This window comes from Falco punctatus (genome assembly GCF_963210335.1).
Source record: "Falco punctatus genome assembly, chromosome: 12".
Taxonomy (NCBI): Eukaryota; Metazoa; Chordata; class Aves; order Falconiformes; family Falconidae; genus Falco; species Falco punctatus.
Genome location: NC_137592.1, coordinates 24104314 through 24392671, shown reverse-complemented (window position 1 = coordinate 24392671; position 288358 = coordinate 24104314). Strand labels below are relative to the sequence as shown.

Here is a 288358-nt window from a genome sequence, read left to right as displayed (position 1 = left end):
CGCTTTAACCTATATTCCCTTTAAAGCCATGTGCTATGTCTATACAGGCCTGCCTTTTAGTAATTGAAGAGAAAGTCTGTCTTGGCTTGGGACTAAAGCAATTCAGATCTGCATCCAAACCCTATAGCTGACTGTGGGTTAAACTGTCCAAATGGCAGCTGGTAGCACACACTATTGGTGTGCAAAGAAATGTCCCACTTCTCTCTCCGCAGTGGGTGCTGTCAAGTCTCTTTAACAGTCCTGTAAAAATGAAAGAGTTCAAACATATACCAGCTATTTTTAGAAGATGCATCCTTAGAAAAGAATGAGGGATTGTTGCTATTACTGCAGAACACGGATTCAACCTGTGTGGGTTTGTTACTTACAAGTATTTTCACTTCTATCTGCATCTGGGCTCCATGAAGGAGTTTGAAGGGGAGCTGAGAGGGGGTATATCCAGGAGGACATGTGGTCTGCAAGCCCTCATTGTCTCTGAAAAATGGCTCAAATACCTTGCCTGTTAAGTTTATCCCAGGCAATGAATTAGGATGAATGAAAAATATAAATTCATCCTGCGTGTGCCTTCTCTTTCCTCCACCTTCTTTTCTAGACGTACAGGAAAGGCATTACGTGAACTGAAGTTAATTTTGGCCTTCAGTTCTGGCCGAGTGGTTTCAGAAAGCTAAAACAAGACTTTACGTTTGAACACAATTTGTAAGCATGTCAGAGACTTTTATGTGAAAACACGGTTTAAGGACTTGTCCTTGAACTGCTTGCTGAGGGTGGACTGAAATCCCAGTCCATTGATCCTAGCGTGTGGGGACTGCACTATGGAAATAATTTAGACTCAGAAAATTGCATCTCTGGCCATGCCACCTCTTGTCCCATGGGGCAAATTGGCTATGCCAGACACTTGGCACCCTTTCTGTGACCCTAGTGGCCAAGCCCATGTTCTGTTTATGGTAAAGCAGAAGCTCTGAAGATTACAGTGGCAGAGCTTGCCCATCCGTTCTGCATCTCCAGTGGAGGAGGGAGAGAAACGGTAACAGGGAGCGCTTGTCCTGTAGTACCTGCTACACTAATTCTAGCCCTGTAAGAAGGAGAGCAGACTAGCTGATGGCTAAGCAATTATCTGTGAGACATCAAATATGTCACAGGAAATGCAGACATGTGAACTGATGGGTTTGATCATCTTACAGTGGACCCAGTTCACAAAATACCTTTCTTTCAGCAAGATTTAAAGAAAGAAATCCATGTTCCAACCTACAAAATGTGCCAATAGCAACCATTTTGCAAGGTTCTTTTCTATAGTTTTCATTAACCAACATAGCTTTAGACAGGACAGAAAAGGATGGAAATAGGGAACTTTACTGCTGTGCTTTTTCCATGCATCAGTTTATACAAACTGAGAAGTGACAGGTCCTTCAATAATTTTTGCAGGTTTTATTTCCCACCTCTTTCCATCCTCTCCCCACCCCCTCCTCTGAAGTTAAAGGAGTGGAACTTTAATTTCATTTAAGATTGGTGCTACTTAAGTCTTTGTATTTTATTGGAAATATTTTTTAGAACTTCTTTCTTATATAAGATTTATCTGCAGAATACCACAAAACACCTTGCACCTAAGTAATGAAAATGAAACGGCCTTTGGTCACATTTTACTGTGTGCTTCATTACTTAATATTCCAGTTCCAGAAAGAAATATACTGTTTTGCAATATCCATCACTTTTTCCTCCTCTAGAGTCCTCTACCTCAGTATAAACAAGAATTGCAAAATATGTTTTCAGCTGCTGGAGTATTTTTTATACCATTCTCCAAAAAAAAAAAAAAAAAAAATGTAACAAGAACAACACAAAGCTCGAAAGTTAACCCCAACCAACCCTATATAATACAAAATTTGTACATTTTCCCTCTGATTTAAATAATGAATATATTAAGCACTCTACTGACAGGGATAAAACACAGACATTTACTATAACCCAACAATGGTGCATAGGAACAAGTGCTATGGGGAGACTTCTCGCCATGCACACCACCTTAAGGCAGCCCCCCTGCAGCCCCACGTTACCTAAAGCTCTCAGCTTTGTCCTTCTCCTAGCTGTAAGTCTAACCCTAACAAACCCTCTCAGCCTTGGCTGAGCCTTAGCTCAAGACACCCAGCCATGGCCTGCATGAACAGCTCTTGGGGGAGAAATCTTTCTGCCACCTAAACCATCCTTTGCAGCCCCTTTGCAGCCTATCTCCAGCTGCAGGGCTGGGCTCTCTCCATCCCAGCCGCAAGCCCAACCCTTGCCCTAGACCTTGACACAGACTTACTCCAGGTCTATAGTCAGGCCACAAAGAAGTCCTCAGTGAGAAATCTTGCAGCTTTCTCTGACTTTCAGCAGTCCTTGGCAGCCATATGCCACCTGGAGTTTTAGGCTTGGTCTATCTTCTAGACAGCCTTACCCCAAGACCCACAGCAACGGCAACCACAAGTCTCAGAGGAGACTTACAAGCCTGTGCTATGCTCTGACAGCCTCTTTGCAGCCCTACACCACCTGGAGCTCTTGGCGTTGTTTCTACCCAACCCTTTACTCATAACTGGACTCTAGACTTTGGTCAAGTCATAGCCAAAGACCAGCATCATGGTCTGCAGGAACAAGCTCCCTGAGAAGCATTGTTTTTGCAGTCTACACCATCCTTTTGCACCCCTTTGTATTCCAACAGCACTTGGAGCTGTAGGCTTGCTCTCTGCCAACCTCAGTCCTGACCCTGGGCATTGGCAGAACGTTGGCCTGAGAGACTCAGCCAGGGCCCACAGGATCAAGCTCTAACTGGAGAAGGAGTGTTGTTTGTTTCCATTAATGATATAAATAATTGAACGTTACAGTGTTATAGATAAGTTGTAACTGTCTATTTTTAATATCTAGAAAATTACCCTGGAAGAATATATATAATAGAGGGGGGGTTGGGGTGGTCTTAAATTACAGGAGCTGCTTTGCCTTGGGGAAGCTAATACTTCATACTTACATTAAAACATGGATAAGGTGAAATAGTATTTTAGTGCTAAAATTATATTTAATTTAAATTTAGTACTTGGTGGAAAATGTTAATTATTCTCTTTTTATGTCCTGTTACTTTGTAGCATATTAATGTACCAGAAGTACATCCAGAGCCTACAACTGAAATTTAAGTTTGTACAAATACAGAAACACATTAAAGGATTGACACTATGAAATCAATGCAGCAAAATCCCCATTATCTTTATTTTACTGATGGGGAAAGTAAGCAAAAATACAAAATTTCACAGCTAAAAATTATGTAGGTGTCTAAACAGGGCCTGAAGCAGATTTTAGATAAAGTAGGAGCTACTGTCCTGCATTCCCCAGTTCACCTGGATATCTAACCTAGAAGCATCCTGATTCTGTTGTTGTAGATACCTGACCTTAAAGTATCCTTAACACCTAAAAATTCTACTTTCAAGGACACACAGAAAAGTAATACTTTTAAGAGTCCTGTGGTACTGGATAAGCATTGCATGCCTAAAGGCACAAAAAGTAGAAATTTTCTGCATAAATCCCTTATGAAGAAAAAAGTATTCAAGCTCCCATCTGTTTATTCATTAGGCATTAGACCCTACTCAAAGGACTGTTGATGTACTTTATCCTATGGATAACAGGACAGGATTGAATTGCTGGCATCTTCCACACATTGTGCTATATTTTTTTTTAAACCTGTTCAAAGGCTAAATGTTCGTATTTTCTCTTTCAAAGCTAATTTAAATGCACAAATCTAAGGTTAAGCTGCCAACATTTGATCACCTTCAGAAATAAAGGTTTTTCGCAGGAGCTATTGCATGTTTTCTTTTAACTATTGTCAGCAGAAGATGCCACAGATGCCTCAGGTGTTACAAGTTTCTCTGAAAAATAGTTGTTGAAGGAGGAAAGTTCAGTGTAAAGCTATACATGAATTCAAAAGTCTTTAGCAAAGTTAGCGACTTGAGACTATAAAAATGTATTCCTGAGAAGGGTTTCTTCTTTCTAAATATGTGTAGGAGACAGTAGACAAGTTCTTTGTAGCAGGCATCAAGGAAAACAAGAAGATGACAGTCTTCTGCTGTTCTCCTTTCCCCCATCAAGACACTTTTGTTAAAAAAAGTATTACTCCCTCAGGTCTGATTATTTTTTTCTTCTTCTTCTTTTTTAACATAAAGGCTGACATATCTAGTATCAAAGATAAATTTCTCCAAATTAAATTATCAGTGCTCTGCCACTATCCCCTTGTTTCCTGATGTTTTTGTTGGTGCCCTTCTGCTTTGCATCAGCGCCATCCAAATCCCAGCTATCTGCTCAGATCTCAGTTCTGCTGGTGAGTTCTTGGGAAATCTTAGTCATTCTTCTGCTAAGTAGAAGAAGCAGTAAACACGGTCTGACAGCCCAATATGTTTGATGTTTAAAATAACGGCCATAGCTTGAAACAAAATAAGTCTTTGCTTGTTTGAAAGAAATATTTTGATACAGAAATTGTTAAAATGCATATTTCTGAAGGAAACTAGACTCTCACCATCCCAAGTTGTTTAGTTACAATCAAAATTTTCCCATTAGGTGAGGAACATGTTTCACTTAAGCAGCTCTAAAATTTCATGAAGCCGTGGTCCCCACAAGGAACATGCCCCATTTGCCAACATCAGGTGTCATGAACAAGTGGTTTAGGTTAAGTCACTCAAAGAATAATCCTCAAAGCTATGAGCAAAACAGTTTTAATAGGAATCTGTGGGAGCGTGACTTCACAAAGTTCGATGGCAAGGTTCACTCTATTGCTTACTCACAAAGAAGAATCAAATTAAGATTAAGCTGGAATGATTTACACAGAGATTTAAGATGTAAAAGGGTAAGGGAAATCGTCCCGTTGAGTCACAAGGTTCAGAGTGGACCCCCTTGCTTTCTAAACTGTTGACAGATTTTAGGTGCAGCTAGATCCAATCCTAGTCAATGCTTTATGTTTTGGCTGCAATCCGAGTTGGTAATTAGTGGATTTTTTTAAAAAAATCCATTAACGGTGGTATCATACCACTCAGAGTCATAATAAAGAGTATTCCGAGGCTTGTTAAGGGATGTTCAGGGCTGTCAGGTGGTGGTGGTGTTCAGGTAAGAACCGTTTCTGGTACAGCCAGTGCAGTTTCGCACCTCAGCCCTGCACAAGTTGCAAGCACAGTTAAGGGTGCTCAACTGCCCAACTCATCACACAGAGGCTAAGGGCTCACCGGGGCTCCTGAGATCGTAGAGCAGCCCAGGGGAGGGGGTGAGACCACCACATCAGGGAACTGTCTGTAGGACAAAAATATTCCTGCTGGTGAGAAAAGACCACAGTCTTTCCAGCCAGGGAAAAATAAAAACACAAGCTACTAAACTTTGTAAGGATCGCTACACTCAGCCCAAATCACTAATAAAGCATCAACCCATTACGCAGGTCAGAACTGTGCCTGGCTATTTCCCCTAAGTTTTATACCTTTCTGGGTGACAGAGGTTGTGACAAGACCAGCAAATGGGGCAGAGGAGAAGGGTCAGCATATATATATATATGTGTGTGTATATATGTATATATATATATATATATGAGAAGAGAAGCATCTGCATATGTAAAAGGGAAAGGAGGCAATATTAAGAAGTCAAGAATTAATAGATGGCCAGGTCATTTCCTGACAAACATGTGGTATTTTAAGTGACTGAAGGTACGCTCTGCTTAGGCAGTTTCTTTTGATTAGTTTAAGTGGTTGCTGAATATACTGACTTTTTAAAAATAATATTTTTATTGCCTACATTTTTTAACATGCCACGCAGGGACTCAAATACTGAGCTCAGAGATACTGGTTCATCCTGAGGGTGACGGAGCAATAAAGTGTGGGAGTTTGAAGCCATCTACATGCAATTTTTTGCCCCTGCAAGTTATAGAAAAATATTCTTTACTATGCTGTTTGTAAATGCAAGAGCTAACATGCCAGAAGCTAAAGAATTTCAGCAAAACAATTTTGGGGTTGGGGAAATTACAGAGGAAACCAAAAGAACACTTTTGCTCCTTTTCTTCACCCACCAAAAGAATTCTACTGAAAATTTTCAACAACAAATTATTTGTTGAACAACAATTTTATCAGAAAACATATGCCTTATGAAATAGTTTTTTCTTCCTTTCTCCAATGGAGTCAAATGATACTATTCCATTTCCAGTGTATAAAATCTTGAAGACAATTTTGGATCATGCTTACTTTTTTTATTAGACAGAAAGTGTCAGTTTCCACTGGGCAGTTTGCATGTGTGGGTGACAAGAGAGAACAGAGAATAGCTATAGATGCAAATATGTGGAGTTGTCTGTATCAACTGGAATTTAGATTGTTATATAGACTGGTAATATATGCTTTCTCTTGGCATAGATAATCATTAATTCTATTATTCATGCAAGTTCAAAAGCCTGCAGCAGAGCTGGTATACAATATCAGCTGTGGGATTTTTTTTCCCTATTTGTCTCTGCCAGACAATACATGACATCTGTTAAGCCAATTTTGATCATGATATTATCAAAAGCTTATGAAAATAATTTGAAATACATTTTTTAGACCTAAAATGGCACAGGAAAGCAAAGGATCCTTATGTGAAACAAGAAAATTGCATCAGGGCTTCTTCATAAAATAGATGTTTGAGCCATTATTCAGAGCTTCTGAGAAGGAAGGTAAAGAAAGCAAGCCAAGCTAATTGGCCTTTTTGGATACAATTGCATGCACAGCATAGTTAAGACAGAGATACTAACTCTGAAACGCTAATATGTATAAAGCCAATTTCTATTACTATTTCTGCCACTACTACCCCCCAAAAAAAATAATCTGATCTAACTCTGCCTGTTCATCCTCCTTGCCCAGCTACCAGTAATGGATCTAACTTTTCTGTCAGCCTTGGGGCCAGGATTTTAAATCAACAGTTCTATTCCATCCTTCAAGTCAGTTTGCTGTTGGTTTCCTACATAGCATGTGAGAGATGTGTACTAGCATACCGCTGCTATTTTTCTAGCTTCCCTCATTTTACTGATGCTATGATATCTGCATTTTTGCCTAAGCATCACAAAAAATCAGGATTAAATTGCACATTGTAAAGAAAAATATGTAAATACACTTCGAAGCATTCAGAAAATGATGCTACTTAATATTACCCATGAGCAGACAAGCTTCTCTGCCAGGAAGGATGCTTAATCTTAAGCCCATTCTCAGAACTCATCTTTATTTAAGGAGCTGCTATCATACCCTTGCATAGTAAACCCAACATTGCTACATGACTGAAAAGTATAGTGTCAATTCCTATAAAATTAAACAGGCACTTAACAAAATATTAACCCAAGATTTGCAGCATTTCTAGATCAGAAGAGTTTTAGAGTTTCTGGATAAACATAATTCTGTGTTTGTATATCACTGCAGTTCCTCATTCAATCTGCTTGAGCAGGGACATTTATGAAGCAGCAGTTTGCTGTTAGGGTAACCCGGTCCACAGGATGGTCCCAGTCCTGTGAGTGTCTAAATCCCCTAAGCCACCATCTCCCTCTGCAGGAGGTCCACCCGTGCTACAGGACCAAATGCATATTTATGGATAAGCCACAAGAGTTTTAAAGGGTCTGGATACAGTGAAAACTACTTTATTAAGATTTAAATCTAAGCAGGTACACAGTTACGAAAATTCTGTCAGAAAATTGCAAATTAGTTAAAAAAAAAAAAAAATGAAAGAAATGAATCACCATGTAGTGGACCTGACAGAACCTATTTATGTTAGCTTTTTTCTGATTTACAGCAGATGTATAAACCATCCTGGTCATTACAAATAAGTTAATCTTATTCTTATAAATGTTAAGTGGGTTGTTAAAATTTATGTCAAAATATGCTATAGCATTCTATCTTTGAAACACAAGCCAAATTTACTCTGATTTAAGCTAATGCACATGCCTGAAAATCCCTTGGCTGCACGTAAGTGTAGAACTTGGCTTAGGACATTCCCTCAGTCTTGATTACATTTTTCATTGGTTTATATTTTCCATTTATTATCATTGTTAGTGTTTGCCTATTATTGCTGCAGATGTTGACTTTGAAGTCCCAAAGAGTAAAATTATTTGGTTATTGCAGACTTCCTTCTGCCTGTTATCTAGAAATGTGTGTGAACTTTTACTGATTAGTGAGAAACTAATGACTTTGTCTACTGAAATGGCACAGGAGGCTTGGATTCTCCTACTTGCCATTTCCCAAGTGCTGCAGACCTCCTGTCATTTTTAATAGTTTGTGATCTCTTCCATTAAATCTTACCAGAGATTCATTTATCATTCTAACTCATATTAGTAACCTACTGACAAATAGAAAAAAAAATATATTAAAAAAACCCCAAACACAAAGAAACCAATACAAAACCTGACATCAAGGACCACATCTGCAAAGGAACCTGGGCCACCAGTTGATTATTATGACCACCCTCATCTTGATCTTCCTCCCAGTCCAGCTTCCCATGACTTATTTAATTAAGCTCAGGCCCTTGAGCACCCATACCTGGCCTTCTCCTTTGCCGTCCTGACTTGCTGACCAGTTTTCCTGAATGATCCCCAGCCCGATGTTGTAGTCGTGTCTCCAGCCCACCTCCTGCTGCTCCAGACTGGCATCCTTAGGTGCACACTGGATTTATTTCATTACCTCACCATGTCTGGTGCTGTCAGTAGACCCTAAGAGTAACCCAGCTGTGTCTTCTGATACTCTGGGAGTGTGTCCTGGTTGCTGGGGTGACTGCCCTGCCTGTGCCACCCTCGGCTCCCAGCTCATCCTCTCTCTTACAGCAACCATGCTTTTGCTGACATTGGGAATCTTTCCACCTAGCAAAATCTTGAGCTTCAACCCAGGAACTGAGCACTGAAGGTGAGCATTTACTGAAAGCAGCATGCTTGGTTAGAAGCTATCCCATGCCGACCACAGGGAATGATTAGGAAAAGAGACACAAAAACCAGGTAGGTCTTCTTGTAGTTCAGAATTAGCTCTCTTGGAGCTTATCCCATAGGAATAGGCATACTGGAACAGATCAGAGATTCATCCAAGCCCATCATCTTGTCTTTCTCAATGATAAGTAACAGCTATGCAGAAAAACATACAAGAAACGGCACACATTGAAAAGATTCCTCCTTGCCTACGATTCTGCAGGTATATAGGTATGGGGACCTCTGAGACAAGGTGGCATCAAACTGCTGCATTTAAAGGCCCCAGTGGACATACTCTCTGTGATCTTTTGAATCCATTTAGATGTTAGACCCCTACAATATCCCACGGTAGTGAGTTCCACTATGAAGTTATCTGTTGTGTGAAAAAGTGCATCTTTTCATCGTGGGCCTGCTGCTTGGGTGCTTTCGTCTTGCACCAGGGGATCAGAAGCCAAATCTCAAGCAAAAGCACAAGAAAAACTGAGACCAAGCAGATCAGGAAGAAAGAGGAGCAACAAGCACTGGTAACAATTCCCAAGCTGTAAAGTAGACAAACATCATTACAGGTGTCCTCCTGCGCTCTTTATGATTGATATAACCAGGTTACGTGTTCCAGAAAACATGCTGCATGCAGCTTGGGAGCCTAAATAAGCCAAAGCTCTGAGGATGAGCAGGCCAAAGCAACTTGTTTTTTTCCTTTCCAACAGAATCCAAGTGACAGAGTTCAAATCTGGATGTGCTTTATTTGTGCGCGAGGTAAACACATGAGCCAGTAAGGGTTCCTGGGTGAAGTCAGCATAAATGCAAGGCATGCCTTCCCACGGAGCACGCTTTTTTGTAAGAGCACTAAAACAACAAACAGAGCTGAAAGAAATAACAAGAAATAAAATACTTTGTGTTCTAATCCATCATGAATGTTTATCTAGTAAACATATAGTTCAAGTGCCTGAACCATCCAGACTGATTTAATTTTTGGAAAAAAAAAAATTTCTGTGCAGACAGTGTTCTAGGGAAGGCAGGTTTTATTATAACACATGACATGTCGCTTCCCTGCCTGAGCAGCAGAGCTTTTAAACGGGGCTCTGAAGGCCCTGTTTAATGGGAGGAATAACCCGCTTCCATTGCTCAGGCAGCAGAGCTCGCATCACGGAACAAACAGGAGCCCCTGTCCTTCGCGTGAGGCTTTACGATTTATTCCTTTGCATGGCTAGTCACTCAGGTTACTGGAAAATGTTCGCTCTGTCAAAAAAAATTCCCCATTCAGCCATTTTCCCTTCAGTTCACAACCAACATATGACAGACTCTTGTGCCTTTAAACAGTAGCTGGTGGCATTTCAGCCGTCGCTGGCTGCCAGCCCCAGCTCACCTATTGGCACTCGCCTGCAGTTTTACCCTGAAGTGAGATGGGTTAAAATTACTTTCAAACAGAAATTAAACATTCTGAACTATCTTAGTAATTAGCTTGTTCATTAAATCAGTAGTCATCCAAAGGGTGCAAACTGTATTTTTGTATTTTTTTTATCTAAAACATACCATTTTTCCCTCTAGTCTGAAGAATGGTCTTACTGATACTGAAATGTCATTTAGCACGTGAGTAGTGGAACTTGTCAGCATGTATTCCAGGTTTAACTGGTTTTAGTTTGACAGTGTACCTTTACGTATTACCTAGTTAGCCAGAAGACTTGAAAAGGATAGACTGCTGTCAAAAAATGCTTTACTAAATTCAATTTAGTATAAATGACTATAAAAGTATTTGCAGACATACTTCTTCCCACTTACACCAAAATTGTTTAGTTAAATGATTAAATCAAAATTACATTTGCCCCTATTTTCAGTACCCTTAGAAACTTAGCGAGTTCCCCTTACAAAAGGGAGAATATGGCTTTCGTAATAACCCTGTGAATTGCTTCTCAGTGCTAATGTTCTGTAAGTTCTGCATTTTTATAGGCCAAATTTCTGCTTTAGCTCTGTGTTACTGTAATGTTCAGTATAGTCAGGTCTGCCGTGTATCTGTTAAGTTATTCCCAGTCTGCAAGGAATAATAATGTCTTGGATCAATGTTCTGCTGCTATTTAACCTTAAAGGCTATGTTTCTGAGAAAACACCACTATCATTCCCCCCTCCCCAACAATACATGCTGCTTCTTTTAGTGGCATAACAAAGCAATTGAAGATAAAACAACAGACAAAATCTGCAGGTTTTATATCTGACTTATCCTCAGCTCTGATTTCACCCACGCAAGTCTACCATCAGCATTATTTTTTCCTTTAATGAGGCCAAACAGTACTCAGTTTTTTCCTACTGACTTGCAAAAATCAAACATTGTTGATTTACTGTATATTATTATTACTTAAATATTTGCGTAGATAAAAAAAAATCCATAAAAGTTTGTGGCTTCTGGTTATATCAGGTTTTCAAAATTCTACTTGCCCTTTTCTTCAGGGACCAGTAATATTTTCTGATAAGAAAACTAAAAAATCTTAATGTATTTCATCGCTGTAATCCCCACATCAAAGTGTAGGCCAGTTTGATTTTAACTTTTTCACTTCTTGACTAGGCTAAAAGACAACATGTTACCTTCAAGTGCTAAAACTTATGCAATAAAAAAGACCAACATCACAATAATCAAAACTTAAATTATCTGAAGAGCAGAGTAATGAGCTGTCTGAACTTCCTGACTGAAACCATGAGATTCCTCTATGACTTTGTTTACTGCAATCCTAAATCTAGCCTTCCCCTGATCCAGTCATTCCTTAATGGCTTTATTAATGCTGAGAGTCCACTTGCATGCAAAATTAAGCAACCCTGTTGGAAATAATTCTTCATTCAGCCTTATAATCCTTCTGAAAAAAAAAAAAAAAAAAGCCTTCAATTTCATCAACCTCTGGAGGACAAAATCCTATATCATAACCCTAGCCTAGGTAAAACTGCAGAGGCATCAGGAAACATCTATCTTCATTCAGTTCAGGCACACAGCTCCATGCAGCAGGCTTTGTTTGCAGTGCTTCAGACCCCCGCACTCATTTAGTCTTGATCATTCCTAAAACTATTTCCCAGAAGGTCCCAGATATCAGAGTAACTTGCTAACCCTGGCAGAAGCCTGCGCCCAGAGAGAACTACAGAGTCCTGAATTTTAATGCCAGCATCTTAACTGTGGTACCAGCAGGCACTCCAGGAAGCCTGTGGAAGCTCCAGGCTCCTGATTTCTTTGACCAGCACTAGCAGATTTACATATTAATGCAGTAATTAGTTAGATAAAATGTTTACAGGTACTACTCAGCCAATAGCAAAAAAAGCTGCAGGGGCTATTTGCCTGACGGACTTCCAAGCATCTCATGCTCCGGAGATGTGTCTTGATGCTAAAAGCCCTGGCTAGAATTCTGCATGCAGGACCAGCACTCTGGCCTGGAGTATTTTTCTGGTACTCCCAGATGACCAAAACTGAGTTCAAACAAATGATTTTTTTCGTGTTAACACATGAAAATTTAAAGAAATTTCTGGAGCTGAGGAACAGGCAAAGCTGCCTTGTAGATACAGGCTTAGTTTCTCAAGGCAGGCATGGAAGCAACACCCTTAATTCCTTATGTTTAATCAGTATTTGGGCTGGTTGCTGAATGTAGCTGTCAGCAGATGCTATAAGACCTACAAATCCAGCTGGCATGAATGTTACGGATAAATGACCCATACTTGCATAGCACCACACTTACTACCACCACTCTAAATAATATTCTGTTAAATTAATTTATATTCCAAGTTTGGAAGTCTGTGTCTGGTTCCCGAAGAATACTTGTTTTAAGATTAAGGAAAGACTATGATCACCTGAAAGTCTTCACTGCTGCAGAAACTAAATACAAACAGAAAAGGTAACACTTCTGCTCGCACAAGTGCTGTGCAGACAAAAATCACTGAGAGAGCAGACCTGCAGTGGAAACCTAGTGAGGATTCCTTTTTATCATTTAAATAGTTCAGAGAACAGCACTGATCAGAGAAGAGGTTTGCAGCTTCGATAGGTGATTTATGAATTTCATTTCAGAATTGGTATATTATACCATTTTGAACCCTGAGAATAGGGATACCATTTCAGGACTGACAAAGTCAAAGAGTAGACTAAATTTAAGGCATAATCCCTGTTGAACAAATTATTTTTGGTGGTTATTATATCATTATGTTTTGTTGGCTGAGATCATCTAAGATTGGCAAAGTGTGCTGTCCCTGTTTCTACTAGCCCAAGAATACCAATACTGTTTAAACTGCAGCCCCCTAAAGCCCTAAGATCAGGTCGTTTAGCAGAGGTATTTATCTCCAGTCAGAAGTATCAAGCCCTTTATTTCACCAAGGTTTTCTTAAAAGGAAACATTGAGTTTCAGTAGACTTCAGGAAGAACAGCAGCAGCGGAGCCCCCCTGGAAGCGTGGCTGCTCCCCAGCCACGCAGGCTGAGCTGCCTGGCTCTGGGGGTCCCCAGGCTCACGGTGCCAACTGCCACCCCAGTCTCCCATCATCAGTGATCTATGTTTGGGGTTTTTTATCCATCAACCTAACCGACCACCACTAAAATCAAATTTCCCAACTGCCTGGACTTCTAATTTTTCCTTTTCCTCTTCACATTTGTCATTTTTCTTTAAGAACATATGGAAGGTAACATTAAAAGGATGGAGGTTGTCTTTTATGGTTTAGAAGAGACCAGAGTCTGTCAACAGAGAAGTACATTTCCTCATGCTTTACTCTACTCCTCCAATAGAAGACCAAATAAATTTTCATTAGTTCAATATCACTTTGATATCTCTGAATTAAAAAAAAATATTTTCAAAGTGTCAAAATAATGGAGGTTATTATTAAAGATTATGGGCCTTTTTTGTAAACTGTGTTTTCTCACTTCCAAAAGATGTCATGCATATCATCTGAATCTCTCGAGTTTAGAAAATAAGGTGATTAGAGCTGCTTGGAGCTAAGGTGAGGCTGGGAACTGAAGAATGGAGAAGCAGCCCACATGTGGCACTGACAGCTGTTCACCATTATTGTTATTTTCACCATTATTGTTATTTTCAGCTGGCAGTGACTCCTGAAGGAGCAGTGCAGGGTGCCCTTGCAGGAGCTGGTTGTGCCCAAAGCAGATGTGATCACACAGGGCCAGAGAAGTACAGGGGCTTGTGCCTTTGCTCAGGTGCTGAACCTAAATAAGGGTTGAAAAATACTTTCATTTGTGTTACTAATATTATTATAATAGATGCAGTATATTATATATGTATATAGTGTATGTATATATACAATATATACATATAAAATGTGTATATATATGTAAATAATATTGTATAAAAATATTAATGTTAGTAATAAATCCATACTTGTGAGATTAAAAAAAAATACTACAGACCTCACTATAAGGACACAAATCAAATAGAAATGCGGAGGGAACGTAGAAATAAATTCTGTGCTGGAAGGAATTAAATATTCGTTGGAAAGAGGAATCAAGGGAGGACTATGCCTAGCGGTGGGCGCCCCAGCACAGGAGAGCCGTCCCTGCTGGAAGGGCCACCAGGGCAGGCAGGGGCTGGGGCCCCTGGGGCACCGGGAGAGGCTGGGGGAGCGGGGCTAACCCTGCCTGCAGGGGGAAGGAGGGCTACAGGGGGGCTCCCAGGCTCTTCCACTATCTCATGGGTGGTCGCAGGCAACGCTCAGGCAGATGCTTCTCAGAGGTGCACAGCAAAGGCAGGAGACAGCACTCACAAGCTGCAGGAAGGGAAATACCAGCTGGAGAGAAGGGAAAAAATAATCTTCCCAGTGAGGGAAGAATAAGCTGCCCAGAGAGGCTGTAGGATCTCCAACCTGGAGATGTTCAGAACTTGACTGGTCGAGGCCCTGAGCACCCCAGTCAAACTCTGGAGCTAGCCCTGGTGTGAGCAGGCGTTGGACCTCAGATGACCCAGCCAGCCTACCCTGTTCTGGGGCTTTATGGTACAGAGGCAGTATGTGCTACATTCTGAGATATTTGAAAGCCTATTCCAAAACCCATTATTTATACAGAACGGTGTAGCTCCAACAAGAGAGGCAGTGTATTTGGGGGCTTGCAGGGTTTCTTGGGGCTAAGGTTCGTGCTGTGCCCCAGCTCCTGCTTGAACTCCTGTGTCCATCCACTGGAACTACCTGTACTTTTCACAGCCAGGTCTCTAAGGCAGCTAGCTGGTTCCAGATAGGAAAATCCAAGCATAAACCTCTACTGAACTTCCACCTGCAAATAATTAAAAGCTCAAGAATATTGTAATAGGATTGCATATTTTTCAGGTCCTCAGAGACAGCCTTAATTAGTCTGATCTCTTGCAGGCACTTTTAGTTAACGCAAATCAAGCAACAGCATCTTCTTAAGCTTGCAGTTTACACTGAGATTTTTATATAGTTTCAGCAGATACAAAACTCAGCCCACAAACTTATCCTCACAGTCAGCACAATCTGCTTGCAAGAGTCCAGGTTTGCTAAACTCTTTCAACTTCAGTTAAAAAAGAAATCAATTAAAAAAACCCAAGAAAACATAAAAAACCCAAGAAACAACACACCAAATAAACAACAACCAACCACCAAAACAAACTGCTAAATTTAGGGTCTGTTCACAGAACAGAATGAAATGCTCTTTTAAATATCCCAAAACTAGCTCTGAACAATCTTACACATACACACACGTGACCATAGTATCTTACAGACACTAAGAACCACCTCAAAAGTAACAGAGCTGAAGTAGCACAGTTTCTGCCTTGGAGCAATTCACCTTACACGGCACCTTCCCAGCACATGGTGTCAAACGTGCTAACTACAGCAAGTCATCATGTGCTACAGCCATAGCGTGTCATGAAATGTCAAGGGCACTGCCATATTTCAGACACCTGCAGATTCCCTAAGAACAATTCCAAAATGACCTTGGAGATGGATGGCACCATGTAATCTAAAGAAGTACCAAAACAAAAAAAAACCCACCTTTTCACAACCCTTGCTCACCTGTTAGGAACGTCTGAGGAGAAAACTTGGTCTTGGCCCTACATCAGTTTAACCATGAACATGTAAGTAAAATATACCATGTAGTGCCACAACAGTATGGGAACACCTTTTCTTGCCTATCTGTGGTCAGTCTGCAATAGTTCACAAAAAGCAAGCTAAATGTTGGATCAGGTGAAGGTTCTTCGCGTCTCAAGCATTCTCACCCAGCCTCCAGACAGGACCAGCTGTAAGCAGACGTTTAGTACAATAAAAACACTGTGAAAACAAAGTAACCTAGTGTCCTTCCAAAGAGGAAAGCCAATTCTTTCGGGCACAGTACTACATGGGCACTGCTAATACTCTGGCTACTTCTAAAACAAATTCAGCCAACCCTAGCTTTGGGATTACCTGTAAGAAAGCCACCAAGCAGGTGTTTGCATGATTTTCTTGAACTCTCTTAAGTCCTTTACATGATAAATGCTCATGCAGAGTAGTATAAGGGCAGTTCACAGGTGAAAAACCTTGCCAGGCCAAATACGAGGTGAAAAAGCGCACCGGTTTTACATTTACTACACTAACAAGTATCCAGGGACGTATTTCCTGGATGATATAATATGTATTTTGCATATATATATGCATATATATATATGCATATATATATGCATATATAACATGATGGTGTGCTAAACTGGGAAGTTCCATTTCTAAAGAAATAGAAACAACAAAAAGCAGCGCTTTACTCCCAGAGCCACTGGCACTAACACTGGTGTCCTGGTTTCACAAGTTGTCTTTCAGCACCCAGACTCTGTATGTGTGCGTGCACCTCCTAATGTATAATTTGTTTCAGAAAGAACAAAAAGAAAAATATCAACTCTATGCTTTCTGCTGCCTTTATTAGCTTTATTTTGCATCTGTGCAATGTATAAGCCACAGCCATGGATCAGCATCACACTGTACCGGGCACCACACAAATGGAACAAATAGTATTTCCTCTGCCTCAAATAATTTATAATTAAAGCCTGTAGGGTAAACGATGGTGAATGCTAAAATATCTTGCTAGCCAAAACCATAAAGAACTGTAAATATATTCAGCTCCAAATCACCCTGAGTTTTCACTTCTTCCTCACTTGAGGAATAACTCCCTTTGCCATCAGTGAGAACCCTTAACTAAGCGAGGAGAGAGTTAATCTAACTTCCCTCAAATCCCACACAGCATAGGAACAAAATCAGGGCCATTTGTCTTGCCTGTCTCTGATGTCTGCCTGCTTTCCAAGGTTGTTTCCCTCTTTCCCTCTGCCTGTCTGAACAAACTTTTCTTTAAGCACTAGAAACCAGTTCAACTAATTTACACAGAAAATAAATTGTTTACGCGCACCAAATTGTAATCAGAATTGGGTCATAATGAGGTGCAAGGTAAAAAACACTTCAACAGACTAGGAAATAACTTGGAGTTAATGATGGAGGAGAAAGGACCCTTTATGGAATATATAAAAAAGGAGATAAAATCAGAAGAATAAAAATGAGAAGTTAAGACCTGACAGAAAACAGTGGTGTAAATAAGCCTTTGTGCAAGGTGTAAAGGAAAACCAGCTGTAGGAGCGGCGGTGCTAATGAAGCCAGGTTTCCTATCGATTTCTGTCTCCTGCTTGCTGTCTTAGGTACAAGTTCTGACTAAAGCCTTTGCCACTGGCAGGGGAGGCATTTTGTGAGGCTGCCTCTCCTGCCTGGACTCCCTAACGAAGCACGACCTCCGACTGCCTGGGCAGTAACAGCCACAATTGTTCTGCACCTGTATGTGCCCACCTGCTTTCATGGGCCTCAGAGAAACCTCATCATTAAATTATATTGAAAGTAATTGATGGATTCAAAAAGCTTCTAGGAAAGGAATGGATGCACAGGCAAACATATCACAGTCCTGCGCAGCATGGTCTCAGAAGCCTCCATTCCCTTCAGAGAGGGGAAAAAAGTAAAAAAAAAAAAAAAATGAAGAAAACAAAAATTGGTAGATTAAAAATAACATGGCATCAAATGAATTAGGTCATCCACATCGCATAAAGAGACCCAACCACTTTTTAAATGCACAGTCATCCCCTGCTGCCTTATGTCCCACTTCACACCCATTTGCTTCTGCTCCTGGTTACATGAAGGTGGACTTTGCTGCATGATTCCCAAAACCAAGGACCATATGACAATTTGCATCTGATGGCAATGTGCTATCAAGCAAAAGCATTTGCTATCTAGATTATTTGAACTAAGCATTTTAACACATGTAAGCATTTTGTCTTTAAAAGATGGTATGGTAAATCAATAACTGCAAAATGTTATTACAGAAGAAGGTATATGTAGAGCACTGTCTCATCTCTATTAGAAAGTTAAAATTGTCATATATTGGACATTATTAAAAGGACCTACATGCAAAGAAAAGCCCTGCTGCTAATAAGCTGAATTAAACAGCCTTTTAAAGTGGTATTAGTCCTGTACCAGCACTCTTTCACAAGCAGAAGTCACCCCTTGACCCCACGCTGCTCCGTCCCTGCCTTCTGCCACACTGCTCGCTCTGGCCATGGTTTGAACTCTGCTGTGCAGAAATCACAGCAACAAGAAACCTACACACACCCCTGCTTCTCTTTCTCCTCAAAATACTCCTTTCTTTGTAATTTCTCCTTTGCAATCACATCAATCTGGCTCCTTGCGCTGCTACAGTAATATCTGCTTCTGCTTGGTCTGGGAAAGATATTCTGGATTTCCTGGGCTCCAAGAGAAGGCAGGATCAAGCCAGCTGCCAGACTCCTGCAGGGATAAAAATGTTTATTTGTACGTTGTGCTGGTGCTGCAGATACTGGGATGAACTGAAGTGCACTGTTTCTGGGCCGTCCCACCTAAAATAACGAAAGGCAGGCAACAGCTAGGAGCTGCCTACCTACGAGGTCTGTCCTGGCAAGGCTGCGGGTGGTGCGGTGTAAGGCAGGCAGGCAGGCAGCATGCTGGAAGGGGACCCCAACGTTGGAGAGCCTGGGCACACACACTGCCAACGTGCAGGAAACCACCACCTCTCCAAAAACAAACTGAAATCAGAAACACCCACACACAGAAATTCCTGAGTCAAGCTAATGGAGTTGAAATAACTCACAGGACTTGTTTTTGGTTTGGTTTTCTTTTTTTCCCCCTTTTTTTTCTGTTTTTAAAGGACTTTGATCTAGCACCACCTCCACTCCATACCACCTCAGAGCGCTGTTGGCCCCCCCTTTTCAAAATGATGGCTAAACAGGGGCTGAACACAACCGAAATGTTTTCTGAAGAACCAGTTTCTTCTCATTGTTTATGGGTTGTTATTGAGACGTTCTCAAATAAGTGCTTCCAGCAGAATATGCAGGCAGGCATTCTAGCAACACAGCTGATGCATTTGAAGCAGAAAATGAAATACGCGGAAGATGTAAAATCAGCCCTGCCAGCAGGTCCAGTCATACAGCAGACTGCTTTTGCAGATTAAATCAATTGTAAGATAAATTATGTAACATAAACATCTGAAACGCAGTGCCTTAGCGCTCAAGATTTCACAGCAAATTACCAGCATGCTGTGCTTGGGTTTAAGGATAAGAATTTAGACATTTTGTTGCTGGGTCAGGAGGATTGGCTTTGAACTGGCTCCCAGCACTAAGCAACAGCCCAGTGTCTGCTTGCAGGGATCTGGGTTGATCTTGGCCTGAGCATCCATCCTCTCCTCTGGCCCGGGCTGACATGCATATTTGAGAAGATATTCAAGTTTCAAACTTTGTACAGTCATTCCTATGGAGAGCTGCCTTGTCACCTCATTTACTCTCAGCTGTAAGCAAGCTGGCAGCCTAAAGCACATAGATGATTTTGAGCAGTTACATTTTCTGACCCATGGCTCCTTTCCCAAGTCACGTATCAGTCACAAGCTTACAGTGGGATTTTAGTGCCCGTTCAATTCCATTTATGCAAGATCAAAATCTGGAGAAGGAAAAGATCTGGCTTTTTTTGTTTTTAATTTAAGAAAGTGCTCCGTGATGAACAGCTCGTTTACACTGCTGTCCATTGCTAAATTGTTATGCTATTTAGACAAAATTGTCTTTTTGGCAGCCATTCATTAGTGGTAATTATATTACAAACAAAATAATTGGGTTTAGAACTTCTTATTTTCTTTTTGTAGGAATTAAGGAATAGAAATTGCACCAAATGAATCAGAGTACGGATGCCTAATTTGTAGTAATCAAAGCACAACAGATTATCCAGATCTTTGTCAGATGAGCTACAGCAACCAGCAGTGTGGCCCCCCTTGGCAGTGTACATCCTCACAGCTCACATCTATCGAGACGCCATACAAGGCAGCTTCACCATCTGCCTTCTGCATGGTCCTTTCCTCATCCCTGCATCCATAAAGCATGAAGAGCCTTGCAGGACCTAGCACCACCACAGAGCTGCCAGCTGCCTGGACTGAGCAGAAAAGGAGGGGTGAGAGCCTTCTGGCTGTCCCCTCTGCTCTCAGCCAGCAGCCAGGGGTGCCCGTGCCCTGGGCAGGCTTCGATCTCCTACCTCACCCTTTTCTACCGTGCTGTGCCCAGCCCCTCAAGGAGGTCCTGGTCTACAGCTGTGGTCACCAAAGTGTGCTGTGGGGCACATAAACAGGCTGCCAACCGCTGCTTTTTCACCGTACTTCTCAAATGTAGGACACGGTGGACTCACTGCAGCTTTTATCTTCTGGAGAGGGAAAGAGAGCAACCACAGAAAATCTCACCTTACCCACAAAACTGGCCAAACACAACCTCACCTCTCCATTTACACAGGGGCCTCATGTTCTTGTCCTTCTTCCAGAGACTCACACAGGTAGCAAGGGTTGGATTTTCTACTAGTCATTTCCTACGGGTCTTTCTCAGTTTCTATACACTTTCCATCAGCAACGGCCAGAAATCAGTAGAGAGATACTTATTTGGTAGGTTTCTTCCTCAATTAACTTTTTCTTTTTCTTTTTTGTTTGTTTGTTTGGAGCTGCACATCTCAGCAACCAAGTGCTAGTTCTGGTTGCACTGCTTTTAAATCTCCCCCAAGTCCTCTTGCCCTTGTCTGGGCAAATGAAAATTTTCTCCACCAGCATTTTCAGTTTTCTAGACTAGCATGAGCGGTATCTAACCGCTTTGAGCTTCTCTCTGCTAACTGTGGCCCAAATTGGCATGAAATAAAATAAAATTTTACTGTGGAGAAGGAGAAGCTATCAGAGATGGCACCTTTATATTAAACAGAGTTGCAGAGGCAAAAAGAGACTATTTGTAAAAGTATGATAAATTCTTGCTTAAAGGATGATCGATAGCTAAAAATATTGTTTTAGCATACCATTTCTAAATCTAGGACATCTAGAAGGGTGCATTATTAATGGCATCTCCTGTGGTTCATTATTTCTGTGAGGAACAAAATGACTTTATGATTTAAAGATGAGAAGATTCTGCACATATAAGCAACAGAGTAAGCATGTTTAAAATTATAAATCTTACACACCTGCTCACATAGGAGCACAGTTTCTGTGGGTGAAGGGCTTTGTGCAACTCTGTCCCTACCATGAAGCTGGACATTCCTCAACACACAAAAAAGATGTATTGTGTATATATGTGTGCTTCTTCCACAGAAGCTGTATATGGAATCACGGGACAGTATAAGTCCTAAGGGGCCTCTGTAGACCATCTGCTCCAACCCCAGCTCACAACAGGGCTAACTCCACAGTTTGGTCAGGTTGCTCAAAGACCATCAAGTTCTTCACATCTCCAGGTTCCAAAAGTATCCCTGCCCTGCTCTCCAGCTTGGTGCCATCAGTGAGCTTGCAAAAGTTGACTCTGTCCCATCATCCAGGAACAAAGTCATTTGACATTACAGCCGCTCTGCAGAAACTATAGCTACTAACCAGACATCAGCTGGCTTTTGACTGCTGACCATTGCTTTTGAAGCCCAGCAGTCCAACCAATTGGACACTCATCTTGTAGTTCACCCATCAAGCCTGTATGACACCAGACTACAAAGATACTAATGGGACACCATGCTGCAAGGCGTGTTAAAGTGAGGGTATGCCCACTGCTCCCCCCTCATCCACTGAAACAGTCAGTTCATCACAGAAGGCAATGAGGTTTGACAAGCAACATTTGTTCTTAGCAAATCCACACAGGCTGTTCCCAGTCACTGCATCCCTAGAAAAAAAAATTAACTTTGAGGAGAGTTTGCTCTGTGATCTTCCCAGGAACTGACCAGCTGGTAGTTTCCTGGCTTCTCCTTCTTCCTCTTTTTGAGCATGGCTGTGGTGATGTCCTGTTCCAGTGATGGGGAACCTCCCCTGACTGCCACGACCCATCTAGGACAACGGCAGTAGCCTCACAATGACACGGGCTATTTCCCATGGCACACCATGGATGCATCCTGTGTTGTCCCATGACTGAGCGCAGCCACTTTGCCTCAGCACAAACTGACTGACCTTCCCCTATTATATCACTCACCCAACTGCCCCTAAGCAGAGGGTCAGAAGAGCAGAGCGTAGGAAAAAGCAAGGGAGGAGCCTTTTTGTCCCCAAGACTCCCATGGGATTCAGCAGCACACACAGAGACGTTGCACTTGCACAGAATGACCAGGCTTAATATGAGCACATAATCCTTGTGGTGTTGAGCATCCTCCAGCTGGCTTCTGCCAACTAGCTGTAGCGGACTACTCACTAAATCACGGGGCCCCATAAAGCACAGGCACTACATGCACCGCTGGCTCTGTTTGCCAGTGCAGAAGCCCAAGCAACCAAAATGAAATATGTGCTTGAACTGTACTTTTATATAATACTGCATTTGGAAAGGCAGAAAAGTTAATTCGTTTGGGTTTGGGTTTTTTTTTTTCATTTTGAGGCAACTTTTCGTAATTTGGGACTCACGTTTCTAATGAAACTATTAAGGTCTATGGGACTAAGAGAAAACTGCAGTCACAGTTTATAGAGAAGTTGGAATCCAAAACTGAGGCCATAGAGCATGGAGTGATTGTATTGAATATTTTTATCACTTATACTTATTCCAAACTGTCATCTCAATGGACTGCAAATACAACATTTTCAAAAGGTGTTAGCCCTTTGTATGTAATAACATTTATTTCTTGGATACACTTACGAATTCAGACTTCTAAGATTAAAATTATAGAAATCCCTCTGAACAGCTGATCTATCAGAACTATACTCCATCCAGTTTATAATAGCAAGTTTAATAACATATAAAAATTATACATAATTTTAGGTGTATTTGCTAAATTCATTCAAATTTCTTTGGAATTAAAATACCAAAGAGGGAAAAAAAAAAACCAACCAACAAACAAAAAAAGGTAAAATAATTATATAATTATATCTTCACGTAATTTGGACTTCACCTTAGAGAGGTCTGCTGCTAAACATGGGCTATCAAGAGGACAGCTAGGCTCCTCTTGGTGCTGCAAAGAGAAAGAACGAAAGGCAATTTTTGCACATTGCAGCAAGGGAAATTCCAGATGGACATAAAAAAGTTTTGCTTAGGCCCTGAAACAAGGTGCCCGTAGAGACTGAGAATATCTATCCTCACAGATACTCATATGATATGGACAGTATCATTTTTCTGCTGTATCCTTGCCCTCAGCAGCTCTGACACACTGCATTTCTTGAACGTGGACCTGCATAAACTTTCAAGGGGTACCATGAGTGACATGTGCATCTTCACATACAAGGAGAATTTCACTCTAAATGCTCTGCTACCTGGGGAGAGAGAAGCATCCATTTGGAAACTGAGCCAATAGAATTCTGGGGTTTTCAAGGAAGCTGTTGCTGACAAGAAACATTCAAAAAGAATCTGTATTTGTGACTCCCTTTTAGATCAGCATTGTCTTTCTGCTCTGATGGAAAGCATTCTCCTGACTATCTCAACAGACCACGGGAGAGAGACATAACGAAAACATTTATATCACTCTTATGCTTAACAATCTTAATTGTAAATGTTGACATGACAGATCCTCATGTACATTTGGATACCATTTTTATTGCACTTATAGTGTAAAGATGATCAAGCATTAAGAGTTGGAAATGGTAATTTTTTAATGCACACTCGTACATATGGCCAGAAAAGGCCAAATGAGGGAGCCAGAACATCCCTTCCCTCTGATACATGTTGCGGTACCTCTGCCAGGATCAATCTGGCTTTGGCCCTCTAAACATGAAAGGGCAGATAGCTTAAGGCTCAGAAAAAGGGCTAACTCTTCCTTTTACTGACATTGCTGCTTGATCAGTACTGGGAATTGTATTGCTGCTCTTTTGTTTTCAATTTGGAGTAGCTAAATTGAAGAGACACCACTCATTCATATTCTACACTTCAAGGTTCTCCTAGCAGTCAGGAGGGCTGAAATTTGAAAGCAGCACATTTAAGGACATGGCTAAAGGACCTGTATTTCTCACATTAAAACTCTCAGTACTGCATGTCCTTTTACCTCTTGTGCTGTTATTTCTGCTGTTCTCACATTGTAGGGTTGGGGGTGGGGTGAAGGGTGTTGTTGTGTTTTAATTATGGTTATTCTCCTTCCTTCCAATAAATTACCGCTATGTCCTGAAGTCCCTTCTAGCACATGGTCAGCCTCTCACGAATCGTTTTCTGTGAGATGCTATACATCAACAATGCAAATTACTGCTGACAATGTATTGACTCTCTTGCCTCTAAAGATCTTACTCCTTTTTGTTTTAAGCCTATGTGAAAGAAGTATAATTAATCACTCTGGATAGAAAAGTCCTTTTCTTTCCCAGGAAAAAATTAAAGAACAGGTGAAATACACATTTTATATAAATTCCTGGTACAGACTTCTCCCAGTTTGACTTTATTCAGCCTCCCTGCAAAGACCGTTAAAGCATTGCAGTTATTTGTGAAAGGTACGGTCACTCACTAAAAAATGGTTAAATATTGGCTTGTTTCTTATTTACCTGTAGAGCAGGGAGTCTCAACACTATCCTTAATTACACATCTGCAAATCCAGAGTACATGTTTAAATAAATAGAAACACTTTCTGCATACCATCTGTAACAAGGCTGGTGCTGGACCCACTGATTTTTAGTTAATGTAAATCATTTAAGAGCAATAATATACAAATGCCACAGAATAGTGGTAAATCTTACCTCAGGTGACAGTGAACTCCATATCAGAAATACTGCGTTATTACTAGTAACATCCCATTTTTGACCAGATTGCTTCTGCTTTGACCTGTATTTCCTTAGTTTTGTCTTGGAGTGTCCTGGATTTCATTTTAAGGATTACAAAAGCAACATCGTTTTATTTCAATCTCGTTCCCATTCTAAAAGTTTCATTCTGATGCTTTTATTCTCCTGCACATTTAATGGGAAGAGGATTTTTTTCCTGCAGACAGACATTTTAATCTGCCCACATTTGCCACCCGATTCACCAGGGATGTCTGGTGGATGCATAAATACAGAACTGATTTAAACTCGTACTCCAGATACAATCTCTGCTTTCTATCTGGTTTGTCCTGTCCTGCTGGCACCGGCAAGTGGCTCATTGTGCTGGAGGTGAGCAAAAGGGGCCCTTTTGCCTATAGCCACCCTACTGAGCTGAGCTTCTTACTGTCTCAAGTTAGCTGGAGGTCTCTTCCCAGTTCCCAGTGAACACACACGCACACAACAATGTGACTACATTTACATCCTTTGTGAAATTTCCACCAAGTAAGCCCTTGTCCTGAATTCATCCTGAATTCGTAATGATGCCCTGGAACTTGATAACATTTGCTAGATTTTTAGTGCCAGCTTCAAGGTCTGAATAGCGTGGTGTTTTCCAAGCTGGAGTTTCCATCTTGCTCCTGTCTCAAAACAGGTTGTGTGCAGCTGGGACGGGGGTAGAGAGGTACATCTCACTACACCAGACAGCAGAATAGCACTGCATCCTCCCGTGAGATCCTGAAGGCTGATACCCAGCCACAGAAACCTCCTTGAAAAACCACATGATGACTCAAAGGATGAACGTTCACCACAGAAATACAGCGGAAAATGGTGAGAGATATTTATAATGTTACAGCCTTAACTTCACACTGTAGTGTTTACTTTGAAACCACCCACGCTGAAACACTTTCATGAGCAATACAAAACCTTACTTCAAGAGATATGAAAGTTTGCCATCTTCTACTAGTGACTGAGTAATTGTGAGTAATTGGGTTTTCTCTTACAGAATACTGGGAAGAGCGCACTGTTTCACTTAGATTTTCAGTTTCCATTACAAAAACTTCACATCAACTCAGTTGCAGTGCCCCCCCCTCCCCCTTTATTTTCCCTATACAGAATCTGGGAATATACACAAAAGCAGTCTTGCTTCCAAGAACCTTCTTTCACTTCAGAAAAAGATATGTTCTACATTTTCCTGATACAGGCATCCTCTGTGATTTTTCTCTAACAGTTTATTGATCCTCCAGATATCTTTCCACAGGCTCCAGGTTTTCCAGCTTTCAACCTCTAGGGATGTAAGCTAGATGAGATCTTCAGATTGCCTTGCAGCACCATTTTAAAAGAGCTCAGTGGCTTCTACTTATGATTTGAAAGTCAGGCTGTTTATTGCAAATTAGCACAATGTTTTGACTCCTAAAAGGCATATAAAATCCCAAGAAGCCACTTTCACTTCTGATATTCTTAACAGAAATACACTTTCCCCTGTTGTTCATTTTGAAAACTACAGTGTATGGCCTTTTAATATAGTTCTCTACCCAGAAGTTATTAATGAAACATACTTCATTACAGGGTTTCAAGCAGTCTGGTAGATGGATCACTGTGGTTAACTGCAAAAACTGCAATGACCTCATAAAGGTGAGAATTTCACTTGATATTTTGGAGAATGGAATATTCTTGAATATATTGCAGTACATTTAGGGACTTTTTTGTACCCTATCATCACTAGGTACCACAACGAAACACTGATATCTGTTCTAGAAAATGCTTCCTTAAACTCATAGAAACCAGTCAAAACCAACAACTTTGTGATTAAAAAGTGTATGTGTGTGTGTGTGTATATATATATATCTCCCCAAGTGATTTCAGTGTTTTAACGCATGTGAAAATAGAAACTCTCCTGCCAACATAAAGCACAGAGTTCATAATTTCAAATATATCTCTATGGAAAAGGTCTCATGCGCAGATGGGGGCTTTCCCTGTTTTGACACCCCCCTTTATATTTTATTATTAGCACTGATTCTTCTCTTAGGAGACCTTTAGCATGGTAGTCTAAGTATGAAAACACTAGTTAAACAGCTAAATCCAAGTGGTGCTCAGAATTTGCTAAAACAGGAACTAGAATTGTGGTGGTGTTCCTGGGTACCGTACACACTCAGTACCTCTAGAACATATTGGATTGCAAGGTGTCATCTAGGGACACTGTCCCTATTCTGGAGCAGTTACTGTAAAAGTTACAAATGGCCACCTTATCTCAGAAGGATCAATGCTATTAATCCATCAATGGATGATTATGATACATGACCATAAGTCTTATTTTAATATTTAGTAAGTGTATTGTATGCTATCCTGGGCCACAGGAAACATCCAACAATTGCTATGATTTACATTTCATTAACTGTAAAGAATTATCAACACAGCCACGGCCAAGAATTAAGTGATGTATATTTTGGTGCACTGAGAGTAGTTAAGAAAATGAGATCTGTGCTAGAACCGACAGGACAAATTAGACTTTGAGAAGTAATTGATTTTTTTTTTTTTTTTTGCACAGATTAGTCTATAGCATAATTTTATTAGCTACAGTGTTGTCAGCTAAATACTCTTAGAGAGGTGTTGAGCATCCTTTAATTATAAGATTCACTATTTGTTTCCACAAAGACTACACGAAGCATGCTCTATCACAGTTGTATTTGCTATTTCCTAACACAGTTAGACCCCTGTTTTCTCAGGTGTTTTGAAAAGGTGTATGCAATGTCATGACTATAAAGAACTAAGATTATACAACTGTAAAAACACAACGCAAAAAAGAATACCCAGGGACTGGGGGGATTTTAACTCCAGTAAAACCTCTCATAAGACTCATAAGAGATCATTGAATGAGAAGGAAAGCGATGAAAAGTTTCTGAATTCATATTAATATACATCCACTGCTCTTAGATCTTATGCGAGTCTAGTTCTGAACTGCAGATGTTCAATTATATCAGTACTGGGAGTACCACTTTTCCAGAAATGCAAAATGGCTTGAACACCTATGAGTTTTTCTTACAGCTTTTTAAACAGAGTAACATGAGACATTAAAAAACACTGGACTGCCAAAAATAAAAAGACTGACTTGCCAAGAAGTGTGTCCTGATATGTCCAAGACCATTCACCTGGCATTTCTGTTGTTTCCATGCCAGGTGTTCAGGATGTCTAAGCTGGATTCGTAAGGACTTTCCCAAAATGGGGAAAAAAACCCCATCTGTTTATGAGCTCTCAAAGTCCAGGTGCGAGGCTCAAAATGAAACATTCCCACGGTCTTCTGCTTTATCACTGAGGAGCTTGATAATGGTCAACAAATCCCTTCCTGTTTGGAAAATTTCTGATAAAACATTCATATCCTGGACCCATAAAGCTAAAGACCAGAGCTCCACGGATTAAATTTCCTCCCAGTGAAGTAAGTGTTGATAAAACACACTTTCCATAGCATTGTCTCAGAAGCAGTAATGGCAGTTTTAGACCATGAAGGCATTATGAGCCAAGCAGGCAGTTAAATGAACCTGATGGGGTGCATTAAAAGAAGTCTTCCTGGGGTCTTTCTGGAGATTTTCACATACAAATGTGGAAGACCAAGTCCTAAGGGTTTCAACAGACTAGAAGCTCACACAGCTACTTTGAAAAAACATAATATATTTTCATTATCCAGCATACCTGAGGAAAATAATGAAATAGTTGCCCTGGCTTCTCAGCTAGGCAATAACTCTCCAAAAAATAACGCACAGAGAGCCTATTTCAAAGAAGCAGGATCTCCCAAGAACAGGCTATTCAAGGAGACTGAAATCAGTATTGCCCTCCTCGAACTTCCCTTCTAGTCAAGCATAACAGAAAATTTTAGGACCCAAATGAACAAAACATTTGAAAGCAGTTAATCTTAAGCAAAGAAATAAGCCTTAATTAACATTAAGCATTAAAAAATGGTTAAATTCTTTGTTCTAGCAGTATGTTTTGAGAAATCCATATATTCATGGTTTTGCTGTTTCAGAATTTTGTCCTAATTAAATAGGACTACATAACGTGATTTTCACTAAGGCAAAACCTATTCATACACAGAAATACCTTCAAGGGCTCATAATAAATCTTCAAGATGCTCAAGCTCTGGCAAAGAACCACGTGTCAAAAATAGGTCCACATCAAAAAAAAACAAGTCCCCACCTTATACCTCATCACAATTTCAGCCTGTTCAGCTAAAGGATGGTCTACTGTTAGCAATCCACTTTCCCTTCCTCTTTGATCTCCCAGAGAGCTGCTGGCGAGTTAGAGGGTTTTTTTGATCATTGCCTAAAAGACGTAAGAGTTATAGAAAAAGAATCGCTTCTCAGAAAAACTGTAGAGCCCACCTCAATGCAGAGCTGCAGAACACGAGCTCATTCAGGCTAAGAAGCAGTGCTATTTGCAAGAACTTCCACTCACCAGAACAGTTTCAGATGGGATATAGGAACCTCTAAAGGAAAAGGAGAAAGCCTGGAAAGCCGTTTATTGCAAGCACTTTATTAGCTTGCCAGCTGTGGAGACCAGAGCTAGTCTAATACTTCCAAGAAGCCAAAGCTTCAGAAACTTATTCCAATTTGAAGCCATACACCTTTAAACGTGGATACAGGATTTTTTAAAGTTATTTTCAAATCTGAAATTACTGAAGCTGTCCAGCTAAAGACAACCTCTGAAAATCAGGTGTCAGAACTTCTCAGAGCTGATCCTCAGTCTCTGAAGCTCAGGGCTCAGACCCCTGATGCCTAAAACTTGTCTGTTCAGGTACCTTCCAGAGTCAGTGGGGAGAGCCTGCGGGGGACACGACATCCCACCCAGCATCTCTCTGCCAACCGCAGCCCAAAGAACCTGGGCTCTTAAATTAGGCCCCTGGGTCAGTAGAATGATTTTTGGACCAAACACGCAAGCCTGGACTTGATTCTTGACTTCTGCAGCCTTCCAACTGGCAAATGATATTTCAATACTTTTCCATTACAGTTTATTTACCAAAACATCTTTTTAACAAACCTGCCTGCTCTCTGCCTTGATTTTCGCAACACTGAATGCTGGTATATGACAGAAACATTATTCATGCAAGGAAATAGCATTTTAAAATAGGCTAAAATAAAAAAAAATAAATAATGATAAAAACACAACAAATGAACTCCAACAAAAAACACCTCTTGAACGTCAATTCTTTGCTCATTTAAGTAGCCCGTTATTGAGAAAAAGCTCCCAATAAATGGGCTTTCCATTCCATTTTGAAAAAGAAATCAGAAAACTGAAAGCAAACAATAATCTTCCTTTTGTCATAGAAAATGCTTACTTTAAAACTACATTACTTTCTCCTGTTTCGTTTTATAATTTTTCCCCTCCACTTTACACCAATAGAAACAGATAAATTCTTCATCTTTGTAAAAGAATAGCAAATCATTTCCTTTTCACTTTCCAGTTAGGTTGTTCTACTTTCTTGTAACACATTTTCCAAGCCTCTTCAAACCTGACCAAACATGCTTTCGTAATGTATTTTCAAGCCTCAGTTATCACTATATAAAACCTTAAGTTTCCACAATTAGACCTGTCACATTAAAATTAATTTATTTTCTATAGCACAAGCGCCAATTGAAGTATTCTAAAAATAAACAAACATGCTTGAGTGTCTCTTTCTTATAACAACAATCCATTGATTTAGGTGTCTTGTTTTTGACAACAAGTTGAAGGCTGAGCTACTTCAAAGACATTCTCTGGGCATTTTTATATTTTTATTCATCGAGAATGTTATGTTCTTTCTAGTCCAATAAATCATTTCCCAAATGCTCACTTTTTGCTGTGAATAGCCTTATGGCAAGGAGCAGGTATGGGGTAATAGCTTCAAGTGTTATCTACTTTGTAATCTGGTCTGAATGCACCTATTTCTAGACCTCAGGCTGGCCTGATGTCTTATGGAAAGAGTGTTTAGCACCTAAACTCAGCAGCTGCATCCCATACTAATGGAATGTGTAACGCGCAGGAGGGAGAAAACACCTTGAGTTGTTGACAGGGGACTGCACATCCACTAATGAAGTGAAGGTCATGACAGCAACACATGAACACAGAGGTCACTTAGGAAGGGGGGTGCAGGCAGAGAGCGCACAGCAAAGGTTTGCCTGGGTAGCAGAGGCCTGTGAAAGTCACAAATCTGGGTGGATTTGCAGGTGCCAGGAGGATCCCCAGCCATTCTACATTCTCAGTGTTCTTGAGCACTGCTATGCACATGCTGAAACAAAAAGGGATATTTTTTTTTTCTTAGTTAATTCTCTGAACTTGAAATAAGGACCTCTGGGCTCCACTGTAATTCCTGTTATACACAGGATTTGGACTATTTTTTTTCTGTTGCTTTGCACTTCAATTTCTTTTATAAAATGAATGTCATAGTTTCTCAATCTCATAGTTAAGTTTACATATTCTTGGCTGCAGCAAGTGGCTCTCCCTGCATTTACAAGATGGCCTTTCACAGCATACTCCTGTGATTTCAGCCAGCTTCTTCAGAGCCAGCAATGCATGAGATGTTGCCAAGTGCTAGCATCATTTCAGCATCCCTCTGATCTTTTGTACTTGCTGTTTCACAGAGAGGTTCTAGGAGAATCTCAGTCCACTCTCAAAGACTGTTCACGTTCCTGTTGCTATAGAGGAGTAGTCAAAGGCTCAGAAAGCAAATAAAATGGTTAAATATTTTTTTTCTTTTTCATTTAATAATGTAGGGCTCAACCAATAGTTATTTAGCTGTTAGACATTAATGTAACCACTATCTTCATGTTCTCTCCGTGACCACCATTGGCTGCTAGTGAACCAGCACCTACGCAGAGGCTCCAAACTACGATGAGCACAACCAAGGTGGGGACCTTTTCCATGTTCCCTAGTGAGATGCAATAATGACCAAGTTTAACTGAGGATCTTCAAGGCTCTCTCTACCCCTTTTCATTCATTGCCCCTGAAGCCTTAAGGTCACAATGCTCTGTGCATAAAACACCCATAATCAACCTTAGGCAATTTGTTCTGTTGAAAATAATTGAGATACAAATAACAGGAAATTGCTAGATATTGGCAATAAAGTCATTTATTGTAATTGATTGTATAGTATGCCTTATGCTATTATAAGGTTTAATAATCAGAAGCACATAACTAAGTCATCTGTAGCTGCAGAGAACCATGAACAGTATGTGCCATAAAAATAGGAGCAGCTGTAGTCATTGATGTTCTCTGATCTTCTAAATGCACACTGGAAATTGTATTATCCAAGATAACAGAAAGGGAAATGTCTTGTTTCAGAAATAGTATGAACATAATCAGATTTGTGAAACAAAATGATTTTAGTAATATGGGGCACTGTGCACTGAGACCAGAGAAATGGTTTTATGAATTGTAATTCACTACTCAGTAAATGGCAGAAAATAAGCCACAGGGACTCCATCCTTCACTGTTAGCGTGATTGCTATTCTTGATGATTCAATATAAATTCAGATTTCTCAGGTGCCACACATCAGAAACCTGAAATGGGGAGAATGCTTAACAGAGGAGCCCGTTACACTTTTAAGTTACATTGGAGAGAAGAACTGCATGGAAATAAATCAAGTGAGTGAAAGTCTGCTCTAGGCATGACACTTTCCTTAATCAAGTAATTATATTCCCCTCACTGTTCATATGTGACTCCTTTGTGTATTTTAATTGCTCGTTTCATAATCCTGGTTTTCTCCCCTCTTAAAGAGGTGAAAACAGGTTAGATATTTTTCCTACTTGAGAAAACAATATTGCTGAGTGTGAAGTTGAAAAGTTACTCCTTTAAGTCAAAACATGCCCCTTACAAATACTGCTGGGCTGTGCAGCGTCATACTACTCAAAACTATTCATCTACATAGACCAACTATATATTCATTATAGAGGACCATAATAAATATGTCTGAAATTGTGGCTTTAAGGCACATCTAATATGCATTTCACAGGCTGAGCTGCCCAACTGGGACACTGATTTTGCCAAACCAGTGGGTTGCAAATTAGCTATCAGTGTGACAACATACTCTGAGGTACAAAAGCAAACACAGAAAGTAACTTCATTTTGCCAGCATTTCTGTTTGAAGTGTTTGTCTCCGAATTTTTGCTTCTAACTATTATTAAACTCTAAGTGGAAATAATATTGAAATGCTCCCTCTCTCCAAGCACCACTTAATGCTGCTCCACAGCACCAGTTCTCTCACATAATACATTTTCACATCTTTTCCCCCGTAACTTCCAGTCCATCAGTACAGATGAGTTATGTCCCCTGTTCCCTCCTCCTCCTTCTGCTGCGATACGGTTCATTGCGTTCTCCCGTGCTGCCCCTTGTGCTGGAAAGGAATTCCTTACTGATCCCACAAAGGTACCTCAGTGATCTGCCTTCAGTTCCCTTGCTGCTCCTTGAAACTCAGACTACAAACTGCAATACACTTAGAGGTTAAACCTCAGCTGTGTTGGTATGACTACGTATTATACAAATAAAATCCATCTCATCGCTGCCTCTATTCAGCAACTTCCATATGTCAATCATCATCTGCTGCCTTAAGACTTATATAGACATTAAACTCTCTGGGGGACAGAAAATCTCTTTATTCTACATTTACAAAACTCCTAACAGAGTAAGGGGATCGTCCATAAGTGTTTCATGTAGACCTTGTGGCAATTAAGATAATCAACAATTTAAAAAATGTTTGCACCGATACTACATCCATAATTCAGTTGCAGTAGAAGGAATTGACTGTTTCTACCTGAAGTTATACCAGTCATAGCTACAAAAGCTTGGAACCCTGAGCGTCAGCCTAGCTACAAGTTATAATGATGTTAAAGATCAGGGAGAAGACTAATATAGAAGAAAAATCTCTTCTGTATTGGAATTCTCTCCTTTGAAGTAAGAAGCGATGGCCCATCATAGGGGCAGGATGCAGGAGTAACAGACCATGAGTCCGCTCCCTACATAATTACACACATGCAAAAAAAAAAAAAAAAAAAAAGCAACATAGACACTATTACAAGAGATGGTCAGAACATGCTCAGATGTGATAAAAATATACCTCTTGTGTCTTTACGTCAATCTAGTTTTGTCAAATACACTTCTCATTAATTCCTTGTCCTTTAAAAATAAACATTAACTTTAATAAAACAGTGAGCTAGTGTTCATGCCATTGACACTATACTTTCCCAAGGAAACTGTTAATTTATAAGCCGTGGTTTGGATCCTTAGCCACTTGGAAGATTAACAAGAAAAAAAGTAGCATAGCAACTACTCCCCTGTACATGATTTATAAGTATGTTAAAATAACTGCCATATTAGAAGATCTGAATTAATCTGGAAGCTTATTTAGTAATAATTTTACCTTATGCTTTTAAAAGATACTTTAAAAGAGCTTTTAGATCTAAAGATGTTAAAAAGATAGTTAAAGAAATTTTTGTATCCTTTAAAGGTGGAGAGGCAGTAAAAGTTTATCAACTATAACCTTGATATTATTCAATCAGACTCCTCAAGTTAGATGAGGTAAGCAGAGAAATCAGATTCTGGTGTCTGAGCCAGGCATTGTAACATATTATTGTTTCTGCTCATGACACGGTGGGGGGGTGGGGGTTAAGAAAAAAAAGTATTTCTGCTGTGGCTAACTGCTTTAGCCACAACATTTACAAAGCTACTTAACAAAGAACATCTTGACTAAGGTAAAGTCTAATTTAGCATGTTTTACATTCCCATACCACACTTCACAAATTTTCTTAATTCAGTAAGACTTTCTACTGAAGGATAAAAGACTATTAATCCAGGGATTTGTATTTCTGTCTAGATAAACATTTTTAGCTACTTCTCACAAAGTAACTTTAACTTTTGTATTTAAAAGTTAACCCCTATGAAAAACGGTCTTTCAGAAGATTATCTACCAGTTGAGAGACTCTTAACACCCTCCATGTGCTGGTGTTTCACTGAGCAAGCTTCCAAAACAGGTTTTAAAGTACATATTCCTCAACAAGCTGATTTATATGAAGAGGCAGGTGGTGAGTAAAGAGAAAAGTGAGTCTAACAGAAGCAATGTGAAAATGTGGAAAAAACGGGACAGTACCAAACTGAATACACTTTGGTAAATGCCACCACACCTCAAAGGGCCCTCTGGTAAACAGCTAGGTAGTTCCTCTCTTTATTGTTTATGCACCAAAATATAGCTTCGCATGAAAGTGTCTGGACCTGTAAATAGGAAGATGATGAGGCTTTAGGTCACTTTGTAAAATCTCAGTCCAATTCAAAGCCTGCCAAAGTCAATGGAAGTCTACAGATAGCTTCATCATTTTTTATCAAACACTAGGGCATCATAGTCACAGTGCCTGCATCAACGCATAACTTGCAAAGTAGCAGCTATACATTTCTCTAGGTATATGTGACCAAAGTTCCCTCTGCAGTCACAGAAAGCCGACACATTAGATAGTGTGAACGGTTTTCAGCTCCCTTTTATTAGTATTTTCAAATTCCGGTCATTCTAGTCCAAACGGGAACTTTTTTTCTTGTTTTATTCTTTTTTAAATTCTGGCTCGGTTCAGAGATTTCCTACCACCAGATAAAATGACAGGACGCTGAAATCCAGCAGAGTAGCTGCCCGATGGAACAGTTCATATCACCATGCCCCAGTTACCTTATGAGCAATCTGTCTTTTCCCTGCCGTGGGTAACCGAGCGAGTCCCAACTCTAACATTTAAGGAACAGCAGCCATTTCTACAGACAGGTCAACACATACCTCAGAAATCCTTCCCCCAAAGCAAATTTGTTTCTCGGGTCACATAAGACTTTCAGTGCCAGGAGCCCCTCCCAGGGGATTGCACCGTCCCCACGCGGACGGGAAGGTCCCATCTCCTCCTGTACCTTGCCCTGGTGCACCCACCGCACCACCCAAGGGGCAGCTCACAGTTTGGGGAGATCAAAAGCAAATCAATGTTCCTGGCTTCTTACTAACTTCATGGCAAGGGAAAAGGGTGGAGGTTGTCAACCTTAATTAATGCCTGTTTTAAAAGCACTTTGCATTCCTTGCCTGACATGTGCTTCACAAAAGCCGAGAGCTGTTGTTATTAACAACTCGCAATATAAACACACTTGGCCTGATTTTCCTCTTGCTCACAATAGGCTTCACGCTTGTTTAAGTCTCGATTGGGATGGAATAAGCAGGCTTTCTGCGGTCAGTGCAAGGGGAGGCTCTAAGAGGTGACGTACAAGAACCTCCGGAAGAAAAGCCAGCAGGAATGAAAAAAAAAAAAAAAACATATCTTAGTTAAGTGCTCCATTCCTTGAAGGCTGAGCACGGAATCAAAACAACACCAATTGTACAAGCCTTTGCCTCTGTGCACTTCTTAGTCACTTGAGTGAAAAAATTGTCTTGCTTGGAAAATTATTTTTTCCACAAATGCTTTCTTCCTTTTTACTGTGTCAAACTGCTCATGATACAGCTAGAGCTAGGGAGACATCAAAGAAATTCTGCTAAGATGCTTTGATCAGGGAAAAAAACCCAAACAACAAAACAAAATAAAGAACAAAAGAAAAAAAAAGAAAGGAGGCACGGCTTATCAGCTTAGATCCTGAAACGTTTTTCAGTAAAGTATTAAGATATCTGGAGAGAGAAAATAATTCACCAAACCCTATCAGGTTCTCAAATCAGTCCCAGAGGTTATGAGCTTTAATGTTCTCCAAGTCACAGGAGGCCCTTTAGTCTGTCCTTGATCCTCTCAAGTAGCTGGAAATGAAAACATGGTGCAGAAGCTGCTGCTTCAATTAGACATAATATTGAAAAAAGGTCAATAGCTCTTCCTTGCTAATGAGAAAAAAAACAAGCGCTGTGGAAGAACGCCATCCCACCCTGCCAGCTGACGTCAATAGAGCACATGCATTTAAGTATTATAAAATCAGGGTAATTCACAAACAAACAAATATTTTGCACCTTTTTCCTCTACTGACCAGCTCCTTTAGAGATGAAGCTAAATCTCTCCCATTTCTTAGTTGAAGAAGTTCTTGGTGTTTTCCTCTCATCATTTTAGCACATCAGAAAAATCAGTTAGGGAGGAAGGTACTGGATTTTTTTCTTCCTTCATCCCCCTCCAGCTTACCAAACCAGCTACTTCTGGAGTCACTGTTATCCTGACAGGTATCACTACCCTAATATCAGCGAAGAGATCTCTAAGCTTACACTGGACAGATAATATTCATTTAGAAAAGGAGACACATGAGGGAGCTTAAATATCAATTTCAGTCCTCAATCTGCTTAACACGGCTTGTTGCGAGTGCAGGTATTCAGGACCACATAAAGCATCTACGCCATTATATTTTTACACTTTTCAGTTCAAGTTGGTTTATTCTTCAAAGAGCAGAAAGAGAACTGGAATTAAGAAATAATAAAATACGAAAAAGAAAATATCCAAAACAAACAAAAAAAAAAAACCAAAAAGCTAAAAAAAACCAACCACAAAACCAAACCAAACAGAAAAGCTGTAGAAGTTGAAATGCAAGTTGCAGAGTCCTTACTCAGACCGGGTCCTGACAGTGCCATGAGCACCGCGAGGGATGGGCAGCCCGCAGCCCCGCGTTAGCGCGGCGAGCGACGGTCACACCAGCGTGGCCCAGGGCGGCCGGGCTGGCGCAGGGGCTGCGTGCCCAGGCTCCGCCGGAGATACCTACATAGTCTGGTCTACAGCAAATACCTCGCCAACATCCCTCCACTGTACAACGGGACTTGGAAAAGGGCCAAGAATGTGAACGTATGGTTATTTTTTTCAATGCTCATTACTGTAGCTCCAAGTAATCAAATCTCTTTCAGTTAAAATATATTTCCTTTCCTACGTTCGGCCAGAGAGCGTATTAGATTTGGTTATGCTTTCCTGCTACATATGCAAAAAGAAGTGTTTTCATAGCAACAGGCATTAATAGCTGCGAAGAAAGAGTGTATTTGATTGGAAGTAAATTTGTTTACTTGTTATTTCAGTGATGTATCGGTTACTATGATATATTATTAGTATTTTGAATATAATGTAAAATACACAGGATACAGTGGTGCTTTCGAACAGTAGCTCACAGCCAGCATCTCACACATCGTTGTGGGGTGAAATGCCATTCAATACCAGGTGGGAAACTGAGCTCAGCTCTCCAATCAAAACTGCACATGTTGCTCATAGATGAGATATGCCTTGAACGAGTCAGGTCTCTTTTTGGAAGGCAACAGCTCCAGCACAGCCCAGCAGCAAGGCCTCAGTCCCCCCAGCACCAGCCACTGCTGCTGCCTTCTTTGGAGAGCAGAGGATTTGGTGGGGGAGCACAAAATGATCACCCTGAGGTCACTGAGTGGCATCCCATTGACTTGTCACCTCCAGGGCCTAGGCAGGATGACCACCGTTAATCCCACTTTACTTGGTTCTGTTCTCATTTATTTTTTTCCTTTTTGTACATCTTGTTCAATTGAAAACTGTGCAATATTCTTCACTTTGTGGCATTGCGTAGCAAGATGCTCAGGATCCTTCCTGGCTTGTTATTTTAAAGGAGAATTTACCAGAAAGACAAAACAAAACACTGGCCATTTCCTCAAGTGAGTCTTAACTATAATAAATAAATCAAACACACACACTATTACAAAGCATTATATATTTTTACTTATTCAATTTGTTTTCAGATTCTTTAGCCCTGCCTGCGCTTACTACAAGACTACAGGTTGCTCATGGAGTTGCATAGCTCTAGCTGTTGTATTGGAAGGTGTCAGGGAACTTTCCAAAGACCCTAATTTTGGTTAGTTATGACTTTGCAAAACCCTAATCACTTTATGCATTTTGTGTCAAGGATTCAGGCTCCCTAGATCCTTTTAAAAGTACCTTTGAGAATCATCTGTTTGCAGGTGATTAGTAGAGACTTGCTGGACTTGCTTTGTATTTTATAGCTAGAATAGCTGAAAATTCAGAATTTTAAGTTGGTAAGACTTTGAAGAAGAGGTCTTTTGCCCACAAATCTGAGGCCCTTATTTTGTACCACTTAAGCCAATTAAAAAGTTATTATTGGCATTTTCAAAGAAAGACATAGCTGACAGGTAACCACCAAGGACTTTTAACATTATGGATGTGCAGATCCTATGAGCATTGTGGCAATGAAGCTGCACAGAGAAAACCAGAGATACTTCCAAGCTATGGTTCTTACAGCCATTTATTTCAGGAATCATCACTTCAGAAGTGTGGCTTATTTTAATTAAAAATAAAAGATATATCCTCCCCCAAATACATATCCCCTTCTTTCTTAATCCTGTGCATCAAAACCCTGAGTGTTCCCAATCAGCCATTTCGAAGTCTATGGTGACCATCACTCTGACTCTGCTCTTTGGGATTGGCAATAGCTACACACGTCGAGTGATTACTGACAATCCTCTTTAGCTTATAAAAAGAAATAGAATCTGAATGGTAAGAAATCTTCTCTTATGGAGAGCTGTTCTTTGAGGATGGAACATTGCATTTCAGAATTAATTTCAGATAGAATAACTGGAACACTTCTGCTACAGAGCATCCTCCTTTTTACCACTGCAAGTGGCAGAAGTAAAGGACAATGATTAGGGGTTCTTTTCTAGGAAAAATGTTTAAAAGGATTGCTTGAAATTGCACCTTTTTACCCCTAAGGATAATATCAGTACCATCTTTAAAATTACTTCAGATATGCAGGTAGAAAATTCTGTAAATAAGTTTTATAAATAAATCAGCTTTCAGAAATAATTAACCCTCCTCCATCATTCTTTCTTTTCTGGGTTAGAAGAGAAAAATAATAAAATGTTTTAGTTACCCTCAAGCTAAGGTGTGGGCTTATGCTGGTGGTATTCTCATGCTTTGACCTTGACTGAATATCAGTAAACCTTAAAAAAAAATAAAAAAAAATGTTTGAGAACTGAAAAATATAGAGGACAGCAGTCCCATGAAACCCTGGAGAACCGCACATTCTCAGCTCACGTGGTATAAGAGGCAAACTCAGAAGGCTTTTGATTAAGTCTGTCCTCAATTATTGAAGAACAAGGTAGTATAAATAAGGAGAGGAATGATGTCCTCAGATCTGCAGCATTATTTATACCTTTCATATCTAAACAGGTCATTGTAAGTTTCATTTTTCAGTTCACAATTAGCAGAAGTTATGGGTAACTCTGCAAAAGGCTGCTTACTACCAAAAAAGCTAGGCGTACTCGTTTGCAAATGAGTTGTCAGCAACTGAGCTAATAAATTGTTTGGGACCTCTTTGGCAATTCCACAGGGGAAATAACTAACTTGATTAAATGGTGAAAGATCTTACGAAACACTTCTTTAGCAAAAAACAATCAGCAGCAACCCAGGCACCACCATCAGAAATGCTTTAATTAGAAGCAGTCATGTTAGTCTTTGAAAACAGTCCTAGATTCCAAAGAAAGCCTTTAAGCTAGATCTGAAACAAAGTTTGATATTTGCATACTTTCAAAGTTTGGACAAATTCAAATCTGAACCCAGACACAGCCGGGTAGGTTATCAATAGATAAATATCTATTATATAAATAGATAAATAAATAAAGCATGACCTTTCTTCTTCCCACAGTGCAACTGTAAAGAGTTTTAACTGAGTGAAGAGGAAAGAATTCTCCTCTTGAGGTAGATTATATTGTATTTTATTTATTTCATTTCATGCTTTATTATATTTATGTAATGCATTGTATGTTGTATATATATTGCACTGTGAAAAAAACCCACAAGAACTATTATAACATAGAAGGGTTTAGTTAAGGTTTGCATCCAAGTCAACTTGCTGGGTAGTTCAAAATAAGCCTCTCCTCTCCAGCAGTAAAAAGAAAAGCTAAATAACTAACTTTTAGATGAGGTGAACTCCACCTGGTATAATAAATACAGGCTGGACAACCAGCAGTGTCTTTCTGAGAATATTTTCCTCCACACTTTCTTTCAGATTCTCTTCTCTCTATGGAAAGGAGCACAAGACTCTTTTATTAACTTGTTACTCCAAAATACACAGTAAAGCTTCAAAAACGTCACTTTTTAGTAGGGCTTCCATGTAAGTTTATTATTGTAGCCTCACGTACTGTTAGATAAGCCTTGGTCTAATATTAGCAGATAGCTGGAAAGCTGCTATCTCTGGGCACACACATGAAGGAACCCCCCAGTTAGGGCACTGGTCCTTCAGTGAGGTTCACAGCACACACGCAGCCTCCGCCAGCTTAACATGCACAGCCTACTGCTACCAGAAGCTTGTTCTTCATTTACAGTGCAACCTTCTAACGTCCTCAGGGAAACCCATGAAATATCAGCTGACGTACGTGACCTCCACCACATCAATCCAGCTTGCAACTGGTGAGCCCATATGCGGAAACATAAGTCATCGCTTACACTTTCATAATGTACACTGAGTTTTAGAGAAGGATAAATGAAATATTGCAACTGTGAAAAGATTTTTGAAGTTTGTTACTCAGATGTCAAAAGAACTCTAATTTCTAACAACTCCAACTCACATGGGCAGATTGTTTCACTTTATGTATCTGGTTTCTGACTGTGTGTTGCAAATGGTGATCCAGAATACAATTTCCAAGACATGCAACTTTCACTACAGAAACTTAAATTTTCAGAAATAAGTAGCTAAAAGCATACTTGCTTAAAATGATTTCTAGCAAGAACTAAATCTTGTTTCTAGGCTCCATAGCACTGGTTTAGAAGGTTTAGATTATCTACCATTCTGAAAGTGACTGCAATAATTCAATTTCTTTGCAAGGTGAATAGAATCTCTCCTTGAATAAAAGGAGAGGATACCTATTTTAGCTGGGATGTGTCTACAGGGCACACTGCTAGAACTCAATTTTTTAGCAGATATAAATTATTCTACCAGTTACTTACAAAAGTCAAAAGAAAAAAACCCAAGTCATTCTTATAAAATTGTTGATACCTACTCAAGAGTTATAAGTTATGTAAACTCCAAAGCTTGAAGAAAACCCCTGCATATCCTTTGAAAGTCCAGATCTTAAGATCACCAACTGTAACTTCTGAGGTTTATTTTTATATTGAATTTGTACTGCTTGTCCCTGCAGCTAAATCAAAAGCAGAATCAGACAATGAATTGATAAATCCAATGGCGTCAACATGACATCCTTGAGTTTAGTCAGAGATAATCGTTAGGCGGCAGCAAATTATTTCCCATCTCAATAGAAACAGAAATACGTTTTCCAAATGTTTTTTCTTCCAATTGTCAGGAAAAATACCCCAAATCAACAACAAAGGAAAAAAAAATAAATCCAGGCATGAAAACTCTTAACCTTTAGAAAGAACCACATCTATTCTGGGTTTTATTTTTCATTAAAACAGACATGCCTTAAGTGCTCCAGAGGAAAGTACATACACTCAGCTGAACTCTTTGTTTCAGAGGATAATATCTTGACATTAATCACTGAAATGTAAAAGCAAAACCAGTCAACAACAGCAAAACCCAATTGTCACTTTACTATGATTTTCAGCTAAGACAGGTTTGGCTGGCTGAGACCAAACTACAAATTGACACCTTTTTTTGCAATACAAAGTGTTGATGACTGAGATTCTTCACTACTACAACAGGAAACTAAATCCTGCTACGAATGACTGGGACACTGCCAGGCTGAAGGCAGGACTGTGAAAGCATCCTATAGAGCAGTGATCATTAAAACAGGAACAAAAAATTCTGATTTTGTTCTTGTTTGAAAACAGAATTTGTTTTCTATTGTAAGAGCTTTTCTATTGCTTCGTACAAACTCAGGTTTTGCAAAGAGAGAGGGGATTTTAAGCATACTCTTATCCTGGCTACATCCAGAAGCCCTGAAAATGTGATTCGGCTGTTACCAGCCATCCAGGCTACCTTCCAGATCAAACATGTAGTTACACATTTACATTATCATCCCCTGGTAGAGTAGGCTGAAGATTCAAAAAAATAAAAAGCAGGTTTGAAAAACATCAGTACTTTTCTACCCTGACAGAAGATTAGCAGTCAGAGAGATGAAAAGCCTCATTTTATCCAGAGGGCACAAACAGCACACTGGTGCTGGAAGCCTTCTGTGTCATCCTACTCCTCAGAAAATACAGAAACAACAAACAGTTTTGAACAAATACACATTACTTATTGATGCCAATGGATTCCAACTCCATCTTGTTCCCTCATGAACAGAACTTGAGCACCCAGTATAATATCACAAACTCATAATAAATAATCTTTCATTTCCAAAGCACCACAGACAGTAAAAAATCATGGAACAGCACTGCTGTTCCTGGACAGCAATGTCTGTCTTTTCTGTCCTGAGGATCTCCTCCTAGTTAAAAGGAAGGAAGGGACTGAGCAAGGTAGACACAGGATTTACTGCCACTGGCACCATTAAGAGAAATTTTGATCGCTGTTTCAGAGGTATGAAACCATCTGGCACCCTCAAACCAGCCGTACTATAAGACTTCCCTTTTCCTGCACAACCCCTCATTTTTCAAAAACAAGGAAGCAAGGCTTTGAAAAAAATAGCAGAACAGTTAAATGTTTGTAGTCAGCGTGCTGTATTTCAGTATTCAGAAATATTTCGTTATTTCTAAAAAATGACTAGTTTCCAAGAAAACTAAATCACGCAATAAGGTTTAACTGGCTCTTCAGTCACTTGGTTCACCTGGGAATGTCACACGAGCAGAACTGTTCTCTTTTCTAGGTGGGACAAGGGGAAGCAGCTAAATGAGATCCAGAGGCCACCTGAATTTAGTAGAGCCCAGATTTTGCCCCATAAAAAGTGACCAGGGTAGCTAAATATGTTCACATCATTCAAAAAACAGAATCAAGAGTAGGTGAAGAAAGAAGTGACCGTTTTTAACCTTTAGGCTTCATTTTATCTAATTGATAGTAGTAGGATGAAATGATCAGCTACTCCTCCAGTCAGCATGCCATTAAAGTGTTTCACATGCCGTTGCAGTTTGAGGAAAGTGGGTGAATAAAGGGTATGACTCCCATACAAACAGGCTGCTTCTTTTCAAGATTCCCATTCTGGTACTGGTTAACCTAAAGGCAGTTCCAAATGAAGGTATAGATTTCTCAAAGGCATTGCCAAAAGCCCGATGGGAAGTTCACAGATAGGAAAGATGTCTGGCACCTAATGACATTTGATCCACACAATGCATAACGGATTTTATCAGCGCTTTTGAATACCCAGAAATGCGGTACATAACTGATCTCACATTTAATTCCTACCAACTTGTCTGCCTAAGCTAATAAAAACAAAAATTGGAAATGAGACACAGCGTGCCAGGACTGCAGCAAGCCGATTAGATTCGCAGTTTTTATTTTTACTTGTAGTGAGATTAACAGGATAATTACTCCAGAGTTTAAGAAAGTCACCGAGGCTTAGAAGAAATTCTGCCAAGCTTTAGGTTATACAAATAAAGAATAATTTGGTTATAGTTTAGAAAGTGAACAGAGCAAAGAGGATGCTCACTGGAAGCCTCAGTAATTCTTGAATACCCTCCTCACTGTTGGTAGAACTACGTTCATGAAGACTGGCTGTTTGCTGAAAATCTAATGGCTCCTTCAAATTCTGACCTGTTATCATATTGTTGCATTGTTCATGTTAAACTACAATTACCCTCTTTTAGTGGTTCAGTTACATTAATTTCTAGTTATCATTAGAGTTGGTCTAAAGCAGATACGCTATAAAACAGCTGCAGTTCCTTTTGGAGCTGTGCTGTTATTGAGACCATATGGCTGGGATGCTGGTGGTGTTTCCTCTTTAGTCCTCTCCTCTTGACAAAATAATTTATCTTTAATGTGCTAACACTCTTCAGAGCTGGCCTGAACACTGGCTTATTTTTATCCCCTGACATTCTAATAGCCTCCCAAATAATCAAAAGTCAATGGGAAAAAAGCATGGTGTTCCAAAGGTAAAGCCTTAACAAAATTCTCCACGCACCCTTCTTTTTCTTCCTTAATATCAAGATTACAGGACAGCCTGGAAATCAACAATGCTGATATGTTATTTGTCATACAGGTTTTTCTGCTGTTTCCACTTTTTAGTGATATATCACTGCCTGTTGCTTGGAATTACTAAGGTCTGTCAGAGTCACCAATTTCCAAAATTCGTTTTTTGTTGTTTAACCTGGCCCTGTTGAAGGATCTGCCAGTAAGGGTATACAAGTAATATGCAAGAATTAAATTCACTGAACTCCAGAACTAGGCTCTGTATGACCCCATAGTCTAAAAGATTTAGCTGTCTGATATGGGGGCAGGGTGGGAAAAGCAGCCTCGTGGGTATCAGAGCGCTGAAGGTGGGGATTTCCACGGGTCTTCACTGCGGAAGGACAGGATTAACACACCGTTTAATTTCCTTACAGAGTGCAACTACATCTCCTTTCCTAAACAATCTTAATTTAATTTTAAAGTCCTGTTTACCAGTAGCTTAACTATGCATTAAGGCTAATAAATAAGAAATCAATATGATATAAAAATGTGAAAATTGCATGAAGGAGGACTGTAGACCAAGACCAGCTAAGCAGTCTACAACAAAAAAAACCCCTTCAGATCTTCTAAAGTTAAGAGGAGACATGTACACAACTGGTGTTAATTTTCTAAACATTTTAAAAAGAGTTGTACATATAACTGATAAGAATTCTAGTTTAAACCCTCTTTAATGACATGCAGAAGAGCTTTAGCACATGACGGTGGCTCAGTGGTACAGCCAAGCATCTTACATCTGCCCTGGAATGGTCTTCTGTGGAACGTGAGCACTGCACCGTGCCACAGAACCAGCAAAGGTTGCTTTTCCTTGGGGAGGGAGGGGGGCAGAAGTAAAAAGAAGGAAGTGGGGGGGTAGGGGAAAGGCTTGTTTTATTTCTGAGCTAACATAAAAAAAGAATGCCATATGCCTCCTGTTGTTAAAAATGCAGGGTGTTCCACCAGGGAACCATCTGTGCTGTGGTCTGGCCACTGTGGTCTCGACGTAAAAAACACGTTTCTCAGTTTTAGTTCTGAGCAGGGTGACCTGGCAGCAGCACCCTTCGTTTTAAGCACAGGTCATTCTTTTCACCCTTGGTCTGATGCTTCCTCCAGTGCTTTCACAGGCACGTTGCAATTCATATTTCATTCATACCAGATTTAATATTTCATACAAATCTCTACAACTAGAGGTAAGAACGTGACCAGACAATCAGCGAAAAGTGACCTTAGAAATATTTTGCACGTTGACCTAAATTTGAAGTGGTTACATGCACAGACACAATTGACAGTCTTCCCAAGTGCAGTCCTACAACTCATGGCTACCTCAGCTCGTGCCAGGGATGAAGGTGGATAAGCTTGGCAGCACCTACACCCAAGCAGGCTACTTTGCACAAAAAGCCTCATGGAGAGATCTGCCTTTGTCTAGAGAAGGGCATTTGCAGCTCCCACAGCAACAACAAACTACTGTGTGGTCAGTACAAAGAGAGCAGTGGAGTGGAAGCAGGCTGAGGCAGGCTAAAGTAAAGGGAAGAAGGAGCGTCTATTCCTCTTGAAGGCAAAAAGGAAGATATAATCGAGCTCAGAAGCATGTGGCAGATGCAAACCAGAACCTAGCAATGCTTACTTTTTAATCCATTTATCTGCGGGAAGAGTAAACAAAATGTTTCTAACTGTATTTGCCCATGGTACCTCAGCGGTCATCTCTGGGTTGCCACCCGAAAGCCCTCGGTTCCAGACGCTGTGGCTTCCTGCACCACATGGCTTTGTGACCTGTTACCGTAGCTTGGTGCCACTGTCAACAGGCAGTTGGTTCAAAGCCAGGACAGGGGCCTTCCTGCAAGCAGGAATGGTGAGAACTGGAATGCTTGGAGTGAGGAGGAAGAGCAGCCTCTCCCAGAGGGATGCAAGACAGAACTGAGTGGCTAAGTCAAACAGACAAACAAACCAATAAACAACCATTGCTTGAAGGGACATTTTAAACACTAAATCTACACGTTTGTTAATTAAGACCATGTATTGTCTTTGCATAGCAAGGTTTTGGTAGTGGTGGGGCTACAGAGGTGGCTTCTGTGAGAAGCTGCCTAAAGCTTCTCCACATCCAACAGAGCCCTTGCCAGCCGGCTCCAAGACGGACCTGCTGCTGGCCAAGGCTGAGCCCAGTGGTAGCATCTCTGGGATAATGTATTTAAGAGGGAAAAGTTACTGCACAAGAACAATTGCAGCCAGAGAGAGGAGTGAGACTATGCGAGAGCAACCGCTCTGCAGCCCCCCAGGTCAGTGCAGGATGGGGGGCAGGAGGGGCTCCAGGCACCGGCGCAGAGATGCCCCAGCAGCCCGCGGTGGAGCCCACGGTGGGGCAGGCTGTGCCCTCAGCCCATGGAGGTCAGCGGGAGCAGATCCCCACCTGCAGCCGGGGAGGACCCCACGCCAGGGCAGGGGATGCCCAAAGGAGGCTGTGACCCCGTGGGAAGCCCACGCTGGAGCAGGCTCCTGGCAGGACCCGTGGCCCCATGGAGAGAGGAGCCCAGGCTGGAGCAGGGTTGCTGGCAGGGCTTGTGACCCTGCAGGGACCCACGCTGGAGCAGTTAATGAACTGTACCCCATAGGAAGGGCTCACACGGGAAGAGCTCATGGAGGGCTGTCTCCCATGGGAGGGAACCCAGGATGGGGCAGGCCAGAGTGTGAGCACCCTCACCCTGAGGAAGAAGGAGCAGCAGAGACAGCGTGTGATGGACTGACCGCAGCCCCTGTTCTCCATCCCCCTGGGCTGCTGGAGGTGGGGGGAGACATAGAAAAAATCAGGAATTAAGTTGAGCCCAGGAAGAAGGGAGGAATGGGGGGAAGGTGTTTTAAGATTTAGGTTTTATTTCTCATTATCCTACTCTGATTTTATTATTAATAAATTAATTTAATTTTCCCAAGTCAACTCTGGTTTGCCTGTGACAGTAATGGCTGAGTGATCTCCCTGTCCTTAGCTCAATCCTCGAGCCTTTTGTTATATATTCTCTCCCCTGTCCAGCTAAGGTGGGTAATGATAGAGCAGCTTTGGTGGGCACCTGGCATCCAGCCAAGGTCAGCCCACCACAGTCCAAAAAGGCAGGCTTGCACTTTTATTTTTCTTTTTTTTTTTTTTTTTTTTTTTTTTTAAGAGCCAGAGTCAAAACACTTAAATTTTTTGGTTGTTTGTGGTGATCTTCCCTGGATTGTTTTGGTATTGTTCCTATATACCCAAACCTAGTGGCACTTTTCTCAAAACCCTATTTAGCAATTCCCAATTAGACAAATACACCTGACAGCCCTAAGTTTTGCTTTGTTTAAAAAAAAAACAAAAACAAAAACAAAACAATCAACCAGAGATACACACACACAAAAATCAAAAAATCCACCAAAACCAAAACACAAACAGAAACACATAAATAAGAATGTGAATAATTATGTATTTTTAGCTATCATTCTTCATGCTGCATCAGTACAGATGAATTTGGATCAAAGACAAAAAAGAATAGAAGACTAAGGGCTAAAAAGGGAACTTAAAGAAAAGCTAACTCACATGGCTTTTCTTCCTTCTGTACTAAAACACGGACTTGCTTGGCTCCCCTTCTGAAAGCCAGTTGCACACACTGGTAATCGCTTTGTCCTTTTATCTGGCAAAACCCCACATTCTCTAAGTAACCTTCAGCAATAAATTTGACAAAGCAGTTTTTTAGTAAACTATCAACGTAAAAAACATGAAGCAGCGCAACAGGCAACTCCTCTGATTTTGCACAGCGCGTTTCCTTTCCTCCTATGCATCTGGTTAACACGCTGCTCCTGCTCGACTGCTCTCTCTCCAGCATGGTTGCTGCTGGATTTCTTACTATCCAGCTTACTTAATGACACTGGGACATTTCCTACAGTTCTCCAGTAATGCCACAATTGTAAGAAGAATATTAACTTGCCGTCACCAGTCATAGTATTTTCTACAGCGGACATCACTATCTAAGCCATAGTAAATGACAACCTCAGGCCAAACAAAATTCTTACTTCTAGCCTGAGAGAAAAGAAGCAACATGGTGTATTAGAAAATACTAGTTTCTTTAACTGTGGAACAGTATGAGCACACACAACCCGCTTGATTCCCCACCTCTGGACAAGTCCCTGTACTTGGCAGCCACATGTATGGACCTGGAGTCCCTCCAGTCCCAGACACTCCTGGTGGGAAGCAAAGCAGCAGCCAACCCTCATACACCGTTTTTAACAAAAGAAAATATCAAAGTTAACCACCAATAGTGAAGACAGCCAGCACTTCAACTTCCTTCTCCAACACGCCCCAAACCCGAAACCCCCTCAAAGCAGGAGCAGTGATCATGCTGCCCCACTCCCCTCACCCCCCCCCCCCCTGGTTTGAACCTGCTCCCCAGGCTTTGCCCTGGCACACCAGTCACAACCCAAGGAAGTTTCGGATCCTCAGCCTGGTACCGCAGCTCACTGCCCCATGCGGCCACAGGCTCGTCACACAGCCCACTGACCCAAGAGGCCTTACCACCATAGTCACCCCCCACCCACCATCCCCACCGCCAGAGCCACCCCCACCCCTACCAGGGGCAGGGGCTGACCCCAGCTGCACCCTGCTGCAGGTCACAAAGCTGCCATGTCTTACTTGGATGAATCGTTCAGTCCCAGAGCATTGGATTTTTGGAATTAGGCTTTTTTCAGAAATTTTTGGAATTAGGTTTTTCAGAAGCAGCCTTACTCCTTAGGCTGTACCCAGGAAAGTCTCCCAGGTGGGAGAGGCTAGCTCTGCCCCAGAGCTGGTTAACCCCTTCACCTTGCTTCACCTGGGCAGTGCGTCAGCAATGGGGATCAGCTGTGCAGGACTAACTAGCTTGCACCTGAGCTGTGGGCCTTTCGCCTCCTCAGCCCCATGATTTGCAGCACACCAGTTTCAAGCAGAAGTACAAGTCCTACCTTGACAGCCTGACTTGTTGTCCCACATTTCAGCTGCTCTTCAGGGAGGCATGAACTTGTCCTCTCCAGCTAAAGAAATCCAATGTCCCAGGCAGCTGCTGGGTAAGAGCTGTTGTGTAAAAAGGGGCAGCAGCAAAACCCACTTCAGCCTTCTCTGACTGCACATTAAAAGGTCCTGCTAAGTGCTTTGGGTGGAAAAAGCCTCAGCAACACATTAGATCAAGGACTGGGAAGAAGGATGTCTCAGCATCCTAGATAAATCTTGAACAAAACACTTCCCTCTATTTTCTATTTTTTACAGTGGATCTAGGCATGAGGATTCAATGGGCACCTGAAGCAAACTGCAACTCATGCATTGACAAACCCCGATGCTTTCTGTCAGATGGAGGAAAGAGCTCCATTGCTCGTCAGCCCCCTGCCACATCCTCTGCATCATTAGCAGAGCCACACGCAGCCCAGCTAATTGTGGGCCTGCCAAGGGCACTAACCTTAGCCCCTCACTGATGAGCTGAGAAATTTCCTTGGCTGCTTTGTTGCTCTAGGGCCTCAGTAATATGCATAGGGCTCTGGTTCCCTATCTGGGGACCAAATGCTGGAAAATTAGGTTCTCTATTGACTTTTTTTATGTACATAAATTCTTTATTGGACCTAAATCTCAGAGCTATACCGAATGAAGGCATCAATTACTAGGTCTCACCTCAGTAATTAGTCTTTTGTGTTAGCTGAAAAGCCTAGCATTCCCTCATTTGATCAGAGGTATCTGTCTCTTCTCATTTTCTGTCATTTTAGATATTTTCATGTCAAGCCTGATCTTTTAAACTTGAAGGCTTATGAATTAGAAGGCAAATGGTCTGTAATATAATAAAAATGAGGGCTAGAAGTTACTCTAATGCATGTTAATTAAATCTATTTTATTCTACAAAAATACCCATAAACACAATTCAGCTGCATGGAAGTCACTCAAAACTGGGGCAAGATTAAATAGATCAATCCCACCACATGATATTCCAGCCTTATCTCTTGTGCTTATGTCATCTCCATTTAGACAAAATTTAGACATATTGTGCTCTTTCCTTTATGGATCTTAGATGCATACAGATTGCCTTAGAAAGTATTCCTTTGGTTTGGGGTTTTTTTTAGGGTTGGTGGGGTTTTTTTTTTTGCTTTTAGGTAAAGTGATACCATGACCTTTGTTTTCCTCTAGTGGCTTGAAGACTATGACAAGACATTCAGACAACCTGACTACTGACATTGCAGAAGGATGAAGATGAAGCTGAGTTCCTCCTCTTCATACACTTCTTTTTCCTAGCTTAATTTATTAAAAAAAAAAGAACCAAAAAAAAGAAACCCAGTTGTAACATCATCTGTCAGCCTACATATGGAATAAGCAGAGAGTGACAATGGTGGGATGGGCACTTTGTTGGGTGGAAAAAGCATCTTCAGAAGGTTTGGCTGCTCTGCAGGGTGGTGAACATGAAAGGGACCATTGAGGTAGCTCTTCCCTCACCTCCACATAGCTCAGCACACACGCTGTCAAGCACAGGCACTAGCACTTGTGCAAAAAAGCAAAACTGCTGAGCTGGCAAGCTACTGAACACCAAGAAAATCTTCTAAAAGCTTAGGTGACCTGAAGTACCACAGTGATACAACTATTCTTCTTCCAGCTTGAGTCTGTGTTTGTCACTCCAATACACAGGACACATCTTCCCCGTGAAGGGCCAGCAGAAGTCAGAAGGGACTGTGGGTTGCACAGCTTAGGACAGCCGTAAGCAGCTCTGGTTCAGTGTCCCTCGTCACCCCAGGGTCAGCCAAAAGATGCCCTCATCACCTTTTTCCCCTTCTGCCACTCAGCCACACTGACAGTGAGCTGAGGTGGCTGCACACCCCAACAGACCTGAAAATTACTTGATTTTCTAGCTTCAAGTGCTAAGATGAATGAACATTCAGGCATATTATCAACATCATTACAGTTAATTGCACTTATATTAAGCTCCCACTCACTGCCTAAATTGTGCTTTTGCAAATACTAAGACTTCTGGTTGATGTAAAGCAAACCCTCTCCTGCAATGTCCTCACTCTCCCCCTTTTTTCTAATGACAGTGTTACCCTGCGGGTTACTGGAGCAGAAGCAGATGTGGTACTTGTATGTAAGGTTCAAATGCACAAGCAAATGAGAAGAAACTGCAAAAAAAAGACTTTTGTTGTTGTTGCCCCTATTCAGAAACTAGACAAAAGCTTTATTTCAAGAACTGGGTCAAAAAAATGGTTGGAAAGACACTTTAACAACACATTTCACCCAAACTTTAGAACCCTAGAGAGGCACAAAACATTGAAATTACCTCCACAAACACTGTATTCCTATTTTCTTGCCCAATCCTTCCATTCCTTTAGATAGAAACTACTCTTTTCTCCCCTACACCAGGTGGACACCGGGAGACTGAGAAAGATGCAGAGATGAAACTATGGCGATATTCTGCCCAAATGGAAGGACATCCTTTTAATACCCTTCTCATAGGAATCAGGAGTTATTTATGTTGCCTTTAGCAACAGTTTATTTGACATATAAAACAGGACTCTGCCTCCTGGGCTTTTGATGCTTGGTAGCTGTACTCAAAGCAAAGCTCTGCTTTTATATTTTCTCTGGCAGATTTTTCATTTCATGTACCTGCCACTGGACTTGGATTTTTCATGAGTAGCACCGCTGAAGCACTCCAGCAGTCTGGCTAGCTCATTTATCACAGCAGCTTCGTGTCTAGTGTTTTACTGTAATTTAGCAGCGTAGCTTTTAGTAAATTAATAATTGCTGTCATCTCCCATGAAAGGGAATATGGAGATAAACATTGTTCCAGCTTAAAGTGTAGGTCCAAAGTTTCTTCCCCTTCATACGCTTTCCAAAAGTCTGTACTATAAGGGGTGCTTATTTTTCAGAAAAACTGGAACATTTAATAAGTACTGGTTTACAGCCTAACACGAAGTTTCAGTGAGCCAGCAGTTCTGTTCTGGGGAGAAGGCCAGGCCCCAGAAGATGGCTTTCATTTTATATGCCCATCATTATAGTGACTTGACAGATGTTTAGAGTGCTCTCAAATAAACATGACAAACAGAATTAACATATTATCTGCGCTTCCCATACTTTTCACTACAGTGATCCTATTTATTTATTACATAACCACAAATCATTCCCAGTAAACTGCATTGGTTAAGAATTAAAGTATCATCCTAATTCCACAAACACACACCAACATTTTAACATCCTAATTCAGAGATTTTTTCTGTGCACAACATTTTTTCCTTTCTTCAGAATCCCCCTGCACTTCACTAGATACCCAGGGCGATAAATGAACCATTGGTCCCACAATAACGAGGGAGTGCAAGAAGTTCCTGGTAGTCTACGTGACTGGGGTATTCAAGACGAGTCGTTTTCCTTGCCACAAGAAAGAATGTGGCAATTTCTAATTAATTAATAAAATTTCTAATAAGAAATTAGGCATTTTGGTATACAACTCGGTGAAAACATACAACCATTTGATCTTACCATGAATCTGCATTACTATAATACCAACCAGCCACGAACAGAGAACTTCACCACATGCAGCAAAAAGCAAAGAGATGATCCTTGTCTCCAAAGGTTGCAAGTCTCCAAAAGTTACAGTCCCAGGACAAGACAAAGTACAGGTACACAGATAGATGTAGAGTATTTTGGCACGATGGAAACAAAATGAGCGACTACAATAAATTTGTTCTGAGCATGACAGTAGCCAAGCGGTACTCTGTCTTTTTATCACAGCAAAAGAGAAATTGTTAGAGTGACTGAAGAAAAGGAGATAAAATACTTGTAGAGATCTTCTGTCGTGTATGAAGGGAAGAATGTGCTGGCACCGATCTGCAGCAGTAAAAAGAAAGAAAAACACAATTCCAGAATGCTTTCTATGTTAGGTATCCAGAAGTGTCTTTTTTTCTTTTTACATAGACATCCTAACACAATTGTTACCTATACTAAAGAGGCTCTTGTTGCTGCTCTCTGAATCAGCCACAAACTGGAACTGAGTACCTAAATCTAACTCTCAATCTCCTCTATAACCGCCATACAACACTACAACTGTAAAATAAGGGGAAAAAATAAAGGAGAGTGAAGGAAAGGAAAAGAAAGAGAAGAGAAAAAAAGGCATCATAGGGGTGGGATATTGCTGGAGAATACTGAGGAAATAAGGTATTATGCTAAACTGTTGAACTGGATTTGTTTGTAACGATTTTTCAGGCTAATCATTTTTGGTTCTGGCTTTTATTGTCATCTGTAGGATGTCAGAGGAATACAAAGCCAGGTGTAAAGGACCTGACTTTAGGGTACCTTGATTTGTAATGCTTTGGACTTGCATTAAGGATCAGTGCTTCAGATATAGCTCAAACACAGATTGACCATCAAAAGCTCCTGAGATAATTGTTGTCCCAAGAATTGCCATTGCTCCTTTGAATTAATTTTTAGTTTGTTTATTTCAGGATAAGATTTAGTGGAGGCTCGCAGGCAGTTTCAAACCCAAGCTGCATAACTGCAGTGATGAGATAGCACTTCAATCATCAAAATACCTCACCTGTACCACTCCCAAATAGCACAGGTGGGGAAAAAAACCCAAACACTTGAGAACTTAATCACCACAGCTGCCCCCAGATCCTTTCAGGTCAGTATCCCCTGTCTTTCTGTTCTTCCAACTGGCTTTGAAGACCTTTTTTGCTGCAAAATTAGCAAACTGACAGGCAGACAAGCTGGAAGAGGTGGGCAAACAGCTTTATTTTGGTTGCATGCAATTCCAACAGCTGTCTTAGGCACTGCAAGAAAGGGCAACCATGGAGGTCTGCACATGACACGTCATCTTCATACATAATGTCATGCCACAATCTCCATGGCAACACCTTGTTTTCAAAATTTCTGGCATATTAATTGGAAAAACACTAATCAGATTCTTAGTCCATCTTTACCAGTCCCCATGTACGTTTTTTCACCAATAACCCTTTCCACCTGCACTGGAGATTTCTAATAAGACCAGAAATGTGCAAACCAGAGGTGTACAACACAAATTTGCTTCAATGAGTTACATCTGTTACGCAAGCTGCCACTAAAAAAAGTCCATTAAATTGTATGAAGTCATTTAACTACATCCTACCTACATAAACAGAAACAAACAAAACAAACAAGGAATGCAAGGAAGACGTCCCGAATTAGCTTTGTAGCTAGTTATGCATTTCTGCATTCTGTTTACCTGTATGGAGTAACTGGCTTTAGGATTTGTAATAAGAAGGAAGAAAGGTTTATGGTATGGCCTGTAGTCAAGGGCTCTACGTAATCTCTGCTGTAATCCTTTACTCTCAGAGCAGCAGACTTTGTTAAAGGACAGTAAATATGGAGGGAGCAACTTTATTGAGACTAGCAGAGCTAAGCTGATGTGCAAACGCAGCCCTTCTGTACTGACAATAAAAATTAATTTCAGTTCTAAACCTGATTTCCATGATCACCAACCAGTAGCAAGAATTTAGAGGAATTTTCTCTTTACTAGTTTTCAAGGAACTGATTTCTCATATTTTCAGCCTCCGCTAGTAGAAACCACTTCTAGTGGCTAATTTTGTACTAAAGTCTTGCTCAATAAAAGGCAGGTCAAGCTCAAAAGCAGCAGGCAGCTGCAGTGATAAAACAAAACCACAGCCTCTGCTCTGATCTTGACAGCAAATAGGAACCCACTTTTTCAAAACCCTTTCTCTATGTAAAACTCTTTTTAAGGGCTTCATATTGGAAAAAGAAAATTTCATCTAGCATGTAGCTGTGGAGCTCCTGTTCCCAAAGGCCATTCCTGTCCTACAAAGACCAAATCCATCTCTCCTTACTCCAGTTGTGCAGTATGAGCAAGAGGAAAAGTTTCCTCCTTTTCAAGCTATCCCATCATTCATTCATCAACCGGCACCCAGAAAAATGTAATACCTCTGTGGCTGGGGCACATTCAGAGCTGGCAAAAGCACTGCAAAGGAACAAGCGTGCACCGATACAACGCAGGCTGCACTCTGATGTTCTTCTGGCAGTCTCTAAGGACACAGAGAGATGAAAAGGTCTTTGTGCCTGTGCCACCTCCACTTTATAAAGCACACAATAGTACATGACACGTTACTCCCACTTTCACTTTTCACATTGGAGCCTAATATTTTATCCTCCTTTTTGCTATAAACCACTAAGGCATTCTCTATTAAAAAAGCATTCAGACTTTGTGACTTCACTCTGTAGTTCCAAAGGGCCTAGACTGCAACTCTTGGGCTATTATTCTGCCCAGATGCGCAACACAGTGCCTTTACATCTGTACAATTCCCTCTCTTCTGCTACAGAACAAGCAAAGGTGGCAAATTATTCTAGATGCTGTATACGTTACAGAGAAAGGTATGCCAAGTATGGGTGTGCTAGTTAAAGTGGAACCTTTCTTCACCACGTTTACCACCAGATCTAGTGGACTTAGATCAGGAACTGTCCCCTGCAGGGATGCACTCTACCTCATGTGGGCACATCCTAGATTTGCCCCTTTCAGACTATTGCCTTCCGTATCGCCCTACTGGGCTCAGCACTCCGCTGTCAGGAAACTTGTGCATGGCAGAAAGCATAGGAACGCTTCGGATAAAAAAGCATGATCTTGGAAAAAAACTTCAGGAATGGCTTTCCACCACTCTAGCATGCTTGAGTGCATGAATACTGAATCATCTTTGAGGAAAATGCAAAATCCACACAAAACAGGAGCAGTTTTGTGCCTGATATAAAATCAGGACAGTATAGCAATGTATTCTCCCACATTCCCATGAGAGAAGTTTTTATCAAATAGATTCGTATTTCTAGTCATCTAGCAAAGTTAAGTCTGTGTTTCCCCTGAGCCAAACAGGACTAAAATACACTTACTGTGAAAGTCAGCAACATTTTTCAGGCCTCCCTGTTTAATTTGAAGGACCAAATAAATAGTGCAAGGAAAAAAAAAAAAAGGACCCATCACTAAACTATGATTTAAAAAATCATTTCAGGCTGTTGTTCACATTCTGGAGAATATAATATTGTTATTTATTACTAACAACAATTAGTACATTCCTATCAGGATCTCTATTATATGCATATTACATGCCTTTCTCTGGAGGACAAAGATCTGGCTGCATATAATTAGTCTTGTAGAATTAGCTAGAATTAACAATTCAGTTAATAAAGTAAATCCTTCTAAAAGAGTTTCTCACTGGGAATATTCATTTGCCAAAGTCAGACTAAAGATGTCTATATGAACACTCTTGTGACATTGCCAGAAAAAACAGTGCACCCAGAGCATTTAATGAACACTACTAATAACAATTAGTAACAGTGGAGACAGAACACAACATATTATCCCAGTTTTAGTCACAAAGAATTATAATACCAGCAGCTTGGCCATAGTGTACTAATTACAAACCACAGAGAAATTAGTTGCTTTCTCTATTAGCAACTAGACTGGAAAAACAGCTAAACATTCAGAAATAACTAAAACAGGCAAAAAATAATATATTGTTTATTACATCACCAGTGTAAACTGCTGTAACTCATAAAAAGCTGTGAAATCCATTGGTTTTCTAAAATACTGATTTTAAATTTAGCTATAGTTTCAAATCGCTAAGTTTACATGAAACAATAGTCAATGTACCAAGGTGGGTTTTTTAGTCAATTTAAGATGATATAACAGTGTCACTACGTAGTGAAGGCACAAATACAACTGGGCCCAGAATAAAAAGCTGTGTAAGCTACTGCATCAGCTGTTGTATGTATAAAGGGTAAAATGGTGTTGTTACACAACAGGTACATTACCTGTTTATAAACTTATTCAACATATTACTCTGAAAGTTTGTGAAAGCATGATAAGCAATGGCCTAAAACTGAAATCTTCAAATTTTCCAAGTGTAATAAACCTGTTCCAACTGATTCTCACACAAGCTCTTTACAATTGTAACAATAATTTGGCAAAGCAGAGAATGCTTGCTCAAATGCAAGAGTTAGCATTTTTAATATCGCTGTGTAGCTCAACAGCTTTTTATTTCTAATAACAGTAAATCAACATCATCTTTATTTTTCCCAAATTTATTCACAGTAAGGTTATATTGTTCATTTAAAACTGCAGGGCAACACAAACAAAAATCTTATTTGTGTGTTTATGACAAAATAATTACTTTAACTCTGACGAATTCATGTAAAAGGTATGTTTCTCAATATATAAAATCTTTTCCTTTCAAACAGTAGTGCAACGTAGGAAAGGAAAGGTAATTACCACATAACTGTATGACAGCAATTAGAAATATTACTGCTGTATTTCGACACTATATTTAGTTTCCCTGACAGGAAAATTTCCTTCCCAGGAAATAAATCTATATACATATATAGGCTTGTGATGTGCATGTAGGGTTGAGTAGAGTAGAGCAGCCTTCCATTTCTTCCACAGGGCATGTTGTGTACCTATTTAGAGGTCATTGGCATAGAAATAACGCTGGAGAAGCGAGAACTCCAAACAAACATACAGACCAGATTTTCTCCCATCTGCCATCTTGGTCTTATGTTCTGCTCAGTGACCCAAGAAAGGTCTGTTCCAGTTCAAGGGTGATCCCTTTAGAGGTCCAGCACTTCTGTGGGCTCCTATGTTACAAGAGAAGGAAAGCTGGAGGGTATCAAAAAAAGTGTCAGGAAGAGGAAGACACAGCTATAACGTTCATGAGATTCGGCAGGCTTCTGGGTTTGATCCTTCCAGGCTGTTTGCAGCTCAGACAGCAGCACCTCAAGGCTGCCTAAATACCAGAAAAAGGAGGACAAGACAGCCTGGAGCTACAAAACACAGAGTGGATGCCAAAGCAAGCTCTTGCGCTGGTGCTCAAGCAAGAATGGGGCACGGAACAAGTTCTCTGCAGCTCCATCTCCCTGCCTCTCATGCAGGGCTATCCAAAAACTGAGGCTTTGACCAACATAGACACTTTACCAGATGTAACACACTAGAGAATGCAAAAAAAGGCAAGATTATCACAGGCAGCAGTAGAGAATACAGATTACTTCTAGCTGCTGCTTTATTTCAGATCATTTTTATTAATGTATTTCTCAGTGTTAGTGGAAATGTTAAACTATTTTGTTAGGTGTCACATGTGCCTTTACAGATTCTGATGTGCTATGAACTTGTCTCTCATCCAAAATGTTTTGCCAATGTCTTTTTTTTTTTTTTTAATGGTATTTGATTGGCAGTGCAAAAGAAAGCAACCCTCTACGAAACCGAAATACCATTTTCACAAACTTGCTTAAGTAGCAAGTATTCGCATGGTCTGGAAACGTCCCCATGCATGCATGAAAGGAGGTTACAAATGGATTTTCATTAAGTGCTAATTCACACTTTCATCACTCCATACGTGGAAAAGAAAAGTGAGCTACGCAAAATTTCCTGAGACAAGACAGACAGGTTAATACAAAAGTCTGCTCTTACAGAAAGGAAAAGCCTCTATAGATTTCATCAAATTTTATAAATTCACTTCACCATCCTCAGTATTTGCAATCTATCACTCTATGTGGAAAGGGGAAAAAAAATAATTTCCAATAACATTAATGGTACTAGACACATTTGGATTGTAATGACTCTACCTACTTATACTATCTGGATTATTGCATCTTTTCTTCTTTTTCAAGTTATTGAACTTACAAATAAAGGATTTCATTGGTTAATGCTTTGTTCCAAACATGTAAGTCTAGTTCGATAAGGCAGGATAATTTAGAACAGTAGCCAAGGTAAATAAATGCTGAATGAATTTATGAAACATTATGAAATGCTAATATCTGAAGACTTGTCACAGGATCTCAAAGCAACCTACTATTTCTAGCAGGTCCTGAGATGCCCCAAAAATTCTTTAAAAGGAAAGAAATCACACAGACATTCACTTCTATAGGTTCATAAATGGAAACAAACTGGTTAGAATGATCCAAGGATTTAACCTAAAGATATCACACATTTCTGAGCATCAAAGACAATTATTAAATGTTACCAGTCCCTTTCTAAACAGGAGAAGCAAAAGCCACTGAGACCCATCGTATGCAAATCAGATTGGAACGATGTAAGGAAAGGATCCTCTTCACTTACCACCACGTGGTTGCAGGCTATCGTTCCCTTGGCCAAGACCTAATTAAAAGAGGCCATTGTAATATATCCACTGCAGAAGTGACTGCTCCAACGTGAAAGGCTACTGGCCTTGGAGCTGCTTGTTCACACCCTTCTGCAGAAGGTTACCAGCAACCACAGCAGAACCGGCAGGACAGCAGGTTGGAGCTCCCCGCACCTCCCTGAGTGCAAAGATGGAGCCATCACCATCAGCTCTGTAGAACACGACAGGAGAAACTGCAGCCTGCCGAGGTTTTGAAACGAAATAGCAAGAAACACAACTTAAGGTACAGCAACCAAAGAGCATTATTTTTGATATCAAGGAAAAAAAAGAATATCTGTACTGAGTCAAGCCTTTATTGCTAAACCAGCTTAAATTAAAGCAGGTGGCAAGCTGCTATCCTCTGTAACCAACAAATGCACAAAAATCAGTATCACAAATTATTTCTTAGCATTCCAATTGTAGCAAGCAGGAGATTCAGAAAATTTTCTTTTAATTAAAAACTTTATTTTTCATTACAATTCACAGTTTATACATGGCAAGACGAACCCTTGCCATGTGGACATTCAGAACACTGTGCTGGGGAGACAAGGGTCTTTGTTATAAGAGCATTGCTCGGTGCTGTGTCATGGAACTTCCTTAGTTTTAAAAGCGTACTCTCTGTAAATGTTAATTGACTGATATTTACACTGAATTGACTGAATTTACATATTAACTTATATTTATTAGAAAACAAGCTAAGCATCTGAAAAACATTAACATTCATATCTTGCATGTTATCTAATGGTCAGAGATGCTGTAAGATTTGCCACTTGAATCATGCCCAATCAGCAAAGTCCCATTCCTAAATTTACACAGAGCCTAAATTATTCTTTAAGGCCTGTTCTATTCATTTTATGTACAGCCAGGTTACAATAGACTAACATAAGAAAAAAATGCAAAATTATCCATTCCGTCCTGCATTTCTTCCGAATCTCACATACACCTATAAGCAAAACAGAAGATACAAAATAAATGTGTTTTCTTAAAACCAATAAAGAAAACCCATAGTCTGGTTTAGATCTGCTTCTCATCAGCCTATCCTGTCTGAACAATCATCAGTATTCAGATTGTGCTATTTATCAGCTCTTCTTCATGCCTGTACTTATATTCAGAGCCATCTCTATTTGAAATGTAGAAAGTCACAGTGATACCAGTTTCAATTGCATTCCCACGTTAGTCACAGCTCCGGCACAGGCAGCCACTGTACAGTGTAACATTCAGGTAAGCACTCCAGCAGGATTCCTGGGTAAAAAATCATATGGCATCTGGTGTGATGTGACTTAAGTTAAGAATCCTTTCCATAGAGCAAATAGCTGGCAGAAGTTTTATGTTTATTAAAAATCGCTGTATTTTTCTGCATTGTTTTCTGGATGTGGTTATTAGAATACAGCAATTAAAAGCCTCTACTGCCTCTGCTTAAAATAGTACGTTTCATTTGCTCTTGTCATCTACCAAGTAATTTAGTGATCAATAAGCTGCAGATTTTTTGGTACATCTGACGCAGAGAAAAACAACTGCTGAACACTGCTTGAAAAAAAAAGACCCAAAAAGGGTCTTCAAATTCTGCAAGTCAGTGTGAACGAGTATCAGCTGGACCTGAGTAAAATAAAATGCTTCTGGGGGACATGTTTGCAACTTTTGAAACTGCAGTGCCTTTAAATTTAGAGCTAAGAACATCATTTGATGATTGTTGAGTTTTGGCATTCATTCATGCTGGTTGGTATCTTCATGACAGACACCTTTAAAACGCCATCGTATCAAGAAGAATGAAAGCTCAAATGAAATACACTTCTCATGCAAAAAAAAACCCCAAAACCAAAACAACAAAGAAATCAACCAAACAAAAACCATACAGGAACTGTAGAGGTTCTGGTTCTTCAAAAGATAAGGCACTGACAAAAATTTCTTAGGTAAAAGGCTGCATAATAATTTCTTGCCATTTACAAATGTGTTGTAGTCCAGAAATGGTCCATTCCTAGGCTCAGTAAGGTAGACCCTGAAATTTTAAGGACTGATCCCTCAAAGCTACATTGTTACCATAAACAAGTGTGATTCACTCTTGAGGCCATATGGCACGTTAGGAGAAGTGAAAAACAGTCTGGGCAGATAAAGGCAGAAGACATTGCTTGTTCCAGCATCTTTCGATAACAGGAGTGCCATTCATCTTTGTGTCTGAAGAGATGCGATGGTAACTCTGGACTGTAGTTTCTGTGGAACTCATGCACACACATAAAATGCTATTAGCATTGATCATCAACAGGGTGGAGAAAAAAAGGTGTATGGCTAGTCTAAGCCAAGAGCTTCTCAAAGACTGGGATCCAAAGTCACGGCTACTTAATGTTCTCAATAACGGCTATCTCTTCTGCTGCACAGTGTGGTGTCAAACCATTCATGTAAATGCTGTCCGTCTTTGTCAGAGCTGGCAAGATGTCCTTCTCACTGGTGAGATGGTTGACTGACAGGGTTCTCTTGCAGGGAGTCAGGTCTTGGTTGTGGTTGACGGCGAGTTCTGCAGAGAGCTTCCTTTTGATAGAGGTAGCCCGCTGGAACTTGTCGTAGATCTCCACACTCAGGCGCCTTCGAGTTTCTTTGAACTCTGCTGTGACGTTGGCTGTCCACTCCGCAGCATGGGCTCTGAATTCCCCTACCTGCGGCAAAAATGGGAGAAGGAAAAAAATAAATAAACAAAAGGAAGCATTATGGGGCCAAGTACTTTAGGCACTGTTTAGGCTCCAGAGCCCAGTGAGAGAGCAATGTGGCTTTGGGCTGTCAAAAAGCTGCTGCTGCTGCTGCCAGCACAGATTTCTTGTTCAGTTGCCATCAATAGAGGAGTCTGCAGCATGAGAAATGTCACACTACTAAGAGTTAAAACCGGTTCCAAAAACACAATAAAAATCTTTTCTGCTAATTTTTCCTTAATTATAGGCAGCCAGCAATGCAGGGAAGCTGCAGAGCCCTGACAGCTGCAGAGTACCCAGCTGGCCAGGGGATGCTGAAATCCCAGCAATCCGGGCTGTGTTCTGTATTGTTACTAGGGTGCAGAGTTATTTATGAGCACTTTTACTGTCTCTGGATAGATCCCTGGGAGACTTGGCAAAGAATTTTCTAAATTTAGACAGAAAAGCTTTTTTAAAGGGCAACGTCAGCTGCTTGTATTCTCTCTTTTCTATGCTTGCTCAAACGTAGCACCAATACAGTGGCTGTTTCAGTCATGTCAGCAACATGTCTGCTTACCACCCCGATTCCCCTGAAACGACACAGTAAAAAGCAGCACGCAGATAGTTGCAGAGTGGGACTTGGAGAGCTGCTACAGATTAGAGCCCAGGCAAGTGCAACCTGCCTGCCAGTCGCCACTGCTGCACGATTTCCATGCGGCGTCGGGGGGTATTTCCCCTGCGACACGCACATCTCCAGTCACACCAGCTGCCAGGCACCAGGTTGTACCACCGCTACCCTTTCACGAATGTATGTAGATCCCCGCTCTCCAGTTCTTGTGCTCTAACTCTCAGTGTCCTTATACTGACAGGCTTTAGAGCTTTATGGTAAAGGCTGATCCACTTTCATTAAAAGCTACCATCATTTTTTAGTCTTTAAGATTTCTTTCCACCATTTTGGTGATTCAGTACTAGGAACGCTAGAGCATTCCATGAGCCCAAGCTCTGAGAGTAGGGCTGAGGACGGGGAGGAAGACAGCTGCTGGCACAGAATCCCAAATTATACTTATTTTTCCTCAGATATGCATGAGGTAGACAGAACAGCTCACCCAGATAATAGTCCGAGGTGAACTATGGCCTTGTACTTTATAAGATTTTTATATTTTTGCTCCTGTACTTCAACCAAACCGCTATTACAATAGCAAATAAGTTCTATAGGTAATTAAAGGAGGCACGTTTTGAAGATCTCATTATAACTGCAAAGGAAATAGATTGTTTCTCTGCAAATCTCTGTTTTGTAGGGAGTTTAAGAGTTGGAAAGTATAGCAAAGAGAAGATAGACTGCTGATAAATATAACTCCAAAGCAAAACATTTTAGAAGAATTAACTTAAATTAGTCTAATTGCTACTGCTCAGTCCAGAATTCCAGTCATTGGCAAGCAAGCTCAGACTTGGTGAGCACAGAAACAAACAAAAAAAAAAAAGACAACAGAGAAATATGGGGGTAAACCTCAGAGAAAAGCAGCCACAGGCTTATTCATGTTTTGCAGTGCAGTGGAAAATAGGAATATAACGAAGGCAGAAAACAATCAGCTCACCCAGGAGTGAAGGAAAACTTTCCCCCTCCAGAAACAAAACAAAAAGATCTCTTTACCCAGGGGTCATTTTATTACATTTGTCTCGGCTTCAGTGAATTACACAGATGACTAATGTGGACCCATTATGTATATTTTCTAAAACAAGGATTATTATCTGTAATACACAGAGGATTCACCCAGCTGAATTATTATTAGTATTTAAATTGTGCAATTAGGATCAGACACACTGCACTTCAGATCTGAAAATAATGAAATCTGCAACGCTGAAACATTTCAGCTGCTACAATATTTTTATCTGTAGTAAACAAGTTATAAAAACATGGTAAGCAGCACCAGTGTACACCCTGGGGCAGCTTTGTCCTTCTCCAAAGCTTTACTAAAGGCAGGCTGCTCAGGTTCTGGAGCGTGCTCTGTCCAGGGGAGCAAAGAGCCACTATACAGGTTCCTGTTTTACCCTACACATCTGTACCCCTCATCAGCTGTGTAAGCATTTGCCAGACCAGTTATTTTGCTCAGACATACATCCCTGGCATCGCACATGGCCGCATTCAAGGGATAGTATCAGACTGGTACCTTTAAAATTGTGTCTTGGCAACCTACTGGAAGCTACAAGCATCCCGAGCTGTTCTCCCCCACCCATCCATCCCCACCACCTATGTTTTTTAATATTCCTTTTACTAGTAGTTTCAGTTCCCAGTTCTCTCATGTTTTCCCAGAAAATTAAAACACCAGGCCATGCTTCTGACAAAGGCAAGACTATGTAACCCCTAGGACAGGCTCAGAATCCCCTCACTAGCCCACCTCACCGCATGGTGGTGATGGACCTGATGCTGCTGTATTTTAACTCATACCTGCAAGTTATTCAGGAGAATTTTTAGATTGCAGTTTTTAGGCCACCTGATGTCTAAATTCTAATTAGATTTGGTTTGGGAAGCAAGTTTATGCAGCCAGCTGAAGAACATCATTAAATACGCCTTTGGAGATGGGCTCACGTTCCAACTAAGGTGATGTGGAACACGAAGATAGTGGACTCAATTCTATCTAACCATAGACCAGAGCTACGATGCTGTTTTATATTAAAATCATAGAAAAAATTGAAAAAATGCAGTGCTATTGCTAAGCAGAATTGAAATGTATTAGTAGTAAAACAGAGGTAACTGGCACAGCATGAGAAACTAGAGGTTCAGTGCTGTGTGAACTATGCGTGCCCTAAATTACTGCTTTCAGCCCCCAGCTTTTGTGTGAACCAAATGCACTCAAAAAAATGTTATTTCTTCAGAATAAAATTCTCAATTCCAGAGCACTCATGGACTCAAGCACAAGAGAGTATAGGAAAAGTGCAGTTTTTAACTACCAGTGTACACAAGCAACTTGCTCTTAGAATTTGATCCCTCCTTTATCCATAAGGTCATTTCTGTATATGCTCGGGTTCTTTCTGTCCTTAGGGTATGACATTTTATCATACTGTGTTACAACTCCTCTTCATCGGGGGGCTGACAGCCACAAAATGTCTTATGCAAAGTGATTGAAATGCCAGTTGCCTATACTGCTCAAAGAAACACCAAAAAATTAATGTACCTACCTAGCATAACAATTATTTACTTCTCTCCAATTCTCTTGCCTCATTACAGCACACAGCCCTGTAGACTCTGCAGCTGTCATAGTCGGGGGCAACGTGACACGAGGACAAGACCTCTTAGTCACAGAAATTTTTGACATTTAAGTACTTTACATAAGGCCAAACGACACTAAATACTTCAGAAGTAACAGGAAAAACATGTCACAGTGATAGCACCTGACTCAACCGTACGATACACAGCACTAATCTGGTGATGCTGCTCAATTCTAACCTTCGTGGAATAGAAATACCATCAGTAACAGGACACAGTCCCTAGCCCAGCTCCAGGATTGACTTCCTCTGCATCAAAATCCAAATTAGACTGCAAGGTGTCAGACATATTTCACAAGGAGCATCAACTCTAACGTATTAACGTTGTACTTTGAATGTCAACAGCTAGTAACTTTTCTAGGTATTTATGAAGCAATACCCTACTACTGCCTTATGGGTCCAGGGAATACAGGTCTCCGTGACATATTCTCAAGAAATATGGTGATGGTAACACAACTAAATATTCCACACACCACCCTTCACCACAAAAAACTAGATACTCTTCTATCAAATAAACAGTGTTGACTCATTTCCTTGCCTTTGCCCATACCAGGCTGCCTGGCCTCCAAGCTACCACTGCAGATGGGCCTGTATATCCCATACATCCTGCATCATATCCGACAGCCCCATGGGGATGTCTCAAACACCATGGGTCATCTCCAGTAGCATCTCTAAATGTCTATGTTAAGGTGTCTCTACCTACCTGTGGTGGAAATGTCACATCTACTCTATTGGGATATAATGAGGAATAGCCTCAACAATTCTGAAGTGTGTTTACATATTCCTGCTAAACTTCAGATTTTTTGGGGGGTTGTCTGTTTGCTTTTAACTATACATCAAAGAAATAAGTCATGAACTTCCCGAGTGACCAGTTCCCAGGCTGGGCACATATGTTCTCACCAAAGTGATTTAAACACAGACATACTGAATTTGACAGAACTAGGAAAAACGGTGGACATTAAGCAACCATTCCTTCACGTACTCCTGCCAAAACCCATCTAAATTAATAATGACCTAAAAGTGGCTCTCAGCCAATATCACTGATGAGACCCAAACTCTCTACTCATTTTCATCACCAGCATGTTTTAGCTTTCTCACTGTCTAGCTGAGCTCCGTGCTTGGACAGAGGCCAACAGCATAACACAGAATATACATATGTCCAGGGGATGCTACTGTTAAAAAAAAAACAAACAACCAAACAACATCTGAAGAGACTGAAACACCTGCTTCATTCTTCAGAACATTTATTCTAATTCCTCATGCTTGTCAGGAGTTTGGGAATCTTTCTGGATGCTCCGCTTACAACAGATATCCAAATAATTATACAAACAAAACTGCCCACCATCCAAGATGACCACTCATCCTGTTAAGTGTCATCTGGACAGCATAAGCCATAATCTTTACACGAGTAATCTGTACTTTGAATTAAGCCACATCTGTGGTCTAACAGAAAAAAAAACCCACAAGCCTAATTAAGGACATCCTTAAACAAACCAAAATAAGTAGACACTTGCCTAACTTAACTTTGCTTAGTTTTTCTCCTCTCTCTTAGGGAGATTCTTGAAAAAAACTGAAACATTACAGTATAACCAGTTAATCTACTTATCAAATTGGAAGAAAGGTATCCTGCTTGGACAGAACTCAGATACATGACATGAAAGTTATGATATACTTGGGATGAGCTAAGCCACTAAGTACCAAATAAGAAAAAAAATCAGCATTATATATACTATGCAAGCAAATGAAAAAATATATTTCTAAATAATGTGTTTAGCTTCCTCTTTCATAGCTGTACTTTATGTTGCTTCCCTTTGGCATACAGGACTCATATATTTTACAATGGCCATGTTAGTGCAAGCCAAAAAAATGAATTAAAGAGCTAGTAGGTGAGCTGGAGATATCCATCTGACTGCATTTTAGGAGGGGGAAATGGCCTTCCTTACAAATATTCTTAACACTCTAGAAGTTCCTCAGTATATAATTGCTAACATTTATCCCTAATGCATTCTCCAGAGTTTTGCAGCTTCATTTTTGTCTCTCCATAGTACTTTTCCTGTTACTTAAAAATAAAAGATCTAATTACCCTCTCCATGATATGCTATTCAGGGACAAATCTAGAAAGAGCATGTACATGTCACATTATCCAAGCAGCAGAGTACAGTACGTAACATTTTGTCTTAGCTTTCAAGAAACTCATCCAGCATTTGCAGAAATCATTCTTAAAGTCCCACTTAAAAATTGAAATGGAAGAAAAAAAAATAATGTAGGTACAAAGAGTGCTGATGGGTTTAACAATGCAGCTGCTGGGCGGGTTGATTCCCTGCATGGGTAGGAAGTTTGTCTATCTGCCATCTCACTTGCCTGCAGCTCTGGGCAAGCACACACCACCTCTTCCCACCTGAGCTACTGCTGGCCGCGACTCTGTGTTCACTGCATCAGTTGTCCATAGGCTAAAGAAGACTGGAGGGCAGGAGAGAGAGACCAGTCTCACAGATATTTTTATTGAAGCCTGTGCATTTCTTGTACATTCAGTCTTATTTACAGTTCAACTCAAATTCCTATCCCAATGATCTGGCTTTTAGTATTTCTGTAATTATATCATTATTGGTAAGTACCCCAACCCCATCGTACTATAATCTGTGGGCAGGTACTGAGAAGACTGTGCTGTACTTGTATTTGAAGGTAAACGGTACAAAATGCAACACAGAAATACCACAGGCAATAATGAGACACCTATGCTGAGGTTTCCCAGGTTGTTTAACCACTATCTTCTATTCCTTCATTCTGTCAGGACTTCAGCTCTGTAGCTGAGAACTCTTCTACACCAGGTCTTAAAGCTACCAGAATTTAATTTCAAAGTGACTGGCACAAATGAAGCACTAAGTGATCGATGTTTTGGTTCCCCTGGCTGGTATACATGTTCCTCTGTTTTTCAGGCAAATATTACAGGGCACAACATTCTATTTTGTGAAATTGCCATCTTCTGGAGCAACAGACAGTTGTATTTTTGTAGTCATGGCGGTCAGAAATGTTTTGGGAACAATGCTCTCCCACTGGAAATGGGATTATTCAGTCCCATAATAAGCAGTGTTTGTGAGTTCATTCTGGTGAGCAATGATTGTTTGGTTTCACCCACATAAGTTCCATAAGCACATCTGATGCCTTGGATGAAATAAGCTATATTCTCCAATGGGAATGCAGAGAGTCCATGAATTTTGATTATCTTTTTGTGGAGGAACATCTATGGTGGCAGCTGTGGGAATATGTTTTGAGGAGATGTGACAGATGGCAGATGCAGAAATGGCCCTTCTGCTCTATCATGGTCTGATTCAACAAAATAAAAACAGGTAGCCTACAAAATAAAAAAAATCATGTCTACAAAAACAGAACCAGATATACTAACAGTCACCACAATTATTTTGTTTTACCTTTTTTTTCCAGAAATATGAACATTCCTAAGTTAGGTATCTCCTCAGAACTATTACTGAATATCGCCCATCAGACAATCTTGGCATAGAGCTGCACGTGTGTCTCAACACAGTACACAAGTTATTGGCCTGATTATCTCAGTCCCTAATGGTCTGCTTGCTTAACTTCCAAAGAAAAAAAAAAAACAGATGCTGGCTTTTCCTATCAAAATAAGCTTTTCTGTTTAGTGGTTTCACCTACCTCAGAGAGCCATCCAACCCCTCTTTCAACCTGGTAAGAGCAAATGACACCCACCTGTATCAACCACAAGAAACTATTTAGGTGTACTTAAAGCTTCACCAGCTGAACCTAAGGTGATTCAGGAGAACAGCATGTATTCTCTGTCTGCACTCCACAGCCAACGTCTCTGCTGCAGCAGAAATAGCAAACCTTTTAAAAATTACACTAGAAGCACAATGAAACCCAAGCCACAAGCAGCTGAAAGACTATCTCCACTTTCTCCCCCAGGAAAGAGGCAATGACTGTTTCAAACTCAGTGGACTTCTGTAGCTTATAAAGATATGCTAAAGAACACATAACCAAAAAAAAAAAAAAAAAAAGCTTTTAATTTTGACTTGGTACTGAGTAAGGAAAGGCTGTTGTAACTAAATGGTCAAATTCCAGTAAAAACGGTTTATTTTTTATCTTTCTGATGTCAATATCTGGAGTGATATTTGTGTGAAACATTAAAGCTCTGTTGTAGTTGTTCATTGCTAACTACTATTACAAGGGCATTCACCCCTTGTAAAGGAAAGTATTCCACAGTTTCTTCAGTCCTTTTTATCCGTGACTGCAAAGCAGTTTCCTCACTGTCAACTCAACTTCTTGAAGATGCAAAGGTATTCTGCTGAACTGGCTTTGTCTGGGGATTCTTCCAAAAGACAGCTATAAAATGCATACACACTCAGTATTACTAACATGTTTTGGCATCTTTTCCTAACAATATCCAAGCACTGAGATTAGCTAAAAAAAAAAATAAATAATAAAGTTTTCAGGAATGTTAATCATGAAGATGTGGGCTGAACAGATTCCAGATTAAATATCACTCTGTCAATAGAGTTAAATCACAAATAAATCTGTCACAGTAACCTAAAGGAATGATTACATCTTGTCTCCAAAAAAATCAAGATTGCCTAATGTAAACCATGATAATGTACATCCAGGAGTCTTCATGGGTAATTAACTCCAAGAAACAGCACTGCTATAACTGCGCTCTCTTTAATCAATTTATCTTATTATGAAGTATAAGTCACTTGCTCCAGCTTTATTTTTGCAGATTCAATAGCTCTTGCCATCACTGCCTGGTTGCAGCTCACACTGGAGACATTTCCATCTCCCCTGACCCATCCAGTTGGCACGGTGAGGCCAGGGGAGCACTGTGGGCAAGCAGGGCCAGGGGCTGGCAAGCAAAGTGCCAACAATGCCCCCCTGCCCCTGGCAGGCACAGCCTGCTGTGCTGTTCATGGCAATATGTTCAGATAGCACATCTCTTGTAATCAGCACCACACAGCATCACTTCAGGACCTGGTACTTAATACACAGTAACAAAACAGCCACCTCTAAAGGGCTTCAATATGCCCAGCTAAGAGGCACGATATAAACAATATAAATCACAGCAAAATGGTAACAGTGTAGATACTAGTTTTGTGTGTGTGTGTGTGTGTGTTGAATCTGAAGTTAAGCAGGGCATCACATGTCCAAAGTACATTATGAGGGCAGACATCTCACAAAAGTGTCAAAAACCATCAGCAGATCGGTTTTCCCGGGACTCTCAGGACAACATGTTCTTTCATATTCATTACTGCACATAGTATTACACTGTACTTGTATGAGTGATCAATACTGAAACCGAGTATTACAGACTGTTGCTAGGGCAGGACTGAGAACACCACCAGGATGACATAATCTCTTGAGAAGGGAAAAGATCAAATTGTTTTCAAAACCTTGCGAGCCATTTCTACCTTCTCCTTACACCAATACTGCTCTTCATACATCTCCGAGACACAGAGACATTACGGAGGGGCCCATACTCGCATCTTTCATCTTTGGGGTGGTTTTTGTCCTGTTGCTGGTCCAATTTGACATGAGACCCATGGCTTTATTTACTGTAGAAAGATTTTCTAGTTTTCCCCATCTCACAGAAATTATTAGTAACAGTCACCTTTTCGAATGTGGCTATTTGTTCTCAAATACACTTTTCTGTACATCTTGGATGGACTGGAAAAAAACCCTTAATGCTAGGCAGGCTTCTCTTCGGATGGCTCATTTGCCATTTTCATAGTTCTCTGCAGTTTCTTTCCAAAGTTGAGACCACAGATCTAGGGACTGTTTTCTGGCAATATAACTTTTTTTTCTTAAAACAGCGAGAGCCAGGTAAAGAGCTCACCGCCGCTGAAAGAACTCCCTCCTCTGTCGTGTACCCCCACTGAACAGCCTCAGAGGGGGTTCTTGCCTGGTATGCCAGTTCAACTCACTAGGACCTTGCAAAACTGTTTCTCATTTAAGACCACTCATTTTTTCATCTTTTCATGCATACAGCCTTCATTTAGGGTCTGTCCTTTGGGAGAGGAGTGATGGGTTCAAGTTCTCTTTAGGCTGGGACCCTAAGCCTAAAAAAAAAAAAAAAAAAGCTGGGTGAGCACCTTTAGTCTGACGCTGGTAAAATGAAAAGCCAACAAGTATTATAGGGAGTGCGATAGTCCCCATGGCATCACCATGACAAGCCTAATTCTGTTTTGACAGATAAGAGTGACAGCTCTGTCACTGGTGCCAAGAAGATTAAACTGCATGATGATTCAGATGAGTCAAGTTTGTTTAATTTGTAATCTTTGATATTTATAAACAATTGCCTCTTGAATGTGTTATTTCTCATAAAATTTTAGGCTTGGTCTTTAAAGCTGAATCCCTACTGTGCAATTCAAAAGACAGACACCCAGCATGAAAAATCACTTGTCCAAACTGAGCTGAAGTCCAATGAGTCAGTCATCTGGATTCTTGATATACAGTGAAGAGAACAGGCTCTTCCAGGATGCAATCCACCTCATATGGTAGATGTCTTAACAAATTCAAGTGGGTCATGCTAGAAATACTCATTTCCATCCAGTAACTATAAAGGGAATGTTGACGACTAGGTCAGATGTTGCTGTCTACACTGGAGATGAATCCCACCTTCATTGACTTGAACAGAGCCTCGACTAGAGCTTAGAGAGAATATCATGAGGCCAAGGGACATAAGCACTTAATTTAAAAAAAAATAAATTGGAAATTCATAACCCAAATCACTGAGGTTCTTGCTTGGGTAAGCATTTTTGCTAGAAACACTGAAATTCAGAAGCTGCTGCACACCGAAAAAAATATGACTAGGAAAAAAATTCCTGCTGAAATTTCACCTTTCAAAGAGACTAAAATCAGAAGACTTTAAAAGCGCTCTGAGTAATCAGAGTATAGAGAATAATGAAGAGGAGGGAGTTTAAGGCAAGCTAGTACAGCTGAAGCTGAACTTCAGAGACAGATCGCCTACTTAAGATTACAGCACACAGCATGTTCCAGTGACTTTCTGACACTTCATCTATCTTACTGTATGAACTGCTTCCAGCAGCAGATCTATCCTTCCAAAACTCCTACTTCTGTCTCTACTTGTCTTTCACTTCCCTCCCCATTTGATGCGTTCAAAGTTCTCAAGAGTATTTCAGGAGACAAAAGCCACCTGAGCAACTGACAGACATTCTGGTTACCTGGAATTTAGTATCAAAATAGAGCATTACTGTGGATCAGTGCATATCTGACCAGATATTTTTGTCTCCGTTACATTTGCATATGGCAAACATTCCTGGTAGTATCCTGAAAAAAAACCCGATGTTTTGTTTTGTTGAAACAGTGAAATGCATTATTACTGCAAAGTCTTATGTAAACTCCTTTTAAGAACAACACAACTGCATTAAGAAAAATGTGAACAGGAAGGTAGATATTAGGTGATATTCATTATCAGCATGCCCACTTCCTGGAATATGGAAGTTTCCATTCACAATATATGCCCTACATATGCTACAATAAACTTTTACTATAGGCTACAGGAAAAGACCAAAAGATTATTACGGTTGCCTATCAAAAGGGATATCAAATATTTAGGCTGATATACAGCTTTGGTTGTTGAGGGGAAGTAAAAAGAAGGGCATTTCAATACTTGCAACCTCTGTCCTCATCCCAAACACTGGCACAATTCACTAGACTTGGCTGCTATCAGCCCTCAGACTGCTGAAACCAACACAACCGAGCACTACTGAAGGCTCTGCTCCCTCCTGTATCTAAAACATGGTAGGTTACTACTATTTTTTTTTGTGAAAGGTATGATAAAAATTCTAAACAAAATCTTTTTTTATTTGTAGGTGTTGATACCCATAGTGAGTGGAGTCCTGTGAAGGAAGATTTTCAGTTTTATATTTCCTAGAAAATATATTAAACTATTTCAGTTTTCAGATTGCATTAATTATGATCCTATGGATTTTCTCATAGCCTCTGTCTTTCAGTAGATTTCAGTAGCTAACATTGTTTCTAATTTCAAAGGCTAACTTTAGGTGTAATAAGATGTTTTCCCAAGGACTGTAAGAATGTTTCCTTAAAAGACAGTTAAAAAACATACTCAGAACTAGGATTTTCCATTGCGCTCTTTTCTACTATTTGTAGTAGTATTATTGTAGCTCCAGAGATGTTCCTCTGATATAATCTGCATCCATGGACGCTGGAACAGAGCATCGTAAATTTAGGTTTAACTGAAAAAACAGATGAGAACTTCAGTCTCCTCTGGCTTCTGCTGGCATAGAGAAGACTTGATGACTACATTTCCACTAGACTTCCTTAGCTTCTTCACTCAAATTTTCCTAGGCAGATAATAAGGATGAGCTAAGAGCAGCAGTTTTATCATAAAATTCTACCTGTAAAGAGAATATTTGTGCAACGCTTCTGCTCAAACACAGCCAATCTTACAACAAAATGCAATCAATATATTTATAATCATTTTCTTCCTACAGAGTATCATTAGGATAGAATACAGAAATAAATTTTCATGGTTTTTAACTAGTACACAACTTATTCTATGCCATAATTCAGTTCTCAAACAGGTCTCTGTCACTTTTAAGAGTGTTACATTTTTAAACTGCTAAAACATTTTCTTTCTGTCATGAATTCTCAGACATGCCTGAGCAATGGGCTAAGAAGGGGAGAGGGGGGAGATTTCTGAACATCAGAGATATGATTAATTGAACAAATGGTACCAATTATGTCACGTCTGTCTTTAACCTAATACCGAAGACATTTGTATACAGCAAAATCCTGAATACCTGCATCAGCCAAGAGAATTTGGCTATATCTTAAGAATGAGGTTTTCCTTTCTTAGACAAAATGAATATCCTTGTTTAGGCTACAAAGGTGAGAAAGAATGGAAAGATGAAATAGGGCATACATTCCTGTTGCCTGAGAAAAGAAAGGTTGGCATAGCACCGTGCTGTATAACCTGGCAAATGGAGTTATACTTTATAAAAATAGGGATGTATTTAAAGTTTTAAAGGAATCCATGAATTTGTCCAATTTGTGTTTCTTTAAACCTTTTCCAGAGTTAGTCTATACTGAACTAGCTTCAGTATAAAACAAAAACAGATAATATATTAAGAAGGTTTGGATTTTGTAATATCATCATTATAATAATATGGATAACGAGACACTAAGCAAGATTAAACCCCCAGTGTGCTATGTACAATTGTATACTCAAGACAGTAAGACCTCTGGATAAGATGCTGTCTAGATAAGAGAGGAGTATCAGAAAAGTGAATTAATGACAAGATTAATTCTAGGAAGTAGTGTGAAGAGCTCAACTGTGTCACCAGTGTCTGAGGAAATGCAGCAAAACCAAGCCTGAACAAGGTATTTTTGCATAGGCCCAAGCCATAGTGTCTCAGCCATATCATGTTTTCCCAAGAATCCAGAAACAAGTAACCCAGGAAAATTAAATGTAGCTCAATAAATGCTCCAAGTTGAGAACAGTTAGACCATAGGAGAGTGTACAGGGGAAACATCACACATGCCTGCCCAGCCCCTGCTTTTTCCTAGTGCAGAGGGAAAAATAGGCTCGACCAACCTAATTCTGAAGTTCAGAATAATGAAGAAAAAACATGCAGGTTAATGGCATTTGAAGTGATCTGTTGGTTTCACTGCAACCAACGTAAATTGTGCAGGTTAGGTGTTAAGGAAACCCTCTGTGCTTTTCCAGAAAATAAAATGGGGATCCTGCAAACGGGAACATTTGTATGATAGATACCTGATGCTCCATATCTGTGAAGGACACTAGTGAAGCTCACTGTGTAAGGGAAGTTATAAATATCCTTTCAAATTTACAGCACAGGGAGAAGATGATACTCTTTAAACTGATCAAATTAAACATTGTCCTCTGCTTCAGAGCTAAATGTTTACGAAATGCCTGGTAAAAGTGTACTTACAACAGACCTGCCGCAATGCCACAAAACAAGCACAGCAAGGGCAATGAAAAAGAGCTGCCCACGCTACACGCCTGGCAAAGCAGGCTGAATCCTGCCCCGGTGCCCAGCTCACACCCTCCCACCTGCCATCACCGTCACTGCTGCCCGCCGGTCAGGAGGCGGCAGAGACCCCCCAGGGTCCGTAGGGGTAAGCTACCCTCTACAGCAAGGTCTTTGGGAACTCAGGGATTGCCAGGATTACATCCAGACATTGATGCTGTGCCCTGCAGCTAGGAAAACAACTCAGAACAGTGTAAGTAGTAGGCCACTGCACAGTAACCAACGTATTCATTCCATCAAAAAGAAAATAAGAGTTTTTGTATTTGAGTAACAGAAATGAACTGATGCATGCAGAGGAACTGAGGTTAAGTTAGAGGGAAATAATACGTTGCTTAAAATTAATTTATTTCTCAAACTGCTAGCAAAACCTGAACCATGGTAGCTGCAATCAAAGGAAGTTTTATTTATCCTGTAACATTTTCAAAACCAGGACAGTTTTTTAAACAGCAATTTAAAGTAAAATATTGTAGCATCACTGGAAAGATAAACACACATTTAGAAGTAAGAATATATTTGAACTGAACACAACACACCTGACTACAAATAACTAGGCAGGCTGCTAGAGATATTATGGTAAAATACACCCAGGCATGCTTAAAAAGTTCATTCCAATACCTTGCACAATATGAAAGATTAATTCTCTTGCCACTATAAAAAGATCAACGCTCTCTTGAATAAAACTATTTAGTCATTTAGTATTTTTCTTTACATACCTGCATCCCATATAGAAACAATCAAAGCAGAATGGTTTTTGCCTCAAAAATTAAGGACTATATTCTACTGTCTAGAATAATCCTGTGAGGGAATTTTTTTCCCCATAAGTCAGGTGCAATCGTGCACATACACTTAATAATACATTTAAAGTAATTTTATATGCAGCCATGTAAAAATAACTGTGTTTGACTAGACTGCTACAATTTTTGCTGCAGTTTGAGCTGCAGCATATACTTCATACATAAGCAGCTCCAACCTAGGCCCTAAGAGCAAAAGCAGCTAGTAGCTTAGCTGACTTCTAACCAAAGTTTTTTAAAAGTATTATTTCTTCCTCTTTCAAAATGCTCTTACCTCTTCCTTTGTCTTTTTTGATATGACTCTCAGCCAGTCTCCAATCATGCTGAGGACAGCTGCAAAGTAAGCAAGCCCAACAAGGATCCAGAACCACACCACTGGCTTATAAAAATCTAGGTACTCAATATCTGATCCCCCTGAAAAACAATACAGTTAAAATTAAAGCAGATTTAATAGTTATAGATGCAAACCTAATTTTAAATTAATTCTTTTCCTAAAAACAAAGAAACAAAAAAAAATCAGGTATATTTCTTACAACTTCTATTTTCTTACCCATGCAAGCATTCATAGCAAAACATTTTGTTGAATTTGAATAAACGATGATTTAAATTCATCCACTCTTGAAAACACAGTTTAGAGTATGCAAGTTTTTAGACAGCGACTGCCAGTCATTTGTAATAATTAAAAAATGAACACAAACTGATTCAGCTTCTGAATACAACGTTATTTAAGGTAGAGGTCATTGGGGACAGCATGAATGAAAGGACTTCCCACCTGTTCCAAACAACAATGCTGTACTAAATCTTACATATTGCTCTAGAATACATAACGTGTTCATACCCTGAGAAATCTGATTCTGCAAGGACTCTGAAACACATCTCAATACTTACATGAATCCTTTAACCCTAGTGAGGAACGGCACCTGCATTAACAAGCATCCCTGTTGGGTAGGCAAGCAGCAGCATCTCCACTTTGCAGAGGAGGAAACCAGGGTGCAGGGACATGAGCTGAACTGACCATACTCACAAAAAGGTGAATAAAATAGATGTGAGCTGGAGGCACCTGTTTTGAATCCCACTGCCATAAGCACCGGTCACTTCCTTCCGGTGTTAAAGTAAAAAAGGGTAAGTTTCAGCGACGTCTGTAATGGAGCTTTGCGGTACAGCACAGCTATAGAGAACAGATGCCGCATTTCCATGCAAGAAAAGTTATGCTCGTCCGGAGCTCTTGACAACACAGAATAACTCACTTTCACATCTCACAGTACAATAAAACAGAAGCCTTAAACTTCCAATTCAGCTTTACAATGACAAATAAAATCAGGATCCTAGTTTGGGTTCCTGCAAGTAGAAGTTTGGTGGGCATCTTATGCCCACAGCTGACGATACTCTACAGTAAAACCTCTTCAGGCACACTGAAGTAGCCTGTACGGGTACGTAATATGTTGTTTTCTGTATCTGCATCCTGTACTGAAATTGTCAAAGGAAAATTGCCCCAAAATATCAAGCACCTTGTTAAAGTAACAAGATTAACTTTCATGAAGAATAATGTTTTTTCCTAGCTGTTATCATCTAATAGTCATAGGGACTACATGCAAACAACAAATAATTTTACTGATGGTATGACATTTTAACGATCGTTACTTTGTATGGATGGAAGCCCTCAGACAGAAATTTTATTATGCCCATTTCAATAAGCCTTCTCATCAATAAAAATCCATTGAGCTGTAGTGGTTTTTTCAATTACCCAAGAGATGAATCCACATTGCAGAAAAGGATATATTTTGACACCCGCACAGCCACAAGTAAGGGAGAAGACAGGGCTGCCTGGAACAAAAGACAGCCAACCACCGAAGGGTTGAGTGTGCCACAGTCCAAGAGAAATAAAATATCAGAAATGAAGCAACTTGTTAATATCATCCAGTAAAACAGGATTTTAGGGATGATTTGCCCAAAATTTGTTGTCATTCAAAAGATAGTTGACTACCACCATGCTTTTGCTCTAGCAATGAACCACACTTGGTGGTTCACCTTCTTTTCTAGCTGTTCCTACAATGCACAAGAAAAGTATACTCAGCTGGTTTCTAATTATTGGTGTGTTAAGTTTACAAACTGAAACCTTAGCTCTGCAGGGAGCATTTCCTCCACAGTTTATACCCGATTTGTTTACAGCAAGGTTAATTACCAGGGCAGGAGTTAGGACACATTCATCTTCAGTCAAGAGTTTTCTTTACTGTCTGGCCAGGAGATGGCTCCATCTAGCCATGCCCAAAGGAGTTCAGTTTTCCTAAAGTTAGAAAGGGTCAACAACCCTCTAGGAAAAGGCTTAACAGCTCAAATCTTTATTAGCTGTTGAGTGTCCGAATTTCAAGGACTCCTCGGGTGAGGTCTCAATATAGTGCAATACCAAGAGGAGAGACATACCCAAGGATGTTTTGTCGTCAGATAACTGCCTCCTATGATGCTTAAACATCATGGAGCACTATAATGCAGTTGCCCAGGAATGCCATGAAATAGGATTTCACTGGTAAGAAAGCATGATCAGAAGTCAACTGTACTGAATTTAAAGTAAATGGAATTCATTAACTACTGATTTACAATTCACATAAATGGGTATGAATGTATACGGGTAAATGTATTTCATCTGAAGCACATGAGATTTCATCTAATGATTTTACAGGTAACATTGTAAAAAGCATATCAACTGATACATCTGCATGGGGTTTTTATACCGTAATTTTTACTTGTTAATGCTATCTTGGTTTTGCAGAGAGATTTTATATAGCCCTCTAGAAAGTAAAATGCTGAGAAGGCAGAAGCTGAACTTTGTTGTTTGTTTGGCAAAACCGATTTTGTGGGCTAAGGGACAAATGGCATGCACTCACTCTTTAACTAGAGGTGTCACTGCCATAATCTTTAACTAAGAGCAGCCACAGTTGATGGGCAAGATGCAAAGATTCGATCCAAAGTCTCTCGAAATCTATGAGAAATCAAAGACTTTTTCCATCCATCTTCATCACAGGCTACTGTATTGCTGATTGCTGCTGCCACCATTCTTACATGTGCCAAGCAACTTTTAAATTATTTGGGATTTTCAACACTTTGGAAGTTTTATGGCCCAAACACGTATTCCTTACTGAGATGAAAAGCTCTGTGTTTTAGTGAAGGGTGGCATTAGAGAAGATTTCAGGGGCACATTAGGACAGATTCTGGTTCTCCTGGATCAGGTTTTCAAATATATGCATTTTTTAATTTATTTACAAAAAACAAGTATATTAAGTAAATAATTTTCTTCATTGTTGCCACTCTTTTCCCCACTCTTTCTACAGCTAACTGACTTGAAATAGAAACATGCAATTATTTCTGTAAAGCTGTCTGGTTTTGTTTGCATTTTTGCTTCAAATGTAGAAGCAGAGAATAGAAAGTGCTACTGGCATAAAGCATCTTAATTCCATACCAGCACAAATTTCTGGGTGATTCACAAGTTGGCCCTCCAATCCAGGAAAAGTTTTTTGGTTTGTTGTTGCTGGGTTTTTTTGGTTGTTGTTTGGGGTTTTTTTAATATTAACAGTACAAATGATTCTGGGTATAGGAATGATTAAATCCAAATACAGTTTCAATTGCAGAATAACAAGTAGCTGTCCAGCATCCCCATCACAACAAACCCGGCCAACAGGCTTCATCCAGAGACATCACTCACCCCGCTCCAAAGAAATATGGAGGTTCAGCCCTGCACCTTGGAAAGAATTACCCGAGGGCTGCAAACAGGGACAGAGGAAGGCTAGCTTACGTGAAGACATGGAAAAGCAGCATGCTCGGGACAAGCTTACATCACAGTGTTTGCAAGAGAGAATATAAGCAGGCCATACAGTTACTTGGTGCCGCTCAGCGGAAAAAGAGCTACTTCAGAGTACAAAGTGCAGCTATAAAAACCACTCCTTACACGCTCTCCTATACTAAATCGAGCAAGACACGGCATGCTGGCTTAAGCTTAAAGTGGGCTGCGTGGTTTGCACTAGACAGCTGCTATTATGGACGTGAAGTCCTGAGGTGGCAAAGAGCACTTGCAAATTCAAAAAAAAAAAAAAAAAAAAAAAAAAAAAGAGACACAAAGCCTGTGGGAGAGCACACAGCTCTCTTACAGGATGCTTGACACATGCCTCTTGCTCAGCATAACAGCCATTTCTTTCCATAGAGGTCATTCTGCCAGGCAGGTAATATCACACAGTGACAGATCAGCTACAACAGCGAGGGCTGCAATGGCCAGGTGAAGCGTTCCAGTTCTGTGACATTAAATGAGACTAAAATATCTCAGTACTCTACAAACTGGGTCTCGGGCAAAGCAGTACAGCACAGACCCAGATATTTGCATTACAGTGTCAATACACCAAATTCAATTACAGACCAAAACAGTAAGCAATAAGCTAAAAATCAGAGCTCAAACAAGGGCGGGGGACGACACCCAACAAAACCCAAGAGAGTTAGAATACATAATTTTTAAAGCGAGACATGCAAAATTCTGTGGTCTATTGAATTGGACTGATTGCAGCATAACCTTCTATCATCATTATGCCCCACTGTATATCAGACTACTAATGTGCTACTTATACTTCTGACTTCTACTTAATTCAGTCAAGTTTTGGACATTTCATCTAATTTATATTTGAAATCTGTTAGATTAACTCCCTTTGGGGGGTATAGTCAAATATTTGTACTGCATTGCAGTTAAAGGATTTATCTGCACATGTGAACAATATATTTTTGTTTTACACAGATATATACACACACACCCCTCTGCTAACTTTAGTACCCAATAATATCTGTCATTATACTACAAAACAACACATTTGACATTAAAAGTTCTCTTCTCTTTCACAGAATATTCATAATGTTGGCTGGATTTTCTTCTGTCGTATTAAAGTCAATGTTTCTCTTGAAAGCAAGAGAAGGGTTGTTTGACTAGGTCCTGATTGTCATAAGATAATGCAGGCTGTAGTACAGTTTCTTCATTTTTTAGCAAAAAGCTACAACAAACTTTCTTCAATTACAAAAAATTGCCCATTTCCCTACAAAAATAATAATAAAAACCCAATCCTTCCAAAAGTTAGAAAAACCAAACAAACCATTTCATAAGACATAAGTTTGTTTTTTGGAATACCATTAATATATTTTCTTGAACATGCACTACAAGGGCTCTTCATCTTTCCCTCTCCTTGCATCCACCTTGAGTGATCCGTCTTTTATGTTTGCCTTAAGGCTTCTCTTGCTGGTAGAAACTGCATCTGAAATTTCCACAGGCTCCAAATAGCAACCCAGATTCTGAGTACAAAAGGGAATGTTTTGGCATTCTAGTTTCTGGGAACAGAGTACTTGATCTCCAGTACAAATGAGAAGAAACTTGTAGAAAAACTCTGGAGAACTTCATCAGAATTTCTAATATGACAGCCTGCACTACAGCCCGTAACACCATTATGTTCCTGAATACCATGTTCTGCTGGCTCCCTTTTGGTACAGCTATTCAGAAATACTCTCTCCTTTACCTCCTAAAAGTTCTTCAGGGCTTCTCTTCAGCTTTTACCTGCAGTGGTGCCGGAAAGCAGCAAGTTCCACATTAGTGAAAAGTGACAGATATTGTCAGAAACTCTTCTTGTAACCAATACCCATTATTACTACCCTAAAATTTGTATGTAGGGCTTGCAGACTTATATATTTTTCCTCTAGAATGACAGCTCCCAGGAAAAAAAATTACCAGAATATTTGGAATTTTAAAAATATTTAAGAATTTGGGATTTTTGAGATAACTTTATGAAGCAAAACTGACACAGAATCATGAAATATCCCATGGAACTCTAATATGCTACAAGAATTGCAAATGTTATTTCTATTGCTAAAAGAGTTCACTGCACTATAATTGCAAATTGGAGTATCACTGCCCACCACTCTGCTTTAGATTTTACTATAATTCTAAGTGGAAGAAGATAATTTGCACTCTAAGTGTTATTTAAGAAACATGCCTTTCTGGCCAGGGGAAAAAAAAATAATCACAAAAAGGAATAAATTAATACCAGCATGAGGTTTTTTTTCCAAATGCACAGCCATCTAGACACTAAGTGGACTGAAACACCACTCTGCCTGCTGCATGCCTCATTGGCGGACCACAGCCATGAATGCCATGCTCAAGCCACAACATCAGACGCAACACCCATATTCTGTCACGACAACCTCCCCTACAGCCTTACAGAGCATTACATGCCTTAACTCTACCGGCTTGTTCTGCCTCTCTTTGTGGCGCTCAGCTTCTAAAACTCTCCTAAACTGCAAGGAGAAAGCATTCTAGATGAAGCCTACCACAAAAATATCAACAGCCCTTAGTGTCTGCATGATAGTTATGACTTACCTAAAAGAAAAACAAGCAAACAAAAAAAACCCATAAAAACAATTTACTAATTTGTTAGCACATAAAAGACTCTGCATAATCCCTCAAAATTAATACTGCAGCCTAGCCCTCACCTCAAGACAAATTTTATCAGCTCTGTTGAAAACTTGCAACATCAGTTTTCTTCAAATAGCTTAGTATTTACGCACAGTGATGACTGTAAGCTTCCACAATGCAAAGCACAGCCAATGAATACCTTACCTATTTTTCAGATTATTTTTTTTTATTTAACTAATTAATTATGTATTGGAATGACAGGAAAACAAATAGACCTTTTTGAAAAAAATCCTTCAAATCATCTGCCATAATTTGAGTATGTCAGTCCACACAAAAGTGATAGTATTTGTCAACTTCATCTCTGACAAAATACAGTCCAGCAGCAATGTTAACCTCCCAGTTATGATGGACATAGTCATCTAACCCTGTTCTCTTGAGCATCATCTCTGCAAGTACAAATCCAATTCCCGCTCACTAAGTCAATAACATATTACAGTACAAATCCAAGCCTTGTGCATGTTGCTCTAAAAGAAAACACAAAACATTTATGATATTTTGACATCATACATTTACAGTGGAACTTTAAAATAAGTGTATACAAAGTGAATAGTAAAAGGCTATAAGCTATAAAACCATGTAATTCAAGGGCATTCTCTAGAAAGTGGTTTCTGGTAAAATTGAGAAACAGGCACAAATGTAAGAACAAATTATGATATCAAGTGGTCTACAAATAGAAAAATCTGTGGAAATTTATAATGAGAGTAATGATGAATGTACTCAGTGTTCTAGTTAGAGCCAAGTGGGCCATTTCACATAATGTTTTACAGTAAATATAACCAGGCTTTTATGCACTATTATTTTTATTCCCTGACATACAGGTACCCCTCAGGAACTGAAGTCTAAAACACCCAGACTCTTGCCTTGGAAACAGCATACATTTTTTATTTGGTGCTAGTTAGAATCTGACCAGAATCACAAATTCCCAAAGACAAAATGGAAATAAGAAAAACAATATGGGAAAGGAAAAGGGAAAAACCAGTGAGAGACATTCAAAAGAAATATGGAAGCATCACAAAAAACTATGTAAAAGTCCAAATAAATTTCATTTGCCGTTTTACACTCCAGTTCTATAATTTATAAGAATCTTTGGCAACTCCTCATGTAGCATTTGTTTTTTCAACAGCTTGCATAACTATCTTCAACACTAACTAAATTCAGCCCCCTTTTACCCAGATCCTTTATGAATGTGCCAAACAGTTCAGACTTCAGAAGTCTCTGTGGGACCTCATTAAGCTGAAAAACTTTTGCAAGCAACAAGACAGTAACATCGCTGCCATCAAGGCAAACGTCAGGCAGGCCTGCAAGTCACTAGGAGGAGCTACCCAGCCTCCTCACCTTGGTGCACTTGACTCATGCAACACCTGTGGCTACAGACAGGACACAAAAGGAGCCCACACCATGTGGATGTCTACAAGAAACCGATCCCCCACGCAGAGCGGCTCACTAACAGCAGCCCAGCATTGCTGTCCTCCTTTGCTACCTCTGCCTCACGCAGAGCTCAGAGGTGGGAGAGAAGCATCTCGTTAAAGAGATGATGGTGCTGCATCAGAAGCGTAAGATCAGTCCGAAGAAAGCAAGTCTCTGACTCAGAGCACAAAGCTCCGAATGTCTAGTCCTCTAAACACATCACTGATTCTGATCAGCAGGCTTTCTCAACACAGACAACGCATACTTACTCCACCCTATTCTGAGAAGTGGTCCAACACCTTTGAACACCTTTTCAAGAAAAAAATGATGCAGAGAATTGGCCCAAGCTTTTTTAACCTTTGTTTGCCAAAATCATTTGCAACCAATTCCATTCTGGTTAATAGAATCATAGAAGTTGGACATGTTATCTATGAGTCCCATGGATAAATGCGTACATAACAAAGGAAAGAAAGCAGGATCCAACAGCAACAGAGACATCTCAATGGCAGAAACAGCTCAGGAACAACACTTCAAAAGCAAGACGTGCACACAAAAACTATGTCATGTAAGTTCACAGGGTAAGACATTTCAAGCAACTCCAGCTGAAAAAAAAATATATATTCAGCAGACTAATATATCATATTAATTCTTGCACTTCATTCAATCTGTAAGAATAAAAAATTTCCTAAAAATTAAGTAAAGCATCTTTTAACAGTACAGGAGAAGAACAAAGGCAGTATGTAGAGATTGGCACCATGCACTTCACTGCCCCATCTCCTGTCTCTCGCCTGCCACATGATCCAGGGTGAGGGGGCACCACAGATGTGTATGTGCCAAAATAATACAAAATAGTATAAGACAAAGTTATGAGAAAATCTTACCTGCAACATAGTCACCAAAGCCAATAGTAGTTAAAGTGATAACCACAAAGTAAATTGCATCTAGTGTGCTCCAGCCTTCTATGTGCTTGAATATAACTGCAGGAAGAGCAACAAACAGCACGCAGCCAAACAGTATGAATATTATTGTTGAAATTATGCGAATCTTTGTCTGACTCACATTCCATTTCTGCAAAGGGAAGGGGAAGGAGAGGAAAACCATCGTTAATAAAACTGCAGTATTGTACAGAAGCATCTATCATCCACAGTGAGCACTACGTTGCTCAAGAGGACAAACAGGAAAAATCAAAGCAGGGTTTTATTTTGAAAGTGTTTTCAAGGCACACATGACTATCCTAGGAAGCATTTGCCAGCAGGAAAAGCAGAACAGGGGCGAACTCTTCTTGTGGCCATATTTGTGATCTGGCCGAGTGGCATGTGTAGCATGATCAGCTATTAGCGAATGCTAGTTTTGAGTGGGGGCTAGCTATTTGAGTGAGCTTCAAGTAGTGTTTGCACCTGCAACGTGTGTACTTTTGTGCACCCACAAATGACTGAATAAAAATAAAAAAAGGTGAATTGTAACCATACAGTTCTCTCTACTCAAGTAACTGAACAGAACCACAAAAGATAGAGCTGGAAGGGATGTGAAGAGACCCTTTCCAAACCTGCCCCAAGACAAAAACAACCCCACCTAAGCCCCTGCAGACACATCACTGGCCAGGCCACGTGTGATCATGCTTAACTGTTCTTGTCAAAGTTTTCCTAATGCTTAATCTGCATCTCACCTCCTTCAGCTGAAGTCTACTATTTATGATCTTATCCAAGGCAAACAAAAAACCTGCTACTTTTCTTTTTCCAGCAGACTTTTACAGGTGTTTTCATTCAATCCTATGTTCTTTAGACCAAAATAAATTGATTTCTTTCAGTCTTTCTTCACCTGTCTATTCTTGTTACTATCCCTTGGCTCCAGCAAATTAATCCATATTTCATTAGGTGTTGTACTCAAAGCTAGATATAAAAGAATACCACAAAACAGAATGGAAGGATCCTTTGCCTATTTACACTCCTATTTATACTTCCAACTATGAAGTATGCTTTTTCACAGCACTATGACATTAACTCATGTTAGCATATGAGCCCCTAGAGTACTCAGAACATTTCTACAAAATTGCACCCAGACAGCTGTTTCCCGATATGTAATTGTGTATTTTATTATTGCTTCATATAGTACTTGGAATTTGTCCTTCTTGAATTGAATCCTCTATATTCAGACTGTTCCTCAAAATTTTGCAAGATCATTTTGAATTGTAATTCTGTCCTCCAGCTTTCAGACCTCTCCCCAGCTTGAGATACTCTGTAGATTTAATGAACCAAGTCCTTTATCTGTTGTGTAAGCCATCAATGCTATCTTTTAAACTGTACGAAAGCTAGAACCACACCACTGCAAAGTCCTATTTGGCATGCCCTGCCAATCTGACATTTTTCCAAAGAGTTTTCCATCCACCCAAAGCATGTTGGTTCAGCTTAACAAGGGAATGCACAAAACTGGAAACTTTCACAAAAGGAGACGAAAAATTAAATGAGACTGTTCACAAGACGTGTTTTCTTGTATTTTAAGTTTGGTGCCTATGGAAATAGTGTTTTACAGTCAGCACGACCAAGGTCCAGCTTTTGTAACTCAAATCACAGTAGTAATTTGGGTTATGGCAACATGAAATTCCCTGCTCTGACCCATCAACGTCTCCCAGTTCTTCTTTTGGAAAACCAGTAAACAGAACAAGGGGGTGTTCCAACTGCCACATATAGATCAGTCTTTTCATTCAGATATTGGCAAAAAGGGGCAAGATGCTGCTTATTATGTTGGGGCATTCTTGGTGTAGGGGTACATCAATTACAAAAAAAAAAAAAAAAAAAAAAAAAAGGAAACCATTACTCCTAAGAGCAACAGGCTGAGAGACACACAGATTGGTCTCAAAACTTCTGTACTTTCAAGCAAAAAATAAAATTCAGTTATAAAAACCAGAAAGGATAAAAATAAAATGTTCTTATGGAATGTTCTTGCCTTTTTTTTTTTAGGCAAATCTCAATGGAAATGGATGTTATTCACCAGTACCTTGTCTGAACTTGAACTGATGTTTCAGAGTCAAAAATATCTGCCTTTTCTTAAAAAGCTTTCAAGCTTGTATTTACCTATTGCATAAGGCTACTCAGCACATCCCCAGTTTACTTTGCTTCAGAAATAAAGCCATGGCAGACCCCTTCTATATGGGAAAGGTGTTCTGCTTGCAAGACTAGGGCTTGCTGCAGAAAAACAATTCTTTTAACGTTTGCAAACGGCTACAAAGTCAGGCTGCTTACTAAGTATTCACTGGATATGACACGTTCTACATATCAAAAAACAAACTGTATTTCACCCATGTTTCAACATTTTGTAATAGTTAAACCTATAACATTTTAGTAAAAGGTTAATAAACCACCTAAATAATTCATTTTATTAAGTTTCATTATGCTATTTATTCCATGCTTCAAAAATCTCAGTAAATAACTGCATTGGTAAAATACAACCTTAATAAACGTTTCTGTGTATGAAACGGTTATTTTTATATTATATAATTATAAATTAAGTTCCTCTGCCAGAATTCAAGGCATCTGGTTGTTCAGAACGACTGGCTATGGCTGAATTTTATCAGTATGTGCACAAGCTTCTAGCCCATATGACAGGTGAAGCCGTGTCACTTTGCATGAATAATTAAAGATTGGTAGCTAAAAAAATGAACAGCACAGACCTGAAGGCTGTACTAAGCAGTTTAGCAGAAAAGGCTGGAAATACCTTAAACCATAGAACATCCTACAGCCTAGTGAAACCACAAAGAGGAGTCCAATGTCAGGGCAGCACCAACAGGCTCTGGACTGTTTAGGCTGTCCTGCTCCTGTGAATGCCCAAAGCTTTAGTCACCTACAGACCCATAAATCTGGAAATGTAAGTGTGTACAGACTGTAAACATTTCCTCAGGTATGATGTCAACTGAGTAGAGATTTTAAGAACTGTGATTTTAGACTCTAACACCAAATATCTTCTGTGAATCAGCTCAAAGTAGCAGCAGTAACTTCACACGTTACCCCCCACAGCTCCCCTCTTCCATCTTTCCAAGTCACTGATTTCCTATCACAATCTATATGAAAACCTTTAAAGGTAAACATCACAGCAAACTTAACAGTATTGTAAGGGCAAAGCAAAAATAAAGTATTTTGGATCTTGTTCATCTTCCTAACCATAAATACTGTAGAAAATGTTGGGCTTCATCCAGTTCTCAATTACAGCTGTTCAATAACATGTCTAGACTTCAAAGTTCTTCCTTCCTTTTGCTATACATGGTTACAATGATGAGCTATATCCTGGGTTTTTATAGACTTTTCATTTCACTTGTTAACTTCAAAGCAACAAGCAGCAAGAATAACAGATGAGGCAGTCAGTATACTCACAACAAAGGTATCTTCTACTTTGGCAATTCCTTTTCCAAAGATTGTCCCTAGTTGATCTCCAACACCAGCCAACAGAAAACCAAACAGAGGAATTCCCAATAAGGCATAGATGATACAGAATATCTTTCCACCTTGTGTGCGTGGGGAGATGTTTCCAAAGCCTAAATTAACAAACTTGAGATGTTCAAGAAGTTACATATATGTTACCTTACACATTTTAAAAGGACAGCAGGGACAGAACAGTTAACACAGGTCCTACTAGGTTAACCATATGACACAGCAAACATTGTGGAAAATCAAAGTGTAGGTCATACAGTCCTCTCTGAGCTAAAATTAAACTGCTGCACAATTCACCCACTTATTTTATATTGTATGTATACCTGAAGAATAAAAACTTTCCCAGAGATTTTTTTATTGTTGTTTTGTTGTTTGGTTTTGGGGTTTTTTTGGTTGGTTTTTTTTTTCTAATAAGCAACAGCTTTTCTTATCTATTACATGTAGTTAGTACCAATTGGTTAAGCTATGCATTAGCCTCTGCTACCTGGAAATGTCCATTACTGGACTCGTAATCAGCAGGCTGCAGTACGTGTCAGCAAGACACAATTATCTTTCAGATGTGCTGTGTTTCAAAGTGAAGCAGCCTGAAAAAAAAACACCTTGGATAAGCAAAACAGGGATTTCTAGCATAAATGGGACTGCTTAGATAGAGTCTTCGTTATTAAAGGCTTCGGTTCTTTCAGTCTTGCAAACAAAGCTTAGAGAGACAGTTTACAGCTCACAGCTCTGTCCATTTGAAAGTGACAATCATTTTGTCTTCACTGGCTCGTGTAAAAGAGCACCTTGATGTGCCTGTGACATCTCAATTGCTGCTGGTGCACTTAGACCGGAGAAACCAAAATACAAAGGGCACTGGCCCCGACACCTGTGAAACCCCCGCCAATGCATCTCCCAGGAGTCGTATTTTAAGGAAATGGCAAGGTCCCCAAGGCAGAACCCTACAGACAAGTTTCATGAGCATCAGTCCTAATTCAAAAGCTTTTCCCCTCCAAAAGATCACTGATGTTTTGGGGGAGCAGCAGCAGTAACACCACAACATTTCTTACGTTGTTTCACTTTTCAGCACAACAATATGCACTTCAAAGGAGGCCAGAGGAAGAACTTGTCAGAAAAACGTTTATTATCCACAGAGAGAATAAACAAAATCATTTTTTGTTTGTTTTTGATTACATTTTGCTGGGAAAAATATCTTCCATAAATAAGAAGCAAGATATTTTAGCAAGTAATTGAGAAATTTGTTTCTTAGTGTCTTAAAGTTTGTGTGAGATATGTTCCATATACACAAAAAACATTCAACGAAAATCCACTTTTCCTCTGAAAAAGCTGATAGACAAATATTATCAGCTCTATTGAGAGCTTGCAAAGTAGTTTTCTTTTTTAGAGCTCAGTATTTTTGCACAATGTGTCTGTAAGCTTCTACGATTTAATGAATATCTTAACTATTTACCAGAGTTCGTATTTAACCATTTTGAGCATGTTGATTTAACATAATTTTTCTTTATGAAACCTATTATCTTAATTTTTGGTTCTGCTATCATGTAGGTAAGCTATAACAAAGCTCTGTTGTCAAAACAGCTTCTTCCTTCCAGTACACAGGAGACAAAGCTGTCCCTCACTCAATTTCATTAAAATAAAAATAGACACAATTAAGAATATATTTTATTCCTAGATACTTTGCCCCAGTATCAGCTTCCAGATAGTAATTGTGTAAATAATTAAAGTTGATAGAGTTCAGTTAGAATAAAAAAAAAGTTGATACTGAAATTTTCCCCAAATCATGACTAATAAAGCCTGTCAAACTAAAAAAAAAAAAAAAAAAAGTTATGGGAAATATCATCAATTACCAGTTCTGGAATCCTCCAGCTTTGTAAGTTTTCTCTCTACTAATATAAATGAAAAAAAGTCTGACTCTGGTAAGTGGAAAAAAGTAACAGCACTTTTAGACCAACCTAGCATCCTTCCCTAACCCAGAGCAAAGACTAAAATTACTGATTGTTATAATTCAGGAAATTTCAACTCCACCGAGTTCTCTCTCTCCCTTCATGCATCAAGCAGAAGAGACCCTTGAGTTTTAAAATAAAATTAGCTCATCACCAACCAAAAAGGGACAAGCAGTCCCGAGCTACCCTGTTTTTATAAACATGCCTGTTTGTGCATCGACAGGAGCTTGAATAGTTCCAGGGTATAATTCCTGAGGGGTCTTAATGCAATTCAGAATCAGGGGTCTGGATAGACCAGAATTATAGAGCTTGTACTAGGGGATTTGGAAATAGCTTTTTTGTTGTTGTTTTTGGTTTAAGAACTGTATTTGCTTGCTTTACAAAAGCAGTGTCTTGTAATGGTGACAAAATACCAGCCCAGTGAAGCACACACCAAGCAGGCAGTTTGCTCTTGGCTTCATAAAGCAAACTGGCATTCTCTGTGCATCCCACAGCTATTACAGAGACAATTGCTGCTGCAGCACACTTCTCATCTGCTGCTAATTGGTATCAGGACACAAAGTTCATGTTCAGCTCCGTGTATCCTCCTCCCTAAATCAGAGTCATGTCTTGCTCAAGAAAAGGATGTTATCTCACTTCTACACTCGCAAATTCTTGCTTTTCATCCTGAAAAGTGACAAACGCTTTCTTCCATAAACAAGAAAGATCTTGTATTATTAACTATACTTTTTAAAAAATCTCACACATTACTGGATAAAATAATACTCCCAACAGGTAGTAGTTTATCTCTGTCCAGACGCTCACTGCACATAATACAAACCATGGTGCTCTCATGATAGGACATGTAATTTAGTGAACTGATCTGCCAAGGGGTTTCCATCATACATAAATCATATTTCCTACAGTGTCATGTTTTGTAAGTCTGCTGCTGTACACCACAGCCTACTCTGGGTTACACAAGTTGTCCTTACATCCTACTCTCTCTGTTTCTCCGGTGAAAAGCTAATCCATCATTTATGCAATGGGAGAGGAAATGTATTTATATTTCATATGGTTGATGTAATTCCTGAGGGTTTTGTCTCAGAAAAGTATTATTGCTTGCTTTAAAAGAAAAAAAAAAAAAAATAAAGAGGAAGAATTGTGCTGCTAGGTAAAACCCAAGGAAAACTTCATTTCGGGCACTGTGCTTGGAGAGGAGCACACGGCCACAGGAATGCCAGCCACCATGTATCCCTGTGTACCACGCAGCTCTTCTCCACATGCAGGGTAGGAACGCCTGGTACTGCTGCAGCATCCCCTGGCACGGTGTTGTCACTTCAGAGTTCCCACTCCTGCTCCAGGGGCCAGCACGAAGTCTGCTTAGGACTGACCGAGAAACCTCAGGGAATCAGGTTCTGCCACCTCTTCCCCTCCGCAAGCTGCTTGCCTCGAGGGGATGGTGCACACTGCAGTCCTACAGGCTGCCCCGGCACCTCGGTTACTCTTCTCACCTTCAGCAGTCCTGTGCAGCTTTTCTATTCCTCTGTTTCTACTAAGCTAACTGATTGTAGTTCCTACAAACAGTTGGTTCCCCATTACAACCAATACACTTATTTTTGAACATGGAAATGAACAAAGCACTTGATTTAAATTTGCTAAATTTATCAGAAAGTTTCCGTCAAAGAGCTTTTAACCAACACTATCTGCGATGAACAGCACAAAGCACAAAATTTAACTTGCAGCACAGGACCAGTTTCACTCAAGATAATGCCAGTACTGGTTTCAGACTGTCCTTCCCCAGTACACCCTCCCCATCTCGCTTCCTAGTTTCGCCAAAGCACGGTTCGCTTCCTAGTTTCACCAAATCCCTTTCATGTCCTGCTAGCTGCTTAGCATGCCTTTAATGCCCAAAGGACTTTGTGCATTTAGAATACGTTGTCTCTGACAAGCAGCTGTGGACAAGAAATGCATTTTAGAAGGAGCTTCCAGTAACCCCTTTGTGAATTAAGAATAAAAGGCCTTTGTAAGTAGATTGTAACTAATTGCTCCATTCAACAAAATAACATATTCCACGGTTTCAGCTCAAAAACACTTAGAGCCTCCAAGTTTCAAACCAGGTTCAAAGGGAAACCTAGTCCCTTTGGTCAGCAGCAGAGATGGAAACAAGGGTATGCTAAGTGAAAGGAAAAAAAAATGAAAACCAAACAAACAACTCAAAATGAGACGCTATAGGAACCATTTTTTTTCATGTTCCCTTCTTAAATGTATTAATGTATTTCTTTGAGGATGAAAGCGTCTGTAATACACTTTCTCACCTGAAATAGAATTGCTATTAAGCAGAAATTAGTAACTATGATAACTGCAAATACATTACTGGTTTTTAGCAAAACAATGTTTGAAGTTTGAATTCCCAGTTGAGCTCCCCCTCCCTGCTCCAACCCCATCATGACAAGCAATAGGTTGTATTGCAAATATGGAAAAGTATGAAAAGCTAGAAATTCTCACACAATTGACAAGACACTTTTGTTCAGATAAGACTGTCTTTGTATTCGAGCCTTCCTAAAAAGGAATACTGGCAATTAATTAAAAATAAAAATCTTATTTCTGTTTTAAGAAGATAAAAAGACCCCTTTGCTTTCTAGTTAACTGGTATCTCAGTCTTTCAGAAAGCTCTTTCAAATCCACGTTTTCAAAGTGGAGTTAGAAGAGAGACTCCAAATTATTATATTTTCACAGAAAATTCCTAGACAACACAGAGCATCTACTGAAACTAGCTGGCTGCAACTAAGTATTTCTCATGTGAGAGATTATAGGTGCTTTAAGGAGCTCTAGGACTAGATTTTACTTGCAAAATTGATGGAAAAGTGTGTCACCACTTATGATTCATTTCTATCAAATAGCTCAAGTGGGATTAAAAGGTCTGCAGAAGGTTTGAAACATTTTCTTCCCAAACAAGAAAATGTAAATTTAAATACCAGTAACTATTTTCTCACTGGTTTTGACATACCTCAGATTACAGAAAACATCATTCATCAGGTAGCAAACAAAGGCAAAATTATACCAAAATAGTGTCCTACTTTGAGATATGAGAAACTACTTTCAGCTGTTAAGCTTGGGTATGTGGTCAATGAAACAGTTAAATACTGAAAGACAATTTGGTGAACATGCACACCCTTAATTACATGAAAATGGATAACAGAAACTTGACACTGAGAAGATTGCATAGACTTAAGAGGAAAAGCTGAGCTCCTGGCTGCTGAATCCCACGAGGCTGGAGCCAAGTAAGGTGGCTGCCATGCCCTCAGCTTCAGCCACCAGACACAGTGTGGGACTGGCAGCTGTTTTGCTGTAGGTTAGCATCCACACTGACTATGCAGCTCAATTACAGTGATTACCCTCTTCAAAGGGCATACACACGTTTTGATACTGAATGCAAAATTGATTTTAAGACATCAAAGGATGCTTTTCCCAACCCCCAAGGAACCATCTGATGAAATCTTTATAAAAGGTACCTTGCTGAATTTCTAGTAGCTAAGATGTTTTTCCCTTTTGGATCACCACTTGGGCTCAGGGGATTACCCTTTAAATGCATGCCCGCCCACTATTGCCAAGGCAAAGATATACACTAACTCATAGATAAATAAGATATCCCTTTTAGCTAAAATAATGGGCTAGACATCATCATTAAACAAAAAAGCAGTATATGTAACCATAATGGCTACGTGGAAATCTCTGCATGCACTGAAGAAATACTAAAACTTGCCTCTGTTTTTACACTGATCCCTTTTCCTTTCCTCCTCTTCACTCCATCCTACACTGAAGTTTGACATGCTTCTGTATGCTTATGTCATGTACTTAAATATTTATTTTTACTTAAATATTCCTGAACACAGTGCAAGAGAATTTGAAGGCTGAATAAGGACAAAGCCTTTCAGATTTCAAGTTTTTTTGCAAGATTATTCAAGATTCTGCAAATCCGAATACTTGGATGAATAGAATATGAATACCCTTGCAGTGAAAGCACAATATTTCTGGGTTACATATGTACATTAATTCTTTCACACATGCACATACTACAGGTATACCTTACAGCCATCACTCACAAGCCTGTGGATCTCATTATGAGTATGCAGCCAGTGCTCCTCCTCCAGTTCTTCAATTTAAAGGTTAAATACTTTTATATACATGCAACTGATGAAATTGCTGCATTAATCTTGCCGAAGGGCTGTGTGCAGTAACACAGAGGTGAAGGTACCTCTGTTTTAAACCGTGGTCTGCTATCAAACTGAAAATCTCTGCTTTATTACTCAGGTGTAATTTCTTTATCACTTACTATAGCTCCTAGAAGCCAATTGTTTTTAATAGTTTTACCCAGTCATTTGGGAACCATACTGTCACAAAGTACTGCCATTTACTTAGTATCATTGCTCAGCACAGCACTCCCTTTGGTATTATCTGAATTCCAACCTACAAAATTCTGTTTCTTAGCACTAGTCCATAATTCAGTGTCACAGAAATGTCAGTATATTATTTTGAGATTGTAATGTTCTGGCTCAAGCCTGAAGAGAGACGTTTTATTAAAAAAAAACTCTCAATTACCAATACCTCTTTTTCAACTATGAATAAGAACAGGAAAACCTAGACTGACATTAATAAAATGTGTAATAATCAAGAAACAACAAGGCAAAGACTGATCTCCTTTCAGTGGTTTCTTTTCATCTGTGTTCTGTGGGAACAGTAATCAAATCAATAAAACTTCTTTTAAAAGAACAGGCTATAAATATTCATAGAAAATAAGTTTTCTTCAAGTCAAAGGGCTGTGCTGGAGAGGTGAAGGAGCACTGTAAGGAAAGTCTCTGTACGGCTACAGAAGCTGTTGCAGTATTCAATAACTCACATTCAGTTGCTAAGGCAATATCTCCAGGAACTGGGTAATAATTGTTAAAAAGACTTAAAAACTTAAACATCAATTCAGATAGCACTGCTGCCAAGTACAGGTTCTTCATCTCATTCAGCTGTCACTTTGCCCACCGATGAGTAGCTGCTTCTCATCAGTAGTAGGACTTCTGTCCCTTTTTCGGATATTTCACTGTTTTCTTGTTATGGCTTGCATTCATTTTCCTTCTAATTCTTATTCTAGCAAAACTGAATCAGCTCCAAAACCCAAAAAACTCCCACTTGCTTTTTTTCCTTGAAGTGAGATTGCTCCATGGGAGCAAGATGCCTGGCTAACACAGCTAGCAAAAACAGAGTGTACTTTAAAGAAAAAAAAGTTAATAGCTCACAGTATCATGAAACTTTTACTACCCACATATTCTTATCAAGTGTAAACATGTATCAAATGTGACAAAGTGACATTCATCCTGCACCAAGTCATGAACAATATCAACATGCAGATAAAATACATTGATCCAGGTGATCCGCAGAAAAACAAGAATTGTTAATTTTAGACATACTGCCAAAAACAACCTACGACCAGTTTTTCTGACACTGCAACTATGATGGAGATCTCAAGTAACTGTTTTCTAGAGTTTTGTGGCTTTCTTAACAGCTTTCCTTTTTGTTCCCTCTGAGAAACTGAAGGAACAGGTTTGGGTTTTTGTTTACAAATAAAGCAATCCTTGGTGCTTGGTAAAGCAAGCTCTTGCTGGCCTCTCCACCCCAAATACAAAGCAATCCACATGCTTTTCATTAGAGTTTAAAACTGCCCCACCTGTAAATGTTTCTGTCATCCCTACAAATAACAAAAGATACCAAAAGCATTAGCAAATTAGAACTATGGCAGACTTACAGCAACAAATGAGACATGAACAGTTAGAATACGTCAAGTCTCCAGCACTTGCCCTTTCTCTCTAGCAGCGCTGCTATTCCCAGAGGCGAGGGCATCCAGTTTCTCTCGTGAAACACATTATGTGACAGCACAGGTATTCTTAAACACACCCTGGCTTCAGTGAACTCGACAGATTTAAAACAAGAACTAAAAATCCCATAACACTACAATCGGCAAACTCAGACCTCAGATCCTGTTAAGCAGATACAACTGGCCAAAATGAATGCAGGTACCTTGATCTGTTAGGTAGGCCACAACTTTGTGGCTTTAAATTATTCTTCATGCATCCCAACTTCATTTAAGAGACCTTTCACCAGGTCAGTATTCAAAAATACAAATATTTTGCCTCATCAGTTTTGTTTCTGTATGTTCTGTATCTGTTCCTACTTATAAGCTACATGTACATAGGCCATATATCCAGATCATTTATCCTGAATGGCAGAGAAATTCTGGGGAAGAGTGCGCAGTCCAGGGGAGATGGGAGGCAAGGAGACTGCCAGGAAAGAGAACCTCCTCCTTTGCACCTATTTTAAGTACACAATTGCTTAATCTTAGTAAGACAGGTAGGAAGGAGGGCTCTTCAGGAGGAAATACATACCTGAACACTCACACACGTTATTCTGCACATAATGTCAAATAGCTGAGTATTGTATTACTAATAAAAATGCCTCTTGGTGTAGTTAGTCCTAACAGATGCCAGCATTTTAAGAAACACAATTTCCTCAAAAGAGTTGCGGTTACAAAAAAGAACACTACCAAGTTTCTAAAAAAAAACAAAAACAAACCTCTGAAGATTTTTAGTTATAATATTATTTTCTCTAAAAAGAAAATTAGGGTTTTTGTCAGTGAGGCTCACCATCAAGTATCTGAAAGCATGAGGTCATCCTTCTATTTCTCATTTTCCTTTTTTTTTTTTTTTTCCTGAAGCAATCTTTACAATTAGGACTAACACAGAATCTTAAAAACAGAAAAAACGAACCACTATGCATAAATAATTTTTACTAACTTCACATTTTGGCTTCTAGCTACTTATGTGTAATAGCCCTGATTCAGCAGAGCAAGTAACGTGCTTAACTTTAAAAATGCTCAAATTAATCTCTATTCAGGTAAAATTTAAATACCTGAAAGCAGACTCATTCTGTCAGCATATGCACCTGCAAAGATGAACATACATATATACTTTGTCAAATGAAATTCTTAACAGATTTTCAATTGATTTTCAGCACTGTCATGATGTGGCAGAAATCAATCCTGGAAATCACACTGTCACCAGCTCTTTAATTTCCCTGAATTTCACACTATATATGAAAACTCTTTTGTTATAATGTCATTATCCAAGCAATTGAAGAAAGTGCAATTACAAGAATGCAAAAATACTTAAAATCCTCCAAAGGAGCAAGAATTAATTTCTGCTTCCACAGTTTTCAGTGACTTAAAACTGTGCAGGTGTGTGGGTTTTTCCTCTGCAGTGAGTGCTTCGGCAGAAGGCAGTGGCGGACGAGCATTCTGTGGCTCACCAGCATCCTACCAACCCTCAGTACAACCCATGTCTTCACCCCAGCCACTTGGTGAACTATTACTATGGACATGGTCACTCGATTCTTTGGCAGACAGCAGTCTAAATATGGGGCTTTACAGAAAAGAATAAAGATAAATTTCTCATTGAAGTATGCAATTGTAGCCAAAAGTTCCTAACAGAGCAGTAATTGAATATAAAATTGCCTCTGTGCATGCTGTAAAGCTATTAAAGATTACTGTCAAGCAGTGCAAAATAAATACCAAAAATTTGTACTTTTATTACACTAAGATATTTTGGTTTTACATCCCCAGATTGCTTTCAAAAGAAGTTGGTGTGGTTTACTGTGGACAGGAATTTCAGTAAGTAGCAAAATCATGAGCAATCATTTCCTCCACAACTTTCTTTGAATACACAGGCTACAATTTTACTTGTATCTCAAATTACCTCACCTACACACAGGGAAATAATTCAAAATGGAACAGAATCCTTCATGAGACAGAATAAGGCTTTCAGCTAAAGGTCTTAAATTTTCATAACCTTGCATTTCAGTTCACAAGTGGAAAAGAAACACTAAAATAAATATATATACGAATTCACCATGTGTAAAGATACTTCACAAACATTATTTCACTACTGTGCCTACCCTCCAAAGGCCTGAGTTGGAACACAAATAGCTAAGCTAGACTAAGCCATCTGACCCTACAAACTCAGCTTTGAGTCTTGCTTAGACTATGGGATATGTATAGTCTCCTATTAGCAGGTGTAAAATACAGTCTCAGTTAGACCAAGCACACCAACCAAGAGCTAAAAAAAAAAAATAATCATTTGTTTATAAGCACAGGGAAAATCAGAAGGAAAATAGCTTGAGAACCTGAAATCTAAAAAGCTCAGATTATCAGCTCAAACTTTTAATGCTCCTCTCTCTCATGGCTGTGAGGCACAAAGCACGATGCATCTCTTCCTTGGTCTTCCCAGAAGGCTTCTAGGTATTCCCCAACCTTAGATCCTTGTGGAGACTGTCAACCTACTGTCCTATTTAAATATGAACTACCTGAGGGTATTTCGTGCCCTGCAGGGTTGAGCCCTTCGGTTTCTCCATCCTTTGGTGTCTGACAGTAAAGGATGATTCAGGGAAGATGCCAGAAGTAAACCAAGCCCTGGGCTGCCTTACGCTGCCGCATGGTACAGTGGAATTGGAAAAGCAAAGAGCATCAGCTCCGGGGAGTGCATGCTGCTGCCTTTCAATTTAGAAGTTTTAGGTTTAACGCACGCAGGTTTGATCTAGTTCCTACTTTGAACATCTTCGCCCATATGCCACTTTTAAAACACAGAAGCATCAATTTACTTTTTCCTTTGTCTCTCCTTAAGTGTCAGTACGTCTTGTAAAAGCAACAGCTCCCTTTTCATCAAAAGCACAATATCTCTTTGAACTGAAAGACAAGGAAAACCATCCCCTGAATAAAATAATATTGTTTCTCTTCCCCTAAAACATGAATAGAGATACAGACAGCACAGCAGTTATGCAAGCTAAGGACTGTAGATCTTAATGACTCTTAAATAGGACTATTCCTATGAGCAGAGGACAGTTACATTAATTAAAGTGTACCCCGTGCCCTTATTCCACCTTAAAAAATTAAAGAAGATGGAGGTAAGGAGAGTAACATTCTTAATAGCATTTCAGCAGATAGAAAAATTAATATCAATATATGCTATTGTTATTATAGTATTCTAAAATGCATTGCAGAAAAGAATGTTTTAACTAACCTCACTAAAGGTCACTACTACTCCATTACTATCAGAAATAAACAAATAGTAGCTCAGACTTATCCATAGTTATAGGGAAAGATTCAGTGTTTCAGCTCCTATGAATTCCATATTTCTTTCTCTATACAGGATTTTTTCCTGAAACATAGCATAGGGAATTTTAAATTCCATGCATATTTTCTATTTCAAACTTGAGTGACTTCCAAGAAAGAAACCTGTACTCATTTTCTTTAAACGTATTTTGCCCTTTCGCACAGAAAATTTGCCAGAAAACATTTAAAAGTTTTTTTACAAATATTCTGCATCAGTGTTCATAAACTGACTTCGAAGATCTGAACCAGTGTTAAGTTTAAGCATGTTTTTATTCCTTTGGGCTTTTAAGACACTCATGACATTTACATATATAGTAAATATTTGTGTGACCAAAAGCTAAGTTGTCATTTGTAAGCATTTCCGTTCTGAACAGGTATTTGTCCTTATTTCACATGCCGTCCTGACAGAATAACATGAAAACCTACCCCATCCAAAGGTTTCTATTTTTATTTAGGAATACATGATCCTGAAAAATCACACCAACCTGAACAAGACTGTCCATACTGAATGGTTTATAAGCAGCCAAATGCTGCAAATTACTTTCTTCAAATTTTTTGGCAAACAACTAATTTTGCAGAAGCCTGCATAATCACAGGGAAAACAAAGCAAAGAAAGATACATACATATACACTTTCCCCAATCCATATTATTTTCTTTACATTCAGCTTAAACAAGGAAATTAGAGTAGCTAGCTTGTGTTCAAATACATGAACAAAATCGCCTCCTATTTCATTTATATGGAATTACCACAGAAAGATTACTAGTCCAAATATTTTGTAACTCCAGCTGCTTTTGCTTACAGGATCTCATTTTCCTCAAGTAAACAGAATGGAACCTAACTGGGATGATAACTGGAAAAACAAGGAATGTTTTAAAAAAATCCCACTCAAAACCTAACTGCATTTGTTTAAACTACAACTGTCTGATTCTACTGGACAATATTCGTGACAGCACCATAATACTCTGGTTATAACAATTAATTTTACAGCAAGTAATTAAGCTATCAGAAACTGAAGCCTAATGATTTTTAGCTTGCTTTTAACCAGGACTTCTTTTCCGGGACCAGAAATATTTGTAAGAGCAATCTGTGTCAGTTTGGTATCTCACAGCTTCATCTGTCGACACAAAAATGGGAAACAAGTTGTTGCCATTTTCTTTTTTCAGTGTAGTTCTGTGACTCTTGGTAGAAAATGAACCATCGAATGAATTGTTTATGTTTACACAAACAGATGAAAGCTAAATTTTCATATGTCTATTCATATTCCCGAAGACTCAGTGGGATTTATTAGCGCAAATCTTTTGATTCCCTTCTTTAAATGAGCGCACACAAATGTTACAATATTTATCATCTGGTATTTTAATTTTTTCTGTACACACAACAAAATTCTTTAGGCTTTCAACTGGCTTCTAAGATATTTATGAAGTTTCTATCACATCCCAGGTGTTAAAGTTGCAGTCAAAAGAACTTATGCACCACGTATTCCCCCCCCCCCCCCCCAAGTAAGACCACAAAATTAACTGCCTGTGCTTCTGTGGTCCAATGCACAGTAGCTCAAATCAAAAGGACGAAACTCTGGGACCTAAGGGTTTTCCACACTGTGGTTCCTGAAATCAATCTAAAGTAGTATTTTAGTATTCAAAGCATAAAAAAAATGTACTGCCACCACAAAAAAAAAAGGGGGGGGGGGGGGGGGGGGGGGAGCTTTCCATACTACAAGAATTATAAATGAATTAATGGCAATAACAGTTTTGCTGCTGTTGGCGATTTAGGTTATTTGGTAGCTACCTACAGCACTTACATACGTTAAAATTATGAATACTCGGAGAAATACATACAATTGTTTAGAAAAAGTAAGTTTAATTTACACGTAGATCTACAGTTCAGAAGGGTCAAAATAGATAAAAAGTTTTGAACAGAAATAAATGCTTAATGAAATGTTCTCAAAAGAAATCATAGAATGACAGAACAGGTTGAGTCAGAAGGAACCTTAAAGACCATCCAGTTCCAACCCCCCTGCCATGGGCAGGGACACCTTCCACTAGACCAGGCTGCTCAAAGCCTCATCCAACCTTTTTCTACTAGAATAAAATTATTATATATGCCTTTTAGAGGAAGTCACAGAAGTAGAGTTGAATGATCCAAACCTGCCTCTAATTGGAATAGCCATTATGTAAATAAACAGACATAGGATTCACACGCAGTCACACTGAGGAAACAGAGCACATACAAAGATTCTACGTAATAATATCCTATTCCTTTAGTGTCTTCAAATATATTCACGTAGGATACAAGCACACAAAATTAAGTGCAACAGATGTGCCTTTCCTTTTTGCTACTCACTTCAAGAAAATTGCTGCAGTCATTAGCTCATACTAAAGCAAAGTGTTCCAGAAGTACGGTAACACTTATTTTCATGAACACATACTGCTGTGTTTATATTTAAATAAAGAAGAAATGCCCTTCCAAAAAGATATTAAGACTAAGCTTTGAACACTGCCTTCAGAATCCACACATACAGGTCAGAAATACATGCAGACAATAATGAAAATAGACCAAATCATGAGTTTGCATACAAAGACTCAGTCTCGTATCTCTTGAAGTGAAAAAGGAATGAAATTTCAAAAATCAGAATCCTCAGTGTAGGGACATAATAACTCTCAAAAAAACATGTACCAGACACAGAGTTCTGGAAGTGAAATTTCAAGTTATTATGATGTTTAAGTACTTGGACATCATAAGATGCTGATTATGAAACACATAAATCACCTCCCTTATCTAGAGAGGATTTTTGCCAACTAAAAGTACAAATCAGTTACACAAGTAGTTTAACAATTTTCCACAAATATCTCAAGAAAATTAATCTAGCTTTGAGATTAAGTATATTTTTAGATGGGTATTGACAAACAAAGAAAGCTAGAACTATTTTAATTATACATATAACCATCTCAAAACAGGTAATGCCCCTCCCAATTCTTTTCCAGGTAAGGAACATACTGTGAACTGGAAATAAGTGTATTCAATACTACAACGAGAGCAACCACAATTCTTTCCCTGAATATCTTAAAAAAAAAAAATCATCTACTGCATATGACTAAACCACTTGATGCTACATCTTCTATCCTGAACAATAGCCTCCAGATGCTCATTTTCATATATCAGTAGAAGTGGGGCAAAAAGAAAAATAAACCTGATTTCTGCATTGCAGAAATATAATCTGTGTCCGAAAGAAGCTAGCATAGAGCTTTTCAGCACAGCCCTCTTCAGCTGAAAACTACATTGTGTGTTTTATCTGTGTCCTACAACCCTGCACTCAAACTCCTGGTAAACACTACAGAGTCCTAAGAAACATCTAGTGCACAATCAGTCTTTCCTACAGCACTTGATTTTGATGAACTAAGAATCTAGAAACTACTACATAAACAGAACACTCAGCTGAACAATTTAGGCTAGGAAATGCAGGATTCCACATAAGATCCACAAAACCAGAAGTTTTCTACAGTCAATATATCATCTTTGCACATTGCAGCATTTAGCCAACACAAAAAAATTATTTTCTTATTTGTCATTAGTATTTTAGGATGCAGGCTGCCTGGAACAACGGTGGCAGACTAGGAGAAACTAGGGCAAGTGATAGAAGAGTGAAGGAAGCTCCAATCAAATTTTTAGCACTGCACAGAAAATCTGCACGTTTCTTAAAGTGGCACATTTCCCTTTTATTATCTCATTCATTTTAACCCCTACCACACTCAAGCTGATCCAAGAACAAAAGATGTCCTTGCAAAATTATTGTCACGCACATGGAAATGTCATAGCTCTATACTGGATATATACCCTGACCTTTGAACAGTCATGTAATAAAATTAAGAATATAAATTATAATGCAATTTCTTCCTTAAGAGCTCCCTGATGAACAAAACCAATTTAAAACCCCTCCATGTTGTTCACACACAAAAAGAAAACCAGACACCCTGGTAACTCCATTCCTCTTCTTCAGGGAAGCCACAGGAGCGTGTCACTTTTTTCCTCCCACTGTTTTTCTAAGCAGGCACAAACAACAGGCCCAGTCATTCACCATCCCCCGGGTTTACCATCCACGTAAGCCTGTAGTACCGCTAGCCCTGTGTTGTTTGTAGTCTTCTATTATGAAGGAGGAAACTGCATCTTTTAGCCAACTGATACAAGGTGACCTGGCTGAGGAGGCTCAAAACAAGGAAGAACATGAACAGCAGAAAAGAAAAAGGCAGAAGTGTGGTTTTTTTCACCCACAGCTACTGAATTAGCTTTCTTTTATTTGCTCCCATTCTCTTTTCACAACATACCCTTCAGTGAAGGTTGACAAACTCTTGAGTCTCACAGAATTTAGCTCTGTTAAAGCAGAGACCAGGATCCAGAGCTCAGCCAGAGGCTCTGACTACAGTACCAATACTCTGCAAAGTTCCTAAGACAATATCTTATAAAAGCTGGATATATTTAGTTTTTCTACCATAGATTAGACCTGCATAAGCTAGAACCCTGCTCAGGCTCCAAAAATTCCTGAGAAATCCCTTAGAGATGTTACAGAAAACCTCACTATTCTCAAAGGGACTGATAATACGCATTTAGGCTCACTCCTGCTATCACTCAAACAAAAAGCCTCCCCAGACAGTCAAGCTTAGCTATCAGTCAGGAACTTCACAAAGAACAAAACTGCAGAGCACAGAGCACCACAGACCCCTTCCCACCAGGCAGGGAAGTACCAGGACAAAGACAGGACCAAAAGTGTCACCACATCGCCACCACAAGCTATTGAGTCACACAGCCTTGGTGCAGCCATTTGACTGTGAAGCCATCTGTCACCCCAGTTCAGACTGAAACTGTCTGAAAACAGAAAATACCTCTGCAGATAGCAGAGATTTTAAGTCAGTGTCTGCTTATATACTGGTTGAGGAGATCATTTGTATCTTTGCATCCCAGAGATAAAAACTTCCAGTGGACATTATACAGCAGTTACCAAGGTCCATCAGCTACATGTAAAGTAACACTCAAAACACCACTCAGAAGTAGATCTTGGGTATACAATTTGTATATGAGAGATGCAATTTCTCACAGCTGGTCAGCCTCTCTCCTCTTTCCATTAATTTGAAGAGAAATCTCTGCATGAACAAAAAGTTATTAACAAACTAACTTGTCTTCAGGTGGGGAAAATAAGCGATTATTAAAAGGTAAAGCCAGGCACTGCTTGTAGAGATGCCAACATACATATATTTAAAAGATCTTGATGCAAATACATATGTGTAAACATATGTTCATACCTTTAAACACACCTTATTTGTGCAGTTCGAGAATGAAGAAGCTTATTGTACACAGATTGTGTTATACTGTTCTTCCTACTTTGTGGCTGAGCCATGGTATTGCAGCCAAATACCAGGAAATCTTCATATTCTTACACAGAACAAGACATATCCTTCTGGAGGTCTTCTGGTGCTCCAGTTAAGTTATTTTAACCCTCATCAGATCTGAGCAAGCGGAGGTAAGTCATGGGAACAACTGTGGCTGCCCTACAGCACAGCTACCAGGAACTAAATTGCTCCCCTATTAGAACAGGTAAGGGAAAATCTCCAGTGCCTCCCAGTGCAGAACCACCTCACTAGGCTGGACCTGAAACCTTTCTGCATTGTCGGCAGGGACAGTATACGCAGTGCTCGAAGATCTGACCTCAGCATCTGTGCATCGTCACCAGTTTTGAGTGGGACTTCAGTGGAAAGTGTCCAAAACACAGGAAGCGTGGGCAGCAGCTGAGCCATTGGTGAAGTACACATTAGCTGACTGCTGAACTTACATGCTTTAAGGAGACTGAAAGACAGGCAGTCTATAGAAACATATAATTTCTATGAAAAATAGAATTTTGAAAGGACAAGAATTGGGAGAGAGGGCTTCAGCCGTATCAAAACAAACTCCTCAGATTCCAATGTGTAGAAGAGAAAACTAGAATGGCATAGATCTGAAGAAATATTAAAGAATACATAGCCAAGTAACCTAGAGGTAGTTTCAGTAAAACTGTCTTTACACTGGACCTTGGTGGTATTCCCCAGACTGAAGGAAAAAATTTTAAATACTGTTTTTTCCAGTGTATTTAAATTAATTTCTATTAACATTACCAAAGAGTGCCTCACAGGAAGCACAAAATGTCATGAGTACAGAAAGACTTCAGAAGCATATGCCTCTACCGCAGACTGAAAACAGAAGGCTAGAAAAAATCTGGGGTTAGACGTCCCTGAACTTGCAAATACTGGATCCAGCACCAGGCATGTCTCACCTTATCCTAGCCTCAAAACCATCCCTTGCCCACAGGAGTTATCCAAGGTCCTGGCCCACAGAGAACCTCCTTGTGCTCCCTCAGGTCAGGCACACACACAGGTGTTTTTGCAGGCTCAGGACCTAACATTTTCACTACACCCCATAACGCACATGCATTACTTTTCAATGTTCATGGGTGGACATGATTCCATCCGACTCATATATAGACTTACCAGCCATATGCATCAATACTGTCAAATCTGCTTTTCTCTCCGTAATCTTCAGATTTTCATTTCCCTAGAAATTTCTTTGTGATTTAGTATTTAGCTACAGTGTTAATGATAGTGCCATATGCAATATGTTATGTGACAGGTTTTTATCACTATGGGTTCACAACTGGACTAGCCCAAAAACTAAGCTTTTAAAATGTTCACGATAAAAAGCAGCAGCTCCAAATGATGCCACTTGCTGTCTCAAAGCCCCTTCCTCATTCAGATGCAGGCTGCTGCCTTCCCGGGTGAGGTGTTCTGTTAGTTCTGCAAGTTTTTTAGTTCAGGTGACTTCAGAGGGAGGACAGGTGGAAAAGGAGACAGGAAAGTGGGTGTAGATGAACCCGAGATGAAAAGGATGTTAAATAGGGAGAGAAGGCACGAGTGCTGGGGAAAGCAGCCAGCACAGGATGAAGAACACCCACTTGGGCTTCCAGAGAACTCAGAGGAGCATCCCAGCATTGATGCTTATGGTAGGTGTCTCCTCTACAATTTCTGCAAAGGTCACATGCCAGGGAGAGGCATAACCTCCCCACAGCCAAAACATACTTCACACTATTCTGTGTCCAGTGATCCCTCATCAATAAAGCATTCACCATCCCAGCCACTTTTTCAGCTTCTCCTGCTATGATGTTTTTGGTGTTAGTTAATAAGCAGATCTCTGTGGGAGCATTTTCAGAGAGGACGGCAGTTGAAGTTCTCATCCACTCTGTGTGACTACTTAGCAACACGCTGTTCTAACAATCCTTCACGTCTTCCAACAGCTTTCAGTACTTCATTCTTCTATCCCATCATTAGAAATAGGTGCTTTAAGCAGATCACAAAATCTTCTGAAAAATCCTGAACTTTCTGCATATGGATGAGAATGAAGTAGTTCTATCTTTACATCCAGCACACAAACCGTCTTTACAACTGGCAGGACTATATGGCCAGCCAATGGAAAGATGCCACAGCATATTTATTGCCCTTCCGAAACACATCACCAGGATGTGTACTCAGCAAAGGTGTACTGCTCACTGTTGCATGCATCCAGGCTGACAGCGAACTCACACGTGCCCAAGACTGGCAGGCTGCTTTCATGATGGATAACATTATATACTCATATATACGCACATTCATTCACACGTCTGTCAAAAGAGGGTTCACGAAGCACCACAGTATAAAGCTACCCAGTTAAACGTGACGGGTCTGTTTCTCTCAAACACAAAATTTCCTGATGTTAATAAGAGATCAATATGGGTCCCATTGTATCATCCATCTCTGTTTTATTGCTAGTTCTAGGGGAATGCCCTTGTGTTCTTTTCTTTGATTCCCACCTCTACTGCCCCATCATAGCTGCAGAGAACAGTACTAGACTTGTTCAGCCAGCCAGAGCCTGAAGAAAGGATGTCACTAATATAGAAGCCAATGTATTACAAATTATTTTCTTGACTGACAAATAATTTTAACTGCTTCATTACCTTTTATGAATCATATCTCTGAATTAATTTATTCTACATTTGATCTCTTATTTTCAGCACATTTTGGAAAGAATTATTATTTCTAATTAGTCTCTGTAAGTTACCACTCACAGAGAAATATTAGGCAACCACTAAGGTTGAGGTGTTCTAAATATCAGGCATAAAACATGGAGGCGGGGGGAAAGAGTAGCACAGATGGGTCTTTACACTTCCACTGTCAGTTCTGCACTTGGTATTTGTATGATGATCCATCAGCATATCATTATGGAAATCTCATTTTAAAAGTTAAATGAAAACAATAAACATTTTAAAATGTTTTATCACAAAAGCAGAGACATGAGTCTAAATATCTACAAGATAGTTCAAACGTTTCATAGAGAGGCCTAATAATAGTTGTTTTATAATCAGGATGGTAGAAGAACATAATTGGGATAAAATGATAAAAAAGCAAAATGTTTTGGAGTACTGAATACTATTACAAAAACTACAGCGTTTTGGGTAAATGAGGCCTTCCTCAGCTATGCCCACAAAGCTTATCTGTTCCTCCAGCTGTTTTGAGTAGCTCTGTTAAGATAGTGCCTTTCCCTACAAATCATTCCTCTTTTTATAAAGAGGTAATCACCTGTTATTGAATTCTAGTTATGTTATAGTCATTTTTCTCCATCATAATTTGCTGTGGTTTTATCAATATGTAGTAAGACTTGCTCATAAAAGAAGAAATCCCTACAAAACACATTCTTCCAAACATAATAGATCGCCAAGAAATAGTGATCATACCCTACTACAATCTACTCCTCCATACAGCCACTCCCAGTGGTCTTCACTAGAGTCATCTGAGAATGATTTTAAATTTAATTTTAAATTCATTTCTTTAATTCCCAGTTTCTTTCCTGTCTACCTCTCCTTCCCTAGTGTTGTTACTGACATCAAGGGTGAATTTTAACTTTAAGTCTCTCTAGTGTACAGGATCTAATATTTTCCATACTACTTTATCATGTAGGTTCATCAACCTCACTACCCACCAGGGGCAGCTGCCAGAGCTGGTAACTTCAAAGGGTGGCAGAACATCACACAACATAACACATCTCTCCTACTGTGCTTGAGGGAACTATACTCTGGCCTTCCCTATGCATCACTATTTCAAGGAAACAAAAAAAAAATTAACTTAAGATATCAAATGTTCATTTCTGTTACAAGCTCTAATACATCAAGCTCCAAGACCAGGTACCTGCCATCTACAGCTCCTGAAGCTCCACCCTTTAAAATGGAGCATGATCCTTGGTCTCTGCAACACTCATGTTCCTTCATACCAAAACTATCTACTGCACAAAGTCCAAGACAATTCATACTGTATACTTGGACATGCAGTGCCTGTGTCTCATCCCACCAGTGAAGCACTCCATGCAAGCATATGTCTTTCCCGCAAATAAATCAATTAAAAAAAAAGGAAAGAAGTAAATGTTGGTATCTTACTCCATACACTAACCCAAAGTCAACCGGATTAGTAGAAGGATACACTTTTTTTTTAATGCCAGACCTACAAAAGCCACTTTATCGGTAATACTGCAGCTTCAGAGACACCTGCAAATCTGTATCTTTAACAAGACATCTAGCAATGAAATCCTTTTCTTGCATTTCGGTATCTTTACTCGTATCTAACACTATTTTGAGATTAATATTCTACTAGCAATTGCTCAGTTATAACATGCGTGCATTTCTGATGGCACTGACTCATTTCTTCTCTTGTTACTGCTGCAGAACCACACTGGTTACCCTCCTTTTACCCAACCATAAGAAAAGCATAGCTTGATGATTACAAGATAAAAAACACAGAGCAAAGAATAATGTCTTCTCCAAATCTTCACTGACCTATCGTGAACAAAAGAGAGTCTCAGTTCAGTTCAATAATCAAATCTGTATTTCATATTTGTCTTTAGACATGAAAATTCTGAACAATTTAACAACAATGACCAATTAACAGTCAAAAGTTCAGATACATGCATGCAATACTTGCAAGCACAGATTTAAAATGCAAAATTATTAAGATTCTGTCATAAGTCAGTACAAATTTATAGATGTCTCTCCACACAAATGATCTACAAACCATCTCACAACAAAATAAGGCATTTCAGGCAAATACAAACCTAAATTACATTTTATGTAGCCTAAGAAAACACCACTTCAGGGCTCAGACAAATCTCAATAAATCCTATAATGAGACACACCAAAATTAAGAATTTCTCAGTCTTGATGATCTGTAATGGAGCAGTGAATCAGATAATGGATTCTTGTTCTGGTAAGCACATTTTTCTCCGGACAGTTCTTAACCAGACAGTAGACAGACATATGGTCTCCTTTCTCAGGCTGCTGAATTACACTTTCCAATTGCCCTAAATGTAGAGCAAAGTTTACAGCCCCTAATGTATCTCCTTTCACATCCATCCTTTCTTACATCAGGGAAGGAACAGAGCAAGCCAGAGAGCAGAAGTTTCCTTGCCTTCACCAGCAGCACTGTTGTGGCTGTTGGTGCCCTAACACTCCCCAAATTCTAGCAAATGTATTTTCCTGCAGCCATTTCTCCAAGCAGTAATCATGGTTGCTTATTAAGCCTGAACGTTGACTTTTTGCAAATAATCTGTGCTTTCCTGATCAGAGTTCATCAACCTGTGGTGCAATAAAAGCATGATTTGGTATCTCCCAGTCAGTTTGAAGAGGAGAAAAGGTTTAACTCAGCAACGATGTTGGCACATTTCTAAAAGCATTTGGTGACATCAAATGTGTTTCAGCATATTTATGTCCAAATCCAAGACTACATTCAGACTGCAACATGACTTTAGAGTGAGTGCCAACAATATATAATCAAAGACCTTTTTAGGCCATTAAAAGTTACTGAAGTTATTTTCTATAGAGAATGCTACCTACTTGAAAGCTGAAGTTAGAGGCTTTAATAGCCTCTGACATTTCTTACTCTTATTTAACTAAAAAAATATTATAGAGTAAGATTAAAAGATCATCCACTACATTGAAAAAAAGTTTCAGTCTTTTTAAGTTAGCCGATTGAGAGGTTTTTGAACTAGGATTCAAATATCACATAAAATCAGATTATGTAAATTAGAAGTAGTACATAACCTTAATCTGAGAGAACTTTGATGCAGGGATTTTTCTTGATTGCTAATTTTTACTTCCTAGCTCTGCAATTTTAACTGTATGTTGGAAGATCTCTCTCTAACGTGCCATCAGTTAAACGGAGCAACACAGACCCTTGGGATACTTGATTGTGTTGTCACCATTATGACCCAAAATAGTTGCTTCAATTTGTGATCTAAATAAACAAGACAGACAAAACAACACAACAGCAAAGAGATTAGAACAGTGGATGGCAAACACCACGCTGGTTCCGCAATCATTTGTTAGCTATGATGCATCATACAGAAAAAAAAAAAAAAAAAAAAAAAAAAAAGACCTGTGAATCAATGTCACCCATACATCCACATTTTCCCTGATAGCTGTTTTGTGCCACACTACCCAAGGAATGCCAGTAAACTGAGCAAGTCATTACTAATACGTGATCCCATTATAGAATTTCAGAATGAAAGCCTGCAAAACTTAGAGATGAACAAATAACCCTCGCTATGGTTAATCATGGGGGTTGAAGAACTAAAAAAGGCAACTATAATATTCTGAATTTGGACATGAAGAAATAACAACTGTAAACAAGAGGAGGGAATTTCCTTCCTATGCAGTCTCCTCAGATGGTGACAGTTTTCACAGGTTAACAAAATGCTCACATACAATAAAAGTGACCTGATCCTTCAAGAACTTTACCAAAAACAAAACACTTTCCTGAACCATTAGTTGTACAACTAACCCCAGTGACAGAAAAGAGTTTATTTGTCAGTCCAGTAAGTAGCAAGTGTCACCAAGCCATTCTTCAGAAGTATTTAATTCAGATTATATGCCTGGAGAAAGGAAGTGAGATGAAAAAAATCTGTACAGCAAACCAGGATGACAACAAGGAAGCACTTATTCAGAAGTTACAGCTGGAGCCTGGCTATCAGCAACAAGGAAGGACCCAAGAGCCCTCTTGCAGCTAGTTCTTCCATTTGGTTACAATTTCAGGCATCCTCATGACATTCTGGCAGGTGAGAAGCACCACCACCATTTTTAAATCATGTCCTTAACCAGCTATAGCTTTAGCACTGGATACTAGAACTTAAACATATGTTTTATAGAAAAGAATAACAAGTTCTGTGGAATGAAAAAAACGTAGCTACATTCAAAGCATTAAAAAAAAAAAAACCAAAACCTTAGCCTTGATAGATTTTGTAACATATTTGAATCCTCAAGATAGAAATACTGCTTGATACTCTCTGCCTAGTCATCTAAGTATTAAATTACTACTTAGATACTCCACAGTATCAGGCCATACCGAATTACTGATTTCGGATGGACAACTGGTTTTAAGGATCACTGCAGGTAAGGGAGTCTAACTGGGACCATGATTACCATCAAATTCCTATCCAACAAACGAGGCTTGAATTTACACAGTTTGCACCGTTGCTATGAAACATCTACAGCAAAGATGTCCAAATGAAGTAATGTATTTTCTTTAATTAAATTTGGCATTGTCTAGGCTCTGGTTACTGGTCCAGCAAAACACATCAGAATCCCACACAAGTGCAGAAAAAGGAGAAAAACACATCTCTAGTGAAGCCACAACAGTAAAACCATCTGCAGATTTGTCCCCACAGAACCAAAAGCCAAAAACTTAGACACTAATGTCTTATTAACATTAAGGAGTATTTAAGTGCTTCTCTTAAAAAATATATCAGAGGCTGTCTTTCCTAGAAAAGGATGACTTTCAGAAAGCAAATTAACTAGAAGGAAAAAGGTATTATTGTTTCTGATCATGCTGCACAAATCTAGACTAAAATTTTAACCATTAGTACTCAATATAAGAGCACCTTGACAAAGACAGCAACTCATCATATGTTTTACAGACTGATAGTTGTACTACCACACTTATTTATGTGCTTTTAGCTAGCACGTAGCAAACAATTTTCCTTCCTTTAGCTTACATCCCTTTTTTTCATACCTGGAAAAGCACTTATTCATCGGTGAAGCCCAGCATGACCAGGAGAGGGTAAATAATACATATATAGGGGTTTCCTACAGTGTTGTGTAAGATCTGCATCCCCCGAGTCCTTTTTACCATCTATCTTACTATTAACTTGTAAGTAACGTGTGTCTTTTGTAAATGTCTGCTCCTCCCAAATGAAAAACTGAAGTCATCAGAATATAACTTTTGTACTCAATGATCACAACTTGCATTAGCAGTTCACATCAATTTTTATCACTTCTTATCTTCTTTAACTTAAGCACTGCATACACAGATTATACATATATATTACTGTAGAAACAAACTTGGGCTCCTGAAAAATATGGATTTCTAACCACACTGAGATGTGGGCTAGAACTTTGCTTGCAGTCATACCAGCTGAGGAAGCTCTTGCAAAAAGGATTACACCACAGGGTGAGATTTTTCCAAAGCATCAGACAATTCAATAGAGAAAAAAAGCACTGAAAAATGTTAATGGATTTTGTTAATTTCCCCTTTGCCTGTACTTCTACCCAGCTTCCCTTTTGGTTTTCATTTTTTTAAATGGAACTAAGCTGCTGGCAATAATGCGAAATCCATAAAATATAGACAGCTCTCAATGTATAAGAAAGAAACACTTCTATAAAATGCTAATGGATATTCTCCTGCACTGTAGTGATAATTTAATGCTATTTTAATCCATAATGCTGGTGGCACAACACACCAGATTTTATACCACTAGAAGTTCACGTCAAGAAATCTTTAAACCATTCCAGGCTATCAGTCTAAATTCCTTTGGGGGGGTGGGGGGGGTGGCGCGTGAATAATGTGTAGTTATCATTCAATGAAATATCAATGAAATTGAATCCATCAGCTTTTTAATCCTGGTTGTCAGGGATTGTGAAATGCAGTTTACATACAAACATTTGAGTGAATAGGGGGCACAGAGTCTATCCTAGACAACTGACCCTTTTCTTCTGCAGATCCTAGATCTCCAATTCAGTACACCACCCGAATATCAAGGCACAGCTGTTCCATGTGAACACTAGCTCCTGCCCTGCTCCAACCAGTCAGAGTACCAAGGGGCATTCCTGGGACTTGTGAGCAGATAGATATACCGGTGAGGTTTAAATCAAGCAAAACCTCAATACAACACAAGCAATCATCTTCAGATCTTAGTTTCTAAGAAGAAAACCCACTTCATCCTATGTTCAGGTCAACGTGATAGAGAGGGACTTACATTAAGCAGGTTCTTACCTGGTATGAAACAATATGCTGTTTGGCCAGATCTGAAAAACTGCTCAGCAAGGTATCTTCAAGTCTTCAGAACCCAGAACTTTTGCTAAAGGCACCTAAAAAGTACTTTACTTTCCATGGTGATCTGTAGGCAAGACCTCCAGCTGAGACAGTCAGCTTCAAAGGAGGTTACAACCCCACTCTTACATTGTTAGTCTCAAAAAAAAAAAAAAAAAAAAAAAAAAAAAAGCTCAACTGAACAGTAAGTGCAAACACCTGTGACTAAAGCAGCACGTAAAGGTAAACAGCTCCACATGGTCAAAGGGGAACTTGACACCAGATCATACTGATTGATATACACACTACATACAGGTGCTTTTATTTTGACCTCTAAACCCTACATAGTAACTCCAATTTTGTTACTACTTGTTTAGTAGAAACAAAGCACAAACTATTCACTTTTTTCTGTGTTTCCAAAATCCCATCCCTCTATTTGCTTATAGGATTAGAGGTTCTCACAGTTGGTTGCACCACTCCTGATGCAATTATGAAAATAAACAAAAAGGGAAGCAGGAAATAATTTCATTCATTCCAGCATTCTGCAAACAGCATATCCATATTCAGCAATCCTTCCTGGCAGCCCTTCCTTTATTGATAACAACAAGCTTTTGTAACCTGGACATTAAAATGGACATGATTGGGAGGCTCAGAAACCCTACATTGATCAGCTGGGGATGAGAAATCTGAATAAAGAAAACAAAATCCAGTTCCATTAGCCCACTAGCATTAACAGAGTACGCTGAGAAAATTTCAGTGCTTATTTATAGTGCAAATCTGGGACTGTGTCACAACTGACAAATTGACATTTTCACTCCGCAGCAAAACCTCAGCAGAAGTGCATTAAGCACGGTCTGTTGTTTAGGAAATTACAGAAGGCACAAAAGAGTGATGGAAAGCTGCATACCTGGCAATTTGTTTTAACACAACTTTTTGCTGGTTTTGAGGAAAAGGAGGATTAAAAGGTCAGACCGTGAAGGACATCAAACTGCAAAAATGACATGTCCTCCTCCTTGCTTTGCGAGATCAAACAATAAATACGCACCACACCAAAATAAAACCATCAGTGCTGCCTAGCAGGAGGTTTATCAATGAAATTAAAAAGGCTTTTTTGACAAAACCAGTTCTTAATGAAATCACATCCATGTTGAAAAACATCCCAGGTGGATGGAAAAAATATTCCAGAATATAAAGATATTTGGAAACTCAGTGTTACAAGAAAAGTAGTTCACAGCGTTCTGAATCAGGATTAAATGACTAAAAATGTGTGAAATAAGATCAGTGCAAAAAAGATATGAAAAGTGATATGAAATGTCACTGATGCCACCACCATCCCTAAAGAGAAAGTATCCCTTTGTACCATCCATTGCCAAGTTTCTTGTCCAGAATTCAGAATTTATCTGGTCAACAAAAACTCCCTTGTACATCCACGCTACTAAGAGGCTACAACACCCTAAGCTTTTCTAATATAGCTAATAATTTAAAGTAACAATATCACCAGCAATAGCAGATCCTTTTTGTTATTAATATGGCCCACAGAACATGCAAGTGCTTGCAGTTTACCATATACCTGCACATCAGATATCTGTGTATCAAAATGGGGCTGGTAGAAAAAATATCACTTCTCTGTCTGTGTAATTAAAGCTGTGTATCATCCTGTAGACTTGCACTTCTTCAATTTCAGAGCTAACCTTAGTGTTGTTGAGTATTCTGGCATGGGCAGGGAAAAAGTGGTCCTCTCCTCTTAGTCTCAGTAGTTTTGGTCAGCAAGGCTCAATATCTTTTCTCTGATTTGCTCATTCAATTTAGTTCAAAGTTTTCTAATATGCAAGCCTTCAATAGCTCTAACTGAGCTCTTCATATAGGATCATTTCCTTTCAGCCCTTCACCATGGTCCTTCCTCCACCACTGTTCCAGGTTTCCTAGCTTCCAGCAGTCTTATTCTAATTATTACTTCTGAATTTTCGACAGTCCAACCGTTATTTTCTCAGCAATCAAGTCAGATAAGCCCTCTTTCTCATTGCCTGAACAAATGCAGGAGAAAATTGAGGGCATAGTGGTAATATACTCTCTACTCACTGTTCCTGGGAGAAATAATTACAGAGGAAATCTCGTTTAGTTGCTACTGTCCTGGGAGAGACCATGCTCTGTTCAGAGGAAGTATTTGGAGAATGTTGTTGCCAAATCCTAACAGGTCTTTCCAGAGCACAAGTAAACCACTATTTGTCAACAGCCAGTAACCGGGTCAAATTCAGTCACTTTTTCACAGAAGCAACAAAAGAAGCAAAGGAGATAAATTAGAATGGAACAAATAAGTGACTAAGAAGCTGTTTTAGCTCTAATATCATCTATTAAGAACAACAGCATAGGGATGGGAAGGTAAGCACAGCGCTAACCTAGAGGAAAGACTGAACTCTGAAGAGATCTCAGGGCCATTATTTTTTTTAAACAAGAGTTCTTTCTGTTGACAATTTATCAGGTAAGATATACATGTTTAACACGCTTTGAGAGTTGACATGAAATCACAGTAAGACAGCAGGAGTTTTCAGTGGAGTCCTCGGCAGAGTAAGAGATGGAAGGAGCATTTCCACTTCATTCCCTAGTGACCTCTTCAGCATGTCTCTCACTACGCCATTTTCACAGACCATAAACCTTAACCACTTTTTTTCTCCATTGCTCTGCAGCTGGTCTTATCAACCGTTTATACTCAGCTTTGTCAGACACACACCCCTGCTAGAAGCGGTATGAAATCTGGAGACATGCATCCAGGCTGTTCGTGGAGGACAAGAGCCACGACTTTGCCTTAACGAAGCTTTACCTGTTGCTTTGGAAATGGAACCAAAGGACATTACCTTCAAGTTGAGGAGCCTTAAAAAAACCAGGTCCTCTGAAGCCATATACTCCAATGCCCACCCCACCATGTAGTCAAGTTCATCTAAATCATAGTCCCAACTGCAGTTTTGAATAGTGGTGTGATGGAGAAAATCACATATCAGAATATTTTTCAGGCGAATGTATTTGGTGTTTCTTAATTTTAGGAGCTTTTCACCAACCCCCTCCTCAATCACCTCAGCATTTGCACTTTACTCTCTTTTGCTTGCTTCTTCTAGCTTCCCTTTCAAATACATAAACAGAAATCCCAGCATTTATATTCTGATAAGCAAATTGGAGTAATCTTTTCAAATGAAATTTTTAGGCTGTTCCTTGATAGCTCTGTTTCTTACTTGGTGGAACAAACAAACAAAAAAACAAAACTAGTCTAACCTAAGTATGTGATGCTTCTTACTTTTACAAACTAAGGGAAGACATTTTTCAGCATCACTTGCAATGTTTTATCTTTATGATTATCTGATGTAATAGGTAACACATTTGATTATCAACAAGGTTTTTCTTTTTATAACATCAAACATATTTTAGTTATTTTATTTATCAACACTTTATTCTGTTACTTTGTATTTCAAAAATGCAGTGAAATGGTGCCAGAAGGGACAGACCTAACAGCAAGATCAATATTATCAATAAGCAATGTAATAAGACTCTTTAAAATACGCTGCCTTCACAAGAAAATCTTGCGTACTGGCAGTGGGAAGATGGCAGAAAGAAATACTCCTTAGAGTGAAATTGCATTTGAAGCTACATAACTAATAAATCAAGTTCAGATTTCTAGTCAAAAATATTAATCTTTTTTTCAGAATCTTAGCTGCTTGCTATTCACAACTGTCTACCAAAACATAAATATTTACAATTGTTTTCTTTTTCTTTTTTTAAAAAAGATTCATGTTCCTTTACACCCTTTAATAATGGTTGCTAGGCTTCCGAACCCAAAAAGCATAACCGTCCTACCATAGCTAGCTCCATGAAGCTAAGTGAAACACTTTAGTCATGACTGAACTTCTCAAGAGGTTTCCAGTGTGTATGAGAAGTTTGGGTTCAAAAATCAAGTGCTTGTGAAAAAAAGTGGGAAAATACCAAAAGACATGATGTGTCCTTCCTCTTCTGATTTGCAGACGCAGTTATTAGCAGCTATTGGATTTGGACCTCGATATGGCTGCAAAGTATCCTCGAGTGCTAAGGTATTACTGGAGCCCTATGAGTTCACCCCCATGTAGACATGGCTGTTTGAAAGGATGCTCTCTGCCAAGCCACAGCTACCAGTGAGGTTGCTGGCACTCCCAGCGTGCTCAATGGCTGCTGTTCCATCTTCCAGGAGTCTGAGTAAGTACCCTTTCCACTATATGTCTACTTGCAGTGCTTGAAGAAGTCATCGTAGACTGGCTGGATTAACAGCAGAAATAATACAGCTGTTTTAGATGAAGATCCATAGGAGTCTGGTAGAGGTTTTCAGGACATGGTTTCTCATATTACAGTTGACACTATATTTTTTATGTGCTGAGGCAGCAGTCATTTGGGAAAACAAGTTCTAAGCTCAAGGCCTTGGCATGTCCACTTTGTTTTTTTCATTTTTCTAGATACGGGTCTCAAGTTGCAGTAGGAGAGGTGTCCTTTTCTACCCTGCTATAAACTTTCTCAGGCCCTAAAATATAACTTGTTGGGGGGGGGGAAGCGGGGTGTGCACAGGTTGTGTCTGTATCCCCCTTTCTGAGTTAAGCTACCTATTGAAGGGAATGATCTAGAAGATAAAAAAACATGAACAGCCCCAACAATGAGTTCTCAGAATAAAAAGAGGTGACATAAAGATTATTTTCCCCTCCTCTCAGCACTATCTCCAGCTTTATAACTGAGTTACCATTTTTTCTTGCTTTTCTTCTCAACCTTCTTTTTCCTTTCCTTTGGGCATGTGGTCTTAGAATAGGACTGACTGGATAATGACATTTTCAGGTAGAAAAAAGAGTATCTTTTGTGCTTTGCAGCATGCACAGTATCCCAGGGAACAGCACAACAATATTTTTCACAGAAATTTCAGCATTCCTGTTTCCCTTTGTAACCCTTTTCCCTCTTAGGGACTGTCTGAAACTGTTTCATACACACAGAGTAATCATGTAGTTTCACGTATCTTTGTTGAGATGAGGCGTATTTGTTCTAGAAATATACCCACAAGCAAGAACACCTAACTAAGCAAGCCAAACCTATAACCAGTGAGGGCCCTTCCTGAGACAAGTTTTATGCTGTTGCACAGTAGTAAATGCAAAATTCAAACCAACCTACTCAGACTTGGGGGGAAAAAAAAGCTACAAAGAATCTTTCCTGAATAAAGTATTGTGAAATTGTTTGACCCTGACCTTTCAACTAAATCCACTTCTTAGGAAAGATCTAGTAGCACTATGATAGATGTATTCTATTCAAACTGCGTTTATTAAATTTATAATATGCACTGTAACATTCATCGGATAACATGAAGGATTATAAGAGAATTAAAAAAAGGTTAAATATCAAGCCATGCTTTCTCTAGTGTTACCTCTGCTTTTGGGAGCTGGCTTTGAAACTCAGTAGATACACGTCACTGTCACAGCGCCTTTCAGCAGCCTACAGGGGACCCAGAAGAGCAAGAAACTACAGAGGGTTCTGGACTGGTGCCAACAGCCACCAAACTACACAGTCAAAATCTTTCACTTCAGTGTTCATCACTACTGTGATACAGTAATAACAGTAACTGTAAAACAACAACCTAGTGCTTAGGCAAATGCTAAAGGCTTTATTTATTACCTCCTCTCCCTAGGAATCAAATATTTGTGGGATGCAAGCACCACTGTCAATAAAGAAGGGGTTGACTTTCATTAGAGAAAGGTTTGGGAAATGCTGTCCGTAAACAGATGATTGGTTCCATTTGAATTTCTTAGATTCTGAGATATCACAAGGAGGAGTGTGGGCTAAATGATAAAATTATAGTAATACGAGGTTTGGAAAGCTAGAGAATCTGCTGCAACACTGGAAAGCTATCATTTTCTCAAATGGTAGTAGTCCTTTATTCTTCTATTCAAGTACTTCTTAAGATACACAGTCTAAAGGACATGATACTTACCAATTTTATTCATATTTATAAAATTCCTTTTACAAATTATTTCTGTAAAGTTGTTTTATGAATTTATAAGATCCTGTCTTTGTCCACAGAAAGTACCTTTAGTGTTTGGCTGAAACCTATGGCAGCTCTCTGGAGATGCTCATAAACCACATTTTTACCCTCTTTGCAAAATTAAAATACCAAGTTATATGATAACCATATGCCCTCTAACTGGAAGGAACGCCTTCGTTTTCAAAAGGTTACTCATACATGAAAAGACACTGTTCGAACACAAAATCACCTGATGGCACATAATAAAATAAAGAATAAAGGAAAGCACACCCAACTGTTATGCTTGTCACCATTTTCCTGGGAAAGTCACAATTCCAAGGGCTTTTCATGACACCTCCACCTGCTGTCACACCGCAAGCGCTGTGAACCACCAGGAAGATGGTTCAGGGCAGTAAGGCAATGCCAACCACGCTACAGCTTTCACGTAAGCGTGCTGTCCTCAGGTGTCCTCAGGTCCTAAGAAACAAAGCTCAGACTGGGACCGTCCTGTCAAAAAGGCTCTCTGATGAAAAACAGTTACTCCAAAGCCAAAATATTTTATGGAAGACTTTTTTCCCCCAGATTTTCTCAGTTTGCTACTACAAAACCTGAAAGAAACATTTACAGTTGCCTAGTTTGACCTGATTCTGACTACTCTGGTTTGCGGAAATGACCTGAAATACTAATTTTCAAATGTATTTCCTATTGGGTTATCTTGCCTCTTGGGGACAGTGGGTCAGAGGCCTGGGTGCCTTTGCAGATCCCCCGCTCTCCTCTAAGCAGGACTCAGTAGAATCAGGTCAGGAAATTAAATCAGGAAACATTTTGATTTAGAAAAACCTTAGTTTTACTTGGAAATAAAATGGTGAAACAAAATGTTCCACTGCTTTAAAATAATCGTTGAATCATTTAATTCCTTGAAAACTTTCCAGATGTGAACTTTTATCCTTATTGGAAACTGAGACAAATATTAAGCACTTTCTACAGGACCATGGATACTTACAACATAAAGCTTCACAATGTCGGAAGAGAGTAACATAAAACTGATCGTAAAGCTATCCTCTCAAGGTTATCGCTTTTTTTGGTTATAATCTGTTAAAATTACATTTTCAATACTTGGAGTTTTGATTACCTTGTGGACCTACTACTATAAAATCAGTAAGCTCAAGGACGTAACAGTTTCATTCTTTGTTTTCACTAAACCTGTGTCTTTCTGTCACTCCAGATGTGGAAAAATATTACACATAGACACAATATTTACACATATATATAGGCACATATACACTTAAACACACAAAAAATATAGTACTTATGCACATCTGCATAAAGAAAGAACAAAAGTACATACCATACTTGAAAAGAACATCCTCTTCCACCACAATATGCATATAAATATTATGTAGAGGTAATTATTGTAACACTACAGTTCCTTATACATTGCTAGGTCTTAAATTTTTCTCATTGGGTTTCTTCAAATTTCTACCCACCTTCATGGACAGCCCTTCTGTGACCTGTGAGCTACACTACATCGTTGAACTGTATACCATGTCCACTATATTGTAGTCAAAGAGAAGAAACTGAAAGATCAAATGCTGCTCCTACTCACAACTGCTCAGAGGGACAGTGGCTCCTAAATGCAGAAAAGATCCAGAAAACTCCCTGAGCTTGTGAGCAGAGATAAATCACCCTACAGCATTGGACTTGGAGTGCAACAGAATCCTCAAAGTAAGCGTTTGAATGTAAATCTGCCTATCAATACCACAGTAAGATGAACTGAATCTTTACCATTTTCTCATCTCTTTCATAATTTAGAGAAAACAAAAATATAGAATGGGATTATACAGACTTGAAATTCCATACATCTCAGCTAAGGTTTAATGCACTTGAAATCATGCCCTATTTAACACTTGTGATTACACAGTTGACCAAATTCCGCTCCCCCCCCCCTCCCCGCCCCAGCCCCAAAAATGTTTCCACAACCTCTTCTAGTCACTTCACAGAAATATACAGCAACATTTTTCTCCTACGGAAGAATCATTTACTCAGCTAGGGCTCCATACAGACAGCTATCATTTCTGCCCCTGCAACTAAAAATAACTCTCTACTTTAAACCAGCAGATGTGGAAGATTTACCATTGACAAATACATGCACACACTGGAAATCAAAAGAGTTTCAGTCCATTGACTATAAAAAGATAATAAGCTGTGTCCTACCTATGGTGGTAATAACAGTGCCAGCAAAGAAGAAGGAACTTCCCAAGTCCCAGTGACTGATCTGAGTAGATGTGTTTCCTAAAGGTATGATTCCTGCATTTATTGCTGCCACTACTTGCTGCAAGTTTAAAAAGATTTTTGTCAATATTCATGAAACAATGATATTAATATACATTACACAGTAAACTGATTAAATCACTTATTTAATCCAAGCAATAAACCAGGAAAGGATCAGTGTTGTTCTGCTCAAGTTTTATCATTCAGTCAGGCTACACTTTGATCTTCAGCACACAGCCCAAGCACTTCAGCACGCAGCAGAGCTGGAAACTCCAGACCATTAAGGAGAATGCAAAATCCACAATGTCAGTAACAGCATCACCTTAGCTAGAGGGCAAACACAATTATTTTTACTGTTGCAACTGCTTGGTGAAGAAAAATATGCATTAGACAGAGATTTACAATAAGAGTTTCCCAAAATATTCCCCTGTGGAGTTAGGCAAGCAAATGTACTTAAAACACAGTCATTTTAAAACTCCAAGCAAAAATGCCCATGCATTGTTTTGGATCAAATTAACTCAAATTAGTTAAAACACTTTTGTAGAACAGAAAATTCAATAATTAAAGATTAACAATTACATTTATGGTTATAAAACTTTCACTATATTAATAAAAATATCAGTCAAATATCAAACACGTAACTTTAAGTTTATACACCTATATACTCCATAAATGTCATTGTTGAAAAATTCAGTTCCAGCAGCTGAAATGAACAAGCTTGCCACTACTGACATAGTCTCAAGAAATATGAAACATGTCCTGTTTCAGCAGGTCACCTACTGTAAATTTTTATCAGAAAAAGTATTCCTATTTAGTTATATCTCTATTGCAGACACATACTAGTATTTGAGTTAAAGAGTACACATCAAGGAAAAGTATTTTTAAATTTGCAATAAATATTTTAAGGAATGTCAGTTATTATTTCATTCTGAAAGTTTAAAATAGGACTTATTTCGTAATCATGACTCTTATAATAATAAACAGGGTTTAACAAAAGAACAGAGGAAGCAATACAGCAAAGCCAAAACGAGCATTTCAACTAACTAATAGTTTCTGCTTGGCAAGTTGTCCACAAGGATTATGCATATGAAGATATTCAGCAATAGGTTTTCCGCACAGGCAGTCTGTTGCAGCGTTGTACAGTAGCAATAATTTTGTCAACCTCAAAATACATTGCTAATTTGCAAAGCAAAACATTTCTGTTTCTAAGCAGTGCCCATTGAAGTCAGTTGATCTGGACAGAAATGACAAAATTCCAACGCTGGATTAACCAGGCCATTGATCTTTGAGACGGGATCTCAGCTTAAATCCACCATTTCTAGTTTGCCATTTTCAAAGCTCAGATGCACAAAGTAGCCATTTTAAAGTCCACAGCTGCATCTCCGCAGCCAGTGGGACCTTGCTGCCGCACCTAAGCCATCTGCAACACCCAGGGTGGCCAACAAAAAGCCAGCTGAGGTATCTTTACACAGACTTTACAGGTTTATCTTCTATACATTCAACTGTTTTCACTTCAAGTTTTTTTTAAAGACCAGAAAGGCAGACATCAAACATGGAATTTTCAATCCTACTGAGAAAGGAGAAAGGATGGGGAAAAGGAAGGGGATAATTTTCCATTGGGTTGGAAGAATAAATCTATGTTGGTACATCAGGTACAACTTGGCAAAAGCAAATACAGCAGCACTGATACTGACAGGTGTTTACATTAGTGTAGAAGGGACACATCAGGCTAAGCAGCATGTAAAAACCATCCCTTGTATTGATTTTATAATTTACACAATACAGATATTCCTCTGACTTATAAACCCCAGTGTGCTGCATTATAAAGCCTACTGAATACATTTTGAGTACAGTTTCATTTCAGTGGACTAAGAAATTTCATCACAAGTCCTTGTACCTGCAAATGGGAACACGTTCTCCAGTGAGGACATCATTTGGTAAAGCACTGGATCGATGCAATTTTATGGGACCATTCATGTTTTATTACAGTTTATTGTACTGGATGAACGCACTACTCTGAGCAACACACCTGTTTAGGCAGTCTAGCAAGACCACATTTTATAGAGATCCAGATGTAAAATGTTTTCAGAGCTTTATATCATTACCACACATTTTTGAAGCCATACTACCTCAACGGCTTTTACACGAAAGGTGTGCCAGTCGGAACTGCTCAAAGGTCCGTTACAGCTATGCATTCCCTAGCTGCAGTACGCTGCACCTACAGACCTCCAGGAAAAAGATACAACCTAACCCAAAACTGCTTTTTTGGGTCAGACCTAACAAAACACAACAATTAGCCACTAGTATTGCATCTCTCATGTTAGCCGATCAGCTAATAATCGGGGTGAGAAGGCAAGTGATGCTTCCTCTTCATACACCCTCTTAAGCTCTAACTAAGCACAGTTTTAGGGAGTTTGTGAGTGGGGGGATGCATCTGCATCATGGTGTTTAGATTGGTTTGGGTGGATCGTTTTACCATGAATTTATCTAACTGCTTTTGGAGCTCACTTGTATTTTGGGACCCAAGTCATCCTGTGGCAGTAAGTTCTGCAATTTACTTCTGGATCATTTAAAAAGCATTTACCTTTTGAGATTTTTATGTGCTTCAAAGTAATTTTCTAAGTTCTTGGGCTAGGAAAAACACTTGAATTGCCATGTCTTATTTGTCTCCTTCAAGAAATTAATGACCTTACAGACACATCAGCTGCCTCTTTTTTTCTGAATTAAAGACTCTTTCTTATTAAATAACGTATTTATCTGTTTAAATAGATCTGTTGAACATTGCATACAAGTAACATTCATTGCCAGTATTTATCACCGACTTCCTTTGTACATTTACTGATTTACCTTATTGATTTTTTAAAACATAGTTTTAGTCATAAAGGGCCAGATGATGCCGCCTTCATCACTGGGTTATTAAGTTTCCAAACACACAGTTATTACACTTTCTCCTGTGTTTGGGAGGAGCCACCCTTGAATGCTAACGAAGCTGCTGCATTATATTGCTTCAGTCTTCTGTAAGAGTCTTCCTTACTAACAAGGATGACAGGTAAGGTTCCTGGTTTACCGAGATCAATACTACTATCTCATAAAGTCTTTGAATGTTTTTTCGGCCTTTTCAGTTCTTTGGATCAGAGGATCTGCTTCTTTGTTTGGTCACTGCCTGTGAGCAGATCCTCATCTAAGACTATTGCCAAGCATAATTTTAAAAAATAATATACAGCATAACTGCTAACATATGTACATTGCAGGGCACTAATTACAGGGTAGCATCTTCTTTCTAACTACATCCACTGCACAAACCCACCTGGAATACTGGACATTAACATTTCCTCAGCCCAGAAAAAAAAAAACTAGGCTCATGCAGCTGGTTTCCACTAACTTCCCTGAGGACCAGGATCTCACCCTCAGTGTTCAAACAGCATGCTATTCACTGTCAGTGCTGCTAGATTCAGTTTGCTCTGCCACTTTATTCTTGGTCCTCAGCCTTTTTTCTTGACTGATGCCTTACTACTAGAGCAAACACAACCGCTTCATTTGTCACGTTTGGCATGTGATTCTTTCCTTCCTTCATAACTTCGTTCTGTCACCTGAGCCCTTCAGCTTATCTTAACTCACTAGTAACTCTGTGTATTTTGAGTCTCGAAACGGAATCGTGAAAACTCTACATAATCTGTACATTTATCATATGTTGCAGCCTGTTAACACTTTGTGTGATCTTAACATGGGAATTTTTTTACTTTTAAAAAATTACTTTACAGTATTAAACTTAACTGACTGCCTCAGTAGCAAATTTTCTATTTTTCTTATTTTCATTCCATATGCAATCTAAATTCTTACTTAAAAATCAGTTTTACTTCAGCACTACAGAACCAGTCAGCATTAGAATGGAAATGTGGACAGTTTCAATTCTTAAAATATGTAGGCTTTTTCACCTGCCTTACCTTCTTCCAAAGCCTTTGTCTCATATTTTGTTCACATGAGATGTCTGAGGACTGAGCAGAGGGGGGGGTCACCCAGCACATGGCATGCAATCAAGGCCTCTGTGTGCAGTGGTTTTAAGAACAGTATTGTATGGTTACAGTAAAAGTAACAGGGGTTTATTAATTGTCTTTCTAATGGTAAATTTTTGGGCTTCTTTTGATAGTAAAGAGAACTGAGATATTTTTTTAAAAATATTTAAAATTATTATATATGTTTTATATAATAAATATATATTATTTTATTTCAAAATTTTAGTAACAGAATTCCCATTTTTTAAGTTACATGGATTCTGAGGCTAGCTCTGTACTGTAACTTAGGATAGGCATGAGTTGTGTTGGAGTACAAGTCCTAACGTGTACTACATCCAAACCACCCGGCTTTGCACCCATATTCAGGAACAAGCTTTAGCAGAGAGCATCAGAGGACAGAGGCAGGGACACCTGAGCCCAGAGTGGATAGGCCAGGCATGACCTGCCCTATTTTCAATAACAGGACCGAGGTCCAAAAACACGTAAGCATTGCATTCACACTGTACCTTTTTGCTTGAAATCAGTACACTGGGAAAAGGAGAGTGACAATATAAAATGTCATTTTAATTTCATCAGCTTTTCATTTCCTATATAACTTAGAAATGCTTTCTGGTAAAAAAAATTTGCATGGTTTTGTAGTATCATATCCCTGCATTCACACATATATCTGTCCAAAGAGGCCACGCTGAGATACCCCCGCAGATTAAGACACAGAATTTGGTGACTTTTTTCTGTCAAAAGAAGAGATAAAACAAACAGTCATTTTGCAAAACCAGAATTCTCCTAGGTCAGGGATTTCAACCTTTGGTCCTCCGACCTTGCAAGGAGCCAATGGAGATGGCTGACAAAAGCAAGCCTGTTGGCCACAGAGCTACCTCCACTAAGCAGGGGTCCACAGGGCCACTGGAGGAACACGAGAGGTTATAAACTGAGAAGGTCAGCCCCTGGTAGGCAGCCGCTGACTCATAGAGATCAGGCGGAAACAAGCCTGTGTCAAACCAGTCACCCTAATGCTTATCTCCTTGTTCCACACCAGGCTCCGAATACATGTTTTTGTACCATCTTCCAGTCGCTTCATTTTTATGAAATGATGTAGCACAACACTTCGTTACTCTCAGCTTTTCTATCTGAAGATTGAAATAGAAGCACCTCAAATTATGCTTCTGACAAAACACAGAGTGTGCAGCCGTTCATTACCCAGCTTGTCAGGAGTTAGCTTGTACTTCCTAGCAGTCACTTAACAAGTGATGTCAAACAGTCCAATGTGCCTCAAAGTTTCTGGAAATTCATTTCTCAGCCTGGATTTCTTCCTTCACTGTCCTGCTGCCATGCGACAAGAGCACTCTTTTGCTCTCCAGTATAAGGATAAGTCTCATATGGCCCACCTACTGCACTATTGCTGCGTTTTTATTTCAGCTTTGATTTACAGAGAATGGAAATCCTAGTTCTTTATTCAGAGGCACACTAGGACTCTTTTAACACTTTGCAAACAACTCCCCAGCCTCCAGAAGCACATGCTTTTGAGCCTTGCTGTTGAAAGAGGTTGCAATGATGTTTGTATTATAATTCTGTGATTCCACCTTTTTCTTTTTAGTTTGTCTAATATATGACTATAACCTGCACTGTTCAACACGTTGAAGAATTGAAGAACACTTTTCACACTATGTTCACAATCTACTTGAACTAAAATAATGTAGAAACATATTGAAATACATTTCTATTTCCAAACATGCATTACAAACAGACTACGTATATAAATTTTGTGTGTGTATATATATATATATATGCATGTATACATACACATTCAGGGAAGAGGGCCTTTCTTTGCTTGAGATTAAAGAGGGGAACAATTATGCAGACAGCTGCTCAGCAGAAGCGACTTTCTAATGGGTCATATCTGCCACCCTTTCTAAGAGAAATGCTGTCATTTAGAGGCATACAAGCTAGCTAGGTTGTAGGCCCTATAAACTGCTCATCTGAAGTAAAGGTATCCTTTAAAAGCCCAAACACCAGAAACAGCAAATATAGTTAGAAAGCAACCTGCTTGAACAAAGAAGTGACAAGGGCAGTTAGAATTTGTTCACTGTTCTCCAAAAAATCTGTATTGTTCCTATGCTCATGAAGGATAAAGACTGTGCTTAAAAGTCCTGTTGGTTTAACCACCAGGTAGAAAATAACGACAGAAAAGGGAGCTGCCCTGTCACGGGATGGAACGCTCCCAGGCAGCAGAAAGTCTGGCAAAATATTCCCTCCCTCCAGGAGCGAGGTGCAGAGCCAGAAGGGAGATGGCTGTAAGGGGACAGTGGGAACCGGAGCAACCCTCAGCGAGGAGCGCACCCAACCCAGGGGCTCCTGCAGCCCGTCTGGACTCAGCCACAGCCGGTGGGTACCCGTGTGCAGGACAGGTGCGGGAGGGTGATGATCAGAGGTCTTTCACAGAGATCTTTTATGTAATAAATATTCCTCTGATCTGTGGGTACGGGTAGAATTTGGGGGATTTTACTGTGGAAGGAGACAATAGCTTCTGAACATCTATTTCTGGCAAGAGCGAAGCAGAAAGGCAATGCTGCAGTGAATGCCAGACTTACAGACCCAGTGGCACTGCAACAGGACCTTACCCTGCCAGTTAGCACTACCTGTACACTTAAGAACACTTAAGCTCTAGCGCTTTCATGGGCAGACACCTTACTAATATGCATTACATATGCACAGGGTAACAACACAAACTACAGTTCCTGCACTTCATGTTTTAACTACTTTAAAAGTAATTTGTTTCACGTTGCTTTGAAAACACCATCTACAGGCAGCTCTGCTACTGGTATTTGCAATTTGTGATATGCTTCACATCTGAAATGCAGGCAGTACATTAAAAAAACGATGCAACGGTATTTTGGATCCCCAGATAAATAAATAAAATGCTGCAGCAACAACTTCTTTTATGCTGGTCTATCAATCTTTTCAAGGCTTTAAGGTTTACGAAGCATAAACACCTGCTGCTTCCAGGTTAGGATCCAGATATGGGATGGTTCCTGCTTCCTTTTGGAGAGGCCGGAAGGAATTGCAAAAGGGAAAGACTAAGAATATTTAGGGCTTAAACTGGTACATTAAAACTCCCTCAAAAAGTTCCTGCTTAAAAGTACCTGTAAGCTACAGCTCACAGAACTGAGAATGTCTATAAATGTTGTGATTCAAAGAATGAATAAAATTTGATTCAGGCTTAATAGGCTTAGCTAATAAATTTTAAATTTGTCTAAATGAATTTCAGATTTGTCTGAAAACAATATTTGCATCTCTGTGATTTATTATGTCAAAAAATGGTACAGCAAGCTTAAATATGTTCTAGTCTCTGGAAGAGAAAGAAGGAATTATGCTTCTTTATTTTAACAGTTTTCTACATAATCAGGAAGGTTACAGCTCAAGGAGCTTATCTGGCTGAAATAAAACAACATATTCCTGAGGGTGTAGAAAAATTAGTTTCTTGGGGTTACAATGCAAGTTGTGAAAAACCCTGTGAAAAAGACACTAAATTAGCTACTGGTGGAGGTGCAACTTAATGCAGCTAGCTACCTTGAACTATGAAAATGAAGCCACAGAAAGCACATTTTAAAGTAAAATATTTTTACAAGAAATTAATCACGTAAGAAGCCATGATGATATTTTGGTGATGCCAGTTTGATGACAGAAACACTGCTCCCATGTCATTCATAACTGTGTCAGGCTTCCCTCAAGAGAGAGAAAGAAAAAACCACATTTTTCCTCAAGGGAGGAAAAAATAAAACACATTTTGGTCTCATTCACAGTCTAAGAGATGAATGGAAGGAAAAGGGAGAATGCAGCTGACACAAATGTAAGATGAAAACAGGCATGGGACATGACTGTGGACCCCAGCACGGTCATGTTAACCACAAGCCCACACAGAACCCAAGGAGATCAGCTCATGGGATCAAGGTCAATTCAGCTAATCCTGGTGGTTCATTAATTCTTTTTTTCTTTTTTTTTTTTTTTTTTTAAATGCAAGCACATTTTTGTGGGCATCTAGTTTTCAGAAGAAGCCACATACCCTGAAAGGGGCTGGACTTAAAACTCTACAAGAGTCCTTTATTGCTGAGACAGCTTGGTGCAGCATCCTGAAAACTTGTTCAAATTTCAAAATAAAGGCTTTATAAGACAAAAATTACCACAAACAGCACTTGGAACACATTAAAAGATTGTGCTATTTAATGTGATATTATTTTCTCCACTTGTTGGGGTTTTCAGAATAAACATATTTGAAGGATGTTTCTGCTAAAGGAAACAGAAATGTGATATGTTCTGTTATTAACTTAAGTTTCAGTGTATCTTTACTTGAAAACTATTAAGTTTCAGAAAAAAATTACTAAGATAAATAAAATAATTCACACCAGCTTTCTGGGACACTATATATTTAAAATAATATAACTGAAATTTCTCTTATTTTAAATTTTTGTATGCAAAAAATATAATTTTTGGTATGCAAAAATAATACATTAAACAACTTAACGCTTGGGAATTAAAAGGAATTTTTTTTCCATTTCAGTTTACAAAGGTCAACACTAAAATAACTGCGGAGCAATACATAATTAGCTGATATTTACATAAAAAGCTCTTTTTTTAAATCAGCTTTCTCATTGGCAGGGGGACAAATACTTGTCTCTCATTGCCAAGACATCCCATACTGGTCACATCCTTACCTCCTAGGAACAATAAGACTTCTGGGCAGGGGGAAAGCAAATTCATTGTTATTTCATACACCTCATTCTCTTTATAGGAGGATCCCCTGTAGAGGGAATGAGGTGTATGAATAATGACAGCTTTACAAAGTTGTCGGATATCATAGTCAGTCAGGCTCACCTGTCCCCAGAGACAAACTCTTAAGCCCAGGAGATGTCTAGAAAGCATATGCACTCACTTCATGGCTGCGCAGCACTGCAGGAGGGCATGCGTGCAACCTGAACATCAGCAATGCGACCTTCACATTTGCTACGATGCACGGGTGCGTAAATACAGCAGAACATCTTCTAGGTACCTGGCAATACACTTTGTGCATCTGAGTTTGGAAACTGCAACATTTTTAAATGTTTAGTGGCAAGCTTGCTATAGTGAACAATCAACACTGTAAGAACTAGAACTAGATGTAAATAATTAGATACAAGCTCTCTAATTAAGAGATTTTTTCATTCTTTAATGCTTATTGTTATTTGCATACATATAGCTGGATTATTCCCAGGTTTCTATCAGCTTCTGCCAACAGAAAGCTCAGTGGTGGAGAAAAACCTGTTACAAGCGAGATGTAAAAAATCCCTAGTGTAAATGAAGATCAGGTTTATATATTTTGTCACATAAACACAAAATCCACACAGTCTGAACTACATTCACTCTTTTATTCTGTCACCTGGCAGTTACTTTGCATTGCATGGCAGGGCCAAGTTGAGAGTAGGCATGGACAGGGAAACCAAAACACCATCTGTGATGAATTGTCACGAGTTCTTTTTCCAAAAGAAGGAGTATTAGTAAAGTGTCTGGCCACAACCCTTTCAACAGCTTTATAATGTATTAGATATTACATATAACCTTCACCAAACCAATGCTTTCCCATCTGTTAACAACTAAGATCCTTTCAAGACCTTTCAACTGAAACTTCAAAAAATGAAATTTAACATCAGACCATGCACAGCTTGCTGGTCTGTTATATCCTCATTAGAGTCACCAAGGTAGTGTTTGTATATTCACAAGCTTCCCTCCTGGGATGCTTCTCTAGCTGTAGATTCAGATATACCCCCGCGGATTGCTGTGCGCTGCCCACCGCAGCACTGCTGCATACAGCATGCAGTGATCCACTTAACGTTGTTGTTAACACTGGCTTCAGGCTACAGCAAAAGAAGTTGAAATTGCCTGGAAAAAATGGGCTCTTGGGTGTACAGATATGCTCTGCATGACTTTTGTACATTTTAATTGCGGTACTAAATAGAAGTGCTCATGAAGTATCAAAAAAAAATATGTATCTGGAAGCAGGTGTCAGGGTCATACATTGCAGGTGTATTTTATTATACTGAGGCAATGAGTAACTGAAGTGGTTTAGACCGAAAGAGATCTGCAACACTGAACCATGGAAGTCAGAGATGGAGAAGGTCATGAAGACCACCTCTTCCGTCAACACACAAACAATGCTGCTGGACTGAGCTGAAAAGTTATGAGGAAAACCCAGGTCATTTTTCTTTCTAAGGCAGCTGAGGCTGCTTGGCTGACATCATCAGAGCACCCTATTTCATTAACTTTGCACATTTCCTACGCTGCAGAGCAGTTCTCCATTGCCCCATGTTTCACATGTAGAGAAAACATATAAAGTCTATAGAAGTATAATTCTCACCAAGGACAGTTAGAGAAGCCACACAATCAATGTGAAAATCCAGTTTCAGGAATTCAAAACCCAGGGAATAAAACTGTGCGTGCTGAAAAGTTGGCAGCAGTACGTACTGTTGTGCCAGGAAGGTTTCTGGTGACTGGTGAGATAAAATAAGGTTGGAGAAGACAGGAAAGGAAAACTCCCTATCCTGTGCACATTTATAGAAGCACACAAATCTGTGTTGTAATCACCTCTGTGGCAAGGGGGAAATTTCAACAAAGGTGCTGGAAACCAGATGGCCCCTGGGTGCTAGCAAACTGGATTTTCATTCCACTTGTACAATTTTTTGTAGCTGAATGTGCTCTCAAACTAGTCTCCCCGATTTGCCCACCTGACTATGCCACCGCACGTTGCACTGCCAGTTAGCAGGCTTGGGATAGTGCAGCCTGCTTCACAGTAAAGATTAAATGGCAGATCATAAGTTGTGAGGATTGAAAAAGCCTGGCGTGATAAGCACCTTGAGCGATGACTAGCATGAACCAGAGCGAAACCAGTTTCTGGATTCACAGAACACGAAGTTCAAAAGGAAAAGTTTGTAATAAATTCCATTATAGTTTGACTCAAGGTAAATACTTGATTAAAGAAGACATTACCGCCTGCAAGCTCTGTAATTTTCTTCACACACACTAATCATTCCAGCTTCCTACTACACTAGTACGTATTAATTTTCAGTTTTATAGCTTTCAGTGAATTCTTAAATATCATTTACTTTTTCCTCACACGCACTATTTATTTTTATTCAGATATCCAACGAAAACTGAAGAAACACTGCATTATACTGTAATAGCAGTCAGACATAAACCCAGAGAGACAAAATGTATTCCAGTAATTTAGCTTCTCTGACAAAGTGGTAAGTAGGGAAGAAATATGACCCCATGGTTAAGAGAGCAGCCTAGACTTGGAAAAAATGGATTTGAGACTCTTCTTTACCACTGCTTTCCTATTTTGCTTTGGGTAAGTCACTTAATTCCCAACCCTTAAACAACTTGAGGCAATTCGTTATCATTCATTCTGCGCAAAGAAAGGCACCAAAATGCACTTCTAGAACCAGGCTCCTCATGCCTCTGCTCTCCTCTTGTAAAAGGAGAATAACAGCACATTCCTACCTCCACGTTGTGATGTTCTTCTTTGCAGAGAAGCAGAAGAGAACAAGGAGAAATTGTATTTTCCATTCACCCCAACAACAAACAGAGCAAACTCTTCCCACAACTATTTTTCATCCGTGTGCTGTGGGAGGCTGTGTCACCCCACCAGGCTTCACAAGCCTGTGTCTTTCTGGTCATGCCAAGACTGCTAGCGAAGCAGGGAGCTAATGCTGACACAAGTATCTGCGCTCTGATAATTGTACTGAAACTGTCATTTATTTTGCACAGAACATCAAATGGGCATTGAATGCTGATGAAGTGTTTTTTTATTACCAATCTGTGCTTCTGGGTAGGGAATCATAAATGCTAAAATATCTAAGTACTCTAGAGAAAATTTCAGCATTTTTTGCCTTAAGGACCATCTCATACATGATGTAAGATAATATTGCTTCAAAATTTCTATTTTTATCTTCACAAGTACAGGATCTGACCTAAAAATTTCACATGGGGATATATACACTAGCTACAAGAGATTGTTTTAATCAGAATGTGCTTGTATATTTCTCTGAAAGATTATCTCACATTCTGCTGGTAGAACCTCTGAAACACAATTACACAGCATTGAAATTAGATCAGCAGCACCTCCTCAGGCATGCCCAGTCAGGACACATGCAGATAGGAACTGCCTAAAGGGCAGCGGTTTTGGAACACGTTTTAGCAACAAGGCAGGGGGGAAATCACAAAATACAAGAGGTTTTCCCAGTTTGCTTTTAAAATCCAGAAGTAGTGTGCCATAAAAATAACTCGGTATGTCAGAGCTCCGCATTTAAACCGGAAAAAAAACCAGGTGTCCACACTGATGCTCAAGGCAGACTGGTCTAGAGAGGTAAAACCAAATTCTAAACTCCCAGCCTTGTCTGCTGTCAAAAACCACCTCCAGAAGGCTTTGTGTACATGCAGCTGCACTAGCCAGGGTCTGGATGCCTGCCAGCCTCTCCTGCTCTCCCCTGTCCCATCTCAGGCTCTGCAGACGCAGACGGCCCCATGGCTGCTGTTTAATGAAGGAGTCAATCCTTGCCAACTCTTGGCTGTTCACTCCAGCCTCCCGTTTCATTGTCTTATCCCCAGAACTGACATTATTTGGCAGCCCCTTGCTGCTCCCTGCAGCGCCACTGGATATTCATAAGAACACAGGATTTGAATTGGAGGGGGCCTTTATAAGGCTCTGGATCTGGTTCTGTGCTACTGTAAATAAATAGTTACTATGACTCTGAGGCAGGTGACCTGCAAAGGTAAAGTCATGTTAGTAGGAACACAACAATGTACATCAGTTGTGAGTATGCCTTTAAGAAGTGGAGAAAATTGAGATTTAAGATCAAAACAGCAAGTCCGTAGTACTTCCCTGTACTTAAAACAGAATCAATAAAAAGAAACATACAGCTCGAAGGGAAGCTAGCTTGATACAATCACGATAAATTAGAAGTTCTTTAGGGCAATGGATAGTGTATTTTCTTCCTCAGAATTAGACATTTCAAATATTGACAGACCTAGTAAGGCACAATCAATGTATCAATTCCTTTGTGAACTATTAATTATATATATTGCTGATGAATAATCATTTAATTAGCATACTGGGATGCTTCAGTGAAAAAAGGCTGTCTACCAAATGTACTGGACCTAAAAATAGCAATAGCTTTTCAGCCATGAGGCTTTGCATGAAAATGCTATTGCTCAACTTCTGGTCTTAACACTTGTTACATTGCTCGGCCAACACAGAGCTTTGCTAGTAACGTTTTTCCCCTTTATCACAGTAATGCTGCCATACAGATTTTTTTCCTCTAAGGCACGGTGGCAAGGGTTTGGTGTGGATTACCTGTATCAGTTCATCAAGCTCTGTTGCATTCACACAGGAATGCTGAGATACAAACGTCTGCTTCTGAATCACAATGGTGGTTCTCTGGGAGGTCTCATGAGGCTGCTCCAGGGCTTTAAATACTGTTGCTCCAATTATTAAATACACGACTACCACCAGAAAAATTGTTGAGACTGTCTTCCATTTCATAACATTAATGGCCGAATCACTTTCCTCCCGTGAAGAGAGCACGGTAGGCTTGGTGGAAAATGATAATCTTGGTTTGGAGTTCTGAGTGGCCGATTTGGGATCCAGCAAGTCAGGTGCCGCCACTGGCAAAACACAAGAAGAAAGTTAATTTTCACAGTGCCACTCATTTCGTTAACTGAACTTCTTGCAAAAAGATCACACAAATCCTGTTGCTTCAAACTGGAACTCTTAAACTGTTGAATCTTTCCCTTAAATCCCGTGCACTTTACAACAAGGCTGCTGCTCTGAGCAGTATTAATCCATTTTTACAAGCATACACGCATTTGCCACATTTTCTGTCTGCATCTGTCCCCTCCCAATATTCAGTCATTTCCAACATGCAGATTTCCCCTACACTGTTGCATTTCATTAGGGTAGTGTAGAGTGGTATTTTGCTGCTGAGATTCTTTACACCCGCTGGTCTCTTAGGCACCACTAAGCAGCTTTCCAGCTGTGTTTTACCTCAGCATTACAGAAGTAGCAGAAAAACGCAAACCCTTCTCTCTCTCACCTATTTCGTCCTGCACTCCGACAAATGCTGAGAACAGTTGCATGATCTGTTCCACACTCCCCAGACACAACCATAAAAAGAACATATTGCTCACCATACCGGTCTTAAAGTGTTAACTGCGTATCAATTACACCTTTCAAAAACTACCAGTAAAACGTGTGTACTTACTGGAAAAGCCACCCATTTGTTAGAGCATGTATTTTTATTTACAGCTACAAAAACCCACCGGGTTACCAGAAGAGCAGCTGAGTGTGTTATCAAGTATCTCGATAACTCGTGACTACCGGCAACTACATGGGCACTAAAAAAAAAAATCCGCCACATCAAGTGCAGGTAAAGGTCTCCTGTGGGAAGATGGCCACAGCAGTTGACCACACAGGCTATATTTACATCGGAATTACATTTCGAACGGCCACCACACGGCTTCCAGCTGCCGGTGGGACGAGCCCCGAGCTAAATCCAGAGGGAAGTCTCCCTCAGGACGGCGGCGGTGGGACACCCGCGGCAGGGCCACCCCCGGGCGCCGCGGGCTCAGGCACCCCCCGGGGGGGGCCGGGGACAGCGGCAGCCCCCGGGCCGGGCCGGGCCGAGCGGGGTCCCGGGCGCCCCGCACGCCCCACGCGGTCACGCCTCCCGCTGCCCCGGCCCCCGCCCCGCGGGCACCCGGCGCACGGGCACGGCCCCCCCCGCCGCGCCCCGCACCTTGGCGGGGGGAGCCGCCCTCCCGCCGCAGCCACCGCGACCCTCCGAGCCCCCAAGGACGGTGCCGGGGGCCGCGGCGCTCCCGGTCGGGGCTGCCGAGCTCGCCGCCCGCCCGCCCGCCCGGATCAGCGCCGACCGGCCGCGGCCGCCGGCGGCGAACAAAGGAGCGGGCACCGGGCACCGCCGCCGGCCCCGCCGCCCCCTCCCCGCCGCCGCTGCCGTGCGCCGGGGGATGCCCGCGGCCCCGGTGCGGCGGGCGAGCCCCGAGCCGCCGCCGGCGGGGATGCTCCGCGTCGGGGAGCGGCGCGGGGGCGAGGCGGCCGGCGGCGGGGCCGGGGCGCGGCGCGGAGCCGGGGCGGGAGGGGAGGGGAAGGGAAGGCAGCCAGGCTGGGTACAAAGGGGGCCCGGCCCGCGCGGGGAGCATCCCGGGGTCCCCCCCGCGCCCGGACGCGGGAGAAGCAGGAACGCATGCAGCATCCGCAGGGCTGGGAGCGGGGAGGCACGCCATTGTGCTCGTACTCACTTCTTATTTACCGACCCGGTGCCCTCTCCTCGCTCCACGGGCAGGCATTTTTTCAGGGCTTGGGTAGATACAGTCAGAGCAAATTAAAAAATAAAAGAAATTTAAAAAAAAGGAGAAGGAGAAGAAGGAAGAAGCAGACGGAGAGGAAGAGGCTGATGGATGGGTCTGGAGGAGAGGGAGCGGCAGGGGCGGGCGGGCTGGCAGCGCGGATCCCGCCGGCTCCCCCCGGCCCCGGGGCGGGCGAGGTGCCTCACGTCGCGCATCGCGCATCGCACATCGCGGCGCGCGCGTGGCTGTGTGCGGGTGTGCGCGTGTGCGCCCGTGTGCGGGTGTGCGCGTGTGGCCGTGCCTGAGCGTGCCCCTGCGCGTCCGTGTGCGTGTCTGTGGCTGCCCGTGCCCCTGGGTGCTCTGGTGCGCCGGGCGTGCGGAGCTCGGCGATGCCTTTTGTGGGGCAGCGGGCAGCCGTGCCGCCGTTGTGCTCCCCCCCCCCCGCCTCTCCGCGCCCCCTTCCGCGCCCCCCACCGGGGGGGGGGGGGGGGGAGGCAGCGCCCCTCCGCGCCCCTCCGCGCAGGCAGCCCCTCAGCTGGGCAGATGCTGCAGGGGCGCGGGGAAAAAAATGGACGGGGGAGGCGGAGGGGAGGCAGAGCGGTACCTGCGGAGACCGAGGTCTCGCCTGGAAACGAGCGAGGAGAGGCGGGAGGGAGGAGAAGGCACCGGCCACCCCCGCCGGCGGTCCCCGCTCCAGCCCCAAACGCCACCGCCTCGCCAGAGCCTGCCCGTGAACTTTTGAACTAGCCGAAATGTCACCGCAGCAGCAGGAGCGGGGGGCGGGCAGGGGACCCCGCGCCGGGCTGCGGGGCAGGGCGGCTCCGTCCTTGCCGGCTTGGCCTGATTTTTAACCCGTGTGCTTTGCAGCCCGGCGTTTTGCCGCAAGGAGTTAACTAGGTGGGATCTAGGAGTCAGGGATGGTAGTTGCTCTCCTATCGCAGCACCGCCGGCGTACCGCCTCCTGCCATTTTAGGCTGATAGATACATCAGAAATGCTGCTTCAACTGTGGATTCTGCCACTAAAAAGCCTGAAATTATTCTTGTTATCTTTGCCACGGGATAACTCCCCGATTTTGCTGTCATCTATCACCTGTGACATTATCCGTGGGTCAGTTGTTCGCACTGAGGTGATGAACATCTACACTTGCCTATAAGACAGGAGAGGATTTACCCAGAGAATCCAAAAACTGCTCCCAACAGCCACGCTCTAAAAAGTCTCTGCAAGCATGTTAAAGAATTACTCGCCGTAACAAATGGGTATAGGTCACAAGCATTTAAAGCCAGAGGCTGTACAGCCAAAGTCAGTCATACGTTGGGCGTTTAACGGGCTATAATCCTGCTTAAATCAGCAGCACCATCAGCAAACACTTTAGAAGTCACTTACATGAACACTTCTCCGTATCACTGTGACATAATACAAATGAGTGTAATATTGAGTTCCTTAGGACTCCAATTTCAGCAGTATCAATCATGCCAATCTTCCCTGGTGTGTTCACACATCTCCACGAGATGCAGCGCAGGGCAGGAAGCTGCGTCTGCTATTTCAGTTTGAGCTGTAGCTCATCGCTCCCCATCGCCATGAACTAGCAAAGCCGTTGTCGAGTAACAAGAGCCGTTGGGCCCAATCCAGCAAATCCTTCTGCAAGTAGACCTTCAGTCGTACGGTCGATTTCATCATTGCGGTGCCAATCCTCAAACAACAGAAGAAAAGCGAAATGCCCGCTCCCATCTGCCGATACTCCTTTGCTCAAGGGATTCTTGAAGATGAATGATTTTCACACCTGGATCTTCTTTATACCAAAAAATCATCTTTCTCCCAAAAAAGATTTCTTAACTGTTAGCCCATGTAAACACTGCCTGTTCCTATCTCGCGGAAAAGAATCATTCCGCAGGATTTTTTCCAACATCCTATGGGAAAACAGGCACAAAAATTTCCTTCCATGCTGACCTGCGTCTGTATAAAATATTGTGGAAAATAGGTCTACATGCCTTTCTTTAGCAATCTAAATATTTGGAATAAGATTTTGTTTTTCCTTGAGTGAAGGAATTATTATTAAAAGCTGAAAGGGGGTCAGACTTAGTGCCTACAATTTGGAATCAGTGGGAAGCCTCACGATAGCTTCAGCTGCGTTTGGACGAGGCCTTAAATTCAGGCATTCCACCCAACGGGCAGAAACCATTTTGGGATCCACTGTAGGAATGACTGCATTGGTACCTTAACTTCAATAGCTGAAGAGCTGTCTCTGTGAAAGTAATTATTTCCATTAATTACCTAGTAAATGGCTCCAATGTCTACTTTCAGTTGGCTGATATTTTCCACCTATTGTGATCCCAGATGCAATCCTCAGCTGGAGCTTGCCGCTTACTTAAAGTGGACTGGAGCTGTGCTTTCTCACTTCTGCCAGGGATATAAACACTCCACATATGGCAGGTACCTTTAATGACTGACATCTCCAAATCCAGCATGAAAAGCAGTAATTCTTTTTGTGGTGCACAACAAAAACTATTGTGTATAGCAACTCCTGTTTCCTGGAGGTCTTATATAGCACCAGCATTTATTCTGTGGGGTCATGCTCCCCAATATTTTATTGTAATGTATGCCACGCATTGTTTGAATTTTGTGTGTGACCATTTTGCCTTCAAATTTGGAACTGACATTCAACCAGTTTGACATGTCAGGCCTGAGCTTTACTAAACAAACACTCAAATGCAGAACATCACTGACAAAACATACCACCAACCAACCAAGATTAAATTGTAAAAGGGGCTACACAGAGCTCCAACCTTGCAAGCAAATGGGCTTGCTGTTGAGCCAAAGAGATTTATCTGAACTAAAACAAAACAACAACAACAAAACCTCATAAGATTAAGTATACGCAGGTTTGTGTGTTTCATGCTAACATGAGAAAAACTCACAAAGTACAGGACTTTCAAATGCTGTCTAAAAATGTCTTGGCATGAGTTTGGGATGGCCACATTATTCACAGACGGTGGCTGCTGGAAGCTGCTCAGCTCTTTGAAATGTTAAAAGTAGGCTCAGCTGAAAGAGGCATGCAGCATGCAGAGGAAGTCAAAGTTACATGATAAACATAGCAATCACATATTCATACAAATAACAGCTGTAGACGATCTAAACATAGCTCTGATAGGACAGGAGAACATTCAAAAGGAAGTAGTTATTCCAGAAAAATATCACCCTAGAAAGACCAATTTAAAAAGAGTACATAAAAAAGTACCCTTATCTTTTCTTCTTTCCAGCTGCAGGAGCCATCTCCTCCCTGCAAGGCCATGAAAAATACTTTCTTTGTGCCCAGAGCAAAAGGTTCCTGCTAAGCCCCCATTTCTGGGTGCAGTAAATGCTCTTCTTTAACCAGCTGTGTAATAGGAAGTGCCACAGGTTCCAGCCCTCTTATTTAATTGCCAAGATTTTCTGCATTCCCAAGGGACTGTTACAGCAAGGCTTCCTAGTGAGGGTGCTTCCCTCGGTGACTTCAACAGACTATTCATATGGGCACCTATTTAATTCACCGCAGGGGACCTGCACCTTTGATCAAACACTGCCTTGCTATAGGCTTCAGCCCTTGCTGTGGACACAGCATCTTCCCCTCTAAAGGCAGCAATGCTTTCTTGTGACATGAGAACAGGGAACCTCTGCCTTTCTACAGAACGGGTCAAAGCATACACCCAGTTGAAGTCCAGGATAAAGCCTTGCTACTGCTAGGTTTTGTTACAACAGAGCTCAGCAGAAATACTACTGGACTTATTTAGTAGAGTTAATTTTAAAGCTCATTGTACTTATTCAGCAGGACTTACAAATGACCTGTCTCTTGACTTCTTTGGAGACATTAAAAGATCTCTGTCAGTTCTTTATGGGTAATTATGACATTAAGGCCATGCCATGTTACTGTATTCTGCCATTAAACCACTACTTGTATCCTGCTATGGGAATTTACACTAAATGAGAAACTAATGGCATACAGCCTGCTTCTCCTTTGAGCAAAGGAGAAGGCAGACACTGGGCTTCACGGGCAGTAAGGACACAGAGCTGCTCCCAGTAACCACACTGAGACTGACTGCACCGTCCCAGCCCACCACCAGCATTAGGAGGGCAAAGAGAAGGCAATGGGCAGGAGACACAAGCAGCTGAGTTATACTCAGCCCTCATCTGCCTCTGAAAATATTAAAGCCTCTAAGCAGTCCCATTTAAAAATACGTGATCACTTTTAAATCACATTTTAAAATGAGTAAGCATATGCGGTGCAACTAGAATATGTATTAATGGCGTTTACCTCACTAACAAGCTATTACATCTACCACAAGTGTCTGTCTTACAGTGTGACGAATTACTTGTTCAACAGAAAAGCCATTGTTTTTCACCTTATCAATTACTAGAAAAAATGTTTACATGTGCCCATCTATTTTCATACAGCTCAGTTGTCAGTTTTAATTAGGTTCTAATTCTTTCCATCACTAGTAATTCTTATCTATTTATCCACGTGCAGTAAGTGGGAAGTTGTTTTAGAACCCATAAAGTATTCGCTGCTGTAATTAATATTGTGAATGTGTATTTTTCTTTACTGCCTTGCAAATCTCCCAGTGGGTTTCCTCCCTGACTGTGTCATGTTACCAGACCTAATGGGATTTATTTGTCACATGTTCTGCCACTGTTTTTTCATATTTGCTTTCACAAACCTGTTATGCTTGGACAGCTTCAGAAGCAACAATTATAACCAAGTTTTCAATGCCAATCTCATCAATGATAAATGTGAATTGCCATATGTCACCTTTATTATGGATTATTTATGCACAGGAAAAGCTTACTACTCCTTTGAATTACTGATCTCCTTGAGGGAAAGCTGGTGGTGCTTTGCGTTGATTACAAAACGTTTTCCTGTAATCATCAAAATGTTCTACAAAGTTGCTGGTCTGTAATTTGTTTTTCATTGTTGCTAGTTGTGGTCTCTTCAAAATAGGAGACTGGCAATGGGAATATCTAGATTTTATATCGGGCTGTCCACACCCATTAGTACCAATCATGCAACTGTCCTCATAGATTTTCATGGTGCTACTGGATGACTTACGAGGTGGAAACCTAATCTCTGGATTGTCTTTGCAGACTGGAAAAAAGTATGTAATATTTTGAAAGAAGAAGAACATACATATAAGACTGCAGACATCAGCTCTGACAAGAGAATGGCCAAAGCTCATGCTTACTTCATAAGGTAGTTTTCCTTGAGTAACTAAGCAGATGCTTAGTTTTAAACCAAGTTTTGAGGAGCTGGGTATTTTATTTTTATATTTGTAGAGTACTACATCCACATTTTAGGGAACTCTGGAAATAGTGACACAGACCTATGGCACAACAATATGTAAATAAAATAAAAAAGAGACAGAGGACGCTGGAAATCACCTAAAATAGCATTAGTGCTTTTCTTGTAGAGTAATCCACAAATATAATTTGGAAGAAACAAAACAAACCAGACAAAGACCAGAGAAGAGAAAATAGCCCAGGCAATACTAAATAAGTGTCATGCAGGGATAATGAAAGAACTTGCTAGCAGAAATAAAGAATACAAATGAGGAGATGAAAAAGGAGAACATTAAGTATCATCTATGTTTTTAAACCACCAGACTTACTCTACATGGCAGTCGCTATAAGAGAAAGTGTGATGAAATACATGAATTATTTTCAAATGTGCACAAGAGACTCTGTTTTCTGGCAACCTCTGCGTGTTCAGCTACAGGGAGATACGTCTGGAAAAGATGCCACAGATTTTTTATAGAAAGATAACATTTGGTAGTGGTTTGGTTTTTTTGTTATTTGATAGCTTGTTCTAAGGATAGACCTCTTATTTTATCTCTTCTCAATTATTTTATCATTTTCTCTTCCCCCCATGCCAGGAACAGAGCTCACAAATCACAGTGTACAACTAAGCTGTGTGCTACTGCTAATGTCAAAATATGGGAGTTGTAAGTAATGGTTAGTTAATTTAAAGAGGTATAGGGTTTCAGCTTTTAAAACTCTCAGCACAAAAAAGTACCTCCCAGATTTTCAATTAAGCGCCTAAACAGAGGCGAAGAGATAATTTCACATCACATTAAAAGTATGACTTTGAAAATCAGGGTGCCACAACTTCATAGCTTCAGCTGCAAAGGATCGCCGGCCCTTTCCAGTGACCAAATCTTTCTGCTGTGCTAAAGGTGCCACTAGCACCATGCAGGCAGAAAGCTGGGTGAACAGAGCCTGGTTTTCATAAGGTGCTTGGACGGCAAGAAGCATAAATTTCTGCCATTCAGATGGATAGTGCATTGGCATTGCTCAGCACTTCCATCCTTGAACACTCTTTCCCTCTATTTTCTTTAAAGTGTAGAGCTTGAAATTCTGGGCTTGCTGGTTTCATCTTGGGTTGGCAGCTACAGACTGTGTTGGCAGGAGAACAGCTACAAGTTCATACTCATTTTTTCACTTCTAAAGTATCTGCTAATCTATCTTTACATTTTTGCTAGAAATAAGGTTTTTCAGTTGTGTCGTGCCACTGATGTTAAGCATGCAACGAAACTGAACCAGTTTTGTAGTTTCCTGTTTTATTTTCAGTTGTTAGAGGGAACATTAAAAGCTGGTCTCCAGCTCCAAGGTAAACGAAGGTGCAAAATATAGGGGAAGATTTGCCCACATTTTCCTCTTTGCATAGCAAATGTAAATATACCCCAGATGTAAATACCCCAGGCACCAAAGACAACCAGACACACTTAGGACTGTGACTGGTGAGAAAGTTGCTTTATATGACCCCTTCACATAAACCAGCTAAAATTAATATTATGAAATTTCCATGACATTTTAGCAGCCTGGACATGAAGGCTGTTCTATTTCTAAAATGCTCAACATCTTAATACTTTTATAATCACTTGCCCAAAAAGGTCACTTGCCCTATCACATAAATGGGCAAAGTAAGATTGGAAAAAATTAATGATGCTAGTGTAAAAGGTATTCTTCAATGAAAATTATCGTTCTTCTAAATTATTTGTATTGGCCACATATATCGTAAGTGACCTCCTGTAACAATTCATGTAAACTCTCCATGATTTTTTTGTTAAAAATGGGAGTATACCGAATTAAGAAGAGTAATTGCCAAGAAAATTTAATAGAAAAGCCATAAGAAACAAATTCCTGAAATTACCGCTTTCCTAGCTTTTCATGTTCTCTCCCATAACAACTTCGGATATAAAGGGGATTACTATTCACAAAATGTACTTAAGGCTTCATCCAGTAAGAATATCTCAATGGAAGAAATGCAACAAAAGCAGTAAGTAAGGAAGCCTCAGGCTGAACATTTGTACCAGATTCTTGGGGACTCATTGGCAATTTCTTTCTTTATTTTAGAGGGATGATCTGATGATTTTTCTTACTCGTAAAAATTGCCTAGAGTATTTTGGAAAGTCAGCTATGATCACAATATTGTAATTAGCATAGTAGACTTGTGGGAAAAATATCCCTTATTCCTAACTTACAGGGACCTGCATGCTGCTAGCAAATCTATATAAATACATGTAACCCAGATGTGAAGGATTTTGAATATACCTATACATCACGACAGAACGCCGCACAAGGAGCGGTGTGGGAGTTCAGAGCAAGCTGCTGCATGCACAAGATTGTGCACCGTAACACAAAAACATTGCCAGCTGCTGAAGGTAGGGCAGGTATGGTCTTCACAGCAGCACACTCAAACTAGTAACTGACCTCTCAGCATGGCAAACTGGCTCAAATACAGTACTCCTATATCACATACGTGTTGCCTCCAGTTCTGGAGTTACCTCTGTGTCAGCTGCTTTGGGTTTTTCTGTATCATTGTGCCAGGGACAGACACGGCATCTCTCTTGGACAGAGGCACCTATATGCAAAATCGTGATCCTGAAAAAAACATTTCTTTTTAATTTCTGCGTGGCTCAGTTTTCACCACTGGTGTCCTTTAGCAAGCTTTCTGCTTCTGGACACAAATACACTTCCCACCATGCTGCTCAACACTAATGGCATTTTTATGCTCAATTGATCCAGAAAATAAGCCTTCCTTACTTATCTCCTCAGGGGAGTTTATTTGGCTTTTCTGGAATGCTAGCAGAACAAACTTTATGTAAAATGTAGGGATGGTTACCACTTCCTTTTAAAACATAAATAGTAGAAAAGCCTCCACCAGATTTTATGCAACAGTGCAATGATTGGAAGACTCAGGGTAAGGGGAAAAAGGACTCTAATTATTTCTTCTGCATAAAAGAATTTAAATCCACATCTTTCACATTCCTGGAGAGAGCCTATAACTGGGGCTCCCTCCATTTCAGCAAGCCACGCTTAAAAATCACTGATCCTAACACATTACTGGATTCAGGTGCGCAGTCCTGTAATTGTGTCTGGTCTCTAGGAAATATTACTGACCTGTATTTGTTGTCCCCACTTACATATTTGTGCAAAATAAGGTTTATACTTGAGTGTTATAAATAGTGATATACTTACACAGGTGCTTAGGAAGTTTAACGTCCCTTGCCATCAGCAGAAAGAATTTTACTGAAAACAGGTAAATGACCTGTTTACCCCCAGAGCAAGTACTGAGCTTGTCATTATTTTTTGCCTTCCTATTGCATAAAGGGTTTCTTCAGAGTCAGTTAGCTGCTGACTTCCAGCAGAGCCTACACTGTCACCAAAGGGCACTCCAAAGGAATATGCAAGAGAACTGGATCCCAGCACCAGAGGGCTGTGGCAATTATTTGGGAAATTGTTTGGGCTTAAGTGCCTACTAGCTACATGGGAAAGATGAATCAACTTGAAGCCTAACTAGAAAGAGATGTAGCTACAATATGTTTCATTTCTCATACCTCTCTTCAGAAATAGTCACTGATTTGTTTTTGTTTTAATCTTAACATTTTAGTATAATAAATTTATTTTATTTTTGACTGAAACCTAGTTAGAGCAAAGGTGGATTTCAGGGTGGCTGACAAACCTTAACCAGCCATATCCTCAGTATGAGACAAATCTTTCAGTCCATGTCAGCCTATTTTGACAGTCCCCAGCACCCTGCTTACTGGAAAAAACAGACTCCGGGCAGGAGATTAGGGTCCCACTATCAATGTTAATCAGAACCTACTAAGCAGTCATCAGGGTAATAAGCAGAAGGTATGAGATTCAAAGGATGTCCTTAGATTTATGACAATCCCATAATCTAGCAGGCATTAAAGAATTCAAATGTAATCCTAGTTCTTCCTGTAGAACTCAGGATTCACGAGGTGGGAAAAAGACAGAGGGAGAAAGAGAGAAAACATTCCTAGCTTAGTGATTATTATTCACTTGGCAGAGGAAGACATGAGTTCCTGCTCCAAGGACTGTTTATGCATTTTAACCAATGAAAGTTTCAATGAAAAATCCAAGTGCAGAAACAAATTACATCTGATCACTTCTACAGATATTTGTCACTGATAGTCATCATCAATCTTAGTCAGCAAACACTACACTGACACCACCTCCCTTCAAATTCTTTACCAAGTTTACTTGTTTAGCATAGAAGAAAAACCATCAAGGATGCTGCAACACGCAGAAAATTCCTGCTAACTCAGTTCAAACAGAGTAATTAACAGAATTAATCAATTTCAACTGAATGAGATCAAAGAAATCTCCCATCAGTTGACTGTATAGAATAACTCAAGGAAGATTAATTTCTATCCCAGTGTTCTCTTGATCCCAATAGGTTGTTGATGACAGAAGAGTAGAAAGAAAGCTTTTTATCATCAATCACTTTTGTTATTACTTGAATACACGCTGCGTACAAGGATCCACACATTCCTCTAATTTTAGACCAGAAAGCAACCTGTCAATAACTGCTGAACTACTAGCCATTCAAAATGACCACTTAGGGAAGAACATATGCCCAATAGCTGGTGTTTAGAATGTTTGACAGAAACCTACATATGGAAAAACACAAATTAATGTGCCTCACCCAGCCATGTTTTTCTTAAAGTAAATAACACTGAAGCCATATAAAACAATTACTGATTAACTGACAGCAATGCATCCTTCAATATACCACTTGCACATGTTAGATAGGTATACATCTGTATTATCTCCACATACTGCATTCATAGACTAGCTATAAGCTCTAATTATTACTATAATATTAAAATTATATTAGTATATCATAAAAAGTTTATACTACATAATTAATAAATATCAGTAGTGTAATGAACTTGTTAATGAACACTCCTATAATGCAACAAAGATAGAGCTATCACTTAGCTGAACAGAATACTGGCATTGAAATGTGTGACTTTCTGACTTGCAGCATGGGACTCCCTGTCTCGCCGTAAGTGTTCCCTAAGCCTCCTTACTACAGACATACTGACATACAAGATGCTGCAGTAGTAAAGTCGGTAAGTTTATGTTCCTTGGGCTCATATTCATTTAGGGCTATAGAATGTATAATGTCAAGCTGGAGGCTGGAGGGTCACAGAATCACAGAATCCCAGAACGTTCAGGGTTGGAAGGGACCTCAGGAGATCATCTGGTCCAACCCCCTGCTGAAGCAGGTTCTCCTAGAGCAGGTTGCACAAAGTCACATCCAGACAGGTTTTTAATGTTTCCAGAGAAGGAGACTCCACAGCCTCTCTGGGCAGCCTGTGCCAGTGCTCTGCCACCCTCAAGGTAAAGAAGATCTTCCTGATATTCAGATGGAATCTCTCTGTGTTGCTGTTTGTGCCCGTTGCCCCTTGTCCTGTCTCTGGGCACCACTGAAAAGAGCCTGGCTCCGTTCATTCTCTTGACACTCACCCTTAAGATATTTGCATGCATTGATAAGGTCCCTTCTCAGTCTTCACTTCTCCAGGCTGAACAGGCCCAGCGCTGTCAGCCTTTCCTCACCAGGGAGATGTTCCAGTCCCCTAGTTTGTGAAAGGGTTTACATGGTCTAGCTGCCTGCAATAACAGAGGACAAGGGTAGGTGACCTAGTCTTTCTTCCAGTCCAGATTCAGTCAGTTACTGCATATTGATGCAACCTCACTGACTTAGATTACACCACTGTAAGTAAGGTCAGCCAAGCTTTGTTCATTATTTCTTGTGATTTCACCTTGGCTCTTACAGGCTTTGGGCTTAGTCAACACAGTGATTTAAAAGCCACCATGCTCTGCACTGATGCACCTAGTTTTAGCTGAACACAGCCGATGCAGTCCAAAGGTAGAGCCTGAGCTCCCAATGTAACATGTGGGGAAAGTCGGTCACCCATGAGGGGAACCCACAGTGGTCTTCCAGGAACTGCTATCAACTAGCCACTGGGCGACACTACAGAAAAAGAAACGTACTAAACCCTGTCAAGCTCTGCAATTTAAATCTGTCAAAGGAGGATCTGTCCACACTTCAGGTTCCAGATGCTGTTTTGGTGGGCTTGTTAATGTGACAAGAACAGAGTAAAAAGTGGGGAGTGAGGAAAGATGGAGAACAAAGAGCTAAAAGGCACCACTTGGTGCAACTCAGTAGCTGGAAACATCCACCCAGGAGTCAGGAGAGGAGATGTGGGCTCACATCTTCCACCTCCCTGTGAATGCTTTAACCAGAAAGCCATTGGGTGGAGTATTCTTAATCCCCAAATATTTAGCTGCTTATGATTTTGGCAATAAAGCATTTTCTATTGGCACCCATGTCCTAACAGGCCAAAACTGAACACTTTTATTCCATTTTTACACATACCTTATTCAGGCAAATTCCCATCGACTTCAAAGGAAGCCTAAAAACTTACAGGCATTCAGTTCTCACATTATCTATGGCTGTGTCTATATTTATGTTCCCATGCATGCCTTGGCATGCCCCAGGGTCCTGCTCCAAAGAGCGTTCAGACCAACGCCCGGCTACAACATGCCATGGCTCACGCTCAGGCTCTGGGCTCGAGCTTTCCTTGGCATGAGAACTGGGTCTGAGAGGTGTGGGGACAAGGGATCGGCACATGCCTGGGTCTTGCTCCAGTACAGCAATGGCATTCAGCCTGCATCTGCTTGTGAGCCCAGGGAAATGGGAAGGACTCCCACATACCATGACAGAAGTAGTCTACCTGCTTAAGAGGTTTCCACGGGCGTTCAGCAGAGCACAGGTCTCAGAAAATACTAACCGCAGGAAAGCACAAAAGGCAAACACTAAAAAAAAGTGTACCTGAAAAAGGTGTACACAGCTTGGTTTTGGATAAAGTGGAACTATGATAGAAACTCACTTACCCATCAGATTCAAAATCAGCATATGAACCAAGCCAAAGCAGTCACCCATTAATTTAGAATGAATGGCATGCCAATTATTCAAAGTTATTCCCTTAGTTCTTGCCATAATTTTTCTCTCTAGTACAGACTACTAAGTCTGACTAGGTAAGATGTGTGTATTGGCTTCATTACAATAGCATATATATGTTAAATATTGTGAAGTTAACTTTATTTCATTAATTCTTCGAGGTGGAAAAGTGCTGTTACGTCCATTTTTATCAAAGTGACCCAGAAAATAGTGACTTGACAACATTTCGCGGGGAGTTCCCTGTGGACAAGAAATTGTTAACAGGTTGGGCTTTAGTTCTTTGTGTACTCAGCTGTAAATGTGCGCCAGGAGAACTGGGCCATTTTTCTCCTTTGTAATGGACATTTGTTTCTAAACTCTCCAAAATATATAATGGATATCATGATCATGGATAGAAAGTTTAATTATGCATGTATGTTTAACAACTTCTGATCTTTGTTCTACATTTTCCTTACTGTTCTCTTATGACTGATTTTCTTTTTCCCTTGTGAAGTTTGCCTTATAATTTTTTTTCTTTTCTGCCTATATCCTAATTTAGTTTGCAGGTTTTTCCTAAGCTGTTTTTCTTTCTACTTCCAAGTGCTTCTGGCCTTCTAGCTTACACGTTCTCCCTGTGAGATGAAGTACCACGCACATTTCCAAATTCTGTCTCCCTCAATAATAAGTAAATTTCTATGTTTTCAAGAGACTGCTTGGCAACTACATTTAGTTTGTATACAGCTATTACAGAACTGAGTTTGTTACTGCACAACCTGGGCTTTTTCGTTTGTATTCAAATTGACTTAAGATTTCATATTGAGCTGGGTATCAATATCCGATTTATAAGCAACAACAATTCCATTCATGTTCAAAGGGGCATTTCAGTCATTTGAAATAGCTCTCTATCTGAGCAATTTCCACAGAACAATCTTCTTTTACCGTGCAGAATACGTATACTTAATTTCCTTTTAGATACAGCTTCCCACACATAGTTTTGTTTCCTGCCAAAATAGTAGCTCTACTGAGGGCCAGGCATTGTTTACTTTTCCTTTTTTTCTGTCCGGTGTAAATTTTCACATTACTTCTTGCAAATTCACTCCATGTGAGAATTGAACTGTTGAAGTTGTTTATTTTTCACTTCGTCAATCCATATTTTTTCTTAAATAAGACTTGTTTGCCAGCCCAATCTACGGTGCCATCACCCCTTTCCTTCCTAAAACTTGCATTCTCATCCAAGAGTGCTCTGCAGCCTGGCAAACTAACACAGCTGCTTCTAAATGTAAGTCAGAATCTCATGCAGTGTTTCTCTCTCAGTTTTGGTCTCTCTATGGCAATCTGATCTCAAAATTAGGATCCCATAAACAGAGAAAAAAGCATGGGTTTTTTTACAAATATCAAATATATTTCTCTTCTGGGTATTTCACATACAATTAACACTCTCAGAATTTCATTCTTTCAAAGAGTGTGACACAACTTTTTTTTGCACAAACTGATAATTAGACTGCTCTTCTTTAATTGTAGGTTATTAAATAATATCCACTGCCTCTGGCCTGAGGTTACTAGAAAAAAAGAGTAGCTAGCTTTTGCTCACCTTTCTCTTTAGCAACTTTTCTTTTTGAAGAAACAAAATTCTCCTTTAATCCCTCTGCCTGATGCATTTCTCAAGAACCCCAGATGCAATAGCTGTAGTCCTTAGCTGCTATTCATTCCAGGTCCTTCATCCCTCACATTGTCTTCTATGTTTCTGATACTGGATGCATGGGGTCTTTTCTGTTCTTCTTCAGATACCATTGAGTGCTCTTAGTGGTAATTAATGCCAGTGCCCAGGTTGAATCTTGTAACTGTGATGAATCTTCCGAATTGTAATGGGTAAACTGACAAGTATGTGTTGGGTATGTGTAACACTGGGCTTGTGAGGGAGGGAAGCTGACGCTTCTTTTCATCTTCCTCTTGCTGTTGATCTGTTCTGGTTCAAAGCAATACATTGTGCAAGGAATGTTACACTTCTGCTTATGACTGTTCAGAGTCCAATTATCCTTAAACCCTTGCTTCAACCCAAGTCTAAAATAAGCTTTCTGGCCATAGGAAGGAGATTGTTACAAGCAGCAGGTCTCCTTTAAGTAAATGAGGAGAGTTAGCACTTTTTAAAGGAATCCCAAGTGGCCAGCCACTGAACAGAAAGCCACCAAACATCACACAATTTGGGGTACTGATTCTTTCGGACCCACCTACAAACAGAACTACCCATATGGGCCAGTGTCTTCTGGTTCCTGATCCTTGTGTTATCACTGTATGAATACAAAGTGCCACCTAATAAGCTAGGCCCTTCTAGTCTGTTTTAATGAAATTTATTAGAAGTCCTGTTAAAACCACCATCTTGTTTATACTGATTATTTTTGCTGGTGTCAACAATACATAGGAGGTGGGGTTTGGCCAGCAAGGGCTATCAGTCCTGCATGCCAGCCCACAGGCCCCAGTAAAATATCAGTGGGAAAAGTGCACTTAGTTCTAGTCATTGGTGGTCCACAAAAATTAACCCAAAAAGCGGCAAAGAAGGCTTCTAGATGCATTCTTTCAGACAAAACTGGAAGAGCTTGGCTCACTTATTCTGGCAAAATGAAGGCTGAAAAGACATCTGATTGCTGTATGTAGATCAATCAAAAAGACTTTTTTGAGCTCATGGACCATGTTGGCACAAAACCAAAACCATTCTGTGAATAAATTTTGGCTGGAAATCACAATAAGCATGAGAAGAGCCAGCTTCTGGAACAACCTCTCAATAGGGAGGATGAGAACAAAAACCTAATGTTGTAAAATAGAGACTGGTCAATTTATAAAAAATGACATGCTGCCTGCAAAAACAGATTGGTCTCAGAGGCTCAGCAGATTGATGGTGAACCTTCCTGAACCCATAAACCACATTCTGCAGTCTTCACAGAGCCACATAGACTTCAGGGAGCTGTTGGGAGAGTGGATAGCTCAGCAAGTCCCACATCTTTTACTGTTCCCTTGTGGATATGGGCTGGATGGCCTCTGCATCCCAGACAAAGCCATGCCCATTGGCTCAGGTCCCCCAGCAGCCTCCAAACCAGTGCAGCCCACTGCCACATGAGCGCCGCAACCCCAGCATGGGAGTTCATTTGGCATGCAGCTTGAAAAATCCAAGACCTTCATCTCAAACCCTCTCAATCACACACAGAGATGTAACATTCTCCCAACTCACACCTCTCAGGACCAGTCTGTCCCTTCTCTAGCCTAAGGAGAAGAAAAATCTTCTGGGGAAAAATGTCTTCTAGAATAAGACTGTTTTCCAAGAACTTGTTCTCTGATCTCCTGTATTTTTAGCAACAGTAGCACTAAGAACCACAGTGAAAATTGAACATTTTTATGCTAAGTTACCATCATCAGGGTGAAACACTGTAGTGATAACTTGAGAAGATCTGAGATTTAAGAGGCAATAACGATGTCCTGGACTGCGTGTTCTATCAAAGCCAAAACACTCGCAGCAAGTAAGTGTCAAAGCCAAGGATATGTACCATTTATTAATAGAAGATGAAGCTATTGCTGAGTTAAGAAGTAGCCTCAAGTTACTAGTATAATTAAAAATTGTGATTAAATATTAAGATGAGTGACAAAAATCAAATTGTGAGCTCTCAAAATGCCAAGTGAATAATTTAAAGACAGATTTTAAAAGCAGTTGGGAACAGCCTTTTTCTACTTTTTCTGCTTCTTCATATTACTAACCCTTTTTTACCCTTTTTAATATAATCCTCACACTTTTCTCTGGTATTTGCATAGGTTAGCAAGGTTACTTCCCCCTACAATGTACTTCTGTTTATAATACATGTTTGGAAATTGCAGAAAAGGCTGTGCTTGCACCCATCTGAAATAGAAAAACTGTCACAGTGAATAGGAGGACAACCCTTTCTGGGGAAATTGGAGGAAAAAAAATATATATTTGTGGACAGAGCTAGGAAAATGAATCATAGGAGGGAGCACGGGTTGACCATGGGTTGTTTGGTTATCTAAGTGTTTTCAGGATTTTTCCATTTACCTTTTCTTTCCTGTTAAGAGTTACTTTTCTTATGTTGGGTAAATAAAAACCTTGCATTGTTTCATCTAAATGGTGTCAGAGGCTGATATGACTTATTTGCTACTGAGGAGGATCTAAGAAGCCAGGCAATTGCTGAAGCAAAACTAAGAAGGAAGCATGTGCACTGACTGCACAGGTAGTTAGAATAGAAACTGGATCTTCCCACACATGTGAATGCACTCTTCCACATACTGTGAGAATGAAAACTTTTTAAGTTTTGTTGTTGTTGTTGTTGTTGTTGTTTAGAACTAGGTAAAAGACCCTCACACATCCCACAAAAGCAACTAAACTGTAGGTTAGGATCCTCAACTGGAATATGGAAGAGTGAAGAGACAGTATTAATCAGCTTGATCCGGCACATTAACTAGCGTGGCAGTACCAAGTAGTTGCACTGTTGTGTCCACGGTGGAGCTGAAATGCAGGTCCCCATGGGAAGTTTCAGTTAAACTAGTGCTTTCCTGTGAGCAAAGTTTTTTTTCTTGAAGAACTGGCTTCTGTCATCAAAGATATTTTATTACACCTCAAGAAAATTTCTCAGCATCTCCAATTCATGGTAGCAAAGAACAGCAACACAACCTTGACCCGCTATGCCAGATGTGCATTCCTGTCTGCCACCAACCTGGATGAAGGCATTGTTTTTTCACAAAAGTCGTACATCCCTATTACTATATGTTATCTCTGCGGTGATGCAAATAGACACACATAGGTAGAGTACACGGCACAATTACATCCATGAGCAAAAGCTGTGCATGGGTAAGGCACTATGCAGTGTTGAATAAACTCAGTAAAAGCAAAGTTCCCACCGATCATTTTTCCCATAGATTATGGGAAACAGAGCTCTGATGCACATTTTAATGTTAGTTTAAAATGAAAAGTGCACAGTGCCCAATGGATCAGTGAATAGCTTTTGGAGAAGCCAACACCAATGTTCCCAGAAAAATGCCTACCTAGTTGGGAGAATTTTGAAAGGACAGGTAGAAGTTCAGTAGAGAAGACAGTAGACTTCCCCCTGTTTTTAACTCTGAGGACTGCCAAACTGTGCCCAGAACGACTCTCCTCTTAAAAGCTGATGATTTTCTGTCTACATATCTGTCATACAGGCTGTCTTACAGCACTCTCAAGTCATACAGCTGGAGGCATCCACAGTTCTGCCATCACTATCCCGTTAAAGTCCTGTCTCCCCATAGCTTTAAATGTACTTGAGTTTTTGTGAAGAAGCTGTCCTCCACCCACAGCTAAAAACAGGATTTCTACAGTGTTTGTTATGGTTTACTGGAAATCCCAAATACTTTTGCAAAGACTCTTGATAAATGTGTTTCCTGGATATAGCTGCATTTTTCTTTCCTGACATTACATCTCTGTGGAGAGACATTACACGTCCACCGGTTTTCAATTTGATCTTTTAAGCCACTCTACTCCATGGCTTTGCACTTGTGTTAAGCACGTTTGCATTGTGAAGATGTTCTCTTCCTTGCACCAGTGTTCAGCTCTCTACAGAAGCAATAGCACCTGTAAGTTACAGAAAACTTCTGTACAGAATTTCATTCCTCGCCTGTGTGCCTTCTTTTCATGACATAATGGCAGTCTGGGTGAGCTCTTCATGGTGGTGTCCCCTTTTGCTGGACACGTCTCACCTGAATAGAAACCTGAAGCAGATTCTTGAATATAAGTATCCCAGCCTCCTTACGGTCTGTACGAGGACAAGATTGATAGAATGAAGTATATAAATGACAAAAAATGTGTATTTTGCAAAGTCGGTAACATATGGTTCCTCCTCTCTGAGGATTTTACTTATGCTAAAACAGTTTATTCTCCTTATATACATAAAAGATAGGCTTTTCAGATGCAATTTTTATACATTTATTTTAAGAAAACCAGATGTATACCACTGCTACCAATTCCTTGTTCATTGAATTAATCTTTTCTTACCCTTGGTAAAAAGGTGCAGACTATATATCAGCTTCTTTTGATTTTTTTAACATCAGGTTGCATTTAGGCAGCAAGAGAACCAAGACTCTTGCAGCAGCTCTAAGTAGTTAAAGAAAAGATTCCCAGAACACTTGCTATACAAGCAAAAGGCAACACAGTTCACATGCAGTGCCCAGGCAATCACGAAGAAAAACTGTCTAGTTAAATATCTGCCATGAAACATTGCTTTCACTGAGCATCAGTATTGATTTCAGTGCAGTTTTACACTTACTTTTACTTCTGTATCATACACTTGGTAAAGGCAAGAATTCTGTCCCATCTTGAAGAGGACAAGTACTGTTACTTTCTGCTTGGGTCAGTGGCCTTTACTGCACAGGCTGAGAGCTGGCCATTTCTCAGTAAGTCACAGAGCAACCATAAAGCCATCGCTGTGTCACATTAGGTGGTAATTGCCACATTCTCAAAAAAGGACTCAACTCCAAGCAGCACATACAAAGAACAAGGGAAGCGGTAGCATGCAGCACCTCCTGAGTGTCTTGCCTCTCTGTTTGCTGATGGTACAAAGAGAGAAAATGGTGGTCCAGAAGACAGATGGCAAAGTATAGCTCATATTCAGAAATACCGACTGCAGCAAGGCTGAGCTACATCAGCAGAGCTCTTCAGCAAGGCCCTTCTCTGCCATTTTTTTACAACTGTTCTGTTGGAAATTGCATTCCAGACGTCATCAAATCCAAGCAGCAGTGACTCGTACATTAATAGGATTTTACTTTCAGCCTCCTACAGTTTATTCTTTACATGTATTTTCCAAATGAAAGCAAAAGTATGATGATGCCTATCAATTTTCATCATGTTATTTCTGCATATAGATCAGCAACAAGGGCTACACATCTTCCTACTTCAGTTCCAGACCAGCTTATTTCTGCAATTGTGTTTTTTACACTCTTCTCGACCAATGGTTTTCAAAATTCCTATAAATAATTACAGTAACATTTGAAAGTAGTTGATGTCTCATCTGAAGGCCTCAAGAAAACTTTAGAAACCCTCTCCTTGATGAATTGGTAGTGGATATCATTTCAGCATTTGATCTGGTTCTTTGCAATTGCCAAGATTATACTGGAGGCAGAACACCTTTTTTAAAAAGTATATAATACAAGTTCATTGTGGTTTTCAAAATGTTGCACTCGGCTTCAGCATTTGATTTCTGCCTGCCTGGATTTCTTTGGAAGCAAATGCTTGTTCATGTGAGAGATCAGACTACATACACCAGGCTCAGCCAGGAACATGTGCACACTACAGGTGGACCCCGCTGATCTGCCTCCCTTTCTACAGGAGAGTTGCACAGAAGCAGTTCAGGCAGCACTGGTACTGTAATAGTCAAATACAGTCTCTTATTCAAATGTGTAACCAGGTGTTCAAGGCTTTGCTTTCTCCATGTGAGAGAAACAGTGGGGCTGAAGGCAGATCTCTTCTGGTGTACGTGTGGGTTAGCAAGTACAGCCAGCAGCTGCCATGGTCTCATTGACATACAGCATTAGAGTACTCCGTAAAGGGGGTGAAGATTCAACTCTCAGAGCTCTTGAGGCCACACAACCCCAAGCCATGTGTTTATAGCTGGGCATATGATCTGAGCTCCTGTCTTCCATATGACAAAGATCATCTACACAACCTTTGGTATGGCCTTTGCATCCCTCCCACCACTTCCAGTATGGTAGTAACATCTCTGAAGCTATCCTCACCAACCACGGAATGGGGGCATAATGAGACTTTGAAGGGAATCCTGCAGCAGCCTGTAAGAGTCTGTTGGAGGTAAAGTTACAAGTCTGAGAAAACAGAGTATGGTATCAGCACTTTCTTCAGCATTCTACTAAGCTTTCTGTGTGTAACATAAGTGTATACAATACACAAAGTTGTTTCGTGAGCAAATATAAAGCAAATGGTAGATGGTAAAACTGAAATATCTATTTGAGGGAATAATGGCAACATTAGCAAGATAAAATCATTATATGGGCATGCCTCCCACTGAGGAGTTTTTGTTTTGTACGTGTATTTTTGTGAAGAGTGGGAAATACCTCTTTTAAGAAGTATTAGATGCGGCAGAGAGAATCCAAACAAATGTCCTTACTTCAGCTAAGCAAGAGCCCAACACACATCTAAGGGCAAGTCCATGGGAATTTTGTCTTATTCTTCAGTGCTACAGTCCCAGGCGCCCTTAATGATAATGTTCTTAGCTTTATAAATTATAGTACAACCCATAAGTTGTTTATCTCTGGTCATATAATGTGGTTTCTATTTACATTTCAGTTATGTGGTTTTACCAGTTTGCAAGAGATTTGACCTTTCACTTGCTTTTCTCTATTACCTACCAACACATTTTTAGGCAGTGATACGTTTTTGGTTTGGAGCATGATGAAAATGAAAACAGAACAAAACAGCAGGCATTTCTCAGTGGCATAAAGGACAATGAAACTGGAGAGTCTATGATTACTGTGCAACTCAATGGGTTTTCAAATGAACAGTTCAGCAGCCACCACTCCATCATTCAAGTGACTGTTAAGATTTTTTTCTGATATTAACAGCTGCTCAGTTTATAATATGATAGTGCATATATTACTCCAAATCTTTGAGGGAGAAAATGAGTCAAAATCATTTTTCTCCTAAATAATCTACACATAACATTTCTAGTAAAAACATATGAAATGAAAATAATTTTTTTCAGCTTTGATGGAAAGCTTGGTCCGTGTTAAATAGAGAAATAAGCAACATATTTTGGCTTAGAACATAGGATTGGTAGGGTTTCTTCAATTTGTCCAACAGTTCTGAATGGATAGCTATGCCTGTATAGAATCCCACTGATTTTATATATGGAGACATACACTTATCAAGTAGCAGAAAAAGTGGTGTTATGAGCTCTAAGTTTCTTTCCAGCTGACCTATCTGTGTCCAATATATTGTTCCTGTACAACAACTCCCTCATTTTGTGGAAAAAATGTTATTCTTTCTGGGCTTCTTTTTTCATCACATGTCATCAGTAAAAAGCATCATAATATAATCTTAATCCTGATCCCAAAGTAAATAAAATAGTTTCCTAATTCAGTTAATGTCTTTTGAATCATTTGATTTTGCCATCAAGCTTTTAAATAAGAGACTGCTTATTTTTGAGTGCTTATTCAGAAAAATCACACTGGACTCTTTTGCCCAAACATTTTGGATTGCTTATATCAACAGGAACCAGAACCTGCCCAAACTTACGGGTTTGATTAGTCAAAGTGTGCAGACAGAACAGTTTAGAAAGGCATTTTTAGATCCTGGCCTAAACACCTGGAGATGTGAAAAAGGAGGCAGAAAAATAATGCAGCAAATTTGTGCTAGACCACTCTGGACTACAATATATTACATTTCACTGTGAACCTGAATTTTACCTTTACAGGAAACACTGCATGAATAAAATCATCCCTCTCCCAGCCCACTCTGACCTCCCTTTAGAAATATAAGCTCTCTTTGAGTAACTCAAATATCACACATGGACAAATCTATGCATTTACTGTGATGTTTCATGCAGTACTGTCTCAAAACAAAACATTGCTAAAAAGTGGTCATCACCACTTTAAATCATGTATTTTTTTTCTCTCCACCAGTCAAAAATAAAGAAGGATATAATAAATAAAACAGTGGAAGGAGGCCAAAAAGGTATTTGTCTTCATGTTATTTTGTGGTTTACCGCATCATACTGAAGATCTCAGCATTATGCCATGTTGAATGTTGCATGAATTTGCCTGCCAGCATAAAGTGGTTCCTTTCTCTTCCAGAAGTGGATGTAGGAAGTAAATCCTCTCTTTTTGTTACAGAGTAATTAAGATGGGAAGTGGTTATACATACGAGAAAATTAAACTACCATCTATCTTATCTAACTCAATCAATCACATTAAAATAAAAGTATTAAACATCTACTTAATCTCAACATGATGCCTCTCAACTTCTCAAACATGCTTTGTCAGTACTGCTTATCTTTTTGACTTCATACTTTACAGGCATTAGGCATTAATTTTCATCTGGTTTTTTGCTCTCTCTTTTTCAAACCCTGTCTCATTATCTTCTCCCAGACAATTTTCAGCTTTCACCTGCTCTTGCACTTGGCATACTTCCAAGTTTAAAATCTTGACCACAGCACAATTCTCACCAAGGGCTAGGAGAAACACAAAGCATACATGCTAAGCGTACATAAATTTAAATAATCTCTGCAAACTAAGTTCTTACAGCTGTAGTGGGCTGGCAAATGCCTGGGTATATTTATTGATGCAGCTCTTTAACTAATACAGAAAACTAGAAAGTTTAAAGAACAATGGAAAAATGGAACTGAGCCTACAAGAATAAAATACCATTCATTTGGCTGAAGCATGATCTAGGATATACCAAGAATATTTGCAAGGTGATCAGTTAGTCAAACAATGAGTGACAGTTCTGGAACAACCTTCTTTTTCTCCTCTGTTTTCAAACATAATACCTATTTCTACAGAATTTAGAAACACTATAGATATTTTCTCTTTTCCGTTCTGTTAGCAGACTTTCACCTCAGCTTCTCCAGTATCCTCAGAGAAAGATGCTGAGGTGCTGTTTGTGCTAATAGGCTGTTTATGATTTTCCCTTATTTCTGCTTAGTTCTCCTTTCTTATTTTAGATTATGACTTTCCTGGAAACACCTGTCTTACAAATACTGAAACAGCATCAATAACTCTGAAGAGGTACGGATTAAATGTCTATTAGATACAACCTTCAAAGCAAATCACGTCTGATCTTGTTGGCTTGTTTGCATTACATTTTGGTTTTCATATGAAAAGGGGTTTGTGCTACAGGCCATGGCTAATATTTACCTCCACCTTCCTCCTATATATGATGCACCAACTCTCTTTTGAGATGTACCCTTCAGATTTAATGCCGCAGATAGATACAGGAAAGGGATGTGTCCTACTAATCCAAGCCCCTATGGAAAACTTCCATTTCAGGGAGGAATTTTCTTCCCTTTTCTTTTGAAAACTACTTTTTGTTTTTAAATATTAAGTTGCTGCAATTTCACCCAATAGACAGTAAATAACTGAAGTTATATTCACATAGTCTATAATGCAGATTGCATAAGGTAACATGATGGCTCTGTTCCATTACGCCTCATTACTAAGTTGAAAATTACTGACACTGTACATTTTTATCTTTAGTATTTTATCATTTTAAATTATGACTGCAGTGCAGGTTACTCTATGTAGTAAATAATCTAAAAACATTTCCTGCCTGGCACCCTACTAACAGCAAGCAACACCTCCCTTCCCAGGTGGTCCTGGGGCCTTACTTAAATTCTAGTTAGGTAATTCCATTCTGCCTGCCTGAGGTCTCCTTTAGACTTTGCAAACGTATTCTTCATTTGTCATGCGTTTATAGTGGTGCTGCAGGCTATGGAACAGCTGTACTTGGGTGCTATAGCAGTCTTGATACCTCAGTACAACTTACCTCAGCAGTTTTCTATACTCTTTAGAATCATGGGATGAAAACTGATAAAAAATAACTTGGTGGTGGTGATGGCAGTGTTTGTTTTCAGTATTTAAAAAATAAATGCTTGAGTCCATCAGCTTCCTAAAGATTCAAAACTACTAATTCCTCAGCTGTGGTGCTAATGGTTGACAGGTTATCTAAAGCCTCTGACATTGCTTCAGAAGGCAACGTTAAACTAATTCTAGAGGAAAGCAGATAATCACTGGTAATCTGAGGGAGCAGAGAAGGAAAGAAAGTAAAAAAAGGAGAGATCACTGGCTGGGCTTTTTAATCAGTAATTCCAGCCTGAGCATCCACATCCATAGTACACACCTTAAAGCAGTAAAATGAGTATAAGACAAAGGATTCAATTAATTAGAGAAGTTGTCCTTCAATAAAAAGGGTTAAGTATTTTGGAAGCCATCATTTCAGCATAATTAAGCATTTAAAAGAAAGGTAAGTTCTAGTTCACTTTCAGAAATGCTGAATAGTAGACAAAAAAAATAGACAAAAGAGAAACATAACTCTGCAAACAACAGAACTGAAAGAATAAAGCTCTGTTACACAACACTAAAGGTTCTATTATGAAGGTGAGAAGTTGTTTATCTCCATGTCAAGCTACCTTGTGTAACTTGTCTCCTCAAGGGAGAAGTCTATGATCAAGGTTTCATTTCAAGTGATCTGTTGATACAGCTATCAAAACCTAATTTTTTCCAGTTTATTTATTCTTTTTGAAAATAATAAAAATACACAAATAAATGCAATCATTCTTTTAAGTGCTTAAATATTCATGAGCAATACTCATGTCTCTCAATCCTACAGAAAGTAACTATGAGAAGCATCCTTAGGCATAAGGGAGGAAAAGCCAGTTCACATACAATAACCAGTCAGAGAGAGATGTGAACCGAAGTAGTCATCCTGCATTTCTCGAGGTGTTTCTTCTTGAGTTCTTTTTTTCTCTGATTTGCTATCTTTCAGAGCCCCTATTTATAGCCCATTTGAGGACTTCCCAGAATTTTCTTTGTTCGGGAAATTTTTCAGGGTCTTAGTCACATAAAATATTTTTTACTGACACATCAAATGCTTTTGCTGACCTCTTGTTTTTAAGCACAACACAATGCAGTCACCAGCACCTGCAGTTTCGGGAGGCAGGACCGAGTACCCTTCAGTACCTTTCATATCTCCATATTCCCATAACTGAACTGGCCCTCAGTTGTTTCTAGTTCCTCACTAGTAAAGGTCAGTTTCTGTCAGTAATTTTCCACATCCCAATCCAACACAATTATTCAAGATTATGTTTACCCTTATGCTCAGCAAGGACTAGACAACCAAGCAGAAGGAGAAAATTCCTGCTAACAAACAAAAACCTCTGATACATCACATTGGAAGGAAGAAGACATTTTCTAAAGCTTTCCTTTGGCGAGGCTGGGCGGGGGGATGGGATGGTGACACACAGCACCAGAACAAAACCAACACAAAAGCAAAGGAAATATTCTAAACCCAGAATAGCTCAAAAGATTCATCTCTGTTTCAGAAACCTAGTAGTGTAAGTCCTTAGTCTGAGAGAGACTACAGGTTTTCCTCTTTCATGTGGTCTAAGCAATAAAGGATTATTTTTTTTCTTTCTCAGATTTTGGCTAAGATTTTCCTCAGGGCCTGAGAAAACTTTCCAGTCAAAATTTACATACCTGATGATAATTACGAAATAAAAACATAAGGACTTCCAATATCTGACTGCAGTGGGGACTACTCAGACTAACATGCTGAAGTGAAAGCATGTTTTAAGTGTTTTTTGGGTGGTAAAGATCACTCTAGTCAACAATTTCTTAATCTCCAAACTCCAAATTAAGAATCACACTGGTATATGTAAACAAATATGCGTCATATTCAAGTAATATTTGTGATCAGAGCGGTTAAGGATATCTCCGACTCCCCAAATAAGCATTCTCAGTAAAAGCATACTGGATAGCTGATTCAATTTAACTAAGTTATGCCATTCAGATATAGCAGATGTTCAATACATACATGTGTTCTGTAGACTTCACTACAAAATCAACTTACACAAGGAAGGCCATTAACTAAAATAAATCACCTTTCTTTAGAACAGATATATATGTCATTGAAGCATTTTCTCTGATTTAATTATTAATAAATTAATCTAATTCTATATTCTAGTGCACCACCTGAAGTTATGAAAAATGGTTAGAAACCGTAACGTTTAACTAAAGTAAGCATTTGTCTATAGCAATGGTACTTACAGTAAAAATTATGTCTTGCTTGTGGGTTCCTCATTTGGTGATGTAATATTCAGAAGTCACCATGCTTTTGTTCTAACATAAACCATTTCCTTTATGGCTGTCTTTAAGGAGTCTTCTGAAGAAGTCATTTCTTCATAACATATTCTCTTCTGAAGTACACGTATGTTCTCTCTCTGTATGTCCTGTCCAAAATACTCAATGTACACATGAAAGTAAACTAGTAAGTTACTAGTTATGATACATAGCATCTATATAACGTTTTACATTTTCATACTACTTTACAAAGGGCAGCTGATTGAATAGGTTAGGAAGCACTTAGAAACCTGAAACAAAATTACAGAGTTCCTTAAAAGATTGAATAATTGTATCTCAAATATTCCAGGTTTTAAAAGACCACAGCTTCTTTACTATAAATGAATAAATGAAAATTAGTGTCCCCATTAATTCTTCCTTTCTTAAGCATCATTCACATGAAACATGCATATGCAGCATGCAATCTAATTTCTGATGAAAGATCCCCAGTATGTTTTAGAGTCAGGTGTGTCTCAAAATAGAAAACATGTTCCATTTTTTAAAGGAGTAAGATGTACACTGCTACAATTTCTCTTCCAATTTATGAATTTCCTAAGTAGCAGTCACATAACAGGCTTTTAAGCATCTTTTCTCAGCTGTATCAATAGTTATTGATTAGGACAAAGGAGAAGGGAATAACATAATCTTTAGAGTTTGATTTTATTTTCCGTAACTTTTTTTAGAAATTTAATTCTTGATGTCTCCTGCATCCACGCTTCCCCCCACCCCCACCATGGGCTGCAGTATTATGATTATCCCAATTATAAATTTTGAAAAAGGACCCTGATATATTTAGTTCCCTACCTTCAGTTGCTCACAGATTTTCCAAGTTCAGATGTTATTAATTTGAGGCATATTGTTTATATTTGTATTAAATTCCTTAAAAAAAAAAAAAGCATAGTTACCCCATATTCTAGAAATCGTATCACATAGGAATCTTACACAGAAAAACTGATGTTAGTTGTAATATTTGTGAAAAGGTCATTATCACAACACTCACCTAACAAAGCAAAGAATACTATTTAAAGTAATCTAGTGATATGGCAGTCATATAACCTTATTCTAAAATTTATGATATATGATTTTAAATATTTGAAGATATGGTGAGAGTTAAGAGAATGAATGTAACTCTGTCTCTCTCTCTTAAACATTCTGTAATCCACTTGTAAATATATGCATCCACAAAGGAATATTATCATTAGTAAAAGAAAACCTGCCTTGACTTTGGGGACTTAACTTGTAGCCAAACACTTGTGCATGCTTGATTTCCAATCTGCTAACTATAATCCACTCTTTTATGGCCTATAGATGTACTCCTCTAGACAAAAAGAAAATTATCTAAAAAAAACTTTTTATGAAAGCTGTGTTCCATAGAGCTCATTCTCACTCTTATTCAATTAAAAAGGAACTTTTTTTCCTGAATTTTACAGGTTAAGTAATCTGGGCCCAGACTGTGGAAACAGACCCATATGTGATAACATTAAAACAATTATAGTACTCATGTCCAGTCATATGATGTAATTTCTTGGAATTTTCATAGGGAGATGTGCCATATATGAGTCCCTGTGATAGGTACTTTGATAGTTTTGCATACCTAACCTTCACAACTTTCTACCAGAAGGTCTAAAATAGTTAATGTTTTGCTTAAAGCCCTGATGTCTGAAGTCAGACAAATATTTTGGAACATTTTTTTCTCTGATTTCTTTGCCTTTTTGTTTGCAGTGAAGAGCTGGAAATATGAGTTGTAGTTGACAAAGACCAAATAAAATAAGATCATAGTGGTATTTTTAACAACTTAAAAACTTTATACTTACCAAAAGCCTGACAGCTATAATGAATATGTAGATGCAAATTAAAGGAAAATCTGCCTTGAAGAAAGACTTAGCTACATATTATTTGTTAATATGTCACTAGTGCAAGGAGTTCTTTAAAATAGAGAATGTTTTCTATTTTTGTGCATTTTAAGTACAGGATTCCAGCTACTCTGTAAGCAACTGCTTACAGTAACAGCTTTCTCTCTCTCTGTGAAAACAAACATGTAAATGCTGCCACCTAAGAATCAACAAAAATAAAACCTACAGAAAACCAAGCCCCTTGAATTTTAGGTCAAAAATAAGTAAGAAGTTCTTGAACTAAAAGAAGCATCAAAGATGGTCAAAGCAAGTCTGACACAGTGACCTGACAGCATAAATTATCGAGAGAGATTTTCCATGTAGCCTGTGTTTCTGCTCTAATTCTGTTTTGATTGCTTGGCTTTTTTTCTACAGGCAAAAAATTTTCCTGGTGTGCATGTCTACAAAAATGCTTTCAGATGATCAATTCTCTTTACTTAGGCCATTTTTGATCATTTGGCTATTACACAAGCACACAAATTGCCTGTTCTCCTTTCTCATTTCTGCAAGTTGTGTAACTCGTTTCTATGAGCAATTGCCACAACTCTCTGTAAATCTAGTGTGTCTGACAATAATTAGGAATGTATGAAATGCGTTCATTTAATATAAGTCAGTTAATTAAAATCTTCGAGTGTAAATCCAGAGTAGGGGAAGAGTCAGCCTCTATGAATCAGAGACTAATTAACAGGTTTTCCTGGAATTCCTAGGGGAATGGGAACTCGGGTGGGTTGTCCCCTGAGAATTAGGGCAGATCAAATTATCTTTTCTTTGATAAAATAATGCAAATCTCATTTGCAGTTTAAGACTATGCAGCTATAACTCTGCTATGTCTCTCACAATCTTCAACTGTAGTCATTTGGATTTTCTAGGAACTGAAAAAATATTACAGCTATTAGTTCTTAGATTCACTTCCATTTTGTCATTACTATTTCCTTCTTTTCTTTTGCCTAGCTTTCTCTCTCCAACCCTGTCCCCAAAAATGTTTTTTCAGGATCTCTTTAATCTCTGCTGTAGAACACTTATATCAAATGGCCCAGAAGGTCTTCATGTCAGATAGGGATATTATAGATTTAAAAAACAAAACAAAACAAAAAAACAACAATTAGTTCCATAAGTATATCTGCTTTATGAAATGGCTTGGGAATAATTTTTTGCTTAATACCGTATTTTTTCCACTTATATGTAGTTTTTTCCCTGTGTTGATTCGATTTTCAGTTGTGAATAATTCCCCCAAAAGCCCGAATTATTCATTTCAATAGAGTTCAAGAATATTCTTAAACTCTCAGAATTGCTTTACCTCTTTCTCCTTTTCCATCAAAAACTCGATGAATCAATTCCAAGTTTCTCTTTCTGATGGAATTTTAGAACATGAAAATACAATGTTTTGACTGGCGTACCACAAACACATCTCTCACTCACATGCAATGCATATGCATAGTAATTGATGCTTTTAAGCACAGTAGCAATATATGCCTAACCTTGGAATAGACCCCAGAAGCATTTTCCCTAACGTATCAGACAACCTTTCACTGTGCTATACCAGCTGATAGAAGACAACACAAGAAAACATTCAGTTTCAAATACCTTTTTGGCCTTCTACCATCAGGCATAAAACTATTGACATTTTGTAATAAATAAAACATATTACACAAATTGCCCTTCTTTGAAGAAGGTAATAAAAGACTTTCCTGTTTCCAAAGCTCAACAAAGTTCAGATGCTTGTCTCACACCTAAGGCATGGAAAACTACCAAAAAGGTGAGCAGGAAACGCTTGTCATAAGACAATTAACACAGGCCAGTTACTATAAGTGCTAGGCTAAAGACTTTCACTTACTTCCTCATCTGGAGTAACTGGCCTTAATTCCCAGTATCTGAGAAAATGGGCCAACTCCAAACACGGCCCAGGTTTGGAGCCAGCACACTGGGACAAAGGTGCCCCGAGGGCAAGGGGGTGCTTGCCCACGCAGGCTGCGAGCTCCTGCAGGCTTGGCACCTAAGCACATGGCAAAAGTTGCTTGCTCAAAGTTTCATCCCATGAGCACTCACAGTCTGTTCCAGAGGACAAAAACCCCAATAATCAGTCCTCAACATCTTCCTAAAACCTCTCTCCCTGGCACCTGAAGGTATGCCCTTTTCCTGCTACAACACAGTCAGACAGGTGAGTTTCAGGAATTGCTGCAGTTGATTTTAACTGAATTGCCTAACTGTCCTGAAACAAGAGTAAGGAGCGTTCACATATTGCAGTGAATCAGCTTTCAGTAAGCTGTTGTTTGCTACCTCTTGTCTCCTAGCTATCAGTTCTCAGATGCAACGCCTGGAAATAGTCCTATAGGTGGGCTGTAAACCTGCTAATCAATGAAATATAGAGGCAAATTTAGCATTTCAGCAAGCAAGCCCTAAATGAACTTGGGTAAATAAAACAGTAGTACACTTTTTGGCTGAACCTGTGGCTGTCTTTATTTAAACACCAAATCTTTTCCTTATTTAGACAAAAATATCAACTCTCTTGCCTTGTGAAGATGTAACTTTCCTAGAAGTGTAATGTTTTATATATTTATATATCAGATATGGCATTTATAGGGATAAATAAAAAGTGCACAACTGAAAGACTGACATTGTTATGTCATTAGCAAAATATTCAAAATGAGCATTTTTCTTATAAAATCTTGTCAGATTAATTCCATTCCTTTTGAAATCAATGGCAAAGCAGCACTTTGGAAAATTCCCACATACAACTCCTAAGTGTTAGAAATATAAACTGTTTTTCTAAACAAAAATCCGTCTCCTTTCAAAGACATATGAATCCTATCTAACCAATCCTTTGTATTCTTTACAGGTTCCATAATGCCTTTCTATTCAATCTCATATCATTTTGCTAAGGTAGTATAGACTCTCTTCTATTCCACGGGTACAAATACCTGGGCAAAATAAGGTACCTTAACTGCGCCAGCACTGGAAGAATTAGAGATAAAACCACTCCTGCTTTATATTTCAGTCCCTGACTTACATATCAATTACAGAAAAGTCATGCAATAACTCCAAAATGCTGATCTACTGATACCATTGGAAGGTAAAAGTTTTGATGTATGTACCTTCAACAGCACCACAGGCATAACCGTACTAGTGGCATCATTGACTTGTTTTCATCTAAGAAATGGGATACAGATCCACAGGAACGGAATTGTGGATTTCAGATGCAAAATTATATTTTTAAAAGCACGGACATCTGTGTATACATGTTGGCACAAAAAGCATTCTTATACAATAGGAACATCACACTACATTGACACATAACCACAGCTGCAGTGAAAGTAAATGGTGATGAACTCAAAACTGAAGAGAAAATCCTTTTCAGTCAGTGTGACAAGAATTTACAAGATCAAAATGATCAGATATTTACGTGACTACTTTTTATGTAGAAGGATATCCAGAATTATGTACTTATTATAAAAGTTACAAAATACATTAAATAATTTGTCGCAATTCTTCATAAAATTTCTGTTCAGTAATATTTAAGATGAGGACTCATATAATAAGTGTGAAAAGGCCACAGGACTAAGGATGAATATGAAGGAATAGCACAAGAATGCCATAACAGAGTTAGAAAGGCTGAAAGGCAAAATGAGCTTTAAAAGCAATGATTAAAAAAAAAAAAAAGCAACCAAGAAAAGGTTCTATTCATACTTCAAAGTTAAGTCAAAAACAAAGGAAAGTACAGATTCACTACTTCACAAGGAAAAAAGGAAAACAACAGAAGACTCAGAGAAGGTTGAAGCCTAAGGTAATAAGATAGACTATGCAATTAACATAGTTTCAGTTTTAACACAGTCTTACTCACTTGCTAAACTGGAGTTCCCCCCCAAGAATAAGACTCCCTATGTCTCCATGGAAAATCTACATAACTGTGAGGTAAGTATGCTGGCAGTCATGAAGCTGGCGCTAAAATAACATTAGGGCTATGGCCATAAAAAGGTTTGGGAAGGAAACATGAACTGTTACGGCCATTTTACAAGAAAGTGTGGCATACAGATGTATTTGAGGTTTAGGGGAAAGGATAGGAGTATGACAACTTGTGTCTCTAAGGAAAGCACTCTAGTCTTGAATGATATTGCATCAGTCTTAGAAATGGCCTCTTAGCCAACAGTTAGGCGAAGGAATGAGTGTTCATGAAAACAGCTGCCAATTTGAAGGAGAGAATGGAGCATGAAAAGGGAGAAATTTGGGACAGCGACAATCTTATTCTGCCCTGTTTTAGTCTAGCACATCAGCTTTCAGCTGTTTACTGCACTCGTTTTTTTCTTATAAGCTCATTCTTCTCCAAAGAACACAGAAACAGCCTTTCCTTAAGCAGCTGATCTCTTCATACATGCTTGCAAACTGCCAACTTCAGCCCAGCCAATGAGGGATTTTAAGAACTGGATTCTGTTCCTCCAGGAGGAACAGAATGAGATGGATGCTGTCTGCAGCTAGATCTGCAGCAACTTGCTATGCCCAGCAGGTCTGTAGAGATAGGATTAATTTCAAATCTGTGAGGCTATCACTGGAAAGAGACAGTATAACTCAATATCCCTAGCATGAAAATGGAGTTATTGACTGTCCCTTTTCAGAAAGTGTCTAGAACTTTTTTTTCAATTATACAAGAGCACACAAGTTTTAGAAAATATGAGTGCTTTTGTATACTTGAGGCAGATGGATAGCTGCTGTGTCTTAGAAAAACAGAGCTGTGTGTTAGAAAAACAATATCCCATAAGCTAATTAAATATTTATGTATCACATAGGTGACACCAGACACTCAAACATCTTCCACATGTTGTTCACATTCAGTTAAGCTGTTTTGCTTGATGATGGGAATGTGACATTAGGAAATGATAATAAGCTGATGAGTGACCGCCATTTGGATAGTATCTCTGGAGCGAGAGTGGCTTCATAAGTTGCTCACATCCTCGCCACCCACTCAGCATTTCTGCCATAAGGCTCAAATCTGCATTGGTATTATAAGAAAGGAGAGAAATCTTACCCAAGAAACATCAACACATAAATGGGTTGAGCCAAGAGGTAGTCTAATAGTAACATTTCACTTTTAGTCCTGCTGGGCAGTGTATTCCAGATGGTGTGGGTGCTATGAACATCTCTGACTGCCTTTATCTGAAAGAAGTTCTTTGGAAAGGTCAAGATTAGTAGCTCTCTCAGTAGCAGCGTTAAGAAAATCCAAGCCTGCAAGTTGCCTATTATGAAATATAACAATTACATTAATGGACAGCTGTTACAGATGTACCTCAGCCTTTCTAATGGTTTCATAATCATGAGGAACAAAATTACTTCTATTTTCCATGGAGTACATATGTCAGATTTAATGATCTGAAAGATAAGTAAGAACTGAGCTGCTAAATCCATACTAGCATTCAGTATCCATGAAAATCAAAATGTTCTCCATTGCACTTAAACAGAGGGCATTAGATATTTTCAGATCATATCTGAAATGTAATATAATCTTTGCCCAGAAGGCAAAAGGACTAAACAGAAATATTTCCAGGTATTTCTGTACAAAGTATAGAGAATCACTGCCAAAAGGTGAATCTACTTAAATCTGTATCCAAACTACTCAAAAAGACAAAGTACTTCAAAGCTGCTGTGACCTGCATTGTTCTTCCAGGGACTTGTAGACAACCAGGCTTTTATGGGTATTTTGTTTCTATAAATAGATTGTTGAAAGCCTGGATTTCCTCCTACAAGGAGACGGTGAGACACTACTGACTGGTATACCTGAGGTAGGAGAGAACTTATTCTTCTCCAATTCACCAGGTGAGGGAAGAGTCATACAAAAAATAGATCTTGTTCCTGCTTCTTCTTGTCACATTAGTTCCAGTCAAGAAAGGGTCTTATAAGGATAGCGAGGTGTCCTCCTACTCCTGTGCCACACAGACATACATTTCAAGACCATCAACAATCAGACTTGGATGGGAAGGAAGAAATGCAGGCAAGGATGAATACAAGGACTCCACTCTACTACATGGACCAGGGCAGGGCAGGAAAACTGCAGAAGCTTTCATGCCTTTTGTCTAACCCAGAGCCTTTATAAGCGAAGATGGTTGCAGTTATCCCAGAGAGGATTGGGGAATATGTTAGAGGGCAATATAAATAACCAAACTCAACCCAAATCTTCTTGCTGTCACCTATTACCAGGACAGGCGCAGTTAACCCAGTTCTAGCCCTAGCCTCAACCAGTAACTTTTTCAACAGAAATAAATATGATTTCCCACATTGCTAGAAAGATTTGCAGCAGCTCTGTCACAACACAAGTGGCAAGAAAAAACTGGTCTCCAAGTTCTAGCCTATATCTTTACCCTGATGTTGAATTTACATCTATCTGACCTTCATTCTCATCAGCCTGTCATTTTACATGTTGTTTCTCCATTTGATCCAAAGGTTGCCAGACTACCAGAACAAAAAACCTAAATCATCACACATATTCCTAAATCCGCTTGAAGGCACTAAATGTAACAATGAGATAAAATGGTACCTATTACCTTGCATTAAAAACACAAGCACCTAAAAGCATGAAAATTAATAAAGAGCATCAATCTGCTGCCCACAATATAGCCCCATCATACCTATTTCATCATAACACTATTTACTGGCACACCTTCATTGTTTTTAAAATACATAATTTTGTTTTCTTGATGTCAGTAGCTAAAAGTGTTCACTGAAAAGAGTGGGATCTGGATGGAAGGTAAATAGGTTGTATTAAATATTGTTCCTTGGCTTTTGCTGACGTCTAATGGGGAATGAAAGACATGAGGCACATGAACTTGAACCCATAATGCGATGGAGGTTTAACAGAACCAGAAAAAGTAAATCCAAAATACAAGGACCATCAAATGCAGGATGGTCATGTAGTCCAGAGCCAGGGACAACACTGCTATAAAACAGCTGCTCTACCAAAGATGTTCCAAACTTGCAAACAAATGACCATCCCCACACTAAATTACAGTATTTTCCATAAAGTTTCTATAGCATCTAAGCAGTCAAGTTATGTTTTTAGGAAGGGGGAATGAGTCATCTGGTATTTTATGTCAGGTCATCCAAATCAGAAAACTTAATTTGACCTCTTTAATGTAAGGAAGTTATATTTCAACCTGACCAACCTGAAGTTTTTGCAGCGTAAAATTGATATAACAGATTTGAATAAAAATTCATAAAAATATTTACGGTGCAACAATATCAGTCACCTTTGCATTCTCTTTCTTTAAACTAATAATAGACATTTCATAAAGCTGAACATGAAAAACACATTTAAAAACAGCATTCGCAAGTCTGAATTTTACATTCTCACATGCAGGAATTAGGACCTAATCTGAAACCATGCTCTTTTCCAAGTACATGGGAACTGTGCCACTCACTTCATCCTTGCTAGAAAGTCACCCATGTATCCCTTTAACCCAGAGACTGAAACATCAGGGCTGGATTTTTCAGGTTTGCCCTTGCACAGCATTTTTGATTTGTTTTTGTTTAAGCAGAACACTTTGCAGGACTAAGAGCCCGCTCGTGTTATTGGAACCATCATCTTGAAGGGAGACAAGCAGAGTTTTGAAAGATTCAGATAGTATCTGGATAAATACCTGAGAGCTGAAACCTGAAGATGGATTTCGCATGCTGAAAGAAAATAGATCAAATTGAATTATTCATCTAGCTCCAAACATTGATTAAATCCATAGCTAGTGGCTGAGGGCTCAAGCCAACACAGATTTACAACTGAATAAAATTTAGTACCAGAAATAGTTCCATCAGTAGTGTTTGCAGAGCAGGCTGTAGTTTCCCTTTCTCTCATTTTTGAGATGCACTCAGTTAACAGCTTGTTATCTTGCTTACGGAAGAGAGGGGGAGAAGAGGACTTAACATTTTTCTAACCTGCAGTTCAAAGACAATAGATGCCTCTCTGCTTTTACAAAAAGGGAATTTTCTATAAAATTGTCTTTAATTTTTTCGCAATATAGAAGTATATAAATACAGGAAGTATCTGGAGCTATGTTTTTAAGACCATGTTAACTAACAATCAATGACTATGGATAGTTTGTTTAAATTCTTGAATCTGTGATAGGTGCAGGCAGAAGTTACTTTCTGTCTTTAAGGTGGCCACCTCAGAGTAGTTGCTATTGCAGCTGTGAAGTATTAGGTCAAGGCCACTGTAGGAAGCAAGATATCTGACTTGATCAGTCAATAGTCTAATGTGATTCAAAGACTCTTTGAATGACATTAGACAAAGTCCCTATCTCCTATAAAACCTGCAGAAATATAAATGTTACACTAGTAGATCTGATAAAATCAGGCTACTATCATGGTCTGTTTCTAATGCAGACTGCTCCTGGTGTATCAAGCATTAAAAACTCAGTCATATAAAATGGTCCTTGAAAGATACATCTTGCTGTTTATGTTCTGCCTATCAAGAGTTTTGTTAAGAGAAGCCAGGTACTGATGAAATGTCATGGCTTTGCAGGCTCCCTTTTTCCTGATGACTAGTTCTTCTGAAGTCTAGTCTGTCAAACTGGAGGAGCAAGAGGCAGCAGAATCCATTGCAAAGTGCTGTGATTTCTGTACCAGCAGAATGTATGCGTATACGTAATTCATACTGAAATGACATTTGGCGTGTCACATGCTTCCCTGTGTTGTTGAGGGCACAAAAATAAACCAACAGGAGGCATATTTGTTTTTTCAATACAGAAAAAAGAAAATGTCAGACTTGACATGTACATTAGAGCTTTCCAAAGGATAAGATTCTCTAGGTCAGTTCTCCTCTTATTTACATTTGTTTTTCTGTTGGCAGAATTATATTTGCTCAATTGGAATCTCTTGATTTACTCAAGTGTGAGAGCAAAACAATCTGATTCCTCTGTCTGTTCCAAATCAGCATTGTTGTGATACTCCCAATTCTTTCAACACTTCTACAATTTTGAAAAAACACCTCGGTCTTCCAAAAATTGGTCTTCTTTAATCTGTTTTATCTTGGTCAAGTTCCAAGCTTCATGTTGCTAATACTACCTCATTTCAAAATAAGGCTTTGTACATTTTTTCAGCTCATAACCTTCCTTAATATAATTGCTATAATTGTACTTTAGCAAGAGCACTTGAATGGCTGAGAAAAATATCTTATTAAATCTATGATAAAGTAGGGACTGAGCAATTATACCCTGGAAGGGGAAAAAAATCACCAGCAACTGCACATTACAAAGGTTGCAGAGTGCCTTGATGAGCTGACTGTGGCTCCCTGATCGATGAACAGCAGTAGATATGCATAAAAGAGTGTGGGTGCCTCGAGCGTGTCTCTGCCTTCGGTTAAGTCAGAGAAAAGGGAAAATAAATTGCTTTACAGAAACCCACTCTCTTGCCTGGACTGATAGGCATACAAAATAAATAATATACATTAAACATAAGTAAGTGGAATGCCCAGTATGTGTCTTCAAATAGTCTGTGTTTCAGCATATTCATCCAAATCAATCTCCTGTGCTATTTCTCTGGAGCTATTTATCACAGGGCAAATGTAGCTCACTATTAACTTGTATTCTCACCTGAACCAAATCAGCGACAATATCTGTGAAAACCTAGGACTGAGATCCAGTCCCTTAATCACTCGTGGAGAAGTGGCACAGTTTCAGATGAAAGGGTATTCAGCCACCCTAACCAAAAGTGAGCAAGGAGATTACTACAAGTAGCAGAAAACATGTCCCAATGGCAGAAGACACCAATAATGATATAAGTTCCCTCTGCAACTATACAGTCTTTGCAAGCACTCCACCTATTTCCTAGATACCGTCGGACAAGCAGACATCAAGCCTACACAACTTCAGCTGCCACAAATGTGGAAAAAACTCAATCATAAGAATTCAACAGGAAAGGATAGCTGTGAGAATCTGCAGAACACAAGAATCACAGTAGAACACTTCTCACTCTTTTTAATGTCTGTATAGACCAGTGCCCAGACTGCAAAACACTCCCAAAGAACAGTGCCTAGAAACGGCATTAGTACCTGCAGTTTCTAGTAGAGTACCCCAGTCTTTGTAACTGGTGTTTTTTAAGGGCTACATGGCAAATATGGATGCAAACTTTGCCCAGTATAAGAAGGCGAAGCGAAAACAGCACAGAAGAACAAGTGTTTAAGGTTTAGGGAAATAAAATGTTATAGAATTTTGGAGGGGGGTGGGGTTTTGTTTCTTTGTTTGGGGAATAAATAAAATCAGATGATAGATAACTGACATTTGAGCTCTTCCGTGTTAATCCTTCTTTAAATGTACCCACTGATTTCTTACATGCATTCTGCTGTGTTTCATAGAAATCCTATGCCAATATTATTCATCTATAGTGGGCTACATTTTACCTACTGCTATAGCAACAAGTCCCCCAGTTCTCTCTCCTCCAATTCCCAGAGGAAACTGTAATTTTCAGCAACACGTAAGTTGTTTTCTATAGTTACAACTTACTGGTCATGGTTATATGCTCCATCAATGGCACAACTCCACTAACCAGAGAACAAGGTACCAATACTGAGTTCCTCGGAGAAAAATCCACGTTTGTGTTGGTAAAAATTATTGAGTCAATGTCTGTATCTAAGGCAATTCTACTCCTTGCTACTGTAACACACAGAAATTCCTATTAAATCACTCCTGTAGCTAAAAACTTAAACACTATGGTGACTCAAGGAAATGAAGGATAAAATTTTCACACCTGTTACATGTCAGCAATGGAAGACCCATTCCTGCCAGTTCTTTCATCAGTATCTTTCCATTACTGTGTCCTTCCAAAATGATAAATAAATCCCTGTGAAAAAAAAACACATTGGGAACTGGTTCTTTTAGATTTTACTATTTGCAAAGCTATATATCAGATTCATCTCTTTTTAGCCCAACTTGTTGCAGTGTGCAACTGTGACCTTACACAGATATCACAAAACCTAAAAGTAGCAGATTTTATCAATGCATGGTCAATAAGAAGCATTGGCCCAAAATAAAATCAGCATGCTTTTGGCTGCATCCTGCCTTAAAACTCAAGAGCCCAAGCAACTTCTGGACCATCACAATTTAGTGGACAACTCTCGTTCTCTTGCACTCTCCACTCCTTGTTTCCCTCCACATGACCTTGCAGATGTTCCCACGGAAAGTTATCCTAAAACAAGTCAATTATCATCTAGGAACTTATATCTGGAACACACCCCTTTTGTGCATGGATACAGTTCAAGGTGATCAGCGCACTGTAGCACAGCCCTGTACTGTAAGAAGCTCTTCTATTTGCAATAAGATCAAAGGTATCTTGGCTTTGCCATTTAGAAATCTAGATACTGATTAAAATTCTGGAACACTCTGACAACAGCTGCTTTAAACAGAAGTTACCAGATGGTAATATTTGTGTGGGTACCATGTCGTCTGGTAAGGAACAAGCTAATGATGCACAAAATGCTTTGGTGCACATCCTTCAAGCAGTAAACTTAAAAGCGATATGAGGCTTCATACAAGGACTCATGTACACGGCTTTGCAAGTATGTGTGATACAAATAATTTTTACCAATACAAGTATACAGGTAAGGAGCCACAAAGTTATTTGGCACATGAGGGTTTTTGGGATTAAAATGAGTATCAGCCTTCAAAATGACTAATGTTTATGAACTTCTGCATAAATTTGCAGAAAGCTATAGATCATCCTTTAGATGTATTGCAGTTATGATGGTGGGGGTTTTTTACATTCCAAATATAAAAATCCAGCAGTTATATGGAGATTACAGCACAGGTCTCTCCCAGTCATATTTTGGAAATGGAACACGATGACAGCCTAAAACCCAAAATCCAACTAAGCCTGTCAAGTTTAAGGAAAACCACCAGAAAACTCAGGAAAAACTGTTCATGGGTTATCATCAACACAAACAAGACTAGAGCTGTTCCCTACAAGAAACAACTTGGCATTTCAGGCAGCTAATTTCAGAGCTATCTGCTGTATGTATATGCATAACAGGCTCTGATTAAACTCCTTTGGTATGAATGACAAAATTGATAATAGAAAAATGACAGGAACAGTAAGACTGCAGAGGTCCTCAAACTTTTTAAACAGGGGGCTGGCGCGCGGATGAAGTGGCAGGCAGTCATCTGTGGCTGCTTGGTTTCCCCACCACCACCCCCGGCGAGGGCGGCGGGGTGTCTGTAAATACTGGGGGGCAGATTGAGGAACCTGGGGGGCCGTATCCGGCCCACAGGCCATAGTTTGAGGACCCCTGAGTAAGAGGATTCCTTGCACTGGTCTTGCAAGGACTGTGAAGACTCTAGAGGCTCAAATCATCATCAATATCCTGGTTTTTTTATTTACTGAACAAATCCACAGAGCATCGCTCACGCAGAAATAAAAGTAACAGTATCTATTAAATTGTGGGCTATTTCAAGAAATACATGGTTGTGGTCTGCATTTCCACTCTTACTCTAGAGTTCATGCACTATATGCAAAACTAAAAATAGACCTTCACATGCACCTTGATTTCATTTTTTCATTCAACCCTTGAGCAATACAAAAATAGGAACCTATTTAAAGTATATACTTTTACACAGCAGGGCTCAGTTGGAATCTCCCTGAAAATCATGTGGGACAGGTACCCTGCTGATATAAATTGCAGTGCTGAAACCTTTATCAAAGAACACAGAATAATGCTGAGTAATTAATTCAACATTTTTGTGTGCTGGAAAGCTCACTGAATTTATTTTTTGTTTTGTTTTACTGAAAATTAAGTGTAGCAGGCTTGCTTTGAATTAAATACTCTACTTCTCATAAAAGATTTTTTTCATAAAACAAAAGAAGCCTGCTGACAAATAACAGATAACTAAAGTTTGATCAAGGTCAGATAAATTCTGTTCTTAAGTACCTCTGTAAAACACAAACGTATTACTCATTAGGACTCTTAGGAAAGAGTCCCTCAAGTAAGCATATGCCAAAAAATCAACTATTTAAAGTAAATGAGCAAAATTCTCTACAAATGGTCTAAGTCAGTGACTCTGGTGATCACCCTTTGTTCCTCTATCTTGCTATTTAGGACTTCTGACAAAGAAATCAGAGTGATATTTGTTGTCCCTAGAAATTTAAGACAGAATAATCACATCAAAACATATCAACTTATTTATGTATTTTTTTATTTGTTCTGTTGGACAATTTCTCCAGGACAACTATTATATTCAATATCCTCAGTATATTAGCATCCTGCAGTAATGTATTTAAGTTGGGCATGTTTATTATATTTATTAGCCAATGGACAAAAATAACAGAATGAGATGTAATAGAACACATACATCTTGTATGTAGTTAGCAAGCAATATATTTAATTGTTTCTCCTTCATTTTTGTTGATTTAAATGAAAGTAAACAACAGATTCTAAATCAAATACAATTTACTTATTACAGACCAAATTCTTTTCCAGGGATCTGAGCAACCCTGAACTTTAAGTATTACTGTAGCCCTAGAAGTTTACTGTAGCAACAGTGAGGCATTCCCACTGGACTGCATCTGTATGCCTGCATTGGGGAAGAGAGGAGTGTCCTACACAGCCCTGTGTCCATCAGGAAGAAGAATATGGTCACATAATGTCCTGCCTACATGTTGAATGTGGCACTGACATATGAAGAAACCTGGTCCATGTACTCTCTTGATTTTCCCAACACCTGAAGCGTGAGAGAAGCTCTTGCACAAGAGTGAAAAGCCAAAGTGCAACTGTGCTGTCTGGAATAAGCTAGGGGACTAGACAAAAGTAAGTGAGAGCTACAACTTGCCCAGAGTGCCAATGAGAGAAGACCAGGGGCTCAGCATCAGCTGAGGTCACCATCATGGTCCACCACTCCTGATGTGAAGCTGTCAGATCAAGGATGCGAAAAAGTGGCATACCGCATAGCCTATTCCCATACACAGAGGGGAAAGGATGCAGCTCCTGAAAACCTTCACATTTGCTCAGACTAAAGGTTCAGCTCAGTACATGGAACAGAGTAAGCAAAAATCATGTCTCTTGGCAGACCCTTACAGGTCTACCACAACACAGTTACCTGTCACTGTTTTACCCTGACTTATTCCATCAACACTTCTACTTTCTTCAGAGATGGGTTTAAGCCACAAATTGCACATGCAGCTCTAAATTCCCCTGAATTTTCAGATGAAGAGAAGTGCCAGGAATTTAAAATTTATTTTCCCGTAGCTGGGAAATTATTCTTACAAAACAATAGTTCTCTCCTGTCCAAATACAGTAAGTGAGCACACGTTTTATTCTCCTAAAATGTGCACAATTGTACAACTAAGCTGTTTCTATGCTGTTTACTTGTCATGATTTCACTTTCATCACATTCACATACTGAAGTATTCAGCTGACAGAACAACTAGCTTTCTTTTTAAACAGTGGATGAAGAGCTATGAAAGTAGAGAAAAAGTGAATCTGACACAATGTTGGAATTTAGATACATGATCAAATATCTAAAATGCTAAAGGATCTTAGGGCCTAAGGAGCTTTTTTTGTCTCCTGAATTATCACTGGACTTTTCTAAATGTTACGTGGAACTGGGGTTGGAGACAACACAAAAAGTCATTTAGATTAGGCATTGCAGTCTTCAAATAAAATGTAGATGAAAATTATAGAAACTCTGGAGGTCATCCTACTGTCATTAAAACAGATTGCAAACCTGCTGCAAGACAGAGGGAGCAGGAGCCAGCTATCTGGTAAGTTATTAAATATAGAGCCCTATTTAAAAGTATGCAATTTCTTCAATACTCAATCTTCAAAGCAATCTGTCATACACTATGTAGTTAACCTTCATAATATAAGCATTGTATCTGCACTTTGAAAATAGAGTAACTAGGGATAATTTAGCGATCCTCTAGCAAAAGTGGTGTAACTGTGCCTCAGGAGCTGCCTCATTCTTTCTGGCTTTGCCTAAATGTCAGTATCAGGATTTTAAAAAAGAATTTCTTGGCTTCTCTTCTCAGGACAATATCCAAAACACTATCTCACTTTCTATGCTGCATGAAAACAGAATTAAAATAACAGCAGTATCTTCCACCTTGTACTGTGTATACCATTTTGAAAGTATTTCCTGTAACTCTATCCAAGCTCAACAAAAAGCACCTACAATCTGAAGCAGAAAGTATCAAGTATAGTGACTCCCCAAGGTCACACCGTCACTAGTTTTATTACACCTGTGCTGCACAGCCCGCTGAAGTAGTTACCCCATAGGCTAACTTCTGGAGAAATTTCTGCTTTTGCAAATCTATTGTTGTTCGCATGCAACAATATCAGTCATATAAGGCTTGCCAACCTTTTGATCATCTCTACACCCTGTGGGTAGACAAGTACAATTAACACAACTCAATCCCTTAAGTCAAAACTGCTGAGATCCAAGAATTTCATATTTTTCTAATAGCGAATCCATCTTTAACCCACAGTACTGGAACATGAATTGAATATAAAGTAGGCATAATACCTTAACAAATATCCTAGATTAACATTTCAATTACTGTTACTACATCAATAACAAAGAAAAATTAATAAAATAACTGCAGGATTAAGCAGTTATGGTCTAACATTTCTAGTCTTACTATGATTTGTTCAAACCCATTACAGGTACTTACATATCCCAGTTCTCCAAGAAGTAGAATGCAACACATTTTTGTTCAAAGATAATGTGTTATAACAGGAAGCATTCCTAGTGATGCACAGGTCCTAACAAAACCAGCAGCTGGATAGAACAGAGGCAGTGTGTTCCTTAAAGACATTTAGCAAATGGGATTTCCATGTCAATCTGCACCTGCCATTTTTAAGTGACCCCTCTTGACCCTCCACAAGAATAGGCAAATAGTGTTAGATGTTTCATAGGGGTTTTGACACAAATGTCTTCAGGTAAACATAACCATGCTAAACATGTTTAACAGATTAATAAAAAATAAGATCCCTCATATTATAAAGATGCTGATAGGGGTTTTCATTTTGCTTATCTCTGTTATCAAGTACAAACTCAACCTCAGCATGAATCTGGCATGACAAATTAAGATAACGACAACAGCTTCCTTTAAATTACTTGTTTCCCACTCTGTTTAAACCAGTAAATTGCATTTAAATGTGTCTTTCAAGGTGGGGTATTCCATATCTTGTTAAAAGCCTCTGATTCACTTCAGGATCCCTTTATAGCTTCCTGTGTAGGTAAGCAGGGTTTAGCACAAACAAAAGCCCAACTCCAAATATAGGCAGTTGTGTTTAGCACTGTGTTTGTTACCACATTAATTTCCTGCATTCCTGTTCCAACATGAATGTCATTTCCCAGTGCAGAGAAGCCTCAGTTGTAGACAGTTTACAGAGATCAGCCTCAGGCCACTAATACTCTGGAACAGAAATGTTATTCTTTCCTTGGAGACCCATGCCATCTCTGGAATGAAGGCTGATTTTTCAGCACACAAACGAGGATGCTAAGTGTATTTCTTGGAGGAGGGATTCCTGAAATTTTCCCAGGGATGGGAAAGATTATTCTTTCTGTGGTATCAGTACTGGAATTACATATTTTCAGAAGCACAGGAATGACTTCGGGGAGTGACAAGTTCTTCTCCTTTACTTCCCACTACCACCTAGCAGTTCCTGACCCTTTGCCTTGCTCTTGGCAGGCTCATCACTCTTTATCCCCTTATTTAAAATTGTGAGCAAGGAAAGAATGTTTTATCACTGCCAAGGAGGAGTGGCTGCACAGGGCGTAGGGAAGGCAACACAAAGGAAGGAAAAAGCTGTGTGGGTAGGTGTGTTTTTGGTTTCCTATCTATGCAATAGTCTATGAAGCTTCACGCTACAGCAGCATCTCATAGCACATATTGCCTCATGTAGAATTAAATCATTTTTTTAATTTGGAAACTTAACAATCAGCAAGAATGCTAGCTGGCAGTACACAGCAGCTCCTTCATCCAAGGAAGGATTCTCATCTCCAAGAAGGACATATTCCTTCTGCTGTCAGTGAGCCATTTTCTACTTTGTGCCAAAGAGTCTGCAGAAAGTCTGTCAGTCAAGACGAAACACACAGATTCAAAAACATAGCATACACTTGGCCATACCATTCCCCACAGTCAGCTACAGAACTGAGGGAAAAACATATAGCATCTGTGGAGGATATGTGAGAAAAGGTGATTTCCAGTTCACCAGCGTGTGTGAACAGGTAGGAGAGATGTATTGCTTCTACTATCCTGAATGCACCTCACCCCCACACCCATCTGCACACATATCCATAGAAACCAGTGCTGACCCACAACACAACATGCTGCACTGCACCCTTTACACATTCATTTGGGATATGCCAAGAATGATCCCTACCCATCCTCCTTATACAGCATCACGTGTGGGACTGTCCCTTTCTCACAATGCCATTGTTACAGTTCTGGTCTTTCCTAAGCTCTCCTGCTTTTCACAGTCCCTCTGCAGATATCATTGTATCATTGCAATTGCCCTAGGGCAGCCATTCTTACCTTCACATCTTGCATCAGGGTCTTCACCAGCAGCAGCTGACATAGCTCATGTGATTCATGATCATAAGCCATGCATATCATATGTAGCACTCGTATGGTTGGGAAGAAGCCTTACTTGGAAACAGAACAGTGAAGAGACAGAGATGGACGTACCATTCATCTCAGACATGTCTGGAGGTACATGTTGCTGCAACAGATTTACAAGTAAATCAACTTCTTTTTTTTCCAATTTGTTTTCAGTGTTCAGGGTTATTTTTGGCTAAGAATGTTATTCTTTGAGTGTCTGAGCTCCTCTGGAGGCTTCTTCTTCCTGTGAACCATGGACTGGTTCACTGAGCAGCCTCCAAGTCCTGTGTGGTAAGCTATCAGTTCCAAGAAGAATGAGTCAAGTGTTTGCCCACATGAAATTCATTCCCTGTTATTTTAGGAAGAGGCAGAGAGGCTCATAACTCATTCTCATCACTGCTGGGAAGCAATCACCAGGTCTCTTGCACAATGCAGTGAACAAGGCTTTCATAGAGATTTAGGCAACATAATGTTACAGCCAAGGTAACACATGACATGGCAATGCCATGGAATGTGCTCTTGTAACGCAAATTGAACACTTCAAAAGATATCCCTGCACTTCATCAGGGATCGTCCATCTGCATCCAGGTTGAGATTTGTTGAAAACATTATAAAATAGATTCTGCTAATTATTTTTAAACTTGTTAATGAAATAATTGCATTACTAACAATGACAGTAATAATTTGAATTGTCAATACTATGGATTAAATCCCACAGATGTGCATCAGGATCTAAGCTGATCACTTCCTTTGAATGTGAAGGGTTTGGAATCCCTGGGTCATGGATCTCATTTTGGAAAGGTGAAGCTCAATCTGCAAACCCATGCTTGATCTTGCCTTTCTCTAAAGAAAGGCTGAATCTGTATCAATCCTTTCCTTAGCTGTGCAGATGTATCTTCTGCAGTGAACACAGAAGAGCAATGCTCAGGAGGGTCTCAGGGAATGTTAAATCCTCTACTCCAAGCCCAGATTGACAACGGGCCTGAAGAGTCACATGAAGTCTCCTTTATCAGGCTGCAAACTTGTATCAAGTGCCACTGCAGAGACTAAATTATTGCAGTGATCCATATGGCTGGTGGACGGGTTCATCTAGGTTGAGGTACTTTATAACTGTAATGCCTAATTACCTTTATGACTTCACGACCTGTAGAATCCACCAGCCCTGCTTATGAAGTCCATGTCATGAGTAAAGGTACTGATAGTGTACCTCCAAACATGGCTTAAAGAACAGAATTTTTGCACCAATTCCCAAATCCTGCTTTCTGTTACAGAGTTGCATTCAGTCATGTAGTTTTCCTATGAAGGACTGAGGGACAGTGTCTGCTTTACAGACGCATGACAGAACAGTAAATAGCACAGAATACAATGCCATATAAAAAGAAAGTGGCAAGTGGTCACTGTAGCTGAGACTGAGGTTAAATTTCTTTCTAAAGCTTCTCTGTCAACAAGCTATTTAAGGCTTGCCTCTATATTTTTATCCTTCCTGCTGGTTTGAGTTTCTGGATCATTACTGCAAATTAATGATAAAGATATTAGTAAGACAGACTTCCTTCCAGTGGTTGGAAACATGTATTTTAGAAACATGTTCCTCTACCAGTTTATTGCAGCCAGAAATTAAAGGTTTCCAAGAATCAAATCAAGCTATTTATATATTAGATGAGAAACAGAAGGGATAGATTTTACTTTTAAAATTTCAGCAACAAGAGCAACTTATAACTGTGCCATTAAGATGTACTCTGGAGAAAAATGAGCAGATGTAAGTATATTTATAAGTACCCATCGGTTTAGCTTGGTTAGGAGTGAGAATGCAGATTTTGTATGTTGCACGTAAAAAAGATGATGATGGAAATAATCTCAGCAGCAGCTTAATTGTGCAGTCTTTATGTTGTGCTTGAACTTGCAAGATGCACAATCTCCACTAATGTTCACAGGGCAGTGTAAGCACTGGCAGTTGGTATGTTCTCTAAAGAAGTAAAACTTGTGCATTAGAGATGCTCTTAAGAGGATGACCTCCTCCCTAAGTGATACTTTTCAATTCCTGTACTGTAGCTTTCACCTAATAGTTTGAATCTCACACTGATTCAAATGTGATCCTTTGCTAATGCGACTACTTCAGAATGTAAGAGGTATGTTGGTTAAACTCATGTGACTGCAGCTTCCTGGAAATAAAATTTAGAATAGTAAAGCCACAGAAAACTGCAAACTCCAAACACATTACAGTACACCCAGCTTATAACAATATCCCCTGAAAGACACACAGAGGGAAAGCAAGCAAAGGACCAAAGGATAACATGAATTAGTACAAAAACCCTACAGATATATGAAGATTGGCAAAGGCTGGGAGAATTCAGTTATTTCTGACATTTATAATTCTGAAAATTAGGCTCCAAAGCCTCTAAGGAGTTTTTGCAGCACAACTACATTTGAAGTCTTAGTCTTGATGTTTGTTTTTACTACAGCATTGTCTGCCATGGTTGGAGTAGCCCTAGTCACCAAGATGGTGACTAAAGAATGTTGTAAGGCAGCTAGAGAAGCACTTTACACATCTTTCCTTTCAATAATTCTGCAACAGGGAGACTGTCACAGATGAGTTTAGGATTTAAAATGGAATAGCATCTCTTTTTTGCCTCTTTTACCAATTCGTTTGGATGCACCATATGCAAGCAGGGGAAAAATCTGCTTGTGCTTTTAAGATAGAGGATGGGTGAGAGGGAAGTAGAGGGGAGGAGAGGGAGAGAGAGGTGGGGGGAGAGAGAGGGAGGGAGGAAGAAAGGGCAAGCTGGTTAATGTTTTTCTTTCAGCTTGTTTTTATGAGTCACTCCACTAAGTATTTGCATTAGCAGGTCTCCTGCTGCTGCTAGATCATTCAACTGTTTGTTTAGTTGCTGTGCCTCTTGAGAAGTCCAACACCGAATTTTTATACATCTTCCTTGTACTTTACTAATGAATTAAATCTTTAAAAAACAAATAACTTCCCATCAGTGTGGTCCCTATGGCAGTAGCAGTCCCCCCAAACTCAGTACTATTACCCACTTGATGTAAAGGCTACAGAACCAGATGAGTGATATTTTTTGTTGCTTCTTCATGTGTTGTCTCCTGACCAAGTTGTACCAGAAAAAGTGAAAATAACAACGTAACCGGAATGTCACAATATTCAAGTTTAAAGTTGCTTAAATCTTGAACAACATTTGCAAACCCAAACACTGAGTATATTTTTGGTCAAATCACTTTGAAAGAATTGTATTTCTTCAGGTATGAGACTAATATTGCTCAGAAACATATCAGATCAGAACCTACATATGCAATAAGACTGACATTGCCTTATTCCTACAGAATAGGGTCTTAAAAAATTTTTACTACTGAGTTATACAAGAGCAGGTCTGTAAGCAAAACTCCATCACAGCCAGCATCAAAAGAAGCTGCTAAGTCAAAGGAAAGCAAAGGATGAAAACAGCAGACAGCTTTTCTGTCTTTATGAGGATAACTACAAATTTTCTGTTTGACCTCCTTTACCTCTTGCTTATTCTTCAACATTCTGAATTTCTGTAAGTTTGCTTTCAACAAACATTTTTTGTATTCCCTTTTCAAGAGTACCACTATAAGAGACATTAATTAAATACAAGCTAGAAACCTGCCTGTTATGAGTAAAAGGCAATAAAAGCATCAGAACTTACCTGTTCACAGAGAAGGATGGTTCAGACAAGAGATCCACTCTATGTAAGAGACTGGGTCCCAAGAGGAGCATTTGTAAAGGAAGCTCTTCAAAATAGCTCTATATCTTCTGCATAAGGTGTTTGTTTTGTTTTTCCTTGTCTTCAGTCAAAACAATGACTGATAGGAGAAAAGGGAGTGTTTAAAAGGATGTAAAAGCCTTGTCTTGGTTCTAAAAGAATCAGCACAATAAGAGCAACTTATCTTGATTGCAGGTTTATAATCTACGCAACTTTCTCTTAAGCACAGTCCAACCCCAAAGAGCAACCGTGTATAAATGGTATCTTCTTACTTACTACATCTGTTCCCTGTGTGAATTTGGACATGCGTGCGCTGACTTCAGTAATCAAAATACTGCGTTTTTGAGTTACTTGTTATTCTTGCTACGCCAAGATAACTGAGGGAGTATGAGCTACAGCTTTTGTCTATCATCAACAGAACTATGGGATAATTAAAGGACTAGTCAGTTATTTGTATGCAAATTAACTGCCTAGGGGAAATTTAAAGCTTAGCTTGCCCTTCAGAACATTTATCACCTGTAGAGATCTGCTAGAAGACATGAAGCTAGAAGATAAAAATGTTTTGTTGCTTGATTTAATTTGAAGACTTTTAGGGAAAGAAAGTCTGCCTTCCACTTGCCACCTGGGCATATTTTATTTTGAAGTGGCTGGAAACATTAAACACAATTTTCTCAAGCTGGAAGTTAAATCTCCTTCCTGTATAACCATGGTTTTATTCTAGATACATTCTTGCCCTATATGCTGCTTAGGCTCAAAACAGAGTTTAGAGAGGGGATGTCACTGTGATGGCTCTGAACAGCAGTGTCTCTGCTTAATACTGACACCAAGACAGTGTTACAACTTGTGTTCTGCAACTTATACTATTTTCCAGAGCATGGTATTGATGTTTAAATTTATTTACCTATACACAAAAAGCATCAATGATCAGCATGTTTTACTTGGAATGTCCTTCCTTATCTCTTGCTCTACAGCAGGTGAAACTTACTAGCTAAAACAAAGATGTTCCTTTGGAGTGGTTAGGGCACACTCAATAAGAGTATAAAATAACTAGCAGTCAATTAAAACATTCCTTCAGGTGAAGTGCTAAAACACTGTCTGGACTCTGAGAAAGCTAGATTTAATCCGTGCTAATAATCCCATGAAGGATTTGTTTCAAAATTACCTGAGCCTATGCAGCTGATTTGCCTATGGTATAGCCTTCTTGCCTGACACTGTGGCTTGTAACTCTTCCACTGCGGGCTCCTCAGTTCCCGTTCTGCTCTGTAACGCAGCTTCTTAACAGCTTCTTTTGGAGCTGCATAATCTGAAAGGCAGGAGACAAAGAGGTCTGGATAAACATTTTTAAAGAACTGCAGAAAATATCAGAGTAGTGCTCACATGAAGTCTAATTTATCCTCTGGTCACTTAGTGTGGGTAATGGACTCCGGTGATGGAATGTGCGTGCCCTGGGCTATACACTGGTTCATTACGCACGTGCAGCTCCCTTTAAGTTTAATGTGAATTTAACATACCAAGGAAAGGGAGGACGTACCATTCAGGGTGAATGCATGTCCTCAAAAAAGCTAATGAACTCCTACAATAATGCCTGTTTCTAAGATAATGTTAAATATTGGATAATGATAACTAAGCACTTTTATGACTGATATATACCTGTCAATTGTTCATCTCCATCAGTAGTGTGTTAGTGACAGCACAGAAAGATGTTTTTCTACCAGCTCTTTACTCACTCTTAACATTAAATGTGTGGGGAGAATTATTGCTTCCAAGATGTTATTTTTTACAGTACCTTCGAAGCAGCACGTGGCTGGGGAGCGCTCCGTGCTAGCGGGCCAGGCGGACGGTCAGTATCGCCCACCTGGTCACCACGGCCCTTCTGCACCTCAGAGCCTCGCGGAGGGTCCTGGCCGCGGCCTGGCCAGGCGTCAGCGGGCACACGGCCGCTCTTGCAGCCACAGCCCCGCGCTGAGGGTCTGAGTATTGCCTCTGATGTGCCAACACATTTTATCGCTCACCTTTTGATACATGTTTCTGAAAGCGCTCGGGGTGATGCACTCGCTGGCTGCCCGGCCGCAGCCTGCACACGCTTCGCCAGCCTTTGCCGCCCAGGCCCTCCTGAGAGCCACGGCTCTAAAAATAAGACGGGAGAGCTATAAATAGGAGCCGCTGAAATAGGTTTCAAAATGACCCGTCAAGCCGCTGCTGCGGAGGGGAAGGAGGGGAGGGGGAGGCAGGGCGGGCGAGGTGGCCGCGGGGCAGCGGGGAGGGCGGCCGCGGCGGGCCGGGAGGGCAAGGGGAGCGGCGGCCCGGCCCTGCGGCTCCTCCCCGGGCAGCCGCGGTTGCCAGGCGGATCCCCCCGGGCCGGCGGCCGCCGCTGTGCGGGTCTGAGGCCGCGGGAGCCGAGCGGGCTGCCCACCGCCCGCCAGGTGAGGGCCACCCGCGCCGCCCGGGGGGGTCGTGAGGGGACGCGAGGGCCGCCCCAGGCTGCGGGGGGGGCAGCGGGGTCTCAGGGTGCCGGGGTCAACGCTCCTCGGTGGAGCCCGGCGGCGGGACCAAAGGCCGTGGGCACAAACCGAAACACGGGAGGGTCTCGCTGAAGGTGGGGAATCACATTTTCCTGTGAGGGTGACAGAGCACCGGCACAGGCTGCCCAGTGGAGTCTCCATCCTTGGTGACATTCGCCAGCCACCTGGACATGGCCCGGAGCAGGGGCTGGGAGCAGGTGGCATCAGAGGGCCCTTCCCGCCTCTCCCACCCACGATTCTGTGAAATCCTGTAGAGCCCCACTCAGAAGTACCACAGGTGAGGGTCCTCCTTTGCTTAAAACTTCCCAGGATTGTGCTTAAATTTAATAAGAGCTTTGTAGCCTGCTGATGCTTACGGCTCTGTGGTGGAGAAGGTCTCTTAGGGCAAGCTTTGATTGCAGCTAGCAGGCCTCCGGTGGGGAGCTGCCTGTGCCTTAAGAGAGCGAGCAGCAGGGAATTACATTTAATACCTCCTCCTTCCAGTTCTGACGTTCTTTCAGCAAGTAACAGCAGGGCTCCCCTACTATGCTGTATGATCTCGCTCTGTTAACTAATTTCCCCTTGTAACAGGAATGCTCTCGCTTGCACAATGGAAAATAAAAAAAATCACGTGGCTGTAAAGCCTGGTAGTTTAAGGGCGCTGTAGTTTTAAACAGTGGTTTTTTGTCCTACTGAATGCTCTGCTTGTGGTCTGATCTAACCTGTGCCTTGCATCATTTGAGAAGATAAGAAAAACCAGATAAGTAAAAATCAGAAAACTGTCCCACTTCACCACAGGTTGTTTTTTTTAACTGAGAAGAGCTGGGTGTCCATGATGAAGACAGCCAGCTGCAGTAGCGTAGCCAGTATTCTATTGCAAGTGTTCACGAATGCATCTGAAGGTACTCTGTCCTGCTTCAGAGAGATTCATTGTAATTGAGTACATTTTATTTGTTGTTGAACTGCTAGCAGAAAACGGCCTCTTTCAGAAAATGGAAAGTTTAATTGCAACAGTAGAGTTTTGCTACACATTTTGGAGGGTTCATTTTATGAAGTATTTGGCTGCCAACAAAGCCTTTTTCAGCCAAACTCTGATGGTATTTAAAGAACTGGCCGAGTACATAGTTTTTTTGAATACAAGGCAGAGGTGTGGCCTTTCTGTTGCTCTCACAAACTCACATACCTGCCCATATTTCTTCATACCTCCTGCTTGAAAACACCCATGTGTTTCTAGAGGATCAGATTGTAGCCTTGTTGAAGTCAATGTCAACATCATTGTGGACTTCAGCAGGGGCTGGAACTGGAAGCAAACTTACAATCATGATTGAAAATCAAAAGTAAAATGTCCTTGCCTATGACAGTTATTATACCTTTGGTAAGTGTTTTACTGGGCCAATTTTGTGAAGGATAAAAAGCAAAACCAATTATAGAGGGAGGCATCCTACTTTTCTTTTTTTAATTAATTATAAAGAAATGAAAATATGCAAAAATGTGTCCTGATGGTTTCTTGAATAACATAATATGAAAAAATTAAGAAATTGCAACAAAATAAAAAAGTTCACATCTAAATAAATCTAACGGTTTTATAGCTGGGGTTGTAGGAACATGCTCATTCATGTTCAAAGAGCTGCTGGTTGCCCAAAAATATGGACACCTAAGATCTTTTCTAAGAAACACCAAGGAATATAAAGGTCCAGGCAGGTAAATAAAGACATAAAGATCTGGCTGGTGCTGGCAGCCTGATCCATTAAGATGAGAAAGTGTTGGCTCTTTAGCTATTTATAACTGGTTGGCACCATTCTGCATGTGAAGTGGATTCTTACTGAAAGCTTTAATGCCTGTCACTCAGGAAAGAAACATTATAATATCATTATTTTCATCCTGCAAGATCTGATTAGTCAAGCCAAAAACACACAAACATATAATGCTAACTTTATAACTTACAATTCTCTCAAAATCTTGTTGGTCTCAGCCTTGGTTGAATTTATCATTAATATCTGATAGCATATTTTTCCCTGTCCTTCAATACCACATTATCTTCGTGACGGTATAGAGAAGTTGTCTGTAAATCAGGGGTTTAATTTTATCTCAGAAGATTTAGATATCAGTGGCTGAATTAATTATGTAATTTAAAATTTGGAAGTTGTTCATTTGGACTCATTAGTCAAAGTGTCACAGTATACAGTTAACAGGAGGGGTATCTGGAAAATTTGCAAATGTTAATATTACTTAGCAATTTAGAGAAATTGAAATGCTTTCAAGGCAGCTGCTGAAATTGTTGCTAATACCACAAAGTATTGATAAATACCAAGATCTTGTTTCTCATACTTTTAATTGTGTTTAGAGATGACACAAACTGATATATCAACTAATCCATATGAATTCTGATAGATTTATTGGGAAGAATAATAAATTCTGCCTTTATTCAGAAGGTAACTTCGGAGTTCTAGAAAGACATAGTATGAGGACAGGAACAGATTGAGCTTTATATATATATATACACTTGCTGAAGGGTTTTTTCAGGTACTTGAAAGGCAGGATTCCGGTGGCAAGATGCTGAACTAGACAGACTGCAGTTCTGATACAAAAGAGCAATCATTTTATTGACATATGTCACTAAAAAGTTACAGCAAGTTCAGCTTCTTGAACTGCCATTGGTCATATCCTCAGTGATTTATACTGGCTCTATAGTTATCCCCTGAATTGGGCTTCATACTTCCTCCTGTGGGGTTTTTTTTGGCATTTACGAATAGACACATCGCTGTTCCTGCTATCCTTATGCTAGAAGCTTTATGTCTAGAGGGAGAAGAGCTGGTTTTTTGGCTTTTGGCCATGGGGAGCTTTCTGCCTGCTCTGAAGAAATTTCCTAGCATCTAGTGCTTCACCCTCCCTTGTCACAGTTGTGGCCGATCTTGACTTTGCTTTCTGACACCTGACACTGATTGTTCCTCACCCGTGCTGAAGGTGCTGTAGTAAGCTTCCTGGCAGCCCCACCAAGTGCACAGCATGCCCCTGAAGCAACATAAAGAAAAGAAAAAGTTCCCAAACCTTTTCCTCCTCTTCAGCCATCAGACTGTTATTTCTGTCTGCTGCAGCTGCTGCAGGAAGAGGCTGCATTACCTTTGTGAACTGTTGAAACTTGTAACTAACTGCTGTGAGCCAGCAGGTTTCAAATGGGAACTGTAGTTCCTTGTGAAGATCTTATGCTCAAGATGGTCACCCTTGACCTACCACATGGCACATCAGTGATGATTTAAAGTCCTGTGGGCTGAAAAATGGAAAATAGAAATAACAGAAGAAGAATAATAAATAGCGTGACAATTTAATAGAATGAACTTATTTTCTTGACAAAGTCCTAACAAAAGAAGCTATAGACTTATTCGAGTAGTTCATTCATGTAATATTGTAGTTCCAACAACTGTGCTGAATACACGTTATATCTGACAATGCATTATACCTGACAAAAAGGGGGGAAACTGAGTAATTCTTCACTGTATAGAAGTTGGCTTCAAAATTCCTTGCTTTGTCAGACAATAACACATCAGTATCGTGTTATGTAGAAAAATTCAAAGCACGTGCATGAGCAGAGGAAACCTAGTCAAGTAGAGGGAAAAATAGCTAAAACTCCAGGGAGACGAGTCAGCAATTACCAGATGCTCTGGTTAAATATTCTTTTCTGTGCTCTTTTTCATCCTTTTGATTTAATTTCTTTTTTAAGATATATTGTTATTTTTAAATTAATATAGTTCACACATGTCCTGACATTCCTTGGCAACTAAACACTAGGATAAAATTAACAGAATATGTTGGATGAAGGCCTGTTAATTAAGAGTGCATTTGCTTTGTCTTTTTTTTTTTTTTCCCACTAGGCATTAGTTCCAGTTTCAGCCTTTATAGGCAAGAGAAGACCAAATGGTAAATAAAACATGCAAGACTGGTAGAGTCTGAGCTTCTGGGTGTAGGTCAGTGGCCCCTATGCAGCCTGTGGCTTTATATTGCTCAAAACAACAGAAAGGAGTTGTCAACCAAGCTACACTGACAGAAGAAACTGAGTCTGAATAGCTCCTTCTAACTTATAACTTAACATAATATCATTTATAATTCATAAGTAAAGAAGGCTGCAAAGTGGCAAAAGACTTTACCAGTGCTGCCCTGCATCTAGTCAAATATGTCTCCAGTACTGGCCATAAGTAGCTGCCTGGGAAAGTGTAAGAACAGAACAAGAATACAACACTATCCCCTAATGCTTTCCTCCTCCCTTTTTCCTTTCTCAGCCCCACGGGGGAAAAAAGGTCTTCAGTCTTTGCCTAACCAGTGTGATGGACACATAGACCTCAGAGTTTTCTAGCAGCACCTATCTCATGTTTCAATGCTTATTTGTACTTAGATTATTTCTTGTGACTTGCTGGTTGTGCTGTGTTAGTGTTTAAATATTGACAGGTCAAGACTCATTTTGAGAGACATGTCTGCATAGTGAAGGATAACTATTGCCCTGAGAAGCTTTAAACTCTGGTTTAACTAGACAAGACAGATTGGAAGGGAAAGAGGTACACATCGTGGTCTTTGATGCTCTAAGTTATGCACTAATTATAAATATATTCCTAAAATAATTTCCAGTCTGGTAGATAGAACATTGCTGCAGAGTCATAGCAGCAGAACCCCTTCACAGAAATTTGAAGCTCAAGGATATTTCCACTGCCACAGCACTCAACCCTCTTCACAGGGAACAGAAAGAAAGCATTTACTTGCTCTGGGGGAGAGCAGAGCATGCTGGTAGAGTAAGCTGCACATCCTTGGCAAGATGCTGCCACAAACCTCCCAGTCAGTGGAGAAAGGGTTACTGCCAGGGTATAGATTGTGTCCAGGGCAACTCTGGGGCCCTGGATGAAGGAAGAATCTGTACCGCACCCATCCTACTAAAGTCAGCCTTCTCCCTGCTGAGAAGAGAAATAGGATTTTTGGAAGGGGAAGTGGGGTAGATGTGATCTTAGGGCTTGAATTTTCAAAGAGGTCTAAAACAACTGAAGTAATGTGCTAGCAGCAGGCTCATATCCATCAGCAGAGACAGCATACATTTATTTATATCTTGCTTTTACCTGCCCAGGATGGGGCCATATTTCTTGTTGATAAATGCAATCCGAAGAGCTTCACTTAGAATGTGCTTATTTTAGAAACTCAAAAAAAGAGTTCCTGCCCTTGTTGAAGTAACTACTTGATTGTGTTTCCCACTGAAAACCATGAGCTACCACAGCATGGCTGCACACTTGAGAGAGAGCTCAGTTACTTTCTCAAGCGCACAAGTCATTTGTTCTTCATCAACTAGAGTTTATGTATTAATGGTCTCCCTGCTGTTAAGAAGTTCTCTCATTTGGATACAGTGTAAAGGATAACAACTTGCAGATGAACTCTGGCCCACGAAAAGCCCAATAAGAGTGATTCTTTATCCTGCAGGGCAAGAGTATAGGTTAATCAGTACTTGAGCAACCCTCAGCCATTTAATTGGGATAAAAAAGCTGATACAATTATAGTGTTTTTTCTATTTATTTAAGAATCTTCAAAGTGTAACTAGGAAATCATGCATCTGTCCTGGACGAGAAGAAATAATTGATCTGTATGCAGCTACCCAGAAATGACATGAAGTGAGTGAAAATGTCAGAGCTCTTGCAAAAAGACATCCTCTTAAAATATACTGCTAGTTAAACCATGTTCCGTTCTGTTAATAAAATGAGAGAGAGAATAAAGAGCAGAGTCATAGTTTTTCCACATGCTTTCATGGTTTTCTTATTTATTTGCCTTCTGTTCTTACTTTTCTGCCTGTACAGATACCCAAACTATAACATTTCCCTTTTACATCAAAGGGATTTGAGGAAGGACTGCCTTGATCTTTCTTCCTTTCATCTGTCTCTCCTTGCTTCTCCATGTTTTCTCTGTAGCTACAAGTGGATACCACCCAGTGACAGCAAAGGCATTTGAAAAGGAGTGTCTTTGCTCGGTTGAGGGGCCTTGCAGCTGACAAGCACACTGCTAAAATTGGATCCTGCTGATCAGCGGGAGGATGGCCTGGGTATGGGTTCGTACATATCTTCATAGGGGCTCTTGAGGGTATCACTTACATAACCGTGCCAGTTGCTTAATTTGCCTCCAGCTCTTAACAGTTAATCATGCCGCTTAATAAAGCTGGTAATTAAATACCACAAAGTACAAATATGAGGGTGTTCACCCAATACAGGTGTGGTAGGCTTTAGTAGAGCCAGTCAAGTGGCGGAACTCCTGTTCCACAGAAGGGTCCAAATTATGCCTTATAAGAATGCGTGTTAAGACCCCTCTGCTCGTGCTCATTTTTTAAAATTCATTGGGTCTGGATGCTCTGTCTTGTAGGTTCTCAAATCCCAGGGTTTTCACATTTTTTAGCCATTTGCACCAGAGTGAGCCCCGAGGAGCCCAGAGGAGGGTCTCCCAGGGCTTCAAGACTCAGACCTTAGGCATAAGCTGAGTTCTCAAAGGTTTCCTGCTGCTCAGCTGGGAGGCCCAATGTGATGTGTAGCGTTTGGGCTCACAAAAGAGGACAGCTCTGCTGCTTCCAAAAAGCTGGCAGGCCTGTAATTGGCAGGTGGAGTGGCTGCAGTCCCCAGCAGGTGGGAATGCCTTGGGGCTGCGGGCCCTGGGAGCCTCTGCTCTCCTGCAGCCCGCTGGGTGAGTCACCGGAATTCCTTCCAGGCTTTATTTCTGAAGTTCAGTGAAACCCTGTCCTTTGTTGAGAAATACTTCTATTTTGACAAACTGACAAAAAATGCCCGCAAAAGTCCTGTTTTTCTGGAAATTTTTCAAACAGCTTTAAAGTGAAGCACAAGCAAATAGTCAAGTTGGGTTTGTTTTAATGTTCTGGATTAAGTTTGCAAATGCTGCTTCTATATCTGATGCCTCACGAGGGATGCAGGCTTCTGTAGGTATTCAAGTATGGACCCAGAGTGATTCCAGTCCACTAGGAAAAAAACATGGATTTTATGATGCTGACAAATAATGCATATCTAATAATCAATTCTGAATGCTAGATGTCATATGCATATCTCAGACACTGTAGTTCTGTATTCCTGTGGATGAAGGTCCACTCCTTTTCACCCAAACTTACTCTACCAGTAGAAAACTGAGAATGTTTTCAAGCATAAATTCCATTTGTTAGTATGTATGGTCAGGTCTGTTTCAGTTTCAGAACTATGCTAAACTTTCCATATTCCCATCAATGGGAACAGCCCAATATATGGTTAATTTTTAACCCACGATAGCATGCAGTGATAAATCCTTCCAAATGAATATGTGAAACAGGATATTCTACCAATACAGAATAACAGTACAGGAGACCTAACTGATGTTGAAACCTTCTTTAAAACTGGACTTGTCACCATTTTTTGTACTGAGAGCCGAATCTTGCAACACAGAAGCTCTGCAAATCTGAGAGCTGGTGCTGCTCAGCAACCTACTGGAGGCAAGTACAAAGCTCCAGAATCAAACCCTTTGGTTTTGGAGAATGATCCTCTCACAGTAGCAGTTGCTTAGCTGTATACTTCAATCTGTTTCATTGCACATCATTCAAAATATTCAGAAATAGTCTGTCTTATTTCTTCTGTGAATGCCACAAGCTATGTCATGTTGTATCTGTGCATTGTTATTAGCTAAAATATAGAAGAGCATCTCTCCTTTCTCTAACTTCCATTCAGCACTTTTACTGTTACCTTCTTAGGTGTGATGGGTTTTATATTCAAAAGAAACAATTCCCTGTGAAGCATTTTAGTATCTATCTGTCCGCTATAAGACCTGATTTTTCATCCATATAATTTACAGCCTGGGTCTCCTGTTAAAAGTACTGTGCATTGATGAAAAATAGAAAAATATTACACTTACTGATTGTTTTACTATAATCCAGTGAAATTCAAGTAGTTTGGCACAAATGAAAGTAACCACTGCAGAGCTTGTGTAGGGAGACAGATTCAGGTATTGTAGAAATGCAGAAAATGCAAAGGAACAGAAGAGACTATGCTGACAACAAACTACATAATAAAATAGAAATGAATCTCTGCTAGATCTGGGGCTTGTTCCCTCATCTAATGACTGCAGAGATCAGGGCTTAATCTATAGCTGAATAGGTAACTATTGAGTATGCAGTATGGATTCCCTACTGTGTCTTATACAGGTTTAACAGAGGTGGTCATAAAGAATGACAGATTTAGGAAATTCCTCCTTTCTGAAACTATCCTAACACACACCAGCTTCTGTTACTATACCCGAGTTTAAGCAGAGATGAGGCAGAAGCTCTGCTCGCTCTCAATTTGATGTGGCTGAAATGGAAAGCTTCACAAAAGTTAACAACATTCTTTCAAAGGCTATATACTACTTGTTTTCATTCTAAGAAAAAGGCAAAAATAGTAGCAACTGCATAGCTTCTGAATTATTTTAGTGATAGTACTAAAGCATGGTTTTACAAAGTCTGTGTAAAGCCAACAGGACTTAAGTTGGTGGTAAGGGATATTGCCAAATTACTGCTTTTAAGAGACATTCAGATGCAGAACGGTTCCCTTGTTTCACTCTCAGAGACTTTGCTCTGGAAAAGGGTGTTCCTCATTCAAGGCCTGATCTTGAATTTAATTGGAGTATATTGCTAGTGGGCATCACCTTAGATAAGCTCTGGCTCCGTATGTGGTATTGGACCACCACAATGAATCATCATAACTTGAACACAATAGGTTTTATACTGTCATCTCAATGGTTTTCAAAATACGCCTTGCCAGAACAATTTCCTTTTTTGTATGGCTTTCTATGGGGAAACACATGGTTCCTAGAGGCTTTTAGGGCTCCATAAGTCAAAAATGGTTGCAACTATGGAAACTTTGCACTGTTTCTTCTCATGAGAAAGAAAATTCCATGCATTACATATTTAGAAAAGATGAAAATAGATGTCCTGAGGTTTAGGCACTGGTCTAGTTACTCGGAAAAACAGGTTTTCTTTCTCTGCTGGTAACTCTCGATCTTGTTACAATGAACAAACCACTTAATTTCAGAGGCTGAAAAAGAGTAAGACAATGCTTTTTTTTTTCCCCACCTGCTATTTATGTGGTTTGCAAAGTTCAGCTGTAAACTCTTTGAGTATGTTGATGAGTGACTGTTTTTAGAACCTGAGACAGCATTCTTACTGAGACTTCAAGAAGTCACCAGAGTTCAAACAGCAGCAACACTTGAATGAGTTAACTACTGTAAATGCACACATAAAGGACTAGTTAAAGATCTGCCATTATTGTGAGTGTGTTCAATCATAACAACTGTTTGGTGCCTGTGTCATGTGTTACATGTAGCACACATTAAATTAAATGTACTTGGGTCAAACAATTACAATTTTTGATATATGCTTGTTCCACTTTTATCTGTCCACACCCAGAGCAGTTTCCCACTGATGTTTTTCCATTTCAAATCATAGTGGAGTAATTGTTCAGCTAAATTATAGGACTGGACACAAGAAGATGGAGATTTGCTCCCTGTTCTGAAGTTGCACACTATTAAGAGCTCTTTTCATAATAGTATTCTTCTGTCTGTCATGCCTTTCACAGGTCTATGACAAAGAAAAAACCCAAAAGTAATAATATAGCCAGAGATAATTTATATTTCTAAAGAAATCCAAGAATCAAAATTATTATTAGTAATATACACTGAGGTGTAGCTAAACTAATTTGCTTTTAAGTCTTTAGCCAGTATATACGAAGCTATGATTAAGTTCCACTAGTCTTCAAAACGCTCAAGGAATATATCTAAATAAGTGAAATAAATGAAAAAAATCAAATGTTTTGATGTGTCACCTGGGATTTGATAGCAGTAACTTGCTTTATCTATATTCCTTTGTGACTATAGAAGGATGTTTTTAAAAGGCAAAAAGAAAAACTGACCTTTTGATTATTTTATTAACTGAGGGACCTATGACAATTAGAAATATGAGCACAGGGGAAAAGCAATAATGTTTACTCAGCTCCCATTTATTTCATAGTGTTTTTATTTTAAGCCTGTGGTCTAAGGTGGCAGAATTTGATCAAAAAAGCACTGCTCATAATCCTTTCAGCTTTTGTTTTCTCAGAACACTGTTGTCATACTCTCTGTTACCTGCACCCTTTTAAGAAGGCTGTCCCAGACAGGCAATTTTGCCAAAAACTAAGCTCCAAGTGGTGAGGCCTGAATGTCAGAGCCAGTTGAGAATGTACTCTCTGAAAAAACAGGCTCTTTGTCAGGTGTCACCAAATCAAGGTCCAAAACATGTAGCCACTTTCTAAAGTCTCTGCCCTTCAGTTTTGGTTATAGCTGCATAAACACAAGGTTTGCAAAGTTGCAGCAATGCCTTTAAAACCAAAAATTATCCTTAATGCATGCGTGAGAACAAAAGTAAAGGTTTCATTATTTAAGAGTTAGACATTCCTGGTTCCTCTCCTGAATTACAACGTTGCCTTAAAATCAAAGAAAAAAATTGCACTGATTTTTCTAATTCTGATGGCGTGTCCTTTGACATTCAGGATCATCTCTAAGGAGATGTTTCCTTTGCAACTCACAAATTTAATCGGGCAAACAGAAGTTCACAATTAAGCAATTTCTGCTGGTAGACAATCCTTTGGAGCATAAAGCTACTGAGCTTTAGGCTCCTGTACGCCAGTTGGCTTATCTGCTTAAGAAGCATGGACTTTTAGGTGTGGGTTTAAAATGATAAGATTTATCTCGTGGAGAAGATTATGTATACACATTGCCTTGGCGACTGGCTTGCTTCACATTAACCAGGAATAGGTTTAAGCTAAAACAAAATAAGTTTTTAAACTGGACAAAGTCTATTTAAGTAATAGTTCAAATTATTGCTGGAACTTTTGCATTCACTAAGTTAAAAGTAAGTTAAAAAATTAGGACCAAAATTTTGTCTTAATGTTCAGACTTGCAAATTAAGGTACCAGCTCCTTGATTTTAGTGGGAGTTAGGAACATGATTGTGTCAAAAACCACACCACTGGACAGTTAGGAACTGAAATCTCCTGGATTTCCTATGAACCTGTGTCTGTCTGGCTCCTGTGAACTTAAGTGGCTTTTGAAATTGAGACTTGGCCCCTTCAGCTCTTAAGGCATACAGTAAAATTGAGCTGGCAACTCATTTGAGAGGAATTCAGCTGTCAGCAGTGAAACATATCTTCCAAAAACAGGTGGAATTCTGTGTATTTGGAATATGTGTTCTTGGAACTTGCCCTTAATTTAAAAGGAAATGGGACTTGTTTGCTTACTTTGCTGTGTTGGGCCTCACTTTTCTAGGTATGGCTTCTATGATATTAACCTATACTATTGCATAGAGTATCTTTAGAAAATCTTTAATGTTTTGCTTTTCCCCCCCCAGTGCTTCCCTTGGGCACAAGCAGCACAGTAGCACAGTGAGCTGCTCCTCCTTTTGCCTTGAAGATTTATGTTTAGTAGAGACGATCTTTCAGATTGCAAAATATGTGACATTTGCACAATGCCATGGCTCATTTTTGTGGCCTGCAGAAAATTACCCTGTAGATGCTGTTGTAACAGGGAATTTTCTCTCAGAGTGTCTGGTCAAAAGGGTCCTACTAATTGGTAGGGATTAAAACAAACAGAAGAAATCTGGAGGGAAAAGTAAACTTAGAAGTGCCAGCCTTCTCATACCTGTATCAGTTGTAGCATAGCATTTTGGCCAGGAGGTGACTCTTCTGTGATTCGCATAGAACCTGCAGAAAGGCAAACGTATTTCTTAATGCCTCCATAATATGTAACCAATACATTTTCCTTCCTTACAAGGGTCCCAGATAGCCATGGTGCCCATGTACTCCATGATGGGACCTTTCAGAGGACACATGAGTCTCAGAAGTAGCTGTAAGTATTCAAATTATTACTTGAGAGGTGCCTATGTGCTCCAATTTTGGAGTAACAGCTTGAATATTATGAGATTATTAAAATGCACAATTTATTGTTGAAACAATATAAAGTAGATAAGCACTTCTAGTATCTACTATTACAAAAAATCTCACATTCTTATATTCAGGCAAGCAGCTTTCTTCATCAGAATCTTTGTCAAGCACCTGTGGAAGAATTGCTAGAAAGATGTTCTGCCTGAAGCATCCCTTCTCAGAAATGCTGTTCCACTATACCTTCTCCAGATCTGTCGCTGCACTCTCCAAACTACTGGCTGCAACAAGGTCTTTTACCATCTCATACCAGCATACTCTTCATGCCAGTCCCTCTGCTGCCTTCTCCTCATCCAGGGCACATATTCTCTCCCTTCTCTTTGCTTCTTCTTCCTCCTCACTCCTTCTCTTCCTCGCCTACTCTCTCTTCACTGGCTCTCAACCACTTAACTTAACCAGCCACAGCTGCACCTTGTCTAGATCAGCCAACCCGCCGCCCCTGAAGCCAGCCCACAGCTGTATATTATCAATGCTAATTAACCCAGCTTCATTCCTCTACACAGATCCATATAGTTTCAGTCTTTAATTATATGCTGGCAAGCGCACCACCACCTGCCAGTTTTGTCCTTTTTGTCCTTTGTCCCACCCGTGACAAAGCCCAGCTGCAGTTGGAGGTGTTTTACTCTCTGCACATAGGGAGTGCTGCATTTCAGGGCCTACAGGGTATTAATCCTATCATCCTCCTCTTCCCACCTTTTCAAAGGAAACCCGAAGGATTGAGAGGAGGACACCTGTTGTGTCCCCACCTCAGCGATCTGTCATACTGGTTTCCTGTATAATTTTATCTATATGTATTTTCTGAAGGGAACAGAAGGAGAGACACCTCTGGTAGATGCTCAAAGCAGTAGCCAAAGCTCAATGCCTGCCAGCGCTTCCTGTAGCTGAAAATAGGCAGAACTACTTACCCAGAAGGGGACCAGCTTGAGATAACTGTACAGCTGAAGCAAAGTAAGAGTCGCCATCCCCGGAGGTATTTAAAAGATGTGTAGATGTGATGCTTATGGACATGGTTTAGTGGCGGACTTGGCAGCGTTAGGCTAATGGTTGGACTTGGTGATCTGAAAGGTCTTTTCCAACCTAAATGGTTCTATGATTCTGTGATCTGCAAAACATTTGTCAGCCATTGACTGGGCCACTCTGCTGAGAGATTATCTCATTGCTTACTGTATTACCTGCGTTGAAGCAAGCACTGTGGTCATAGCCATGGGCAACTGTTCTGCCTTGTTAAGCATGAGACAAACAGAGAGGGAAGAGGTGGACCCTCTCCTGCCCAAATTTAGGCTCTAAATACAAGATGAGGAAGCAGACAGATACAAACAGATACAGGACCATAACTGTGAACTGCTTATTTCCTTGCAATTCTCGACAGATACTTCTACTAGTTTACAAAAGGCAAAGCCAAGGATGTTGCAGAGATGGTTCCCACTTGCCAGCAAAGTGAAGGGTAGATAAGAATTTATATTTCCAAGCTTTTGAGGCTTAAGTATTACTGAACAAGTTTTATTTTTTGATTAACAGTACACATAGCTTTGTCCCCACATTGTGAAGTTTCTACTTGTAGGAACTAGCAGTTAGCAATAGTATAAACTATTTGCAGTATAGCTGCACTGCAGTTATACTAGTCTTTGAAAAAGTAAAATGATCGACATGTTCTTGAGAACAGGCTTTTTGCTCATATAAGAGGCAAAAAGAAGGGACTTTGAATTAGTAGTGTGGTGAGGAGCAAAGTCACCTCCTGTGTTTTTCAAAAGCATATTTTTGTTTTTCAGCTACATGGAAAAGACATGTTTTATCACTGTCATTGTGTATCAGCCAAACTTTAATACTGCTATGACTGGATTTATGATATGACATTATACCTCTGGACATGATCTATTCTCCAGACATGATTTGCAGAAGTAATCTCGTGCAATTCAATCAGTGGAAACTAGGTAAATTAGTCATCATACAACTACACATTCAGGACTACAATAAATTACTAGGAAAGTCATTACAAAATAGGAAATAAAAAGAGTCAGTGTTGAGAGAGTTGTCGCTGTTCTTTATTGCTCATTCTTGGATCTGTGTTTCCTGGAGATCTATCCTCACACAAAGAAGCAAGATGTAAATGTCTTGAGAGCACAAAAGTACTCAGAATTTAGACTCAAAAGAAGGCGACTTTCTGCAGGTAGATCTGTGCTCATACACAGAAAATTTTGAAACTCTGAAATGTTGAAAACTTGGATAAAGCGATTTGCTAAATGTTGCAGGTAAATGAGATCTATATAAGACAGCAGAAAGTACAGGGGTTTGATTCTGTTCAGACATGAGCTTGAGAACTCTGTCTGCCTTTGCAGCCCACAAAGGAACTGTTTCAATTTGACCTGATGTGTGTTTGGCCCATCAACAGAGCCTCGTAACAGGGCAACTTAAAATTCCTGAAAGATTTCTATTTAACATTTCCCTCAATTTGAAGTTATTTGAAGATGTAAAAGTAAACAAAAGAAAAATCTGTTAAAAAAGTGTGAACTTTCCAGTGAGGTCATATAAGATGACCCTCTCTAGGGATGGGAAATGCTTAGATAGGCACCCCCTAAATCTCCCCATTTTATTGTTTTTAGTCTTAAAACATCTTCGTTGAGAAATAGATGTGTTTTTTTCATGTCCTTCTTTCAGAGAGCTTGAGACAGAGAAAGACAAAATGACTTGCCAAAGTTCAACAGAAAGTCTCTGGCAAAGAAAATAATTTGCTTTTTTTTTTCCTTACATAGGAATAACCACAATGCTGCTTATTGCACAATGTTCGTAATCTTCTGGACACATGATAGAGTTAGATTTTATGAAAGACAAAAAATTAGATTAAACTACTAGTGCCTTGTATATCTTCAGCATTTCAAATTTGGGGTGGTAATTAATTTTGAGAAGAATGTTCTTTTTATAAATGGATTTTCCATCCCTTTTTAATCCTCAGAGATTGTTTGGATTATCACATTGTTCTGTCATGCTGTCTTTTTCACTGCATGTATTGAAATCGGGCTGTCACAGCCAATCAGAGAAAGATTTGGGGCATTTCCCAAAGTACTATTTTCTTTTCCTTAGTGGCAAGAGCCTCTATCTGCTGTGATTTAGGGCGTTGCTATTCCTTGAACTCAGTAGAGCTGCCCCACTTTACACCAGCTAGGAGTGGTGCTGAGTATTACTGAAGAGCTTGTTCCAGTTGCTTTTGCCAGCAGGAGGTTACAGCACAATTGGCAAGATTAATGAAAAAGATTAAGTTTTTGAAGTTTTGGAAGTGAATTACTACTGGTCTCAAACGCATAAAAGCTTTGAAACAGAATAGTACTGATTTTAACTATCTGATTTCTTTAGTACGGTACTGAGACCCAGGAGTGGTTTTCCTGGTTGACACTGGACATATGGTAAATGCTCATGATTAGAAATTGTTTGAGCTTTCTATTTGTCTGCTTCAAGTATCAGATTCCATTGTGGCACCTGTACTACTTCTGCTAAATTTCATTGAGACAAGAGATAAGTGCAGTTTGGTGATAATTTTACAGCAAGTTCTCCATTGCTTTGTAGAAAACAGAGTCATTATGTCTGTTGGTGTCTCTGTACCTGTTTGTGTCGTGATGTAAGCACCCGGGCTGTCCTTACATGTTCAATGAACAATCACAATGGATGGTCCTGGAGGTGAGGTAACACCACTACCTTTCTGCAGCTGGTCATGATGTGATGTGATGCTGCTCCTGGACAGGCTGTTGAAAGCAGGTCTTCACACCAGTGCCCTTCTGGCAGGCTTTTTGTCACCTGCAGGAGCACATCAGTAAACAATACTAAATGAAGCAACAAATACAGCATTAGGTGTTCTGTCCAGATCTTTCCTATGGTGCTTGTTCAAAAGATGACACAATAAATTGAATGTAGTCAAAGCCCCTTGGCAGTGAAAAACAGTTTGTAGCACTGTCTCACTTGGTAGGCAGGAGATTTAGACAAGAAAAAGCAACACAGCAAGAAAGCAGCCAAACTGAGGTTAGAAGGATTGATTCCCAGACTCTCAGCCCAGTGTCTCCTATTTTTACAAAATACAATAACAACTCTGAAACTAAGTTATTAACTGAAATTGTACATTGGGGACATGAACGATGAAACAGTCATTTACTTCTTTGTGTCAGAAAGCCAAATCTGAGTAGGTTGGATGGGCTGATTATCTCATTGTAAGGGCTGTTCTGTGTCTGCAGATGGAAGGCCAAAGGCATGTTAGATTTCTGCTTTCCAGTATTCTGCTTACTTTTTAATACTATTTACTAGCAATTTTCCATCTACAGATTCTGTCCGATGACTTGAGAAGGAATCCAGAAATAATGTTTTTTGTTCAGAAACAGGTTGAAAGACAATGCTCTATCTCAACTGCACTACCAGGTTAAAATTTAAAACAAGTAAATGCTTGTCTGCTTCTTGACTTTTTTCCTGGGATGATGAACTTAAGTCAGATACAAATTCTTCCTAATTTGAGAAGCCTTGTGGGTTAGAGATTCAGGGGAGTGTCATGGTCAGTCGGTGCATAACATGTTTCATGTTCTGGCTCCTTTTCTGGCCCTACTTCTGTCTTTGTGTGGATCCAGCCCATTTTTTGAACTACAGAGTGCTAGAGTTAGGCCTGGTGTCACCGAGAGGTAAGATATTCATATGCAGTTTTTTACAGTACTTTGTCCTACTTTCTAGTATTAAATCTTTCAAAATGTAAATGCTTTTCATTATATCTGATATTGAACAGTGAAATCCTCTGTTATTCTCCAGAGTTCTATGATATCCAAGACTCATACATTACTTATTGCAAGCCATAATTCTCATGTTTTCAAAATCAGGCAAAATAGGAATAATTTACCGCTTTTTCATGTTATATTTTGTGTTACCCTTATTTTTTGAAATAAATGAATGAATATTGACTTGGTTTTATTACAGAGAGGAGAGGATAAATATTAAAATGTTTTCAAAGCTTTTATTGCCTGAGACATTGCTTGCTCTGTTGAATGAACTAAGATTTTCCCCTTTTGCAGCCTTTTCTCCTGGACCTTCCTGCAAGCTCTCCCACCAGTACATCATTCAAAATCACATGGCTGCTCATTACAAGAAACTGATGTCTGCCAAAGGTGTGTACAGCCTAGCTAAAAGATGAAATCATAGTCAGGGGTATGTTGGTTGCCCTTAGTTTTGGCTGGCTGCTGAATTTCTTCCCCTTTCTTTCCTCTCTCTCCCTATCACTAACTCAACAGGTATAGGAGGATTTAAAAGTGAGGCATAACATTGTGCCCTAAAGGAGGAGATATGTAGAACACTCAATTGGAACTGTAATCTCGTCTTGGGACAAGCCGTCCTAACTGTTGAGAGGCGTAAAGTCTACAGAGTCACATGGTTCCACAAAATGACATGTTCATGTTAGGAAGGGAAATATTATTTAATTTCCCTGTGTTATTTCAGTAATGGTTTCTCTTTAGAAGTATTAGGTAGTTGACTAAAAGGAAAGGTAAAATGAGAACTAGGGCAGGTATTTGTTTAATTGGGAGAAACCACTGAAGAGTAACAGTGAGGTGACAGCTTTTGATGTTCAGAAAGTTACAACATCAGTCCTAAATAACCTAGAAGGAAATTCCATTAGCATGCAGTCATATTTGAGAGGGCTCTTCAAATGTTGTCCCCTGGTAAATAGCTGCAAACTGTTAGAAAGAGAATTTGGAATTAAAAAATGTCCTCTGTCAGTTGTCTGGAGCTGTGTAAGCTTCCTGGTGCTTCAGGTGCTGATGAAAGCAACTAGAGTTGAATGGTCATTGCTGTAGTTAAGTTACTGCAAGACTTGCGGTCCTTGAGCTCCTAAGGCTTTCTAACCAAACAATTTGCTGATAACATGCAGTGAGCTTTATAATAACAAATAGCTGTTGAACAATAGATGAGATTGCTGCTGCCTTTTTTGCCAGGAGACCAATCCTTTCATCAGTTTGCAGTGCCAAGTGCTTTATCTTAAACTATCTAGCTCAAATCTAGTGCATCTTTTTCTCATGGTGTCAGAACCACTATTTAGAAGTTTCATGACCTCCACTGGTTCGTGATGCCCCCATTCATATTAGGAGCTGGAGGCTGGACTGCTGCTGTACACTTTCGTACTTAAGTGACTTTTGCTTTTGCGTGGCTAATGTCACAGAAACAGTGAGTTCTAAGGACTGTAGAATTCACATCCTAGTGCATTGCTCATAAATATACAGAAGCTTCAGGACTGACTGAAAGCAGCAAAGACTGCCATATATAATTGAAATTTGTTTCTTAACTGGTGAAGCCTAAATGAGGGAGAGAAGATCAAAAAGTAAAAGGAGGAAAACAAAGATGTTTTGCAGTCTTTTTTTTCTATTACATTCTTAAAGCTCAGAAGAAAATACACAGAAGATATTCTTGGCATAAAAGGAGCCGAGTGCTTTGCTCCCAAACAGGTTTCAATTTACTTTTTTTCAAATGTCAGTCCTGCTTGTCCGTAGTGGAATTCAGCCAAGCTGGAAAGAGCTTCTCACAGTACCTGCTGATCAAAATTCCCAATGGCTAAAATTTCTTATTCTTAGGTGTTTCACCATCTGAAGTTAAAAGTCAGATTTGGAGCGTACTAGGGCAGGAACCTTTAATCTTAAAACATTTATTTTACTTCTTAATAATGCTTCATCATTCCTACAGGTTTTCCTTGTAAAGCTAAACTTTTGCATACGTATCAAAACCTGAAATATTACAAGGATATCAAGGTTCTCTTCTGTACATACCTTGATGCTCTGAAGTGCCAACTTGCTACATGTTCTGTACATCTTTACACATGATAGGATTTTGTGCCTCTGAAAAAAATGGTTGGGGTTGTCTAAAGCCATTCTCCAATATCCTTCTAAATGTTCTTCAATCTTTTTGAAACACAGCTGCTATTTTAAAAACAACCTATTTGGCCTCACTCCAGACAGTAGCTCACCCTGCATGTCTGAAACTTTGTTCAGAGCACTTGTACAAACTCCAATTTGCTGTGACATTTGGCAGTAATCACAAAAATGTCTTGGATGGAAATGGAGTCAGGGTCCTTCAAATGCAACTGGAATATTGAACTTCTAGGTGGTTGCTCTTCCCTGCACAGTCAAAAATAGTATTTTCCCATATACCTCAATTATATGCAGGTATATGCAATCAGACTTACATTCCATTAACATCTATACCATCTCCAATATGGACACATGACTTAATGAAGACTGCGCAGCAGTAGCGTGACAGGGCTTGGTTCCTTGAAGCTCACTTGATTTAACCTTTTATGATGAAAACCAAATGACTGAATAACAGAAAATGCTATGTACAAAACTGCCTGTGTAACTGTATAACCAAATAACTCCTATTGCTAGAAGGATAATGAAGAACTGATGACCTTGAGCCTAGGGGCAACTTGAATTGCTTTGTAGTTTCCCCTTGCTGATAGCAGCTGTACTACTCATCTTTGAAATATAAACTTTCTGGGTAGCAGTAGATGACAACACAAAATTAGTACAGCTTTTCTTAAATTGTAAACTAAAGTGAAGGTTAATAAATGTAACTGTGCTGGCTTTTATTTCTATACCTAAGTAAAGATGGGTGAAAGCCACAAAATTCAGACCCAGGTTTGATACTGAACCAACCGCAGAACTGCTGAGCTGCTTATCTTATGCTTTTACCCAAATAAAGACAAGGGGTCAAATCCTCAGTTGGTGTAACCCAACTAACTTCACTACATGTAAGCTGTGCTAGCTTTTGGGAGCTGACCATTAATGAAGATAATGGTAGGAAACAGGAAGAAGGTACGCATCACGAGGGAAGCAATGGATTTGGTGGTTTGTAGATCTGCATTATTAATAATGCTAATATTATGCAGACTGGTATCATATTCCCACAGGGAATTCAACAATTTAGGATGATCAGTTTCATCTCTATCTATACTGAACCTTCTTTTTATTAATACAGCTGCTGTTGATTCATCTGCACCGAAGAGTATGCAGACCAGTGTTAAATGTAAGTAGTTTGGGGGCGGGGGGGGGATAGTGTTTTGAAAATAGGTCTGGCTCCATTTGTTTGGTTTGGAAATACTTGTCTTCTTTTATGGTGGAGGTGTTCTGAAGAGGCATATACGTGCCAAAAATATGCATTGTTGTGGTTGAGATAATAGTATCTAGTTTCTAATATCTAATCTGACTTAACAGCTGTATCTAGCGCTTGGTTCATGGTATGAACCAAGGTAGCAACGCTACCTTGCAGGCTGTGGGACTCTGATTTACACACTTCAAGCAACATGGTTGTTGGAGGCATAAATTGCTTTAGTTTTCCAGTCTAAACTCAGACCACCGGCCCTTTGAATTCCTTGCTAATTCACACTGTATTTTTCTTTTCCTTAACTGCTTCGTTTACCTTTGGGCATCAGGCATACTACAGTTAGAACAGGTTTTGAGGTACGCGTGGGCTTTTAGCAAGAGAATGGAGCTCTGCACCTTGACGCCACCTCTTGGCTGCAGCCCGCAGTACCCGATGTGTAGGCAGAGCCTCTCCCGGCCCTTCCTTTTTGGAAAGGGAGAAATTGTGATGAAAAGCAATACATTCATCCCTTTCCCTGGAAACAGGGCATTCACTTTGGAGTGTATTTCGTTTTCTTCATTCACTAGGTTGTAAGACATATGCTACTTCTCTGTTACGTACAAGGGAGCACACACCCTTTCTACACAGGCACCCCGCATTTTAAAAGAAAATGTAAAAAGCTGGGAAAATGAAAGCTTCTATTTTTCCACAGTGCATGCATAGCAGGAACCATGTATCAGAGATCTGCAGTAAGCTATTGCTTTGAGCAGGGTATAAGGTACTTGGAAGCAAACATAGTTCAAACGCAATGCTGAGGTGCAGTTGTTCAAGCGAGATACACACAGGCCAAAAAGACAAACAGGTCTTGTCTACAAAGATTCAGAAAAACGTATTGTGTGAGATCTTCAGCACAGGAGAGCAAAAGAACAAGTTCAGGATCAAAACACATCACAATCAAAATTCTCTTCTCTTTGCTTTTTAACTCCTCATGCTCAACAGTATGTTTTTATTTTTTCAGTGCTGTCTTTTATATAATAATTCTTAAATTAGTATTTTTGATTATTCAACTTGATGAAAACAGCGCTGTAGTAACAGAAAGAAATGGCAGAGAAAGCTTCCTGAGAATGTTACTTTGACAGAGAGATGATTCTGACACAAAAGTGCACAAGAAGTAGAAACTCACCTACTTGAGATCAAGAGGACATAAAATTTGTTCAGCTACTTACGTTAGCTACAATAACAAGTTTTCCTAGATGATGTACAGGAGAGAATCATTATCTGTGTTTCTTACAGTGCTTTCTTAGGAAGGTATTCCTCTCTCACAGCTAAGTGGGACTGTACTGTTGTGTGGAGTTTCTGTTAATTTAGAAGCCCACATTGAGTGCAAGGCTCCTGGTGCACACACAAGCTGTAACATGAGATTCTCAGAGAAACTGAGGACCCAATACCATTTTTGTCAGTAACCTGCTGGGGAAACGCGAATCACCTTTGTCGATTAATATTTATCTTCACTAAAAGATACTATGTACCAGATAAGTCCTTTTCTGACAGGTTAGCTCCAGAAATATCTGTCTTGGCAAAAGAAGTTTTGTCCCTCAAACGATTGAACTCAAAAATTAGAAATCATGATGAAAAGGTGCATCAGGACTTACATCTTCTGAAGCGATAAGTAGGGCAGTACCACAATGGAGGTGCAGTTGCTGCTAATGGGGTTGATGTGCAAATCATTTGAGCAGTATAAAATGGCTTTATGCCTACAAAAATAGGCTTCTGTTTATCATTTGCATATTCAAAGACACAAAATAAATGAAGGCTGTTTTGCCAGCCTACTAGAATAATAGGAGGACAAAACTAATTTTCTGCTTAGTACAAGATTACAGCATTTTCTTCTTTTCATGTAAAATTTTCTCCCACAACTCTCTCCCACTATTGCTATTACTAGTTACTAAGTGTGGTGTGCTTTTAAAACCTTGAAATTTATCAGAACGTTGACAGATACACATTCTAATGCAGAATAATTTCTTACTTGTTCTCAGTCCTTACACTCAGATAGGTATAACCTTGCTTACCAAATGTGTGATCTGTGTCGGATACCACGCGTTTCAATGGCAGGCTGCAAGAAGAAAATTCAGGTCACTAGGTAGTGATGCAGATATATGCAAAGTTTTTAAAATAAAGAGAAAAACTCGAACAGCAACAAAGATTAGTTCTGAAAAGACAGAAAGCTGTATGCAATGCTTTGTTTAATTTTAAGAATAAATGCATTGCAGGTAAAATACTGTAAATAATTACCTTTTCTGACAATCTGAAAATGCACCATTTCAAAAATTTTCTGTACTTCTGCACTTCAGATTAAGAACTGTATAGACAAAGTGTGAGACATGCAGTGTATAGGACTTTCTCCTGAATGTCTTCAGGTATACCTTGGATCTTCAGTTCTAGGGTTTAGAAGGGTACTCATTTAAGTTTGGTGCTTCATTGGGCTTTTTGCTGTTTTAGACTTCGTGAAGTTGCTAATGCTGCAGCTGGTAAGAGTGTTATTGAATTAGCTGAGTTTCTTTCATATAAAAAATTCTTCTAATGACCTTTAAATATGGCTTATAAAGCATTGCAAGTGCCAGCTTTCATCAAAAGTTAAAGCATGTTGTTAAGGGCATTGTCCAAATGTCTCTTAAACACTAACAAGCTTGAGGCATCGATTGACCACCTCTCTAGGAAGCCTGTTCCGGTGTTTGACCACCTGTTCGGTAAAGGAATAAATCATAGATTCATAGACGCTTCCTAATGTCCAGTCTAAACCTCTCCTGGTGCAGCTTTGAACCATTCCCACATGTCCTATCACTAGATACCAAGGTAAAATAATAGTTGTGTCTCTTTTGCCAGAGTAACATTCGAAATGCTGTTGAAATTGCACAGACTTATGATGAAAGTTAGGGACAAACAGCTAACATAAAGCCTCTCGAACAGTCCTTTTTCTTCAACATGGAGCTGGCTTTGTTGTAGCAGTAAGACTGCATCTCTGGTGTTCTCATGATAAGAATCACAGTCCATTTTTCAGCTTTCATCGAAGGGTGGAAGCATGTATCTGTCCCCTGCCTTAGGACTAGATATATTACCATGAGATGCAGCAGGTATTAGAAATAAGGGACATACAGTTTTCTTGCAGAGATAAAATAAAGCAGAGGTGTTTTAGGGGTCATGAGAGCAGCATGACTTACGAAACTACTGTGAAAACAGTGATTTCTTGGCCATCCCAGTGTGGAAAATGTCTGATTAGGAGGATGTTTACATTTCTTACTCTCAGCAGAAGCCATCTTTGCTAGAAAGAGCATCTAATGAGTATCAAAAGAGCATAAGATATGCTGCTGAACACACCAGAAGAGTGGCTTGGCAATCAAAAAGTGTTTCTTTTCCAATGGAAATGTGAAAGTTCTGGGGGAAATAAAATCCATTGTGAGGCATTGATTCTATTCCAGCAAAGGAGAAAGTTCAAAATAATTTTGTTTGAAATCAGATACCTCATTTATTTACACAGCATTGAGCCTGAGACTTAAACTTACCTGTGGCACCCAGGAATTCCTTTAAATTTTTCAGTTATTAGGGATTAATAATTATCAATTAATTAATAATAAGCAGCTGAAATACATTCTTGGACCTTGGAAGCATGAGGCAGTGTTCCCATGGTCAGCTCTAGAGTCTCTTCCAACCATTATTTCCATGATACAACAATGCTCTGCCCCAGATTCACAGAGCACAAGTTTGAGTCAGATCTCCTGAGGCTGATCAGCTCAGTAAGAGGAGCAAAAACCTTGGCTGATGTTCATATGAAGCTGTCCCAATGAGCTGGCAGGAAACTAGGAAAAACTTAACACTAATAAAAGATTAATCAAAACCAGCCCTAACTGGGGGAATCCATAAAGGTAAACCACACTTCATACAGGAAAATGAGCCACCCAAATTGTTAGCAGGTTCTACAGTTCTGAAAATCCCTTCTAAAGCTCAGCTCTGGCTCCATCAGAGCCTCAGTCCACCACTCCAGGAAAGTGCAGTGGTCCATGGCACCCTGCCCTAATTCTCTGCCTACTCTCCCATTCCAGGAATGAGAGCAGCTCCACTAAGGCCTGCTCTCATGTATTGTTTTTCTCATAGTTTTGCAGTTCCTGCTCTGCTTCCATGAGCAGGGTTTTGTGTAGCAGTCCAGCAAAATAAGCACAGCAGCATGGTGAAGCTGTGGTAGGAAGTGGTCAGGTGCTTCAGGCTTACTCTACCAGAGCTGAAGAATCTCCTGAAGAAGGACCTAAAGTAAATCTGGCTCTCTGGGCACACCTTCAGATCTCCATGATCTTAGTCTTAGGACAATGCCATTCCTTCTCTTTGTGTTGAGCTATGATTTGATTACCAAGCCAAGGTAATGGCAAGATGAGCTATTCACACCATTGTATGTTCTGCACAATTCCCGTGCACTTCTAGGAGCACAGTATATACATTTACCCAAAAGGAATGACAAGTGATATTATATGTAAGTACCTGAAGCCATGTGACTGTTTCTCACCCACTTTTTGTGGAGGGTTGATCGTATAATTGCTCCATGTGCTGTGGCTCATTTTTGTAAATATGAAACCCAAGCATACATACCAGTGTGTTCATAAACACATGCTTTAGTAATTGGCAAAAGGAATGGTAGCTTTCTTTAAGAGGAACTTTATTTTTCTGTGTACCAGCAGAGTACTTAAGTGTTTAGATATGACACATAGTGGTCTTTTTATAACCTGTATTTTTCCCTTTCTAATTCTCTGCATGAGACAGACATTGGTCAAAATAATAATTTCCATTCAGGTTTTAACCAGTTTAAAATGAAGTTGCTTTGCAAGTTTCAAGATAGTAACATCTGTGGAAAAAAAAAATAATTGTTTCTCCAGTCAGTTCAAAGACATACAAAATTGCAGCATTTTATCTACAGTTTGTGTGAATAATCTATACAGTCAATTATATAAACATAATTTTATCTTTACAGATGTAGAATCTTAGTTGTCACTAATCTTGGGCAATTGAATGGATCATTTAGCAATCAGTGGAAATTAATATGTTTATATATGCAAACATCAATTTTCCATCATTGCAAATTTATGGAGCATTAGTGAGGTCGTTTTTAATAATAAATTTTATATTCTGTAAAAAATAAATGTCACCGTTAGAAGGGAGCTGTAATGAAGGGAATATCGAATGTATGACTACACTGCATCATTCAGCTATCAATGATTAAACAACTCATACTTTGAATCCTATACTACGCTAGCAGCTCCTGAGCTGCTTTATGGTAGCCACTGCACAGTTTAAAGATCATCTTCTGGAGATATCTGCCCAAAATGATGCGCCAGTTAGAACAAAGTAAATGCGTGCTATCATCCTCTTTTACAGGGTGGAAATTAAGACAACAGAGATTAATTAACAAACCTGTGATCACACCAGAGCCTGTTGTAGAGCTGGGAATTAAATGAGTTTTCTAAGTTCTACCGCAGCGCTTTAATCACAAAACCATCCTTCCCATCAATTTCAGCATCAGCACTGTTGAAAGGAGCATTTGTAAAAGGGGAGGAAGAAGGTAGTGGGAGCTACTGGAGGATGCAGAGAGCAGGTGTCTTGTCATAACCATTGTGCACTAACTATTTTAACTTTTCATTCCTACTCCACTGCAAAATGAGAAAGCAGCACACGTCAGCAGTCAGTAATTTAAATAGGGATGAAGCATCTTGACATTTCTCTTGCACTCCAACTTCGAGAATTCCTTTCCTCCTTGAACAGCTCTGTGCAGTATCAGTATATAAAAAGCGATGTTATCCTTCTAGAGGCTTTTACATTCCTGTCAGTGATCTGCAGACAGATGTTACGACTTCTACTTCTGGCCTTACCAACAGTATCTTTTCACCACAAAATGTAGATTCAGTTCAAATAACAAGTGACTTAGCTATAGGAAATTTTGTTTGCCAAAGTAATAGAAATTCTAGAAAAAGTTCTCGATCGCTCCTTGGCATAAAGCAGAGTTGCAAATCAAGCATTCTGCCATCTGCTGTCTCTTGGCTTCAGGTAAGAGACAAAAATCTGTAGCTTAGCTAAAGACATTTTACTAATTTTTAGTGATTTTTAGAATCTTAAAAAATCAAAAGAAATTATGCTGGGCATATCATTCTGTTGGACCATCTTTTCACCGTGTAAAATGCCATTGTAAATCTGTATTGACACAAGGGAGGGAGATCTGGCCTTTTGTGTTAGAAAATGTGCTGAAACGTGCTTTAGACGAGAAACAGGCTGCAAGACTGGGAGATGCTTTGGGTGTCAGTTTGGTCTTATTTGCTTTGCGAGAAGTTGTGAATACTTCGAGGTTGATCAGCTAGTAGTCACAGAGCTGTGAACTTCACCTTTTGACTATATTATTTATACTCACTAAAAGATCAAAAAAATTAGACTGCTACTCCATGTGAGTAAAACAAATGCCAGATCCTGTCTTTGCCCGAGTAAGAGAAAAGAGTCTGTGCTTTCTTTATTTTGATGGTCTATGAAGGAATTGTGTCAAGTGCTGTCAGCTTCATTGATATCCATGATTATTTTAGTGAGGCAGAACCAGTCACAGCATATGTGGGTTATGGCCAGAGTTTTCAAGCAGTTCAGCATTGCTGGACTGGGTGGTTTGTTATGGAGAGCTGATTCCTTTCTTGGGGAAATTCCTGTTAATGTCAGCGTGAGCACTCAACATTAGCAAAATGTGCAGAATTTGGCATGAGATTAGAAAACAACATGGCAAACAACAACAGGCAGTGTCACTTAGCAATTTTTCGTGAGTATGGATGGCATTTCAGAGGATTTTCTTCCCCTATAAAATCGTTACCCACTCACTTGTTAGTATTGCAGTATTTAAATATTTATGTAAACAAATAATGCTGAACCAGAGCTTGGGGCTTAAAAAAATCCCACACACTGTAGATTAATGTGCCAACATTGGCTTTTCATAATGATAGCTAGCATGGCAAAGAGCATCTGAAATCAAATCTAAACATATAAGCCTCACTTACCACTGGTTTCTGCTGAAGGAATGGTCTTGTTTGCTCTGAAATGCCAAAATAAGCAATCCTACACCAAACAAACTATTCCCAGTGCAGACTGGAGCATTTGGCCCATAGATGTGAACATCACGAGGAACTGCTCTTGTATCCCTTTGTGTGGCACTGGCTGAAAATTTGAGAATATATCAGTTAACAATAGCAGCAAAAATTGAGAAAAAATGAAATTTCAGAGAAGTTGATAGGTGGTCCATGACAACCGACATGTATCTCTGAGTTTCATAAACACAGTGAGAATACACTGCTGCAGTAATACAGCCCATTTTTTCCCTAAGTCTTCTCTCCACTGGGGGAAGGGAAGGGTTTAGAGTTGTGTTCAAACCTTATTTATTTACATCCTACTTCTCATTAAACTGGTCCAAACACTAACTTGCCTTGCTATGAAGAACATACACCTTTTAGGATAAATTTGTCCAGTCTGGGTAAATTTTTGCTTGACAAAATGTATTGTTTAATTTCCATTCTGTCTATAGGTGCTTAAAACTGGAATAAAGTTACTTCTTAACCATCATTTTGAGGAACTAAACACATTCAGCTCCTTAAATCTGTTACCATGAAGAGTGTTTTACAGACTTCATCACTTTTATGGATCTTCTCTGCATCCTTTCCAATTTATAAATGCTGTTGAGTAGTAAAGTTTTAGAGCAGGGTATGTAATTCCAGCAGCAGCCATCCACCTGTCAAAGGAAACTGCAGTAAACGTTCACTATACTTACACCTGAGATTTTTACTCTTTATAGGGCAGTGATATTACACTAGTTTTGGCTGCACTGTTGCTGTGGGAAATTACAGACAGCTGTTTGTTTAGAAGAAGGTATGAATGTTTTTCAGCAGTACAGACTCCCAGATAAGACTCACCTCCTTTAAGCAAGAGCCTGCATTTTCTGAACAGAGATGGTCTGTTGTCCATGCTGAAAAGTATACCCCTTGCCTACATCTACCTCACCGAGTGATGCAGATCACTTTGTTACAGTAAACCATGCCTTTTTTTATTTACAAGGTCCCCAGCTGCAGTTGTTTAAGCTTTATGAGGAATGGTTTTATGGGTTTTTTCTGAAAGAAATCATTTAATAATACCAAAAATGATCCTTGCATTAGAAACACCTGCCTTGCAAGGCATCCTCACTTGTAATTACATTTTCAGATCTGCCAGTTAGCCATTTTGTAAACAACTGTAACTCTGCAGGGTTCTTAGGCAAAATGTCATGCAGAACAAAGCCAGGGAGTTTAAAGTCTTTTAAACTAACACTTTTATCTCACTCAACCACAATTAGAATCTCTTTTTTTTCTTATCAAGTTAGAACAGTGATTATTAAAAAAAAAAAAAAACCAAACTTTTTGATTGGCGTTGCTCACATTATTTACTCAGTTAAGTCTTGTAACAGCCGTTCAGTTGTTATGCTCAGGACTGATACCAGTTCATTTACCACTTTTGCTCTTCTTTTTTCCCTGCAGTCCTTCGAAACTTCCTTGTTGTTTCAAAAGTCATCAGGAGTTAAACATCAGCCAACTCTTTTAAAACACTTGGTAGGAACTAAACCAGAACTCCCGCTGCAAGCCAAAAATGAAGGCATGAGCCAAGGTGTGGATTCTATTTCTAGCTGTAATCACTGAGTTTTATAACATCTTGTAAACAACTTAGGGGAAGCCTGTTCCGGCTTTATGTCCCATGTTCATACTTGGGCCGTAATGTTCTGCCTTAGACCTGAAAATAACCTTCTGTTTCAGAAGGCAGCTGTGGAATGAGTCTAAGGTCATTGCTGACTCTTTTTACTATTTGAGATAAAGATAAGTAGAACTGAAAGGTATTAGATTTAAAAAAAAAAAAAAAGTGGTTTAGGTTTTGTTTTTTTTTTTCATTCTGATTGAGCAATATTATCAGTTAAACTGCTTCTAATCTGTTGAGTAAGTTTGTGTCCAGTCATTTTGTACATGGGCCATTCACACAGAAGCAAGGGAAAGACAAGGTGTTTTATTAACTGGCAAGCAACAAGAACTGCTAGGAAGACAGTGAGGGCTATAGTATCTGAATCTTCCTGTGTTTTTAAAAGGACCAGATTTCAACGAAATCTCTTTATTTCCTGTATTTTTGTCACATTCACAAGTACCAGATACCAGTACAAGTATCAGTAAAATTGCACAATAGCACTGATAAAGTAACACCTGCCACAGTAGGAAGGATGATAAATTAGCAAATAAATGAGCTTAACGGAAAGGCTGTCAGAAAAATTTGTTTAAACAACTGCTGCACTGGCCATACCACATGATTCTGTTACCTGGGAAGCAGCAAGAAGGTAGTCAAGAGATACTGGCTGTGGTGGGAATAAAAATAGTCATATCCTGAGAGGATTCAGGCAATACACTGAATCATTATAAGCTTCCACAGGTGAAGCCTTGCCCCCTCCCTGCCCCCAATTAATTATTGCCAGTTATGGTTTTAACTGTAAACTACAGACAGTTCTTAAACACTTCAGCTAGGACATGAGATCAGAAGGCAAGGGATGTCTAATTTTTCCTTTTCTAAAAGAAAAAGAAAAAATGCAAACACCTGTCATTTGGGATACAAAGTTTGCATGGTATTTTCTTTATTGTTCTTGGTCATCGAAAGCTGTTATTCAAAAGAGTTTGGAGAAGGGCAGAACGGGCAGGTGCTGCTTCTCTCCTTTTGTAGCTCCTGCCGATGAGCAGTGCATGTGGCTGGGCAGGGCTGCTCAGCGTGCCTTTCAAGCAGAACTACGAGTGCATGGGCAAGCGAGCAAGGTGACCTGAAACCCTGAGAATGACTTCCACACTTAGCACCTTCATCTGGGGAGCATGCCAGGTCACCACAGGGCAAGGTCATTTCGGAAGAGAAGCGTAGGAGGGGAGAGGCGCAGAAAGGAAGCAGCCTGAAGCACTCCTGGCAGCTGGTGGGCACTGGGAGCAGGCAAGACTCAGCAGCCCTGGATCCGTGAGAAGGGGCACAGGGGAAAATGAGAAAAAAATAGCGAGAAAAGAGAAGCTGGAGAGAGCAGGGCTAAAAGGTGATGAGGTCAGTAATTCCCTTAGCAGACATGTCAGCAAAGCAGGATGTGCTACAGGAACCCTCAGACTGCCTCACGTGGCTGAGGCACATACAAAACCCGACATTCTGGGCAACGAAACCTGGCATCTATTAGGAAAGGGGAAGGAGAACTGCTATGAGACGTTCCGCCCCAGGAGCTTTTGCTAACTACTCAAAACATAAAACTATAATGCAGTGGAATAATACTTATTTGAATAGGCTTAATGCCATGCGGCATGTTCATAACCCATATTTATAGTAAAAATATCAGTGAAATACTAGACAGAGTCTGTTTCAAACCTGTGGCTCTTTGACCTGGAACATTTTATTTTCTTGTTCTTAGCAAGGCTTGGTGAAGGCTCAGTCATGTCTCGGGTAGACCACTGTTGTCCTGCCTCACCTGCACACAGACAGACGCCACATGCAGAAGAACAGAGAGGCACGGATGTCACTTTTTCCCAAGGCGTCACAAGCCATTGGCACTGCCATGAAAGAAGCCAGATATCCTGACTTGCACAGACACTACAGGCTTGCCTTGTCTGTTATTTTTCATATGACTGTAGAATGCAAAGTTTTTAATCAGAATTGGGGGGTACTTTGATTGGGCACTGTACAAACCTAGATAAAAGGGGAAGGTATTAATCTCTGCATGAATGCGATTGAGCAAGTACATTTTGTTATTTGTTCCAGTGAGTTGTATAATCCTGCTTCCCAGTCATCCAAATAGGATTTAGCATTGTCAACATGTTTTTCTTAATAGGATGATGCTATGAACTCATGTCCATGCAAGGCCGGAAAACCAGATTACACGCCTCGGGAGACTATATATCAGTTTTAGCTGTTAGTGAAATAATTTTTTTCAGTGACCAGACTACAGCCTTGAGGCCACCTTACAGGGGAATCATCAAGAGATGGTATGCCCCATGCAAGACCCATCACAAACTTCAGGAGCCAACTATTTAATGCAGTATCTAAGTGGGTTTAAAAGAAAAATAGTCTCAGCTATTCCTTTTCCGAAATAAATGTTACTTTAATACTAACTTCTGCTAATTCAGAAATGTGCAATACTAAATTCAGGTCAAGACATCTCCCCCTCAAAAGAAAATCTGCAGTAAGTGCTGCTTTGCCAGGTTTCAAGCATTATTCTGTCACATCACTTGTGAGACACTGCAATTACACCACTTTAGAGGAGGAGTTGCTTCTTATTAGCAAAAAAATTGCAGCATATTGTGAGCGTAAGTTCTAGTACATTGCCACAATAGCAGTGAAAGGGGGCCCTAGGCTAATCATGAACCAATCATGCATTTTGTCAGGAGTAAGCCAGCATTAATCAAACTAACATCACACTGCTGCAAGTCACATTTCACCAGCCCACCTGAAGCCTTGCTAGCCATCTAGAATTACTTGTTTGAGGAGTCACTGCAGCTGCACCCAAAGGTGAAGAGCACAGCACATCTCTCTGCTGGCCTGCCTGGCAGTACTGGCACTTGCTACCATGTGCCGGAACTCCACAGGGCAAGGGAATTCCGAAAGAGCTGAACTTCTAACTCAAAAGAATTATATGCAGCTCGCAAGACCTCAGTGGACCCCACTGTCCTGATATTTTGTGTGTGAATACTTAGTTTCAGCTGGAACTGCTGGGCAATTTTTTACACACCGTCTACAAAGGGAAAGGTGTTGTTCTACATCACAATTCATATCCTTTTTTTTTCAGAGCTACACTTGGAAGGAATATGGCAGGTAAAAAGGGCTGAAAATTTTGATCATGCATCATTCTTATTTGCATTGCTAACAGCAAGGTTCTGACAAAAGATGGTGAATTGTGAAAGGCTTTGGATTATCCAGGCTGCCACTGTGGTCTTGGGTACCTCATATGCCTTTCTTATTCCTGTATGTTCTTATTATTTTATAATATTTAATATATATTAACATATATAATATGACATATAACAGTAATACTTATTACGAGAATACATATTCCTACTTTTACTTGCATATTTTCAGTACTAAATGTGTTTCCATTCTTTTTGTGTACGAGGTGCTAGCAGATGTGTCACTTTACTCATTTCAGCCTGAGTCTGACCGATACAGAAAACTCATTTTCTTGGCGTTGCAGTCTGTACAGCCCACAGAGGTCTGTGGTTGCCTGGCTGTGGTCACTCAGCTCTTGGTACATAGACTTGAATCCATATTGGATTGCATCAGCTTTTCTTCTGTTTTGACCTGCCTCGGCTCCTGTCTAGGATAGGGCAAAGAGTGTGCGGGAGGCAGAAATAAAATGTTGCCATACTCCCTGATCCCTCCAGTAGCTCACTACTCACTGTGTGAGGGGTGTAGTGGAGTCCTGGCCTGCGTTTATTTCAAATCCAGATGTGTGCTGAGCATGGAAGCAGCAAGTGCCAACTGTAAAAAGCAGTGATTGTCTTCTCTGTCTGCTGCTTGGTATTGAGAGGAGACAGGATAGTCTGTAGAGGCAAAAAGGAGAATGAAGAGTAATACTTTATGACTTGACCATTGATTAAACAGGAAAGGGTTGTGTTTATGTATTTACCTGTACAGACAAGGACCAGCAGAAAAGAGACAGGCTAATTCAAGCCCTTGAGAAATACAAGAAGGATCTTGAACGCGGTCTTCCTGCCTCACCGTTCAACTCCAGAAGCGTTTCGCCAAGCCGGCGGAAGGTATGTGATACTCTGACAGCACAGGACCTGTCACACAGGTAGTACCGAGCTGCATGGGAGACCCGTTTCCCCTTCGTTAGCTGCACCCTGAAGTGCTGGCGAGTGCCTGTAACACAGCAGGTAAGTGCAGAGTTACTCAGCGTGGCTTTTCATAGTCTAGACAAACAGAGGTAATATTTGATTCTCAGTTTTCCAGCTGGCAGTTATCCTCTCCTCTAACTCCTGCTATACCTACGTGGCCTGTAATGACAGGTACCCATGTCATGACTACATGTACATGACTAAAATGTGTCCCTGCACCGACAGCGTGAATGTACACATGCCACTCACAGACCCACGCATGTTCTCTTTGCTCCTTTCACAAATGGAATTACACTTTTTTAACAAAGTATTATATGGGTGCCCAGCAAAAAAAGTTGAGTGAATTTATTGAAATAATTTGCTGATGTGTGTGACATTTTTACTAGGATGATTTCTGTACACAATATTTTCAAGAGAACTAAATCCCAATGATCTTCTTAATATTCCCACTGAACACAATGCAATAAGTTTACATTGTTTTACAGTATCCTCTGAATATCAGAATGGCATTTACGGGTAAAAGCAAGAACCTAAAGTAATTAATCCTAATTCTATATATTCTGCCAGATACCAGAAACTGTACAACCTTAGGCCAGTGGACCTCACCTCAGTAGAGGAGTCTTGCAAAACACTTCATTCTGCCATAGTCCAGAGTCTCTCTGGGGCAAAAACTCCTCAGCAGACTATATTTAGATTGTACAACTTTCTATTTGTTGAGAATTATAGTTTGTTTATCACTAGATTACCAGTGATGCTGTTTATAAAGAATATTGTCCAATTCAAACATATACATTATTCTGATTTGTAAAATCTTGCTCCCACCGAGATAAATAGCAAAATAATAGGCCACAAATTCACCTGTAGTATTTATGAGGCTAACAGTGGTTCTGTTTGACTTCAAACGTGTGAGATGGAGTCACACTCACACCTGCATGGGCATACAAGGAGAACAGAAGATGCCATTGAAGAAGGGCTGTGACATCGCCATTGAGACATCGGTTCCACAGATGAGAATGCACAACGTCCAAGGAAGAAAGTCTCCTGTTCTCCCTCTGTGGGCCCTGGCAAGCAAAATGGAATTTCTGTAATTTCCTAAGACTACTTGTCATTAGCAACCTCAACCTTGTAAAGAGAAGAAAGGAAACAGCAACTAGAAAAAAAGAACTTGTTAACTACCACACAGTAGCAGATTGGCTTTACTCTTGACTACACTTCCCAAAATTCAGCAAGTCATTTCAAGTACTTGAGACAGTTTGAAAAGTGTCTTAGAATTCTCCCTGTGTGAATCAATTTGTAGGAGACACTGTTCAGTGAATTGCTTTTGTGATTTTTCTGTCAGTTCTTTAACTTACAGGCAAGGCGGTCACTGTTGGAAAATTGTCACCTGTATTTGACATCTGATCAGAACAACTGTTCCAGGACAAAGAGAGAGCAGCCCCCCTCTGTATGTTTTCAGCAACTCACTTCAAGGACTCTGATACCAGCTCCTACTGCAAGAAAACCCATCCGAAAAACTGCTCAGCATGCTTTGTCTCAGGCTCCTGCTCACAACTCCAGTACAGACAGGTTATCTGCTTCACCACTTCTGCAGTCTCGCATGCATTTAGGTAGTTGCAACAGGAAGAAGATGTTTCAAAACTCTTTTAATAAAATATACTCTGGGGATCTTCCTGACAAACATTCAATTTACTTCACGGAAAAGAAGCAGTGTTTTACCCCTCAAATCTTAAAAACATCACACCAATCTTTTCTTGTAAAATACAGGTGTTACAATCCTCCTTCCCAAAAAAAGAGCTCCTCCCCTGGAAGATCATCACTTAAATCAGCAGACATCAATAATGAAAAGAAAAGAAAGTTGCACAGGTACTCACTTGTTGCTAAAAGTTAAGTAATGTTGCTTTCAAACACACCATTTGAAGCATAACTGTTTTTCACCGTGCCTTTCATCTTTCAGATTTTTAGAAGATGCACATGTGAGACCACATTCAGGTCACTTTTCTCAGCAGCCAGTTGAGCTTGGTGTACCCGGTTTGTTACAAAGGACAAGAACGGTGCCCACTGTTCATACACAGGTGTTGTCCTGGTTGTGTGGAAATGAGATGGATAAATGGAATCATTGGCTTTGGGGAATATATGTTAAGAGCAAAACCAAAAGTTTAAATTATTTTGTAAGAAGTCACTAAGATTGCAATTAAGAAATCTAGCATGTGTGGCTAGATGGGGTGTGAATAAAATAGGAACAGCTAAAGTAACTGTTTCTGTGAGAAACACCAATGAGGCATTATGGGATGTGAAAAGCAGTGTACTCCAACAGAAATCTGTTCTTCTGAAAGCAGAGCTTCTTCCCACTTGACTGGTGTCTTGCTGCACTCTTAACCTTTCAAGTGGTCATTTCAGCTTTTGGTTGATTTATGGCCTTTCACTCCATTCAAATAATAGCTTGGAGCCCAGAAGTGTCCACATCAATTGCTAACCACTCAGCCTACAGTCAGTACATAACGTGTCATACAAGACTTCAGTGCATGGAAGTGTGGAAGTCGCTCTCCATTAGTCACCTGGATTCTTAAGATGACCGGGGGATTAATTTAGTGAATTTTACTGCTCTTAAAAATAAGGATGCTTAACTGTAGCCAAAACCATGCATGATACAGAGGTTTTGTAGGATTCCTTGGCCCGTTTGCCCCTTTACAGAATCAGTGTTGAATTTCTACACAGCACAGCCAAGGCACCATGGCCAGGATTTGTGATAGCCCTGTGCTAGCTAGGACTATTCCATTCCTCATTCCAACCACCAAACCCTTCATTTTACATTATCAAGAGGAGCTCCTATTCCCATTTGATAATCCACAGCAAAAGATAATTTCAATATCAGTCTGGTTTCCTAAATCTTCTTTCAAAGATACAAATATATTTTGCATGTCGTTTTAAAGAATAAGCTGTCTTATTTGAATGAGGTCTGCAAATATTTTCTATTTCTTCAGAACTTTTGATTTCCTTTACAGTGTTTGCATCATTTTTCTCAGGTTATGCAAGCTTGTTTCCATTTCTGCTAACACGAATTTACCTAATAATAATACTTTTTCTTTATTTATATGAGTGATTGACACTCAAGACATTCATTTCATATGAGCTGGCATGTCAATTCAGTATGATGTTGTTGTGCTTTTGATATGTTATGAAATCAGATCATTTCCCCTGGTGCTCTGAATGGAAATATAAAATGTTAATAAAAGAGAATAGAAAAAAAATCTACTTTTCCTCTTTACTTGTTTGTGGCAGAACCATGAATTATGGATTCCCGATTCTGAAATGCCACTTTCTCCAGGATCACAACTTGAAGAGAAGTAAGTTAAATATTTGTTTGTCCCTTTTCACTACTTCTAAGTTTCCTACAAAAATATTAAAGTAGGAATCCAGTGGAAAATTGAAAACATGGCACAAAAGCCAATTACCAGTGGCTGTATGCAGCGAGTATAAGGGACCCTTAGGGACACAGGATCCAGCTACTTGCTTGCAAAGTGTGGGATCAGAACTTTGGAAGAGATTTTCTGAGTCATGCCACCTCCCTTACTGTAGGCAAACTAAATATGTTGAGAATAAGTAAATAATAAATAAACAATGTTAATAATTTCTCTTCTGATACCTACCCCTTGTTCATCTGAGCTACTTTTTAACCTGATTATTCACAAAAGGCATAGATATTCTTGATTAATGAAATTAATGGATTAAAGTAATTGGGAAATTGACCAACAGAGCTGCAAAAATGATTCATTTAAGAAAGTATAAACCTGCACAGTAAAAAAATTCTGACTAGTAAATAGATCCATCACTTTTGGATATGTTGGCAAAATTCTTTATTTGAGCTAGTTTAATTACTCTAAAAATGCTACCTCTGGATGGTATCATAAACCTTAATTGTATTGAGTGTATGTTAAAGAAAGATGCTGACAGCTTGTGTATTTCTGTAGAGAAGAGTATCTTCATTTTCTTCAAGATCTTACAAATGATATTTTGATGAGAGATTGTTACGACAAAGAGTAAGTGCTTTGCATTTATTTATTCCTTTGAGTCACAAAATTTTGTCCAATTATTCAATCAGAGTAAAGAATTGGTGGGTTTAATGAGATTAAAATGAAACTTGAAATTAGTTTCATTTCATGAATACTTTTGTGACTGCACTTTACAGGAGTCATGATTTAAACTGAGAAGCTGTACAGAAAATATTTTCAGCCAGCCATGTATTTCCCAGTGACTTCTAGTAGAAATGTGGAAACCCTTGCAACAGTCTCATTCCAGTGCAAAGTGGAACCAGTCAATCCTGGGCTAGCAAGCCATGGAGCTGCAATAAGTCTTCCCTAGCAAAGCTCATCATGGCAAGACTTTGTACTTAGAGTTCTTCCTCCCTCCTATAAGAGCAAAATAAATAAATGTAATAATTGCTTTCTGTAGGATGTATGTGCTGTCAAGTTAACAATTCACACATAAAGGCTAGAGCCAAATGCACCCAGTGCTGCTGGTGTCTAACTGCAGCATCCTTTTCTGGTTTCACGTTCTGTATGTAACACCCTGCCTCACACACACACACACCCCCCTCACGTTCCCATTTTAATAGAAATCTTTTGCATTTATAATATCCAGAGAGCTGTGATAAACCACAGGTCCGCTTGTAGGCTTGCTACAGGCAATGACAGTGTGTGCACGTCTCCTATGCCATTTCCTGGCCTGCCTCTTAAATGGGAGGAACTCTTCCTTTGATAGAGGATTTAACCCCAATATTTAAGATTACAGTCTTTGTCAAGTGTTGTGTTTTGCTGCTGGAGAAGTGCCAATGCCCTGAAATCAATCAAACTCAGTTTGACACCAAACCAAGATATTTCCATTTCAGTCTAGAAGCTTTAACTTTAAATCCCTAATGCTCTTTTAATTATTTTTTTTTAAAATTATTTTTTTTTTATGGCTGTTCACACAAGTGATTAGTTTGTTTTCTGAACAATCAGTTAGAGGTAAGAGTTCTCTTCCTTCCTTCTAGGTATAGCAATTCTCAGGCAAACTTCAAGGCTTAAATTAGAAGTGATTTTTCTGGTTATACTGGGAGGAACAGTAGCAGATTTGAAAAACATCAACTCACCACACACTGCAAAAGGTTGCTAAGTATCATACCTGCCCATATACACAGTTAAAACCAAGATGACATTAAAATAAAATAATTTTATTTTGTCAGCCCCCGTGTTAACAGGAGGATTAGTATCCTTCAGAAAATAACTTTTTTCTCTATACATAGTGAAAACCAAACGAGAGAACAGAAACTTGTACCTGACAGCAGCAGGGGCCACATGTGTGTCCCACACTGAGCCCAACCCAGAATTTGTGGGGCACCAGGGTGTCCCTGCTCAGGCTTGTAGGGGGAAAGGTGCGGTTGACTTCAGATATAGTTTGTTTAAATGCTGTGCACTCTTCTCTCAAAAATAAAGGTTCCTAAAAATACATGAAAAATCTCATGTTGTTTTTTGGGTAGTCCCTAATAACAGAAGTTAATTTCTCTGCAGAATAAAAATAAAAGATCAGTAGTGGCCTTTCATTTTAAATCAGAAGTTGAATTTCTAAATAGATTTTGTGACATATTAGGAAAGACACAACTAATGACCTTAGCTAACCTGCTTTAGGATTAGTATGAGACATATTTTAAAATATGCATTTATTTAGATCAGTTTCTCTACAGATAAAATCGTAAATACCCTCCCAATTCAAATATACAGTATACAACCAAAACAGCTCTGCTGAGCCCTCCAGCTCATTGCAGATATGTTTGGGGTTTTTATGATTGCCTGAAAATGCAAGCATTGGGTTAGATTTAACTGAGTTATTACTGTAGAACCTGGAGACCTAATCTCCCTAGTCAGTTAGGTCCTTATTTTTACCGATGTTCATCACCATGAGCACATTTTTTGCTTGCAGCTGGTCATAGCCATAAACAAAAAAAAAAATATTGAGAGCAATTGCTGAAGGCTTCTCTCGTTCTCTAGTACACCTAGTTAACAAAACTATGCCCATGCAAGTTCAACCTTCAATGTTTCTCTTAAAAGTTACTGAAAAGAAGGCCCAAGAGCAAGGAGACCATGCAAATGACCTTCAGAGGTCTAAAAAGTGTTGGCTACAGGCAGTTCAGAAGTCCCCTTTGAGCAATGCAGTATCACGGACAAAGGAAGGACAGCTATAAATGACCCTAGGGAGCTGCTTGCAGTACTGCCCAGCACCCCAGTACCCTCAGCTGTTCCACCCAGTTAACGTGGTGGGACAGTACTTGACAGTAGCAACAGAGAGACTCAGGCCCCGCGAAAATACAGAGAGGGAATACCATGTTGTGACAGAGAGCACCAATACTCTTACATTTGTATTAAACGTGGAGGAAGAAATTGGAATTACATACGTGTAAGACTGTCCCTGGCACAGTTTCTTAGTTCCTACCAAACTGCATGCACTTGAAATGAGAATATTCAACAACTTCAAAATGTTTAAGATTCTATTTTTTAAAATCCATTCACAGGTATGGGAGGGATGGGGAGGGGTTAGAGCGAATGTGAAAGGTTCCGATGTATTTTAGGTGATCTGAAAGACAGATTGAGTGGTATTTATCATCTGGAAGTATATGCATTTGAATAATTTTTTGTTCACTGATTTTCCTTTTTATTCTTTTTTTAAGGGCATTAGAAGATATATTTCAAATGCATATTAAAAGCAAGAGGTATAACCTTGATGAGGTGAGCAAAAAACATCTATTATTAAACATTCTGTCACTTCCAATAGAAACACTGTAGATCAGAGCTGAGCAACAATTTATGGCAGACCAACTGCTATGCAATTTAAACACAAGGCAAGGAAAAACTACTACAAAAGGAACAGTAAGGGTGTTTTCCCTGGGGGACTGGGAAAGAGATTTTTCTGTACATTTTTGTGTATTACTCTAATAAAGTTTCTAAAAGACAGATTATGTACTTAGCATGCAGAATGGCTTTAATTACTTACAGCAAACCTGTTCACGAAGAATGTTTGTTGCTGCACTTTTTTGCTGTAACTGCTGTTTTCTGGAGTAGACCAGCAAGAGAGACTTGTAGGCTGTGAGTAGATCCGGTAAGACCTTGGGGTTTAATAGCTTGCTTTTAAGAACTCGGTCACCAAACCAGAATGTAAAACTCACCATGAAGGCTCCCCACGTGGTGCCTGCTGAGAATCATATACCTCAAAATGCTCATCTGAATATCTTGCACGCTGGGAGGGAAGCAGCCTGTGGAGACACAATAGGAAATGCCAGACACAAATACACGGCCACAGTCCTGTCTCTCTCCTCTGCAAGTCTAGCATCTTATCTAGGATGAGCAAAAGCACCTCTGCCTGTTGTAATCCAGATCTTAGAGCCCTCTCCTGAGAGCAGGGCTTATAACTGCTCCTCGAAAAATTGGAAAGAACACACTGTTTTCCTTTCAAAACTCATTCACAGAGAAGATGGAATTAGTGGTGGTGTTATCTTTGCTGTTTTCCCAGACTGGTTGAAGCATTTGCCCATGAAATGGGGTAGGCAGATTCTGAAGCCTTCCCCAGAGTAGGGAGCCCCAAGTCCAGCACCACACCTCATGAGCAGATGACTCAACTGAGCTATTGAACTAGTTCCTCTAGGTTGGGTGGCAGGAGCAAAATAGGACACGCTAGCACTATAAGCTGAGGTTGCAGCATTCATTTAAAAGGCACAAGGTTTTCCTTCTTCCCAATAACTGTAAAATCTAAATTATTTCTTCTTTACAGTCCCTGTATTAAAAAAAAATAAAAAATGGAAAAAAAAAAAAAAGGGAGGGAGAAAGGAAAAAAAAAGGGGGGAAAGAAAATCACATTCCTAAGGGCGTGTGAACTCCACAGAGGGTGCAAGAGTTTAGTCACAGTCTCCCACTTGCACTGCCTGCCAGCTGCTTGTCGAAGGCTCCCTGACCAGAGCACAGGGCTTGGGTTGTGGGGCTCTTTCATCCCACGCTTCTCCCACGTCCTGCAGGGAGTGAGGCTGCTAATAGTGGCCTTGGGATGATGTGGTGCTTGAGTCCTCCTCTAGATCCGACTTTAAAGGCCTCGATACAAAAGGGCATTTCATTTGGTCTGATGATCCAGAGGGTTCATGCTCAGGGCTTTGGACTTTGCATTCTAAAGCTCATATTGCTGCAGCAGATTCAGGCAGGAACGTTTCTGAGGAACTGGCATGGTGTGGCTTTTAAATGGGCTAGCTTTGCTTGTTTATTTCTACAAATTTGTAATGCTGCCATGTAGTGTTGCACTTTCTTCAACACTAGGCATGTGGGAGTTACACATATGCTTTGCACAATGAATAAATAACAATCAAAGGAATTATATAATAATTAGAAAGCAGAAGGTTATTTTGCCATGATTAGGAGAGAGATCTTGTTTTGGTATCTGTTTAGATGCCGGTCTGAGTGACAATCAGTCGGTGGCAAAAGTGTTTGAGAAATGATCTGAGCTGAAATTAGTGAATTTTAAGTCAGTGTTGTAGGGAAAAAAATCAGCAGCTGCACCTCAGTTTGAGGGGATATGTAATTTATATCTGACTGGAGGCTGCTGAGCATATTTGTAAGGTCAACTCTTGCAAGGCTCTGAACGCCTTAGAGAGAGAGCTGAGAATCCTTTAATAGGAGACTGAAGGTACTTGATTCCTTCCAGAGGGGGGGTTGTAAGCAGTAGTGGGGTTTTTACTATTATCCTGTTGCAACGATTAATATTTAGCAATGTATTATTCTGGACCTGAGGAGACCTTAAGCCTGGTGTTTTCCTCTCCAGAAATACTGACTGAAGACTGCAAAGAAACTCTGAAAAGAGGAATAAAATTTACTGGCTGAGAACAGATTTAGAGGACTTTTCAAACAACATATTTGCATGTTTAGTCATGCAAGGATAAAAGAAAAAAGACCAGACCTGCCTTTATGTATTAGAAGGACATAGCATGCACAGGAGAAAGAAGGGGTTTTTGGAAAGATTAAATGAGAAGTGTAAACATAACCTACACCAGGAGAAGCCTGTTGGCAATGACATTTATTAGACCAGGCACAGTTCCCACAAGAGAAGTAACAGAAGCTGAATTGCTTTGAGACTTTTGAATTGGCCAGTGGATGGAAAGAAATTTCATAGCGAGCGGACTTTTTGTCCTACAAAAATATGTTTTTCTCTTTTACTTTTTTGTCTTCATACCAAACTCTATTCTCTATCACTGTTTTCTGGACCAGACAAACAAAATAAGAAAATGGAAATGTTTGTCAAGGTCTTTGCAGTGCTTTTCTTTTTACCCATGCTGGGTGCCTGCCAGCTTGTTATTTGGGTACTTCCCTCTCTGCTCTCTGGGCTTCTGTGTACTTGCTATCCAAAACCAACACCCCTCTCCCAGTCCATGCTGGCACTTACTCCAGCATAGTGTCCAACATCTCTTCTCACTCTGGTCTATCGCCAGTTCATGCATCATGAAGATGCTTAAAGCCATCCAACAGCATTGCCTGACCCACTGTCCATGTCTGGCCACGCATCGCAGCCAAGCAGTCCTCACCAATTTACCAGGGAAATCGTGGCTGTAGTACTTGTAACCTCTTCTCCAGCTTTGAAAAAGAGTAGTGCCATCACTCTTCCAGGGGGAGGGTTACACACTCAGGGGGATGTTACATGGTTACTGAGGGGAAGAAGAAAGTGATTAATTGCCTGGTTCTGTTAGGAGAAAAAAACGATGGTAAATGCATAGCAGGGAAAGAGAGAGTGAAGAAAGAATATAGGAAACATGCGTGGAGGAAAGAAGGACAGTGCCTCAAAGACAAGAGCCTTTTAAAATGACTAGCACCTTCAGCTTTGATGTTACTCTCTAGGTACCTACATGGCATAGTTATTGGTGTAAAGTGGGGTATAGAGGGTAGTTCTTCCACTGGACTCCAGCCCAAGGCAATTTTCAATCTGGTGCATCAAGGTATACCTAAGGAACTATTTTCTTTGCCTTAGAACGTGCAATTTCAATTAGTGTGCCCAGGAGAAAGCTGCACCACTCCTCCCAGCAAGATTTACTTCTGCTGTTCACACTGTTTTACTGCCTCTGCAGGCTGCATTCTATGGTCTGCTCAGAAATCTTCAGCTGAAAGCTCTTTTCACCTACCCAGCCCTGGAGGTTCAAACATTCCTTTAAGTTTTAGAACTATAAATTTTTTTTCTAGCACACTAATAATGAACCCAGAGAGTTTTTCTAACAAATTTTCACAGAGCAAACAGGTTCCCCCCATTTTCTGTAGTAACAAAATGTTCTCAACTCAGGCAAGCTTTTAAAAGTTTTGGGTTTTTTTTTTTATCTAGCCACTTGCTCAAATCCAACATCAGGCAGTTTTATACCCTTGGAAGTGCAAGGATGACGTTTCAGTTGCAGAATAGTAGTCTCAGAACCTGATCCTTATTTGATTCAAGAAGCCATTAATTCCATGAAAAATATTTCCTTAAAAAGACAGAAATGCTGGTTCTTGCTAAAAGGAACAGGTAAAAACGTAGCCCTTAGAATCCAGGAGAGTGGAAGAAATGTCACTCCTGGGCTTGAAATTGCCACTGAAATGGTTCTGTAAGTGCACCATTTCAGGAAATTGATGGGAAACTAAGACAGCACCTGCAAGGGTGCGCAATCCGGTGCCTGTCTGTCTTCTAGTGAGCAAACTGTTCCAAGTAACGTATTTCCTGGAATTTTATCATATAAAGCCAAAAGCTCCTGAAGACACAAAGTATATCTTACATTTGGTTTATGCCTTTGCTTTTAGGAGGATCATAAAGTGTTCATTCTAAAAAAAAAAAAAAAAAAAAAAGCACAGCATGAAGACACACCACAAGATTTAGCGAAGGCGAGGCAGAAAGCAGCTGGTAAATGGCATCCAGCAGTGTCACCAAACATTTCAGGACAGGAGCACAGGCAGCAGAACACCACAGCGGTGTGGAAGCTGAAAGGCCATCTTCCTCAACCTAGTAAAATTTGTTTTGATTACCGTGTGAGTATAGATCCAGTGATAAGACCTGTTAGGAAGTCTTATCTTCTATATCTTCTATATCCAGTAGCAAAAAAGGTTAATCTTACGTTTCTAAGGCCAAAAAAATCCTTTTTGATGTACCACACCCCAGCACTATTCTGAGTCACGCTGAAGCAGCCACAGGAGAAAGCAACCTCTGCTTAATCCTTGGCACTATCCTACGTGTTCTTTGCCCTTCCCTTCTTCAAGTGCCATACCCTTTCTACTTAGCCCATCACGTCTCGTGGGATTGCCTTCAGAGGAGGCAATCAGCGGACCAGTGTGGTTTAGGATGCTAATGCAATAATTACTGGCTTAATCATCAAAGTGAATAAGCAATTTACCAACAGTCCCTTTCAGCACTGTGCACTGTTACCGTTTAAATACAGATTTTTGTAATGTACCATAATTAGATACTGCACATGGGAAAGTTTTAAAAGTAAACCAGTAAAAATGAAAATGACTGCTCTGAGATGAGCACAGGACCCAAGTTTATTCTTCTCACAACAGAAAATGTCAGTGATCTGGTATGTGGAAACTTTCCTCCAAACCATTACTGACCCAGTGGCCCCATCACAGGCAGAAGGGGAAACGTCCTGTGAAACAAGTTTTGTTCTGCATGAGACTTAAAGTAGGAATCTTCTATTTTGGCAAAGTAGCATAGCTAATATTTTTAGAAATTCCGGGGTGAAGAGTTTCATTTCAATTCCTTAAGTTTCTTCTGAAGTTTCAACTGGATATACTCATTCCACTGCCTGCTCCGGCAGTATATACTTCATAGCTGAGTATACTGAGACGTTGGTCCAGTTCTTCCCGTTTCATATGCACATTCAACTGTGCAGTGGCAAATACCAAATTCTTCAAGTACACAGGTGTTTGCCTATGTAAACCAGGGTTTCTATACGTGGAGACAGTTGGAAAATAGAAATGAATGAGTAACGGTCTCTCTCACAACCACAGGATATGTGTACAACAGAATCCTCACCCCTGCATAGCTGACAGCTTTGATTACTCTAGCCTCTGAAACCAAGCCTAGCCTAGACGTGCTTTGGTTAAATGTCAGCACGCTTCAAAACGAGATCGAGAGGAAAAGGTGACACTCACCTAGTTAGATCACAGGATCAAATCTGCTGGCTCAGCACTGTGCAGGTCCAGCCACGAGTTCTTGCAGTCCTCAGCCTTCCACAGCCTTGGCTGTGGAACCTTTTGTTGAAGGTTCACTTTAGCAGTCAACTCAGCAAAAAAGAATACAGAACATATAAAATTACCTTATAGTATTTACAAAGAGCAGCCTTGCAGATCGGTTTTAACAACTTTTAGATTATTTCAGAAATTATTATAAGAATATATAATTTTGAGCCATGGAAGAGGCTTTAAAGTTGCCCTTTTCGCTATTCTTGGGCATTTCTTAATGTTTATCAAGGCCATAAACTTCTCGAAAGAAAAAGAAATTACTTGACATTGAAGACTCTGAATCTCATCTGACACTTTGACAAACCATGTGCACAGAGAAATCCGTTGGATCTCTACCACAAGGAGTTCGGGTTGCTCCATGTTTTCTGAACACTAGTATGCTGAGCTTGAAAAGTGATTCCTCGTGAAGCACTGGACATCATGTGTTTCCAGCTCACGGAGAGCAGATTACCCATTGTCCTTAACGCGTTTCAACAAGAACAACTAATTTTCTATTGAAGTGCTTAAGATTGAATGCCTGTCGTAACGACCTTCAAATTGAACTAGAGTTTTAAGATTTTCCCTGTAATTCCTCAGAATCTGCCCATCCTTTTTCTCTTTCTACATGACAGCGTCTAGACCCCATTTTGTGTCATGAATGCCCACAGGTCTCCTTCGACAGAACAAAGAGAGGCCATCATGATTATCTCTTAATAAAGCATGATCCCATGAGGATGCTTTTAGTAATCTTAATTGATTAACACCTAATCCATTTTCCAATTGATTAATTCTTACTGTAATATTAGTAATTTTATGTCTGGAGCAACTCAGACTGCACTGGTCAGGCGCTCTCAGTCCATTCTGCAGTCATCTGTCATTCAGAGTCTACTCTTGTAGCTTTCAAGATAGGTGAACTTTCTGACTGCTTACTAGCTAGCTGGAATCCAAACTGCAGACCTCATCCTTCGTCTTCCCTTCTCCCATTATGATCATACTGGATCACTGATGTATGTAGCTCAGATGGTCTTGGCTCTTTGTAAGGCTCAAATAGATAAACACATGGGGTCACAGGAAAACACAAAATAACATTTAAAAAGCCTGTTTTGCTCTGGTGAATTCTAGACCTTCATGTTGGTGCCTTGCCTCTGAGGAACCAGTGCACATGGGCAGGCATAACCTTAGACTCTGTGGAGCCCTAGGCTATGATTTAGCGGCAAGTCTTACAAAGAAAAAGTAAATTTGCTACTACCCTATGCAATGTGTTTCATGGAGCTCTGCTCCATGGTAGCTGACTGCACGCAGGCTCTGACGCTCCCACAGGCACTTAGAACAGGTCACACCTAGGGGAGGGGGATGAAGCTTTCAAGCAGTTACCTGCACTGTAGATGCCTAAAGACATTCCTGTACAGGCACAGAAGTGCCGCAGATGTTGGTCAAGCACTGCTGCTGCTGCTGCTAATAGCGGCAGTCTTGTAAAGCAGTGCTTGCTTCTAACGGGTATTTTAGCATGGATGGAAACTGCATTTGCAATGTTAAAACTAAACCTTTTACTACCAAGTTACAAGAATGTTCCTGTTCTGTGTTGTGACTCCCGAGTAACTCTGCTCTCGTGCTGTTGCTGCAGCGCTGTTTCAGGCACGTGGCCTCTTGCTGTGGCCGGCTGAAGAGCCTTCTCAAGTGACTAGCTGTGTTTGCCTTACCCACACTCACTCCGGTTTTGGTTTGGTATTGCGTTGCATTTCACCACCTCTTCTGCAGTCCTGCCCCCGTGCTCCTTCCCAGCACGGGAAACATTTTCCAGCAGGATTTATCGATAAGAGAGAGAATCTGGACTGCAAAATGTCTTGCAAATGAAAGATAAAGTCTCTGAGACTTTAGTCTCACTCACTACTTGAGTGAGCTAGAGGAAATAAATGAATGATAGTAGGGGAAAAAAGTGAAACACCTACTTAACTGAAACCTCGTTTCAGTCCTTTTCTCCAGTTAATTAAGTATTGAGGAAAATGGATGCAGAAAGCACATTTTAAAGCAATTGAGTACTGCCAGAAATCAAACCAGCAATTTGAAAAGAGAACAACACTGCTCTCTGGCATCTGACAAAATAAGATATTTGACAGGGAACAATATGTGCAGTACTGGTTAATTGAGAGGAGAGGAGAAGAATAATCATAGCTGTATTACTGAATTTATAAAAGTATCTCCAGTGTACCACAGGGACAATGTGAATTTGTGGAATCCTCCTGCCTGCTACAGCAAGTCAGCAATCACTTACATTCCCATCAACATCTTTACAATGTACCCTAGGCAGCAATGCAGAAATAGCAACCGTAGCGGCTGAAACCAGGAGACTTGCCTTTAAAATGACTGTAAATTCCCACACTTTCCTCTGGTGCTGGTAAAGAGATACGGGATAAGAAACAAGTGGGGGAAAAACAATGCTTGCTGTCCTTTGTGAGAGCTCCTCAGAACATGGAACAACCCTTCACCAGTTCACAGGGTATGGAATATGGCTATTCCAGCACCAGTCCAATGACAGGTTAGGTTGATTGTGTGTCTTTTCAAAGCATCAGCTTTAGAGCAAAGACCAGTCTTTAGTTTTCTCACCTTGTAGTTCTAAGCTGTAGCCAAACACAGTGTGAACTCTACCCACGAACATACCTACATTTTGGAAGCTCCGGCAGAACTTTCAAGGCTATATATTCTCTTTCCTGCAGTTGATTCACTAACCTTCCAATTTTTCTGCATCATTTTAGCATATTAAAATGACTCTTGCAACACAGGCGGCATGCTGCTGTGTCAAAGAAGCTGGCAATGGAGATGTAGACACCTGAACAAACCAATCATTTGGTACCCTTCCCGTTCGTACTAAAAACACTATATAAAGGGATGTGTAGTTAATGGGATATTGTTATTTACAGTCTTTGATATAAACCAATGCTCCCATATGTAACAGCCATTCTCAGCAAGATTTTTTGGTCTGAAGATACTATCAAGAGACAAACACCAAACACTTAGATAAAAAGAGAAGGAAAAGAACAACTAACCAAGTTAAACAAGCAGTTAAGCAAGTAGGAAATCTGGGAGTCACAGAACAGATTCTTTCCCTCTGTAATTGCTCACAAGAAATTGGCAAGAAAAAAAATCCAAAAGGATGAAGTGTCAGTCATTTCCATTAGTAATTTTAGCCTGCAAAATCTGAATCTAAGTTAATTAAAAAGGATCCAAACTATGTTCCTCAGGAGAGCTAAAGCCTTCAATCACTTGGTGCCACACAATGACTAAAGCCACACATATCTTTAAATATCAACAGCAGCACTGCAAACATTATTTTTCAACACAGGATCAAAAGAATATAAAACATTTCCCTTTTCTACAGTGAAAAAAAATGATGGAGTCCCCAGCCGCAATTAATAATTTTCCACTCCCCTGTTTTGCCTCTGAAAAAAAAAAAACCAACAGTAACGTGACATGGATACACAGATTTCATAAAAAAAGACAATCTACTTTCACAGTATCAAATGCATTTACACTGTATTTCATGTGGTACTTGGGCCTTGTAAATAAAGGAACCCTGAAACGCCATCTAGTTCTGAGAGCAGATTCTCACTAAGCTTTCACCTGTTTAATTTACGAGGCATAGCAGCAAAAAAGCAAAATACAGAAACCTGCTGATTTTTCTGTGCACCCGTCAATCATCAATGCATTCATCTATTTCAACAGCTGAATTGGCAATAGAGACCATGACTTGTCTGCTGTTAAAAAAGCTTCCAGGAAGACAAATAAAACAATGCAAAAAGCTAAGCAGATTTAGTTATTGTATAGCTACATCCTGTTTTTCTAAGTTCCATACAGTTGCTGAAGTGCTTAGGTGTGCCTGTAAGTGTGTCAGAGAACACACACACATAACAGGGGAGATACACCTGTCTTCTGTCACTGGAACTATAGATATCCATGTTTTAAGGAAACAACACTGCTTTTGAATACTGCCATTGCAATCTTTCACAGTAGCCCACCATGTATTCAGTAATCAACACCTTTAAAAGGTTCAAATAGCTGTTTTCAATTACTGTTTTCTGCAGAAAATTACTGGCAGCCTTTTGTAATTTGCAGCTCTTTAGGATAAGGTAGCAAAAGCAGAAAGAGGTAAAGTCATTCTAAGGGTTAGACAGTTGAAATCTCAAACAGCAGGAACAAGGATCAGGTAGCTGAAACCAGTTCTGGGACAAATTCAGAATGTTCTCACCACAGAGGTGGCACCTAAGCCATGCAGTGACACTGCTTTCCCTACTGTACAGAGTGTTCGCATTGTTCAGCTATGTTTCCCCATCTGAAAGGGACTTAGTTGCAATGTATAGTGCTAAGAAAATCCTCGTTCAATGTGTTGCATTTTTCTCAGTCATCCCCTTCAATGTTTTAGGGTACCACAACGTTACTGTCCAATACACATGCCTGAGACTAGACAGATTTGGATTCACCAGAGCTGCACCTGTTGGGTGGTTTTCCCTCTATTTAAAGCATATTAATTTGCATCAGTTGTAGGGCACATCAACAAAATCATAAGCTGGATAGCGAGGATGTGTTTCTTCTTTCAGCTCCATCCTTCCCTCCCACCAGTCGTTACTGGACTGCCAGACTCCTCTGAGTAACCCTGTTGTAAGCCAACAAATATTAGTGATGGCTGCACCGTACCCAAGAGTGAAACTGCAGTGCAGTACAGAGCTTGAGAAAGTAGCACAGAACCCACATTCAATAAATGGCATTTCTCCTACTAAGGATTAGTTTTCAAAAATTTTGTACAAACTCTACCCAAATGGTAGTTATTAGGCTGTGGTTACATCCTGGGAAGCGCAGGGGTGTCTCACACCTGCCTTTGTGGTGCTGCTCCTGTGCTCAGGTCCGGGGGAACTCCTGGTCATCTGTGGCTGAGTGGGCTCCAGAAGCCAGGGCAGGATCTGATCTGGATGCATCTAAAACTCTGACGTAAGAGAGATCTGTTCAAACACTGGCCCTTAATAATAATCCTGGAAGAGCAGCAGCCAAACAAGTCTCCTTTTTATGTTCTCCTTTCATTACTAGGTAAAAAGAAGAAGAATAGTTCAAAGCCTGAAGAGCGAGCTGAACATCACAAGCCAACCAGCCTCTTCCACCAGCTGTAAGGACACATGGTCAAAGGACACCAGCATTCCTGCCCCATGCTTTTGATTCACAACTCTGGGCATTTCAGACAGCACTCAAAATCAGTTAGAAAAGCAAACTAGATTTTACACCAATTACAATGTAAACCTTGGGCAAACAGGGAAAAGAAGAAATCCAGCTAATGCATTTTCCTGTGACGTAACACAGTATCGCTATGACAACAGTCAGGTTAGCATGCTAAGAACAATACTAGAGCACCAAAGACACTTTTACAGGGAATTTCACATCAGAATAGAAAGCCACATACAAGTGTCCTTTCATTTTTTATGTATAGCTGATGCTGACAAAACACATCCTATGTAATCCTCACATTAGGAAATCTGATGAGGGGTTTTGATTTTCTCCTACCGCACACTTGACTTACAGATAGGTTGGAGATTAAGTTTTCGATACAGTGTTCAAAATCCTACATCAATTGTGACCTGAAGTCTCATCAGTTTGCAACAGGATGTAGAATATTAAGTCCCATTTTCAAGCGATTTAGGTATTAATCTAAACAATTTAACATCTCTTGAAAATCTTAATCTGTATTAGGTCATGTACCAAAAACCTAAGATTAGCTAGCATTGCAATACACACTAGTAACTGAAAAATAACAGGCATCGTAATCTTTCAAAATGCGAACATTTTGCACTTACCGAAATCTAAAGGCTTATAAAATACAAAATGGCCAAGTAGAAAAATATGTGATTACTAAAGCCTCAATCCTTTCTTTTAGTGATGATATTTACTTACTTCATTATAACGTAGTTGTTTAAATTTGTCTGGTTAAGATTAGACAGCTTTCTAAAGATAGATGTTTTTTCCACACTCTTCTCCAAGTGGGACACTTTTCAAGGCATCAGATTAAAATAGAAAACCAATGAATGGGATAAATAAAACACACTTGTTTTGGTTTTTTCTATTGTCCACTACCAACACATTTTCACACCCATGCTTCTACCTTGAGAATTTTTTTAAAAAATTGCTATAATTCCACACACAATCCCTAAATAAGATACAAAATCTTATCTGAAATAATTTAACTTTTATGAGCAGCTTTCTTGGTATACTGACAGAAGATGAGGCAACCAAAATACATCCTTTAAGATGGGCCTCTTTCAATCTCCCTGGAAGATGCTGCTAGGCATAGCGCCACAAGGATTGTTTTAATTACCTAATACTTGAGCTAACAAACAACTCTAGATGTTTAAGAAAAAGCCACAAGATCTACTGATCCAACCCCAGCCATCAGCATGCATATCTGTTTACTGAAGGATAGCTTTATATAAAGGTTTTGTTCTTTTGAACTATATGGAATGTTTCCATTTGTCTTATTCTGTTAGACTTATTTGATGAATGCTGAATTTCTTTAAAGGTCTTCCAGTTAGACTGATGAGTAGACCATTTGTTCTCAAACTGCGTTCTAACAGATAGTGCTGTAAGTAGGGCAGAATAACAGCGCATATGTGTACGTAAATAGAGAAAATGATTGCTCTGAGTGTAAAACTAACTCAACTTCAAGTAGAATCTTATCTTTGTATCATTAGATAAGCACTTGCTAACTTGGAACAAAAGTATTGTCTTTTATTTTAAGTTAAGGAATCTTTTTCAAGGAGCAGAAAACATTATTACCCACTTTCACAGAAGGAAGAAACATCTTTCTGACAGAAGAACATCATGAAAATGCCTCTCTGCTGTGCAGCTTGGAGTCTTAGGGCACTACTGCTCGTGTACAGGAGCTTGATTTTCCTAATAGCTGGCCTGGGTAGGCAAGCATAAACAATATGAATTATTGGAAAGTAACTTCTGTTCAGTTGGATAATGACAATTTAGTTGATGTCACCCTTTCCTCTTGCACAGAATTGCTCTGCTCTGCTGAGCAAGCCCAATTAAATCTTTGAAACCCAGAAGTACAAGCTTGTTGTGATGAGCTTATTTATAATGAATCATCCTAAATTCAAGTGCAGTATCATGAGCCAGACCGAGTTGTTGTCTTATATTGATGATACCAGAATCTTAAATGCTATTTCCAAGCAAGTTATCTTCTTTTGGGATCTCAAATGGGATTTTTCTTGAAGGAAAAGGGGCTAACTCAGAGCATTCTATGCAGTTATTGCTTGACACCTAACCACTTCTCCAAAATACCCACTCTCATTACTTGAGATACAAAGCTGCAATGATTTTCATTTAACACAACACGTTTCAGGCCAAGCATTGTCAGGACAAAGGGTGACCTGCAGAGAATCAGCAGTCATTACTGGTATAGCAAGCACAGTTTGTTGTTATGGTGTCCTTTCTGGCCAGACACATAGAGCCCATCCCCAGCTTGCAGAGGATTACTGGTGGCTAAGAGCCATTTTGCCGAGGTAAAGATTAATGTCGTGAGACCTTCAGAGCTATGGTCAAAACCAGTACCTACTGGGAAGTACAAAGAGATGGATTGGCAGATGCTTAGTTTCGGGGAAAACAGACAATCCTCTCTGGGTTTGTTGGGATCAGGTCTCATTCCCCTTTGCACAATATTATTCCATCTGGAAGGTGGGATACCAAGACACAGAGCATCGGGTACATCTCATATCTGGTTTTGTGTTTGGTTTTGCACTTACTAATGAAGTCACCACTTCATGTTGAATCACCCAGTCATGTTTGCCTCATTTTTCCTGGAACCTCCTCTTTTTAGAGATAGGCGAGTTTAGTTTCCATTTGTAAATCAACCTTCAGTAGACAGAAAAAATGGCAACAATGAACTACACAGCAACATGTAGCCCACTTTTTCCATGGTTTAATTTTTTAACAGATTTGTGAAGAATTATTTACAGATAATACTACAGAAGAACAATTATAGCTGTTCCTTCATTATCATTCGACAAGTTTGAGTGACTATTGATATCAGGAAATATTCAAGAACAAGCTCTGCAGAACCCAGGTATTGTTGAAATGGTGCCCCTCCAGATAGTTCTCATATTTATTTCACAAGCTGTTTTTTGTCAGTTATTCCGAGTTGTGATTAAATCCACACAGATTTACTGCATCTTACAATTTTCTCTTTGCTCATCTCGCTCAGGTAGTCCTTGTTCATTCAGAGAATTTTTGGCTTTGTGCACCACATGACTCTCCCCAGTATTATCAGAGACAGTTTTTGTGGACTGCTTATACAGGCAAAGTGGTGACCTTGAAGTAGATTTCATTGGTGAAAAAGCTGTTACTGCTTGGGACTGCTGTGCATCGTTTACCTGTAACACAAACAAAAATGTCCTGTTTCACTGGTAATGGAAAACCATATTAGCTTTCTGTAGTGGGGCAAAAGACTTAATATTGGGAATTTGCAAAAAACCATATACATAGATACTGAAAACAGAAAAAAGTATCTTGAAGACATTTATCACTTTGACTATTCAATACAGTGAGGCTTGATATCAATCATTTTGGTGTGGTGTAAGATGGAATATCTGCTACACAGCCGGCAAGCTATTTGCTAGGTGCAAAAAAAAAAAAGCTAAACCAGGAACAGTCTACTCTATTTGTTCACTAAGGTACCAAGTATTGCGCACTAAAATCTGTATTTCATTTTTTCCTGTACGTATTCTGCAAACATAAGACATAGCTGTCACTTTTTTTGCTGACATCTGGACAAACCACTGCTTTCACATTTTAACTGATGTGCAGTCAAAGCACGCAGTTTAAATTTTACATTAAATTCACAGAGAAAAGTGAATAAATTTGCACATGAAAATAACAGGGCACATTTTAAACACCTTAAGAAGTTTCAACTGTTTGAAACTGGGTGCCTGAAATGAAGTACATATAAGTACCTGTCAAAGAAGGGGAAACTAGGCTTATTTCACTGCTAAAATAAGACATACCATTTACTGTATTAATACAAAGCATGAAACAACATGTGTTGATGGTTTCAACAAACAATGAAACGATATTATGAGCAAATCCTCCAGAAACTCCCAGGTGTACATCATCTCGAAATAAAACAAATACATATATCCAGCAATGTCCAAGAGACAAGGCCACAAATTCCTAGAACTGATGACTTCTGCACATTTACACTCGGGGTGGGGGGTAGGGTGGGGAGAACAACCCTGAAACCTTAATTTCTCCCATACAGATGAAGGTAAGGAGTAGCCTGTCCTTATAACCTTGACAACACAAGCTTAGGCAAAGAGGAGGAAAAGTTGGGAAAACCCTCCCCAAGCTAAAACCAGTTTATTATGATTACTTGTCATTTGCTATAACCTTGACCATAGTCAGTGAGAACCATGCTGGCAGGTGATTACTGTGCAACTGTCTGCGGGCAAGGCTTCCTATCTTTTTTGCACTACTGAGTTTCTTTACAAGCAACACCCTCCATTTGCTTCTAAACTTACAGGAAAACATACATAAAAGAGTGTAAATAAAATTTATTGGCATCACTTAATGGAACAGTAATAAAACACAGACCTCCAGGCAAGGCCTGTAAGAAGCAAGTTTTGGCAAGTAGGGTAATTAACCCTTGAAACAACATACACTAATTCAGTGGATTCGCTCTCACTTCACGATACAGATTTCCTGTTGCTATAGCTCTAAACAAACTATGGCTCTGATCTGACTCACCTTCCTGTGGTGCTTTCTGGCCTCAAAACCTATACATTCACTAAGCTATGTGGCTCTTGCCTTTAACTTACTTGTGGTATCTTGCCAACATACTTGACTTGCTAACAGAAAATAACTGCACTAAACAAACAAACAAGTTGTACTCTTGCTTTATGGCTTCACTTTTGGCTGTGCAGGAAACTCCACCAATTGCCAAGAGAAGGCTTTTGTGTAACTTGGCAAACTGGAGCAATTCTTATCTACTAGCATATTTCTATGTAGCCCTCAGGTAAAGAAGTATCAATATATAATAGCTATTCTCCTATTGCTCAGCTCGAGATAAAAAGGTTAAAAACTTGGGAGATTTCAGACAACAAAAGGTTTATTTCTGTCCTAAAGCTGGAACATTTTTCTATAATCTGCAAAGCATTTGCATCAGCTTAGAAAGAACGCCTTATTCTGATGTACTGTGAAATATTCAGCAGCGTGTCGTATTACTGAAAACATTTGCAAAGTTAACATAAACTTCAGTTACTACACTTTCTTTAATAAAAATCAGCTTTCAAAACCTAACTTGGTAGTATTTATTAGTTTAGATAGCCTTAAAATCTGGTCAGCACTAACATTAAAGTCTAGTTTCTTTACATGTTTACATGTTTAACAGCCTCTCAAATATCTGTAGTTACTGTACAGCGTTTCAAATCTGCAATTCCAAGAAAAGTTGTAAGCAGAAAACTTTAAGCCTCAACTCAGACTCCCAGAGTTTAATTCTTTTGCTGTTTGCTTTTTCTGAAACTTAAGAGACCACAGTATAAGGAATATCTGCTCTTTAATATCCATTACAAGAAACTGATAATACAGCTGTATTTAATTTACATTTCTCAATGGGTTTCCCTATGAAGTCGCAAATTATATCACATGAACAATATGCAGGCTGCTAGCATGGTCAAGACCTCTGTCATGTTTTACTGGTGCAGTATTTATGGTCTTATCTTCACTGTATTGCTGAGAAATGTAAAGACTGATGATATGTCCTCAAACATATGTGGCAAGACTGATACATCTAGTGAATGCATTAGTTTACCCCATGGCTTTCATACCCAGATACATTTTTTTAGCTACCTTTTGTAGTTTGCTGCCACCAGGTGTCGAACAGGAGTGTTCACCAAGATTATGTGGTACGCATTTTCGTTCATCTTGCGTAGGCAAAGGCAGTTTCTCACTCGGGGAAGCCAGATGGGGACTGCTTCTTAGATTCAGAGCAGTTCTACGTAAAATGTAAGGACTAACCTTTCCAGTGGGGATATCAGCAAACCCTGAAAAATAAGCAGCTTCTATTAAAAACAGCTAAATTATGCTGTCTCAAACAGATCTTCTCTTTCTTCACAACAGGGATAAAAATAGCTGATTAAAAAATATACAATTTGTTCTATTGAATAAAATGGATGAAAAAGATTGCTGAACAGATCTTGTGTATTCCAGAATTCATGCGCCAGCCCTGGAAGTTGTAGACAAGGTACAACAGTAATTCTGTAGCAACGTTTTTTACACAAGTGTTTGATCTTTACAGATACATTATCACCTGGCAAATAATTTCAGTCTGAAAATGTGCTGGTTTTACTATAATTCAATCAGAACATGTTACCATGACATCATATTTCATGTTTTTCTCTGCACAGAACTACAGTGTAATAGATTGTCTATTATCTCTCTACTTAGCCTAGTTACTGAGACATTGTCCTCGGAACAGGTGTTTCCAGAAAAATAATAATACTGTTAAGAAAATGAAATGCAAGTAACTTAGCAATCCTGACTTCTGGGAGTGACTGCCAAAGCCGAGGCGATTCAGTGTATCTATCTTGTCCTTCAGTGATTGCAATCGCATGTATTATAAAGGGGTACTTAACAGGTCGTTGAATGTACAACATATTTTTCAGGTTCTGATTTGCACTGTCTCCTCAGTTACTTTCTGCTACCACATACCCTTGCATGGGATATCAGGCTACCTAATCTCATCGCATTCACAGTAGAATGAAACTGAACTCTCATTAAGATGGTAATATATTTCTGCTATGGGCAAGAGAGTTTCAACTCAGGGAATTTTAATCCATTTAATGTATTGCCAATTAATACACTTTTAATCGCTGCTTCTGGTATTGAAAGAAATAAAAGCACACAAATAAGCAAACACTTGGGGAAAACACCTCTGCTTGCCTCCAGACACATCTCCTCCCCAGTTACTGGTCTCTAGTCACCTCGCTGCATGCTACAGCTTTAGTGAGGTGATGGGAGCACAACTGATGGGGGTCAGATCCTGCTCCTTAACACAATTGCTCAGGCACGGAGGAATCCACTGGCTGTAGTCCCTCTGGGATCATACCTCGTCCTCACCCCCCTCCTTCGGCCTCTGCCCCAGCTCAGGCTACCACCACCCCCCTCAGCCTTGTCCTCCTTAGTATGATACTTGGCTTCAGCATTACTTCTGTCCCTCTAGCCCCAGCACTGTTTTTCCTTCACTTTTCACTACCCTTTCTTACTCACATTTTCACAGAGACACAGCAAACACCTCTGACTGGTTCCATTTTGGCACATGGTTTTGTCCTTTGAAGCAGCTGGTCCCAACCACGTCTGGCACCAGGCAGCCCTGACATCCTTCCTCAGAGTCCCCCTGCAGCCCTCACCACCGCCCACGTGCCAGTCAAACCCCACACAGCTATTAGCTGCCTCTTTGAGCTCGTAAGGAGTCCTACTTGAAAGAACTGCGGGGCTGTGGAGGGAGCAAACATGACTCCGTCACAAAACAGTACTCTAGCGCTCCAGTCTTGTTGCCTTTAAGATTAGATTCATTCCACATCCATTCTCCTGTAAGTTTCAGTGAATAGGTCAAATAATGCTTTTAAGAAGACTGCCTCTAGTTATTGTCAGCAAAACTTTGTTGCCGTTACATATCATATGCTTAGCCTCTAACACATGCATTACCGTGAACCACAAAATCGTGGCTGCCAAAAGCATCTAACTCTTAGCAGAACGGTAGTTGTTCAACCAACATAAATGTACGATGCTGGTCTAATGCCACAGCTCCACAAATGCTAACTTGGCAGATCTTCCATTGACTACTTTCACCTTCCATTGTCACCAAAAACATTTGGACAGTCACCTACTCACCCAGAGTAAAACTAATGCAGCAAAACAAAAGAGAAAACCACAAACCTGCTAGGCTTAGGGAATGTTTGCCTTTATAAAATGCTATAAATACCTTTTTTCACTACTTCTGGAAGCCCATCTGCCTCGTTGTCTGTGTTCTCCTGATCCAGCAGATTTCGACAGAGACCATCTTTCCTTTTTTTTTTAGATGAAGTCTCTGGCACAGGGGATCTTGGTTCTCCATTATCATTCCTTTTGTCTTCGTATCTGTGCCTTTTACTTGAAAGCTTAGTAATACCTTCATCTGACCTCAGCTCTTTGACAGATTGATTGCTCACTGTTAATGAGTTAACAGAATTCAGCAAAGGAGTGCTGACAGCATCACTTGTCAACCGTTTCAGCTGAGCATTCAACAAATTGACTTGTGTTTTTAGCATCTCATTTTCTTCCTCTAGTTTATAATATTTAACAATTAGAGAGCAGTATTTCTCCAAGTTCTCATTTGCTTCTCTGGTTTTCACTTCCATAGATTCCTGTAATTCTTCCAGTTTAAACTGACTTTCTTCTCTAATGGTATTTGCATCAGCACCTTTCAGCAAAGCAAGATAGCATTATTCATATAACTGACATAAAATGCATATATAAGAATTTATAACACAATGGTCACACATCTTTAATTATACATGTTCTGTAACCATGCAACTATTAAAAAAAAGTGGCAGTATTTATAACAAAATCTGTAATGTGTTAGACATAATAACATATTTGCTAAAACATGCAAAATTTGAAAAAAAATCATTGCCCAGTGCATGGGCAAACATTTTTCCTGTCATTTTGTAACTTCCGAACACTCAAGTTTGTATCCCTAACTTACTTGAAGTATCATTTACAATACAGTGCATCTCATGGAGTGAGCCAAAATATAAAGTATGAAGCATAATCAGAGGAGAAGGCTTGCTGGAAAATGAGAAAAGAACTTGTACACAAATTTTAGTTACTAATAAAAACACTCCCCTTCTCCCTTGAGACACTTTAACCACAAAATTGTAATATTTAAGATATAAATTCATAATCCAGTTGCCTCTGATACTTCAAGAAAAAGAGGATTAACTAGATTTTGAAAACATTTGACACATTTGCAGTTGTACTTTTTTATACTCAGCTATTCTGTCTTAGAGCTGCATATGCGAATGGAAATTTTGGGGAAAAATAGTTTTACAAACAAATACACTGCTAAGAAAGCATTAAGATTGAATCTAGATCCAGTTACCTTCCTTCTTATGCTCAGACATAGTTAGATTTTTCTTCTTTAATAGTTCATCACGTTCAGCTAGTTGTTTCTGCAACATTTCCTTTTCCTGTTCCATCTGCTTAGAGGATTTCATCCACAGCTGCACTTTACTGTGGGCAAATTCATTTTCTTTCTTCAGTTGAACTATGATGTTAATATTATCAGCCTACAAAATAAGAAATGTAGTTATTGCACCAGAAACATAGTTCTTCCACTTAAACATTACAGTGTCAAATAGAAGCTTAACTGTTACGCTATTTTAGCTGTAGAGAACGGTTGCAATGTATACTTGATTCTGTACAATCTCATTATTGCAGGTCCTTTACTGCAGGAAACATGAAAGTCCTCTTGCTAGATAGGTACATACAGGCAATTAACTCAGCAGAAAACAAGAATTTAAACACCAATAAGGAAGATTTACTGTCTTCTAAACATTCATAATTTGTTAGTATATCTGATTACTGATGTCAAGTCTGGCATCCTACCTATGAGAAAGCTGTATGAACTCCACAGCAGTTGTCCTTTTTTTCCACCTGTTAGCACTTCACTGACATGGCATAAGAAAGTGCTGCTTTTCAGGTAACAGATTTCAAACCAATACTCTAAATTTTAAAGCGCTCTCCCCCAGTCTAGGTCATCTAAGTCTCCTTTATTCTTCTTTTCAACCCTAACGCATCTTATTAGCACAGAGGCAAGATAACACAGGTCTGCTTTGCACTCTAAATTCCAGCTCAAAAATGCTACTTTGAGCAGCAGCAGATCATACCTTTCTATGTACTTCCACTCTCCTGGGCTGCCTGCTCTTCTGGTCTGGTACCATCAACCTGTGTGCAAATACCATGCAGGGAGCACAGCTGGAAGCCTTGTACACTACATTTACACATATCATGGGTACTATTTTCTGTCACTAGCACATATCCTATAGTACCATATCATTGGACTACTGGTATTAAACAAATTAACACCAGAGTGGGAGGCCCTTTGGAATAAAGAACTGTTGACCAAGATGAACATATTGCAATTCAGTGTTTACTTGCAAGTTAATGAATTGACTGTGTTCCTTCAAGAGTGCACTCAGAGATATTCACTCCTGAAGTGAGAGTACAGAGTTGGAGCCAGTAATCAATAACAGACAGAAGTTGAACAAAAAAAAAAAACCACCAACCAAAATAAAACCAACAAAGAACCCCCCCCCAAAAAAAGTAGATGAGAAAAATTCAAGGGAAATTAATACAGAAATTCAGCTATATGACAGTTAAACTTCACTTGTGCTACTAGAAAGCAAACCAAGCACATTTAGAACTGTTCCCAGCTATCAGTTGTTCACAGTATGTGGAGCTCGTATTCAATTACCACTAAGAACAGTTCTGTCATAATTGTAATGAGAATTCAATATAAAGTGAAATTGATACTCTCAAGAACCACAAGCAGCGCATTCAAGCCTAATGCTTAAGACAAAACATGGTATTTTTTATCATCAAAGTAATTCACAAACAGAAAACAAGGGCACTGCAAAGTCTCTTTTGAGTGTATTCTAACTACATGGTAACCCAGTTGCAACATTCAGTGTAGACAATAGACAGCTGTGTTTAGTATCACGTAAACCAACTCTAGGTGATCTCAGTCCTGGCATACCTAGCAGGATTTTTCTAAGGTAGATCTCAACAGTAACAATGTTTCCTCCATGCTCTATATACTCACTCATTAGTGAAACAAAGACTGTATCAAAGTCAAGCCAAACCTCTGAAGCACTGATTCCCAATGCTACATTTATTTTATGACACAGTGCCTTGGGTCCCATATAATTGGCAATGCTTAAATATGTTTTACTTACCTTAGTTTTTAGGAGTTCTCCTAAGGTTTGATTAGCCTCTTTAAGGGAATTATTTAGTTCTTCTTTATTTGACTTCAAATGCTCAATTTCCATTTTTTGTGAGCTGATAAAGTGCTCCAGTGAATTCATCTTTTCTTGACAGACCTCAATTGCTATTTCATTCTAGAGAAAAAAAATGTGCCTAATTACTATGATACTAAAGAGGATATTGACTTGTATTTTAAAGATGCATTTAAGAGCATATCACAGCCCACAGGAATTATACAGCAAATTTGCTTGGTATATTTTGAGGAGTCTAAGACTGAAAGAGCAATTTGTCTCAAGTGTACATTTTGAATACCAGAATTATGCCTCTAAGAAGAGAGGAAGAATTAGAATGCCCTTATATTTTACTATAACTTGCTCTTAAATTTACTTTTTATTCACAAGAATATAAGTTATTAAGAAATAATTACAGTAAATTGTTTGCCTGTGTCCTACTGCCCTCAAGTACATATTCACTGACAAATATTTCTGCAGAAAAGACAATGGCCCCTTGTATACAGCATGGCTGACAAATGCATTTCCAACAAATTTGTCCTTATATCCTGAAGTGGTTAATCTTTCTTCCTCATTCCTAACAAATGAACCATTTACTGAACTAAAACATGCTGTTGTTTTCCCTTTTTCAAATGTATGGTCCCAGATAAATGATACAACACTTACCGAGTTCAGAGGCAAATTTACCTTTCACTGCTTGCTATGCAGAAAAAAAAAAGTAACACTTACCGAGTTCCAAGGTAAATATATAGAGAGTTTGGAAATATTGTTAGCAAAACCAATTTCTCTTGCAATATAATCAGCAAAATCTTTTAAGATACGTAGAATTTAATCAAAAACTTCCAGCATCATTTTTCCCATTTTCTAGTTTACCTTTTGGTTTGCTTCTGTCAGAGCATCCCGGTGGTCTTTCTCTGCTTGAAGTAGTCTGTCTTTGTATTCTGATATTTCTCTTTTCAGTTCACTTTCTTTTTCTTGTAGTTCTTTCTGGACCATTTCCAAACTCTTGGTCAGTTCATTTTTTTCTGACATAGTTAGATGCAGCTGAATCTGTAAAGAGTAATAGCACATTCTTTGGTATTTAGAATTTTCTCAATGGAGAAACAATTGACCCATTAAACTATTTGACTTTACATCTGAAACGTCTTTGAATTTCCAAGAACTTGGTAAATAAGAAGTATTTAACAGTGGCTAAAGACACCATAATCACAAAATGGAACATCTGAACACAAGAGGCAGGACAGAAGACAATGGAGGGTCTTCTAAAAAAAAAAAACCCAACCAAAAAGCATTATGATCTGAGGGGTATGCTGAGTGCAAGTTTGCCAACACTTATACCCACCAGCACTGCCAAAATCAAAGCTCAACCCCTCCAAACATTGTTCCCTCTGAGAGTGACTTGACAGGTTAAGGGTTGCTTTCCACACCCTCTTTAAGATGGCAAAACTTTCTAAGCACTTTCATTTTGATCCACTTTCATAACTGTACGGTTTGAACAGCTGGCCTGTATTTCCATACAGGATTTCTGAGAGCTGCAGAAATCTCTTTTCCCACTAAAAATCCTCAACACCACAACAGAAACAAGACCCTGGTTATAAAATTTTGTAAAAAATGAGTAGGTCAGAAGACCACTTCAGCTGGTTTAAACACATAATATTGCTCACAAATCAGACCCACAGTCATCTAGACAGTTAAAGCAGCCTCTAAGAACTAAATACAAACATATTAAATATAAAGACTTTAAAACTGTTTCTTCCTTGACTTCGTCCAGAAAGAACTTCAACACTACTGAAACACTGAAAGTAGTTTAGTTTTAAAATAAACTTGAGAAATGCTACATTTTTTATCTAACATCCTCAGCCTGATGATTGAATGCCTGCAGTAGAGAGAATTTCTTGGTACTGAAAGATTTCTAGACGCCCACCAGGGGCCTTTATGCCAAGAAAACATAGTTTTGATAGAAGGAAGAGAGGGGAAAAAATTATTAACTAAATATTCTATCTCTGAAGAGAACATGACATTTTCAGAAATTTGGAAGCAAAAACCTCCAATAATGTACTCTAGTACAGCTCCCTTGAGCAGCCTCCACATGTTTACTATATTTGAGCATCTGGCCTTGAAATACTACACATAGAGTAACTAACTTTGCTCTTTTCTGAACGTTCTTGAATAAGTTGTATTTCTTCAGCAAGCTTGTTTCTTTCTGTAGTAGATTCTTCCTGTAATTTGGAAATCTTCCGTTCAGTATCACTTAGCTTGACTTGCAGCTCAGTACAACTTTCAGTCAGTTCGTTTACCTGAAATTAAATTTTCCAGAATTATTTTTAATACATATGTCATGACCTCCAAAGACTATTCTTGCATGCAAAAAACCTGGTTTTACGATGGGTTATTTTATTCCCGTATCTAGTCTAACTCCAAGCAAGAGTCACAACAGGCTGATGCTGTTTTTACATGGCAAGTGTCCAATTGTTTCACTTTCTTCTGAGCTCCCAACATACTTATTCTCAATATAAAAACTCACTCACCCAATACTAATTTGTCCTTCCTCTTTCTTCTACAGGAAAGAGGAAACTGCCCTGCACTATTTGATTACTTAAACTTCTATGCCTACTTTCAAGCAACCTTTCCATTCATCCTACACAAAACAAGGTTGTGCTTTCCAGCTCTGTAACTTCAAACTCAGGATTGCATGGAAAACATGATTTTATAAATAGAATGCTTACTGTAAAAGTCTAAGGTTAAAGTTATTTTAAGATATCATTTATTAAGGAAGTGATAAGCGCAGAGGACATTTTATCCTCACTCCTAAAAAGGGAACTGTACCCTGATGGAAATAGTATTACCTTTTTACATAAAGTGCTATTTTCAGAAAGTGTAGATTCCAACTCCTTCTCAAGGTCCTTATAAGACGCTTTTAGAACATTCAGGATATCTGGAAAGGTTTCATTATCAGGAAGGTGTTGCTCCTTCAGCTTCAGCTCAGCAGTCAAATTCTGCAGCCTTTTTCTTTCCTGCTGCCAGCATTCATGCTCATGGTGCATGCGTGCCAGCTGTAAAGACAGCTCCTCTGTTTCTTTCACCTGCTTTTGAAGAGCACCATTTTCCTGCACCTTTTCATTGAGTTTTTGTTTACAATCCATCAGTTCTTGAAGAAGTACTTCCCTTGTTTGATCCAATTTGATATTTTCATTTTTTATTTCCCGACATTCCTGTAACAGTATTGTTTTATCTTGCTCAAGACAAGCTACTTGATTAATCAAGACTTTCTCTTTTGTTCTAGCATCTGCTTCCTCCTTGCAAGAAAACGCTAATTTCTCACTTATATCTTTGAGCTTAGATTTCAGCAGCACCACACTATTTTCAAACTCATCCTTGATTTGCATCTTTTCTTCCTCCTTTTCTTCTAACAGTTTTGCTGTAGTCAGTTTCAAAGACTCTAGCTCAAGGATTCTTTCTTGCTTTTCTTTTAAATCTTTAGCCAAACTCTCTTTTTCTGACGTGAGAACATCAATTTGTAAGTTGAAACACTTCAGCTTTTCAGTCATCTCTTCCACCTCCAATTTTAATGTTTCTGCCTCTGCTTTAGCAGTCTCCAACTGAATAATTACATCTTCTAGATTTTTCTCTGACATCTCCAGTTCTCTTTCAAACCTCTCTATTTTATCCTGAAGAAAGTCAGCTTTCCGTTCGCTCTCTTTCAGCTTTTCAGCAGTGTGGTGTTTTTTCTTCTCATCGGATTCAATTTTTACTTTCAGCTTCTCAATTCCATGTCGCAATTGGTCTACTTCTTTCTGTGCTGAGTTGAGTCTAGCAGCAAGTTCACTTTTTTCTGTTAACAAGCCTTCCAAAGATCTGGAAAGCTTTGAATTTTCCATTTCTGATGAACTTAATTTACTTTGCATCATTTCCAGCTCTCTTAAAATCAGCTCTTTCTCCTTCTTCAAGTCTGCTGCTTCATTTTGGAGTTTTCCTTTTTCTAAAGCGAGAGACACAGCATCATTTTCCACACTTTGCAGCTTCTGCAGAAGATCATCTTTTTCATTTGATAATTGATTTACAGCAGATTTTGCAGTTTCCAGCAGATTTCTTTGTGTCCTCACTTCACCCTCTAACCTGTTAATGAATTCAGTAGAATCTACCTTAGCTGACTCTAGCTCTTTTAATTTCTCTTGTAGCTTCTGATACTTCTGATCCAGTTCTTTTTTATTTTCAGACAACATACTCAGTTCTTGGCCAATATGGTTTTTCTCAGCTGTGACTGAAACAAGGTGCTCTTGAAAGCCAGAAATAGTTTTCAGGTTGATTTCCCTCTCCCTTTCTAAATGCTGACATTTTGCCTGAAGCACCTCAATATCATGCTGTATGAACAAGGCATGGTTCTCAGTATTAACTTGCTCAGATTTTGGACTCCTCTGTTCATTTTCAGCTGCAAGAAATTGTTTATGACAATTTCTCTCAGTCAGTTCTACATCATTCAGTGTGTCATCTGCATTAGACAACCTAACTTTATGTATCTCCAGCTCAGACATTACATTCTCCGATTCGTTTTCTAATGAGACTGCTCTAGGAGATAATTGCTGCTTATTGACAGAGACAGATTCCAGCTTTTCCTTTATGTCACAGTTTTCTTCCTCAACAGCTACAGTAGCCTCCTCCAGTTCTGCAAAATCTGGGCTCTTCAGAGTTAATTGTGGGTTCTGAAAATTCAGCTCTGAGTTTAATTGCTCAGTTTTCATTAGTAAATCCACATGTTTATCGCTTTCTTCTGCCTCATAGATCAGCTTCATATTTTCAGCAGTCTGTTGTTTTGCTGCCTCCTGCACAGCTTCAGTCATTATTTGATTTTCAAAGAAATCCCCTGCACTCAAAAGCATACTACCATTGGAAAATGGCAATGCACTGGCATGGTCTGAAGGGCTGGCTATTTTTCCTGGCATATTTTTACACTCATGTTCTCCAGAAATCTCAGTATAACCTTCCGTTAATCTTGCTTCAGCAGTCTCAGTTACATTTTCACACACAGAGGTATCTCCTACAGCTTTTTTCTCAATGGGGATTAGTTTCGGTTTATTGCTTTTTAGTGCTGAGTTTTCAATGGGCATTTCCAATTGATAAGGAATATCGCTTTCTTGTTGAGTGTTCTGCAAGGGTTAAGAATCAATCCGTTAAAAAAAGGAAAATAAGAAGTATATAAGAAAAAAACAAGGCGAGTTTAAAAAGTTTTCTTAAACTAGTAAAGCTCCTCCTCTTACGTGAAATAAATAGATAGCATCATTCTCTACTTCAGAATCTGCCTTCTCATGGAAAGGATTTACATTTATTTATAGACACATGCATCTTGGGCCAAAAGGTTTTCTAGATACTAAGTGAAATTTCAGCCACATTTACTGAAAGATTAAGTGCAAAGTTATCACCTCCGTATTGTGGGAAAATAGGTGTATACATGACAAAGTGAAAAATTATTAGTATCACTAGTAGGGGAAAGGTTTACTGCACATCTTCTATTAGACATCAGAGAATCTTCAAGGGACACAAGTTCAAATCTCCAAACAATCCCTTTTCCAAATCACCACTCTGTCAGAGGCAGGCTTACATTTGGCACCACCTGATGCTCTCATTCAAAACAATAAAAATGAGTAACTTCAAAACCTGAGGACTCCAAAAAAGAACTGGGTCCGAAGGCAGCACCTGAATGATCTGCACTGAGCACTTCATCTTACAAAAGCTCCAGCTATCCATGGTAAGGAACAGTACTTCTTTCTTCAGTCTCTATGTATCAGTGTGAATGCTTTATGTGAATTGCAAGCAATACATACTAGTAATATTTTCTTCTCTGCAAGGACCAGTTACTCAGTGTTGCACAGTTGCCCAAAATCTAAGGCTTCAACATGCTCTGACTGAGAAGGCAGTGTTAAACCTTAATTTCTGAGTCTCCGTTGACTGGGCACTAGAGGCCACTTGCACAGGACTTAATGGTCAGAACTGGAACTGTCAGAAGTAGAAAATGCACCTGTTATATTTATTTAAGGGAAGTTAGTCTAATACACTGTATGCAAGAATTAAACTGGTTTTTCTCCATTCTGAGTCAAGTTTTGATTCTGCCACTCCTTATAAGGAGCAGTAAAATCTAGATTACCAGTTGCAGGCCACCTACAGCACTGACAAAAAAAAAAAAAAAAAAAAAAAAAGACAGAGCTGACTCCCAAATTTCTTATTCCCTTAGATATTTTGAAGGAATTCAGCAGAGCAGCTAATTTTCATTTCAACCTATCAGCTCATTCTGTTCTGATGATGATGATACTGGAAGGAATTAAGAGGTGTGGAAGCAGTCCCAGTTTGCTTGTCCCGTGAAGGGACAAGGGAAGCATGTGCATCTTTAACCAACTGCATTCAATCAGAGATCTAAGCTTGCAGATACCGCAGTGCATGCACACCCACTAACAAAGCAGGATCCACCCTAACAGAAGGAAAAAACAGGAAAGTAGTGCAAAGTATTACACAACTTTAATAGACTAAAGTTGTTGGGTTTGTCATCATTTGTTATTTCTCACGATCCCTGCGATACATAAACCAGAACAAGGTACAAATTATTTTCCTACTTTCTCTAAAGAACAGTACCATTTCTGTGGGACACAATTTTAAACATATCTAATTTCAAAATTTAAATTTGGCTTACCATAAATGAAAGGGTTGACATAAAACTGATTTGCATAGCAGCAATTACTTACATTTTCAGTGTCTGTGCAGAGCAGTGAATGAGAACTTAAATCAAGGACTTGTAGTTGGAGTCTTGCTGCTTCCAGCTCTAAAGACAGATTCTCAGTTTGTTTTTTTTCTGCTGCCAGTTTGCACTCCATCTCCACAGTCACATTATTCAATTTCTGCTGCCATTCTTCCTTGTCAAATAGATTTTGCTGTTTGAGATTATCTATTTCTTTTCTTTCAGAAAGTATAATTCGTTTCAGCTCTTCTATTTCCTCATTTTTCATATTCTCTTGAATGTGAAATTGGTCTTCCAGCACCTTGATGGCCTTCTCATATGTCTGACACAGCAGCTGAAGTTCTTCAGGTGTTCTCTCTTTGTTAGATTTTCTAGGAATAACACTCCTGGGCTCTCTAACAGAGTCCAGTTTGTGATCATTATGACAATTTTCAACCAAAACTTTTGTTGCACCTTCTGGAATTATTTCTGCAGAATTGTTCAGCCAATTCGTTTCCTCTGTCCGTTTGCACGTACCACTGTTATAAGAATCAAGCACCTCACTCACATTCATAAGACAGAGGCTTTCAAAAAGATCTGAAGAAGAAATTGTGGACTTAGTTTCATCTAATTGGGACAGTGTGTCATTTTGGCTAGAAGATAGCAGCACTTTCAGAGAATCTAGATGAGCATTGCTCAGACTCGTTGACAACGCAGAATTTTCTGCCTTCAGTATTTCAATACAAGACCGTAGCTCAGATATCTTTGAGCTCATACTGCAGTGCTGTTCATATAACTTCATGTAGTCATCCTGGAAAGACGAAAGCTTCTCTCTTACTTCAGCAAAGTGTAGTTTAACTTCTTTGCTGGACAATTTTAAATCTTCATAGTCAGAACTGGGTTCAGTACTGCATTCTTTAAGTCTGAAGGACATTTCCTCATTATCAAAATACATTCTCAAATCGCTGTTATCACTTTCATCCATAAGTTCGTCAGGAAAAATAGATTTACCCACTTGCAAATTTTTATCTGCATTCATTATGTTCTCTTTCTCTGTCACTTTATTAACACCTGTGATGCCATTGGGTTTTGAGTCTTTAAATCCAGAGGCTACTGCAATGTTCTCACTCTGCAATGCCTCACACATTTTCTCGAGCTTGCTCAGATTGTTTGTCACTACCTGCAAGGATGATGCCAGCAAGACTGCTGAATAACTTTCATCCATTCTTCTTTTGCCACAATTTGGGGAAACATTGTCATAATTATACTCCAGTGAGTGGCCATCTTCATCTAATGCTGTAAGGAGAGAATCTGAAGTTTTCAATTCTTTAACAGACAGCAGTTCTTGCTGCAGTCTTTCTTTCTCTCTCACACTTTTCTCAAGTTCTGCTTCCACACCTTTCAAAGCAGTCTCCAGTTGCATCACTTCTAACTTGTAGTTCTCTAGAGAGAGCTCTCTATCCTCAAAATCCATTTGAAGAAGCTCAAGTTTAACTTTGTATTTATTCAGCTCAGCATCTTTTTCTTCCATCGACTTCCTCAGCTCTTCTGAATGGATTCTCTGTTCACAACTAACATCACACATTAGAGCTTCACTTTTTGTTTCTAGCTCCTTCCCCAACTGCTCCTTGTCATGGAATACAATTCCACATTTCTCTTGCATTGTATTTTGTGTCACCCTGACATTTAACATTTCCTGTCTTAAGCAGTCAAGCTCCATAGAGGGCACATGTTGGATACTGGAAAATTCTGACTGCAGTTGCTGAAGTTCTTGAACCAAATCTTTTTTTATTTCTTCTGAGGCTATTAGCTTACATAAGATATCTTTGTTCTCACTAAACACCTGCTTCTCTTCTTCTAATTTTGCTTTCTTTTCCTCAGTTGTCTGCTCTCTCAGAATGCTTATCACATTTGCGTTTTCTTCTTCCACTGATTTATATTTTGCTTGCAAAACTTTAAGCTCTGTTTTGATTTCTTCAGTTTTTGATTCAAGACATTGTCTTTCCTCCTTGTGTCTTTCAGACATTTCAGAAATGATTTCTTCTCTTTCCTTTAAACTATCAGAAATACTTTTATTTGCTTCCAGTAAAGTTATTTGTTCTTGCTCTAAAGCTCTGCTTAAATCCTTAAGGGCTGCATTTTCTTCAGTAAGTTCCTCAATTTTTTTGCTATATGAGCAAATCATTGAAGACATGTCCTCCTTCTCTGAATCCCATGTTCCAGACATGAGCTTCAGCTCTCTTACTGAATCCTCAAGCAATTTATTATTGATCTTTAAATCCTGAAGCTCAGCTTGTTGGTTTTCTAATCGTTCATTCAGAGTTTGCAGTTGCATGTCCTTTTCCTCACAAATAGCTGAAGTTTTTTCAACTAATTTCTGACGTGCTGAAATATCTGCTTGCAAGTTACTAATATGCTGTTTAGTTTCTGCCACGAAGTTTTCATGCATCTGTTCTATGTTAAATAATCTTTCTTCTGTTTCACCCTTTATTTGCAGCAAGTCTTCATACTGCTGCTGCTGATTTGAATTCTGCTGCTTTTGAGCCAACAAGGAAATCTCAAGAGAAGAGATCTGATCTTGTAAAATGGCGAGATCCTTAGTTTCCCCTACTTCTGGAAGAGCTCTTGAGCATCCATGATCCTCAGCAATCGAGTTATTTGCTGCAAGTTGCATATTATCTAAAACAGTTTTATCCTGACCATTTTGTAAATTAACTTCTCCATCTTCTGTCACTTCTGAAGTATCTTTTGCTTTTACAAGACAACAGATTTTTTCATGTTCACCAAGCAGGTCATGGTAACATTGCTCCCTTTGCAGTCCTTCACTTGCTGCTACCTGTAACATTTCTTCTAATTCACCAACTTGGTTGGTAAGCTGGAATATTTTACAGGACATATTTTCTATCTCTTTACAGTACTTTTTATCAGAACATTCCGCTTTCTGCTGAAGTTCATCAAAAGCCTTTTTTTGTTCTTCTAATTCTGCACTTTTACATTCCAGCATGTCTTTAAGTTCTCTGATCTCTGTGCTTTTCCTGTCACTTTCAGTTTCCATCATTCTGAGTTTCTCAGTATGCTCATGATTTCTGATTTGCTGACTTTGAAGGGAACTCTCCAGGTCCTTAATATGAGCCAGCATACCTTCCTTTTCAGACTTAAATTTATTTATAAGATGATCATGTTCATTTTTCCACTGAGAAAAAGCAGCAGCCTCTTTTTGCAATTCTTCACATTCTGTTTGCTTGAATCCAAGCAGCCTCTGCAAAGCTTCTGATTCTTCCTCCATTTTACTTATTTTACAGTTTTGTTCTTTAATATAATTATCTTTTTCCTTGAGCAGGTCTCTGGTAGAATCTTGTTGCTTTTCCATGTCAGCTAAAGCAGTTTTCAGCTTCTCCATCAAAAAACAGCTCTCTTGCTCTTTCAATTTTTCTTCCAGTAAGTTCAGCTCTGCTTCCTGAGCAGTATTCTTATCTATAAAAGAAAGCAACATCAAATTTTTGCCAGTCAATACTGGTAAATCTACTGCTAACTGTCTAAATGAAATATTACTGTTTATTTCTATTATTTTCATGTCCAAAGCATTACTCTCAAGTTATAACACTGGATAAAGGATTGTTTAGATCACCTTAGGCTATCAGACACTAGGTACTCATAGACCTTGTGAACTTTCCACTCTGAAGTTTCATACAAGTCTGTACTCCAAGCTGGTCGGTCCTTACTTGTCAGGTGTAACTACCTGTTGCTTCCATGTCTCACTTCCACCAAATTTTTATATAAAAGTGTGGGGGGGTTCTGTTTGGTTGTTGTGTTGTTTGTTTTTTTTTTTTTTTTTTTTTTTTTTAAACAGGACAGGTGTCATTCCAGTAGGAGACCTTCTCATGGGTCACTCATACTCCATTTCTGCCAAAGACTATCTAAGTCTATATTTAGTCATTTTCTATAATTGTTGTAATTGTTTCCTTGCCTTGATAGGAACAGACTAAGAATCACAAAGGATAAGTACGGGGCAGGCAGGGGGAAAAGCGTTACATTCCACTAGCTGGCTGGTCAAGGCTGCTACTTTTCTGTATGATCAAATACAGAATCATCAGTTGAAAGGCAATGAAAAGTTTGGTCATCATTTTAAGGTGAGCAGAATCAAATTCAAAAGCTTCATTTTGAAATCTTACATGAAGTTTGATGGATGCACAGAAACAAGGGGGATGCAGAGAGACAAGGGGGAATCTATCCTCTTTTTTTAGTCAGATCCAGCAGAACTGCAAGGATTATTTCAACTCAATTCCTGAAAAACTGTGTTCTCAATTAGAAACAAACACTGAAAGTAAGACTCAGCTGTGGTTACATAACATTTTCCTACCTTTTTTTTTTTCTTTTTTTTAAACTTTGTGAAACACGTGAAAATACAAACCAGAAGTTTTCTGGCTTAAATAATTTTTTTAAAAGTTTAAAAATACTGCTACGAAATTCAGTTTGCTGATAAGTTCAGTACAGTTTGATTAATTTTAAAATTGTGTATCTTCAGGAACCGTATATGGCCATAGATAAAAATTAATTTCCATTTAGGACAAACTCAATGTTGGATAAAAGCACAGTGGAAACCTTTTTACTTAATTCACAATGAAACTTACAAGATTGCAGGAAACTTACATCACTAAACATGCAACAGGAGGTCCGCAAATTTAAATACATAACTTACTTTTCACCTCTTCTGCAAAATTCTGGCTCTGCTTTAAAGACTGCTTGATCGTATTTAGTTCTTCCTCAAGTTGGTGGAACTCTTTGCATTTTTTTTCAAGTTGACAGTCAAGAAGATTTTTCTCCCGTTTCACTTCCTAAAACAAAGCCAAGTAAGACCATATTTCATATGAATTGCCAAGAAGATGAAATAATTCATTTTATTTAAATCAAAAGAAAGATATTCCATTAGGTTCTATTAAGTCTTTGGGCAGCTATGGCTGGGGCCCTAAGCACCGCTTGGGAACATAATCTGAACTGTTCTTAACTAGCTGACAGCATCTGAGAGATGCTGCCAGTTAACCTTGTTAGCATGCCCCTTGTTTGCATAGAGCAAACAGCTCCACACAACCTGCCCCAAACAGATTGGGACAGGACAGAACATACCCTACAAAAGTCTGAGCTGGTGAAGTCAGGCTACTTTCCCAAAGCAACAAAGGAAGCAAATCCCTGCAATGCCATCAAAAATAACAAGAAATGTATAGATCAGATTTCCCCTATCATCTCATGCAGAGACAAGTTCTCATTACACTGATCATCATCATCATGGCAATACTGGTCAATTTCATTTAGAAGTGCTTACTGTTTTAGATGGTTGTTTTGCCATTAGAAGTATTTTCTTCCAAATACACTGAATTTAAAAAAAACAAACACACACAAACACAAACCAAAACACAAACAAAACTATGTAACTATGTTGCACACAGGAAGCTAAAATAAAAGTTCTTTTAAGGAAACTAATCCTTTTTTTCCAAACTCTTGTGATGCTGGACAACAGATGGCATGGAACTGGCATGGCCCAATTGGAAACAGGCCATCAATTATTCATCCATTTACTACTAGCAGATGGGCAGCAATTCACAAAAGCCAAGCTCAAGAAATGGAAAGGTCTAGATGAAAAAAATTAAAAGCTTGCTGGCATAGCAGGCTTGTTTTTGCAACAACATAAATAAATCACCCTCAGAACATGATTAAAATTGTCACTGTCACTAACAGTTACTTTCCCTTCTACTCCATAGCCTTCCCAACCCACTGTTTAAAAAAAGAAAAAAATCCAATCACATAAGTTCAACGAAGAAAGTTTTCTAGTAATCTTAACAATAATTTTTCAAAGGACAAGTGTCCAAACTTCTTGCATTCAAAGTACCATATGCAGACAAAATACAAACACAAACTAAACAAGCCTGTTCATGAGAAGATCTAGGGTGATCTACAGGAAAAAAACCAAACAAGTTGAAGGCATTCAAATGGCTGAAAGGTCCAATTATTTTGATATGGTGCAAACATTCCCATTAAGTACCACTCAGCAAAACCCAGGAATCCATAATTTAATGGACTAAGTATCTGAGATTGGAAAGTGTAAATGACTGGTTAAAGCTATAAGCCAAAGAATCCATTTGGTTTCCATTTAGCTTTCAGTTCGACTTGCACACTGTATTACTCAAGTTAGCCGCTCAGCAAGTGTCCCTTGAAAAAACAAAAACCAAGCTAAAGCAAACTTCAGGACCTATACATAGGTAGTACTTGTTATTCTGGAGAAACCCTTATAGGGCAGGATTATGAGCAGTTTAGGGACTGACTGACCAGTTTTTCCAAGAATAGTTGTGGGCTTGCATGCATCATCAAAATGTAGACCATACGCTAAGATGCCAGAACTGCTAAGCTATTGAGATATCACCATTGCAAAGCTCAGTAGTCCTCAGACGAAGCGTATCCTGTATGTCTTACACATGGATCTGTTCTGCAACATTTTTGGAACACTAGTCTTATTATAAGGTAAGGACTAAAAACAGCAGTGGATTAACCAGTGGAAAACAACTATATTCTCCACTGGGTAGCTGTACCATTAGTGTAAGACCACAACAATTTCTCTTTAATAAAGGAAAAGAAATGCCAATCTCACTCTTTGTTTTCTTTCGCTATTAAAAAAAAAAATCTACTGTCAACAAAGCCTCCAAGACTTTGAAACAATTTGATGCAGTATTTTGCATTATATTTATCAATGAGAGCGAGGAAGACAGGCCATGCCCCAAGTTCTTCTAACATATACCACACTCCTCATGTGCGAATCTTAAGACAGAGGACTGTAGTGTTACTGATTTTTTCAGATATTACAATCTCCCCCAGATTAAGCTTCTTTATAAATTTATTGGTCATGTTCTAATACAATATGACTGTCACCAGCTGTTCAGTTGTCTGACCAAGGCAAACAAATAGGAAGAATATAATCTGCCTACAGTTACAGCCTAGTAAAATGCATACAACACTGGTAGATAAAACAAAGCACACCCAAGAATTTGCAGAAAAAAAGTATTTCTACATATTAGATGTTCTCTGGCAATGGGATCTCAAGAAACTGTATCAAATCTAACCTCACTCCATAATTTCAAAGCCAGACGAGGCACCAGCACACAAGATCTGATTAAAACAATTTTATTTTTTTGTCTAAAAATATGAATGATTACATTAAAAATGCACAGTAGGTTGATGGAGGCTTTCCTCCTCTGGGATACATTGGAAGAACAAGTTATCTGGATTAGCTTACCACTGGAAGGCACCAGTTACAGTTAGTTACTAAATAGGTTTCAAGGACCACTATCTGGCATCAAGGCCAAGTGGCATAGAACAGCCCATATCTGTACCACTAGTCTTCTGTCTTCCAAAACAGGTGGCTCTAACCAAACTGCTTGCTGGGAATGGTCCCAGGCTCATATGAACTCCCAAACTGTGTCTGGGAATAGTATTGAAGAGTGCTAGTCAGCTGGGCCAAAGCCACGTAAAGTGCTGTTCTAACAATTAACAGTATAAACAGTCACATTCCAACAGCTGGGAATGTTCCCAGACATTGTAATCTACCAGCATGAATGCACCTAAAGTTTCACAATATATTAAAAGCTGTACCATCATTTGTGCTGATCTGAACAAAGAACACTATTTCAATTTAAATTTATTCATAGAATTTTGACTGGTAAATTTTTGATAAAAATAATGCCACATTATTTTTATGTCTTCTCATTACAACAGGCAACAAGCAAAACAAGTGTTTAAATAAAAGTGACATGGATTACGGAGGTATTGAGCTCCTTTTTTACTTGTTTCTCCAAATAAAGGATAAAATTTGCATTGAGAGCTCTCTAGTAGCACAGTGGAAACAATTTTCAAGTGTAGCCACTAAAATTGCCACCGAAGCAAAACGAAAAAGTAACTGAGAAGACAAAGGAGATATTACAGTGAAAAGTTTTCTGCATGTGTGAATATGAGCTAGTATGGCAGCATCCAAAGACTTCTCTGAATTTATCTTCATGTGGGAGAAGTTTTTACAGCAATGTATATATGTTGGACTGTGTTTCTTCAAAGAAAAATGCTTTTTTTTTTAAGAGGATACAGCACCGTACAAAATCATTGATTTTGGCACTGTGCATCAAAGCAGTAGTCAATGATTCTAGAATTTACTTTTAAAATCAGACAAGCATTGATACATTTTTATTTCAGGACCAAAAGCAAGAATCTCTTGAAACAAAAATCTATCTTTGATAAAAGATAAATCCAGCATGAACTAGAACCCTATCAGCAGCATTACAGCAGTGAACCCTAACTGCACAAACAATTCCACGAATTGCATTAACCTATGTGACATTACTGAAGACCTCATTTTGTTACAACTAAGATACAGCATTAAGATAATCCATAAGTGTTCAACAATTGCTTATGGGAAAATCCACTATTTGAGCAAGTGCTCGACAGTACTAGTGTTTACACATTGCCAATTTATGCTATCAATTCTGTCAACTACTCCTCTGCATTCGATACCTCAAAGCTTCTTGTCAAATCAGTTTCCTTTGCCCGAGCCACTAATACAGCCTGCTCTGCTTCACGCAGCTTCTGAGTGAGATCACTGGTATCACGTTCCAAGCGTTGTTTCACTGCCATTACCTGTAAGAAGGTTGAAAATCAATGCTGTATTCATAGGCATAGATAACTTTTTTTTTTAAACTCCCATTCTTGAACTCCAACATTCTACTACAAAATAAAACTACATTATTTTATCCCACCATAAGCCTAAGGTTTCTTGACTGGTTTAGAAAATAGCTGCTTATTGCCTTTCCACTCCTTTGTCTCTAGCCAGAAAGATGGTATGTCTCTAAAATACATGTATTTTTAGACTGTCTGAAATTGGATTAATACATCCAAATCGCAGTTACATCACCACAATGGTACCTGTACGATACAAATAAGATCGGGAATGTAATAGCCTTTTTGCTAAGATATGAGAATCAGAAAGTTAGGATCATAACTGCGCTTACTGCTCCATTGACACAGATTTTATAGAAACTGACCAGGTTTTAGCTCTTTCAAATTAGTCATATTGCTCCAGATTAAAAAAGAAGAAAATGCCATTATCAGGTCAAAAAAGAGGGGGGAAGAAGTCTATTCTAGGTCATTAGCTAATAAATTAGCTTTCTTTGAGAAAGAACTGAAAGACACCTGTTTTTCTCTCTATGAAATCAATTCATTCAGTAAGCATATACAAAAAAAGAAATCCCCACTGAAAACTTTTCATTGAATATATTCCCATGGCTATGCTTCTACACTAAAACAAGCCTGCAAGAAGCTGTTGTGTCAGAAATACTGTTTCAGTGCAGCCTGCCTGCTAATGGGGTTTCTCAATTTAACTTTGAAAAACTTTGGCCCTTCCAGTCAGCTCTGCTGCTTTGTAGCTGCTCAGCAGAGTTTTTTTGAGGCTTTTAAATATTCCCCTTTCCTGGTCACCCATTCTTCAGGCTTGTGCTGCTTTCTAACCTTGAAACTGTGATTTTGTGACAACAGATGTGTTCTATTAGCTAGTTGCTGCCAAAGCTGTGGAAGTCCTCCTTCATACTGATGTTCCTCACTACACAAGCCCTGACACTCATCTGATTCTGTGGAGAACCAGTTCAGAGACTTAAACTGATAGCAAATACTTGTGCCCATGTACATATATGCTCATTTACATACAATTTTTTCTTTGCTTTTAGCTCCTGTATCAGCTCTCTGCAAGGTCACATGAGGGGCAGCACTGCTAAAAAAAGAGGGACCAGGACTGCATGGCCAGGGTGTATGAAATGGCATTGCTGTTCCAAAGAGCAACTAGCCATAGATCAGTTAGTTTAGCTCTATCATGAAGCTGCACCTCTGCACATTTTCTATAGAAGGTGTCTCTTGTGATCAGCCTTAAATCTTTCTGAGACAGGAGCAGCTATTTCAGCTGCACTATTCTGCATTTACATCTCCTTCCGTGTGGGAAGTGGACTAGCCCAAATTTCTAAAAGCCTTACATTCAAATACATAGTATTTCAGTGAAAAAGGGTAAATACAGAACAGCTAATACAAACTATACAAAACATTAAGAAAATCCCCCCACATTAATTGCTTTTTGCTTTATGTATAATTAAATTAAGGCAGTACTTCTGAGACAAATAAATACCAGCTCTAGTAGAAGATTTTAATATAAAAAAGCCTACTTTGTCAAATTCTGCCTGCAGAGCATTGAAGTCACTTTTGGCTTGCTGTAGTTCCTGATTCAGTTTGTTTCTTATCTGGTTGCACTGCTGATCCAGTGTTTGTAAGGAATGTTGCTGACAAGAGAGTTCCTAGAAAAGAGTAGCAAAGAAATAAACAGATAACTGCAGCAAGTCTCTGTTTTTGGTTACTAGCATGATAACTGATTTTCATTAGCAGATACTGCCTGCTCAGAGACACTTGTCTTACACAGTGAACAACAGTTTAAAAACAATTTTGATGCATGCTGCAAATGTCACAGCAGCAAGAATGGCCCTAACCCAATTTCTGTCATCTGCTTAAAAACTCCATTACAGCAACATTCCCATCACAGAAAGAGGGGAAAAAAATTAATCTAAAACTAGTGAAAGTAATGGTATTAAAATTCTTCATCTTCAAGATAAGTTTCATATAAGAATTACATTGCAAGCGGACAAATTAATCTCTGCTGTTATTTACTGACCATACTACTATTTACTTACCATTCTGTAGGGTTGATTTTTTTTCTAGGAAAATTAAAAAAGGACTGAGCAATAAGATAATCTTACAAGGGCAGTCATGAAAACTGCACAAATAGTGTTCCCTAAACAAATGTCCTGAAATGTGCAGAGGAACATTATAGTTCATGTGCACCTTACAACATGCCAAGTAGGCATCCATTAGAATAAAGAGCTGTACTTACCATTTCTCACGAGGCCTGTTCCTATACTTTTGGACCTTATAGTTCTGATTCTACACAGATTTCAGAGGTTTATTAGGATGTGAAACAGCAGGAGGTGTGAGGGTAATAAAAAGCAATGAAGGAAAAAAACCAAGATACTTTTCAGCAATAATTGCTATGCAAAAGTTAAAATTTGCTAGGAGAGCATATTACAAGATACTTGTGAAGGGGAAAAGGCAATAAAGCTCTTGAGCTTCTCTTACTAGTTTTAGAGTATGTGTAGTTTCTTCACACAGTCAAGCTGCTTCACTAAAAAACACAATACTATATTGTCACGAGACAAAATAGAAGAAAAAACCCTAAAACTAAAAAAAAAAAAAACACACAAAAAACAGCAGAACGGAAATGAACGGAATGTTCACAGTGAAGGAACTAGGGCTGACATTTTCTGCAATGTGGCTCTGGCTTTCAGGTGCATGAACCTCCTGCACACAAGTCAGTGTATTTTAGGCAGTCATATCTGTGAAATGATGCCAGCACCCCTCGCATTCTGCTCCAAAGCAAAAACAGCGAAAAAGGCCCAAGCACTACCTACACCAGTAAGATATCTAGTAAACAAATAGCTCTTGTTTATCAGGGAAAGTACGGATGAGTGTGAAACTGTCATAAACAGAAAGCCCAGAAAGATCAATGTTAGTATATGTGTGCGTGTGTGTGTATATACATATGAAAAAAATAAAATCTTGCATTTTTCGGCCTAGAACCCAATATAGATGTCTGCAACTGCATTCCCACCCAAGGTGGTGACAGAAGCACTATCCAATTTAGAAAGGAAAGATGTGACACCAGCGGGGTGTCACAGTAGCTAGCTCTAGTAACTATTGTGGAGTAAAGTGTGTATTAGCTCCAAAGAGCTATTCTGCAAACCTCTGGTCAGGAGCATTTCCTAAGCTCATGCAAGGAGGCTCTTTGGACCCTAGTGCACTCCTTATTAATGAAGCAATGACTTCAATATTTTTATGTCCCAAAGCATTCCAGTAAGTATTGCTACAGCTGACGGACTGAAAAGACATTTCTAAGCCCTATGTGTTACAGTGTAAGAGAGAAACTGCAGAAAACCTTCCTTTCTTTAGATGAATGCTCAAAACAAACAAAAATAGTGCCTCCTCTAGTTTTAGACATCAAAAAATCAGTTATACATATCTAACCAAAAAGCGAAGGCTCCTTTCACTGCCAGCAGGCAAACACACAGCTCCAGAGTAAAGACCCACATCTAGGGCATCTGGAATAACCTGCCTTCTGAAGGTGCTTCTGTCTCTGCAGACTAGAGGCCTAAGTAACAAGCTAACACTGACACCTAAATTTCAGATGTCTGGAGTGAAGTGATATGAATCTCATCTTTTTAAGTTGAAGCTTGAATGGAAATATTTAAATAAAATTTGACAGAGAACATTGGCAACTATGCCCTGATGCAAGTGCAACTCTGAAAATAACCTGTGTTACCATCTCAGAACAAGGCCTGGAGCTTCTCAGGCCTTTCTGAAAGTCTATGAAACGCATTCCTGGACCTCACCTGCCTTCTAGAAACAGAAATGTAATAAGGAACACACCAGCAAGGTTTTACAGGATGCAGTTCAGTAGGACCAGCACCACTATCTAGGTTTCACAAAGGGAAGAAACCCTCCCTGAGGAAATAGCACAGATCGGAATTTCCACAATATTACACAAATTTGGATGCAAGACTGTGTAAAACAGACCCTTTAAATTGGACTTGACAGCCAAACATTATAAATAAATTAACATTAAACAAACTTCATAAAAGCCAGTAACAGATCACAAACGCTACAGAAAAGAGTTCTTCATGGTTAATGGCCTTGCTGAATAGCCTAGAATGACAGTATGTGGATTTATGTATTAGTCTGATGAAAGCCTTTTTCTTTCTAACTAAAAATAAGTTCTCCTTCACAGGAGTAGTTCCTGTGCATGGCACCTAAACTGCCTGAAATCCAAGCTCTCAGATATTGACACAAGCTGTAGCAACAAACAACCCATGTGGAGGATAACGTGCTGCTTCTCTGAAAGAAGATCTCAGAAATACCATATTCTTAAATGATCCCACTGAATAGAGAGGGCCAGATTGAGGACCCTGGGGGGCCTATCCGGCCCACGGGCCGTAGTTTGAGGACCCCTGCTCTATTGGGATATATGGTTTCAGATTTTCAGTTAACTTTGCAACTTTTAGCTTTCTATCAAATGTAATTACAATTAACTGAAAAGCATATACAGAAAATAAGCCATGTGATTTCATCTCCTCAGGAAGTCAAAAGTTCTTCTTGCCTTACCTGCTGGTATTCCTTCTCCTTTGCCTTTATCTTCTGTTCTAAAGACTGACGAGCACTCTCAGCGTTTTGTCTTTGGCAATTCAGTTCTTCCAACAATCTTTTCACCTTTTGCTCCATCGCTTGGACCTACAGTAATTTAGTTATCAATCACAAGTGTTAAAAATGCAAGCGATGTTTTATTTAAATGTATATGCATTCATATAAGACGACTAATTTCACCTACTAAAAATGCTCTAGCAGTCATATAATCTACAGCATAACTTGAGCTGGTACCATATGAATTCTTAGCAACCCAAAGTACTAACTCATACTTGCATATGTTAGTGAGCATACATATATATAGACAGAATTTATATACTTATATACATAGTTAGGTGTGTGTATATATATACATATATGCATATACACACACAAAATAATAAAATTTCTTCAGAAAAATCAATGGTTTTGACAGTCTACAGAAATGCACTGCATCTGACAAAAATAGATTATATTTTTCAGTACCTCAGGTTGCTATGAATTAAGAATGACCACTAACTGCTAAATAACGATACATCTGGACTGAAAATGACTGGATATTCCACTGAATTTCAGAGTGATTCAGCATATTTATTTGTATAGGAAAAGAGAGACAACTATCTTAGCCTACTTCAACAACAGAAGAGTTTTTCACAATTTAAAATGTAATTAAAAACAAAAAGTGTCTTAAGAAACAGGTAGTACTATTGGGGTGTCTGGTTATTAGGCACAGACTGCAGGGATTGTGAGCTCCTGCAAGATCACACGGAAACCTGCCTGCAGAAGGGTTGCAAACCTCACAAGATGTGAAAATACTTGCTAACACAGAGGAGGTCCTGTGGTTGAGGTCTGTGCACACAGTACACTGAAGTACACAAGGGGCGTGCCAAACAAGTTCAGGCTATGAGGCAGGAAACCAAAATCCAGAATCTCAATGCAGTTCTACATCCAAAGCCTGGGCAGCAGGCAGAGATTCAATTTCAGTGTGAGAAAGAAGAAACAGAACAGAAAGGAACAACCTTCAGATGGTGAGAAGGAACCTTCTGGAGAAGGTGCTGCACTGCACCTTAAGAACAGACTGCACCTCAATTCAAATTGGGCCAGTCAGTCCTACTCCTCCTCATCCCTCCCCAGGCACGTTCCCAGCGATATAACCTTGCTCCTTCCCTTGTGCTGGATTCAACAGCCCTTTGATTCCTTAGTAAAACAATTCAGCTCTCAAACCCATAGTAAATTCATAAGGCAAAATTAAATATGCAATACCCTTATCATTTAGGAGGTTGAATCAAGTCATTTGGAGAATCAAAAAGAAAGACTTTTTCAGAGCAACTGAGCTGCTAGGTTGGGTCAGCTGTCTTCCCACAAATTCACTCTGGCGACAGTGCCTTTACGTCGTCAATGGACTGTGTCAAGAATATGATTTTACCTTTCTCACAGCCAAGACTCCCCCCTAAACCAGTTCTCACAGAGCTAGCAATGCAAAAAATGTCACTGTTTCTCTTAACAAGCAGAACAATTAACCCTCAACATGCAAAGGGTTTTTGTTTTTTGAGTTTTTTTAAGGACCGATACAGAGTTGTGGGAAGCAGCAGTTTTCCAACATACTTCAGTAGTATGTAGAAACTCGCTGACAAAGATGGGTAACAGTTATTAAACCCTGAGAAGATACACACAGAAATGTATTTTTTCCTATCCTTTAGATGAAATCATAGTAGAAAAAAAAAGTAAAAAGATGGAATTATGATATCTGCGCACTACTTTCAAATTTGTCAAATGCTGTGAAAAAGGACTTTTGGAAGGTAATACAACTTGATTAATCAAGAGAACTTCTTACTCGTTACCTGCTGCAGACTGAATTGTATCATTTTAAACACTGGTGTCCTCCTCTTCTTTGCATGATTATGAAAAAAAATCTAAACCGCTTCACATTTATATATGTATGTATTTAAATGCACTGTTAATTCTTCACTAAGCAAATTGCACTATCCTTTTGTTTTTTTACTATGAATCCAGACTCTTTAGGATTACGTTGTGAAAGCCCATTTAGAAAGTATATAAATTCTCAATCTTGCATAGCATTTTTACCTAGGTTTTTTTTACACAAGTAATTTACAGTCCAAAGACTATGGTCCCACAACATCCTGTAGTATAAGCAACAGAAATGGATTTTCAGCCAGTTGCACGACAGTCTAGTTAGGGTCAGAACCTGCCAGCAGATGCCACTGTTGCTCTATGCAACTGGATCAGAGACTTCCCCCCCCCCCCCCCCCCCCCCCCCCAACATTCCAGTCTTGCCCAAGGATGAAAGGTATTTCTTCAGGTGGTATAAGAACCTTCCAGAAAATGGGAGACTGCTAACAAGTATTTATTTTTACAGGTAATACATATTAAACTAACACAGTTCTCAAAACTTGATCCTCAGCAAATGCTGAAAAACTTATCCGAGAACCTTGGTTCTCATTAACATAGCTGAACTTAATACGGGGAATGAATTGTAAGGACTGTTAGAAGATGTGTGATGCAACATCTTACCTGTGCATTAGCTTGATCAAGTTGTGTTCTCATTTGATTCAGTTTATCTCTGGTTTTGTTCAGAACTTTATCCTTCTCTGTTAACTCCGACTTCATTCTGTCCAGCTGCAGTTCAGTCTCTTTATGTTTATTCATATGGGATTTCTTCACTTCTTCCTGAGCTTGCAGTTGTTGTTCTAGGTCTTTAATAGTGGAATTTAACTCTGAGTTTTAGAAACAGTAAAGATTAAGGATACTTTCTGCTTTGAAAGGTACATTTTCCAGGTACTCACATTTCCACATTCTAAAATATTTAGTATGTTTGGTACAACCCAAGTTCCCAGCACAGAGAGACACCCTGTAAAATGTTCAGCAAGCTACAACAGAAGTTTCACTTCTCTTCTACTACCATGTCAATGACTAAAACTACCAAGACCAAAAGATAGTTGACTTTACACCAGCAATTTTCACTTCATAATATATGAGAACACAGCAGAATGTGAGGTCAGGCACAAATGCTGCACAGGCAAAGGTAATTTGTTCCTCTGATGGTTTGGTTTTGTTTGTTGTTAAGCACAAAGAAACATGTCATTTGACATTATTTTTTTTTTCCATTTTTAAAAGGAAAAATATCCACTACAAACACTTGTTTGGGGAATTTTAAGTCTCTGCTTCCAAGAGGCTTTCCAGCTATTGGGCATCTTTAAATACAGCATTTTCTATTTTAATCTTTGTCCTGGCCCAAAGCAGCACATGTATAAAATGAAACCAAGTGATCTCGTCACAATATGCATCAGGAAGTTTACCTACCAAAATCACAATACAATTTTACAGTAGAAAACATCAGCCAGCTACAGGGAGTGTTATCCAGAAATACTATTATACTACTATTAATTTTTGTTAAAACCCAACAAACATCTTCCTGATGCTGAATTTATAAGGCTTCCAAGCTGAAAATGCCTTCTAGACTGAAGTTTTACAAGTAGGTATTTGAATAAGCAGTTTGGAGAGTACAGGAAGCTGTAAAACACTCCTACAAGAAACAGGTGAAAAGCTGGTCCAAATAGTAGGCCTAAGTAAATATTCACCAAATCCACAACAAACCAAATTATTTGCTCTCTTCCAACTATCAGATATCATGAATGATTATTTCTTCATAACCATACGCACAATACAAGATCAGATCTTGCTTTCTTCATTTTTGCATCATACTTCATCCTGTGCTTCCAGTAACACCCATTATGGACCAACTCAGTTATGCATTAACCATGTTCAATCAATGAATTTTTAACACAAGTACTGCTCAGCCATAAATCTTAGGAGTCATACAAAATTAAGGAAGCAATATGATTTAACTTAACAGTGAGATATAGTGAAATCCTTAAAGAGTTTTTTAACTCTTAATTCCATTGCTCGTGGAACAATTCTCTTATGAAAGGAAAATGGCCTTCTCCAGTATGATGCCCGCTACCCACCCCAAAAATACAAACTCCTCCCTTCTAACTCTCACAACCCTTGTGTAAAAGATACCACAGCTGATGGATCTCTGTGTACTAGCTGATCATTGAAAACACACGCACCAGCAGCCCACTGGGCTAGCTGCCAAAGGCAACAACAGGTATCTTTCTCTTTTCCCCACTAAAGCACTAATTTCAATACCTCTCTTCTATCCACACACCAGCTTTCATGAAACCATATAGAAAACTGCCTCTGGGTTTTAAAGAAACTTATCAGATACCTTGGTTCTGTGCTCTTAGCTGGCTCACGAGTGAAGCATTACAATTCTCAGCAAACCTGTTGTCAAGCTCATTCTTCTCTGATATTATATTAGAATTTGGGGTTTGCCATAGAAAAGAGGATGTTGTAGAAATTCCCCTTCCAGGTGTTTCTCTATTTCTAGATGGTATCTTTTCTTGTTGCCATGAAAACACAGATGAAGAAGCCTGATGGCGAGCAATCTCCCTGTGACTCAAAGAGCTTTGAGGATGAGGCTGATTTATTTTCTGTGTTCAAGGAAAAAAAAGGATCTACCTTTATACAGCTCCATATCCAACATACAACAAAATAATTTATTAATAAGTAGAAAATAGGTTGTGGTCATTTCACATTTTTCTAACATCACATCATCCAGTGCAACCAGTGCAAACTACCGATTCATATAGTTGGGTTTTATACTATATAAATTAAACAACTTTAACCCAAATATCCAAGAATAGCTGATACTATAAAAACAAACAAGGATCTCCAAAAAAGCAGTCTGATCTGTGTGTCTTTACAAATAACATACCCAGATTTCTGTCTTTTTCAAGACAGATCCCATCATTTACCTTCTATGTTTTTCAAAATTGAAGCCTACATTTTTGCAGGCAAGTGCTGACAGGAGCCAGCTGCAAGAAATACAGAAGTCTAGACTAACATATCTGGTATCTGACCAATATTAATTTCTTCTAGACAAACACAGCTGAATTCAGAACAGACTTATTTAAACTCATACACATAGCATACCCAAAAATTGCAATAATAAAATGTGCTGGGTACCAGATTTCAACTTCTTCCTATTGAAAAATTAAACAGAGCCAAAATACTGGGTGTTTTTTTTCCACCTTAAGTGAAAAAAAAAACACAACAATAACAAACAGTAAAGCCCCTATTGTATGCTTTAACTGGATTTGCAAGTATCTGTCATTTGAATTATCTTTTTAAACTAAATCCCTAAACCAGGTAATACCCAGCGTGACTTCTCAGCCCAACCAGAGAATGTTATGTAGGAATAACTGTGCTAAGACCAGAACTCTACAGTCCAGAATGCTGCGTCCAATCGTGTAAAGTAACTTTATAGATAAAGAGCATGAAAACCTAACCATGCACGTAGTAATCATTACCCTTATACACCACTTAAATTTACAGGGTTTCTGAGACAAAAGTTTAAATCCAGGAAATGAAAGGGGATTAATATTTTTACTGAAATATTTCACTTGTACTTTCCTTTTTGGATCTGTTTGCATTTGGGCCTTTTTACAATACTCTTTAACAAGTTGTTCTGTCATTTAACACAGTATAGTGCAATAAAATAATTTTGTTCTGAGCCTACAGAGCTCGTACTACACCTCATGAAAAGTAGGAAAACTACCATTCCCTGTTTCCTCCCTTGATCCTCACTCATCTTTGTACCATTCACTTCTACCATATCTGTTTGGAAATTAAATGAACAGAATATGCAAGGAATATTCACGATGCGAGAGCTATTTGGTTATATATAGGCAAAAGATATTTTCCAACTAGGTCTTAATTCTTTTCCTAATAAAACCCTCTTTTCCATTGCTAAACATAATATTGAAGTTTCCAGAGAACTAGCCATAATAATTACTGAATTGTTTCCTGGAATCACATCATTAAGTTTGGAGCCTGAATATACCAGGTACACATTTTTTCAGATTACATTTTCCCAGGTGTGTTACTTCAGGTTTTTGTTTTGTTTGGGCGTTTTTATGCTTAATTTTACTTACAATCTTAATTATTGCAATTATTTAGTATTACAAAATACTATGTGGTCTTCAGCCATATTATTCAACTCTTTCAGATCACTAGTTAATATGCTGAATAGCACAGTTCTTTTTATCAATGTGTTTCAGGCTTCACTGTTGATCATTCACCAGCTGTAAAAACTGACCATTTGTTGCCACTGCCCTCAATTTTTACCTTTAAATTCACATAAACTCCTCCCCCTTTTGAGAACTGTTGCATTTTTTCAGTGTTTTGTGGATATCTGGCATTATACTGAACCATACAACTCACACACTCTGATTTATTCTTAAAAAAAATATAAAAACTCTGAAAAATACTTGAGGCTTGATTTCCCTTTACAAATAAATGGTTGTTGTTTTCTCTATATACCATACCTACATTTGCATCAATAAATGTATTGTTTCTAATAATTTGCCCAGGACAAAAAGTTGGCCCTATTAAACTTATTTCCCGAAATCAGCACTGTAAGCTTTTTTTTTAAACAAAAAAATTGCATCATACTTGTCACCTTCCAGTATCAGGAGAAGAATGAAATAAGTTGCACATCACAATCATTCAGCATTCCCATACTGCAGTACCATATCAGTTCATGGGTAAATATTATCTGCATCTGGTGATTCTTTTTATTACTATTCATTTTATCAATCTATTTTAAGACTACTTCTGATTTTAATTTCAGGCTGTGCCATAGACTGAACCCCAGTAAAGGCTCTGGTATAGAAAACTTTTAAAGTCTTTAAATGGTAAATACCAAATAAAATAAAAAAAAAATATTTCAACTTTTCTGCAGTGGCCCTTTTTCCCTTGAAGGCTTTCATATTTTAGTCATCTGTTGGCCTCGGAGATTCCTTGATGTAGTTCCTACTGCTTAGGTGCTTGAAAAATGTACTAGTTTTTATTTTCTAGGGGTGTTATTTTTCATAATCTTTTCAAGGCTATTTTATTATCCTATCATATTTAACTCGGCAACACTGACACTGTTTTCTCTTGTCCTTGCTTGCACAAGACTTTCAGTTTTTGAAGGATGTGTTCTCATTTTTAATGTCCTTTTCTTTGCTATTCAATTATGCTGGCTTTTCTGGCTTCTCCAAGATTACTTCTGAATTGCAGTACACACAGATTAATTCTCTTCTTTAAAAAAATTACAGTTTAAGTGATGTAGAACATCACTAGTTTTCCACTCCATTTTCCAAGTTCACTCAGTAGTTATTTTCTTAGATATCACACATCAAACTCTCAAGATATTTACCTTAACCTGGATCGTTCTCAGTTCTAATTCTAGCTTTTTTCTTTCTTGTACTTCTTTCTTGTATTTTTCTTCTAGTTCCTCAAACTTAGAATCTACAAAGATACAATGAATACTTGTTCATAATCTAACTTATTACATAGGTAATCTTCTCTAGCCTATTGCTAAAACAGGAATGATAAAAATGAACAGCTATCAGCAGCGTCAGATCATGAGAAAGAAACAACTGTATATACAATATGTTCAGTCATTTAGGGCCTCCAAAGTACACTGGTGGGATATCTGGAACTTGACATTAGAATGAAAACAAAACCGTTAGAAGTATCCAGTGCCAGAAGCATTTTTTTAAAAAAAATGTGTCTCTAAAAAATATGTGCATATATATAATATATATAAAATAAAAAACCCAAATATACATGTGTTACATTATATATACGTGTACATATAGATCATATACTACTATTCTTTTATAATTTGTTTATTTTTCTCCCGGCAGCCTAATAGCTTTAATATCACTAAGAAGTGACCAGAAAATAAGGCTGGATTTTTTCCCCTGAGTTCCTTTCAAATGCAACAGTAATTGGACAAAGAATTTATTTAGGAATCTTCCCCTGAAATCATAAGAGGAGCATATTAGTCCAAAACAAAAGTCTTGCTTCTCTTTTCTTGAATTTTTATATAATTCTACAACTCTCTCAGGAAAACTCAAGAATACAAAGCACTGTAGCATTCTAGAGAACAGCCGAGGGAAGTGATTTTCCTACTCTGCACTGCACTGGCACAGCCGCACCTCAAGTTCTGTGTGCAGTTTTGGGCACCTCAATACAAAAATGACATCAAACTGGTAGGGTATGCCCAGAGGAGGGAGACCAAGATGGTGAAAAGCTTGAAGGGCAAGACTGGTGAGGAGCAGCTGAGGTCACTTGGTTCAGCTTGGAGGAGAAGGCTGAGGGGTGACCTCATCACAGGCTACAGCTTCCTCAAGGGGAGCAGCAGAAGGGGATGTGCTGATCTCCTCATGCTGGTGACCAGCAACAGGACATGAAGAGATGGAATGAAGCCACATCAGAGGAAGTACAGACTGGATGTTAGGAAAAGGTTCTTCACTGGAACAGAATTCCCAGGGAAGTGGTCACAACACCAAGCCTGTCAGTATTCAAGGATCATTCGGATGACGCTCATTGTCATATTATCTAGTTTTAGGTAGTCCTAAAGGACTAAAGGAGTCCTAGAGGAGCAGGGAGTTAGACTTAATGATCCCTATGTGTCCCTTCCAATTTGAGGTATTTTAAGATCCTAAAGAATTTAAGACTCTAGCTTTCAAAGGAAAAAAAACCAACCAGTTTTAAATACAGTTATTTAAATCATTTTAATTTAATCCCCATTTCAGGAGTACCAAACTTAGTGGATTGCTTGATATTGCCAACTCCTGTACCCCTTTTCAGATACATACAAAGAAATTAAAAGGAACCAGAATGCAAGAAAGTATCAGATTTCCCATCAGAGTAAAATTGAGATGCCAAACTCACAGAACATCTGTTTGCAAAGAAAGAGGTGAACAGCACACATAATATTGAACCCATTGAAGTTTTTCAGCATGGACAGCATAAGGGTGTCTGACTACAGAACAGTTCTCCAGTTAAGGAAACTACTTTTTACTCTTCAAGTTCATTCAAATATTTTAAATATATTAGAAGATGGAAGTGATGCTTTGAAAAGGATACCATACATAAATTGTGCAGATTTTCATGCACAGTAGTAGGCCAAATAAAAAATAATTTCCTAAGTTATTCCATGACTGTTGACTGAAGTTCTGTTAAAAGTACCCATGGTACATGAAGGAAGAAGTTTAGAAGTTTGCTCTTCACTATATGAAGAGAAGAGCTGACACTAGGAACAGGCAACCCGTTGATGGATATTGCTATTACTGTTGATGTCCATCAATGTAGTGCTGAAAAGATGTAATATTTACAGTAAGTGTTCAATCTGCATTAATAGTTTTTAAACATCAAATTATCATGCTGTGAATCAGACACTCTCATAATAAGCTATATAATAGGAACTAGGCAAACCAGTATGAGTGTAATGTTCAAAATACTCCTCCACCTACCAAGAAAACTGTCAATTAACTATCTATGCTAGACGAAGAAGAAAAAAGTAATTTACCATTATGAATTTGAACTGGTGTTAAAGGAGCATTAAAACTTTTTTGTGGAGTGCCACTACATGATAAGTCTTCTGCAACTTGTGTTGGCTGACTTCTCTCAAGCTCATATTTGTACCTGTTTAGGAAAGAAGCAGCAGCAGAAATTAGTAATGGAAACTAAAAGGTTAATTATCTGTTTTTAAGAGCCCGAAATACACAAATGATACAAGTCTAAGAACTTAGTTTAAAGATCAGGTCAAGATACACCCATTAAAAATTTTTAGATACTATAACACAGAAATATGAAGAATATATTTTATTCAGAGTTCCAACATATTTAATCAATTGTATAGGAGCCAAGGCTAACATACAAACAACCCAACCCAAAGCAGATGAAAATCAGTTAGATCTGCTCAAGGTCTCAGTGCGTGAAGATGTGGTCCAGCTAAACACACCCAAATCACTGCAAACAATGATAACACAAAACTCTACCTCTTCAGTAAGCATCTTTATGGTAGGAAACATACTACTTTTATTCTATGTTATGATACTGTGCGCTTTGAGAAACCTATGCATACCTCATGAAAATGGAAGGCAATACTCTCCACCCGACTGTATTTTTCATGTGTATCATTTACATGGCTACCCAAAACACCACAGCAAGACTATCCATTCTCGTGACTTTTGTAAGCATGAAGAGTTACAAGCTCATCCAATGAAACCAGATAACTGGTTAGGAGGTTATACACCAACTTTTGTCCTGCTCAGGGAGCACAGGTCGATAAGACAATGGTTCCAAGCCGCAGCCCACTACATTAGTGACTCTACAACTTGCCTTACCATTTTCCCCTCCCTTTCACAGCACAACACCAAGAACTCCTCTCCCAGTGGATTATCAGTTGCTATGAAGTGGTAAATAATAAGCTACCAGCATAAAACAAAACTGAACCAAATCCAAAACCAATACCAATTGCAAAGATTAAGCTACACATAGTAAGAGATGATCTTTTCTAGTGGACAGCTATGCAAAATAATATAATGGGAAGGAGAGAATTCAGTAAACTGGGCTTAATTTTGGGAATGGATAAAGGGAACACATACCATTAGCTCACAACCTCTCCAGCCCAACATTTGACAACAGATAGAGAAAACATGAGTGTGGCTCTATCAAGCCTGCTGAATCTCACTAGGTTCTTTGACAGATCTCAGCAGGTCTTTACACAAAGCTGGTGTTTCTACACGCCAAAAACTGTTTTGTTGACATTTAGAATCTTCTCACAGCAGTCAAATACTTCAACTATCTTTAGTTTTCCCAAAGGCAGGGGAAGGGGGTGGGCAAGGGGAAAAACCAGAAAGACCAGCACAGCTTCCTCTTTATTTGTTTCTACTGGGACATGTATGAGGCATACCATCCAAAAGTTAAAGGAAGCAGATACACTTCAGGCCATTAAAAGAAAACAAAAACACAAAAAAAATACCCACATAAAACCAAAACATTAAGAAACCTGGCATCCCAGACTTCCCCCTCTCTGTGACAGTAATTCTGCTTAACTAGCACAACAGTTCACTGCATAAGTAGGATACTTGGCCTTACTGACACAAAGTCTCAGGAATACTTTTACTACAGACACTCTGTTCTTGAGTATGAGAGCAAGTTTAACAGATGACAACATCCACTTCACTACGGGCAACTGTTCCATTTGTGTAACACCCTCAGATGAAGGATTTTAGATGTGTCTGCATTACAGAGGATGCTTTTACTGTATGAATTGCATTCCACATCTACAGACAATACACACATACTGTCTCAGTAGTAACTCTTTAGAAGCTGAGGTGTTATGAATTAGGCATCTATTTACCAAAGCAACTGGATTCATTCACATCACCATTGTTTTTGGTAGCTTCCTCTTCTACTCCAATAGATGTACATGCCTCCTCCTTTCAGTGATCATATTTTATTGGTAGACTTGATCTTACAGACTGAACTATCCATGTACTTCCCTTGCAACTCTAAGATCTTTGCAGGTTACTTTTGCCAGTTCTGCTAACATTTTTGTTTGGATTTAAAAAAAAAATAAAAAACCCACACACACACAGAATGGATGGCTCCTTTTTCATGTAACAATGCAGAATTCCCTCAGAATTAAACAGGGTCTATAAGTGCTCACTGCTTCAAGTGGCACACAGGTTTATTTAGAAGTCCATGTATACGTATGTGTATGTAAAAATAGGTCAGTATTTTAAGATTTCAGTCACAAAATCTGAAGTATGAGATGAAGAGAAACTAAAAGACTGCAAAGGCTGCATTATAGGAGCAAAACATGAGAAAAATAATGATTGTACATGGGTTAGAGATGTACAGCAAGTCCTCACCTTTTCAGTTCTTGTTCTAGCCTTTCGATATCTTTCTTGCAGGAATTCAGCTGCCCTGACTGAATGTTGACTTGAGATTCTTTTAGTTGAAGATCATATGAAATTTTCTGCTTTGCTTTCTCAAGATTATCACACAATTCCATCAAGCTCTGGTTCTCTCTTTTTAGTGTTGCAGCTTCATTTTTTTCATTTTCAACCTAGTTGGAATATAGACCATTAAAAAAAATGTCTGAAGTCCCCTCTGCACTTCTGTGCAATTATTGTTTTAATAACACAAAGTTTACATACTGTTATTTTATTCCTAGCATTTCAAAATTCTGACAGCATTGAAAAGCTCAGATATACACATTGTTAAAATATTCCTGGGGGTGGGGGGGGGTGGGAGGCAGGGAATCCGCATTTCCTAAAATTCAGCTGAGTGATATTAGTAATTTTTGTTTACTGACTAGACACAAGCTCATCAAAAAATTCATCAGTCCTGAAATAATCCACACTAGTCTGCATTCCTCACCGATCATCTCACTTCTCTTTCCAGCCCTATCAACTTTAGCAATCAGAATACCTTGACTCACTAAAAGAATGCACAATGATTATCAAGAGTCACAGCTTTGAAACAGGAAATAGAGCCTGGAAGTAGAGATGTCATTCTCCTTCCCTCCTAAGGGGCAGGCTACAGTCTGGCTACATCTTTGTGCAACATTATTATTTTTGACTGAAAAGTAGCAAGCATTAGTTGCTGTTTCCAAGAGTTTTCAAGCACATATATGTTTCAGAGCCCCCTTTTTGTTTGTTTGTTTTTGTTTGGGGAGCACAGCACTTCCTCTGGATGGTTGAAATAAGTACTTGGAAATTCACAGGAAGAAACCCAAAGAAAACTACTAGGCTTAAGTTTTGCTAGCAAGTTGCAGCAGCCTAAACGAAATAAATGGCAACCTTTGTAAATTGCCTCTGAGCTGTATTCAAACATTAAAAAACAAAATTCAACCAAATTGGTGACTTCTGAAGAATTGCAGGACCCTGATGAAGAGTATCGTTGATTTCTAGAGTCTGATGAGGTTTAAAATTACAGCCCTGAAAAAGAAAACCAAATCCCAAAATGCCGTCTCTACAAGGGAAAAAAAAAAAATAATCATAGTTACATAAACTAAGGAAAAGGTGATATGTATCTGCAGGCAAGGCGAAACAGTAAGAGACTGTCAGCTGTACCACTGTTATATAAAACTGGTCTAGTCACTATCAAGATTTAACAGGTGTAACAATAAAGTTATTTCTTTTCCTAATCATTAAGAGACATAGGAAAGCCTCAAACTAAACATAAACACCTGCAGATGGACAACCATGCCAAACACAGAGAAGAGGCAGGAATTCTATTAACAGTCAAGAACTAAGCAGGAAGGAGAATATGATGAGTATGAAGTAAGATGAAGATAAGCAGTTTATAGTTCTATGCTACCTTTTTAGTCAGCCAGCAGGAAGAAACAAAATGCTAACCCATTCCTAAAAACCACCAGGTAATAAATCTTTACAATTGTGTTTGGCATGGAGACTGGCATTTTAGGAAAATGACCACAGTATTTATGTTACCTTCTGTTTCTGTTTTTGCAAAGCTGCCTCCAAAGACTCTAACTGGAATTGTCTTTGCTGACGCTCCTTTTTAAGCTTGTCAACTTGACTTTCCAGCTCATGAATCTTCTGAAGGACTCTGGGGGACAGCCCTTCTTTCCATTCCTCCACAGCCCAGCTCATATTGACAGGATTCTTGTTTAAGTAAAATGAATAGTACTCCTCCTGAAACACAAAGACAACTACAATTAGACATTGAATGAGGTTAAATATGCCTCTTTTTTAAATAAATTGCATTTTTTAAGCTTAGCAATGATTACAATAGAGTATTTCACAACTATGCTGGCTTCCTGATCTAAACATCCAGCAGCAACATTTAATAGTAGGTCCTATTTTGACTCGCCTCTGTCCAGTTAAGGCAAGATTTTGAAACCTCACATTAATCAACCACCTAACAATAACAGGGTTTACACTTTTATAATTGCATTTGACTGTTTTATTTCACAAAATTTCTCTCCACATCTTGTGTTGATATTCACGTTGCAGAAAGTCATTGGCACTTATGACTGCATAGCACTTCAGCCATGCTTAACCTGAAAGTTGTGAAAACCAATGGCTTCATTTTAGGTGGCAGCTATGCTTCTCTCTTTAGTTTTTCAAAGCAGTAACACTGAGCTCGGGGCACCGAGAATGCTCTCCACTGGCAGAAACTGCTGTATGACACTTAGCCCTTACATACAAGTTAGGCAGGCTCGCACGATTTGATTTTTTGTTGTAATGACTGCGCCTTCAGAGGCCCTGGCACGGACATACTTGCTCGAGACACCTGCACAGCTCAGAGACCACTTGTGAGAGACAACTTACCTCAGAACCACTAGAGAGCCGCGACGGACGGGCCGAGCTCAGCCAGGCCCGCGGGGCGTCCCGCCTCACTGCGTCTCACCAGGCCTCCGGGAGCGGCGCCCCGGGGCACACCGGCCCCTCAGGGGGACGCACGGCGCCCACCGCGCTCTCGGGGGAAGCCGGGGGCAGTGCCCAGCTAACGGCGCCTACCCGCTCCACTAAGGTACCACCTGACGGCGCGGAAGGCGGGCGGCCGCCTCGGGTTGTCTATTACACCCGCAGAGACAGACAGCCGGTGAGCGCCCGCCCGCTCGCTGTTAGACACCGACCGGGGTCTCAGTCAGTCAGTCAGTCACTCAGTCAGCCCCTCACCACCGGCGGCGACCAGCGGAACGCAGCCGGTCGCCGCGACAGGACGGGCCAGGACGGGCCGCGGTCCCAACCGCAATTTAGAGCTGCCGCTAACACCCGGCGGCCGTTTGTGCACGCCCAGCCAATCGGGCGCCCGAGCGCGCTGATTGGTCCCTCCGCGACGCCGCTCGCCAAGCGGACCTCGCCTCGTTAGCAATGAGGGCGCAGCGCCGGGTCTTCGGCCTTCGTGATTGGCTGATTCGGAATCATTCAAACTCCATTGGAGGTGGCAGCGCAGGGGCCGGGCGGAGGCGGTTCGTGATTGGCTCCGGAGGCCGTGGCCCATAGCTGGGCGGGGCGGGCGGACCTGAGGGCAGCTGTCAGGGAGTCTCTGGGGGCATCTCCGAGCGCTGCCCGCGTCTTCCCGCTCGGCGAAGGGCGGGAAGGAGAGGGCTGTGAAGAAAGCGCAGCCGGAGGGGCAGCAAGTGTCGGGGAGGGGGGTGCGGGTGACGCGGCACCGTCAGATCTGTGATCCCAGGTCATTTTCCCGCTCCCACAGAGAACCTGAGTTTTCAAAAAGAAAAGGGTCCTGATGATAACTCCGCCACTTGGGAAGATCTACAGAAGGATCACAGAGTGGTTTAATATTAAGCTCTGCCCAAACTGCTCCCGGGCTTGGGTTTTTTGAGGGGGGAAGAGGCAATTCAGCACAATATTGCACATTTTCTACCCCAAAATGGAAACACAAAGTAAACAACACTTTTTCTAACACGGATCGTAGAATGTAAGGCAACAGGGAAGGCATGAGGATTCTAAATCTGCCGTGATCTTCCCCGGGTGCCCGTGACTGGTTCGTGCACCCCTCCCTGCCCCGCGGCCGCCACCCTGAGGGGAGGGGGGCCCGGAACACAGCCGTGCTTGTTTTCCCTCAGAATCTGGGAATTACTGATTTGATTATCATTCCACCTAATTAAATATCTTTCCTCTCGTAATAATTCTGAGAATATTTACTCAAGTACTGTTCTTTTAATCATATTAAGGAAATTCAGTTAAACAAATCTTCCCTCATAAGTTCAAATGCTCGCCGATCAGCGCGCAGGAGCTCCGATTATAAATAAATACAGTGCCACAAACTCACCAGCACATTGTTATAAAATCTCTAAACTAGCTCCAGAACAAAACAAGCCATCGAATTGGTGGAACCTATCCATCATAAATACTTCCTAACAAATGAAAATTAAAAAAACAAAACAAAACAAACAAAAAAAAAAAACACCAAACCCAAAATCAAAAACAAACAAGCTAGAAAATGCCATGGTGAACTTTATGCACTCGTAGAGGTGACTGTGCCGGTGTTACTGAGGGGACAGCACAGACCAGCAGAGAAGCAGCAACTAGCGGAAGAATGAGAAATCCCTCCCATTGTACTGGCAATTAATTAATGAAAGCTGAGGACCAGTCTGAACTGCAGGGGATCCCCAACTTGGTGGACATTATATGTTATATTCAGTAAGTGTTTATCATTTGACAGTAACAAAAGTTACTTGTAACTTAAGCAACTCTAGAAGCTGGAGAGTTTTCAGTTACTGCAGACGCTATCAGAGCGGGACCAGTGATGGACAGGGAGCACTAGCATTTAAACTACTGCATCACAATGAATCCCACAGGGAAGGCTTCAGCAAAACAGCTTTAAGTTCCAAGATTGGTGGCATAATTTTCAAAAGGGGGGGAAATGAGTACAGGCACCCTTCAAGGTTCTTACAAGGCATAAAAAACAAAAATCAGCTGGTGTGTGCAGAGCTTTTAAGATGCAGTTTGACAGGTACCAGGATAGCTGACAGTAAGAAAAAGGAAACTTGTAAACTTAAGTATGAGAACACTTGTTCTGAAGTCTATTTCTAAGAATGGTCAGATTTGTTCTGTTTTGTTGATAATGATTTACAAATGAATTCTTTCATATTTGGCATCTTTTACTTAACTATTGCAGCAATTAACTGAATATCATAAAAGATAAAAGGACTCCTGAAGAGTACAGAAACTTGCTTTTTCTTTTGCCATATCAACCTTATTTTGCACAGTAGCTTTGTTAGTATTATATATATTAGTTATCAGAA

General features: G+C 39.5%; 2 protein-coding genes across 7 annotated transcripts; both read right to left on the bottom strand.

The window, feature by feature from the left end:
- Positions 1-59842: 59842 nt before the first annotated feature.
- On the bottom strand, positions 59843-243419 carry KCNK2 (potassium two pore domain channel subfamily K member 2). The gene is made up of 10 exons (XM_080408486.1): positions 230577-243419; positions 224240-224309; positions 211688-223406; positions 137441-202136; positions 136534-136844; positions 123085-123202; positions 89282-89442; positions 85799-85985; positions 77295-77434; positions 59843-62901 (listed from the first exon to the last, which is right to left on the bottom strand). Exons 4-10 carry the CDS (start codon positions 137454-137456, stop codon positions 62584-62586), a joined length of 1251 nt encoding a protein of 416 aa, XP_080264612.1. The 5' UTR covers positions 137457-202136; positions 211688-223406; positions 224240-224309; positions 230577-243419; the 3' UTR covers positions 59843-62583.
- Positions 243420-243558: 139 nt separating this feature from the next.
- Positions 243559-286329, bottom strand: CENPF (centromere protein F). 6 transcript variants are annotated; one of them, XM_080408429.1, is made up of 20 exons: positions 285915-286328; positions 285072-285275; positions 283488-283684; positions 281135-281250; positions 278972-279063; positions 275936-276200; positions 274219-274400; positions 271669-271794; positions 268629-268757; positions 266938-267060; positions 263090-263225; positions 258419-261864; positions 254534-256831; positions 253832-253984; positions 252561-252737; positions 251649-251810; positions 249794-249980; positions 248636-249112; positions 246502-246695; positions 243559-244031 (listed from the first exon to the last, which is right to left on the bottom strand). In XM_080408429.1, exons 2-20 carry the CDS (start codon positions 285231-285233, stop codon positions 243822-243824), a joined length of 8832 nt encoding a protein of 2943 aa, XP_080264555.1. In that variant the 5' UTR covers positions 285234-285275; positions 285915-286328; the 3' UTR covers positions 243559-243821. The 6 variants fall into 6 exon arrangements, with proteins under 6 accessions (XP_080264555.1, XP_080264554.1, XP_080264552.1 ...); XM_080408428.1 differs by having other exon boundaries at positions 274219-274421; positions 285072-285269; positions 285908-286327; XM_080408426.1 differs by having other exon boundaries at positions 274219-274421; positions 285915-286327.
- Between the last annotated feature and the right edge of the window lie 2029 nt (positions 286330-288358).

Coding starts and splice junctions, on each gene's coding strand:
- KCNK2 (XM_080408486.1), bottom strand. Junction 89,443..123,084: donor CACTGTTATTACCACCATAG/GTAGGACACAGC, acceptor TTGTTAATTTAG/GCTTTGGAAACATCTCCCCA. Junction 77,435..85,798: donor CTTTGGTGACTATGTTGCAG/GTAAGATTTTCT, acceptor ATTGTTTTTCAG/GGGGATCAGATATTGAGTAC.
- CENPF (XM_080408428.1), bottom strand. CDS start 285,233: ATGAGCTGGGCTGTGGAGGAATGGAAAGAAGGGCTGTCCCCCAGAGTC. Junction 276,201..278,971: donor TGAGAACGATCCAGGTTAAG/GTAAATATCTTG, acceptor CCTTGAACACAG/AAAATAAATCAGCCTCATCC. Junction 252,738..253,831: donor AACGTTCAGAAAAGAGCAAA/GTTAGTTACTCT, acceptor TACTCTTTACAG/ATTCAGCTGCATCTAACTAT.